Source organism: Zophobas morio, unplaced genomic scaffold (assembly GCF_036711695.1).
Source record: "Zophobas morio isolate AGI-343-1 ecotype UQ-CSIRO unplaced genomic scaffold, CSIRO_AGI_Zmor_V1 ptg000085l, whole genome shotgun sequence".
Classification (NCBI taxonomy): domain Eukaryota; kingdom Metazoa; phylum Arthropoda; class Insecta; order Coleoptera; family Tenebrionidae; genus Zophobas; species Zophobas morio.
This window is the reverse complement of record NW_026972190.1, coordinates 8340-265833: the sequence shown is the minus strand read 5'-3', so window position 1 is coordinate 265833 and position 257494 is coordinate 8340. Positions and strand designations below refer to the sequence as shown.

General features: G+C 26.6%; 18 protein-coding genes and 13 long non-coding RNA genes across 42 annotated transcripts; 15 read left to right on the top strand and 16 right to left on the bottom strand.

Moving 5' to 3' along the window:
* The first annotated feature begins 2955 nt into the window (after nt 1-2955).
* On the top strand, nt 2956-3779 carry LOC135144203 (uncharacterized). Its single transcript, XM_064076177.1, is given in 6 exon segments — nt 2956-2992; nt 3049-3262; nt 3264-3478; nt 3481-3564; nt 3567-3652; nt 3654-3779. Coding segments are annotated over 6 exon segments (762 nt in total).
* A 3914-nt stretch (nt 3780-7693) lies between these two features.
* Nucleotides 7694-10369, top strand: LOC135144217 (microfibrillar-associated protein 1-like). The gene is made up of 16 exons (XM_064076202.1): nt 7694-7808; nt 7899-7993; nt 8068-8159; nt 8221-8313; nt 8364-8459; nt 8540-8643; nt 8707-8849; nt 9078-9146; nt 9210-9273; nt 9331-9400; nt 9469-9592; nt 9645-9698; nt 9768-9810; nt 9880-9932; nt 9987-10051; nt 10103-10369. Exons 1-16 carry the CDS (start codon nt 7772-7774, stop codon nt 10224-10226), a joined length of 1326 nt encoding a protein of 441 aa, XP_063932272.1. The 5' UTR covers nt 7694-7771; the 3' UTR covers nt 10227-10369.
* A 75-nt stretch (nt 10370-10444) lies between these two features.
* On the bottom strand, nt 10445-12462 carry LOC135144213 (uncharacterized). 5 transcript variants are annotated; one of them, XR_010283036.1, is made up of 12 exons: nt 12287-12462; nt 12141-12224; nt 12004-12078; nt 11877-11952; nt 11734-11802; nt 11523-11672; nt 11373-11471; nt 11162-11317; nt 10891-11061; nt 10703-10831; nt 10617-10644; nt 10445-10553 (listed from the first exon to the last, which is right to left on the bottom strand). XR_010283036.1 is itself a non-coding variant. In XM_064076189.1 (12 exons), exons 1-8 carry the CDS (start codon nt 12422-12424, stop codon nt 11219-11221), a joined length of 780 nt encoding a protein of 259 aa, XP_063932259.1. In that variant the 5' UTR covers nt 12425-12462; the 3' UTR covers nt 10445-10553; nt 10617-10644; nt 10703-10831; nt 10891-11061; nt 11162-11218. The 5 variants fall into 5 exon arrangements, 4 of the variants coding, with proteins under 4 accessions (XP_063932259.1, XP_063932260.1, XP_063932258.1 ...); XM_064076189.1 differs by having other exon boundaries at nt 11523-11625; nt 11697-11802; XM_064076190.1 differs by having other exon boundaries at nt 10617-10657; nt 11523-11802.
* Nucleotides 12463-16601: 4139 nt separating this feature from the next.
* LOC135144214 (translocation protein SEC63 homolog) lies at nt 16602-20214 on the bottom strand. 5 transcript variants are annotated; one of them, XM_064076193.1, is made up of 25 exons: nt 19994-20214; nt 19794-19920; nt 19452-19576; nt 19332-19393; nt 19210-19268; nt 19100-19150; nt 18996-19040; nt 18867-18927; nt 18730-18812; nt 18570-18608; nt 18399-18517; nt 18269-18321; nt 18151-18216; nt 18052-18101; nt 17928-18000; nt 17827-17876; nt 17639-17756; nt 17518-17574; nt 17414-17460; nt 17309-17362; nt 17157-17255; nt 17000-17104; nt 16867-16938; nt 16757-16806; nt 16602-16632 (listed from the first exon to the last, which is right to left on the bottom strand). In XM_064076193.1, the coding sequence occupies exons 1-24, from the start codon at nt 20197-20199 to the stop codon at nt 16768-16770; spliced, it is 1860 nt and encodes a 619-aa protein (XP_063932263.1). In that variant the 5' UTR covers nt 20200-20214; the 3' UTR covers nt 16602-16632; nt 16757-16767. The 5 variants fall into 5 exon arrangements, 4 of the variants coding, with proteins under 4 accessions (XP_063932263.1, XP_063932264.1, XP_063932265.1 ...); XM_064076194.1 differs by having other exon boundaries at nt 16608-16632; nt 16753-16806; XM_064076195.1 differs by lacking the exon at nt 16602-16632 and adding an exon at nt 16647-16697 and having other exon boundaries at nt 16764-16806.
* Nucleotides 20215-29025: 8811 nt separating this feature from the next.
* On the top strand, nt 29026-31955 carry LOC135144215 (protein regulator of cytokinesis 1-like). Of its 3 annotated transcripts, XM_064076198.1 has the most exons (17): nt 29046-29072; nt 29151-29241; nt 29305-29385; nt 29538-29671; nt 29727-29786; nt 29900-30067; nt 30197-30226; nt 30306-30414; nt 30480-30571; nt 30622-30717; nt 30767-30911; nt 30971-31030; nt 31092-31162; nt 31216-31311; nt 31371-31560; nt 31610-31702; nt 31752-31955. In XM_064076198.1, exons 2-17 carry the CDS (start codon nt 29163-29165, stop codon nt 31811-31813), a joined length of 1566 nt encoding a protein of 521 aa, XP_063932268.1. In that variant the 5' UTR covers nt 29046-29072; nt 29151-29162; the 3' UTR covers nt 31814-31955. The 3 variants fall into 3 exon arrangements, 2 of the variants coding, with proteins under 2 accessions (XP_063932267.1, XP_063932268.1); XM_064076197.1 differs by having other exon boundaries at nt 29026-29241; XR_010283038.1 differs by lacking the exons at nt 31610-31702; nt 31752-31955 and having other exon boundaries at nt 29026-29241; nt 31227-31311; nt 31371-31445.
* Nucleotides 31956-33395: 1440 nt separating this feature from the next.
* Nucleotides 33396-39442, top strand: LOC135144218 (uncharacterized). Of its 2 annotated transcripts, none has more exons than XM_064076204.1 (10): nt 33396-33481; nt 33698-33821; nt 33886-34007; nt 34089-34210; nt 35085-35176; nt 37961-38168; nt 38653-38714; nt 38778-38887; nt 39134-39271; nt 39326-39442. In XM_064076204.1, exons 2-10 carry the CDS (start codon nt 33719-33721, stop codon nt 39440-39442), a joined length of 1074 nt encoding a protein of 357 aa, XP_063932274.1. In that variant the 5' UTR covers nt 33396-33481; nt 33698-33718. The 2 variants fall into 2 exon arrangements, with proteins under 2 accessions (XP_063932274.1, XP_063932273.1); XM_064076203.1 differs by having other exon boundaries at nt 38775-38887.
* Nucleotides 39443-41725: 2283 nt separating this feature from the next.
* On the bottom strand, nt 41726-42666 carry LOC135144202 (DNA replication complex GINS protein PSF1-like). Its single transcript, XM_064076175.1, has 7 exons — nt 42576-42666; nt 42429-42509; nt 42297-42379; nt 42175-42244; nt 42028-42120; nt 41902-41971; nt 41726-41832 (listed from the first exon to the last, which is right to left on the bottom strand). Exons 1-7 carry the CDS (start codon nt 42642-42644, stop codon nt 41726-41728), a joined length of 573 nt encoding a protein of 190 aa, XP_063932245.1. The 5' UTR covers nt 42645-42666.
* Nucleotides 42667-64805: 22139 nt separating this feature from the next.
* LOC135144224 (transmembrane emp24 domain-containing protein bai-like) lies at nt 64806-71978 on the bottom strand. Its single transcript, XM_064076207.1, has 7 exons — nt 71796-71978; nt 71609-71729; nt 71303-71382; nt 68815-68870; nt 67096-67154; nt 66007-66080; nt 64806-64885 (listed from the first exon to the last, which is right to left on the bottom strand). The coding sequence occupies exons 1-7, from the start codon at nt 71976-71978 to the stop codon at nt 64838-64840; spliced, it is 621 nt and encodes a 206-aa protein (XP_063932277.1). The 3' UTR covers nt 64806-64837.
* Nucleotides 71979-76737: 4759 nt separating this feature from the next.
* On the bottom strand, nt 76738-79729 carry LOC135144186 (uncharacterized). The gene is made up of 3 exons (XR_010283030.1): nt 79663-79729; nt 79530-79589; nt 76738-76813 (listed from the first exon to the last, which is right to left on the bottom strand). It is a non-coding gene; the product is annotated as an uncharacterized LOC135144186 (long non-coding RNA).
* Nucleotides 79730-85018: 5289 nt separating this feature from the next.
* Nucleotides 85019-90046, bottom strand: LOC135144201 (uncharacterized). The gene is made up of 11 exons (XM_064076174.1): nt 89999-90046; nt 89229-89303; nt 88968-89082; nt 88816-88836; nt 87089-87180; nt 86805-86868; nt 86677-86742; nt 86295-86380; nt 86103-86141; nt 85708-85858; nt 85019-85086 (listed from the first exon to the last, which is right to left on the bottom strand). The coding sequence occupies exons 1-11, from the start codon at nt 90038-90040 to the stop codon at nt 85019-85021; spliced, it is 819 nt and encodes a 272-aa protein (XP_063932244.1). The 5' UTR covers nt 90041-90046.
* A 1920-nt stretch (nt 90047-91966) lies between these two features.
* LOC135144189 (uncharacterized) lies at nt 91967-95266 on the bottom strand. Its single transcript, XR_010283032.1, has 3 exons — nt 95191-95266; nt 93854-93950; nt 91967-92050 (listed from the first exon to the last, which is right to left on the bottom strand). It is a non-coding gene; the product is annotated as an uncharacterized LOC135144189 (long non-coding RNA).
* A 2161-nt stretch (nt 95267-97427) lies between these two features.
* On the bottom strand, nt 97428-100204 carry LOC135144200 (uncharacterized). The gene is made up of 4 exons (XM_064076173.1): nt 100145-100204; nt 98994-99159; nt 97683-97797; nt 97428-97595 (listed from the first exon to the last, which is right to left on the bottom strand). Exons 2-4 carry the CDS (start codon nt 99050-99052, stop codon nt 97428-97430), a joined length of 342 nt encoding a protein of 113 aa, XP_063932243.1. The 5' UTR covers nt 99053-99159; nt 100145-100204.
* Nucleotides 100205-101308: 1104 nt separating this feature from the next.
* Nucleotides 101309-104879, bottom strand: LOC135144187 (uncharacterized). The gene is made up of 5 exons (XR_010283031.1): nt 104818-104879; nt 104690-104755; nt 104570-104623; nt 104240-104347; nt 101309-101368 (listed from the first exon to the last, which is right to left on the bottom strand). It is a non-coding gene; the product is annotated as an uncharacterized LOC135144187 (long non-coding RNA).
* Nucleotides 104880-126471: 21592 nt separating this feature from the next.
* Nucleotides 126472-129597, top strand: LOC135144183 (uncharacterized). The gene is made up of 3 exons (XR_010283028.1): nt 126472-126580; nt 127324-127434; nt 129513-129597. It is a non-coding gene; the product is annotated as an uncharacterized LOC135144183 (long non-coding RNA).
* Nucleotides 129598-130020: 423 nt separating this feature from the next.
* On the top strand, nt 130021-132121 carry LOC135144198 (uncharacterized). The gene is made up of 4 exons (XM_064076172.1): nt 130021-130082; nt 130485-130576; nt 130754-130818; nt 131162-132121. Exons 2-4 carry the CDS (start codon nt 130501-130503, stop codon nt 132119-132121), a joined length of 1101 nt encoding a protein of 366 aa, XP_063932242.1. The 5' UTR covers nt 130021-130082; nt 130485-130500.
* Nucleotides 132122-133680: 1559 nt separating this feature from the next.
* Nucleotides 133681-133968, top strand: LOC135144210 (uncharacterized). Its single transcript, XR_010283035.1, has 3 exons — nt 133681-133740; nt 133793-133836; nt 133889-133968. It is a non-coding gene; the product is annotated as an uncharacterized LOC135144210 (long non-coding RNA).
* A 4747-nt stretch (nt 133969-138715) lies between these two features.
* Nucleotides 138716-142360, bottom strand: LOC135144191 (uncharacterized). Its single transcript, XR_010283033.1, has 5 exons — nt 142272-142360; nt 141534-141596; nt 140754-140820; nt 140548-140660; nt 138716-138791 (listed from the first exon to the last, which is right to left on the bottom strand). It is a non-coding gene; the product is annotated as an uncharacterized LOC135144191 (long non-coding RNA).
* A 6970-nt stretch (nt 142361-149330) lies between these two features.
* LOC135144185 (uncharacterized) lies at nt 149331-154872 on the top strand. The gene is made up of 5 exons (XR_010283029.1): nt 149331-149401; nt 151330-151382; nt 151782-151855; nt 152386-152453; nt 154808-154872. It is a non-coding gene; the product is annotated as an uncharacterized LOC135144185 (long non-coding RNA).
* Nucleotides 154873-155234: 362 nt separating this feature from the next.
* Nucleotides 155235-157229, top strand: LOC135144179 (uncharacterized). Its single transcript, XR_010283024.1, has 6 exons — nt 155235-155317; nt 155370-155422; nt 155488-155563; nt 155655-155727; nt 156687-156741; nt 157117-157229. It is a non-coding gene; the product is annotated as an uncharacterized LOC135144179 (long non-coding RNA).
* Nucleotides 157230-168347: 11118 nt separating this feature from the next.
* Nucleotides 168348-170923, top strand: LOC135144197 (uncharacterized). The gene is made up of 12 exons (XM_064076171.1): nt 168348-168449; nt 168817-168858; nt 168928-169009; nt 169062-169279; nt 169335-169418; nt 169484-169586; nt 169816-169876; nt 169933-170005; nt 170058-170170; nt 170226-170335; nt 170397-170497; nt 170771-170923. Exons 1-12 carry the CDS (start codon nt 168348-168350, stop codon nt 170921-170923), a joined length of 1242 nt encoding a protein of 413 aa, XP_063932241.1.
* LOC135144175 (uncharacterized) lies at nt 170921-171917 on the top strand. The gene is made up of 4 exons (XR_010283020.1): nt 170921-171004; nt 171486-171628; nt 171683-171821; nt 171870-171917. It is a non-coding gene; the product is annotated as an uncharacterized LOC135144175 (long non-coding RNA).
* Nucleotides 171918-172089: 172 nt separating this feature from the next.
* Nucleotides 172090-173987, top strand: LOC135144176 (uncharacterized). Its single transcript, XR_010283021.1, has 4 exons — nt 172090-172195; nt 172719-172837; nt 173457-173540; nt 173927-173987. It is a non-coding gene; the product is annotated as an uncharacterized LOC135144176 (long non-coding RNA).
* A 190-nt stretch (nt 173988-174177) lies between these two features.
* LOC135144196 (uncharacterized) lies at nt 174178-179380 on the top strand. The gene is made up of 22 exons (XM_064076170.1): nt 174178-174278; nt 174335-174409; nt 174459-174512; nt 174566-174640; nt 175316-175446; nt 175587-175644; nt 175702-175758; nt 175853-175931; nt 176116-176168; nt 176241-176328; nt 176385-176475; nt 176614-176668; nt 176727-176835; nt 176935-177056; nt 177210-177397; nt 177514-177622; nt 177689-177769; nt 177940-178024; nt 178326-178373; nt 178906-179025; nt 179081-179153; nt 179206-179380. Exons 1-22 carry the CDS (start codon nt 174237-174239, stop codon nt 179378-179380), a joined length of 1968 nt encoding a protein of 655 aa, XP_063932240.1. The 5' UTR covers nt 174178-174236.
* A 2471-nt stretch (nt 179381-181851) lies between these two features.
* On the bottom strand, nt 181852-186261 carry LOC135144195 (G patch domain-containing protein 3-like). The gene is made up of 11 exons (XM_064076169.1): nt 186193-186261; nt 185957-186026; nt 184948-184997; nt 184757-184801; nt 184006-184041; nt 183645-183730; nt 183468-183513; nt 182350-182438; nt 182243-182299; nt 182035-182120; nt 181852-181977 (listed from the first exon to the last, which is right to left on the bottom strand). Exons 1-11 carry the CDS (start codon nt 186222-186224, stop codon nt 181852-181854), a joined length of 723 nt encoding a protein of 240 aa, XP_063932239.1. The 5' UTR covers nt 186225-186261.
* Nucleotides 186262-196342: 10081 nt separating this feature from the next.
* Nucleotides 196343-198202, top strand: LOC135144209 (ADP-ribosylation factor-like protein 2). The gene is made up of 9 exons (XM_064076184.1): nt 196343-196424; nt 196488-196550; nt 196596-196655; nt 196710-196766; nt 196817-196903; nt 196958-197028; nt 197676-197739; nt 197820-197959; nt 198102-198202. The coding sequence occupies exons 1-8, from the start codon at nt 196343-196345 to the stop codon at nt 197888-197890; spliced, it is 555 nt and encodes a 184-aa protein (XP_063932254.1). The 3' UTR covers nt 197891-197959; nt 198102-198202.
* LOC135144208 (uncharacterized) lies at nt 198114-200786 on the bottom strand. Its single transcript, XM_064076182.1, has 6 exons — nt 200555-200786; nt 199692-199759; nt 199463-199615; nt 199010-199098; nt 198309-198482; nt 198114-198240 (listed from the first exon to the last, which is right to left on the bottom strand). Exons 1-6 carry the CDS (start codon nt 200738-200740, stop codon nt 198128-198130), a joined length of 783 nt encoding a protein of 260 aa, XP_063932252.1. The 5' UTR covers nt 200741-200786; the 3' UTR covers nt 198114-198127.
* Nucleotides 200787-208717: 7931 nt separating this feature from the next.
* Nucleotides 208718-209157, bottom strand: LOC135144193 (uncharacterized). Its single transcript, XR_010283034.1, has 3 exons — nt 209088-209157; nt 208866-208995; nt 208718-208815 (listed from the first exon to the last, which is right to left on the bottom strand). It is a non-coding gene; the product is annotated as an uncharacterized LOC135144193 (long non-coding RNA).
* A 5392-nt stretch (nt 209158-214549) lies between these two features.
* Nucleotides 214550-216774, bottom strand: LOC135144219 (uncharacterized). Its single transcript, XM_064076205.1, has 10 exons — nt 216715-216774; nt 216509-216656; nt 216334-216453; nt 216157-216280; nt 215933-216070; nt 215799-215874; nt 215605-215744; nt 215370-215554; nt 215119-215312; nt 214550-215027 (listed from the first exon to the last, which is right to left on the bottom strand). Exons 1-10 carry the CDS (start codon nt 216725-216727, stop codon nt 214633-214635), a joined length of 1533 nt encoding a protein of 510 aa, XP_063932275.1. The 5' UTR covers nt 216728-216774; the 3' UTR covers nt 214550-214632.
* A 3996-nt stretch (nt 216775-220770) lies between these two features.
* On the top strand, nt 220771-222939 carry LOC135144194 (uncharacterized). Its single transcript, XM_064076168.1, has 11 exons — nt 220771-220848; nt 220945-221106; nt 221181-221273; nt 221502-221688; nt 221742-221854; nt 221921-221978; nt 222036-222167; nt 222225-222374; nt 222426-222547; nt 222611-222822; nt 222909-222939. Exons 1-11 carry the CDS (start codon nt 220771-220773, stop codon nt 222937-222939), a joined length of 1338 nt encoding a protein of 445 aa, XP_063932238.1.
* A 2059-nt stretch (nt 222940-224998) lies between these two features.
* Nucleotides 224999-225953, bottom strand: LOC135144226 (uncharacterized). Its single transcript, XR_010283043.1, has 4 exons — nt 225739-225953; nt 225340-225509; nt 225142-225257; nt 224999-225050 (listed from the first exon to the last, which is right to left on the bottom strand). It is a non-coding gene; the product is annotated as an uncharacterized LOC135144226 (long non-coding RNA).
* Nucleotides 225954-249302: 23349 nt separating this feature from the next.
* LOC135144180 (uncharacterized) lies at nt 249303-250000 on the bottom strand. The gene is made up of 3 exons (XR_010283025.1): nt 249931-250000; nt 249424-249495; nt 249303-249371 (listed from the first exon to the last, which is right to left on the bottom strand). It is a non-coding gene; the product is annotated as an uncharacterized LOC135144180 (long non-coding RNA).
* Nucleotides 250001-257494: the final 7494 nt, after the last annotated feature.

Below are 257494 nucleotides of genomic sequence, written 5' to 3'. Positions count from 1 at the left end.
TTGTTGTATAGTATCACACTTTAAAACGTGAGAGCTCAAAGGATTAGGATATTTAAAAAAAACTCCCAGGGTAACATCTTCCCAACGGTATCTGTTATAAGCGGCAGCCAAAATATGATGATAAGTTTTTTAATTAAATAAAAGGTAATATACCTAAAAAGGTGTTGGCTAGTATAAAACTTCATTAGTAGGGTTTGTATCCAAGAATATAAAGTTATAAAAAATATATATATGAACGTTTGTTTTTTATTCTTTCAAATTTTTTGTGTTTTCTTGATTAGATAAGCTACACAAACTTAGAAATATGCATTACTGTCTTAACCAAAAAAATATATTCTATGAGACCAAAAAATTGAGTCTTTCACAATTAATTACAAAACCTACGCAAATTGATTTTTACTCACGCGGTCCCTCAAAACTACAAAAAACTGGTTGACAGCTTGCCATCAGAAATTATAAATAAAGTAAGCAAAAAAAGTTTTTAAGAAGGAATTTAAAAAAAAATAAATTCCCTCTGTTAATAACTTGAACATTCAGAGTTTTTTATCTCGATCGATCATATGAAAAGCTAATTACAAACAAATAAATTCAACTCGACCTGTGAACTACGGTTATTAAGGGTTTGCAATCATTATAATTATAAAAGGTTTTTTTAAGCTTTATAAACAGAAATATACAATTAATTAATTATGTAACCGTATAAATTAACATTTCAGAGAGGGATTAAAGAAATCATCCATTTTTCGCGAATGGTATGACTTCAAGTTCCGCGCTTAACTACGGTTTGATTCTCTTGCACTCGTGAGTTATGGTCTAAGGTGCTCAAAAGGTTGTCCTCCTAAGGGGAATAATATTTGGAAGTAAATATACCTTTGGTCGGGTGATGACTACAAAGGTCTTAAGTCTTGGCTAAAACACGAGTTATTGTGATGATTAAAACACCTTGACGTTGTGATTAGGGCACCTTCCCCCTTGATGCTCTGAATTGTGAGCTGGAAGTAGGAGAGTCCCAAGGCCGTGTAACACACGGTTCGAATGAACTACTTTTAAAAAGGCAAAAACTCCAGGTTAGTTAAGGTCTATAAGCAGGTGAAATCTTCCCTGTAACTAAAGTTGAAACATGGTGAGTAACATGCTTTGCGCCTCGTGCCTTGGTGTTCATTAACTGGACTTGTTAGAACCTAGTGTTGACTTTATTTGGTTTGAGGCCTAAAGGCTAACTAATCTTGCGGAAGTAAAATATTCGCGATGAGTACTATCATCGCCTTCCGAAGCTGTTACCTGTAATACGCTAAGGAAGAACATGTGACACCTCTATTGAAATCTTTGAAACATGCTACGTTGTACAGAACACTACCTTTGACCGAGTTTGGTAAGGTCCTTGAAGACCACGAAGTAAAGAGCTGTATAATGAGCGATGAAAGTTAAACTATGCTTTGTTCCGATAATGCTATGATAGTCACAGAAATGATGGCTGAACTTGTATTTTTAGCACATTATTTAGGAGCGGTTTCTAGCCATTCGAAACTTAGTGGGTTAACAAATATTGTTAGCTACTAGTATTATTTTAAGCAGTGTTGTATTGTATACATGTAATGTACTAATATTATTACTATAACCAGAAAAAAAAAAAGAAATATTTTAAATGCATTTATTTAACGACCATGGTATTCTTAGTATCAAAGTTAATTATTATGTATAAATATTGTTTAAATGTTTGCACTGGCAATTATTTTTAAGTACGTATTCGTTATTTTAAATAGAAGGCTGTATGGCTTTTAAGTATACAATATGTAAAACAAAGTTTACCTAAAGTCTCATAGTAATATAAGATATATAATAGTATAATTTTAATAATGTTAACTAAATTACCATGGTTTAGTATTTGTAACGAGACAATTAAAATATTATATTCATGCTTTCTTGTTACATGATCTCAAATAGTCTTTCACTCTATGGTTTTCTTCTTGTCATTACCTTTTTAAATTATAGCATAAAGTTTTTAAAAAGAAACAGTAATAGTGACCTAAAAAAAGGTTTAGGGGAATCCATTTAAGTTTTATATGCATACAAGACTTTTTTATCTCGAACACTATTAAATTTAAACCCTAAAACGAGCTCGGCAATCTTGTTTTAACAAAATGCAACTGGTGTTATAATAGGAAACGGTGTTTAATTTTTAATACTACTCTATAAATAAAGCAACACTCTTCTTTCTCTTCAATATTAAATATAACTGAGGCAACATAAAGGCAGTAAATTATAGATTTAAAACTTCCACAATTTATAATAATAAGAATAATAGCCTTCAGTTAACTTCTACAATAGTTAAGTTTATAATATAATCATTCTAATTATAAAAATATGAAATCATACGAGTATAACATAAAAGGACGATGTTTCCGTATATTAAAATTCTCTAGGCAGGGTGAGGTTAAGTATAATAGTATATTCTTTACAAAATTAGTTAATATGCTGGTCTTAATAAAACCTTATAAAGGAAGTGGAGTAATTAAGTATTAAGTATTTATAGTAATGTAACAACAATACATTGTCTCCCTTTTTAAAGTTCTGATTATAAGAGAAATAGAAAATTGTGACAAAATTATTTAGTAATTCATAATGTACACCTATAACAAAAAACTCTAACACACTTCAAATTTCACAGCTTATGGTTTTAAATGTGGCAAATTAAAAGGAAAAGCCTCAATCTTTGCCTAGAAGTGACTACTAACCCGTTCTTCTCTTTCAGTGTATAGTTACGCTCTTTCAACAATGACAATAATTAAATATAATATTATTACTCCAAACGCAAGTTAAATTTCTTTTTGGTAATTTCCAGGCCGTAAAAATTAACTTTTTTGAAATAACATTTTTTTTTAATCAAAATACTCAAAAGAAATCCATAGTCCCTTGCAAATTTTCGCAAGAAGAAGCTCTTGTGCCCGAATAAACATGACCGTAGAACAAGCTGTGTGTTGTGCTGTTAAGAGTACAGCTTCCCTCTTAAAGTGGTTCCTTTCGAAAATAAACATTATTTTTATGTAGTATTAATGAAAGGTCCTCTAGTGAGCTTACTAGCTCATAATCAATTTCAAACAGGTAAAAAAAATTGCGGACTCATTGCACCTCTAACACCATCTACTGCGGTCAACGAAGAAGAGTTGAAAGAGTTGGAGGTAAGAAAGAAATTAATAGTCGTTGCAGATCGAAATCAGTATCCTAATGAATTCTCAATAAAAAGGTATCTCAGAGCTTTCAAATCGGGCTACTCGCAAAACCACCAGATGTAGGACGGAATATAACGTCAATGGATTAACCCGAGATCATCCGGACGTCAAAAAACGTTACGAACAGAGCAAAGCTCGAGTGTTGAGACAAAGATATGGTTGGCTGACTAGTTATCTATATACAGGCTAATATTAACGATGAAACATAGATGAATTAACAAGTTTTATCGTTTATTGTTTTGAAGAAGCAACATATTTTGAAGAGTCTTAGATAATCTCTTTATAGTATTCGATTTAAAAGATTTCGGTTTAAGTTGTATGGACTATCAGATAGTAAAAATCTTATCTATTTTTTATCAAGACATTATCCTGAAAGATTGGGAGTTCGCCTCATATTAAATGCCCCTCAACTTTTTTACACTTACTGAACCCGTTATCAAGGGATGATTAGACGAAAACACTTCACACAAAGTTCTTTACTTTAATTCAGAGGAAAAATTGTGTAAATTTCTTATACCTGTTATCTTACCGAGCTGTAAAAGTGACTAAAGGACCAAGACCGGCTGCTTTTCAGATAATGCTTTTCGCTATGGGTTGTTGTTGTTTTTGTCGTGGTGATGACGATGACGATTTTAGCCGGCAACAAATTACTGAAAAACCAAAAAAAACAATTTTTAAGTACATTATCGTTTGAAAATGTTTCTAGGTTTAAAATTTTATTGTAAAATTCTATAAAGCTTTCATTAATAATAGGTTATATTGATCTCATATAGATGTTTAGATTGAAATCTATTTAAAGTAGTTTGTATTAGAGGGATTTGTGCTTTCTTAATTAAGTCTTTATCGCTTTTTAAAGTTTAAGTACAGATTGAAACGACTTTGCACCTGACCCCTTTCACACAAAATTGTTTCAACCTTTACATTAAAATTTCACGTTCACTACATCATAGGGGGTTTTTGTAAAGCGTTTGAGAGTTTATAAAGGATAGCTTACATAGAGACCTTAATATAATAATGCGTAATTGGCAATCGATAAAGAAAATGTAAAATGTCTTTTAGTTCAAGGCAAGCCTTATAGTAAGAACACTCGTGAATGTGGTGTAAGTAAGGCCACAGTCTCTCGGATAAAAGCAAAATATGTTCCAAATCATCTTGGCAGTGAACCTGGGCGTCCAACGATCTAGGAAAACGGGGGTGTAGGTCGACTTGTTCGACAAGTGACACTGGGCGCAATTTAATTATAGAAACAACATGAAATAGATCAGTTTTAGGATCGACCTTATCGAGAGCATTGCATTTTGCTGGTCTCCACTTCAAAAAAAAGTTAATTAAACCCACTTTGACAGACCGTCACAAGCAATTAAGATTTAAGTTTGTGAAGAAGTAAGAAAACTGGTTCATTTTTGGCAGGTTAAAAGTAATTTTTTCGGACAAAATCAAAACCAATCGAATAGTTCAGATGGTATTAGGTGGTATTGGAATAGATTCAGCAATCGAATACTTGATTACCAGGCGGTGCAAACGTATAAACACGGAAGAGGATTGGTTATGGTTTGGACCTATATAACATCTAAGGGGGTTGGATATTTGGAAAAAGTGACAGGGGGCACCGCCGGAAGCACGTATTTAGACATTATTAATAATGGCCTACCCAGGACATGCGAGTGGTATGACCTTGATCTTCGTACGATCATGGCTCCAATTACAGTCGTTCCAAGTGCTAGACTTACCGCGATCTCCTGATTTCAATCCCTATGAGCATGCATGGGGAATCTTGATAAGAAAATTGGGAACATACGAAATTAAGCTCCAGCTAACTTAGTCGAGCTATCAGTATTGAAAAATATAACACCGGGTCAATGCTACAATTTGATTCCCGGTATTTCAAAGAAACAAGCAGTGATTCTGGCAAAAGGGAGCTATACTAATCATTAAAACCTTGTTTGTTAAATTAAGTTTTTTCTACGTGCATAATTGTTTCTATAATTTTTCAACTCTTCAAGCTCATATCTTTTCGAATATTCAACCAATTTAAGATGAAACAAAATGTAGCTAGAACATAGAAGTTTACTGTGTATAAATTTTAAAGTAATCCATTACGTTATTGAAAAGTTATTCTATATTAAATGGAAAATGCAAAGCATTGAAACAATTTTGCACGATAGGCTATATCAAACAAAGCTTTGGGTACAAAAAATTTTCAGGCAATCACGTTAAGGTGACCAACGGCTCTCCGAACCAATGCAGTAGCCAAGTTTGATTTACTTAAGTCAATCTTTTTTGTTGTCTTAAACCGTAGTAGCGGTTAACCACGACCGTTATAGTCAGCAGCGAAAAACGGCCTTCATCGATATGACTCTAACATAATAAACATTGTATCTTCTGCTGACTAATACTAATGTTCTCGTCTGAACTCGTGTAATGGTCCCGCTGGCATCATATTCTTCCGTTGATTCGTTTGGAAAGTATTTATATAAAAGATAAAATTAAGTGAACTACAAAAGTAAGCACTTACACGTTCAGTTATGGTTCTTTCTAAAACCTCGAGTTATTTATTATACAGATACAATAGATATAAATAAGAATTCAGGTTTGCTTCGTTACCACACCAACGACTCCGGAACAACTAACCGCGCGATCGTTTAAGTGGGACTGAAACTGGCTGGGAGGGAGTTTTAGAAGATTTCTCAATTACTAAGTTTTAAATAATTTAATTAATGAGATTTAATTTCCGTGGTTGGCACGATAGCAGGTACTATAGTCAGTTCCGAAAGTATTTGCACCTAATAATAGGACCCTACTACTTAGCTTATGCCCATACAAGAATGAACATTAATACAACGTTACAAACGTTAATTGGAATGTTACGTTTTTCATTTGCATCTAACGTTAAAATAACGTTTGATGCTGTACGATTGAAGAATTAGCAATTATATTTGCAACTGACTGTACAACAATTCGAAATAATAAGTGATGGTGAATATGAGCAAAGATGATGAAGGTAATGAGGAGGAGGATAGCAGTTGAAAAACGAAATCCTCTAAGAGCACTGATGTCCTTAACAGCGCCTCGTGTGCTTAAGAAAACGATTTAGAGAACCTAAAATTTATACTTTATACTAATTTATAAATACGATTATGAGTATTAGTACTGTTTTATCATGTGTGCCCAACGGTTGACACCGGTCCCGTAGAGAGCTTGAAAGGAAAGAGTAGCGCTAAACACGTTAATTAAATTTCAAGGAACAGCATGGGAAAAAGACCAATCACAAGCACCATGTAGAGCTACAACCAGTCAAATTGAACGCTCTAAGAAAACGACCGATAATCGCAAGCTATTCTGAAGATAAAAATAGATTAAGTTGGCCACTCATCTCTCCTCTCGCCAGACTCTCTCCGGTTCCAAGCACGAATTACTTTACGGGTCGTCGCTGAAGTACCGTTATATGCTAGATGATAAGACACGATTTTGTACGTCGACTTTACCTACTGGTCATGTATATGCGAAATATAAAGTTTCATTTTTTCATTACACCATGTCCTGGTTCGAAAGTACAACATTGCATAATTTTCTGTACTGCTATTATAGTTTTAAAAGTGCGAACGGTACAATAATAACTACACATTTCCCTCTGAAAGGCGAGAAATTGCACTTTTTCTTCCTTCTGCTGCCCCGTTCCAAATTCGTAACATGCAAAACTTTAGCGTACCCTTATTATGACAAACCGGGTAGACAAAATAAGTTTAAACTCGACTTGCAGCCTCGCGTCGGCGAAGACTTTACCTCCCCGACTTGAAATTCCTCATTTTCGGCCCTCGTGATGATGTACAGTACCTATACTACTATACTGTTTTCAATATCGTCCGCGTTCAACACAGTATTTTATTCGAGGAAAAAAGGTCGATAAATCGAGGTTGAGTACTGTACGCCTATTTAATTTTTTTTAATTATCAATGAATTACTAAGAACAAAAATTCAGGGATGCCGCTAGTTTAAAAAAAAATTGATGAGCCAAAGCTAAAAATCTTAAGAAGTTTACAGGCCAGGGTCAAAGTCTGACAAAGTAATACATTACAAAAGCATTGAACAGTGTACCAGATCATTTATGTGTTAAAAAGTTTTTAGATATTGTAAATAAATTCGGTCGGTGCAAAACAGGTGGGGCTAGCTGGGCCCCACCTTAGCGTCGCCCTGAAAAATATTGTTGTTGTTTGTGCTTAAGTTGTGTGAGGAGAAGAAAAGAACTGAATATAAAATTTAATAAATGTGTTTTATTATTTAAAAAAAAAAAAAATTAATTTCAGCATAGCAGAAACACTAAAAGACTTGTAGGTAAGTCGATGTATCTCACTAATAAAGAATTCTTAGTAACCATTGGGGAAAATAAATTGCTTATCATTTTCCCTAGTGGCCCCCTCGTGCGTTGCAGCGAATGTGGGTAGTAAGAAAAGTGGTTCTGGAGAGTTGCATGTTATATACTTCTTTCAAAATTTGCAGTCTTTTATGAGTATTCGTTAAAATTGTAACAGTTGTAGAGCAAAATGCCTGATGAAAGGAAGCTTACAGGCGCTATTCCAGGTAAGATTTATTTTAAACATAGTATTTGTCACTTTATAGTTGTGCTTGGCTAAATTTATTTCTGTTTCAACAATTAATTGAACCGTTTAGTTAGGAATAAAAAAGGAGAGCGTGTTATGCAAAAAGTTAAAGTTGAGCGTTATAGAGCTGGTATAAAGCCTGACTTCGCTTCAGCCTCAGATGTGGTTGAATTTTTTTTTAATACTTCTCATAAAGCTTTTAATTAGAACATTACGTTAATCAAACATAACTCTTGTAGTCTGAAGATGAAGACGCCTTTGCTGACGTTAAGCAACCAGAAGAGATTATTTTAAAAGAGGAAGAAATATTAAGTGATCGTCGTTTAAAACGGTATTTTGGTTTTTTATCGAGTAATTTCAACTTTTCAGTGGCCTTTTGGTTTAATAATTAGACTAACAAAGAAGAAAGAGTTAAGCCGTGTTACTGATCTTGCTCGAGTTGTAGTGCAAAGAAGGGAAATTTCTGATGGCTTTAGAAGGAAAAGGTTATTGTTGCTATTTATGTAAGGTTAACATTTATTTAAATTTTTGGAAGGCACGAACCTGAGGTCCTTATTGTAGCTGAAGCTGGCGAAGAATTGGATCGAACTAAAGAAAATGAAAAAGATTTAAAAGAGAGCTCAGATAATAAGTTTTAATTTTCATAAATTATTTTATTTTTTTGTTATATATAAATTGGACCAATTTATATATATACTCTTTAACTTGTAGTATAGAAGTTTTAGCCGAGCAAGAAGACGATGAAAAACTATTATTGAAGAGGAAGTTATTAAAAGAAAAGTTATTGCAACAAGAACTACAAGAACTTCCCATCGGTGCACCTTTAATTTATTACGTTACAAGTTATTTTTGAGTTAATTTTTTGTGTTATTTGGTAGAGGATGACAAAAGCGAAGCTGAAGAATCTTCGGAGTACGAAGATGTAACTGACAGTGAGATAGAAGATGAACCTATGTTGAAGCCCGTGTTTGTTAAAAAAAGTGAGCGCTCTACAATTTTGGATAAGGAAGTAGAAGTTTTGGTATTTTTTTTATAAAAAATTTTTAACTCTGTTGCTCGCTTTTTAGTTACTTTGCTTTTTTTATTTTTATTTTACGCGCTTTCTAGTTTCTTTCAGTTTGGAGCAGGAACCTTATAGATTTAAAACAATTTTTTATAAATTTATTTTATCTTAAAAGAAATGATACGTATATTATAAGTAAGAAGGTTAATATTTCTTTTAAATTATTCCTATACTTTGTATTATTAGAACGAAGAAGCAGCCAGGCAAAAAGAGGCACTTCTTAAGGAAAGACGAAAACAGCAAGCCATTGCTTTGGTTCATTTTCTAAACATTTTATCTCATTTGCGTATTATAATTATAATTATATTTAAATTTCAGGTGGCGAAAGCAGCTAAGCAAGAGCTCGAAGTAAAATCTGAAGATGAAGGAGAAGAAAATGAAGGTGGCTCTGCTTAATAAAAACCCCCTTTTGCGTATTGTGCTGATTTAATTTGTCGAGGTGATCTGAGTGACGGTGACGGAGATGAGCAAGAAGAGTATGAAAAGTGGAAAGTTCGAGAACTTGCTAGGTTAATTTTTTACACCGTAAAACATTGCTTTGCTTGCGCAGTTTAATTTTAATCTTTTTTTATTAAAGGCTTAAGCGTGATAAAGAAGAAAGAGAAGCGCTGCTTGCTGTTCAGCTGGAAACTCAAGAAAGGCGAAAGACTATGACGGACGCCGAGCTTATCAAGGACAGACTTACTCACCAGAATCTTCGGGTTGAATTTTTTTTTAATTTTTTGATTCTTCAATTTTTAATTTTATGCTCAGCCGAAAGGGACTCTCAAGTACCTTCAAAAGTATTACCATCGGGGCGCTTTTTTTGTAAGAAGCTTTATGTATATCTCTTCGTCGTGCTGCTGGTAGTTACGGGCTTTTTTTTTTACTATTTAGGTGCAAGACACGGACGAAACGATTTACAACCGCGACTATACTGGTAGAGTTGTTAAAGTTTTACTTTTAATTTTGTGGACTTATTTTAATCTGGGATTTTTTTGCCCTGCAGCTCCGACGGGTGAAGATCTTTTCGATAAGACAATCCTCCCAAAAGTGATGCAGGTAGGTGTGGTGAATTATTAGAAGTAAAAATTTTTATAAAAAATTCTGCAATAGGTGAAGAACTTCGGGCGCTCTGGCAGAACGAAATGGACCCACTTGACAGCAGAAGATACCACGAAGTTTTTTTTTTAAAAAATTATATATATTTTTTTTTAAAGAAAAAATTGCAGCTTTGATTCTCCTTGGCTTCAGATCTCTGCCAATTCTAATAAACTGAAGAGTAAAATGGGCGGCATGAAGCAGGATTTTTCTAGACCGTCTTCAAAGAAGAAGAAAAGCTCGTTGCTTAAATAAGAATTAATTTTTGACACCTTTAAACAATCCACTGGAGCCGGCCCTCACCATGTTCCATCTCGTGCTATACGTCGAGATTTTCTCCTTTAAATAAGCGTGCTTTTTTAAACTTTGGGGCTTACTGATTTCATTTTCTTATAAATAAAAAAAAATGCTCACGGAAAAAAGAAATTTACAGTTTTAAACACTGCAATTTTATTCATCTTTCCTTTTAATTAAAAAATAACTCTATTAGCTACTACCAGTAGCTTTTAGCTATATTTCTAAGTTTAGCGACTCTTAAACCACGTGGCAAAGTCTGGATCGAAAACCGCTACGGGCTACATTCTAAACCACGCAAAAGAGATCTTCAAGAAAAGACGCTAAAAAAAATTAATATGAAAGCGCAACCGATAAAGTGCGGGAATGCACATCGTCTCTGCATGTTTTGTCTATAATAAATTATTTTAGTTGGAAAAAACGGAGAAACCGCCAACCTGGCGGCTGTCAGCTGCTGTTGTAGGCGCTTGATTTCCGCGTCCTTTTGCCGGATCGACCAGTAAAGTTCGTCAGCGATGCGATCAAATCGTTGTATAAGAATTTCCTCGCTGCGACTCCTTGCAAGCCTGCCCTCCGCCAGGACAATTGGATGTTTCACTGGTGCTATAGTACAGAAGACAGAGACCTTCCACTAGCAGCGCGAGATTTTTGCTCCCATTCGCTTCTGCTTTGGCGGCTCATTTGGGTCGTGTTCTCTTCTGAAGAGCGCGTGAGCTGCACCGCCTGCCATGCCACGTGAATGCATCCAGGTACCGTCTTTTCCACCGTTGCGCTCGGTGGGCAAAGTAGTTGAAATCTGTAAAGTTTGAGGTGAAGACATTTTTGAAAAAAAAAGGGGAAGCCCAGAAGTACATTCTAAGTTTAACTATTATAAAATATAAAAGATATGGGGTTACCTGGAGATTATCTATCAAGTTATTGAGTTTCCCTACTTTTTGTTTGGCCTGAGTATTTCAAAGATACATGCAAAAATAATTAAGAAAAGTTAAAATAAAAGTGTTAGGTATCGTTTCCTTGAGTAAACCCGTTTCAAATTTTTGAGGGCCGCTTCTCTTAATTGTTAATAGAACTTTCAAGTTAAATACAATAAAGGAAGTTATTATAAACCCTCGAGGGTCTTTCCTCCAGCAGCCTTCGGATGTCTGTAATTATGATAGTAACTTCGGCCAGGTTCCCGCAAGTCTCCTCCAAAGCGACGAGGTCTGTCTGGAAGGATGTATTATATGAGGTCCTGAAGATGCTAAAGGGCAGCTGCACTTGAAATCGATGCTCCTCTTCTTTCTCGCAACTAAAATTTGAAGTTAAGGGGACCATGACCGGTGAGGAAAGAAGCTCGCTTTTAGCAGAAGAAGAGGGCGAACTTATGAATTTGATATATTCAATTATTAAGGCCTTTTGGTTGTGATGCTGTAAGCATTATTTTTAATGCACCTGCTGGGTTTTAAGGGAGATTCTATAGTAACAGTACTATTAGTGGTGTGAACGAGCTTATTATTAGGGCTGACGATGATAATTTTCATTTTTATGCAAGGATAAACTACAAAAATTTGTTAAAGAAAAAAGCAAGACTTAGTTATTCCTTAATTATTAAAACTTTTAAAAAAAGAGAACTGCAGTTCTCCTCACTCCGAACGGATGACCCAAGTTGTAAGATATCGTTGCTTTGCAAGGCATGCGGTATTGATTCCTTTTATCAAATTGTAAAAAGGAGTAAAAAAGTTACAGCCTTTGTTTTTACTTGTCCGGGTTGCTTGCTTATTTGAATACCATTTAAAAATGAACCGTTGGAGCTTCCAAGATCCTTAAAAAAAAGCTACGAGTTTTCGCAATAAAATAAATTAAATTTATAGTGATTATAATATATTTAAAACGGGCCCTGCTTCCTTCGACGTAAAAAAGACCATGGTTCCTGGAAAGAACAGGATTATCAAAAATGGCGTTGTCAGGTCGAGGACCATTCTTCGATTATAATTATTTTATATTTTTTTTTGAAAAAAGATGCTATAGAGAAAATTTTAGACCTTTTTTAAGGTGCGACCTACACGTTTTGGTTGTGATCCTACTGAAAACACTCTCTCTTCAAAAAAGGCGGAATCTTGGTTTTTCTCTTCATAAGGTGTTAATTTTACAAGGAGTTTCTCGATTTCTCTTTCATGCATACCGTAAAACTGAGGGTATTGGACTTACGACAGATGGAAATATATGAACAAAAAAGTATATAAAAATACAACCAAGTTAGTAGATTAGAGCGCTTAAATTTGAGTTAGTAACCCTTTTATGGAAATCATGAACGCGTAAGATCAATACCATATTGCCTTATGTAGAGCTTTATTAAATTAGTTAACTAAAAACAAATTTTTTAAAGGTCTCAGCGTATTAGACCTGATACATTAATGATAAAATAATTATCCATTTTAGTGTATAATAGATATAAATTATATTATACATTTACTACATATAAAATTGAACAATAAAAAAAAACAGCCTAATCGACTTAGTTGACAATGCAGGGGCAGATGCAGTCGACTTTAAATTCAGTAAAATTATTGTATTTTGAAAGCTTATGGCGCCTTTTTATACTATAAATATAATTTTCTTGCATTCTACAATCTCATTTTACAAGTTTCAATTAGAATGAGTCATAATGAAAAAGTATCGATACAAGAAGGGAAGGAGCTTATCCCTTCCAAATTTTTATTTGCTACTAAAAATTTTGACATGAATCGAGATTCTGGAGAGTATTTTCCACAGACACCGACTGTAAATTGGAGATCATATAATAGCATTCTAGAGTCAAATTCGAAAATTTTTTCTGGAGTTTATCGCGATTTGTGCGAAGAGAAAGAAAGTGATCAGGTCATATGGAGAAATACCTACTTTTGGTTAAAAAGGAAATTTTTAAAATCTGATGCTTTCAAATTCATTAGTTTGGTGAGTAATTTTTATAGAAAATAATATATATAAACGCAATGAAAAATAAAAAAGGTGCCAGCGCTTGTTATTAAAAAATAAAGTGTTACAATGTACTATAAGAGTCTAAAAAGCACGCAAGATTTCTGGAACCGACTTTTATTAATATAAAAAATTTGTTACTATTGGGAGGGGGCGGGTATAAGTTATGAAACAGTATCTTTCCTGCTTCACTTGTAAATTATTAAAATATTAATGTTAGTTTATTAGAACGAATTGTTTTTCCAAGTAGAATGGAAGTTTAGTTTTTGCGAACTTCTGGATGAGGAACGTAAGGGGAAAAGAATATATCTTTGTGAAATTTAATATTTAATTTTAAATCAGTTACTTTAGGAAATAGCTTACTATGTAAAGCAGCTGAATCTCTTCAAAAATTAAGAGAGGTTTTTTTCCAATTGCGGACTTTTACAATTAATTTGCTACAACTTTATTTTAATTATTTGTGAGGTCGATATTGATATAAAAATTAAGTCATATTTACTAGTTGCTTTGTGAAGTGATTATGGATAGCAATTCTTTTCACTCTAACGCATTCAAAATCTTTTCTACCTTTCAGCTTCTCCTTGATATTAAGTGCCTACCTATTTCTAAAATTGTATTAAATAGGAAATATGCTTTTACAAGCTTTATAAATAAAGGAAAAATAATTTTTAAAGTTAAAAGCTTTTTTAGTAAAGCTTTTTTAACACACCAACTTTAAACCTAGAGATTTTAAAAAATTACTCTATATATGTTTTGCGTTATTTATATTTATCTTATTATTAGGCCGTACGATATCCCGCAATTTGAAAGGTATTCTTTAACATAAAGGCAGTTAAGTGTTACAGGTTTTCGTCCATCTCAAAAAAGTTTCTCTATAGATCCTGTTTGTACCCACAAAAAGTTAAGAGAATCTAATGGAAGGTGGGTTGAGTGTTGTGGCTTGGTTAACACTGTTAGCTTGGAATTTTCCCGCTTGTAAGGGAAACCTCGCTGGGTATAGCTAAACTTTTTTGAATCTTTTTCCTGTCCCCAGGAAGGCCACTATATATAAATGTAAAAATTTAAAGTGTCAGAATTTCGTGTTTTATGAAGAACTGACTCGGAGGTGCTTTAATAACTTGGATAGGAAAGATTATCTCCTACTTGTTATAAAAGTTGTAGGAGGTGCGGTTGGGAAATGGAAGAGGACTACAGAATGCGAATAAGCGAAGGTTCTTCTCTGGATTATGAGATAGAAAATCTTTATTTCTTGCTTTATAGAAGTTCAAATTATTACTTTGTCAAGCCATTCCCTCGCCAAGATCAAAAAACTGTATGCTTGCAGGAGCCAATTGCCATATACTTAACGGGTAAGAATGTTTTTAAAAGCTGCCTAACATCCGGTGCTAACAATAATACAAGATGACCTTATTAGAAGGTGTGAAATAGGCGATTACGTTAAGGTTAGTGGCTTTGTTGCAAACAAGATCATTAGAAGCTGTAAAGGCGAACTGGGTATACTTACTGACCGTTTGATCCAGAAATACTACCTCCAAGTAGTAAAAGATTTTTTTGTACGCTAAGTTTACCCATTGCTCACTTTTTAGGCAACGGAAGTTGTTGCTAAAAAGGTTTTGACTTTATATAAAAGTATTATGCGGACGGGCACATTTTATTGTGATTGACAAGAGAAAATATACTTTCTTTTGCCTGCTCGTCACCTTTAATAGGAGACTGTAGAGTAAAAAGGCCCCTTTTTACTATAGGAGTCACTTTACGGATTAAGTTCAGATGGGGTCACCGGTGCCATTTCGGGTCAGCAGCCCATTCTTTTTTGCAATATAAAAACTCAGTTTTTTTTTTGATGCAAAAAGGCTACCATGCATTAAAGCTGGCCTCCACCGCTCTTGGTTATACAAAAGTCTTACAAGGTTTAAATCCGCATTTACTCATCAGTATTCCACTGTAAATTGAGGGACCAAGCATTATTTTCTGGATCTGCTACTCCATTTGAGCCTAATAATGTCGTATTGCAAGGTCAACAGCGACAATGTAGATATACCCGAAGGGCCTAAAAATGCACGGTAACCTGTTTTTCCAATTTAACTTTAAATCCTTAAGCCACGAAAAGCAGCCGAAAAACGTTGCACGTCCTCGTGTTGGGAGTTGAACATGATACCATGCAACAAATTAGGGCCGCCAGCATGCGCGCTCAGTATTATGCACTGAAAACCAAAAGTCTCAAGTTAGGCCCAGCGGTATATAAAAATTCTAGCGGACACATCATTTTGGCTGGTAAACTTGTTTTTACTTACGTTTGTCCTGCGAGACACAGTGCAAACTTTACCCCTTAACGGGAGGGATCCTAGCGGGTGGAAATAGCAAAGTAGTAGTGGTGCAGGACGCATTTAATCTCGAGAAAGCGGAAAAGGCGGAACTTTTGCGAGGTTTCTAGCAAGATGTGGACAGCAGTGGAAAACTAGCTGCTTGAATTGTTTATTACAGCTTTAACTCAAAGAAAAACAAAGTGCAAAAAATTGAAAATTCCTTTAGAGCTTTCCTTCTTGGGGACAGTTTGGGGGACTGCCACCAAGTCTCAAGGGGTTTTAACTTTAAAATATACTCTCTTGCCTACACTACTCTAAATGGTCGCAATATGTAAAAGCTAGCGACCGATCCTCTTTTTCAGTAAGCCAATTACCTAAACATAAATAGTTTTTTTTTTAACTCTTAAATTAAGGGCTTTTGACCTGATAGTAAATGTTAGCAGCTTAGAAGACGGCATATGCAAAGTGCATTGTCAGGATATAAGCTTTGAGGTTATAATTAGTCAAAGGAACACACTCCCCTCATAGTATAATTTCGCTTTAGAAAATTTTAGAGCGCAGTGATGCACCTGTTAAAATTCCGAAGCACCTGATAAATGTGATGCACTCTTTTTACCTTTCAAGGTATAAAAATGAAGTTACTAAAACGTACATATTAAAAGTAACAATGTGTAGTTGCAGTTGGCTTAAAAAAGAGCTGCCGATGGAATGTTTAAAAACTTTGGTTCTTTAAGAAAAACTTACTAATAAAACATGTATAAGAGTTTTCCGTTCTACTGACCTCTCAGATTTGTATTGCGAGCGCCCTGGGAAAACTCACGAGGTGCTTAGAGGTTTCTGATTCTAAAAAACTCGTGCGATCTCCCTTATTGTATGCAAATAAGTTTCCCAAGAACTGGTGACTCTAGCAATTCTCATTTATGATAAAACAATGACCCTAAAATGGGGTGTTTCGGTGTTGAAATCAATTTCTTCCGTGACAATGGAGAAATAATAACTTGCAAGACTGAGGCACTTATTTTAGTCATAATAACTTTATTTATTCAAACTAAAAAAAAATAGGAAGAGTACTACTCTAGCATCGCTACGTTTGAAAGTCAATTAGCTGCCTTTAATAGAGATTTTAGTTAGTAAATAATACTGCTAGTATATAATAAAATTACTCCTGGCGACCCTATAAAGATACCGAAAAAAAACAAATAAGCGACTATGTAACCAAAAATAGTAACAAACCAAGCACGTTCTTAATCGGAATCGCTCTCAAGCGCACTTTCCTCTGAGGACTAAAAATATTACAAGTAAAATCGACTGCTTCTCTTGAAAGTATAAATAAGAGTAAAAACCGAGGCCTTCTCTTCTTCAGTATCCTCCTCAACTGCTTCCTTCGGCGCTTTTTTTTTAGACACCACCTCATACTATCACATAACCGAAATATTCAAAACATTTGAGAAAAAAGCTATTTATAAAAATGTTTACGCTAAAGCTTTGCCTTTGCGGACTCATTACGTACGAATCCGAAATAATCCACACCTCTACTTGGTGTAACTGGGGTCTTCTGGGAGCTTTAAAGGCAAATAAAACCTCGTATAATAGAAACTCAAGAAAAGCTTAAATGATTACTAATATGAAAAACCTCGGTGCTGGCAACGAGATTTTCAATCCTTTTAGGGGGTAGTAGTAGTTTTTTGTCTTTAGCCTTCAGCAACAAAGCCCACCAACCCTCATTTTTTTGCTTACAAAAGAGGGATGAATTGTATGCACAACAATGCCAATAAAAAGACGCACGAGTGGGAAGCGAGGGCAGTGCACTGGAGGTGACAGATGTCCAAAATGTTTAGTCTAGATATTTTACATCAAGAAAACGTACAATTAAGTTGAAAAAAGTGCAACTCTCTTGTATGGTCTATCTTCCACGTAGCTCTCCGCGCCAGCGCAACCTTATAATAAGATAAGTGTCCCTAAGGGCCGTTAGTGAACTACCAAACGTTATTTGCCTTCTGGAGACAAGCTTGACTTCCGAGACTGAATTTCTGCGTGCTCCTTAGTGGTAACTTAATGTTTTATAATAAGTATTATAAAAGGATAGTGCTCAAAAGCGCGGGTAAGTATATAAACCTCTTTGGAGCTCTACAATGAGAGACACAGTGCTCTCCGCGTAGACTTTGTCATTATCGTATAAACCTAACTTTAAATTAATTAACAGGGCAGGCATGCCCTCGGACAGCGTGCAAGTCTAATTTAATTTAATAGGTTAGCACTACTGATAGCTGCAATGTGTAAGGCACAAGCGTGAATATTGTCACCTCTTCAAATTGTGTTGAAGTAAGCAGAGGATTATTTTTATTGTTAAGCCCTATTAAAAAAAGAGTGAGTCCAGTCAAATATGTTTTTTAGTAATCAGTACAAGATTTTTTCTCGGCAGGAGACATGAACACAAAGGCCGCAATAGTGGGTGGGGCACGATCGTCCAGCATTTCCTTACGTGAATTTAAAGAGAGCAGGCATTAGTATGCAGAAAAGTAGTATACTTTTCGAATGTGCGGAAGCATAAGAAGAGGACTTGCCGTTTCGTGTACACCTTAAGCCAAAGTAAGAGCAAAAAAGTGTATTTGAGCCGATCAAGCTACCTTGCAGAAGCATCTGATGGAGTTTTATGCAATTCAAAGTAGATTCCACATAACATTTGCCGAAACCTAAAAGTAATAAGTTATGGGGCCCTCATTAAAATTTTAAAAAAGATCAAACCCAAAGTGGGAAGCATGCCGTGCAGAATCAAATCAGAAGACTTGGCAACTATTCTGCATCACGGTAACAAAAAAAAATATGGCCATAAATAGTAAAAAAAAAGGCATGGAAACTTTATGCTAAAAATTACTTCATTTGGAGTTCTTTTAGTTTTTCGGGGTTTACCAGCCCCTTAATATTGTCGAGGTCTATACGATAAAAGTACGCATACAGAAGAACCCGAACAGTTCTGCAGTACGCTGCGTTGATCTAGACATTTTCAAGTTATTAAAGTTTGGTTAAAAAATTATAAAGGCTTAACTTTTAGCGAATCCGGTGGTTGAGGAAAAGACTTCTCAATCTATAAAAAAAAGAGAGGAAATTAATTCCACAAAAAGCAAATAAATTTATATGGTTACAAAACATTATTTCAATAGGGCAAAACTGTAAAGAAAATTTATAAAAGAAGCTGTATATACAACCAATTCTATGGATTTTTGTTCTAAGGCCTTTAGACTAATCATGCTTGCAAACTCCAAGGATGCACTTAAAGTCTCGATCAATTCTAATAGTCTTTTAAGCCATATCCTAAAAATAACAAGAAAATTGCAAAAGTTACCACTAATAGGCATATTTTCTCTTGCGTAAGTGTAGAAAGCCACAACAGAATGCCGCAAGACCTGGCCACAAAAAGATGCAAATAAATAATTTTTTTTAAAAGAAAAAAATTGAGATCTACACTTCTTACTTTATGAGAGGAAATATACTTCCCTGCTTCCCACCACTTTGAGGCCTTTAATAACATTTAAGTGATATTGGTTAAGCTGTTGAAGTTAAAAGAAGAGAACTGACCGCTATAAAAGGGAGAAGAACCATAAAGAGTAAAAAGTAAACTCCGAGGACCTGCCCCATTTAGTATTAACCTCAACAAAAGTTTGTTAATTTGAATGTTTGGTACTCACAATGTAACGGTTTTCCTGTTCTACAAGCCATTGTGGAACAGCGTAGAAAGACACCGCAGCTTAAAGAATTTTTGTTTTGCAGATTAAAAAAAAAAACTTGAAAAGAAAGGCTCCAAACTTACCTTGAGGGCCGTCTGGGTGGCCGTACTTCTCCCAGTTCTCGCGTGCTTTTTCATCAGTGAGTCTGAAATATAAAACAAAAGTAGCAGGAATTAAAAAAGTTAAGTCTCAAGCTTCAGTACGCCTTATAGGCTTGAACTATTTTAAAAAAAATCGTTTCTGTGGTGTTGTCACCGCCGTGGACGTCCGGATGGTAGAGTTTACTTAGCTTTCGATAAGCATTTTTTACTTCCCTAGTAGAGGCCCCCTGCAGGGAGGTGTGAGATATGAAATAGTTTATCTAGTAAACTAAAAGCAAAAAAAAAAAAATTATGTAAAAGTTAAAGGTAGAATTATGTAGGTAGTTTACTATGAGCAAACGAACAATAAAGTTATATAATTTAATAAAAAATAATACGGAAAAAAAATTCAAAAGACCGAATTTGTCATTAAATAAAAGAATAGAGAAAACAATAAAAAAATACCATTTCAAGTCCTAAAATATCATAAGGGTTGAACAAGAAATCCTCACCAGCTACGCTAGTATCATACTTATAAATTTTCCAAGTAGTTAAACATAAAAGAAGAAGAGAAGCAAAGTATAGAAGAGTCCTGTATATATATGCGTTAAAAATTATATGACTAAAATTAAAAAATTACAGAACTAATAAGAATTGAAAGACACCTTAAAGATCCTTCTCGTGCTTTAATATAATTAACTTTTCTTAAACAAACTTTAATAAAGGCCTGGCCGGAATTTTTGGGTTTCGCGTAGGAGTAGGCTGGTTTTAATTTATAGTAGGTAGCAGGTACGAGGTAAACAAGAAGAGCGGATAGTAAAAAGTAATATGAGGTTATTCCTTCCGTGTCAAATAAGTTTTGACCTGCCATTAACCTCCACAATAAGAAGAGAGAAGTTTCAAAAAAAAGTAAACAACTTGGGAGGAAATAAGAGGGCTATGTTTAAAGGGCAGTGAGCTTTTTAACAGCACAAGATAGCAGTAGACGCCAAAATTCAAGTAGCCTGTGGTGAGTTTCGAAGCCTCTTATAAACTCTACCCATACATATAATAGAAACTATGTTCCTGGTTTGAAAGGTTCTTCGCAAGAACAACAGAGAGTCCTTAAACCTGATTAATTTTTTAACTATATATATTTTTCGTTAAATCCATACAGGTGGAGAAAGAGAGACAAAAAACATTAACTTATATAAAACGCGTGGCGATAAAAATTATTAAATAAGAATCTTACTAATAAGCATACATTATATACATGAATTTCTTAAGCTGAGACGATGAATTTAGGTTGTTCAAAATGATTTAAAGGTGGATGTAAATCAGTTGTTACTTCATTTTTATAGAAAACAAAGCAACTTTTCCGTCCTCTACACACTTTTTTTAACCCTTTTAAAAGCTTTTTTAATACGTTATTTTAAAAAACTTTAGGCCTTTTTAAGAGCAGAGTTATCATAAACCCTTCTACAGTGCTATTGTCTTCAAACCACCGAGCGCCTGTAAGGATCCAAACACGAACAAACGAAAACCGCAAGGGCCCTCCTTTCTGATGAGGAGCTCAAAGTCGGAGAGGCCTGTCTAGCAGTGGTGCCAGCAGGTGTCTCCAAATGGCTTCGTGTCTTGTGCTTAAGGCTGCTTCATCCGGTGGTAGTTTTTACGTTTTCCGCCACACCTGGCAGAATGGCGGAAGTCCCGGCCCTATATATCCCGCTTATTCAGTCCTTCGGTACAGAAAGAGCGTACACTGGCGTGCACTCATGCTCCAACCCTACAGCAGAGGGAAATTCAGATTGAGCGGCTTAAAGTCTTAAGAAGACCGAACGTAGTATGCCAGTGCTATAAAAAAAAAAATTAAGGCCGCAGTTCGACAAATCTGGACTATAAAGTTGTTGTTCGTGTGTCTCCCAGTTCGTTATTTCTTTATAACTCTGCGCGAACCCCTTGCCATTCTTGGATGTCTTGTACAGATAAATTTTGCCAAACTTTAATATAAATTTTTAATTTGTTTACACATACATCCTTAGGCTAATTTCTTACTTGTTTACATGTAAATAATTCTTACGCAAACTTAGCAGACTTTTTTTTTTAATTCACTCCACTAAAGACGAGCAGCGAGTACGCTACAAATGAAGAACTTAGAAGAGAGTTTGATTTTACAAAGGAAAATGTTGAGGAAAAGACCTCAGTTCATAAATTTTCGCCCAAATTATCCATTTTTAATCAATTTTTATGCTTATTATTTAGATTACTTCATTGCCTAGTTGCTAGTATATGATGAAGATTCACGAAAAATAAACCGGCAGTCGTGTTAATTTTTTAGTGTTTTTTTTGTTTGTCGCATCTGTACATCTTTATATATATATATATATACTTTACAATTAATTTTAAAGGGCTTAAAAGTTTAGATACCTGTCAGTAAAGGTTTAAATACCTTAACAGAAAAACTTAGTTAACTAACTAAAAATACTCAGGATAAAGTCTAGTCTTAAAGTCGAAAGGAACTTTGTGATAATAAACTAACAATAATATACATATTTGGTCTAGCAGATTAGTCCAATCATGAACTTCCTAAGTGAAATTAGAAGAAAGCGTGACTTCAAAAAATACAAATAATAAGGCTATTGATGGTGACATAAATATTAATATTTGTAATAATCATTAAAAAAAACGTAATTGCACTATAAATTAAAATGTAAGTTTGAAACAGTTATAGGAATAGTAATACTGTAAGTAGTGATACATATGAAAATATAGTAATAAGTACAGTTGATAAAAATTTTTCAAGAAAACTAGGAAAGGTAAAACTTATTGGTGGCTTTGAGATGCTCTCGAAAGCATAAAAGGCATCTTAAAATGTCCTTATTACAACCGAATTATCTTTTTTTGCACTCAAAATAATTTTTTTTTGAAACTTGCAAACCAACGACGCAAAAGTTTATATAGTCAAAATGTCTGATGGTTATCATATTTCTGGTAACGTCCGGAAAATAATAGCATCAGCCCAGCGCTTATTCGCAAATACTTATTACTTAAAGCTAAGCCAAGGGCGCGTCGCTTTATGTATATATTGAATTCAATTACAGAATGTTCAAATGGTAAAAAAAACGTTCCTATTATACTCAGGTGTGAGGGGAAAGGCATTGTTGTTTCAATAAAATTTCACTAAACTTACTTTAGTCTACTAAGAAGAGTTAACTCAGGCTGAACTGAACCTGAGAACAGATGATGAAAAGAATGCGTTAGTTCACGTAGAGATGACGTCCTCTTGATTGCTAATTTAGGGAAGTTAAACTATCTTTAGAACTACCACCAATTTTTTTTCTTACTCCTAAAGAGGGAGTTAAAGTATCCTAAAAGTCTATTATCTTCTCACTAATGATTTTTCCTTAGAACACATTATTAGTTTGCCTTGGCGTTGTGCTCTTTTATATCACTGGTCTATATTATATATTACCACCTTAAAACTATTTAATAATAACTTATATATATTATCATTAACTACTGATAATGTTCAGAATCATTCGCGAGACCAACGGGAGCAACCTTATAACCCCTACAAGCTAAATCGAGGATTAAAGGTTGTATTCCACCTATTACCATCTTTTTTTTGGTCAAAGATAACCGCCTGATTGTTTAAGTCTCGTAAAAAATTATGCTTTAAATATTCGTTCAGGGGAAGCGGGAACTTAATACTCGCTGTGGCAGCAATTTACTGCGACAAGCGGAAGAAGAATTTAGTTCGTTGTTTGACTTCTTATTTGTAATAATTACGCCTAAGAGGTCAAAAAACTTAAAGTTTCATTTTTCCAATGGATTGTCTTCAAAAAAACTAGGTGAAGTAGTTGCCCACTAACTTTAAATTAAAAAGAGTCATAGGTATTCTAAAATTTTTTGAAAATGTGTTATCTTTTATCTCTTACGGAATTATATATTTTAATATAAATGTAACAAACACAATACTTAGTCAATGGACCTATAGGAATTATATTAAACAATCTATTGTATCTTAATATTTTTGGTAGTGACTGTATACATTCCAATTAGAGAGATGAAAACCTTTTACTAGTATTAAGTTGCTTCTTTAATTACTCGAAGAATTTTTTATACCGGTCCCTGTATAGCTAAACTGTTGAATTGGTAGCGCTTAATTAGTAGGTGAGTAGGTGGAGGCTTGACTTAAAATCTGTAGTAAATGGTCCATGTTTAAATTATCTAGTTAAATAGTTAACTAAGTATTTACTTAGTTGTCCTCTAGGCTACAAAGATATTTATTAACTTTGACTGAAATGCTCTCTAGACTGAAATTAATACCTTCATAATATTGCTGTTCCTCTAAACCAACGTAAAACTACATACATCAAAAACTTGTTTAAAGGCCGAAAAGATAGATAGAATGGAGAAAAAAATAGAAGACTCACAAAATGTTTTATTATAAGATATATATATTTATATTATACGTATGAATGCAATTAAATTAAAATTACCTTATAAATAATATATAGTTACCCTCATTTTTCAAATATTAGATATTTGCTGTAAGGTGATTAAATTTTAAACAGTCATATTTTGGATAAGTCATATTTAATGGTAATCAGCGGGATCTTTGCGTGTAAGGGGAAACAACTCGGAAAGTTCGCTAAACCGTCATGTATATTTAGATAAAATAGAAAACTCACAGTTCGTATAGGAATGGTTAATGTAAATCCGAGGAAATTAAAAGTTGGAGCCACTCAAGGATCTTTTTATCGTCGCTTCGCTTCGCAATTTATATGGCAGACATGCCCAAATCAAGTACCGTATCAATGGTCCAATATACGGACAACACAGCTATATTATGCAGTTCCAAATCGTCGGAGCTGTATGTTAAATACATAAACTTTATTTGCACACTCTGGAAACCTTGTTTACTAGTTGAAAGGTAACGATCAATGCTTTTGAGAGTGGAGAAAGGATAACTTTAAGAGTTAACATTCAAAACCGCAAAAACTCTACATATGTTTAAAACTACTAATCCGTAGAGCTCTCGGTAAGGTACTTATGAGTTATTATAGATCATAAATTAACTAGGGTTAAGTTAAGTTGTAACGAATTAAATGAACGCTGCCAAGAATATTCTATATCTATTAATATGTAAACGCAGCAAAGTCCACCTAAAAAATAAACTGTTTTTATATAAATTCATAATTTTCATAAATATGATGTATGCTTCCGTTTGTTGGTCGTACTCTGGGCGTTATACAAACAGACTACAGATTTCTAAAAACAAACTCCTCAAGGAGGTCACGAAGGCATCATGGTTTATACCTAATGCTTCATCGTGACTGGGGGATAATAACAAATAAGATTTTGTTCGTACTAATTGCGAGTGAATGCTATAAAGAATACAGTGAACATACTAATATTTTTTAGCCGCTGCTGTTACAAACCGGGCTGGTATAGGTATAAAGCTAGAAACAACCTCGACGACAAACTTATTCGACATCGTCTTTATAGTCCTATTAGAGGAGAGCTGAACGCCCAACTGCAGGATGTGTTCGTAGCGGTCGATTAAGGGCGGTCATCTTTTTGACGCTTGTCAAATGTATAAATTACTGTTGCCACACTCCACCTCCTCAGTTTAGTAAGGGCGTAATAGTGACAGTGTGTGACGATGATAAAGCGGTGCTCTTTAATGGCCAGCTACCTGTTCAGTGCGTGCCTTTAACTTGGGCAACCTTTGAGGACGAAGGTAGGATACCGCAGGACCTCCCCAACTATGGTTGACGGTTTTACTAAACCGAGCTCATGTGTCTCTGATATAGTTCTGCACTTTTACGATTAAAGCTCCCCGGCTCCGGCATTAATTACGTGACGCTAAAAAAAGTTGCAACCGGTGACGATTGACCGTCATCCCTGTTTGGGAACTTCTGTAATATTGCTTAACTCCTTCTCAACGCAATGGAAAAGGCCATTGTCGTGGTGCTACCCATGACTTTGCGGACTTTAGCGGCCTCCAGAAATTACCGGTTCATTAACCTTCTTTCAGCACTTGGCAAACCATGGAGGCTGTTCTACTAAACAGGCTTGAAGAATTGTAAAACATAGAAAACGCTTTCATTTCAATTTGAAATCTTAAGAGGTAATTTGAAGAGACAAAAACTTTTGCGCTCTGTTAACTTGATAACTCAGCACTTTAATTTATGAGAAATGCACGTACGTCGCCCTTCCCGAGGTTGCAAAGTCTTTGACCGCGTATGCACGAGGTCTCCCTACGCAAACACGCACATTAAACTAGCTTTAAGCGTGCGTGCTTAAACTCCAATAGCACAGTTCTTTTAATTTTTTAAAACAATTGTTTCCTAGAAACACTCTTTAAGTCAATACTAGAGAAACATTTACTCAGGAAGAAGGTCCATCAGCTAAGTCCATATCGCCTCCGGTGGTTTTACGAACGAACTATATAGTTACTACAAAGTAACGTTAAATGTTACTATGCAACTGTGACCTACACAACTGAATTTTACTAGGTTTAGGATTAAACATCCATACTAGCTTCTATAAAATCTCTACCGGACTTTACTACAGAAGTTCTAGTAGTGAACTTGGTTATAAACGGGTGAAGTGATTCAATCTAAATACTCATGTTTACAGCTAAACGTGCCGAGAAAAATTACATGAAATAAGTCATTCTAATAACTGGTTGGTCAAAACAGAACCTGAAGTTAGGAGATTGTGGGATTGACAGAAAATTACAATCAAATCAGGACCAGAATTGAGTTGAGATTAATAATATCACTGAACCGCTTTTCCATCATTATTAACTCCCCCTCGATTGTGGAAAGCTAGTTGGTTGCTTAAAACACTTAAAGAGAAAGCGTTAAGGAATTCACTGAAGTTAGTATTGTCATTTTAGTTGCGCTGCGCATGATATGACTATCGTTAATTTGTCAGTTTGTCAATTTATATTTACTGCTGCGCATGGTGGCGTTGGTTTGAGAGTCAGTAGGGGTCTTTCCCTCAAGAGTAGTCCAGGTCTGTATATTCCTTTGGGAGGTAGGAAGATAAGCTTGTATGACCGAAAAAGATAATAATCATTAGGAATGATTAAAAAAACTATGCACGTAAAAGTAGGGGCTTTAAAGGAATTATGAGATGGAATGTTGAAGGGCTCAAAACCTTAAAAATGCTTTTCTCCCGCTCTCAAGGTGGACATACCTATTTGAAATGATGGAAAATCTAACAAAATGAGAACGCAAAATTATTATATGTGACTACTGTTATAACCCAAACAAAGAATATAACATTTCAATGAGGATAAAAAGCTCAATACTAAAGGAAATTAGCGTAAAAAAAAGACAAACTCAAGATTAAAGAAAAAAGATAAGGAAAAAATATGAAAAGAACAATTATTGTAAAAATAAAATGTAAGGAAAATAAAGAATAATTGAGAGTAATAGCAGAACAGTCTAGAGCAAAGGTAAGGCCGAACTTTTTATAAAGATTATAACGAGTTTTGACTATGTAAGTGTTGGAAAATAACTACTATAGAACAATAATTGCTACCATATTAATTTTGTCCTGAGTCAGGACAATATGAGTATATACTTTTTTTGTGAAGCTTAATAAAACTTATCACGTTTTGCGTTTTCCCCTTCTCCCTTGCCTTTTTTTCTTATTTTATATTTTGAGGCTGTTTAGGGATGTATCATAAATTGTTTGTCAATAAGTACTCGTTGCCTGGCAAATTAGTACAAAGTTTATGTCCTTCAGGGCTATAAAAAAGCTACGTGCTATCCAAGGTAAAGACCTCTCGGGTGTAATGCAAAGCAACTCGATTAAAGATTATGATTCCGTTTCTTTTCTACTCGTTATTTAGAAGACTTTATTTGAGGAAGGTCAATCAGAGATAACAATAGTTAATAAAAACAATGAGTTCTGGTTCTACCTTTTCTTTATTATTATTTACCTGGGCATTAGGGACTACGCGAGATAAAAGTTTATTTCTGTATAGTTTTAAAGGGTTTGTACCTTGTACCTAATTTAACAGGCATGAGCAAATTTGTGCTGGGATAAGTTTAGCATCCCACCCGTGGGAGGATTTTTGGTTTTGTTATATTCTTTATAATAAAGCGCTTTGTCACTTTTTTGTGTTCTGCTTAAGTCTCAGTTGTTCCATACTTGTTATTAGTTTTAATTTAATATAATTGCTCTTTTCTTATTTCCCGAATATTACTGTTGGTTTAGTTGCTTTATTATTTTTTCAAGTTTTTGACTTTTTATTACTCTTACTGCTGTTACTTTCGCACTTTTTATATCCGTAGAACGTTATAATCTTTTTGCTTTATAACAATTACTATAGCAGTATAATCATCAGACAACATTAAATACTTATAGAAAAGGGAAAACGAGAAAAGGGGTCAAACACACTTTTCTTCTTGCCCTCAACGCTCAGTTTAATATATATGAACTACGCCAATAATGTTTAGGTAGGAAAAAAGCGGATGCATGTCTATCGAATTGCCTTAAGCCTGCACCTGAATGACAGAAGTGAGTAGAAGGGGCGTTATACAAGAAACGCATACCAACATGCTTAAATAGCCGTAACTGGCTATAATTAGCACAAGACGATAAAGCGTGCGTTTTTCAACACACCTAGTAATAAACCAGTTATAATTAAAATTTATCAAATAGTTTTAAACTTTTTTGATTCAATAACCAATGTGGCTTAATATAAAGGTTTATTAGGCGCGTCATGATTTTGTATAATGTTGCAAGATTTATAACCACCAAGAATTTTTTGAAAACTGTTGTAAGTATTAGCTAAGGAATTAGAATAACGAAAAAGTTTAACCTGCTTCTGTTTAGAGGATAAAATCTAACTAGAAATTGTCATATTTGTATAAAATTATATTTAGTTAAATTGTCTGCCAAAAAGATTAAAAAGATACTTTCCTTTAAGTTTATTAGTTTATAAGGTTTACGGTTGGTTTACCTTTGCATAGTTAGTTTTGTATGGATGATTGTCCTTAATGTGTATATTTATTATTTTTTGTGTATATGTTAGGGTTTTATGTATATCTCTTAAATAAACCCGTTAATAAAATTTTAACTAACTTATTAATTTTTCGATGACAACATATTCCACTTTTAAAGAACTTGGTTTTATATTAGGTAATAACTTTAACTTAACAAAAAACGTGGAAGTATTCGGGACAAGGAGGCGCCACAAGCGTTCTATTACCACTGCAAGTTGGTGTAGAATAAAATTATTACATGTTTAAATATGCCTTCATAAAGATATATAATTCTATTCAACTTTCCAACGGTTTTAGAGGACAATTACTTTATAGAAGGAGATAAGCTAGTTCACGAAGTACAATAGCTTTTAGTAGCTATATCGATGAAACAAAACCTTGCATGCAAGATATACTTGAGCGTAGCCATGATTTCTCGATAAAATTGTAAATCCGATATCTTACTTATTCTTTAAAGTATACGAAAATCAATAGTTTGTTTTAACAAAGAATAAATAGGTTGTTGTTTGCATATTAAAACCGTTTAAAGTCAATATTAAAGCCATTTTAAGTTTGTATAATGTAAAAAATACAAAAGGGAGCAGCAGGAGGGCTTCTTATATATGGTGGCGCATAGCTGGCTTAGAAAGTTATTTCACTTTTAATATCTTTTGTATTCGTTAATCTCTCAGAACGCGCACCTTGCTGCTTCCCTTGCCTTAGAATTTCAGCGTCTCTATTATTGCTTGAGTTTAAAGTTAATACACCCGTCTTAAGCTTTAAGTTATACTTAAGGGTGGATCGCCTACGCAATGAAAATATAATTTTTAAATAGAAAAAAAAGGAAATGAGTTTTGCAGATCTAAGTCGAGAATTTCTTAGAGATTACCATCTTGCCCTTAGAAATTTGGAAGATTCTTGGGAAGGTAAAGGGTGCGAATTTACAGTCCAAGAGAGTATTAGTAACATATTTAATCAATTTTGTTAAGCTTTGGGCATAAAAGAGGATGAAAAAAATACTCAATTTATTTACATTAAAGAGGAGCTACTGGGAATCCTTCACGAAAAAGGTTTAATTTGTTCTTTTTGCGTACATTTAATTATATATAAAGATTATAAATATAAAGTTTTTATTTAAGTTGATGGACTCAATAAATTTCAGTTTTAATTTTAAAAGAGCTTAAGCGTTAATTAGTTTTTGTCTTAATTAATTTTTAATCAGTTTCGTGGTACAATACAAGAAAACACGAAATAGAGCTGGAAATTTTGGATTTAGAGAGAAACATTGAAAAAACTGTTACTTTACTTGCTGAAGATTTCCATTCATCTCGGATCCAATCTCAAGTTTACGGAAAGGTTTTTTTGTGGTGTTGCTGAAGATAATTTTTGTACTGTTATAAATTTTACTTAGAAAACATCTCTTATTGAAAAAAGAGATCAACTGAGTAGAAAGCACGAAGAATTGACCAAAGTGTTTAATTATTTTTTATTTATTAAATTATCATTATTTATGTTTAAATTATATACTTAAATTTTTTTTTGCTTATTATAGTAAAATTTACAATTTAATTTAATTTAAAAAAGAAATACGACGAAAGATTAGTCTTAAAAGATAAACTTTTGGAAGAAATTAGTACTATCAATAGTAGACTGGGATTAGCGCAACAGCGAGAATTGTTTGATGCTATGCACTTGAGTGTAAATTTTATAAACAATGCTAAAAATCTTTTACTCGGCCTACAAAAAGAAGAGGTGAATCTCTTGACTTACAATTAAATTCATATTTTTATAAAGTAAATTTATTGATATTTATAATTTTGTGAAATTTTATGTTTATGGTACTATTCTTATATAGTATACTTAATTTTATTAATAATTTAGAATTTGCGAGAAGCTAAGTTGGAGCAAAAGGTGACAATTTTCGAAATTTTTATAACAATTTTAGTATTACAATTTTCAATTATCTTTGTATATATTTATTTTTTATAAGATCCGTCTTGCCACGGAATTGCTGGACGAGCTTGAGCTTGATCCCATCTCTATACCCTCACAACTTGTGGAACAAATATATTCGGGCGCCAAAAATCTCCCTCTTACTGGTTTTAATAAAAACTTTTAAATTTTTACTTAAATTGTGGGAACTAAATTTTTTTTAATTTTTTAGACGAATTTTTGGCGTCTGTAAACTTTTTAATAGAAGAATTAAAAGAAAAAAAGAGTCAATTTATTTCTCGTATTGAGCAACTTTCTGCGCAGGTTTTTTTTTTATCTTTTTCTTTTTTAAAGTTATATTTTTTTTATAAAAGATCGGCGCGTTGTGGGCACGACTTGAAGATTCGAGCGAGCGCGCCAACGATGTACTAAAGCGGCACACTAAATCTTCTCAGAAGACTGTGCAAGCGGTTGTCTTTGTGGTTAATTCTTTTTTAATTTTTTTAATTTTTTTTTCAGCTTGAGGATGAAATTGTTCGACTGACTGCTCTTCGAGATGAAAAAATGGAAGTTTTTATAATCAATATTAAGAATAAACTTTTTTTATTATACGAGGAGTGTCGCGTGGGCAGCGAGCAGCGCTTGAATTTCGATTCGTTAACTGGTAAACACTTGGGATCTGAAAAGCGCGCACCGCTTCTTTGCTCATGAGATTTTCTGTAGATAATTGCGAAAAACTTGAAGCGTATGAGGCTGAGTACGAGCGCATGTCTGCTTATAAAAGTTTATTATTAATTTTTTTTAGAATTTAATTTTGATTAAAAGGTAAATTTATTATTTCTAGCGGCAACGTCCGATCTTTTTACTCTAATTCACAAGCGAGAGACGATCATTGCAGAACTTGAAGCTCTTGAGGTGCGCGTTGCCTACTAAAATTTTATAGATTGTGAGCGACTTTCTTATTGCAGATCGCCAGCAGGGATCCTTCGCGTTTTAATAATCGCGGGGGCCGTCTTTTGCAGGAACAGAAACAAAAGCAAAAGCTTGAAAATTCACTTCCAAAAGTAATTTTTTTTTAATAATTTATTATATAATTTTTTTTTAAAATTTTGGTTATTATAAGATAACCAACAAGTTAGAAGACGAGATTCAACGCTTTGAAGTTGCTAAGGGCGGCCCTTTTCTAGTGAATGGGCGGCCTTATAGAGATCTTTTATTACAAAACCAATTTATATTTGTTGAAAATAAAGAAAATTTAGTTTCTGCTGCTTGTGAAACGCCTCAACGAGAACAGTTGGTGCTTCGCACGCCTGGTTGGCTTTTTTTTTTTACGGAAAAAATTTGTTCTACAATAATCTTAAGCATCGAGCCAGCAAAAAAAACCCTCATCCCTGCATAATCTGACACCCTTTGGATCTTCAGCTACTCCTTACGCTTCTCTGAAAAGGAAGCTGCGTAAGTCTGAGATTTTCTAGTAATTATAAATATAATATATATTTTTAAGAATATCGAACACCCGGTTCAAAAATGTCAAAGCTCAACCCTCAGGATGACTCGCTTCTATAATAAATTCTGGAGACTGCCGAGGAGTTTACTTGGATATAGTAAGGGGTGAAGGCCTTTAAAATTCAGTTGCGTTCAGGCTTTATCTTGAGTCTCTCTCTTACTTTAAATTCGAAGCAATAAAATTATATAGTTTTTTAAAAAAGTAATTAATAACCCTCTAGGATTAAATGTCTTCGTGACTGTTGTCGAATATGTTAAAGTAAATTAAAGCGATTTGCTCTGGGCTCCTCCTCCATTCATCGAAAGATTAAACCTTTGATTCATATTATGGTTGCCGGCTGGATTGTTTAAAATCTCATAAAGTTTTCAAGCGAGCGAGCATCTGAATTTTTTTTACCCAAGTCTTTTATACTACGAGATTCTCGATAAGCAACCATTATTAAATCGTGTAACTTTAATATTAAGAAAGAGCGCAGACCAGAGCATTAAGGAAAAAAATCTTAAGAGTTTAAGCTAGATTTAAGCGTGTGCGGAATGAGGGGAGTTCAATGTGCCTTAGCGGGGAATATGGAGAACTTATGTATATATATTTGGTTTGTATTAATAATATTAATAAGAACGATTACAATAAATTTCATCTATAATCGGTTCTTTTATACTTGTAACCTGCGGAAGTCAGAGTTGTTAGTACAAAAAAAAACGTTGCTTTATTTCATCTATTTGCATTCGTATAAAAAACTACCTAAAAAGATGTATCTTAAAAAAATAAAAGTTACTCGGTACTGAGAATTTTATAATATTGACTTTGAGCTTGGTCATGTTTTCCGTCCATTAACTTTACTTTTTTTTAAGAAACGAAACAGTCGGCAAAGATTAAGAGCTTCGAAGCTTTACCCGCCGTCAGGGGCTAGTTGACCTAAATAATTTCTTAAGATTTACTAAAGATCGGGGCGTTATGGTTACTTCATAATATAAGAAAATGTTAAAAAATTCCAAAATTAATAAAACTTGAGAAAAGACAGCTGTAATCTTGCTTACGTTCGTTCTTCAATGCGTAGTTTAACTCTACCACCTACGTTTATTAAGTATAAAACAGGAATAGAACACAGAAGATAAGTTGCTTATAAGCTTGAGCGCAATGATTTAAAAGAGGATATTACCTTTACTTCACTACTCAATACTTAGAATTTCCTGTACTTAGTAGGAACAAAAAATTTATAATTTTTACTCAAGTTGTGGTGAAATTAGAAATATTTTTACGAATACCTTACAACATTAAAACTATTATATATACTTGCGAGGGACAGATTTTACGCAGGCAAGAACGTTACTTGAGCGTGTAGTTTTTATATAAGTTCGATTAAAAAAGTTTCGCTAAAACACTTTCTTTTCTTCAGTATCCTTCTTTATAATTAATCCACCCCTTTAAACAAAGCTGCTTTTTATTTAAACAAAAAAGTATCACAAGGATAACACACTATAAAAGTTTTCAACATAGGATAAAAAAGTCTGACAAGTAATTAGAAATTTTTTATAAAAATAAAATGCGAAGTGCTGGAAAGTTACTACGCCTGAAAAAGGGAAGCCCTTTTTTAACCCTACAGTAGTCGCAGGGGTCTCACAGATCTGGCTATTTTGTTTTCTAAATTTTAAATTAGGTGGAAGTTAAAGTTTATTGTGACCTGTATCCTAACATCTCAATAAACAACAAGTGTTCAAAAATTTACGGTATTTTTTATTTAATAAAAAAAAGTAAAAAATTAAAAACTATGGGGTCTGGGAGACCTACTGCGATTACTAATGTCTAAGTAAGAGATGCGACTACTATAGGGTTACAGCTCGCATATACTGGGCAGGATACGTTTTTATAACTGCTTCTCCCTCGTTGTGCTTGAACTCTAATATTAAAACTTTAGTACTTATAAGTGTTTTTACTTTTTATAGAAGACGATTTAGACAATTCACATGTTATTGCGTACGTGCGTATTTCGAGGAAACGCCGAAACTTGCCTTTTTGCTAAGTTCCCCTTTTTTAATTTCAAGCAATTCTACTGGAAAACGACAGAAGGTTATTCTTTTTGTATCTTTTATTGTTTTGTCTAACATTAACGTTTTTTTTTTTGGAAAAAAAGAAAAAACTGAGGAAACCAAAAAGAAAAAAGAAAGGGACATTTATCCCGCAATATCCCACTTATATAATTTCAAGTTTAAAAATTCTAAGAAAACCTTTGCTTATTTGTGTTTGGATAGAGAAGTATTTATTTCTGTTTGCTATTATTTTTTAAATTTAAGAAATAATTATATTAATTTAATGAATTATTAAATTCTCTTTCAGCTTAAGAAGTGCAATAAGATAGAGCTTGCTAATAAGCGTAAGCCGTGGAAATGGTTTCAAGGCCTTTCTGCTCACAAAAGAGATCGTCTTCTTTTTGAACATCTACATGGTTATCGCAAAGGGTTACTTTTTTTTTTTAATTTGTATATTCTTGCTTATAAATTATTTTAATTCATATTTGTACTTTTCCACTTTTAAATTAATTTTAACGTTTTCTTTTCTTTTTAATTTTATATAAAAAGTAAAAAACTTAAATTAAGGTTATTATTTTACTATAATTTTAAATTCAGTGAAATTAAAGTTGAATACGATGAATATTTTTATAATTTCTCTCAGCTTTTTAATTAAAAAACACTCATAGTTATAGAAAATGTATGTGTAGCTTTTATATATTTTACTAACTAGTTGTGTAGTTATATCTTTTCTAGTTAGTAATTAGAAGTAAATACTTCGATTTAACTTATTTATAATTTTTAAAAGGCGATAAATTTTCTTATTAGAGTTATTAATAGAAATTTTTCTTTCTTCAAATTTATAATTTTTGGGATTCTAATTATACATTTTATGTGCAATCGATTTTACGTCCTTTTTAGGTTAACCATAAATTCGGATAATATATAGTTTCTAGTATTTACAATTTTACTACTTAATTTATAATTTAATGTCGTTTTTAATTAATTAAAGCCTTTTATTTATTTATTTTACTTGACAATTTTTTTCTAAATAATTTTTACTTTAGTTGTTCTTAAATTTGGTTTTTCTTTAGGTTATTTAAAATTCTAATATACACAATTTATAGTAATTTTCTAATTTCCTATCGAACTTTTATTTTTTTTTGTAATCAATAATAATTAATTTTTAATTTACCGAACTTTTTTAACTTATTAACATTTATATTTTTTTATACAATCGCTAGCTGTAATCTTAAAATGAATTTTTTATTTATAAACTTATTACTTAATTTCACTATACAAATAAAATTTCGAATCTTTTTAGTTACAATCATCGAAATGCGCCGTTATTACCGTTGCATTCTTATAATCATAATCCCAAGCTGGTCAAGCATACGAAGCGTTTGTTAAAAGGAAGTAAACATTTAAATCAAAATTTTAAATTTTTTTTAAAAATTTTATTTTTAATTTTTAGTTTTTTATGTAAATTTTTCATTGGAATCTTTTTTTTATTATATTTTTATGTAAAAATTTTTATTATTTTAAATATAATATTTCTTGTTTTAATTTAATTTCTTCTCGAGTTATTAAGTTAGTTATATATTTTTTTAGATTGTTAAAACATTCAATAGTCAAATTGTTAAATTTTTTATTAACTTTTTTTTTCAACTTGGAAATTGATTTTATAATTATAATAATCTTTATCAATTATTTTGATTAAAAAGTTTTAAATTCTCGATTTAACATTTAATATTTATTTATTAAATTTTGTTAACTTTGAAAATTTGTGTATCATTTACATTTTTTTTATTTTTATTATTTAATTTAACTTTAATTTTTTAAATTTATTTTATAATTATTTATAAATTGCTATAATTTTTATTTATTTCTTTATTGTTTATTTATAATATTGCTTAATATATTGTTGGTTTTTTCTTGAGTTTAAAAGTTTTTATAATTACTAATAATATACGTTTTGTGAATTATGCATTTACTGTTTTATAATAATTATATTTTTTTAAAAAGGCTTTTTATAATATTTAAATCTGCGTAAAGTTACCATTATATATTTATTTACCAACTATCCAGTTATTATATTTACAGAGTAATATATATATAGCTACTTATTTAAATTAGTTTTAAAAATTTGTTGCTCAGAGTAGATCATCAAAGTGATTTCAAAATATGAAATTTTATAAATTTCCATTGAAAACTTTTTATACTTCTGATAATTTTTTTACAATTCGTAAAACTTTTTAACTAATTTACTTGGTTGGTTGTGGCTCATTTTCGAAACAACCGCATAACTTTTTATCTGTTTATGCATTCCAAATTGCTTACTGATTAAGTATTTTGCATCATATTATATTAAGTTTGCTCGTTTTTCAAACATGCTTTACTATTTTTCCTAGTATACTTAATAGTTATTAAATTTAATTTATTTTGTTATTTTATTATTTTATTATAAATTATTCGGAATCTTTTCTTTTTATAATTAATATATCGAAGTTGAATTATATTTTGCCTTTATTTAATTTTTTTTATACATATTGTCATATTATTAAATAATGCAAATTATTAACAAATATATAGTTATTATTATATATATTGATATTATGAAAATGTTGATATTAAAGAGTCTGTACTGCAAATAATTTTTTTTTTGGTATTTATTGTTGCGTAACGTTTTTAATTATTTTGCTTCAATTTATATTGGCCGACTTTGTATAGACAAGCAGGAATTTTTCTATAAGTATTTTATTAACTGCGAATGCGAATATAATCGCTTAAATTTTGAGTATTTTGCTTCAATATATAATAATTAGCTCCTTATTTTAATAGGCACAGGTAAGTAACATATTTTACTTAAATATTTTTATTGGTTGTACAGGCGAATTCATCGTGTACCTTTAGGTATTTTGTTTCAATTTAAATTAATTTGATCTGTTATTTACACACGCAAGTAAAAATAGTACTGCGTCCGCTTACATTTAAGTGTTTTGCTTCAATTTATTATTAATATGGTTCCTTACTTAGACCTGATAAATAACAACAAAGTTATAACCACAATCCACCATTACTTTTTTGCATCTAATCACCATTATAGGGCCCAATAATTTTTTTAAATTTCGTCATTATGCACTTATTCAAATATTCTGTTAGATTATCAATCAATGCCTTCTGTACAGTTTTCAATCATTCGGCACCCATTTATAACATACTGGCCAATTTATTTTTGCTGTTATCCACCATTTTTAAATCCATTCGCGCCAATTTACTTTGCTAAGCTCATTAACTCATGCAATCTAAATTATTCTTCATCAGTTTACTAAGTTTGGGTCGATATTTGTATTAATTTGCATCATTGGCAACGTTAGTTTCTAATACTATTTTTCAGGCTCACTACTAGGCGATACTTTCTAAGTATATTCAGCACCATTAAAGTTTTTTTTTCAATAATATTTATGGATCAATTGCCCTTTTTTATATTGTTTTAAAACTTTTATTTTTAGTTTATTTTCTTTTAAGTTGTATAAACATATTTTTGACCGTTTTTTATATTTTCTTTTAGCTAAACATTATTTTATTGTAGTGTAAAAAACTTTTGAACCGTTTTTAAATAAACAATGTTTTTTTCGGCCTTTTCCATATTATTTTTATAACTTTTTTTTTGTTTTTTCTTAATTTTTTTTATTTTTTTTAAATGTATTCGGACCGTTTACTATATTTTTTTATTATAGTTTAAAAACTTTTGCATTTTTTTTAATAAACTTTTTTTTTTTTTACTAATTTATAAAAATGGTTAATATTTTATGTATTACATTTATGAATTGACAACTTTTTTTTTCTAGTTTTTATAAACTTTTTATTATTTCTTTTATAATAAATTTTAAAGCTAATTATTTTTAAATATTTTTTTAAACTTGTTAACCTTTTTCAGGTTTTTTTTAATGTTTTTATAGTAAAATAAACTTTTAATATACTACTTTACCGTTTTTATTAAGTTTTATAAAACTTACTTTTTTTTGTAGCTTTCCAACCTATTTTTACAAGTTATATAAACTATATATATATATGTTCATGCGCTTTTTCTATATATTTATAGATAAACTTTTTTTTTAATCATTAATAAACTTTATATGTTTCTACGTTTTTTTTTCTATATTTTATATTAAAACGATAATTATCATTATTTATCAGAGTCGAGTTCGCAAGCACGCCACCTAAAATGGTACTTTTTAAATCGGGCAACATTAGAAAAAGAGCAGCGAATGAAAGAGACAAATTTGCAAGCATTGGAAAAAGAAATACTCGATCGAAAAATATTGACGATTCGATTGTTTGGACTGCACCAGGTTCCTCTCCTCCCCTCTCAAGGAAAGAAAACAAGCGTTTTGCGTATTGAAAGGTTTCTTTACATATAATATTTATTATTTTTATTAGAAAAAAAAGAGAAGTAAAAATGTATTACATAAGTTTGTTATTATTTATGAAATAAGTAAATAATATTTTATTTATAGTCATTGTCAATTATTTTATATTTAGAATTTTTTTAAGCGGCAACGGAGATTTTATATTTTTTATATCAATAAAAACACTATATTATTATATTATATTTTAAAAAAAAAATTTACTTGGGGCTCTCCAAGTAGACAAAGCGTTATAGATTTTCAATTTTTGAAAAAAAGTGCAGATTATTTTTTGAAATTATTTAGTGATTCTTGATTCAGTTTTAACCAGCAGCAAAAGTTCAAGTATCGCTTAATTATAACTTATTTTTTTTGAAATTGCGTTTTGCCATATTATTAAAGTTAAAAAAATCTTAACGTGTTCATTATATATGCATTATTTTATAGTTAATTTTTTTTTGAAACTTTCTTTCTTAATTTAAGTCGATCGTTGAGTACAGCGACTGAAACGCCTTTTATAAAAGTGAAACCTTCTGAGGTTCAACGTAATTATATAAACTTTTATAACTTTTTTACTTTATAATAATGGTACATTTTTTTTTAAGCAGCTTTGTTGTTTCCTGAATTAAAAAAAATCCAAGAAAATATGCTTAAAAAAATAAATAAATCCCTTCTTACTACTTCTCAAATGCGAAAAATGAAGGATCTTTATAGCAAAGTTTTTTTTTTACTGTAATTTGAAGTAAATTATAGAACAGTGAAAAAGGAAGAACTCTTTTTTTTTAATGTTAAAATAATGATAATAAATAAAAACTACAATTATTAATAGATAATAAAAATAATAATAAATGGAAAATATAATAAATAATAATAATTAAATTAAGAAATATAAAATAATATCAATATTTTTATTAAAAATATTTAAATTACTTATTTATATTATAATTTTATCAATTTATTGAAGGATCCAATAAATTTCAGCGTACCAAAATTATCACGACTTTTTTCAGTAGATGGCCGCACCGTTCGAAGGGTAATTCAGTCACATTTTGAACGGGATCCACAGCAAAGCGCTAATTATGATTCAAAAATACTGGAGATGGTTCTTTTTGAAGTTTTCGTTTTGAATTATTTGACCCGCGTGGTTTTTTTATAGCGGAAACAACGGATGCAGGAAAAAAAACGAAGTCGGGAAGTTCTTTTTAAGGGGAAAATTATTCTTAAGCAACCAATATTACAACGCAACTTGCCTACAGTCATCTTGGATTTTTAAATTGGATTAACTTTGAAAAACATAAAAGAAAAATTAATTATAAATAAAAAAAAATTACTTTTTTTTTAACTGCTAGTTTAATTGTCATTTTTTTATTAACGAGAGCAGTGCGGATTTTATAAGCACAATAATAAATTTTATATTATTAAAAAGAGAAAATTAAAGTTTTTTTTTAAAAAAATCGTAAAACAAAAACAATAATCAAGTTTAGTAGAACCTTCAGTTTATTAAAAACTTTACTTTCCTTTATTTTTTTGTAAAGGTAATATATACTTAAATTCATGCTCTATCACACCCCTCTTCTTTTTAGGAAATAACATTATGTCGGTCATGAGATGTTGGAGGGCTCTTCCAGCCTTTTCATTACAAAATTTATGTTTAAATAATTATTTTAAACTTTTTTGCAAAAATTTCAAATTTGAGACTAAAAGTTTCTCAGACGCCTGCCTGATAATCTTTTGAAATCTTAAAAAAATTTCTACTGCCTAAGTAAAAAATTTGAGTTTTAATAAAAATAATTTATTATCTAAAGTTGTTGACATGTAAATAAAAATCTTTAATAATAAAACGAATAAAACAAAAATCAAAAGCAACCTTTATAAAGCTAAAAATTAAAAATGATTAACATTTTATCCACTTAAAAAAAAAAATTTTAAATTAATTTTTTTAACTTATATAGTTTTTCAAAATATTTAATTTCTACTTATAACCTACTGACGCTTCGGAACCGAGTAGAAAAATCTGTAAAGCTGTGGAAAACGCTATACCAATCTTAAGTTACCCTAATAAATAAAGCTTTGTAATAAGTTTTGTAAAACTAGGGAAAATATTTACTATTTTAATTATAAACGAACTTACTGATGAAAATTTTAAATAACAAAAAATATAGATAAGCCAAGCTTTTGTTTTAAAACTTTTAATTGGTTCCAATTTTAAATAAAATCAAGAGCCAGATAAAGCTTATAAATATTGCTAAAGTCTAAATCTTAAAACAAAAGTGGTTAACGTGCAAGAAAATAAAGGCTCTTCCCAATAAAATGAAGGAGAGCTATAGCTAAAGCAAACCACTTTATAACCCGTAATAAAGTTTGTAAATAGCTACTATTTATTAGAATTTTTATTTTAATTCTTTTTTTTTAAATCTGAACTAGCAAGCCATGCTAAACGTTTCGATCATTTGTTTATTGTATAATTATTATTAAATACGCGCTTTATTACCCTTAATAAAAAGTTTATAAACAAACGCCAAGTTTTTAAAATATTTATTATTAGTACTTTTTGGTAGACGGCTTATAAAAAGATTTTTAAAAAAAAATTAATGAAGTGCTTAATTATTCCTAATTAAGTCTTTAAAAACCAAAATTTGTTTTAGGTTTCACTCTTTTATAACATGAACTAGCATGCCCTGAGGAACTACTTGACTTGAGTAAAGAAGAACAATCAATAAGGCGCTTCATTATTCATAACGGAGTTTATAAATAGGCAGCAAAGTGTTTTATAACCTACTGATGGACGGCTCACCCATGTAACTTATAAAGAACTATATATGTAAGGAAACAACAGTTTCCGGCAAGTTCATACTAGCCCGCAGAGTGTACGATACCTAGCGAAGGATCAAAAGGTACGATCCAACATTCAACGATCCCACTAAGATCGTCGACCTATGCAGTTGCCAAAGAGCCGAACTATCGACAACAAAGGACTTACCTGCTGCAGTCGCAGCTAAGTAAAGGTTGCTTCAACCCGTACTCTATACGAAGTTTTGAGCACCTTTAGGAAGTCAAAAATGACCTAAAAAAAACGTCTATTATTTTTAATTTAGTGTTTCTACCTATGATAAAGATAATATTATAAAATCAAGTCTAATTATAAAGTAGATAAAATTACATAAGGAATACCATTTAAAAATAAACCATACCTAGTTTACCCTAGTCCCTTTTAAACAATAATTCTACAATATAAATTTAGCGCTCTACCATCCGTATTAAAGTTAAAAATAGTTATAGATTTAATTTTAATTTTAATTAATTTTTTATAATGTGAACTAGGGAGCCTTGAAGAACGCTCAACTGGAATAAAGATGAACTATAAATGAAGCGCTTTACTTTCCGTAATAAAGTTTGTTAGGAGCCATTAAATGTTTTTAAATTTTATTTTTATTCTTTTATAAAGTGAACTAGCAGGCCTAGGAGAACGGATCATAATAAAAAACGATCGATTAAACACTTTAAATATCTGTAAAATAGTTTACAAATAAGGTTATAACATTTTTTAATTTTAATTTTATTCTTCTGTAACGTGAACTAGCAAGCCTTGATGAATCAACGGCTCCACGTCAGATCTCCGAACAAAGTACTGATGATTTTTTATTAAAGTGATTGGTCCGTGTTCTACAATAAATAAAGTAATAATAAAAATGAAACCCAAGTTTCGAAGAATTTCATAATTAAAATTAGGACCAGTTTGAATTTCGCCGTGGCTTACGAGAGCTCTTACGTGGATATAGAGATCAGTGGGTGGCTGTAGATCCTTCATAAGAAAAACTTAATAATAAGGTAGAAAGTTAGAATTTAAATGCAACGTACCACTGTTAAGTCGAAATCTATGTCAGCCATATAGGCATTTAAAGTTTGGTTATATTGTGAAAAGTAGTATTGCTCGCTACTGCTAAGATTATCCTAATTTTTATTAAAATTTTTAATAAGTATATATATATAAAGATTATAAATGACTTTAATCTTTTTTGCAAGAATGCTGCCATGTTCAAACCTTAGAGATTGTATCCTTCTTATTCTTTCCATGCTATAGACAATACAATAGTAAATCAAAATAGTTATATAAAAGTTTTCATTACAGATAGGCTAATACGCAGCGTTTGCTTCTCTGGATAGTAGCAAAGTGCATGACAATAGCCACACCAATACTTTGTTCAGAGCCCTACAAGATAGAATCAAATTATAAGGTAAGAAGATGAAATTAATTAAACATCTGGGTCCTCTTGTCTTAATTTTCTTGTTTCTTCTACAAGGCTATTAATTTCTTCAATAGTTTTCCGAATGTTATCTTCCTAGCGAGACAATATAAGAGCTAAACCCAATTCGTAATAAAATTAGGCAAATTTAAAGTAGCATACGTCATACGGAGGTAGCCCCGGAGTTCGCTTAAGCTCCTTTACCAGTTCAAAAGCTGAACTGGAAAGCATTTATAAAAGTGTTGAGATTCTTAAAGTAGTTTAAAAAGTTTACAAAACGGTATACGAAATTATATCTATTTCATAAGCAAACGCCCTTGCAGGAGGGGGGTATATTAACTTTAACAAAAAAGAGGTTATGTATGTGTATACCGTAGGTGGGGAATCGATTAGCAATAAACTTACTTAAAATTTATTGCTTTATTTTTTTTTTACAAGATCTCTAAGCTACTCACCTAAATGATTTTCTGTTTTATGATTTCAAAATAAAGTTAATGATTACGAGTCATCCCAATTTTTTTTTATAGTGGGCCATAAAATTTGTTTTTTTTTTTGATCGCAAAATTGATTTACTCTTTTACAAATTCTTATAGAGTTCTTGTTTGAATAAAATTTGCTTATGTTCATAAAGTTCCCCACAAGCTTGTATACGCCAAATTAAAATGCGTAAAACTTATATTAAATGACTTTAAAATAAGGAGAGTACTTTCATTTCTTGGAAGCTTAAGGTCTACTACATCGTTCAATTTTATTATCACCCATCAATATGAAGATCTTAATAAAGTAAGAAGAAAAGAAAAAGGTGACTTAGTGATCTCTATAAGTAAAATTTTTATTTGACTAAATAGTTAGATAAGAGGGAGCGGGAGTAGAACAAATACTGTATTGACAATCATAAAATTTTTTAACTTTTACTGTTAAAAAACTTTTATCCTCTCTACTTTATTAATTACTAAAATTGTTACAAGTGGTAAAAAAAATTATGTAGCTATCCTTAAATTTTACTGTTTCTAGAACGTAATAATACAGTTTTGCTTGCTATAGTAAAACTTCTACAAGAAATTTTCTTTGTGAGTCTACACGGATACACCGGAGAAAGTGAGAATTTATATAATTCCAGCTTATATTATTCTTAAGATACAATTAGTAAGGAATGTGTAGCGTTATCTCTAAACTGCAAAATTTAGTATAAACAAATACCTAAAGTTATAAGCATGAAGCCCAATAATAAGAGGCTATAACTTCTAATACAGCGTTCCCTTAGCGGGTTTTAGTAGAACTTTTTTTCCATAAAAAAACGCTTAATAAAAGTTACGATAAAGCATTTTAATGAAAACTATTGTTACTATATCAATAAAAATAACTAATTATTAATAATCAGGTTTATTACTAATATGATTTTAAAAAATGTTATTTATTTTATTTTATTTTATTTATATAGTAACAAGTACTATTCGATAAGTCACCAACCACTGCTCGCGCGAGATTAGTAACCTAAAGTATAAATCCTACGTAGAATTATGAGCTTACATAATTTTATTTCTTTGATTTGTTAATTGATTTTAGTTAGTGATTTTATTTTTGTCAAGAATTTATAAATTGATTTTATTAATTTATATTTCATTTTATTAATTATATATCATTTTATGAATTTATATTTAATTAAACTCTAAGTTAACGAGGGTTAATGTTTATTGTCACTATGGTTAATTATTCTATTTTTTTTATTAATCGTAAAAAGTTAATGCTTTATTGATTATAGCATAATCCTGCGGGACATAAGCTACCGCACGAGTTAACAAATGTTAGAATGTTTGGATAATTCTATAAGTATTTTTTGTGCTAATTGTGAACATTGTCCTACAGAATTAGATTTCACAGTGACATTGTAGTTGGCCATTTAATTTAATCTTTTGAAAGAAAACTGATTTGCAAGGCTTTTAGGTAGTTTAAATATCTAATCTAATAGTCATTGAACAGGAAATAGAAGTCTAGATTACTATTAATCTTTAGTTGGTTCTAAATTGTTATTCGAATTAAGTAATAGTGTACTTTTTCCTCAAATATTAGGGTAAAACGCTCCTCTGACGGCATAACTTTTTCAGAAGTCTAACTGAAGTTGGCCTTTAACTTAAATTTAAAGTCTATCATAGAAGGCGCACTTTAAAAAATGTTTTTTTCTATCCTGCAGTTCGGGAGAATCTGAACAGTATGAAGTTGAAATTCCTAAGATTATTTAATAAATTATTAAAGGTTTTAATTGTTTCATTTTTAGTTTATATATTTCGTTAAAAGGAATATTTAGCCTGAATATTTTCCTTATTAAACTTATATTTTGTTTCTAAATACAGGGAATCAGCTGTTTCAAATAAAAATTTTTTCGCAGTTTATAATAAATTATATTTTTATATAACTCAGTGATGAATATATTTGCCAAAGGTTATTGGAGACAGTTAGTATGATTAAGTGATGGCTCTTTTAATTGAAGGCTTGTCTTTTTTAAATTCTTAAGTAGTTTTTATGGGCCAAAAGTGTAGTTAAAATTTGTTGGGAGGATTTATATTGAATAATTTTTAAAAGTGAAGTGAGTCATTTTCGTTTAATTCTGCTGAAATAAGTTTTTCATGAATTTTTTTTTTGTATATATATAATTGCGATGTTTAGGATTATGGTGATACTAAACTAACAATAGTGCTAAGTGTTATTATAAGCGCTAGCACAACTCATGTACTCCCATTTTCCCATGGCTTAATGAACTCGCTGGTTCTGTGAGAAACTACAGTACTAAATAGTCAATATTTAGAATAATCTCGAATGTGGGTGCTTTTGTGTCACGAAAGAGTATGTCAATCCATCACAAATAATTATTTAATTAGAACTTTATAGGCCGAAGTAACGTTACTCATGCGAATATTATACTTAAAAAAATTTACACCACTACTGCTCAAAATTAGTATAATAGAATATTAATATAAGTATTTAGTATTAACACTAGGTCATCCTACTTTATTCGAGTGGTTTGGTAGTTTAAAATCTACCTAAAGAATTTCTATTTTTAGGCGCCTGCTGCCCATCTTACAAGAGAATATATATCGTATTAACAAGAATTCGCATGAAAACTAAATAAATAACATAAGCATGCTTATAAAGACAGAATCCTATAAGTTTCTAAGAATCTTCTTTGAATTATCTTTAAATGAAATCATTACTCATGTGGTCATCACTTATGAGCTTGTCCATATTTATTAGTTTCTTTCACTAATCAAAAAATGGATAGAAAAATAAATTTTAATTGACAAAGAAAAAAGGATAATAGCAAAAATTACTTAGTGAAAAATGCACTGCTTATAAAAATAAACCGAAAAAGTTTAGAGAAATTATTGAGTTTGAAAAACAAAATAAAGTTCCAAATATATTGTTATACTCTCACTCCTATCTGGAATATGAACGGTAAAAAATGGCAGGTATCAATTAGAAATTTTTTTTTTTTTCTAAGTTATGTGTACAAAAGCCGAAAACTGTTTAGAAAAAATATAGTGACACGACTTTAGTTAAACTTTTATTATAGTTGATAACTAAATAATACAGGTTTTGTATATCGCTAATGAATGTATACATTATTTGTAACCACGGCTCCTTGCATGGAAGCCTAAAGCTTATAAAAGGCTAAAGTTTGGTTAAAATAGGGTATATTACGAATTGCTCAGGAGGGCGTAGTTAAAAAATCTTTATATTGAACTCCACTTCTAGCTGTAGTTAAATAAACAAGTAATTTCTAAAGTTTTTAGTTATTATAAACTTAAACAAGTTAATATAGTTTATATTGAGTTTAGTTTATGAAAAACGAAAGTCCTAATACACTAACACTCCCACATATATTATCTGGAGCTGGCGCTGGCTTAGTTGCTGCTTTAGTAACGTCGCCTTTAGATGTTGTTAAAATAAGAATGCAGGTTTAAAAAATTATTAATTTATAATCTGCTTTTGCAAATAATTACAAAGGTTGTTATATAGTAGAAACATAAGTATAACGTGAATATTAAGTTATAGCTTTTGTATCTTAATTTTTATACTTCATAAAGATATTTGTTAATTTTTAGTATAAAGTAACGGTCTCTCTTTTTCATTTTTTCTATTTATTATTGTCATTTAATATTTATTTAGCTTATTTCTAATTTTTTTGGAATTGGATAGGCGCAAAGTTCTAAAAGCGCCTACTTTTATTTCGGGTTAAGAGGTGCTTGTTCTTATTATTTATTAACTTTATAAATCTTGTATGATGAATTAATAAAGCACAGATGCAGTTTCTCAAATTTATAAGTCTGAAGGCTTTCGTGGTTATTTTGTGGGACTCCCACCTAATCTTGTAGCGCTTCTGCCCAACTGGGCGACTTATTTTACCGTTTATGAGCAATTAAAATTTCATTTAGATCTTAATTTTGGTAAAAAAAAAAAAATAAATATTTTTCTATTGTTAACTTTACAACGTTTTTAATTAATTAAGCCGAATTTTCGTCAAGAGACTCAACTATTCATTTACTTTCTGCTCTTGGAGGAGGTGTTCTATTTTACATAATATATACATTTATATTATATAAAATATTTTTTTTAGTTATTTATCTATAGCTATTCAGCATTGTTACAAGTTATTAATTTTTAAATGATTACAGGAACAGCTAGTTGTTTGGTCACTGCTCCCTTTTGGATTATCAGAACTCGCTTAATAACACAATTAAAAGGTTTTAGAGTAAATTATTTTTTCTGAAATTTTTAATTTTTTTTTTTTGTCTTGGAAAAAAATTTGGAATTTTTAGTTGTTGAGATTTTTTTATTTATAAAATATTTTATTTAAAAATTCAAGATTAAATTTTTATCTTTAAATTTTCATTAAAATATATGCTTAATTGCTGTAATTATATTTCCAATTTTTTATTAAAAAAAATTTCTGTTTAATATTTTCTATTATAAAGTATTTTTTTCTTATAAGAATATTTAAAGTCACCACTACTTTTTATCAAGGAAATATTCATTTAATTATTATAGTTTATATAATTTTTTAAATATTTTGAAGCGATTTTATATATTTCTTTATGCAAAAGTATTTTTCAATTTTTTTTGAAATTTTACTATCTAACTTTGCGCGAATCTTTTTATTAATATTATGCATAATGGAAGTTACTTCTTTTTATGAGTTTTCTTTTTATTTGAGTCTACGCATATTTATTGTTAATATTTTTATAATATTAAGAAATTATTCACTACATTTTACGCATAAGAAAAATGACTATTTTACGCATAAGAAAAATGACTATTTTCTAAGTTTTTTTTCCATTTAATTTAAAGTATATTAATATTTTTTCAATTTTTTATAGTATACAAAAAAATTTTTTTTTTATTAAAAATTTATGCATACTCAATTTCACTACTTTTTACCCGTATTTTTTCTTCATTAAGTTTATGCTAACTATTAACGTCTAGGATTATTTTTTAAAATTCATTATTTTTATAAAAATTTTTCATAATAAAGTTTACGCATTCTTATAAAGAATTTTAACAAATAGGAAATTTTTTAAAATATACATAAATTTTTTTTAGAAAGTCACTATTTTAAGTAGAGTTTTTTCTTTAATTTATTATCATTTTTCTATGAATAGAACTTTTTAATTAAATTCTAATAATAAAATTTTTTAGAGTTTTTAACCAATCAATTTTAGTTTAATTATAAACATTTTTAACGCATGGAAAAAATTATAAAGTATATACTTATAAAATTTCTCATTAATTTTAATGCTGAGTTTCTGTCATTATTTTTTATGCATACATTTTTTGAACCTAAGAAATCATTTATAAAATTAAATTCACTACATTTTATTCATAAAAAAGCCCCTTTCAAGAAAAAATTTTCTTTTTATATAATTTTTTTATCATTTTATTGTTGTAAACGCGAAATTTTTATTTATAATAATTATTACTACCACTAATTTTTATGAACTCATTAAGGAACGACATCTTTTTACTATTCTGGGACCTTCAATGCTTTTTATTCCATACTTCAAACGGAAGGCGTTAAAGGACTTTACAAAGGTTTTTATTTTTAACTAGAATATTTTTAAAAACTGTATGATCTTTAATTATAATAACCATTAATATCGCGGAATTTTTTGTGTGAAACTAAAAGTATTATATAATATTGAGTATATAATTTCTTATTATTAAAAAGAAATATTAGTTATATAAAAAATAACTAAACTTATTTATATTATATAATATAATATTTTCACAACAACAAATAATAAAATATAATTATAGTATTAGGAATAAATAAATAATCAATTCATAAAAGCAATGTTAATAATAAATATTATTTTTATTTAAAATTTTTAAAGAGACATGAAAATATATAAATATATAATGGATAATAAATTCATATAAACTGAAATAATCTAAAACATTTAATATTAATAATTTATTCGTATTATATATAAAATAAATAATAAGTAAATAAAGTAGATGCTAATCAAATACTAAATTTTTTATAAATAATAATAATATAATATTACAAATAATAATAGTTTATGTAAAATAAAAAAATTATGAAAATTACTAGACAAATAATAATAAAAATTTATTCTTTTAATAAAAAAAAAGTAATAAATAATGAATGGATAAAGGCAAAATGCTAATAATAAATATTTATTAAATGTTTATTGAGACAATAATATTATGTATATAGAAAATAATTTATTTATATGTAAAATATATTAAAAAAAAATTTCACTAATATTTATTATAATTTATTAGTATTTAGAAAATAATAAACAATGAAAGCAAATTCAAAGATTATAAATATATTAACAAAATCATATAATTACAATGTGAATTTTTATTATAATGAATTCGCAATAACATATGATGTATCTAAAATATAAATGAATAATAATTATATATATTGAATAAATGAATTATTATAGTAATAGAAAAATAGTTAATAATTAATAAATTAAAGTTAATGCTTCTAGTTCTAATTATGTTCATAATAAAGTTTAATACTTATAATAAATAATATAATTAATAATATTAATGGATAAATTATAAATAAGTTTTAATATATATAAATAAATAAAATAATATTTTTTTACATTAGAAAATCATAAATAAGAAAAATTAAAGCAAATATTAAGTTTTTAAAGAGTGATAATAATATATAAATATATAGAAAAATAATAATTAGTATTTAGAACAAAAAAAATATAAATACTTAATAATTATGGTTTTATTATATTAGAAAAATAATAAATAATAATTTAATAAAAGCGAATGTTAATATTTATAAACGTTACTAATAATTTTTTTAAAAAGTATAAAATAAAATTTTTAAATAATAACTGCTCAATGAGTTATAATAATATAAAATATATAGAAAAATAACAAATTTATATATAATAAAAAAAAATATAATTTGTAAATAATATTACTACTATAATAAATATAAACGATGGAGTCAAAATATAAATATAGTTACCTTTTTAATAATTATGTTAATAAAAAAATTAGAACTACTTAATGTTAAATGAGTTTTTATAATACTAATATTAATAATAATAATGATAATAATAATAACAAACAACAATAATAATTAATAATAATAAATAATTAATACAGGCTTGACCGCCTCTTTATTGGGAGTCGGGCATGTTGGAATTCAGTTTCCCGTTTATGAAAAGCTTAAAAAGTGGAGACTTCAGCAAAGTTTGTCGTTATTATTTTCTAAAAATTTTTTATTTAATAATAAATTTCATGAAAAATGTTTTTTTTTTAATTACTCTAAAATATATATTTTTTATAGAACTGTGAATTAACTTTTTTAATTTTTTTAATATGTAACTTTTTTATAAACATTTTATATTAATATTTTTATTTTTATTAGAAGTTATTGTTTTATTGGTTATTTTTTTTATTTATTTTAGAATTTTACTTGTCACTGATAATACGATGGTATTTTTTATATAAAAAAATACTAGCAAAAAGTTTATAATAAAGAAAAAAATAGTATTTTTGTATATATAAGTCAATAAAAAATATGATTCAGAAATAAAAAAGTTTAACTTTTTATTTACAAATTTATACGCAAATTTACTATAAATTAAAAAAAGAGCTAATAAATATTATAAATTGTTATCGCACTTTTTCTAGAGAATTTTACATATTAGTAACTTATAAACTTTATATATTCATATTATTTTATATACTTTTTATAAATTTTTTTCTTTAAACATTAATACATATTTGATTTATTTATTTAATAAAATATTAAAATCCTTTTTTTTATTTAATATTATTATCATATTTTTTATTATAAAGTTTTTTTTACTATTTTTATATACCATTATTTTTTATTTATATATCTATATATAATTATTTATTATTTGTTTAAGAATTTTTTTTACTTTTTATTATTGTTGTATACCAATATAAAATTTTAGTCCTTTATCTTTTTAATTATATATATTTAATTTTTCCACTTTTTATATATTATTATAAAGTTTTTACTATAACTGCGTTTATTTTATCAAAGTGAAAACTTTTCTTACTATTATTTTTATTATTATAAAGTTTTTTTTTTAAATAATATTGTGGATTTTATTATATTTTAGTAAACTTTTTATATATGTATTTATATATTTTTTTAAGTTTCATTTTTTTTTTGTTAAACCTTTTTTTAAATATTTATTTTTTTAATAAATATAATAAATTTTTGTCTGTTTTGTTAGTAGATATTATTAACTCTTCTTATAAACATTTATTTTAACATTTTTTTATATTTATTACCTTTGTATAACTATTCATTATATATAATTTTTTTTAATTTATTATTATAAAAAAATAATTTATATAAACTTTATATATATTATTTTTATATTTATATAATTATAATAAAAAAAAGAACTTTTATATATCAAACTTTAATATTTACTTTTATTATAAATTTATATTTATCTAATTTTTATTTTTATCAATTTTTGTTTACTTTTTTATATACTTTTCATATAATTTTTTAAATTTTTATATTTTGTTGTCATGAACATTTTATATTAACTTTTTATTTTTTAAATAATTTATGTATACTATTCCAGAAAAAGTAAAACAAGAACTTTTTATATAAATTTTTATTGTTTTGTTTACTTTTTATGTTTATTTAATTGTTACATCATAAATTTATACTAATATTTTATAACTAGAATTATTTTTCTTTTAACTTTGACGTTTATTTTTTATTTTATTTATTTATAAAAAGAAATTTAACTTTTTATATTTATTTTATTATGTAATGTATTTATAATTAAATTTTTGTTTTGAAAAAGTTTTATACTTATTAACTTTTACTTTTTTTTTTATTTTATTTATTATTTTAAAAAATTAATATAATTTTTTTATTTAATTTCTTAATTTTAAAAATTTTTAATTATTATATTATATATTTATAATTATATTTTATAATTAGAATTTTATTAACTTTTTCGTATATATCTTTATATAAATATTTATTACATATAAAATCTATAAAATATTAATTTTTGTATTATATATACTTTATGTTTATTTTATTATATTTTATATATTTATAATAATATTTATTAATTAAAATTTTATTCTTATTATTAAATTATAAACTTTTTTAATTTTTTTGTTTCATATACTTTTTGATTATTTTATTTTTACTTTATAATAAAATTTATTAATTAAAAATTTTTTTACTTATTAACTTTTTAAGATTATTTTTACTATAATTTTTTTTATATCTAGCTGAAAGTAACTTTCTCTCCACTTCAGAAACACTGCTATTTTCGTCCTTTTCGAAGGTACTTGCAAGTATCACGTGGTATCCGCACGAGGTTTTCATGCTCTTATAAAATATTTTTTTTAGAAAAATTCTATTATACAATAAAAAAATATTTTTAATTGTATATTTATTAAGTTTTATATAGTAATTTTTTTAAATAATATTTTCTTTAATATATTATAATTTGTTATTAATGTTTTTCTTTATATATTATTATTATTATATTTTTATAAAAACTTATAAACTTTTTTTCCTAAACATTATTTAATAAATTTTTTAAAAGTATTTTTAACATTACATATTTACTAAAAGTTCTGTAGTAATATTTTAAAAAAAAATATTTAATACATTATAAAAGTTTTTCTTTTATATTTTCTTATAATATTATTTTATTATTATAATTTTAAAAAATTTTATTTATGTAATATTCTTATAAAAAATAGTTTACTATTAAATATTTAGTATGTGATATTTTTTTAAAATAATATGTTATTATTATATATATATAAGTTATTTTATAATAACTTTTTTTTGAAATATTTAAAGAGTATACAAATCAATAGTTTATGTAATATAATTTTTTATAGCATTTTTTCATATAATTTTTTATATATTTATTATAGAAAAATAATAATTTTTATAAGTTTAAATACTAATTTATTATATTTATATTTAAAGCAGTTTTTTGTCTTGAAAAGTTTATATTAGCTTTTTTTCTCCTAATATTTTTTAGTATTTTATAGTATTATTAGTATAATATTTTTATTATATAATATTATAGTATTATTTCTATTTATATTTTAAAATTTTATAAAAGTATATATAATATGTTTTTTTCTATATAAAATATATAAAAGTTTTATTTTTTATATTTATGTATGTTCGATTATTTATATATTATAATTATTTTATATTAATATTAAAGCATTTTTTTTTAATATTTAATATTTTAAAGCGGTTGTGTAAATTTTTTTTATTAGTTTTTATTATTTTTAGGATTTTATAGCATTTATTATACAATATTTCATTATATTTTGAGTAATTTAAATTTATTAAAGTATTTATAATATACTTTTTTCTACATAAATTTTTATTTTTACTTTTTTGTAATTTGATAGCATGTATTATATAGTATTTTATTATTATTTCATCTATATATATAATTTATACCTATAAAAATATATAATATATTATTTTCTATATAAAATTTTTATTAGTTTTCATTTTTTTTATAATAATATAATATATTCAAAGCATTTCTTAATGAAATATTATATTATTTTAAAGCGGTTGTATAAATTTTTTTATTAGTTTTTACTGTTATTTTATATATATTTTTTATTATATTAATATAAAAATAAATTTTGGTGTTATTTACTATGATTATTGTTTGGGTCTTGTACTATTAAGCTATTTATAAAAATTTATAATTAATTATTATAATAAACTTCATTATGTCTTAGAATATTTTAATAATATTTTATAGTTAGTAAATAATTTTTATATAAATTTTAGATTAATAGTATCTTTTTTTAATAAAAATTATTTTAATCATTACTACTTTTTTTATTTTTTATAATTCTGTTATATATTTATAGTTTTTTTAAATTATTATTATTTTTTTTGGGATATATTAATTTACTATTAAATTTTTTAAATAACTTTTTAAAAATAAAAATATTATTAAAATTTTAATAAATAAAAAATATCTTAAACTTTTTTTTTTTGCTTTAAAGGAATTATAAAGAAAATATTTTCAAATTATATAAATTTTTATCCGTAATTTATAATTTTCTAATAAAATATATTATTTGTTATTTTATTATTTTATTATTTTTTATTTATGTAAAAATAAATGAAATATTTTTGTAACATTTATTAAAAATATAGAAAAGTTTATAATGATGTTTTTGAATACAATGTTAATAAACTTTCTATTTATTTTTAATTATATTTAATATTTTTATTAATAACTATAGATTTTTATTATTTTTTAATAACTTCTAAATTATTTATAATAATGTTCAAATTAATGAAACATTTTTGTAGTATTTATTAAAAATTTTGAAAATTTATAATGAAGTTTTTATTATTTTTTTTAATTATACAATATTTTTTATATAACTTTGACTAATTAATGAAATATTTTTGTAGTATATATAAAAATTCTAGGAAATTTTGTAATAAAGTTTTTGAATTATTACTTTAATTAACTTTACATATATATTTAATAATATTTTAATATTTTTATTAATAAAATATAATTTTATATATTATATTAACTTTAGATTTTAATTTTTTTTTTTATAGTTTTTTATAGATAAATATTCTTGAAACTATATTTGTGCCTTAAAGAAATTATAAAATGAAAGTTTTAAATTTTTGAAATTTTTATACGTATTTACAATCTAAATTTATAATATTTTTATGTAAATCTCTACAGATTATTGAAATATTATAGTAATAATTAAAAATTTTAAAAATTTATAATGTAGTTTTTAATTTATTATTTCTATTAACATTTATTATTTTTACTAATATTTTCATTTTTTTTTTTAAGGAAAAAGGAACTTAAACTTTTATTAATTTTCATATAATTTTTTTTCTAGTTTTTTATAACCTTTTTGAAATATTTATCAAGGAATTCCTAATTTATCTAATAAAGTTTTAAATTATAATTAACTCTATAATTATTCTTAATAATATTTAATATTTTTATGAATAAAGGTAGAACTATTTTTATTAAAATTTAAAATCAATATCTTTTGGCTCTTATAAATTTTTTTTTTGTAATTTTTTTTTAATATAAATTAGACACTTATATTTTAATAAGATTTTTATTAATTATTTACCAAAATATTATAATTAAAATTTTTAAATTATTATAAAAATTTACTTTCTACCATTTTATTTAGTGTATTTTTTACTATATACTAATTTATTAAAATATTCTAATTAATACTTGTTTTATATTATTGATATGTCTCATTTTGGAAATATTATATTAATGGGAAATTATTAAAATTTTTTAGACACCAAATTTTTCTTTAAAATATTTTATTCTTTTTATTATATTTTTAAAATTTTTTTTGTTAACAATAACTTTTTATAGAAAACTCGCATTTAATTTTAAAAATAACTGTTTAGAGAACTTTTTTTTTTATTCTTATTATTTACCTTTTTAATATAAAACTTTTTATATTTTTTTAAAAATAATATTTATATAACTTTTTATATATTTTTTTTAGGAAAAATGTATGTATAAATAATTATTTATAAAGTAGTAAATATTATTTGAACTTTACAATTTTTAATCCAAAAAAAGTTAATAAGTAACTTTAATTAATATTTTAATGTTTTTCGAATAAATAATGTTTTTTTAATTTTTTATACTTTTCTATTTTACGGAAAAATATATTTTTTGGAAAAGAATAATTTATAAAAAAAGGAATAGTCAATTTAAACTTATTATAGTAAGCACTCTTTTATTGCAGATTTTTTTTAACTTTTATATTATTTAGTTTTTTGAAGTTCTTTATTTTTTATTTATTACTTTTTTAATATATTTAGTAAACTTTAGCTTTATTTTTTTTTTATAATTTTTTTTAAGTTACTTTTCTTCTTTATTATTATAATAATTTATAATTTTATAATTTTTTATTTTATTCGTTAATTATTTTTTTTTTATAAACTACTAAAAAGAATAATAAAAAAAGAATTTTTATTTATATTTATATTTAGTAAAAATGCTTATTATTTACTTTCATACATACTTTAGGTCATTCGAACGAGACTACAAACCCAACATGATTATACGCGTTACAAATCCATTCCTCATTGGTTCTTTTTTTAAAAAATATATTAATTGGACTGAAATAAATAATAGGATGCCTTCATTAAGATTTTTATAGATAATATTTTTTATTAGAAGTTTTGTATTAATACAGTTTTAAAAAAAAAGTTGTTTATAACTAAAATATTATTCAAGTATACAAACAGCTCTTGTAAAAATAAAAAATTATATATTTACATAATAATCATGAAAAGTAATAAAACAGACTATACAAAAATATTAATATTATTATAAAATTACAAATAATAAAAAATAAAAGTAAACACAGATGTAAAAATATAAATTTCTATAATAATATATAAATATACAAGGAATAATAAAAGTAAATAAACAGTCTATGTAAAAATTATAAATAATATTAATAAGTTTTTATATTAAATAAAGTTAATAAAGAATAATATAAAATTATAAATAGTAAATAATAAATAATAAAGTAAGCTAATAGATCGTATAAATATTATAATAATATTTTAATAAAAGTTTGTAAATGAACTTTAAACATAATTAAACTTTTCGGTTCACTATTGGCTATGTTTAATAATAATTTTTGTGTATACTTCCATTTTTGACAAATTCATTAATTTGGATGATAATTATATTTATTTTCATAAAGAATCAAAAGTGTACATTACTTTTTTTAGTGATACATACTTCAGTATCGGTTTACTATTATGTAAAATTTTATTTTTATTTTATTTTATATAAAAGTTTTTTTTTACAGTGTAGCCACAATTTTTAGAGAAGAAGGCTTTATTACCTTTTATCGTGGTATATTATATTTATTATTTGTATTAATATTATTTTATCTTATTTTTTTTTCGTTATAAATAAAAACATTTAATGCTTTGTGCTACTTTTACACAGTTATTTTATTAAAACTAAACATTTTACTAAAAAAAAAATAAACGTGGTTAAATCTTTTTTACTTGCATTGTTATTGGCTCTTATTTCTCCAATCAATTGTTTTTTACATTACCTACACTTTATTAGTTGTTTTATTGGGTGCATTTTTTTATTCCAAAAATGTATTTTTTGCTATAATTTTTTCCATACTTTAAAAATATAACCATTTCATATATTTCACTTTTTTATATTTAATCAACTTCGATACTTTGATATAAATTATTTCCTAAAGTTTTATTGTTCTACATATTTAATGGGTATAAATCAAGTTAAAATTTTATATATTTTAGGGTTAGCGACGAATTTACTGAGAGTCACGCCTGTCGGTGCTGTAACTTTTTCATCTTACGAAACACTTTTGTATTATTTAAAGAATATTTGCTGACCGTTTAGAATGTTGCTATAAATTATTGGGTTATCAGTAAGTGTTATTTTACAGTAAAATGAATATGGGTTAATTTTTTAAGACAAATATATAAGTGATCCTATAGAATATTGTATCCTCTAAGAAAAAATTTAAAAATAAAAAGGATTAAAGGACATTGTCTCTTCGTTCGGCTCCAGTAAAGCAAAAGTTTAGGTGGTAGCTTTCAACTGAGAAAACTTTGTAGGGGTAATTCCACGTGTTCTTCGTGTACTCGCAGTTTAAATTTTATTCGTATTCTTATTAGCGCAAAAATTATGAATTACTTTTACTTTCTTTCTAATAAACAAAGTTAAGTTACCGGAAAGCATTTGAGCCATAAAAATAGTAATAGTAATAATAATATGGAATACAGAATTTCTAAGTAAAGTGCCTGGCTAAGTAGCTAGCAGTGAAGCAAAAATTATAGATTTATGCATGGTATTTTTTTTTTAGGATAAAAATTATTTTGTTAACGAAGGCAAATAACTTGTCGTGTACTTTTGCTTAACAGGTATAAACTATATTATATTGAGAGTTTATTGATTTTTTTATAGTTAAATTATAATAATAAGTGTAGCTGATTTCACCCACTTCCAGCTATAAAAAAAAATAGTAAAAAAAACGAAATAATTTTAGTGATTTTTTAAACTTTATTAATAAAGTTTATTATTACTCCTTTTTTTTTATAAAATTTAATTTACCTAATTTTTTTATTAATAAAGTGAATCAAAAATTTATAAAGTTTTTTATTATTAAATTTCTATAAAGCACACCTGAAGCTTTTCATTCATAAAAATAAAACCGTTGCACTTTCTTTATAAGCGGTTCCAATTCTTCAGCAACATTGCTAGTATAGTATAATAATTTTCAAGAGTAAATTCGCAAATAAGGTTGAACGAGTAAAAAATTTAAATAAAATTTTGCAAAATAATAAAAAATTTGCTAACATAGAAGAGTAATAACAATTCGCTTTTAATTATTGTAATAATTCAAATTTTATAACTTCTGCCATTTATTAATAGTTCTTAAACGGTACTCTTGAAAAAAGTTTTAAAAACTAAATTTAAATGCAAGTTTCTATATTTTTTATCAGAACCGTTTCTTCCACCAAAATAAAAAAATTTTATTTTCCTATAAGGAAACATTTCAATGTTATTCTTCCATTACCGTGAAATAATAACGAATGCTCCAAGGTTAAAAAAATATAAAAACATTTCATCTTGGAAATAACTTAGTCTTTGCAGCCCACAATTAGTTCGGTTATTGAAGAGAGAAAAGCTTAGTAGATTAACTTGGTTCTGAGTAAAACATACAAAGTAGTTGAATTATGCACGCGGTGAGTTCATAATTGTTCTTATAAGTCTTTTGTAGACTGATAAGAAAGGTAGCCTCAAGTTTTTCTACAACTCCTTAGACAGTACGAGTTTTAGAGGACTACTAATATAGCCTCTTTTCAAAAGACCGTTGTTATAGATATTTTTAAGTAAAAAAAGTCTCATTTTCATGCAAGTATTACTTGCCAGTAAAATTTTATATTGTACCAAAAGAATGTTAACTATTCAAGTTTAAATAACGGTAAAACAAATTCTTTTATTTTTTTTTGGTTTATAAACAATTCTATATATATGTATATTCCTTTAATAAAATAATTTAAGAAAGGGTTTAGAATTTTATTAAGTACACTTTCTTAGTGAAATGTTTTATATGGGATATTAAAACTACCTCATTTATTTATAGTTCTTGTGCAAACATTAAAATAAGTTACAAGCTTTCGTAGGTTAAGAAACTAAACACAATATACCAATAAATCAATTTCGCCTCCTTGCTTAAATCTTAAAAACTTCGTCGACACTAAAGTTTAAGATAACCTTCAAAGAAAGAACTTTAAAAATCAGGCGACGTGTATACTCGAATTTTTCTTTTAATGTTAGCAGGTTTACACTTATATAAATATTTAGTAGGCTTGCAAGAATCTAAGTAATAATATAAAATATTATAATAATACCTCTTTAGTCTGTAGTATATCAAGGATAAATCTAACTACAATAAACTACATCCATATATATATATATATTGCTTAGAGAAACAAAAATTATAGATTTATGGATCGTACTTTTTTTAAGATAAAGCTTCTTTGTTAAAAGTTTAAAAAAAGGGCTGAAAACTTTTTGAAGGCAAAGACGTTTTAGATCATATCTGTCAAATAATTTTTGCTTGGTATATAATAATATTTTGTAGTCAAAGCAGAGTTTTTCTGTAGAAAAACCGTTAACAATAGAGCCTGGAGGTCATCATTTTTAGCAGCGCGTATTAAAATTTCTAAATTTTCTGCGAAGGTTTTTAATTATATAAATATTCCAAGGTTGTAACAAACATGGAAGTGAATTATAATCTACAACTACTTCATTAATTATAAAGGATTCTCCCCTTCTTGTTTTTAGGTTTTGTTGTAAAATAAAATAGTAAATCTGCTTCCTCTTAATTTAATTCATTGTTATAAAAAAAAAAGCTATAAAGCGCTACAGTAAATTAATAAATCACGCAGTGGAGGTCCCATCTAATACATTGAAGTTAACTCTAGTAAGCCAAAGTTATACTCACTATTATTTATAGATCCATTGTTTACTTTTCATTAATACTTATCCTAATCCACACGTAAAATTACTTAACATGTTCACAATGACTAAATCCTAGATGCACACATTATGGTTAAAATTTGAACGACATAGGATCATCTTTGATTTCTCAACTTTCGTTCTAATTAAAGAAAACAACTTCGCAAAGGTTAATCTTTGACATATCTGTGAATTTCACCTCCGACACTTACATATTAATTCTCCCGACTATTCTTACGGTAAAATTGTTTATATCTTCAAGAGCGAAAGGATTGCGGATGATGCGCAACGAAGGGGAGCGTGTATGTAAGAAGGGCTCGTTCCCAAATTAACCCCACAAAGAGAAAAGAAGAGGAGAAGGAGAGGTTGAGAGTACTTAAAGGCCGAACAAAAAAGTTGAATACTGGCTTTTTTAAATGCAACAATTTTAATACTTTAATAAACTCTTTGGAGGTTAAAATTACCGTAATTGTTGGTACCTTTAATGATTTTCGTTAAAAGGGTAACTATTTAGCTGATTAAAGTCAATATGTCGTTATTTTACTTCCCGACTTCCAGTTGTCCCATGGTAACCTAAAACCTTACTATCGAAAGTTGATAAGACAAAAACTTAAATGTTCCATCGCCAGTTCCCTTAAAGAACTATTAGGGCTTCGAAACCTAAGTAGATGATTGTCGCCTTCTTATTATTATTTTTTTTTTTTTAATGACATACTACAGTCGGTATACATAGCACATCTTTGCTGCTTAATCCTAATTCACCTCTTAAAATTTAAGAGAGGTAAAGAAGGATCCAGTCCCCCTCAGAGAGTCTTCATCAATGTTTGCGCACCCGCCATGGCAAGTTATAAGAAGAAAGAAGTACACAGCAACAACCAAACAAAAAAAAACCGAATTTATTATTAAGAATAATTAGAAACAATAAGTAAATAAGCAGTAAATAATAATAATAAAGAAATAATTTAAGCGATAATATATAAATATACTATAGTACGGTTTTTTTTTTCTTATATGTATTAATTGAATTATAATAATACTTGACTATTAAGTATATTGAAATAATAGTTTATATGTATCCTGACACTTTTATACATGGATTATTTATTATAAAGTAATAATAATAAAGTGTAAATTAAATTATATTATAAATGAGTAAACGAGAAATAATTAGGATCGTAAATCGTGGATCAAGGGAGCTTCTTAAGCTGGGTTAGATATTTCATACATGTTATACTGGTCTGGGTTACAACTAACAGCAATGACTAATAAACTATTGGTATGTTTACTGTATTCTTTATAGCGTTTGAAGACAATTTTTTAGAACAAAGTCTTGATTGTTTTCATTTGGCGATCGCGATGTAACTGAGCATTACATATGAATTACGGAGCATCAGTGATTATTATGAGGAGTTTGTTTTGAAAAATCTGCGGCCTATTTATATGACGCTCAGAGTAGAACCAACAAACGGGAGCATACACCATAATTAAGCGACTAATGGATTTATATAAACGCATCTTGTTTTTAAGGTGGAGAATAATGCGCCTACATATAATGGGTGTAGGAAATTCTTGGAAGCGTTCATTTTTCTCAGACCTACAACATGAGCGTTCCAAGTTAATTTATGATCTAATGCTAACTCCAAAGTACTTAAAACGAGAGCTCCCCGAAATGTAGAGTCTACCGTTTTTGAATATTAACTCTTCTTCTAGAAATTATCATTGCTGCACTCTTAGAGTCATTGATCGCTATCTTTCAATTAGTAAACCAGGTTTCCAGAGTGTACAAATAAATTTGTAAGAGTTTAATAGCTAATGTCGATTAAGAGCGGTATGTCGGCACTTATTGGGCTAGTGCTACGTTAGTTGATCTGGGGATGTCTGCCATATAAATCGCGGAAAAAAGCGGCGATAAAAGTGATCCTTGAGGGACTCCAAGGTTTATTTTCCCCTGATTGGAATTAACCGTTCCTATAAGGACTGTGAATTTTTTGTAACAGAAAATATTTTGTCATCGGGCTAAAGGCTTGGGAAAGTTAAACTTTGCTATCTTATAGGTAGTTCCTCTGCCAAATTTATCGAAGGCTTTAGTAATGCATTCTAAAAGTCTTAGAATCTGCTGAGATCTGGAGTGTTTTTCACGGAAAGCAAATTGAGACTGTGGAATGAAGTTCTTTTCTTTCGCAAAGTTTTTCATCTTGCAAGTATCACAGCCTCCGCTACTTTGCCAATGCAGGATAGTAAACATATGGGCCGATAGTCTGTAATAAAGTTCCTGATTATTTTTATTTGTAATAAAAACAACTCCTGCAAACTTCCAACGATTTGGAAAGTAGGGTATAGTTAACATCGAATTAAAAAGCTCTTTTACATAGGCAGTAGCCTTAGTAGTAAATGTTTAAGCATCAGGTTGGATATACCGTTCTGGTCCCAGAGCCTTTTTGGTCTTGAACGGATTGATTATATTAATAATTTCTTCGCAACAAGTAATATGAAGAATGTCTAAATCATGATTTTAGAGGTCGCCTCATATCAAGGACCCTCTTCTTGTTTCTTAGTGAAATTCACGAAAAAGAAGTACAAGCGATGAGCAAAAACGTTAGATTTACCGCTGGCAGTATGTGCTACGCCATTTTCATGATATATGGGTGGTATGCTTAATAAATTGCGGCAAGGATTGAGGGACCTCTCTAATTTCCATAACAAGTCTACAAGACTTGAACATTTTAGCTTTTGTTATCAAAGTTTGTTTTTAAGTTTTATCACTTCTTTCTTTATAAATTATTAACTTTATTGTAGGCTTTTTTGCCCCTAAAAAAGCCTGTCTATTTATCTTGATTAAAGGAAGCTCTCCTTTCAATTATCTGCATAGCGGAAGGCGTTAATAAGTTGAAGGATCTAGAAGACCTAGAAATGGAGGCGTAAAAGTAATCACTTCGGGCTGTTGAATCTAGAGATGATTAACCCCATCATCGGTACCCGGCTCAGATGGCGGAAAAGTAATTTGTTGAGATTTTCGTCCAGTAATGCTTGAAAAATTGGTCAGTGAATTATTTTGATAGTATTTCGCCCTCTTAAAGAGGGCGTGCACTTTTTAACATGGTAGGATACCTAAAAGGAACCGTATGTGCGATTCTTAAAGTTCTTATGATCTACCTAGATAACGGAGAAAAGAAATCAAGAATTCTGTTTGTTCATATAGTTTCATGCTTAGGATATATAGGATTCCCCCTAGAAAGAGAAAAAAAACTAAAAGGAAAATACTAAATGATTACCTATTATGGCTCCTACTTTACTTTCTTCTCCTCTCCCCGCCACTTGTCCGGCATGTATTAGCTTGTTTATTAGTGTTACGGTTATCCAAGTAAATCGATATAGATAATATAAATTATATCTGAACTAATGGGCCATCCGTGATTCCGCTGTACTAATGTTACATAAATACTCAGCCTTGCATGGTTTGTTTTTTGAGGCAAGCGTATGACTACAAGCGGGATCAATAGGTTTCGGCTGTTGAAGCCTTTAAGAAAATTAGTTAAAGGAGAAGAAAAAGATTGAATTAAAAATTTATCAGCCAAATTCTCCTTTCCACCTTTCTCCCTTTCTTCTTACCTTTTTAGTTTAAAAACGAAGAAATCACCAAAATTGATTGTTGGTTTTTTTTTATTTCCTTATAAATATTCCTCACTTCATTTCGTATTCCATAAAACTAAGTTTTTTGTAATTTTAAGGGGAGAGCTAAAAACCAAGCTCTTATTAAACTTTTTTTTACTATTATTTTTATCTTTTAACTTATTTCTTTTTAATTTTATTGGCCTTTCCTTTTTTTACCCTTGACTATATTTTGGTTCCGCTATTAAACTTTTAGAGTAAATTTTAGTTTCTTTATTACGTATAGGTTAGAAATTAAGCTGTGACTTACGAAAAATTTGTAGGTAACTAATTTGTTATTCATCATCTCAGAACAATTTTTTTTTAAAGTGTTGCGTGGGAAAAACGTGTGTGTGTATAATGTTATAGCAATTATTCAACTTATATTTCAAAATATAACGTAAGGTAAATATTTAGTGTACTTATTACTAATTAAAAATATATTGGCTACAAAATTCGGTTTATTTCATTAAAAAACTATTTAATCCATCGCACAAAATTTATGAAAGGGAAGTGTTCTAAACTTTAGCAGAGCAACGCGGATTCTGTCCTTTTACATTCCCAACTAAAATTACATCTTTGCATGCTTTTATTTGTACTAATTTTAAAAAAGTTTTAGAAAATCTTGCATTAAATAAATTATGCCTATTTGAGAATTTTCTAAAACGTTATAGGCGGTGCTGCTCAGCAAAAATAGAAGTGTTCTATATTTCTGTCTTTTCAAGCCCTCAAATAGAAAACCAACGTTGCAACTTTAAAAAGGTGAATAATAAACTTTTGCAACAAACCTTCTATGGTTATTACGAAAACTTTCTTACAATATTTTAAATACTTCATTGAGTATACTTTCGTACTACACCTTTTAAGTTATATTTTAAACAACTTCCTAAGTTTTTTAAGCATAAAATAATAAAATTTTCAGTTTTTGTTTATAGTAGTAAAAATACACAACTTTTATAAATTAACTTAAAATTCGCATATCGTTCTTTAAGCGAAATGATATAATCAAGAAAGTCTACTTAAACCTTTCGATATATTCTCCTAAAAAAAAATGGATTTGGCAATATGTATTTTCTTTTATAATTTTGATATAACAATGACTTTCTCCGCCCAAAAATATGTTAGCCTGAAATTTATTTTATAAAATTATCTTTTCTTCTAATCCACAAGTTTTTTAGACTTGAAGAACTTTCTCAAGTAGAATACCTATTAAAAAATTAAAAAGTTAGAAACATTAGTTGTGTGAAATGTACAAAACTGTTTAAAAAATAGATGTTTAGTAGCACAAGAGTATTTTAATTCTTAACTTTTATTTAAAAATCAAAGAGAAAGTAAAAATAATAAAGTATAATTATTAACTAAAGTAAGTATTTGGCTTTTAAATTTCATAGAGAAGTAGTTTTTCATATTAAAATTTGGATTTTTTTTACAGTGCAAGTATACAAATAGAGTAAGTAAATTATAATTATAGGATTACGTCAACAAATTAGCTCTTATAAAAAAATTTATTATATTTTGCAAAATTTCTAAGAAAAATATAAATCGGCTTATTCCTGTTAATATAACTGCAGTCACGAATAGGACAGTTCAACAATTCTCACTACCACCCTTTCCAATAATTTTTAATTATAAGACGATTTATTCTTTGTTTTACTAAAGACTAAAATATTATTATCAATTTATTTAATAATTTAATAATTTCTATTTTTATAAATAGTTTTTATTAAGTTTTCATTATTTTAAAAATATTTTTTTATTGTAAAGTTGATTAAAATAACTTTACTACTTTAGTTTTAATTAAAAGTGTTAATTACCTTCATTATTATTATAATTATTGTTTTTACTAAAAATATTTATTTTATTTCTTTTTAAAAAAAGTTTTTCAATTATTATTACAAATAAAATATGATTTCTTTATTATAATAGTTTTTTATATAAGTTTTAATTAAGATTATCTATTATTCTTCTCTACTATTATCTTTTGAGCAAATCCGGTGGTTAAAATATCTCCTTTATAAACTCACTAATTATATATAATTAAGAAGCGATGATTTTGGTAGCTTTTAACACGCGCATAGCAAGGATAGAAAGTAACCTTTTTTTTATTAGTGAAAAGTTTGTGTTTGTTATTGGGCGTAAAAAATTCATATTAAAGATAAAACGAATTTTATTGACTAAATACTTAACAGTGTGATCGCTGTTAATCGAAAGCAAGTAAAAAATTTATTACTATAATAAAAGAGTGTTCTACTGGTATACTGACTGGATTGTTTAATAGCAAAAATAATATTAACATAGATATTTATAAAGTATGTTATCGGTTAAACCTGACCAGCGGCTGAAGCGATTAAACAAACCATCGAGATGAGATTCAAATTCAACAATTTTGAGTTAATCGACTCTTATATATAAGAAATTACATATTTTATTAAAAGAAGCATAAAATATTTTTTTTAAACGTTGTTATCCTAAACCACTAGGTGGCGTAGTTTTTATAATTCAACTATAGTACCTATTTTTAAAAAAAAGAAGGCATAAGTAGAATCCTTATGGGATTACTTTGCGCTACACTCAAAAGATGTTAATCTTTTAAGCAAGTATGTTATCCTATAATTTTAAACGCTGCTTGCGCGCACGCGCATTTTCCGTAATGTATTATTAGAGTCGATTTAGTTAAAACGCACATGGCTGAAAAATAAAAATAACTTAATATAGATATCTACATTATAAAATGTTTTTATTATAGAAAAAAGTTAATAAATATTTATAATACTTATATTTTTTATATTATTTTCTTCATGTTATTATAAATATAATAAATAATACATTTATATTTCGTTCATATAACTTTAAGTTTTCTAGTAAATTTTATATATCGTTTAAAAATTGAATACTTTTTTTCCGATATAATATTTTTTATTTCTCTAATAAATTATTTAATAATCCCTTTAAAATACTATTTGCAATGATATTATTATGATAAGCAGTTCAATATATATATAAACATTTTAGTTTACTTTGAAAATACTAATTAACACAAAATTTTGTATATTAATAAATAAAAAATAAACTTACCAAATATAAAACATATAAATAACTAAAAAAGCTTAAAAGTTTATAAAGAAAAAATTAAAGCAATAAAATTTTTTAGTATAATAAAATTTTAGCCAGTCGTTACGCTGCTTCCTTCTATTTAAATAAACTATAAATTTTTGCACCAATAACAACCTACAAAACTTTTACTGGTTTTTATAAATATTTTTCATTCCTTAATTTTTTTCCTTAAAGTAGTTTAAAAATTTGTAAATATAAATATTACTGATATATAAATAAGTACACTTAAAAACACCTCTTCCTTTCCTTTTTTATTAATAAAAATAAGTATTTTCAAGTTATTAATTATTGAAATAAACTACCAGAAACTTTTTTTATACTTTCTTCTCGTCTTCTCATCTCCGTTATGTCGTACGCAATTCTATTGTTATTAATAAGTATGTTTTAGTATAAATTAAAACTTTTATTTTTTTATAATATTATAAATATTGTTCAAGAGATTACATTATAAATATAAATTAATAAATAATAATACATTAACATTAATATATAATATAATTACTTTCTTTTATTATATACTAATTACTTGTGTAATCGTTTAATAAAATAACAGAAAATTTTTATTTTATTTTATATCATATAAAATTTTTATAAAAATTGTACAGTGAATAATAAGATCAATAACATAACAGTTAGAAAATATTTTTACTCTCTTTCATTATAAATTATTTATAAAAATGTTTAAAAACATTATTTTGAAAGAATATTTTTTTATTTCATATTATAATATTATATTATAAACCGTTTAATGAGTATTAATATAAAAACAATAATAAAAATATTCCAGCGACTATGGTCATTAGTTCTGCACAAACCTCAAACCTTAAAACCCACACGGGATTTAAATGCTTCTTTGAAACTATTAAAAATCGTTGAGTTTTGAAATTGCTCCTAATTATATTCTAATTGATTACTCCTACAAAGCCCGTGCCCGATAAAAATGACAAAAAAGTTATTTTTTTAATAAAGAATCAATAATAAAATATATTTGAAGTGGGCAAGTTGTATTGGCCAGATAAATTTGACCACTCATAAACAATATCCATAAAGCGCGTCCAATAAAATTTATAATATAAAAATTAATATAAATTAGCCAATCAAATGTTATAATAAAACCATGAGAATAACTAGGCCTTCCAAAAAAATTCTGAAGAGTGAGAGTTAAAGTTTCATTTAAAATAATAATATTAAAACTATAACGAAGATAAAAAAAATTATAAATCTTTATTTAAGTTCACGTGGAAATGCATATATATATATACAAATAAAACTAAATAATATTTTTATATAAATACTTAAAATACTATAAATTACAAATAAAAAATGCCAAATTGATAAAAAAATTATTATTTTTCATAATAGTTATATAGAAAATAAATATTCATCACTTCGTTTACTTATTTTTTATATATATATATTATTTAAAACTTTTATAAAACATTTATTATTTAGTTATATAAATATTAAAGAAATCATTTATAATTAAATACAATTAAGATTTATATATTTTTATACATATTAACAATAAAACAGTTAAGTAAAAATATATACTTTTTCTTTAAAAAAATATAATTTTTAATTTTATTATTATATTAAGAACATAATAATTTTTGTTTATTTTGGTTATAAAAGTAAAATATTCATTTTATTTCTATAAAAGTTTTTAAAAAGATAATTTATTAAAAATGTATATAAACTATTTTTGATTTAAAAGAGAAACGTATTATCCTACTATTATTACCCTCAAATATTTATTATTACTTTTTTAATTATTTATATTACTTTTTTTAAAAAAATTTTAGGAAACAATATTCGTATTATTTTTATTATGTTATTGTCTATATAAATACAAAAATATTGATAAAATTTAAATTGTACTTTAATATATTATTTAAGTTATTATTTACTTATATTGTAAAAATGGTTAATATAATTATATTCTTAAAAGTTTCATATAAAAAGGAAATAAAGAATGTCTTTTATCACTAACAGTAATAATAAAATATAAATAAAAAAGCTACTCAGCTCCGAGTTCTTCGTATTCTCCTAAAAGTAATTCAAGTGATTTTTGGTTTTTCTTAAAAGTAAATAGAAAACAAAAGAGAATTTGTTAAAAAATTTAAAAACAGAAAAACTTCCAGAACATATAAAAAGTTTCAATAAAATCTTTTAAATGATAAAGTACCCAAAAAAGTAATAAGTACAGAAATATTAAAATTATTTAGAATATGGCAGTTTACTATAACAGTTAAATAAAAACAGCATAAAAGGATATAAAATTATACTACTATTAACAGATAACTTTTTTATATAAATTTCAATCAATAAAATTTCCAAAAAAATATAAAAAGCTGAAAACATCCAAATTCTTATATATTTAGCAGTTTGCTATAATGAAAGCACCCAAAAAAATTAAAAAAGTCATTTACCCTAAGTAAAAATATATATTGAAAGCAAAGTTACCAACATTACCATAAATAATATTAATCGGGAAAAATAATATAATCTAATACAATATAACTCAGAAAAGCATCCAGGTTGTAAAAAAAACCGCAAATTATTAGAAATTTACTATATATAATTAAAAATTACCAAAAAAAGACTTCAAAAAGAAAATTTAACCAAAATATTATACTTTTAAAGATTACCGTAAAGATTAAATTAAAAATTAATATATTGAAAGCATAAATAATTATAAGTTCTTAATAAATCTGCTAAATTTAATAAAAATTAAATAAGTTTTTATTGAAGACTTTAATTAAAACGAAAATCTGCAAAAATTACATTAATATTCGATTCTTTTAAAACCATTAAAAATCGAAATAAAGCACTGAAACTTCAAAAGTTTTACTCAAACTTTAACAAAATAAAATTTAAGCTAAACTTAAAAAAAAAGTTTACTATATTTACCAACGCTAACAGTGTATAGTAAAATTAGCATCAAGAAAAAAAAAATTATAAAAACACTTAAATTTCTTGGCCCACCGGAAAAAAAAAAAATTTTAAATATTTATAAAAAAAGTAAACAGTGATTTATGGTTTATAATGAAATGTAACTGATCACTTACTATAAATACAATATCTAATAAAAGTAAAGTTCGCGATGCAAAAAATAAATTTCCCAGAAAAAATTAAAATTTTGAAATTAAAAGCAAGTATAATTCAGTTATGCAAGTAAGCAAAAACCATAAAAACCATGAAAACGGTAAGAAGGGTTAAAGATCAAAATTAAATATATAGTAAGATATTTTTATTTATATATTAAAAAATATTGCTTGCTAAGAAATTATAATAGAAGTGCTTCAAGTAAAAAAAAAAAATTAAAATTAAAATCTAATAAGTTTCTATTAATCATATGAAAAGGACCCGATTACAACAATTAGTAACCACGTATTTATATAGGCCCCGTCTATAACTTTTAAAGGTGCTACAATTGCAGTAGAAATAAAATCATTTTAAAATGTAAAATATTATATTGCGTCAATAATACTATTATTACCAAATTAATATTACCAAATTAATAAAATCCAGGTAATATTTTTTTGCAGCGAAAGAGAATTGAATTATACTTTTAATAAAATATTTTTTTTATTAAATTATTAATAAAGTAAAAATAGTGATTACGGATAGCATCTTTAATTACGCGGAAATGATTCTAAAAAAATTTAAAATATATAATAAATGCTGCAAGATATTAATATAACCTTCAAAGAAATTTCAATTAATTACTAAATAAAAATTTACACTATGACGTTTAAAAAAAAGAAACGACTTTAACTTGTTAATTTATTAAAATATTGAAGAGCAAAAAAGTGTTTTCATAAAAATTAATTAAACTTTTTTTTATTAATAAAAAAAATAAGCAGCAGTGTCGCTGCAAGCAAACCAAGTTATTGTAATAAATAGAAAAAAATTACATTCTTAACCACGTGCGCACATTTTAAACATTATTTTTTTAATTAGCGAAATGAGAATTTATAAAGGCACTCATTACGAATTTAATTTTTTTTTAGTATTTAATTAAGAATTAATATGTAATAAAACAAGTTGCAGTTAAAAATTTTATACGATTTGATTTAAAAAATGAATCAAAACGAATACTAAAAGTATACAAATTTAGATTCTGCTTGTAAGCAAGAGCGCGTTTAAGTTGAATTAATAAAAAAGTTAAAATTATTAAGATAATTAATATATTTTATAAACTCATAAACACACTGAATCTAATCTTTCTTACTTAAATAATGAAGAACTGAAAAGATGCAAAAGAATTGGAAATTTTAATTAATTAATTTTTTGGAAAATTTTTTTTTTTTAAAATTAAAATTTTATTCATTTATAAAAAATGCGCTAGTAATAATAAATTAGTTCAGTGTTACTACAATCGAATATAATACTTCAGAATATTATAAAAAATAGTATAAAGAAATAAGTTTAGTTTTTAAAAAAGTAATAAATATAAATTAATGTACGTTACAAACAAGATAAAAAAAAATTTAAGTTGTTATAAACCATTTGCTTATCTAATTGGCTTAAGAGCTTACGTTTGACTTTTACCTCCAGTGAAACTCTCTGATCTTTGAGAGGAGAACCTTTAAAATAAAATAATATTAAAATCAGTAGCATAAAGTTTATATATAAAAAAAATTTTGTTTTCGTAATATTATAATTTTAAAAAAAAGATTGTTTATAACGCTCAAGTGTAAAATTACTATAAAAAATGGAAAAAAGGAATATAATTTCTTTTATGTAGATAATTAATTAATAATTACTTTTATAAAAACTTTTTAAAACTACTAATTATTTTGAAAAAGTTACCCTTTCCTAATATACTTGTAAAGCATAAAGCGTACTGGCCCTTTTCATTAGCCAGGAAATCAAGCTTACCAGATTCAAAGTTTTCATGATTGTGCACAATTTTGTCCCATTTGTTAATAATCTGTCGAAACATAAAAATAATAAATGAATTTACTTCAATAAAGGCGTATTAAAGTATATTAATAACCTGAAAATTTACGTTTTGCCCATAAACCGTTTTAACTGTATAAGTGCCTTGAGCACGATCACCTTCGAGTAAATCCAAACTTAAACAAACTTTTGATCCTGCGTTCAGGTCAAAGCTTAAACTATACACACATGCATTACGAAAGAAACTAAGAAGGACAAGACATAACCAAAACTCCGTCATCAACGTACCTAGCTGAGCTAAAAGAAAAAGAGGGGAAACCTTTCAAAAGAAGTCATTTTAACTGTTGATTTGCCCTCATTAAAAAAATTGATTAAAAATTCTTTTAACTATTAAATATCTCGAGTTAACGCGCAATTTCTTAAGATATTTGTTCCAACTTTTTTTAGCTTTGCCTTGTTCTCTTTATAAAAAAGTAATTAATTAGTTAGAGCTCATTATTTTTTAATGATATTTATATATAAACTTAAATAATAAATTACACTTCAGTTAACTTCCAATGTCAGATGTGAAAGAGTTTAAGAAATATTTTATAAAGTGTAATATTATTTGAAAAACAATATTAGTTTTTACTCTATACTTTTAAAGAACACTCCATGAAAAATAAAAATCAAACTGTAATAATAAAACCGTTTCTTTAGAGTTGTACCTTTTTATCGCTTGTGATCTAAAAACAAAAAAACTAAGAGAGCAAGGAAGCTAAAAAGAAGTTTAAATAGAAAATTATAATTTTTGAGATTTTTCTAATTTATTTAAATATTAATCTTATCGCAAAGTTTCTTCCTTTCATTTCCTTCTTTTATGTTTTACCATTTTTTACGAATAGGCAAATTAGCATAATTTGCAATCTACCCGAGACTACTTCTTAGCCAAAAATCGCGATTTTTTTTAATATATCTATGATATTTTACACTATGTAAGTGGCTTAAAGTTTTTTTTCAAATGTAATGCCATTACCCTATGCTTTTCTGACAAGTAGTTTCTTTATAAAAATTTTATTTTAAATTAAAATAAATTTAAATTTTTTATTCTACAGGGTATACACACCATACAAGCGCTATCCTTAGTATACAGGCAAATATAGATGACTTGCTTTAAATTAACTAACTAGAAAATTTTTATAGAGCTAAGTTTCAAGATGAAGGAAAAATAAATTTAAAATCGATTCCTCATTTCCTAAAATGCATGCTTACAAGCAAATTTGCTTACACAAAAATTAGTATAGAAGATTATAGCCTCAATTATTTGACGTAATAATAGTAGGTTAAAAAGCAAAATATAATTTATTTTCACAATCGCAAGAGATTTGCGAGCTTAACCAAACAAAACTTTGACAACTTCAAGCGGATTCATTCCAGAAAGTAACGAAAGTTGCCGATAAATAAATTCAGGTGCTGTAGTTATTATTATTATAACTTTATAAATCATTATATTATTAATTTCCAATAATAAACAATATATAATACGGAAAGTTATAGCGCGGCGGTGGTGATAATAATTAAGCAAAAGAAGTAATTCTTCTTTTGTATAATTTTTCACTTCAATTCCGAATTTATCAATATAATCAGCAACGACGAGCCCAACAGGAAAGTTTGTTGTGTGCCCCGAAGCGCTAGTAGCAGCCACTTTATAGATCTGGAGTTATTACCATTATTATTAGTACCGCTATTATTAGTAAACTTATACACTATATAAGGGCGAGTGTTCACTAAAGAAAAGTTTTTTTTTTAAAAAAAGTGAAGTGTACAACAGAAAAAAATTATAATATTAGAAATAAATATGAAATAATAATAATAACATTTAATATATGAATAGTTAATATATTACAAACAGCAAAACCAGTTTATATAAAAAAAATTATAATAAGTAAACAAAGTACACTCAGTAGAAAAATATTAATTATATTTATAATTATTGGTATAAATTATAAACATATAGAAAATCAATAATATAAATAATAATAAATTATGAAAAATTAAAAAAAGTTAATTATATATAATAAAAAGTATAAATAAATAAATATATATATATATCATAAATAAAAATACTATAATAAGTGTATCAGTAATATTGTAACAGTTATAAAGGTAATATAACTAGGTAATATAAAGTAATTAAATATATAACCAAAAATATAAATTTATTATAACGTAACAAAGAATAGTATATACACATATATATATAAATTACATATAATGATAAATATAAATATGATAGAAATAATAATAAAAGTAAAAAACAAATAATAATATATTAGCGATACAAATTAATGATGGAAATATCAAAAAATATAAAATAATATTATATATAATAGTAGATATATATTATAGAAAAAGTATAATAGTGATGATAGTCATTATTATGAATTAAAAAAACCTTTTGATTGGTGCTATGCCACATTTTACGTATGTTATGCACTAATGACAGTTGTCGTGCATGGATGGGATTGGAAAAAAAATCTATAATTAAGCACTTAGAAAATTTTCATGCATTGACAGAAAAAAAAAAGGTTTTAAATTTTCTTAACAAAATCATTCAAAAAATGACAGGCTATAGTTATTTAGAAATGTCTAATAATTTTCGAATCTTCATTGGACGTTCATAACCGCAAGAAAAAGTTAAAAATTATAGTGATAGCTTAAACAGTTATACAACATTTTAAGTCAATTTTAAAAAGTACCCTTTTTAAAGGATCACTTACTTAATTTCTTAATTCAATAACAAAGTCATTAATATTACACAAGTATTACAATATTAGTAATTATGTTTAAAGTGGCACGCACAAAAGAAATTTTTTTTTAGTGTATTAAAAAAATTATTTCTAGTTTACTTTTAATAGATTTTTATGATTTTTTATCTTTTACATAAACTGAAAAAACTTTTAAAAAATATATTTGTAGTCAAACTAAACTCTCTACTATAAAATTTGATTGCTTATTTAAAAAATATTCAACCTTTTATGCTCATAAGGTTATTGGGCAAATAAGAGTCAATGAAGTACACTATAATATTGAGGAAATGCTCTTATGAGCAAACTATGATAATTACTAATTTTTAATATAAATATGATTTTATATATAAAAAGACTACAAAATTGTTAATTAGTATAACTTTACAATGAGAATATGATTGGTTACTGTAAAAAAAATAATAATTACTACTGAATTTTTAATTTTTAATAAACAATTTTTATATATATATAAAAAAAGCACTGCAAAATTATTAGTATAACCTTACAGTAATAATATAATTGTTTACTATAAAAAAATTACAAAAATCGTTAAAAGCTAAAACACAAATTCTTCTTTATTTCAGTTAAAAACTTTAAGTTTAAATATAATAATAAAAAATATAAAGCAGTAAAGCAAAATGTGTAGTAGTAAAAAAATATCCTAATAATTAATATATAATAAATAATTATAATATTAATAATATAAAGTAAACCTTTTAGTGTAGTCATATTATATAAAGCATTAAATTCATCCACTAGAAAAATAACTTTTCTTTGGTAGTAGCAATATAGATGTTAAACAGGTAGCTTATATTTAAAGAGAAATTAATATATATAATACTTTTCCTCTTGCAAATGAATTTCTTTCAGGAAAATACCAAAAATATCAGAACTCTAAAGAAAAAAAATTAATAAATATATAATACTTAAATTCTCAACTTTCATTATTATAATTATAAATGTTTTTAAATTCTTTTTATATTTTTATTTAAACTTTCAAATTTTGTTTTATTATATAATTTTTTAATTATACTTCCTTTTATTATATTAATATTATAAAATATTTAAGTGCTAACTATAATAAGATATAAACTTTACTATATGTTTTTTATAAATAATAAAAGTTTTTTTATTATTACAGTAAATATATACTTTAATGTTTAATAAAAATTCATCTTATACAAATATTATAACATTATTATATTTCATTGTAAAAAAAAAATAAGCTTAAAACGATGTATATTAAAGTTCCTTATATGTATTTATAGTATTTGCTATACATTAAATATAAACTTTATCATTTATTATCCACAACTTTAACAAAAGTTATATAATTATTATTTATTACAAACTGTTTCTATTATTTACAATTTATACACAATATATATAGTTATTAGAAATATATGGACTAATTATTTATAACCATTTCTATTATAAGGTATAAAAATTTTATTATTAGCATTATTATTATAATAAATGTAATATTTAATATGTAATTATTATAATTATTTATTACATATAATTATTAAGTAATTAATTAATATACATAAGTATCAGCTTAGATTAATTAAATTTTTTAACATTTTTGGTTTATAATTCTAAATGAACATAAAATTATTATTATTAATATAAAAAAACCAAAATCTCTTGTTCCAAGTTATTGAAATGAATTGGAAAACAGGCCTTTCATAAATAATAATAATAGTGTTAGTAAAAATAATAAGCTTATTATATAGATTTAAGAATAAAAAAAAAACTTTTTCAATAAGTTCTAATAAGGGTGTGCCTGAAGGATAAGTGTCTTCACGTACTTTATAAGAATCTATATAATAATAATAATAAAATAATAATAATTTTGATTATATAATAAAATACTTACAATAATAATTACAATAATATTATTATTACAAAACTTTAATAGTTAAATATATAAAAAAGGAACTTTTATTAAAATAATATAAACCACCAATTTATAATTTTGTCCCCAAAAATTAAAAAAAATACCAAAAAGAATTATTAAACAAAAGTTGATATATAAAATTAATTGACGCTAAATGGTTAATTCGATTAAAACTTTTAACATGAAATAATAAAACAAAGCTAATTGGTTCAAATTATTAGAGTCGCTAATCTTTTATTAATTACAGCCAATAAAAATCTCGTGTTTGGTGCTACAATATAAAAGTTTGTCATTAAAAAAAATTATTAGAAAGCTAACTATTGGATAAAAAAGTACCAATAATCTTTATATCCTTTATCTTTTCGTAATTCATAGCGTGAATAAAAGTTAAAAGTTCACAAGCATTGATGTTCTGATCAAAACGTCCTTATAAATATATATAAATATTTATCAGTTATATAAAAAGTAATATTATTATACTAAAGAAAAAAAAATTATATTAAGGTCAATAAAAATAATAAACAGAACATCCTTAAAAACAACCAAAAAATAAAAAAAAACAACAAAAATATTTCGGAAATTACAAAAACTTATTTTAGAAAATATTGCTTTGAAGATTAGGAATAAATTTTACTACAAAAAATTAAAAGTAATAATAAAGACAGTTAAATATATTAGAAATAATAGAATAAATTAAATTAAAACAGAAAATAATAAAAAAATTCTACATATAAAAAAAGTTTATATAACAACGAAAGAAAATAAAAATAATATTTTAACAAGCTATATAAAAAGAAATTAAAATAAAAATATTATTAAGTAAAAAGATTTATAAAATTGTATAAATATTAAAAATCAAAAAAAATAAAATTAATAACAAAAAAGTAATTTTTTAAACATAATAATATAATTAAAAAATTATATAAAAAGAAATAATAATAAATATATTATTAAAAATGTATAAATAGTTTATTAAATAAAAAAGGTAAAAAATAAAATTAATAAGCATAAAAAGTAACAATAAATTAAATTGTTTAAAGTAACAAAAAGTAAATAAATATAAGAGTCTTATCTCAATAAACTAAAAAGTTATATTAAAAAAATATATATAAAAGAGATAATTATAATAAATTAAAAAAGGAGACTTAAATAAAATATAAATAATAGTAAATTTCTATATACAATATTATGAATAGTATACATAAATAATATATATATGAAATGAATAATATATATTAACGGTATAATAGATAATAGTATATAAAAATAAAATCTGATAATATTAAAATAAGTAAAAAGAAAAAATATAAAAAATATATTATTCTCTAATTCGAGTACAACACCAACATAAAATAAACAACAAAAGTTGGCTAATAACAGTTTATGACATACACTATCCAGCCAAACGGCAAATATAAAAGGCGGGGCTGACAAGGAGCAGCGCCCAACCACAAAAATGAGATAAATCCTCCAGTGACCATAAAGATAATGCGCTCACCCAAATAAGCGCCCAAGAAACCGTAAAGGTTCTTTCTACCAAATTATTTTAAGGTGCACACTAAATCGGCACCATTTTAGCTCTTATTGACCAATTAGTAACCTTATACGGTTGACAATGTACACGTACAACTCACAAGCTGAGAAAAATAGAAAAAAATAGTGAAAAAGAAAACTAAAATTTAAAATGTATTATTACTTTTTTTTAAAACAAGCAAAACTTTTTACAAATAGAACATTTCTAATAAATTATTATATATAATAATATTAAAGTATACAAAAAAAATTAACTTTTTTTAATATATTATAATAGTATGATAATAATTAAGAAATAAAATAGAAGAACCGGGATGACAACTTTTTATAAAAATAAATAATAATATAACATAATAGTGATCATAATTATAGTAATAATAATAATTAATAAAGGTATAAAAGAAATCATCAGAACCAATTTTACTAAATATAAACTACAATAAAATTAAAAAGTAATCATAATAATAGTAATAATAATTAAATAAATGTATAAATGGAACATCGGAGCTAACTTTGACTAATAAAAGGATTGTATTAGTAAAAAAAATAATTGTAACGTAATAATAATAAGAAATTATACTCATATATAAGAATAAGTATTAACAGAATAATAAAAAATAATAATAATCTAAAATACAGCGTATTATTGCTATAGAGTTAAAATATAATAATATTACTTTAATAAAAAAAATGCTAAATTCATACAACGAAGTAAAATAAAAATTTTATAAAGTTATGAAAAGTGTTTATATTAAGATTCATAAAAAAAGCAAAAAGTAAAAATTTGTATTAAATTTAAATATATAATAAAAGAAGTATTTATAAAAATATATGGTTAATAATTAAGATTCACAACTAGATGCAAAAAATAGTAATTTAAATTTAGATTTAAAAATATATAATTAAAAATTTTTATAATTCATTATAAAGATTCAAATTTAGATGCAAAAAGTAAAAATTCAAACCCAAATTTGATTATATATATAAAAAATGTAATATATATAATTTATATTAAACATTTAAATTAAAAGCAAAAACAAAGAAGAAATTTGAATTAAATTTTAATTATATATAATAAAAGAATATTTTATAATAATAATAATTTATGACCAAGATTCGGGAATTAAATGCAAAAAGTAAAAATTGGCATCAAAAATTGTTTATATATGATAATAGATATGTTTATAAAATTGTATAATTTATAATTTAATGGCATAAAAATTTATATAAATATATAAAATAAATAGTTTTAAAAGATATAAATATTCTAAACTATAACTGAGTGGGAACAAAAATTACCACCAAAAACTTATCTGTTTTTAAATTTGTACAATAATTTTAAATTTAACTACAAAAATATTATTAATCGCAACAAAAATAAAGAAAAAAAAATAATTTATATATAAATTATTGATAAATTTAATAAATCAAAAAAATAAATTGAATAAACTTTAATTATTTCCAATTTATAAGTAATATATGCAAAATTAAAAATTTTACAAATCACTAAATATATATACAAAGATAAAAAAAATGACTGCAATATTAAATTAGTAAATTTGGTAAAAACTAAATTTGCTTTAGTTCTGAAGCAAATAAAATAGTTTACCGGTCATCCAAGTGGAAGGAGTAAGGGTTACCGTTTTTTCTTTAAGAGTAAGAAAAAGACCTCGAAGTAATAAGAAATAGGTAAAATTAAATTTTTGATTTCTAAAAAATTTAGAAGATGCAATAAAAATTACAAGATGGAATGTAAATGACTAGAAACTGGTCAGTAAAAGCGTTGGCCAAATGAAATAAAATGGCAGATTTTCCTATAAATAAAATTATATAATTAGTAAAGATTTAAATTTAATAAAATATTTGAATTAAATATTAATAAATAAATTCATTATATAATAGGAGATTTTGCTATAAATAAAATTAAATATGTTCGTAGCAGAATTAAATTTAAAGAATATAAATTATAAAATATATATCATAAAATTCATTATAAAATTGCAGATTTTCCTATAAACAAGATAAAAATAAGAATTTATTATTAATTTAAAATATAAATAGTAACAGTTTTGGATTTATATACAATTCCATTTTAAACATATTTATAGATAAATTCATTATATACAGTAAAATATCTTCTTGAAGGCTTTTCCTAGAATTATTAGAATTTTAAAAAAGGAATAAAATTAAAAAACTATTTATCAGTTAAAGTACTTTAAAGCAAAATATATTGTATTTATATCTATATATAAATCATATAGATTTTAGTTTAATTATTAAAATTTTAGAGAAAAAGTAAATAGATAAATTAAAAATATTACAAAAATTTGAAATAAAAATAACTTTGAATTAAAAGTAGTAAGAAAAAAACTAATAAAAACAGGTCGTAAAAATTAAAATATACTTAAAGAGCCATGAAATGTTCGTTTAAAACTTTAAATTTTTTTTATAATTGTAATAAAATAATATATATAAATATGCAATCTGTACACATATTTATTATAATTAATAATAATTTGAAAAAAAATATTTAAAACGGAAATTTTGATATAAAAATGTAATATAGATAATTTTTAATATTTTATACACTAAGTAATTTGAACAAAACAAATTGTATAACACCAAAAAGTTGCTCTATACATAAAAAAGAAGAATTCTGCAGCGCGTGTATATAAAAACCTATAAAGAAAATTTTTCATACAAATAAAAAATATACTCAAATATTATCAATTAATTAAATTGTTGATTAAAAAAATTAAGAATCTCGATATTAATTAATTTGATAAAAAAATATAAAAATTAAAGATAACAAAAAAATATAGATATATATTAGTAAATAAATTAAAATTCTCAAACCAAAAATAATTAAGTTTGTTAATAATTAATCTTTTTTTTTGTACGCACAACTCATAAAGAAGGCGTTATAGTAATTTCCAAGTAAATTTTTATAAATGATATTACGTTTAATAAAGTAACTATATATAAATTAAACCTTTATAATGAAAGCAGTTAATACAAAAAATAACGCGAAATTTATAATATAACGAAAATTTGTTTTTACTTTTTAAGAAAATAAAAAAATTACAAATCAACTTATTACACGAAAAAAGTTAAAAAAACAACTTTTTACTTATTGAAAAATATATTACTCTATATTTTATTTAAAAATTATCTTTTGCCGCAAGAAATATTTATTGGAGACGTACATACAGAAATTATGCAATTTATTGTATACATAAAAAAGTTTTGTGTTTTTGATTTGTAACTTTAAAAATAAAATAATCTAATTTTATTCTTAAAAAATTTATATGATTAAAAGAAGTATTACTTTTGAATTTTTAAATTTAAAAAAATTACCAACTCCTCTTTTGCCGTGAAGTAGATATTTTTTAGAAGCATTCTTTTCCTCTAAGATATTGTTCATAATTAACTTTGCTGGTTCTCTTATTAAAACTGATACTTCATCAGAAGAGTTAAACTTAAGAAATTAATAATTGTAATATAATTTTAAATATCAAATTTTACTAATAAAAATTTACATGTCTAGGAAGATTTTTGGGGATAAGTCTGTTACCCACAATAATTTTGGTTTTTGAATTAGAGGCAACGTACACTGAATTCGTTAAATTTTCGTAATCTACCTAACTTTAAATAAATGGAGACGAAACTTTATTTTTTTTTAAACTTTACTACCAAAATGCTATTGGGAAGCGAACCATTTAAGGACTCAGAGAGCTTCAGTTCAAATTTAAAAATTATAGTATTACAAAAAAATTAAGGATATAAATTAGAAACTTATACCTTTTTTTTGATCGTAAAATTATAACCTAAACACTTTAAGTTGTGATAAAAATAACTTTTAGTTTTCTTAGTAAAAAAATACATTTTCAAACTCTTTTGAATGCATTCAAGCGAACTAGACTATTTTTGCAAGCACATGAGACGAATACTTAGGAAATTTGTGTAAGTTTTTTAATTCGTATTATTCTTATAGCAACAAGTAAAATTTTATCAAAGTAAATATAAAGGAAAGTTTTTAGTTTTAGTTTATTAATTTTTAGAAAAAGTTTTAATGATAACCTTCTAATGTAGTGAAAGGTTAAACTAAATAATAAACTAACGAGTTTACAAAAACTGAAATTAGTGCTTTGGTAAGTAGTTTTTCGCATTGTTTACTTATGAAGCACAAATATTAATATGAAAGTCCTTAATTTTAACATGAGCACAAAAAAAACTACAATTATATCTATAACATCTTAATAACAAGTTTATTTAACTTTAAGTAGAAAAAAGGTAATAAGTATATTAAATTCAAAACAATGATAAAAAAATGAGTATTGCGTAGTTGTTTATATTCATATTATTTTATATCATTTTAAATATTAAAATTGATTTACATATCTTATATAAATCGATTTTAATTTTTTAAATTTTGGTGTATATTTTTTTCTTAACTACATAAAAATATTAATAAAGGATCGCCAAAAGTATGTCCCAATTCTACAAATATAAAGTTTGATATGATCACGTGGGACTAGTCCCTGCGCTGCTATATCTTTCGGTGCTCAGTAGAGAATTTTCATATGCGCGGCTTATGAAGTTCAGCAAAAAGTCAGTGCGATTACGTGATAAGAAAGTTAATTCTCCTTTTCAAGTTTGTAAAGCTTTTGTTAATGTGAAGGTGCTGCCGTACTACTTGGGAGATGTTCGTATGGGAGTAGTAAGAGAATTAAATAAGAAGTTAATGACCTATGAAGATGATTTAAACGGTATGGTAAGTTTTTTTTAAATTTTTTAAGTTTAACGTAAAAAATGTAATACAATTTTTTCAAAAGCATATAATCTAAATGTATATATAAAAACATATAAGGGGTAATACTTAGCTACTTTGGTCTCAAGTCCTTAACCCGCACTGGACGTTTGATTTCTGATCAACCTTATATATACCTTGAAGTATCCTTATCATTTTTATTATTTTCTCCTTCTGTTACTTCTTTTCTTGGTAATAATTATAAAATATTTATTACTTTGTTTCATCTAATTTGTAAATTAAATATTTTATTAGAGGGAAAAGTTACTATTATGAGCTCAGATCATATTAGTTTACTTGTCTATGGCATTTTTAATGCATATATTCCGAAGGAGTTAATCCCAAGTGACTTTACTTTTGAAGAATTACGAGGATGGTTTAGCGAAAATGATTCTATAAATGTGGGCGCACACCTTACTTTTCAAGTTGTCCGGTTAATTTTTTCTAAGGCAGTAAACTTCGTTAACTCGAATATTGTTCGTATTTGACAGGTTGGAAAGTGGTGGTGATATTTTGACAATAATAGGGAGTCTTATTATTAAAGAAAATACGAAAGATATTTTTAAAACCCAGGAAACGACTGCAGAACTGGGCGAACGTAAACGTGAAGCGTTAAAATCTACAAAAAGAAAAAAAAAAGAAAAAGAAAAAGAGAAACTTTTAGAAAAAAGTAAAAAAAGTAAAAAAAGTAGGAAAAAAAACTGAATTCCTAACAATATAAGTTTAGTTTTTTACAATATTCTGATTATGTTATTTATTAAAACTTTGATAGTTTGTATACCCCAATATAACTTTTTTGAGTGCGTGGCGTATTTAATTTTTTTCTACATTATATTTGTACGAAAACTACATTAAAATTAATACATCACTTTTGATTTCGTTAAAGATTAAAATATTTTTATAAGCTTATCAAAGAGTTAGTTCACTCGAAGAGGAACTTAGTAGCGAACAGTATTATAAATTTCGTAGTGAAAATAGAAGGCAAACTTTTTAAAATTTTAACAAGACGTTTCTTATACGGTAAAATAATACAAATTCTTTTTTATTTATAATCCAAATTAGTCCTTTTTGATCCGCTTTAAAATATTTTTTAAAATTATATCTATTGCGAAGCATTTCCGCCTTAACTACTTTTTCCATTTTATTTTAAGGAAGTCACTGAATTCAAGTTTTATATAGATATAATATTCTATCGTTCCTCGCAAACCTCTTTTTGCTTATAAACCGTTTATATTAAAAAATTTGTTCGTGGTTTTTTAAAAGTATGTATCGGCCTTTTAAGCGTTGTCGCATGATTTTCATAAAAAAGGAATTTTCATTGTTTGAAATTATTTATAATAAAATAGTTAACTATTGATAATAACTAGCGTTAATAACGATTTAAGAGTAAAGAATTTTGTAATAGTTCAAAATTAGATGCTAAGTGCTGTGTTTTGAAATACTAGTAATAATTTATACAGTATCAGCGTGTATTAAGTAAGCATTTTTAATGAGTTTTGAATACGACTTTCTATAAGTTTTTAAAGTTGGTATAAATTCATGTCGTGTTTTATTATACTATAAAAAAATTTATACGGTATCAGCATTTTTTGGTATAATATATTAACTGCATAAGCAGTTATATGTTTATTTGAGTACAACTTTTTAAGAGAGCAATCGCTGTGTTCAGACAAATAACGAAATTATTTTATACAGTTAGCATTTTAAATTGTTTTTTTTTCTTGGATAAGAAACGAAATTTTATTAGTAAAGGCAATTTTTTCTATAGTATTAATATAGTAATACCTTCACAACTTACGTAAGGTACTACAATTATATTAACTTCGTTTATAATTTTCAAGCTATATAAAATATAAAAAAGGTCTCGCTGACTAGCACTAGTTATTTAACAAAAATAGCTACCTCTCACACGTGTTTAGCAAAGCTAGCGCTAAAAATAGTTTTCATATATTTATAATTATTCCAAGTGAAGTATAAGAAAATTTCATTTAGTTTACTTTAATATCTTTTAGTTTGAACCAAATTTTGGAAGCAAAATTTTAAAAGCAAAACGTAAAAGTTATTATATTAAGAATAAAGCAATATATATAATAAAATATTGAAACTAAATAGTAGTAATTAGTATAATTTACAAACTATTCCACATTATTAGATAGAAATAATAACAAGTAAATTTAATTGGCTCCGTTGACTTTAACAATTTTCTTAGAAAAATATTTTTTATATTTAAGAATACTTTTGAAAGAGTCAATTGGCTAATAGTTTTTATTGTTAATTTAAATTTATTATTATTCATATAAACGTCTCGCTCTTCTCATATCAAGTGCTTGTGAAAAGGAAAGATTAGGATTCGGCCCTGATAAAATAAAAGTATTTATAGCTGATAGTATGGTTACTTTAAAAGTTTTTAATAATAACAAAAAGAGCAGATGTCTATTATTATACTTAATAATTAAAATTTTTTTGGATTAACTTTTCAACCACATTAAAACCATTATTATTAATGCAAAAGTTATTGATGATTACAGAGCAGTAAACTTTTATTTTACATATAAGAATATCATTATATTTCAAATTACGTTTCTTTGTATATATACAACTTAAAACCATTAGTTAATAATACTAAGTTCATAAACAATACAACTATTATACATATATAGTAGCTATACAGTGAATTTATTGCTAATATATTATGTAATTAATATATAATATTTTTAAATTTTACATATATTATAAATTATCTATTATTATTATTCTAATCTATAACCTAATATTATTAATAAAAAAAAATGAATCTTAATTATATATTGTACACGTAAACCTCAAATATAAAAATATTAAATTTTAGAAGAATATGAGTAAAATGATGAACGTTCACGTATAGTATTTATATAATAATTATTGAAATAATATTATATATAATGTTTTTATCATAACGATAACAGTATTTATATAATATAAGATACTAATTATAAACCTTTTCCTGGTGTTTTCGGTCTTTTAGGCAACACAATTGGAGTACGAAAAGAAGAACTTTGTGGTTGTGAGGTGCACTGCTGGGCCGACTTCTGATTATTAGCGATTGGTTGAAGGGGCGTTGTGCTTAACGGCTTAAAACCAATAAGATTCTAATATATAATAAAAGATATATAATTATATCTAATAATAATATTTTAATATAACAAAAATAATAATATCAAATAATGAACATAATTATTAATAATATTTAAATAACATGACATTTATAAAAATAATAATTAAGTTTATATAATTAAATGTCTTACAGCAAAAAAAATGTAAATTACTTACTTTATTATATTTTGAATTATAACAAATAATGTAGTTAAATATTTAAAAAGTAATAAATTGTACAGGTTTCCCGGGAGTTGTACTTTTTGTCGAAGCTGGTCTCTAAGCGTTTTAAATGAAACCAAAAATTATTTAAATAAAAAAACATAAAATTTATTTTGCTTTGCATTTCGTTAATACTTTCATTATTTTTAAAAAAAAAAAGTTTTATATATTTTAATAATTATTATTTAAGAAGAAAATTTTAAAGTATACCTGAAAATGATGGCGATGTAAATCGAGGGTTACTGGTAGATTTTCTTTAAAAGGGCTATTAAGAAGCCACTCTTTAGGAGGTTTTACTATAAGTGTAATTATAAAAGACAATTTTCTATTAATAAAAAGTTTTAATTATTATAATGAATTGAATTGTCTACCAACAACAAATATATACTTAGAAAACGTAAATTTATGGCAGCCGAACTATTTATAAAAGATTTAAAGCCGTGCATTTATAAAAAACTTTAAAAGCATTTTATTTAGTATATACAAAGAGTATAGGATAAAAAAATTCATAAAAAATTATAAATATATAAAAAAAGAAGGAAATCCGCTTTATTAAAAAAAGTCAAAATATAAAAAACTAACTAGTAAATACCCGTTCTCCCGCCAAAAGAAAAGGGTTGAGGAGGGATCGTGCCTTCTATAGATGATTGCAAAAGATCTGGAAGATATTGTTTCATAGGGCACTAAATTAAAATAACTTTGCATACGTATTTTTTTTACTTGTATTTCCTTTTAGTTGGCTTGATGGAGTAGAATTATACGACTTCAGGCTGCTGCACATGTTCTGAAATAATAATTATAAATATTAGGAAAAAAATTTAACGTTTTCACTATTATAAACTGTGCAAAAATATATTTTTTAAAAATTTATTAAAAATAAGGAAATAACATCAACGGCAAAGTTTAAAGAATAATACCAAAAAATATAGACAACTATTGTAATAATATAAGTTTTTATAAACTTAAACTATTGTTAGCAATAACAATTTTTTTATTATATTTACTTGAAGTTGTATAATCTTACGACTTTTTTCTTCGTTATTTTCAGAAGTCTCTCTATAACGTAATTCCCATTCTCTGTTTTCCTTTTGAAGGGCTAAAAAAGTATGTATAATAAAGAAAGTTCTTAAATCTATAAAAAAATGTTTAACGTTGTTGTTAAAGTATTTTGTAAATTTTTGTATACATAATTATTGTTTACTAACCATGTTAATGTAGTTTGTTTAACTAATAATAGTAACTATAATTTACTTATTAATAATGCTGCTAGATTTCTGATATTTATATAATTATTAGATATCTACTAATATCTTTATATTTATAAGTTTCTTTATAATAAGATAATTATAATTTATTTCGTTTTATTATTATATAAAATTATACCTAAATAATTTAGGTTAATATTTATATAATCTTTAAAAAAATTTTATTTGTTTTTGTCTTCAAATTATTTTAATGTAGTTTGTTAAAAATAATGAAAGATTTATTAAAAATTATATAGTTAAGTTAGATGCCTTTATAAGCAACTTTTAAATTTTATTAATTATAGAAACGCTGGTGAACAGAAGAAGAAATATTGATAAATTACTTTTGATTATACCTAGAAATAATAATCACGACTATTAACATTTTCGTATTTAAAAATTTTATATAATAGATTGTTTTAATTTAGAGTAATCATTAAAAAGTTGATTTCAATTATTATTCTTTCTTATAAATCTTAATATTATTTTTTATAAGAACTTTTATTAGTGACACTTTAAAATTGATATCAAATTATTTGCTGTTTTTATTATTAAAGTATACAGTTAAGTATCTCTAATAATATTAATATTTGAGTAACCTTTTTACTTAAATTGTCATAATTAAAATTATTTTTACAAAATTATACCAATCATTTTTAAAATTATAACAGTGTTTGTTTGTATATTATATCAAAGAGTTAATAGTGGTTTTCTTAATACAATTTTTGTTTAAGTAGACTTTTCATATAATTTGTTTGTAATTGAAATAATCGTTTTAAAATTATTTTTATTTATTAGTTAGTATAAAATACCGTTTCTTTGTACTATATAACGTCGGTTGAAATTTAACTTCCAGCAATAAAAAAAATGTTTAAAAAAATTCTAAATAATTTCTTTATAAAGTGTATCTATAATTTATTTTAATTTTTTTTATCCTTTGATAATCGATAAAGCTATTTTATTACTTATTTTTAACTTTGTTAGTTTTATGATAACCCTTTGAAAGTTTATCTTTCAACGTTTTACCGTGATAAATAAAGTTTAAATAAAGTTTAAAATAAATAAATAACTTTTTTTAATAGTGCTTATTAAAAATATTAAAAGTATAAAATTTTTTCCATTTCATATGATTCTAAATTTTCATAACTATTGTATTACTTATATAAAAAATCAATTTTTTTCGGTTTAAACAAAATTTATGATTTAATATTCTATTAAATCATAAATTTTATATAAAAAAATTATAAGCAAAAGTAGCATTAAGAAATTAAAAGTCATTAACAAAAAAAAGTTCTTTAAATAAATTATTTAATTAAATTAAAAAAAAATTTTTAGTTACATCTTTAAATCTAAATTATACATATCAATCGTAGTTTAACAGGTATTCAAATTTTTTGCAATGAATTATAATGCAACAATTAGAGTTTTATAATAAGAAAATTAAACGAAATTTGAATTAAAAAAAAGGATGTATTCAAGAGGTGTACTTTCAGTTTTAAGCTGAAGGCCTAAAAATATTTTTATTAATTAGAAAAAATTTAAAAATTATACAAATATATATTATATATTTTACTTTATAAGTAAAAAACTAAATTGTACGATCAGATTTTCTTTTATAAAATTTATAATTTAAATTTACGATTAATTTCGTTAACGGCGTTGGTATATGCCGTTTCGTATTCTTGCCGCATTTCATTAATCTTCTGCTTATATGAGGTTACCATAGCTTCCTGATATGCCCGATCTTGCAGAGTCTAAAATATTTATTACTGAAGATTAGCAGTAGTTACCAATTAACCGCACTAATAATTTTAAATTCTCTAAAGATATAAAATATGAAATAAAATATATAACTAATATTTAAAAAAATATCGGTTTTAATGTTATAAAATAAATTTACTTGGTAGTTCCAGAAAGACAGTGCTCTCCCGCATATGTCAATAACCACATCCGGCATTAATCCGGCTAATACCATCTTTGGAGTTATAAATTATTTTAAGGAAAAAAATTAAAAAGCTTAATTTTAATTGATTGTAAACGACTGCATATTAAACTTATAAATAAAAAGCTGATATAATAGTTTAAAGAAATATAAATATAATCTATTTAGAATTAGAATTTTTAATTTGTAAGCTTTTAGACTTTGTAGTCGTAAAAAATAAAAAAAAATTTAAATTGAGCACTAATTTTTAAAGTTATGAGATAATTGTTAGATAAATTAATTGTTTCTTAAATTTTTTTTAACAAGTTTAAACTACTTTTGATAATCAAATAGAGAAAATTTACAAGTGAACAACAAACTTTAGGTGATCTTAAGCTAATAGATTTTTCAATTTTTATTAAAAAAAGTATTTAAATTACTTTATAAAGCATAAAGAAATTAAATAAAACTCCATTTTTAAAAATATGGTAAGCTTTTCGGAATATCTTTATTACTTTTTATTTTTTTAAGTGCGGTCTTAGTCTTAACTCTTAAAGATTTTTTTTATAAATTACAAAAAGATACATATAAACTACATGTAAATTTTAAGTTACTATTACTGATTTATACTGTTCAGAAGGAGCTAAGTCAACGCGAACAATATCACAATTCCCACTTAAATTACAGTTACCTTATTTATAATAATTAATTTAACAATTTATTTTATTAGCGTTTTATATTTAACTTACAGGCAGGACAACTATAAGATTTGCCAAATTCGCGACTTCCATCTTCTTCACAGAATATATCTTTATTAAAACACTTTTATTTTATCGAAAATAACGGAATAACGTATTGAGTTATGTTGGCCTACGTTAGTTATATGTTATAAACTACTACAATATTTCTACTTTTATATAGTGATAATAAAAAAGGAGGAAATTATTTCTTAATAGTGTGGTTACTTAAAAACAAAAGAAACTTAAAACTTTTTTGTAATTAGCTTAATTAAAGTTTTCAATTAAGTAACTTTGTAATTATATGTCATAATAAGAGCAACTTACGGGAACACGACGTAACCTGAAGTATGGATTTTAGAATATAATTTTATATCAACTACTATTTAGTAAAAATTGGTTATATTTTTGTTACCCATGCAAATTCGATTAGTCGCTTCCTACATTTACTTAAATTACAATATAAAAAATTCTCCATCTTCACTTCAAAACTTCTTAAGAATAATGTCAATATAAAATTTATATAAACTGATAAATGGTATATACGACTACGTAACCTATTGATTATAAATAAAAGACAATCTAAAAGGCGCAAAAGTTTTAAATAAGCATTTCATTTTTCATGATATTTAGTGAAAGTAAATGCTCCCAAAAGGATGACCTAGAGTGCGCTGGAACAATATTTTGTATTTTATGGCTTTAAGTATACAATAAAGATTAACTCTGAGCCACTTTTGGTTTAGTAAAAGGTTTGTAGTATGTGTTATAGATCGGCGCTCTAATTACTATCTGTATTCTTTGTATTACAAGGTAATCAATATACTTTAATAATTTTTAGTGTACACTAGAACACAGCAAGCTTATTTTTAGTGCCTTCTTTATTTCCAGCAATATATTTTATTCTAAAACGATAAACGTCGCCAAATTTAGTTCCGCTACCTTGGAAAAAGTAATTGAATGGTGCTAGAAAAGTCTAAAGATAGTGGGACCTATTAACCTTCCTTTCTGCCGTTTTAGGGCTCCCGAGTAGCAAAAAGACAACCACTAAGATATTACACAAACACAACTACTGACAAATTTTTTGAAAGGGTTATTTTACTGTACGAACCTAATATTTTAGAATTAGTTACATTTCAAAGTTATAGAGCAATTCTATTTATCTGCCTTTTGTTTTTTATTTATTATCCAATTTTTACAATTTAAAAATACTTTTGTATATTTATTTTTGTCACTCCGCCATGCTGGAACTCAATTGACAAAAAAGAAAAAATAACTCGACCCAAAAACACAAACAGGATTTGTTTTATATATTAGTTAGAACTAAATTTTTAAACTATGCCAAGAGGATATTTATTGAGAACAAAAAAAATAATATTTAACAGAAATGAGTTTATTTTTGTTTTATGTGAAGTATTACTTTTTTTTAATGTATAGAAGTAATTACAATATAGGCTTGTCTAAAAAAATGATAAATATTATTAAAATAAAGAAAAATAAAAATTATAGTCATAAATTATATTTCCCTTGAAGATATAAGCACGTATTAAGTGAAGACTTGTAACACTTGATTAGATTTTATTTTTATAGTAATAATATTTTGAAACTTCTTAAATCTGTTATGCTTTTTTACAGGTATAAATAAACCAACCATAAAACTAATTTTAATAATTTTTATTAAAGTAAACATTTTATATTACTCTGTTTTACTTTTTTTAAAAAAAAACCTTAGTTTTTAAATACTTCGATTGTATTTTTCCTTTTAAAAAAAAATAAATTTAAAACAATTCCCTTCTCTCTATAAAAAAAATAAGAAAATACATCGAAACCTAATTTGAAGGTAAAAGATTTTCCAATTTATTTTAAAAAAAATTTTTTTTATTTCTTTTCACTAAATCCTCGCCCGTATGCGTAATCGTATGGAGGAGGATTATTATTGGTAGTCTGGTATCTCGGCAGATTTGGGATTGAGGGAGGAGGGGCGGGGAGACGGTGGTAAGTGGCCGGTCCAAAAGGCCGATGCTCGCCAAATGCCGGATGCGGAATATTACTGGCGGGATACTGAAACTTAAATAAATAAATAAAACTTAAAAATAAATAAAAATAAAATTATAATAAATTAATAAATCAAATTAAAAAAGAAAAAAGTATATTATAATTTTTTTTTTCTTATTTATAAAGAATTTATATCTTCACTATAATAAATGAAATTTAACAAATTAACAGAGAAATTTGGAGGATAACTGATCTTTACAATAAAAAAAATAAATTTATGAAATCAAATAATTTCGTAATATACATTTAATATAATAAAAATATTGTTTTTTTACAAACTTTCAATATTTATTGTAATTGTAACAAAAAATTATTTTTATTACAATTTTTAAATAAATATATCATATCAGATTTACAAAAGATTAAAAAAAATTATTTTACTCATTAAATTAGTAACAGAAAATTTATAATACTTTTTTTTACTTATTGTAATAAAAGTAAATTAATAAATAAAGAAAGAAAGTGATAATAAAAAATTCTTATTAACAATTACTATAAATATCTTATTTTTATAAGCAAATATAAATATGAAAGTTTTTTCTATAATATTGAAAAGTTCTTTAAGCTTATATTATAAATATTACATATCCAAAAATTATACAAATTATAAAAAAAAAAATTTTGATAAATTTGTAATAAAATTAGAATAAAAATTTAGTCATTCAAACATAACCAAAAAAGAAATTAAATCTTAAAAATTATAAAAAAATCAAACAAACTTTTAAATTTTGCATTATTCGAAAAGTTTCAAGAAATTATATTTTTTTAAAAAAAATTTAATAACTGAAAATGAAAATAAAGGGAAAAAAAATTATTTAATGCAACTTACTTGTAAAGAAAAATAAAAAAATTAATTTAAAAAAAAGAAATTAAAAATTAAATGTTAAAAATAACAAATTCAGCAATTACTTGTAAAGAAATATAGAAAAAAATAACAAAAGGTATAAATTTTCTATAAAAAATTAAAAAAAAAAAAAATTAATCAAATATAAATTTCCCTATAAAAAAAATTAAAATAAAAATTAATGCACTTTACTAATAAAAAAAATAATTAACGGTATAAAAAAAAGAAAAAATATTATTTAGGCAATGTACCTAAAAAGAATAGAATAATTAATAAATAAAATAAATTTTTAAAAAGTATATATAAACTTTATAAATTTTTATATTATTTTCTACTTTTTTTTTTTAAAACTTTGATAACTTATGAAGCAACAATTTTGGAATTATTAATAATTTATATATATAATATATATAAATTACATTTAATATTTTTCTTTGCTTTATTTTTTAAAACTCATTACTTTTTATACTTATTATTACATTAATAAGCGTTAAAAACTTAGTAATAAGTATTTTAATACTATGAAAAAAATAATAAATATTATTGAATACTACCATTTTTATTATTTTTTAAAGGAAACATTTTAAACTTATAAATACAATTATATACTTTTTATATTTTATTTTTATAAAAATATAATGTATTATTAATTACTTTTTTATAATTATTCCAACATTTATAACACAGTTTATAAAACAGTTATATACTTTTTTATTCCTTTTTAATTAATAGATGAAAAGTTATAAATTTGATGACATTTTTTTTTAATTTTCTTTACAGTTCAGACATTTACATACTATTTAAATATAGAAAACACTTTACTACTATATATATAATATTCAATTTATTATTCACAATGAAAAAAAAAGTTAAAGTTCTTATTACTTATAATACTTATTATCAATAAAATCAGTTTTTTTTTAAACTTTCAGTATAAAGAAGTCTAAAATGTAATGAATAATAATTCTTACCGCTGTTGGGTAATTCTGTCCAACATTTGGGGTAAACTTAGGGCGATGCTCATGCATATAAGATGGTTGCGCGTTATGGGTTTGGTTTTCTATAAAGCTAAAAAATATAAAGTAGATGATAATAAAAGTTTTATAAGAATACAAAATTATATAAATAAAATTTTATTTATAATATAAATTTTAAAACAAAAAATAAAAAAAAAAAGTATATTAATATATACGAAATTAACATAATAACTTCAAAACAATACAAATTAATAATTTTTTTTATTATGAAGGATTTGATAATTATAAAATTATAAACAGTTTATCAAAACAGAAAAAATAATAAAATATATAATAATAAAGTCATTATTAATCTAAAATATAAAATTTCTATTTAAAAAAAAGTAGAAATATATTATGATATTATCTTTTTATAAAATTATATTATAAAAGTGTATTATTATAATTATAAAATTTATAAGTTGATAAAAAGTTTATTATTAATATGAAAAAAGTACATAAAATTTTTATAAAAGGGAAAAAAAATTACTTTTGTTATATAATTTTTATTTGTTTATTATAATGATCTAAAAGTTAATAGTAAATTTTATTATTAATACCAATAAAATATATTAAAAAAAGAAAAACAATTTATAATATTAATTTTTTATATAAATGTATTTAAGAACTTTTTTATAATATGAAAATATCTAAAAGTTAACAAAAAAAGTTTATTAATAAAGCAATAATAAATTTAAAAAAAAAAATTTAAAAATATTTCAATATTTATATATTACGTATTATTTTGAAAACAGTTCTTATAATAATTATCAAAAAATTTTTTTTTTGAAACTAATAACAAAATATTTATAACAAGTAAAAAATCATTATTATTTATTTAGTATTTAATAAATATTAAACATTTTTTATAATACTTGTTAAAATGTTTCCAAAGGTTAACAGTAAACTTTATTTTTGATACTATTAATAAATATTTATATAAGTAAAAATCTTTCAATATTAATTATTTTATATAAATATATTTTGAAAAATTTTTTATAAACATTTTTTATAATATTATTAAAATGTCTAAAAGTTAACAAAAAGTTTAATATGGATATTTATAAAAAAATAATAATTTTGAAACGTCTATTTGTAGTGTTCGAGATCTTGAAAATATATTAAAAAAGCTTATTATATAAAGAAATAAATAGTTAATAATAATGATGAGTAGTAATACTGCAATAATATAATATATATTTAATCAATATAAATATTTTTATACAATAAAAAAATATTTAAGCTTTTTAATAATTTTATTTAATAAAAATTATAAAAAAAAGTTGTATAACCGAGAAAAGTCAGCCTGTTTGCCCAAAGCAAACTCCGAACATTTCGCACGAAAGCTTGTAAGCCGCTGAAAAAGTTCTTCATAAAACTAATAATAACAGAGCGTTTTATATATAAAAAATATTAAAAGAAATATATTAAAAAAAATATAATATAACTTTATTGCCACTCGCGATGTTAATATTCACTTTTTCGAATACGTTTTTGGCATTTTCTGTGTCAAATAATAATACCAATAGTAATGATGATAACAATAATAATAAAAATAAAGAAAAGTACAATGAAAAAAAGTATATCTGAAAAAAATTTATATTAGAGAGCTACATTAAAAAATTGGAAATAAAAATATTTTTTAAATAAATAACCCTAATAATAACTTTGCAGCATTTATAGTATTAATATATATAATAATAGCGAAAAAGTTCAACAAAGTATAGTAAATAAATGCATAATAGTAATATTTAATGATTATGCACATATGTTTAAGAAATAACCGAGATTGCGCATAATAATATCTTTCTTCGAGGGTTGTAAATTCGATTGGCTTGACATTTTCCATTTTTCCATTAAAAACTATAAGTTATCAAAATAATAAATAAAGAATTAATTATATTTCTCATTTTAAACATGTAACAAAAGCTTCAATTACTAAATATTATTAAGGAAATCAAGCAAGTAGGGGAAGAAAAGCTCCTCAAACACTAACAAAACATAAGAAACCAAAAATTTACTATTTTATCTAAAAAATACTTAAAAAAAGTACTTTAGTTTTATAATATATTTATAATATAAAATAAACAAATTATTATTTTTAATAAAAATTAATAATAATTTATTTCATATATATTAAATAAATGAAACTTTAAAATTTATTAAAAAATTTATAAAATATATAACGAAATACAATTTTTATATAAAGAGTCTACTTTTTTTTTAATTTTAGGATATTAATAATGATTTTATTATAAATTTAATCTAATTTTTTTCTATTAAGTTAAAAAAAAGTTTATAATATTAAAAAATAAATGATCGTAATAATTGAATAACCAAAGTAGTTCAGCTTTATTAAAATTTCTATAAATAAATTTATAACCAATTAAAATATAATTATAAAACTATTGATTTTTAATATAATAAAATAAAAAATATTTGTTAAGGAGCATTAAAAAATATAGTAAAATTATTATTAATAAATTTATATATCAAGTCATAATTGAACAACGAAAAAAGTTTTATTTTAAAAATTTTTGTATACAAATTCATAAATTATGTAAATTACGATTATAAAAATGATTATTTTTTATAAGATGGTAATATAAAGTTATTATTTTTTATTAATAACTATTTGATATGAAAACTTTAATTTTTTATAAATAAATTCAATATTTTTTAATAAATTTGAAGGTATTAAAATTAATTTATAAAAAATATTTCCTATGGAATAATAAATAACAAAAATACACCAAATTATAAATTATTAAAATATAAAAGGCCAAAAAAAATAATAAAATAAATGTTTAAACTATAATTATTATTTATATGTATAATTGTTATAAACAATAATGAAGAACATCACTATTTTATTAAAGGAATTAAATTTCTTTATATTATTATTAAAAATATATAAATTTCTATAAGTACAATAAAAAATCAATAAATATTAATTTTTACAACTATTATTGTTTCAAAGTAATAGAAAGTTGATTAAAAAATTTGGTAAGCAATAAAATTCTTTAAAATTCTAAAAAAAGGTTCGTTAATTTTTTTTTTGTTAAAAAAAAAAAAATAAAGCCAAAAAAATTATAAAAATTACTTTTATTTCACGAAGCAAATCTGATTGGCTTTTAACAATCTGCAAAACTTCTTCTTTAAAAGTTTCATAATAACTCATGTCCGCTGACATTTTTATTTTTTCACTTTCATCCAATGAAACGGAAGAAAGTTTATTTACTATTAAATAATAATTTTAATGAATATGATAAAATAATAATAATAATAGAAGTGCCTATATCGTCCTTTGCTCGATGCTCATTAAACTTTTTTTTAAGTTTTTCATTATTCTTTAGTTACAAATAAAGATATATTATAAAAATACTTAAAGATGCTAAAAATATTATAAATGTATAGAATATAAAAAAATTATATACATAAACAATTCAATAAAATAAAAGTGAAAAAGAAAAAGTACTTATATAAAACTTTTACAATTCTATTATACAAACAAACAATAGATGACAAATTAACCAGCAAGGGTTGAAATAATTAAAAACGTGTAAAATAAAAAAAACGTAAAAAGTACAGCGAGAGAATCGAGAAGTTTATTGTACAATTCTTTGATTCTTTCCGTATATACACCAGAACTAAAGCGAGGTGCCTCTCTTTCAGCGCTTAAAAGTTGTAAGATTTTCTAAAATAAAATAATAATAATGAATAACAATAGAAAGATAGTAGTTATAAGAATAATAATAGTAATAATGATAATAAACGGCATTACCTCTGGGTTGCTTAAAGTATTCAAATATTCATAAAACTTTTCACATTCTTGTTTCAACGAATCATCGGCTTTAGCTGCAAAGCTCAATTTTTCTGCATAGTTTTCTGCTTCTGCGCTATTAAAAAAAAAGTTGTCATATTTTTGCATATTTTTCATATTTCTATATACTTTATATTCAGAGTTTTATATTACTAAACCATTATTTTTATAGTGTTATTTTTTTTCATTGGATATAAACCTTTTATTTATATATTTCCTAATTAAATATTTATATACATATATTTTTTTAATACACCACATTTATAACATCTTTCTAATTACGTTTACTTTTATAATTATTAATTTATATAAAAAAAATTGTCATAAACATTTCAGTTTGAAAGAATTTATATCAATAAATATATAAAAAGTATATAAAATATTTTTTATATGAAAAATGTTTTGTTATAATTATTTTAATATATTTTATAAAAATTATAATAATTATTTATTGATTTACAGCTTAAAGTTTTTTTATATTTTATTATCCTAATTTACTATAAGTTTTAAATAATTACAAACTTTTATTTATTTGCTTTAAAGTTTTACAGTTTTTTTTTACTTTTATTACTAATATATACCTTTTATGCGCTTATATTGGTAACTAGCACTATTCGTAACAGAGCAAACTACTCTATACCATATAGCATTCACGAGAGACCCAGGAGCTCGATCATTTAATCGAGCGAAGTATCCAGTCACACGGGATACTTTTATTGTATCATTAACAAGATTTACGTTTTTTCACTTCCATTAGAAATATATAATTTTTTTTAAAAAAAATTCTGATAATGAGTACTTTTTTTTTTTAATTTTTCTTTAAAGTTCTACTTTTTTAACTTATTAATTTCATATTAATTTATTTATTAATTCATAAAAATTATAAAATTCTTTTTACTTTTATTATTATTATTGCTTTATTTTGTAAAGTTTGCAAAATAGTCACACCTTTCTTTCCAAATATTTTTTTTAAATAGTTTTTTTTATAAATTATATATTATTTCTATAACTTCAAAAAATTTTTTAAATATATATAATATAGACTTTGTTTTTTAATTCTATTAGTTTTATATTGTTTTTGTTTTATTTCACAAGTTATACACTAGTTATACACTTTTTAATGTTAATATTTATACCTATCTATAAAGCTCTATACATTACGTATATTTTATATATTTTTATAACAGAAATAACCCTTTTAATAGATGAAATAGTGGATTATATTAATTAAAAAAACATTTTTAGTTCAGCGTTGAATAAAAACAATAATACAGCAAATTTTGGCCCTCATGCACGGATAATGGCCATTGGCTGCCGTACTTCTGTCGCATTTCTTCATTTTTTCTGCGCGTCTCCGATAACAAGCTTTTGGCTTCTTCAAGAATACTGGAGCAGTTTTGATTCTTGCTTTTCAACGACTCCAGTACACTTATAAGCCCTGAAACAAAACGATTGGTCAGATTGATCTTGAATACCATACAATGAACTCAGAATGGCCAACAAAACGGTGATAAAGTTTGATAATTGCAATAAGAATAATGGAATGGCCAACAAGTTATATGTAGAAATATAAAAATAATATAGAAATTTAAATATTTAGAAATAAAATATAAATAATAATAATAATAAAAACATTAACTAATAATCTATAAAAAAAATAATAAAAAAATAAGTCTGAGTATTAATAATAAAATAATAAGATGAAGAAGTAAATATTTATAAATATTAATAGATAGTCTAAATAAAAGTAAATATAAAACTAAAAAACATTGATATTATATATATTATAAGTATAATAATGTATACTTAAAGTAATAATAATAAATAAAAATAAAATAAAAAAATTAATACATATTTATATAAAACAATATGTTTTTTTTAAAATAATAATGAATAAATAAAAAATAAAGAAAAAGTAAATATAAATAACAATACGAATAATTAAAGTAAGAAAGTAATAATAAATATTGAAAATAATTACGAATATTAATATATTAAGTGAAAAAATTATATAGCAAAAATAATGCTTTAAATTAGTAATAAAATAATAAATCATATAAAAGATAAATAAACAAATAATAAATACTAATAAGTTAAACAATACTTAACAAAAGAAATTACAATAGAAATAAAACTAATAGAAAAATACATAAAATAATAAATACTACTAAGTTAAAAAAAACTTAATAATTAAATAATAATATAATAATAATACAAATAATAATAAGTAATAATAACATGTTTTTAGAATGAAAATATAATATAATGATAAATACTTACAAAAAAAAAACAATCTATAAGAAAATATAATAATAATAAAACTTTAAGTAGGAATGATTATAAATAATAATAAATAATATATAATATAAACATAAATAATAATAGTAATAGTAGTACATAAATAATAATAGTAATAGTAGTACCAGAAGGGCCTCCAGCATCTTGAATTTGTTGGGAGAGCGTCAAAAATTCATTAGGAATCGTGACGGGATCTTTAGTAAAATCTAAAACTTCAGGCAAGGAAAGTTCACTAAAAGTTTCTATAAAGACAAGCTCATTAATTACAGTAAAATTTGTTAAAATTTTATAAAAAATTATTTTTTATAACCAAATATATGAATATAAAGTTTATTATTAACATTATATTGAAAGTAGATAATAATAAAAAGGAAACTTTTAATAATACACAAAATAGTCTAAAAAATACTTAAATATTTAGAAAATTAGATGGTTACAAAAAATAGTCCGAAATGATATAAATAAAGTAAAATATAATATAAATAAGTTATGGAAAGTTAATACTAATATATATTATAGTAAGATAAGAATATATAAAGTAAAATCTTTGTTCACGAAAAAAATTTTATAATAGAGGTTATTAATAATATCCCGAAAAAGTAAAATACATATATTAAGTTTTTATATAGTGATAATAAATGTTATAAATTTAATTTATTTGCAGAAAATATATATAGTAAATATTATATATATAATTTTTTTGCAAATATAATAAAAATTAATATAGTAAACATTAGTATTTAGTATAGTTGATTTAAGAATAATGCAAAATTAAATAAAAAATAAAAAAATATACATTTATATAGTAATAAATTCGTAGAAGAAATAATGAAAATGTACATAAAAAGTAAATAAAATAGTTTTGTTGTATTAAAAAATATATTTGTTAATTAAAATGTAATATATATATATATATATAAGCAGATTAAAATAGTAATAATATACATAATTAAATAAAGAAAAAAAGTAGACGTTCCGTAATAGTATTAAGTAAAAATATGTAAAGTTTAACAAAAAAATATTATATAAATAAAAAATAAAGTAAACAGAACATGTTAGAAAATTATATTATAAAACAAAAATATTAGATTAAGTACAAAAAAATATAAAAAGGAAGTTTATAATAATAGTAATTATTAAATACAAAAAGAAATTTATATTATTGGAGTAACGAAAAAATATATATAAGTTTATAAATAATAATAATAATAATAAACTATTGCAAAGGGAATCAGAATTATCGAGCAATTCGAACACATCTTCCGAGTACCGATTAATATTAGATTGATAGCGAGCAAAAAGATTTCGAGCGGAAAGCGGAACCAACGCGGCAAAGTAGTCAGGAGAGTCTGATATATAAAAAAATATTATAAATAAATAAAAAAAAAATTATATTATATATGAAGACAAGAAATAAAAAAATTTAAAGATAACATAAATAAGTTTTTAGATAGATATATTTTAGATAAATTGGTAAAAAAGGAAAAGAGAAATTAGAATAAATAAAAAAATATAAGTAAAAAAAATTAAAGAATTAATATAGAAAAGTTTGAATTTCAATTTGGATATAAATTAAAATATATATGAAAAAGAAATAAATATAAAAATATAAAAATAGAAAAAATTTTCAATTTTTAAAAAAGAATAATATATTTTTAATTTATTAAAAAAGCTAAAGAAAAAGGTGTAATAAAAATAAATATAAATAAAGATATAAATTTTTAATGTAATTAATAGATATTTATTATATTTTATACAAATTCAAAAAAAAAATTAAAAAGAAATAATAGTAATAAATAAGTAAAGTAAAAAAATTAATTTTAAATACGAAAACAAGAAAAAAAATAATATGTAAAAAGTTTTATTATCAATAAAAACATATATAAACAGATTTATAAAAAAGACTTAAATAATAATTTTTAAAAAAAAATCTATAAAAATATAATTAATGTAAAATAAATAAAAAGAAAACAAGGAAATGATAAATAAAAAATATATAAAAGTTTTAATATATACTAAAAATATATATTAAGTTACAGAAGAAATATACAATAAAAAAAAATATTAAATATTTATAAACTAATAATATAAAATAAATTAAGAATTAATAATAATCAGTAAAAATGCCTTAAATAATAATAAATATATAATAAAATTGTTTTATAAAATATTATAAAGGATCTTAAAAATATATTTTCAATAAGAAAAAATAAATAATCAGAAGGATATAACCTTTTATTTGTAAGAGATACCTCTTTTACTGAAATAAAAAAATTTTTTAGTAATAAAAAATAAGGAAAATGTACCAATAAATAAATAAAAATTAATATTAAAGTTAATAATAATAAATTATATAAATAATTAAATATTTATACCAAAAAAAATTATATTAAAATTAAGAAAAAATTAAATATTCACAAAAGTATAAATAAAATAAAATAAAATAAATTCTTAAATGTTTCAATAATTTTTATAATAAATATTATTAAATAAATATTTAATAATAAGTAATAAAATTAAAAAAATTATTATATTTATTTATATGACTTTATAAATAAATTAAGTATTAATAATAACTTGATAACCACAAAAAGAAAAGAATGGAAACATTCTAACCTTAAGGATAATAAACTATTCATTAATAGAAAAGTTGTTTATTTAAAAACTAATAATACATCATTAATAAAATAATAATATTGAAAGTAGAGCAAGAATAAAGGTATATAATATATATTAAAAAAAATAAAAAATGTTAAAAAATACATAAAGTTTAAAAATATGTAAAATAAAAAAAATTAATATATTAAAAAAAAAGATTATATAACAAAAAAAATGAAATAAATTTTAAAAAATTATATAAATTACTAAAGAAAAAAGTAACTGCAAAATTATTGATGGATTATATATAATATAGCAATGAATGATGTATAGGATTACAATATTGTTTGAAAAAATAAAAAAATATTTAAAAGATTAATAAACAATGGACATATAGAATTACAATACTTATTGGAAGTATTAAAAAAATATATTAAAAAGATTAATAAAGTTTAATATATAAAAAAATAACTTTTTTAAAATTATATAATAATGAAATATAAGGAAAAATTAATAAAAATATTAAATTCAAAAAATAAATAAATTTAAAAAATTTTATAATTTTTTATATAAAAAATGATTATTATAAAAACCAATATAAAATCATCGCAAAATAAAGTATGATATATAATAATTATGGCAATAAAAAGATATAGAATTACAATATTTATTCAAAAAAAAATATTAAGTATTAAAACAATTATAAAAGTTTAAAGATATATAAAAGGAAAGGATATATATCATAAAAAATATTAAATAATATAATGAAAGTACGAAATACATAATGAATAAAGAAAAAATATATATAATTTATTATATCATAAAGTTATTTATAAGAAAACAAGTAAAAGAGATAATATAAAATTATACAAAAACTAATATATATATATAAAGTAATAAAAAATATAATAAGTAAAAATTGTATAAAAATCTATAATTAAATGATTTTTAATTAGTAAAAGTATACTTACAGTTACTAATGAAATAAAAAATTATAATAAATAGTAAAGTTATACAATATTCAATAATATAATAATAATAAAGTTGAACAACTTCTAGAATAATGAAAAAGTATAACAATACTTACTAACTATATTCTTTACAACATTTGACAAGTAAGAAATAAAAACATAAAAAAATTTATTAAAAGTAAACGATAATTAACAAGTTAAATAAAATATTATATTAACCAAAATATAAAAACTAAAATAAAAATAAAATAAAAGTTTTATAATCTTAAAAAAATATATCAAAGTATATAAAACTTATTTACAATAATCCTAAATAAATTATAAAGTAGAAAATTAATCCTAAAAAAAAAATGTACAATTTTTATTACTAATTTATATAAGAAACTTAAAATGTTTAGTAAAAAAAAATTATAAAAATATATAAAAACAATAAACAAAACATGTACCCAATAAAAAATAAATTTAAAAAAAATAAAAAGGAAAGTTTTTAAAAAGAAAAAGTTTATAGTATAAATAGTATAAAAAAATTTATCAAAAGTAAGCTGCTTATAACAAAAATATGACACTAATAAGGAACAAAAAAACGAGAACTATAAACCAAATGAAAAATTTTAAAACGCACCAATATAATTGTTAAAACGATAAATATACCGGATTCGATAGTTACGGGAAGTGGATTTACCATACTTCTTGCAGGCGGGACATCCGCCAATTCCAGTTTTGGTACGTGATCGTTATATATCCTGTTATTCTCAGAAACTAATAATATTAATAATAATAATAATAATAATAATAATAATAATAATAATAATAATAATAATAATAATAATAATAATAATAATAATAATGCTATTTTTAAAGACAAACGGTTACCACCAATTAACTAAAAGTTTAACCCAAAAAGCCAATGAAAAGGTTAATAAAACAAATAGTTTATATTCTTTTACGTTTGATACGTCAGTGTTCAAGTTATATATAAACCTGAGTGTTCCAAATGTTGGACAAGTTGTTGTGAAAATTTCTGAATATTTAAGCCTGAACCAAAAATATTAATAAAAAATCCGGCCTATAATTTTTTGTATTTAAATAAAAATCAAAAACCGCAAAGCTTTGCAGGTTTCACTGATTCCTTTATTGCAACCTCAGCGACTTTTAAATAAGCAATTGCTAATATTATGGTTATTATTAAATATTATTATAAATATTATTGTTATAACTACAATTTTTACCTTTACCGTATTGTATCTCATCCTGCAACTTCAGAGCCGTAAAATAATAAGCTACTGATTTGTAGAAGAGCGACTTTGTTTTAAAATAATCAGGCCATTTCTATTGTGTAGTTGTAACAATTGTATACTATATTATTACTATTACTCTTATTAATATTAATATTAATATTATAAGTAATCACTATATATAAAAACTTTGGGCAAAAAACTCTTCAGTGAAACTGTTTCTGTCTCAGATAAAATTTTTGTATAATATAGGGATGCTTGCATCGATAGTTTAGTTAATATATTAATATTCATATTTCCTTACAATATAATAAAAATAAGAATTATTAATAAATAAAAATAATGAGCAACCTTCAATAGCCTTAAGGAAAAATGACTCCTGCGCTTGCGCAAGGCATAAGGAACTAAGTAAGGTTAGGGTTTCAGTTTTGACATCCACGCAATGCAAGGGCGCCTTTGAGGCTTTTGGTAAAAGTGAATCCCTCGCAAAACTAAAAGCCCCAGCAGCTTTCTACAAATAAAAAATGATTAAAATAATAATAATAATAATAATAATAATAACTTGATAATAAGAAAATGAGCCTTTCAAGCCATCTCCGTGAAGAGGAAAGGAAGAGCCAATCAGAGAGTGATACGCGCCATAATTATACATCAGCCCCAATAGTTCGAAATACACATCATTTTTAGCGGCTGATAAAAAGTTAGTACCACTTTTATCATTTTTATTTTTATAAAAAATTTATTAAATGGAAACATTTTTAAATATATTTTAGTGCGATGCATACAATAATAAAAATAACAATAATAATAATACTTTGTAATTTTGAGGTAAAAGCATCTTTCCACGAAAAAGATATTGAAATTTGAACTTCATCGTCAAAAGGAAATTTTGATGCTATTTTTTCAAGTTGAGAATAATAACTGCATAAAAAAATGAACAAAAGTTCATATATTTTGGTATAAAAAATCTAATAATAAACATAAAATGTAATATAGTTAAAAATAATACAACACTTTATAAGTAATTATTAAGTTCTAATAATAAAAATAGTTTTAAATATAATAACTTTTTTTAGCGAAAAAAAGATTATAAAATTTAACGTTTGTAAGCGCACAAGAAATATGATACCAAACATTGCTTCTTTTTAAAATTTTTAAATAGATTTTATAATAACTTAAAAGCAAAACTAACAAAGAAATTTTTTTAATAAAAAACTTTTTTTAAAGCAAGATTCTTTTAATCTTAATATTGAATAAAGAAAGCTAGTTTCTTTTCGCAGTGTAAAAGTAACAATTTACAGTTACGAAAAGGGGCTTAAGCTACCTTAAAAATAATATAATAAACTTTAAAAGAATTAATAATCAATCAAAAAGATCGCTAGAGTTGTCTATAAATATATACTTCACAAAAAAATAAGGTGAAAAAAAAAAAAGAAAAATGCCTATTTAGATTATTAAGTTGTAAATGGTGTTTAGCAAAATCATAAAATAAACTCTACCACAATTTTCTCAAAATAAATTAAGTAAAATTATATTAATATAAAAATATCTAATAAAATTGTTTAGAATATATTTTTTATATAAATGGGGTTAGCGAGAAGACCATTTTACCGCCTGGAGCATAGACTCAGGAGTTCCCTCTTCAAGAGTTCGAGTTTTCATCTGATTTAAACGTATAATACTTTCTTCAAAAGCCTACAAAATAAATTTTAACCTTATATTAAAAAAATGTTTTATAGAATGCTAATAGGCCTACGCATTCCGGAAGATCATAATTTAAGCTTAAAAACTTATAGAGGGAGACGGAGTAATTCACTTGTAAACTAGATTTAAGGGGCAGTGATAAATATTCTCCGAGTTGAAAATTTTCTCTTAAGAATTTTCGATCGCTCATATCTAATTTAACGAAACTTCACTTATTTTAGGTAATCAGGTTTGAGTAAACGTGTTACTTGCTAGGCTTCTCTCGATACTTTATAAATGGTATCCTGCCCTCCATAAGGCGGACGTCCATTTCTGCCGTGAAGGTTTACTAAACATTAACCTACACTGTCGTTCAAAATTATTTCCGTTTCAATTTTTTCGTAAAAATTCTATAACGCTTTAATTAATAATTTGTTATATTAGTCCCTTATATATATATATAAGCTTGGACTGAGATCTATTAATTGTAGTTTGTATTAGAGGAATTGCTTTCTTACTTGTCTTTACCGCTATTCAAAGTTTAAGTATCGACATCTGAAACAACTTTGCACGTGATCCCCCTTCATGCAAAATTGTTTCAATCTTTATACGAAATTTTCATGATAACTCCGTAGAAGGGGGTTTTTTAAACCGTTTAAGTGACTCTAAAGGATAGCTTATTTAGAAACTTTAATTTTATAATAAGTAAACTATCAATCGAAATAAAATGCTGTAAAATGTCTTTTAGATCAAGGCAAGCCTTATAGTGAGATCGGTCGTGAATGGGGCCTTAGAAAAACCGCAATATCCCGGTCGAAGTTCAATAGGCTCCAAATCGTCCTTGCAATGAACCTGGGCGTTTAAAGATCTTGAAAAAACTGGGATGTAGCTCGACTTGTACGACAAGTGACATGGGTGCAATTGAATTATAGAAACAACTTTAGATAAACTAGTTTCACCATCGACCGTATCGAGAGCATTGCGCTCTGCTGGTCTCCATGGGAAAAAAATGTTAATTAAAACTACTTTGAAAAACTGTCACAAGCGATTAAGATTGAGTTTGCGAAGAAGTACGAAAACTGGTCCATTTCTGACTGGAAAAAAAGTAATATTTTCAGACGAGACCAAAATCAATCTATATGGTTTAGAATGGTATTAGGTGGTTTCGGAAGAGATCCAGCAATCGAAAACTTGGTCACCAGGGGGCGCAAACGTATAAACATTGGGGGAGGATTGATTATGGTTTGGACCTGTATAACGTCTAAGGGGTTCGGATACTTGGAAAAAGTGACAGGGGGCATCACCTCAAGTACGTATTTTGACATTATTAAGATTAACATACCCAGAAAATGCGATTGGTAGGGCCTTGGTCTTCGGCGATCATGACTCCAATTACAGTCGTCCCCAAGTGCTAAACTTGCCTCCGCGATCTCCTGATGTCAATCCCTTTGAGCATGCATGGGGAATCTCGAAGTGAAAATTGGGAATAATACGAAATTAAGCTCCGGCTAATTTGGACGAGCTATCAGTATAAAAAATATAATAGAGCATCAATGCTACAATCTGATTGCCAGTATTTCAAAGAGGATACAGGCAGTGACTCTGGCAAAAGGGAGCTATACTAATTATTAAACCTAGTTTGCTAAATTAAGTTTTTTCTACGTGCAAAATTGTTTCTATAATCTTTCAACTTTACAAGCTCATATCTTTTCGAATATCAAACCAATTAAAGATTAAGTATTAACAAAATGTAGCTGGAACATAAAAGTTTACTGTGTATAAATTTTAAAATAAGCCAGTACGTTATTGAAAAGTTTTTCTATAGTAAATGAAAAAAAATGCAAAAGATTGAAACAATTTTGTGCACGATAGTGTATATATGATATATACATAAATTGATGAGATAACTTGCGGAAACTGAATACTGACTTCGCCAAGTAATCTTAATTATTAGCCAAACTAAGAAGTTTGTGCTCTATTTACCGAGCTTCTGCAGAACGATACCATTGCCTGCTCTGAAAGCGCACTGACCTTTACTCACACTGTCTGACTAACTAAATGCATTAAGATGTTAACTAAACTAGCGCTAAACTGGTGGCGTATTTTAAAGCTGAGAGTTGGCAGGCGCCAGCGACCGCCCCTTATTTTAGAAGTTTGTCGTATACCGCTCCTTCGCGGAGGTAATATAGTGTCGCTTTTCACTAGTCTTCTCGCTGCATTGCGTTACCTGCTCTCTCAATTGTCAATGATACACTTCTCAATAACTGCAACCAACGAGCCACTTGAGCTTGTTATCGCAGATGAGGCTCAAGGGATTTTGGAAACGCTATTTAAGGAAAGGCGCTTAACCCTAACGGCCTTACTAAAATGATACTTTATATGTTCTTAGCAACGATGCATTATCTTTACTTCTTAGTTAATTTAGCGAGGTCCTTGACGCCTTTCCAACATGATTAAAAAAAGTCACGTTGTGATGCTACCGAGAAGACAGAACCAGAGTTTGCAAATAGGCAATAACTACTCGTTAGCCTCTTGTCGGTAAAGTGAGCTAATGCTGCTCTTCTGCCCGTTTTAAGGTGGTCATCTAAGCCTATGAAGCTTTAATAGAGTTCCACTTTGAGTTTCGGCAAACACACTCAATCGCACTTAATGATCCAGCAGCACCTCCACCTAACTGAATGGTCTATGAAGGCAGTCAGGCGCTGTCTCCCTTAAATTGAGAAGGCCTTCGATCAAGTTGGCATGAAGGTCTGCTATACAAAATGCGCATCTTATCCATCTTCATGGCCATTACAACGTCTTATATTAATATTTAAACTCTGACCTGCGAGAGTGCGAGTGGGTGCTGCATCGTCACCGCTGGCATCGTTTATAGCATATGAATTTCTTCGCTCTCCTTTACTGTTTACAATCTATGTGTCCGACGTGCCCTTGCCTTCCAATTCACACACTCGAGGCGCTTTCTCATCTGTTGTGGCAGGATCTGGATGAGTGTTTTGCTGCTTGCCGACTGGCGTCGTAAATGGCAAGTTGTTAAAAAGGCGTCAAAGAGCAAACTCTTAAAAACGGAAAATGCGTAACATCGTTAAAGCCCTTAACATTCTATGGCACGAAGATTATGTATCGCTCTCAAGCGAAATACTTGTATTTCATCATCGACAACAAAATTCCGTGGCAGGTGCACGAGGGCTATGTAGTGGTAAAGGTCAAGACAGCAACTGTGGTTTACCCTTTAATGAGCAGCAAGAGCAAACTTAAATTTTAATAAACGTCGATTAAGTTAATAATGACACACGCGTCCGCTCCACGGCAATGGCGTCTACATTGCCGCGTTGCGCTAAGGTTTGTGCAAAAAGAAGCTTTCCGTCAGGGCCTCCTGGACCCATTCCTTCGCAGTGTCGTTGCCCTTAACCACAGGTTAGCTAGGACCACTGATCTCTTGATGGTGAGCGAGCTCATTTACGAGCCATGGAACTGGGCCCCGTTATCGTTGTCTACGTATGCTCATAGGTGAACAAAATATGAATGTTGTTTGTCAGTGATTACTCCTAATTTGAGAACACTCGAGAATTCGTTGTTGACTCGATCGAGCACTAGAGGAAGTCATATACAAGTTAACAAATTTTTTTTTGTAGTTAAGGAATTTATATGTGCTTTTAATAGTATTGTTGCAGATAAACTTTAAATATGCTTACTCGCTTGGCTAAAAGAAAAACAGCGAGTGTGTACCCATCACTATCCCTATTTTAAAAAATCACTGGCGTTCTGCCATTAAAGGAAACATTTGCGCCGTCAAGCCCGAAATATAAATAAATAAAGACGTAGCAAGATAATTCTACTGTTAGTTTACTATTATAGTCACAAAAGCTCCTTGCGAAGAGTCATGTTAAGAGACCATACGACCTTTTATATAACTGTATTTGAACCGTCTGGCTCTGTATTGTTTACTTATAATTCTGCTTAGCTAAAGATGACTTTTTACTTAATTAAACTTTTCTCTAATTAAATTTACTGCTTCCCTTGTTTACGGTCTGCTATATTTTCATGTGCAAATGTGAGTATATGCGGTCAATCAAGCAAAAGGAGTAATTAAAAAATACCTAACTTCTAAAGTTTCTTTAAATTTAGTCATAGAATTATGTTCTCAAAAAAAAAAGGCCTAAAGATATTTTTAAATAGGTCCTAGCACGATTTTAAAAGAATAAGAAAAGTTATCGTATACTTAAAAGCTATGCGGAACTCCAAATCCCCACTATAATAAATTTTTCCAAGATTAAAATTCAAAGATATTTAGAAAAATAATGTAATCAAAAAAAAATATATTTTACAAGTTAAAAAGATAAGGGTTTGAGGAACAATATTAATTCAACGTTAGAAACTTTACTCAGAGGGTGCCGTTCTTTTATATTGTGCTTTTGTATAGCTATTACTACTACAAACGTGTTGACCTCTCAAGTCATTCAGGTTTACACCTGAAAACATAAGACTACCAGCCCTGGTGACTTCTTGCCTCTTTATGTAAGTTATTACTCACATATGATGAAAATAAAATCGAAAACAACGTCTTCTCCAGTTTTTAGTGGTAAATTATAAAAAAATTTTAAGGTTTTGTTGTTTAGTTTATTAAAATTTTATTTTAAACAAATTTCAAAGATTTTCAAGCTATTTTCAGCAGGAGAGGTTTGGACGTTCTTATTTCGAGTAATTTTACTCCGCTTTATATTCTTGGATGTTTTAGTTTTAATAATTAATCTTATATTTATTTTTCCATTTATTTCAGTAACTCATTATACTTATTTATTTTAAAGCCTTGAAGTTTGTCAACCATGAATTTCAAACTAATGGAAGTTTTCCCGAAAAACTTCTTCACTATATAAACTCCGACTCCTCTTTAGAATCCATATTTCAGTGTTGGAAAAGTTATAAGACCAATTTTGAACTTACTTTCCAGATGGTTTGTTTCTTTACAGACCTGTTAATTTTTTCGTCTTCTAAAAGAAGTCTGCCTTCCTTTGAAAATGAAGTTCTTAGTGAGCCCTGTAGTTTTAGATTTAAAGGTGGTTGTAGGTAGCGTAATTTATTTACTTTATATAAATATTATTACTTAAAGATATAAATAGTTCTTTTGGAGTTTGGATTGTTAAGAGAATTCTTTCTTCATTTACGGGCTGTTTATATAATTTAATTGCGTCATCTGAACTAAATTCGAAGATTTTATTTTTCAAGTTTTTAAATTCAGTAGCCACACATTCGAGTTCGGCCTTAAAAGGATTGTTAAGGTATTTTTTTAAACTTTGATTCGATTTATTAACAAATTTGTTTGATTTAGTTCGTTCAATTTTTTATCTGAAGGATTTAAAAAAATAATTAATCAATTGAAGCGTGAAAACAATATACAGTTACGCCAAGTTTTTCTAGACTTTTGCATTCTTTTATTCGGTTTGTACTAAATTTGCTTTATTACATTTTTTAATTTAAGTAAATATATACAATTTTTAATATTTTAAAGATTTTAATCTGGAAATGTTTTTTTCATAAGTTTTCTTAATTTTTTTAATATAATTATTATTTGAATATAAGATCGTGGTGACACTCAAGTTATACTGGAAGCCATGAAATCTATATTTCCGTTCATGTTAGGATTGCTAAAGTTTGAGAGTTATCGAACAATATATACAATAATTCAAAGCTGTAGAACATTAATTCTTCGTAATAGAAATATAACAAAATCCGGTTTTGCTTAATTTATTTTAATAAATTTTATATTTTAAGAAATATTAATTTTATTTTTTTTATTATATAAAGCAAAAGTATGTTTGTTTAACGCAAAAACTTTGTGTGAGTTAAGTAAACTATATAATAACGATTCGGCCAATCTTGAAAACCCAACGAACACTACTCGGAATTTAATTCATGCGTTTCTTATAGAAATTTGTAAAAGACTTATAAATATACATTTATATATTATTAAATATTTTACTTTTCTTGGATATTTTATTACATAATTACAAAAAGGTACGTCGATCAATAACGGCATCTGTTTTCAAGATCCAAAGAATTTTGGTGTTAAAATTTATAATCCTGTTCTCTTGAAGTAAATTATAATTTTAATTATTTATTATTTAAAAATATATGTTTAATATATTTTTGCTTGTAATTAGTAATATTTAATATTTATATAAACGTTTTTAAAAATATTATAATTTAGATTTTTTGATTTCATTTTTATTTGCTTTTGTTTTTCTTTACAAATTTCGCGATATTAATTTGTGAAGATTCACGTTTTTTTTATTTTTGTTTTTATAGAACAGCAAAAAGATAAATATTTACTAAAATTTTTTTTTAAAACTTAATAAATATATTTGTCATTCTTATGGTTTTGTAAGTAATATATATATATATTGCTGGCATTCCTACTATTTTTATCGTTTACTAAATATATATATTATAGTTTTGTAATTTATTTTTTAATTTCGACTGTATAAGTACTTTTATTTATAATTTATAATTAAAATTTCAATTTTTTATGTAAAGCTTTATATCTTCTCAAATGCGCGTGTTAGTCGCTCAACCCAATGAACTACAGCGTGACTTGGTTTTAAAAATTTTACTAAACTGTCCTGATATTGTTGAGGCATTTGGAATCAATGGGATGCATTGTAGTTTTGAACCGCAAGTTACATTTAGGTAATGCAAAATTTTATATTTTGTGTTTTGTAATTTAAAGAAAATATAGAAAGTATAATAAGTTTATTACCTGATAAGTTATTTTTTACTCTTATTTTTTATAAAAAATTATTTTATTATCGTTTTTTTATTAATTAGGAAAAATAAAATATTTTTATATCTGGTTGGTAGTTTGGTTACTTAAAAAAATAAAAAGTAGAATTATATTTATTATTTTCCTGATTGGTAGGAAATTAAAAAGTCTTGATTTATATTAATTTTGATAGGTAAAGACTAATGGATTTTTATTGCATAAATTAATTATTTTGTTTTATAAAATTTATGATAGGTGGATTTTTAGCGTTTCATTTTTACTGCGTTTTTTAAATCTTCCAATTAAAATACCGGTGGATCCCGTAAAACTTTCTGGATGCCATTTGCCACTTTTGCGAGCCTTTGTTGTTCCGGAATGCTTTACAAATCTTCATTTAAAGCATATACTTTCACACGATACTTTTTTTGTGAAAAAGTATATTTTTTTGCTAAAAGTTGCATTTAACAATATTTTTTAATAAATTAATATAATCTTTTTAATAAAATTAAGTTATATTGATAAAAATCACTAGTAAAATTTATAAGTACATGAAACTAATTAAAATGATGTATTTAATTTAAAAAAATAAATATTAAAATTATTTATTGTAGAATTTACAAGTATTATATAAATTTGTTAATATGCATAAAATTATATTTTATTCACTTTAATAATTTATTTATTACTAAAATGAAAAGTTAATGTTATGATTTAATAAAATTAAGTAAATATTATAAATAGTTAATGTGAAATTAGCAAGTGTTATACAAATTAATTCATATAATATATTTATATCCACATGAATAATATTTGTAAAATTGAAAAGTATTATATAAATTAATGAAAATAAATAAAATTAAATCAAGCAAAAAAAATTGAATTATTTTAATGAAATATTAATATAATATTAAAAAGTTTTGTCTAGTCATTAAAAATAATTTTTGTATATTATAATATTAACAGTTTATAAATTTTAAAAGTGTTATACAAGATTTAAAATAATTTTATATTATTAAAAAAATTTAAGTTATTTTAAATTAAAAAATTTATATTTAATTAAGAAGTTTTATATAAATTAGATAACATAGTTTTAATTAAGCCAAGAAAAGAAATACAAATAATAACAATTAAAAGAGCACAAATTAATACAAATTAATACAACCAACAACCTTTAAATACATAAATGTATAAAAATCCATATATTTGTTAATATAAACTTCTATCCATAGAAAGTCGTTTTTATAATTAAATTAAGTTATATAAATGATTTATGCAAAATTATAAAGTTTGATATAATTACTTAAGGTAAACTTGAAAAGTTTTTCTATGCACATTAATTAAACCAAATCTAATTTATATAAGAAAAAGTTATTAATTAGTTAAGTTATAATAATATTAAATATTACTATAAAATCAAAAAGTTTTTTATAATTATTAAAATAGTATGAATTAATAAAAGAAATAATAAATCATAACCAAAAGTTTTACATGATTTCAAAGACAAATAAAAAACTTAATTAAATTATGTTAATTTAAATAATCTATTTAAAATTAACAAGTTTTACATAATTCATTTAAATAATTTTACTGAAAGCAAAATAAAAAATTTAAACGAATTATATTAATTTAAATTATATATTAAAAAATTAACAAGTTTTATATAATTAATAAAATAATTTTAATGAAAACTAACTTTTAGTCAAATTATTTAATTTTAAAAAATTAATAAATAATTCAAGAACTTCATGAAATTATTAAAATACTTTTAATGAAGACGATTAAAAATTTAGTTAATTATATAAATTATATTACTTTATAAAAATTAAAATGTTTTATATGTTTTTTAAAATAATTTTATAAAGACGAAAATGAAATTTAATAGTTTTATTTAATAATTTAAAAAATAATTAAGACAAAAGAAATTAAGTTTAAATCGTATTTTAATATAAATAATCTAAATTTAGAAAAAAAATTAATAAATACGCGAATAAAATTTTTTAAAACTAAAATACTTTTTTATTACGTTAAAAATAAAACTAAGTATTTACTGCTAATTTTTTTACTCAGTCAAGGTCTTTCGTTAGTATCGGCGATGCTATTAAAAACTATTCAAATAATAAACTTAACTGGACTTGACGAGGAGCTTATAGTAAAGCTAAAAGGTTTTTTTTTACTTATAATCATCTATATTTATGTATATTATAATGGTTTCTTATAGAAAATATATTGATGACTTTGCCTGATATAAAGCTTGTGCCTCACATATTTGTCCAACTTCAACAAAAGCTGCTGAAAGGTGAGAAGCCAACAGCGGGGAGTACCAATATAATAATATATATAGTATTTTTATTTTTTTTATGTAGGCAATGACTCGCTTGAAGAAATAAGTTTTACCTTTTGCACTTCTTTAAAAACTCTTCTTCTTCTCCAGAAATATTTTCCGCAAGTTTTTAATGAGCATAAACAGGAGCATTCGAAACTTTTATATTCGACGCTTTTCAATAAAAATCTGCAGAAAAGTTCTTATTTCAACTTGATTGTTTTTTTGACTCTTACTTTTTTGTGTAGCGGTAATTTTTATTTTTATTATTATCACTATTATTTTTCTTATTTTAATTCTTCTATTCCTAGCATCAGAAGACTTGGGCTGGGCTATAAAGAGTGCAACTCTTAAAGAACTTTTTAAGTTTTACATTTATTATAAAAGCACACTTCGTAACCACAGTTTTAATAATTACAACGGTAATCAGTATAACCACAGCGCTGATAATAAGAATGCCGTGAGCCTTATATTGCAGAAGCTACACGAATTTTTACATATAATCTTTCGAAGAAGCGGAGTGTTTGGAGATAAGCAGTTATTGGATGGAGAGATCGAGGTTTGGCTTAGCCACCTGGAGGAGGATCGAGCGAGTGGCGTAGAATTCCTTTCGGAAGCACTGCAAAAAGTATTTGAGTCGCCCTATCAGTGTGTTGATTGGGTCTTAGAGGCGCAACGGGGTTGCCGCAACCAACCACTCATCTTTAGCGGCTTATTAGTTTACTCCCTTGTCACATGGTGTAAGGCCGACAAGTGGCCTTCAGCGATAGGCAGCTTCCTGTACGCCGTCTCTAGCGAACTTTTACTTTTAAATATTCCCTACGTGGACAGCCTGTTTAGGCTAGTGCAAGTTGCTTGCAGCGAGCAATGCCAAGTTTTTAATGAGTCGAATGTTTCGTTGGAGCGTTGCATGCTATTGTTATACAGGGTGTGCCATCCTCAGCGAAGCGTTTTTGTTAGAGGTTTGTATACAAGAGTTTGTTATTATTTATATATTATATTAAACTATTTTTCTGAGAGGAGTATTAAATTGTTAATATTATTAATAAAAAGCGCACTTTAGTCACATATAAAACTATACAAAATAATTAGTAGTTGCCTATTTCTTACACTTATTTTTATATATAAATTATTATCTCTATTTTTTATGTCATAATTTTTAATGTTAATTGAATATTCTAAAATTACAAATTATAGTTTTCTAAATAAAATTTCTATAATATTTTCTGCTTTTATTAAGATGGTGAAGTAAATTTATTCCTGAATACTCGTAAGTTATCTTCCTCGGAGGATGTAGTGGATTTTGCTTCTCTTATTTTTCAGGTATTATTATCATTGCTATAATTATATTATTATTTTTATTGTTATTGATATATTTAAGAAAAATACTGAATGTGTTTATTATTACTTTGTTCTTGAACTATATCTTAAAGGGTATCCGTAATAATAAACTTAATTGCTAGGAAAACCCTTTTTTAATAATAAAGTTATTATTTTCATTATTTAAAACTTTTTGTTTACTTTTTTTTTTTACACTAAAAATTTTTATAACTATTTCTTATTATTATATTAATTACGATATCCTACTATTATATTTTTTTTATTTATTTTTCAACTTGCGATAACCTTATAGTGAACAATAAAAGTTTTTATTATAGTTATTATAAGCACAATCAACTTTATATCTTTTAAAATGTTTATTTATGAACATAATTAAATTTTTTTTTATGTTTATATTACAAAACTTTTATCTACTTTTAACTTCTAATATATATTAAGAACTTTATAATAATAAAATTTTTATACTAATAATAACTCACTATTTTTTTGGTAAACTAATAAATTGATATATTTACCTTTTTTTTATTTCTAGTTAAGCGAGAGCCAGTTTGATAACTTTTTTCCTCGTTTATGCGTATTTATTGCGACCCAAGAGAGTAACTATTTATATATATGTAAATATTTTTACTATAATAAGTGAAATATTGTGAATTTTTTTTAAAAGGTGAAAGTTGTGAAAGGTACAGAGTCTTGCGTGACTATGTCCAGCACTTCCACGTGGGCTCTAATCTTCTGCTTTCTTCAAAGACTTTCCTGCTTCAAGGCAAATATAAACCTTTGATTGGATGTTTTTGTCATTAAATGTTTTATTACTTATTTATGGTTCTAATTGGTGTTAATATCTCCCTATAATTTATAAATTTATTAATAACGAAGGTAAGTCTATTTTATTAATAACTTGTGAAAATTATTATTTTATAATTTTTTTTTATTTTTAGTAAAGTATATAATATATTATTTATATGTAAATATTATTTTATATGAACAGGCTCTACTGATAATACTCGCTGTTGTATAGAAAAAGCTCTTTTCCATTTAAAATTTGTTGACTTTCTGCGGAACATTTTTTACCTTTTGATATCCACTAAAAAAAATGAAGACTTGATTACTGTTTTGCGCGCCATTTTATTTAGACGTCTTTATCATGAAAGCACGTGTTATTATTACATGCGCGGTCCTCGCTCTCATGTGATTCGTTTTGTGCTGTCCATGTTCACGTGGACAGATCAATTTTTTACCGATGAACAACCGTCTTTTTCTTGCGACACGTGGTTATGGAAACTCTATTACCTACTCGTTGAACTTCTTGCTTTTCTGGTGCGCCCAGATCCATTCACTTTCAACAAAAAAAGCGAATTAGATCGTGTTTTTTTATTGGAGCATTCTTCCTTTTTTCAGGCGTTCAGAAAAGTGTTGAGTTCAATTTTTTTTAGTGAAGGCAATTATGATAATAACTTTTCTGTGGCACTTTTCACACAATTCTGCTTACTTATAACAAATATTTTTACCGGCTTTGAGGTGCTTTTTTTCTTATTTTTCTTGTTATTTATTAATGTTATTACTTTTTCTAGAATGACCAAAAAATGGTGAATGTGATGAGCTCATATGCTGATGTCATTTTAGATGGTTTACTAGAAAACATTAATAAAATAGTACTGCCGTTTCATATGACTATCATTATTATTATAATTTTTATTTTTATAGCATTATTTTTCTGAACAACAAAATAAAAAAACTTTTCAAGTTTATGCAGAAATTCTTTCCTATTTTAGCCGATTTACGAGCTCTTACAGGGCCGGACAAGTCTCTGAATATTTGTTTAGTTTGGAGGATTCTGTTATATTAACAAACAAGTGAGTTCGTTGATACTTTTTTATTTTTCCTAATTCATTATGTGATCAATTTTATTTATTCTGTTTACTTTTCTCTTCTTTATTATTTTTTTAAACAATACTCTTCTACTTTTAATACTTTTATTTATAATAATTATAAAAAAGTAAATATCTACCAAATAATGATGATTATAATTATATCAACAAAAATGTTAATAATTATTAATTAATAGAAAAACAGTTCAAAAAAACTAATAATAATTATAAATACTTATAAAGAATACTAACAAATATAAAATCGTTCAAGAAAATTTTATCTAATATATCAATGAATAATAGTTATTTATATCAATAAAAGATTTTTAAATAATTATAAACATAAATAATAATTATTATTTGAAAAAATAATAAAAAGCATTAAAAAGAACGGCAATTATTTTTATATATATGAATATTATAATTATGTGTTAAGAAAATAAAGATATGTAAGAAATAATAAAGAAATTTTTAAAAAGAGGAATGCTATATATAAATATATGTATGAAAGAAGCATAATAATTATTGATTAACATAGAATATTTAAGTAAGATTATTATGAAGAATATTTATAATAATATACAGTATGAATGAATAGGAAAATAATATAATGTAATAACATATTATCATAACAGGTGTTTTGCTTAATATGACAAATAAAAAAATAATCATAATCATAAATTATACAAAGAAAACTTATTTACTTGTTATTTTTATTTAAATATTTCATTTGTTTCTTTTTTCTTACCTGTTGTTCCCTTTTTGTTGTAATATTACTAAAAGTTTTTACCGATTTTATTATTCATTATTTAAACTTGAGATTATTCTATTTTTTAAGCATTTGCATATCAAATTGGTTTTTTTTAAATAAGAACTAATAAAAAGAATAATTATATATAAATATACTGATTATGACTAACTAATGGCTAAAACAACGTCGGCCTCTTATTCAATGAAAATGGTTTGAGTTTCCATAAAAAATTATCATTACCAATCAAATAATTAAATAAAAGTTTTTTAATTATTAAGGAAATGAGCCGAGAAACTTTATGGGATTCACGTCATTAGAAATATAAAACTTATTAATTTATAAAGCAATGATACGATCAACTAGTAAAAGTTTAATATACACCACTACCAAAATTTCTCATCCAAACCGTTAATTTTAAAATTTTAATGAAGTTCGCCAGGGAGAAATTGGAAAGAAGTTTGTCTAAATAAAAGAAATATATTAATAAGAAATATTTGTGTTGTATATAGTGTTTAAAAATAAATTTAATGCATAAAAATTCTTTTATAGAACTACCAATAAAATAGGACAGCCTAAAAAGGTTCGGTGGATTATATGAGATGTCCTTAAAAATGTCCAACCCAATAAAGATATAGAGAACTCTGCTCTGCTGTATGAAATTAGTTAAAAATTTTTAACTATCAATATTCATTTTAAAAAAAGTTCGACCAATTAAAGGAATTATCAATTTTTTTATATATTAACTTTTTCTGTTATATTAATAATATACAACCAAAAAACTATAATAAAGGTTCTCTAACCAGTAAAAGAGGACTACATCATATTTGCTTTATACGCTTTTTTAATTCATTATAATTATAAAATAATAAAATTCCTTGTTTTTTTAATGCAATTTAAAATTATTTAGCAACTTAATAAAACAAAAAAAAAATTCGACCAATTTTTTTCAAAGTTAATAGTTTTAGTAAATGCCTTAATGCTGCTTAAGGGAAATTTGATACGTATTATGAAAGTAAAACTATAATATAAAAAATATTTTCTATGATGAGTCATTTGTTTCGCACTATTTTTTAAGCAATGTTTTTTATATTTTGTAGGAAATTTTTTTAACGCCATTATTTTGAGAGGTTATTGGTCTCTTCTAATTATATTATTAGCTTAGCTATCTTTTAAGCATTATTTTATTGTTTTTATTATAATTGGTTAAAAGTTAGTTTGGTTCCTCATTTTGCTATGAAAGGGAAATACTAAATATCATATATCAATATTTTTCTGGTTATTTTCTATTATTTTATTAAATACTTCATTCGTTATAGTTGTTACTTCTTTAGTTTTTATATGAACTTCATGTATATTTTTATTAGCTTTGCTTCTGCGCTGGTATTACTGTGCCCTCTCATTCGCCCCCTCACTCTTGCGCACGTAAAAAAACTTGTCCAGATATACAAAGGCTCTATTGCCCGGCAGCCGAAAGTTACTAATGAGTTGGACTTGTTGATGTTCAATATATTTAATGCAGATAATTCGCCCGCTGCTCTCGTCTGCGAACCACAATTTACTGATTTATTAGTGGATGAAGCTTTTTTCCGCTTGATTTTATTAGCTCCCACCGACCTACGTTCTTCTCTTGCCAAGTCTTTGGTTCAAAAGAGCTTTTACTGCTTTTCATTGGTCCATTCGTTGTTAAGTGATAGCACGGTCGTTTCTGATTTATTTAAAAATTGCACCGAAAAGTATAAGTTGATTCCGGTTTTATCTGCGTACACCAAAAAATTAAGTAACTTGAGTTTATTGGAGGAAAGTCTCTTCCCTTCCAACCTTCCTGAATTTTTTGTTGACTTCCTCAAGAGTGATGACTCATTATGCCCAATGAACAGCGCTGAGACCGCCAGAAGTGCCGATATTGAACAATATCTTTCCAACAATGCAGAGTTACCAAGTTATATATATAAAAAAATTAACAAAAAACTTTCTGGGACTGTTATTCAGAATAATAAAGTTGTTGAAAAATGCAACATATTTAGTGAAGTTTTATTATTGATGAAATTTACTAAAACAAAAGCATTAGAACTCCAAATGCTTAAGACTTGTTGCTCTTATCTTTTGTTGACCAACAATTGGACTGGTATTATTTATTTGCTTATTACTTTAAATATTATTTTTATGTTATTCGCTTAGAAAAAGAAATTATTTTAATGAATTTACTTTTAGACTCCAGCGGTTTTATTAATAAACGTTTGGTTGCCTTTATTATATTATAACTATTACTATTATTATTATTTATAAAAAATATAACTATTATAGGTTGCCGCTTGCATTCAGCAGTTGTGCTTACTTTACAAGAAAAATGCTTCACTTGCTTCTTCTGTGGAAGAGAAGTTAATAATTTATTTAAAAAAAGTTTTTCATCATCCTCAAAGTCAAGTGCAAACTGTAGTGAAGGATTTCCTATCGTCCTTTGTTAGTATTATTATTATTATTATTATTATTATTATTATTATTATTATTATTATTATTATTATTTTAAAAGCCTTTGAAAACCCCCAAACTTTGGAATGTATTTATTAAGTGGACGTTAAAATGGCGGCTTCATTCTTCTTCTGCCGTTGACCTATTATTTTACGTTTTTATGGCTTTTACTAAATTCGGTTACAGTTTAATTTTAAAGTTACTTAATAATTTCATAATATGGCATATATTTGACTAGAGCTGATTCCCATTTCCACAGCAAACGTTTTAGAACTTCTTCTCACTCATTCGCGCATTACCAAAGTTTTACTAATAGCTCCTCCAATCATTGAAACTCCCCATACGGAAATTTACGAATCAGAAGAACTAAAATTTTCAGTTATTTGTTTGATTTACGCGCTTTTATTATGTGACTCTCGCGCTGGTCACAAAAGTTTTATACCACTTTTACTAGCCGGTTAACAGTTTATTTCTTTTTTACAATATTTTTTGACCTTTTTTATTTTTTTTTATGAGTAATATAATTATGTTTTACCGAAGAATAGCGCATTCGTTTATTATTACTTACCATGCATTATTTTATAATGAAATAATGATAACTAAACACAAGTTAAAGTCCACAAAATCTCAGTGCTGCTTGCTTTCTCGTTTCTTATTGGTCTACTTTTACCAACAGTTTAAAGAAGCACATAACGTGTGCGTTACTAAATTTCTTGTGTTTATATAGTGCTAAATGTCCTTCAATAATAGTACCATAACGCTTCCGAAGACCAATTTGTTTTTCGCATGATAGAATTCTTTTTGTGCGGTAGAGCGCAAAAATTTTATAAATTTTATAATTTTTTTTTAACTTTTAAAAAATTATTTTCTATTGGAAGCCTCTTAAGTTTGGGTGTACTTGATATACTTATAAACTATTAAAAGAGTGGAAACACTTGCTTATTTGTGTTCATCAAGTTGTCTTTATTTATGAAGATTAGATTTTAACGCTTTAACAATAATAATAATGAACAACCACTAAATATTAATATATAACAGTAAATAATTTATTCGTAACAATAATAGTAAGGAACCGCTAATATAAATCGTTGGTATTACTCGTAATAACAATTACAACGTACTAAAAAAATTATATAAGAAATTATATTACATTAAAAATAATGAAGAACTATTAGTCAAATTTATTTATACAATAACAATGATAATAAGAATAATAGTAGTTATTTATATACGGATGCAATAATAATAATAATAACTACTTAAAAATAATTTATATCAATAAATAATAATAATAGCCATAATAATTATTGAAAATGACCGTCTTAATAATAATAAAAATAGTAAACTACTAGAGAAATTTATACATAACAATCAACTATAATTTTAACAAAAAAAATAATAAATAATGTAATTGGGTTAAAAAATAAAGCCATTAATGATTGGCGGTGTATTTTCATTATATATGATTGGGTTGCATGTAATAAGCAATTCATTTTAATATCTACATTACAGAATTAATAATTATTGTATATACATGTTATTTAATGAAGTACATTAGATATACTTTTTTTATATATAAAATTTAATATATTAATTATTTTGTTATTTATATATTTTTATAATTATAAAAATATTTTTTCAAACTTTTTATTATTATTATTTAATATAATAATCCATTGTGTATAGCATATGAAGCCACGCTTTCTCAAACTGATCAACTTTTGCTTCAAGTACTAAATTTTTTTATTAATGTTAACTTCTTTTAAAAAAATGATTTTTTGGCCATAAAAAAAGTATTAAACTATTTTATTGAACAGCATTTTATTTCTATATTTTTATTAGAATTAAAAAAAGGTAAGAATATCATTTATTAAAACTTTCTTTTTGTATTATAATTAATATTTCCAAGCAATCAACTTGTTATTTATAGTAAAAAAATAAAATTATATATAAATTTTTTATTAGTTTGTATTTAATTTTTTATTTATTTATACTTTAGATTTTTTACTTGTTAGAAAAACGAGGCCTTTTCATTAAAAAAGACGCTTTCGTTTGGGGAAGTAAATCACTTTTGTTAAGCAAAAACTTTATTAGTAAAGGTGAGTTGCTTAATAATAAAGAATATTAAAAATAATAATAAACGTGATAAATATAAATTAATAATAATTTTTATCAGTAAATGTGTGTTGTATTAATAATACATACAGTTATAATAATAAAAAACAACAAAAAATCCTTTAATAAAAGGAAAACATAATTACTATAAATTTAATAATAATAATATTAATACAAATTATCTGCAGCATAATAATAAGAATATTATTTATTTTATATTAATGAAGGGGAGTTGTACCAATAATAATAAAAAATTATGATAATAATTATCAGTAATAAAATTTTAACAATAATAATCGATGAATTATATGCAACCTCATAAAATATAAATTTATTAATACTGAAGGCGAGTTGTTATAATAATAAATATAGTTATGATAACAATTAACTTGATAATTATAAATTTATAATAATACTTATCAATTAAAGTGAGTTTTATTTATAACAAATTAAATTATATTAATAAACATAATAAATATACATTAAATAATAATTACTCTAATACAAATTATATGCAACATTATAAAAATATATTATTGTTTATTAATGAAAGTTGGGTTGTGATAATAATATATAACATCATAATAATAAAGATGATAAACATAAACTAAGAATCATAATAGTAACATTATATTATAGTAAATATAATAACGATTAAACAATGAAATATTATTTATTATAGTTATAATATTATATTTGTAATTATTACGTCATAATTTTTTCTGAAATATTAATATATAAAATATAATTATTTGCTATTTTCGCATATATCGTACTTAAACTTTTTATTAGCTTTTATTTATTTGCTATTATTGATAACAATTACTGAAGTATAATATTATAACTTCTTTTTGGTTGGTACTTATTTTTTTTATTTTTTTCTATAAAGTTTAATTTTCTTTCCTTGATTGAAGTTTTCATGCTCGCTATAATTTATTATGAAATAATTTAATGAATTTTTTCAAATCAGAAAAAATTTATACTAATTTATGTGAAATTCAATAATAAAAACTATGAACAACTTTTCTACTAAACTTTTTTAAACTTCCACGTTACTCCTTGAAACTTTCTCCCTTAATATTATTAAAGAACTTCGATTATCATATTTTTTATGGTCATGTTTTTGGTGGATTAGGAGACTTATCCAATAGTCTATAATAGAGCCGCACCAGTTAATTATCTTCTGCCCCTTTAAGATGGGCGTCTACTTTCTGGGCGCGGTGAAAAGTTTTATTACGCTCATTAATATTTTTGTTTTTTTTTAACTTTCTAAGAAGTTTATGAAATTAATAAATTAAATTTTTTATAGGTACAAATAAAATACTATTTCGCACCTTATACTTAATATTACAAGAATTTTTTTTGACATCTTTTATTAATTTGAGCCCCTTTACAACTATTTTCCTCTTTATATTTAAAACTGCTCCCTTTTTTTCTAAAAAAGGAACTAATGCAACTTACTTATTGCATGAAAATCCTTCCAATTATTTATAAATACTACAAAAAATAATGACTAGCTTTTTTAATAAAAATATGTACACTAAATATTAAGTTTTTTATGAATCTTTTTTATATTTATATTTATATATAATTTTTTTATTTATGAATTCATCAATAAACTTACTAATTTTTAATTTAATACTTTATTACACTTTATTTTTTTTTATTTTATCTTTATAATGTTTTTTATAATATTTTATCTATTAATTTTTTATTAAAATATTTATAATATTAATATGCAGAATAATACTCTTTTCTTCTCTTTTTTGGAATATGTTTTTATTGCTTTAACTTAGATATACATTATTTTTTAAACTTTATTTAGTGTAATTATTTATATAGTTATTTGTATATATAAAATTTATAATAAATTTAGCATTCATAATAATTTCTATTTGTATGTCATTATTTATTAAATATATATACAACTTTTAAGAAAGTTGATCATATTATATTACTTTTTGTTACTCAGAAGTCAGAAGTGATATTACTCTGGAGTGCATCAACCCCAAACTTCTTCAGCATTCACTACAGTTTTGCTCTACTCAACTTCTGCATCAGCCACTCGAACGGGAGCCTCTACAGAATTATATATTTATTAACTCGACGTATAAATATTTATTATACTTATTATTCATATATCTATTTTTAATCATATATAATTATAGTGTGTCTTTTTCTATCTATTATTATTTATTTAATAATTATTATTATATTATTTTTTTAATATTATTTATTACTATTTTTAATTATTTCTTCTCAATATTCATATATTCATTACTTTTTATAATAAACATCACTTTAGTTTTTATTTATTTATTATTTTTGATTATAGCTCCCCACAAGTATATGATGTGGCCTTCTTACTTCCCCTTTTTGCTTCATTATTTGCTGAATCCTCAACTATCGACTGCTGCGCTTTTATTAAAATCGGATTGATCTCCTTTTTGGTCCTTTTTAATTATACTTATTTCACTTGGATAAAATTCCGCTTGATTGGAATATAATGTTTTATTGAATTTTAGAGTTTTATTATTATTATTATTATTTGGAACTTTTTATATATTTTTTATTTACTGCTTGTCCTTTTTCATTATTTTTAAAATATTATTATTATATATATAACAAATACCTATTCTTAGCTTACATTTAAGCGTAATATTTATCTTGTAAAAAATAATAGTATAAGGTAAAAGTAATTTTTTACACAGAAATTATGAACGCAACTACTAGACTTTGTTGAGTCGGTAAAAACATTTTAATGCCTTTTACTTGTTTATTGGTTAACATTGTATGCAATTAATATTCTTTATAACCATATTCATTTTTTTATTGGATTACTTCTAATTTATTGTCATTGACATTTGCTACATTGTAAGTCTTTTTTTTTTCACTATTAATAATATTATGAAATTCATAATAAATAGTTCATATTTTGCATTTTATAATTTTATTGGCTGATTGTTGCATTTTTATATTAATATTATAAGTCTTTTCATAGCCCCTTTTATATTTTATATAAATATTTATTCTTTTCGACTTTTATAAAATAATTTATTATAATTATTATAAATAGTTGGCTTAATATTAATTTTCTTGGCCTTTTCTTTATTGTTATATGATTATTATAAATTTAGAGTTTCACTGTTCGATTATGCTAAATATTATAAGATTTCTTTATTTTCAACTTTAGATAAAACTATTGTCTTCTCTACACGTTGCCGTGCGTTCTGCGGCCAGTTACGCTCTAAATCTTTTTTACGGGTCACATGTACTTTGCACGAAATTCAAGGAGAAACCGCAGGTTTGGGCCAGTCATATTTGGATATATCACGTCCATTATTCATTAATGTTTTTATTTTTTCATTTGCTTTAATATTTCTAGGAAATAATTTTATTTAATATATTTTAAATTTATTTATTTATTTATTCCTGAAAAATTATTGAAGTTTTCATTCGTTATCATCATTTTTTTGTAGAATTTTATATTTTTTTTATTTTTAGTTAATTTCTCTTTTTTTAATGTAAGAAATTAATATGAAATGATTAATTTTTCTTATTCATTCGTTATCAATTTTTTTTATTTATAATTAATTTTATTCCTTTTTTATTAGAAAAAATAATATGAAATGATTAAATTATATTATTAATATTTAAAAATTTATTCTTCGTTATCTACTTTTTTTTGTAAAAATTTGAGTTTAATCAATTTTTATTGGTTTTGATTTATATTTAAACTATTTTATATGTTTTCATTCATTCATTCATAATAATATTTAATATTTAATAAATACATTTTATTTATAATAAATCTCTATTTGGTTATAAAAACTCTACAAGTTTATAATTAATAATAGTATTATTTCTAAGAATTTATTAAACTAAATATGATAATTTGATTCTTTCCATTCTTATATATTTTTGTTATTTATTTAATTCCCTAAAATACTTTTATGTTTTAAATAATTAAGATATTAAACAGTCTATTATTATAATATAATAAAAACAAAATATCCACTTATTATTACATTTGTTAGTAATATAATTTTTAGTTATTTATTGTTGGTTTATATTACTATTTTGTATGTATTAAAAAGTATAGTGATAATTTAATAAATAAAAAAAAGTCGTATTATATTTATCATTAATAATTTATTTACAATCATAGATATCTTTTAAATAATTATATAACTAATATATTATATTAAAAAAAAAATAAAAAAACTTATTAAGAAAATAAAAAAGTTTACAAATAAAATATTAAAAATTTATTTTCCATAAAACATTAAATATTTTTAAAAAAGCAAAACAAATAAATTCATTTGGCAAAGTATAACTTAATTACTTTATAAACAATGAAAAAAATAACATTTTTAATAATATAAAAGAGAAAAGATAATAAGTCATTACTTATAACTTTTAAATTTCGTTTGAGGTATTGTTTTTGATATAAAATTTTGATTAGAGATTATTAAACATTTTTTTTAAAAAAAATTGATTTTTCTTTAAACGAAAAGCAGTTATTGTTTATATGAATTTTTTTTTTATAAAAGTCTATAATATTATAGATATAAATATATTTTTGTTATTTATTATTTTTTCATTATTCTTATTTATTTATTTATTAACTAAGATAATAGTGATAATGTTATATAACAATATATTTATATTATTATATTTGTTAGAAGTATTATTGTTTTTTTTATAATGTATTATAATAAATGTGTTTTTTATTTCTTATATTTTTGTATACTTATTTTTTGTTAATACAATACTTTACGTTTTGGGTTAACAGAAAAAGTTAACAGAATAAATAGTAGTAATATATTATTAAAATAATAAACGAAATCGTATTATGATTACCATTATAAATTTATTGTTATATCCGCTAAAAGTATTATTTTTTTTAAGGTATATTAATATTTCTTTTTCTTATTATTTATTATATAATATTAATACTTTTACGTTTTGAATTAATAAAAAAAATTTAATGTATATAATTTAATATAATACTTATTAACTTTATCATTTATTTATTTATAATATTTTTTTGAAAATTTATTGTTAGCAATATTCTTTAATATGTTTATTTTATATTTGAAATGTTTTTTTTTTCAAAACAACCTTAATATAAACTTCAAATAAATAATAATAAAAAATTTAATAAAATAATTATGCGTAGGCTTATATCTTTCATTTTTTATAAAATTTGTAACATTAAGATTGATTTTCTAAATCTTTTATATTCTGAATTATACATTTTTTAATTTTTTTTATTTTTGTAAAACAAATATAAGGATAATATAAAAATAAAAAATACTCGAAAATAAGAAAATAAAATAAGAAATACATACGTAGTCTGATATTTTTATTTAAAAAAAGCTGCTTCTACTTTTACAAGTCTTGCGAGGATCGCTGGAGCCCACGTGCTCTCAAGTTTCTTCCATTGTAACTTCCTTTCTTTCCGAGTGCGTCAGCGTTATCCTCGAACCTTCCCATCCATTGTAATGGAAATCATTATTTTTTTTAAATAAATATTTATATATTATATATTTATTATACATATATTAAATATTTGTTATAAGTAGAGGATTTTAATATATATAATAAAATCTTTTCTTTCTAGATTTATGAAGTTTTTAAAGTATCTTCTTATTGGTACAAAAATTAACTTAAATGAAATTCCGCTCTTTCCGTCCTTTTTTTTCAGGTTCTTAAAAAAAAAATTTTTTTTGTGTAAAATTCTATGGATTAATATTTGTTTTATATAAATAATATTAAACGCAGCGGCTCGAAAGAGTACTTAATGGAAAAAGAAGTCATTCTTCATCTGCTTGGTTACTACTATTATTATTGTTATCACTATTATTAATTGTCTTCAGGGCATGGTATCAATACTTTTAGTGATTGGAGCCTTTGGAAAAAAAAGCACGTGGTAGAGCTTTTGCAAAGGTTTATATTTTTTTAAACGAAATATTTTAGATGGATAAGGAGTTTATTATTTCTTGTTTTTTAAGAAATTATCTTAAAAGAGCGCAAAAATACTGACTAATAGCTTATATTTAACTTTTGGGTTACATTAATGAGCAGTCTGTTTTTTTAAGCAAGTAATTTCAACTTTTTTATTTGTGGAGATCCCTCGATACTGTGTTATTTAACAGTGCTACCACTTCTATTATATTTATTAATGAAACCGCTTTTATTTTTTTAGTTCTACTTTATGTATATAGTTAATTTCTTTTTAATATTTAACTCTATATATATGTATAAACTTTTATTTATTTGAAGATAATATTCACAAAATTTATAACACAATAGTTTTAATGTACACTCTCATTATTTTTATTTTATAAGCTTCTACTTAACCGGAATGGCTGATGCCTATACTAGAAGTTTGGTGCTTTCCGCCTTTTTAGAAGCCTCCTCCATGGAATCTGTTGCTATTGGTTATTTTAAAACCATTTTAATTTCATTCGCTCTTTGAGATATTCGAGATTTTTTTTAACGTTGCTATTCAAGTAATGTGTTATATTAATTTAATTTATAATTCTTTTTATCTGCTTTTAAAGAATTATCAATTTATATTAAATATTTATTAATTTTATATTTATTATGAATTGTAGAAATGGTTAAACTGTATGGCTTCCTTCCTTGGTGCCTCTACATATTATCAACAATCTACATAAAAGTATGCATTATTATTATAACGATCATTAATACTATAAAGATCGGTAATAGCAGTATAAATATAGCCCGAATTTCCTAGTTTCTTATGTATCATCTAAACTGTTTTTTTATATAGCCACGCTTGTCATAAAAATTACAGCAAATATTGAAAATTAGCCAGTCAATAGTGGCAGTATTATCAGTTTATATAATATTTCGATACAGTCATTGCTGCATTTCATTAAATAATACTCTCCACTTTTTAGTTTTATATATTTTATTGCTGTCTTTTAATATATTATGAATTTTAAATAAATACTTACTTACTTTATTAATGCAAATTTCTATTGAATATAATAACTTAGAACCTTCAAAATTCCACGTTAAAACAATCAACCAATAAAATTGCACTGAAATTTGTTAGTTCTTCGCGTTTGGAGAGGGAGAGCACATGTTACGAGGAACACTGCATTCAGCTTCTTTTTAAACTTTTATCAAATATAACTGCGCCGTTTCAAAAAACTAAGGACCAATCAAAGGAAGTTTTTTTACACCTTCCGCTTCTCTGCCGGGACTTGGTCCTTCCACTAAAAAGCGAGGAGACTCACGTGGGCGATCTTATACTGAGCTGTCTGGCCAATGGCCTCTCTCGATGGTTGTCACGTGTTGACTGTGTAGTCATTCTTCAATATTATTACTCTGGGCTTCAAACTTACGAGAGCGAAGAGGAACAAAAGTGGGTCCTGTGCTTTAAAAAAGTTTTCCCCCTCGCCATTCGCCAACTTCAAGACAGTTTTATAGCAAACTCAAGGGAAAAGATTCGAAACCTTTTGTTAATGGCGATTCGTACTTGGTTAGAGCGACCGGATGAGGATCACTATCTGGAAGCTTATTGGGTGCTGTGGTGGCTTCTCCTCTTTAGAGGCTCATCAGAAGAAGTCGCCTTGGTGCTGTTTGTTATGCAGCAAACAATATTTTGTAAGAGTAATTGCCTCTCGGAACCGGAAAAACAGTTAGGTCGATTCTTATTGGCTCTCTACACGGACAACGCGTCTTCTTCCGTTGAAGACGTGAGCAATACGCTAATTCTTTCTCTCTTACAAGCAATATTTCATCTACAAATGAACGATAATCACTTAGTTAAGCGACCCCAAATTATTACCAGACTTGCTGACTATTTCATTAATAATGATGACTTTGTTCTGACTGGCCATGAACGACTAACCAGTAGTCTTTCGATTGTGTATATTAAAGAGTTCATACTGGGCGATACGAACTGTCCTCGTTTTGAGCAAACAAGAAGACTGTATCATGAAATTGTATAGATTGAATACTTTTCCTACTTTTTCATGTAATATAGCGTTGTTAAAAAGATCATCAAATAAACTACTTAGCTTTCCTTACTATGTTCCTTGTAATATTACTTTACAAAAACATTTTTTAAGTATTGTTCACCAAATCTTTACTTGGATCTCACGATTATTATTAAGCGTTGTTCAAAAGTGATAGTAACTGGAGAAAACATCTCTTACGTGCGAAAAACTACAAAAGCTTTTACACTTTTGTAGATAATCTCCATTTAACAACTATGCTTGGTATCAGAATGCCCTCGTAAGTGACTTAAAATAATTATAGGTAACTTAAGTTAACGAAACTCGAACTCTTTGTCTAGGAAATGTCTATCCATCCTTTATAATTAACTTGCTGAGAATATTAGTCCTCAGTGTACAATTAATTTTTTTTACAACTTTCGAGCATTTAAATATTCGGGATTGTTCTTATATTAATTAGAGTCAGCATAGTCTATGACGTGTGAAATAACCGCAGGCGAGTCATGCGGGTGTGACCCTAACCCTAACATCTTACTTCTACCACTAAGTTTCTCAGTATTCGAATGAAATTATAGGAAGAAAAATTTCTATAAGGGGGTTTGAGAAACAACTGCATACGCCTACACGCTGAAATCCAAGTATTTCTTGGTAAGTGTTCATATGTTGGTAAGTTTATTTTTTCAAATTGCCTATTATCTAAAGTCTAACATAAACAATAATTTATTACAAAAATTACTAAAGTATAACTAATTGTAGAAAAAAAATTAATACGTTTTCGTGGAATAATTCTTGAACACTAAAAAGTGATATTAAAAAATTCCTTAACTTTTAAAAACTTCAGCACCCCTATTATTTTCACCCAGCAGGAATAAATTAGTTTTTAAAATAATAATTTATAAGGAAAAAGTAGCATACAGTAAAGTTAGTAGTGAAAAAAGGTATTACTTTATCTTTTCTCACGGATAACTGCCCTAAACTCTGCTTATCATGGGACTTTCGTCGCCTAAGAATTAAAAACATTCGCAGAGTTTTATCACTTTAAAGTTCGGTTATTTTCAATCAGTGATAATTTTAATACTACAGTTTTTAAAGCGTTGGCTAGTATATAGGCAAAATATTCGACAACTCGTCACCTTTTCTAGACCTGTACCATTACTAAAGTGATATTCTAAAAACAAATAATACTATTAATCAAATTTATTGTACATTACAAATTGCTGAAGGACAAGCAATGTTTGCACTGCTTATAGCTTTTATGGAGCGCCAAGCAAACAATTTCCTGCATTCATAGTTTTTTGCGAATTGCGGTCAAAATGTAAATTTTCTAAGTTTCTTATTTCCCTTTTTAAGTGTTTATACAATAATTAAATTATTTTTTTTCTAGTGGAAAATAATATTAACAACTTTAACAGTTTAAAGGAATTTATTATAATAAATTTGGTAAAAATAATTCTTATTAATTTAATTTGACTATTTGTTAGGTTCAATTTTAAAAAAAATACTCTCGTTTAAGTTTTAACTTTCCATGAGTGACAAATCATTAAATAATAAAGCGCCAACTCAAAATCTTTTTGCATGGGATCGATTAAAAAAAACTGGTCAAGATTTACGAGGTGATATAACATAACTACTTATAGCGAAGATTTTTTAAAATTTTTTATGGAGGTACTTCTGAAATAAAGCGTATATCAAAGAAGGAACTTTTAAGGGTATTTTTTAAAAAACAAGTTATAGACATTTTTATTATTTTTTAATCAATAGCACAATAAACCTGAAGATTGCTGGATTGCAGTGAAAGGAATAATATATAATGTTACGAGCTTTATAGATTTTCATCCAGGAGGTAACGCCAATTTAGAACCTTCTTATACAGACTAAGCCTATAAATCGCACGAATAATACCGAATTGGGCTTTATTGACCTTAATTTTAAATAGAATTTCATATAATTTAATCTTTATAAATCACACTCAAAACACCAACTCGAGCTTAAATTATATATGTTTTGAAATAATCAAAATAATTTGTTTTAATTTATGTAAAGTTTACTAATTCTTCTACATGTAAGCCATAATTATCACACACTTAACCCCAACTTAAGTTTCTTTAAATTTTATTTTTTTTTAAATATTTAGGGACGTGAGATTGCTTATATATATAAATATCATATATTTATGTTTATTCTATAGGAGTTTCCTATTTATTAGAAAATGCTGGGCGGGATGCCACCGCTGAATTTGATCGATTTCATAGTTGGATTGATTCAACTGTTTTACTAGATGCTTGCATTGTTGGATTCCTTTAGCTATGCTTTCTTTTATTATTTTATCCATATTTTTAATAATAAAATATTTTTTACTTTCTATATTATGAAATTTTTTAAAAACTGCTGTTATAATGAGAATTTAAATTATTTTTTGATTTTTTTGGGTTAATTTAAGGTTAAGCGACAGTTTGTTGCTCCACATTTACAAGGAATCTTCTTCTCCTTATTTTTATAAAAAAATTAAAAATTATTTTTCATAATCGATAAAAGATGAATTATTTACTTCTAAAGGAAATTTATAGTCGTATGTTATTTCATCTCCAATTTGAATTTTTTTTTTGGAGTAAAAAATAATATGAGAAGAGTGCCGAGTGTTTATGATTTTCGCTGTACAATTAGGCTATTGTATATTATAAATAAATAAAAAGGGTGAAAATTTTAAACAAAAAAAGTAAAAAAAATTTGAAGAAAAATAAAAAATATTTACTAAATAATTTTTTGGTATATAATATAAAGATGATATAAACTTAATAAAAAGAATTGTCAACATTTCACGTCCTATAATATAGATTTAATTTATTATGGAAATTTTTAAATTCGTGGTAATTTATTTTAAAGGAGAAATAAATTTACTATGACTTTTAAAGTTTAATAAATAACTGAGATTTAGAAATTAAAAAAAAAATAGAAGCTTTTTAGTAAATATAAACAAAAAGTGTAAGTGTAATTTTTTTGGTCTTAACTTTTGCAGAGCTTTACCTTTAACCTTGAAATTTTCATAATTATAGATTAAAAGCAGTATGGTTTATAAAACTATAAATATTATAACTAGAATATAGTAAATATTATTAACAAACAAGATGCCAAGCATATACGCTAATGCACCACAAATTACAGTATTCTGTGAGATTTAAAGGAGTATCAAATATCCGTAAATATAAAATTAGCTCAAGTTTGCTTATATTCCCGCTCTTAAAAATAAATTTCTGACAATTTTTAATTATTAAAGCTTACAAGAAATCGCAGTTTAGCTGCTTATAAAAATTAAGAGTGTTTAAGAATAGAAAATATATCAAAAATCACGGTTTAGCTGCACGTAAAAAATTGTGTTTACAAGAATAGTTTTGATCTTAATAAAGTGATTTTTTAATTATAAAAAGTAAAACTATAATTGTAAATCATCAATGAAATAATTGTTACACGCAGAAATTGTTAGTAATATTCGTGATTCAGATTATTTGATTCTGTAAACTCTTTTAACTGGTACGAACACAAGTACTTATTTGGAAACTGTGCCTGATTTTATGTAGGGGAATATGAGGAAGACCTTTGTATATGTCCTTTAATGATCTGTTTCATTATAAAAAAATTGAAATATATAAGTGACTTTATTAAGAAAAATATGTGCAAGCCCCACGAAAAAAGAAAAATTTGGAGTAATATAATTATTCTATTAATAAAATTCTGTCCAAGACCACCGAGATCTACTATGTTAAAAAAAAATTGAATTGTATAAAAAAAAACTATTGAAAGAATGTTATTCCACAGAAATCTTCCAGAGTAAAAAAAAGAAAATTTGGATTACATAGAAAACATGAAAAAAATTTGTCCAACCCGCATTTTGCAAAACTTATATACATACATTCGTACCAGTTAAAGGTTTAAACAACTTTTTTTAAAAATATTAAAAAATATTTTATTAAATTTTATAATTTAAATACTTAATTTAACTAAAAAAAACGGCTTAGAGTTTTTTTAATAAACTTTTAACAAAGTGTGAGTAATCTCGCGAATTATTTTTTGAAAAACTGATTATTTGTTTAAAGAAAAAACGCTAAATCTTTTGTGATTTCTAATAAAGCATATTAAACTCTTTTAATGACTGCACACTGTAACATTATTTAGATCAAATATATTACAAGCAAAATTTTATAAATAACTTTTATTATAACTTTCTCTTTTTCTTACTAAACTAAACTTAACAGTTTTGACACAAATAATGAGAGAGAGTCTTTTTTAAGACTGGAGAATAAAAGAATTAATTTTAGCTCTAATACTTATAAAACTTAGTAATTTATTATGAAGATAACTTAAAAATTAATTACAAAAAGTTTACCGTGTGCTGCTTACTTGAACGGCCCCCCATTCTTAATATTTATATTGGGATTTAAATTTTTTTTATACTAATTGGAGAGTAAGCTCAGAATGTGTCACATGAAAGCAGTTTAAGAGCTAATTAGCCAAAAAAAAAAAAGATCAGATGTCGCAATTTTAATAAAACTTTGCAACACTCTAAAAAAAATTTATATTTTTTTAAGAGCGACCTTTATGGGCGGTCCTGCAAACCTGTGCGTATCTTTTTGTAGTTCTTATATATTTTTTTCTATTAAAGAAACAGCTGTCAATTTTGTAAAGTGAGTGATTTTATAAAGGAATTAAGTATTTTTGTTTAAGATTAGATTCGCTATGTCGCTTGAGAGCCGATTTTATAAAAGATTATTTACTTTTTCAAGATTTTACTTATTTGATTGATTTGTGACTTTTAATACTAAGTCTTCTTGTAAGTAGTCTTAAATAAAAAGTAAAATATAAACTTTATTAGTAATCACTTGTCAAAATTCTAATCTTTTGTAAAAGTTATATATTAATAAAAAATATAATATATAAATATTTGTTAAAATATATATAAAAATTTAAAGGCGTTCAATAAATATAAATTTAAATAAAATTTGTTTGATTAAGGTTTTAAAAATAAATTTGCAGTATAAAAATTTTTACTTTAAAATTATTACACTTTATTTGTTACAAATCAAACTTTACTTTTGTTCGCTATTAGAAAAGGAAATCATTTTTTTATGAAAGCAAAAAAAGTAGCTTTTAGTACTTTTATAATAAAAAAAATTTTTTTATATGATATGATAAAAATAATATTAACATTTTCTATATAAAAATTATAAAAATGTTCAAACGAATATTTTTTTAAAAAGTATTAAAAAGGTTATACATACAATCTAAAATACATGAAATGATACTTAAATTAAAATAACTTTAACCGAATTATTATTTACTTATAAAAGTTTTATGTATAAAGAAATGAGCATAATATTTTTTCCAATTTATAGTAATAAAAAATAAAATTTCTTTAATTTTTAATATAGATTAGATTTTATTATCCTCTTTTAAGTATTTTTTCTTAATTATAAATTATAATAAAAGAATTTTTTTTATTCACTAAAAAAAAAAAGAAATAAAAATTTATATAATTATAAAATTGTGAGCAAAAACAAATTTTTTCAAAAAAGTTATAAAACTTGAAATTTCGAACAAAAAATTTTTATTAAACATAAAATTATATATAAATTCACCAAAGAAGTTAATTTCTATTTTTATAATAAAATAAAAAAAATTATGGAACATTCTAATATAATAAATTAGTAGTTGAATAAAGTAAAAACAAAAAGAAAAAATAATAAAATGCAAAACGAAGACTATTTTTTAGTATAAACAATATTTCATATAAATATATATTAAATTTTATAAGAATTTTACTTTTTATATAATAAAAATATATATAAAAATAATTATTAGGAAATAAAATATTATCTCGTATATTTTCATAAAAAGTTTTATATTATAAAAAAAATAGAAAATAAAAATTTTAACATAAAATATTTATTCAGTAAAATAGTTCAATAAAAAAATATATAAAAAGTTAATAATTAATAAAAAGTACATAATTTATTTTATTTATTATCAATTTTAATCCTGAAGAGTTTTTGCTTTAAAAATTATTATAACAAATCTTTCAAATTAATATATTTAATAAAAATTAAAAAATTTTGTAAAGTATATTTTTAATAAATACTATAAATATTTCAGAAGTTTATTAATTTATGAATATTAAAATAATAAAAATATAATATTTATTTCAAAAAACTTTTTTTTCTAAACAATTATAATAAAATATAAGAAAAAGTTTTTAAAAAAATATATAAAATAATTTCTTAATTAAGATTTTAAAATAAATATAAAGCATAATATTTAACTAAAAACGGAACTATTATAAAATATTTAACTTTTTGATTTTATTTTCTCAGTAAACTTTTATGTAAGAAATTTTCCTAAAAAAAACGTTAATAAAAAACAACCAACAACGAACATACACAAAACTTTTCATATATAAAAAAGTTGTTTTCATTATTTTCTTTGCATACCTCGCAAGAGTGGTTTATAAAACGCGCTTCGTTGCCCTTTTTAGTGCCGTCCAATACAAAGTTATCGTTCAGTTTGAACAAGTAACTGCTTCCTATTCCTTCTTTTTCGTACAAAGCCTCCCGCTTAGTGGCTACAATTTTCCTTATAATTTCTCCAGTATATTCCAGAACAAACTCATTAGGTTCTTAAAAATAATAGTATAAATAAAATATTATTTGAAGTAAGAGAAAAAAATATAAAAAAGGTTAATAATAACAATATTAATAAAAAATTTAAATAATGAATTATAAATGAAGATAAAATTTATAACAAAAATAAATATAAAATAATAATATGAAATATTGTGCGTAAAGTTGTATTTATTTCTTTTCAATTCTGGAAATATTATTAAAATATTTATAATAATAAAAAGTTATATAATTATAATATAAGCATTAATAATTTATTTAGTCTACTTAAAGTAATAGTGAATGAGATAATATTAAAAAATATTAAAAGTTAAAATAATTAATATATTAAATAACATATATAGCAAATAATAATAATGAGAAGCATTTTTAGTTTTATTTAATAATAATGGATTTAATGAGGATTATAAAAAAAATCAAAAGCTATAATAATAAACATATAATAAAAATAATAAACAACTCTTTTTAGTTTTTATTTTTAATAATAAATATAAAAATGAATATAAAAAAATAATAAAAGTTAAACATTATTTGTTAATACTATATAAAAATATATTAATATATAAAAAATATAAAGATAAATAATGATATAAAATAAATAAACTTTTAACTTTATTAACAAAAATAAAGTTTATTAACAATTATTATAAAAAATAAATAATTTTAGTTCTTAAGAAAGTTAATAAATATTGAGTATTATAAAATAAAACGTTTAGTTACTAAGCAGAAATAATGAATATCCTAAAAGCACGAAATATTTATATAAAAAACTTGTAATAAATAATTTTTAATAATAAAAAATAAACAATATAAATAAAATTTATTATAATTATTTTAATAATTATAAAAATATTAAAAAAATTAATAAAGGTGGTAATATAATGTAGAACTTTTCTTTAAAAGTATATATAAGTAATAATATTATAAATAAACTATAAAAAATGAGATAAACTTTGAAAAGAGTTATCAATTTTATTAAATAATAAAAATTTAAGAATAATTGAAAAACAATAGTATAAAAGTAGAAAAAATAAGTAAAAAGCACAATAAAGTAAAAATATTATAAGGAAAATACGTATAAAGTTTTTAAAAAAAATATAAAAACTTTCGTATAGTTTTTGTTTATACTACATAATATATAAATAATAAAGAATTTATATAAAAATGGAAAAAAATTTATTTTATAGTTTTTCTTGTATGAAAAATAATTACATTCGAGAAAAAAATTAGAATTTATATAAAAAGATTATAAAAATATTAATTACAGTCCTTCTTATATTAAAAATATTAACATCCGAAAGATACCTAATAGTACTAATGACATAACATAACTTAACGATTATTAATAGTTAAGAATAAGTTTAAAAAAAATTATTACTTTTACTTATAATAAATTTAGATATAGTAAATATAATAATATAGACTAAATATATAATTCGATGTTAAAATTATTAATAATTATAAAAATTTTATTTATTAATATGGTTATATTAACAGTTATATATATGTATATATGAAGTTTTTTTTATAAAAAGTTTTGTTATAAAAATTGAATATTTATAATTAATAAAATTTTAAAAACAATATTTAACACATACTCAAATGTAATCCAAATATAAATATTATTACAACTATATTATAAAACTTTAAAGTTTATTATATACTTAATGTTAAAAAAGTATTACTGTCTCTTTTCTTTATTAACAATAAATATAAAAAAAATAATGGAACAAAAAATATTTTTTTACAAACCAATAACTTCTAAAGCAAACAAGCCAGTCCCATGAATAGTTGACCGTCCAAATCGCAATTTTTTCTTCCTTTTGCTCGACCACTCAACATGCTCTGAAGAAGCGCCAATAGTTCTAAATAATAATAATAATAATAATAATAATAGTAATAATAATAATAATAATAATAATAGTAATAATAATAATAATAATAAAGGTATCAAAAACCTTGTTAAAGCTCGAACGTCTCGATTCGATTGATAAACGGGCCCGCCGCTTAATAAAGTTTGTTGGGCTGTTATTTCAGTACAAAAATTGGTAAATTATAAACAGTTTACTTTTTTTTTCGTTCTATTCTTAATTATATGGTTTTTATATGGTTTTTTATTTTTATATAAAACAAGTAAATAATATAAGAAATAAAAAATGTATGTTACAAGTTTTTCATTAAAAAAGTTTAACAATAATATATTTTCTCTACATTATAAAAATGATGAACATGAACGTGAAAGTACTTTAAAAATAAACTAATTAGTTATGAGCATTTAAATAAAACACTGCTGCAAAGCCAATGAGAAACGACATAGTTTAATTCAAATTGTTGATAACCAATCAGATTTCTAAAATTTTAAAATATTATCCAGTAGTTCTTAAACGACTTTTTTTTTATCAATAGTCCCTTAGAAAATGAGCACTTCTAAAAAAATTTTACTTTAACATGCGTTTATGTTTAGTTTATTACGTTGAATTTTCTCCTTTTTATTTTTCAGTAAAAAATTGTTGGGGTTCACAATTAATGTATACTATCTTCAATTGATGGATTTATTATAACTAAATATAATGAATTTAAAAGGGAGTATTACAAAAATTTATATGAATGTTACGCTTTATTAGAAATTCTTATAAATTATTTAAACAAAAGTTGATAATAATAATTTATCATAAATAAATAATTATAATAAAAGTTCTACAAAGATATAAATTGTCAAGCAATTTTCATTAACGTACAAACAAAAAAGGAGTTTTTAGGGGCAAAGAAGGATTTTTCGGTTGCAGTAAGCTTGTAAAATCCTATCAAAATAGAAAGATAGATCCTGTTAAAGTACACAACGCCAATAAAAAAGCTTCATGGGAACAAATAAAAAATACAAATGATATATAAATTTAGGCATTCCATAAATATAATGAATACATGTTAAGTCACTAAAATCCTTAAAAAACCAAAAGATAAAGGGTTTACATACATCATAAGTAAGAGCGAACTTTCTCAAACCTTCTTAGAAAAGAATCTTATAATTATAATGTAATGTATTATAAATTCTTAAAAACAATACTTATATTAGAATTTGATACGTTGCTGACTACTGCGTAATTTTAATTGGTACAAAGTTGCCCGATATAAGCCAATCCGATGTTAATAATATGCTAGAGTTTTGAACTTATTAGATATTTTGTTTCGATAATACTACGTTTGTAAAAAAGTCCCTCGATATTGTCACGTGGTATTTGCACTTTTTTACGAAATGAAGCACGTGTGGCTATTGATGTAAACATATTTACAAAATTAAAAAAAAAGTTTTTTATAAATCACGTACCAGTTTATTACACACTTTTAACGTTCAGTAAAGTTGTAATAAACCAATAAGATAAGAAAAAAATTTATATTATAGCCAACAGTTAGATACTACGCGTATTAAAAATGTATATATTTATATTATATATATATTATAACAAATTTCGGGAAACCTTCGGTTCTTGCGGATCCGGTTTCGTGGACTCTTATAGAAGTGGGTAGCATTTTTTTTTTGTTTATACTAAAAGGGTTGGAGTTTGTAATATGTTGGGGCAAACTATACCCTTCACGAAGTTAATGAAAAAGTATATTATTTGAAAATGAATAATGCATTTTGTAATAAGTATATAAATATATTATTAGAAATATTAATATATAACAAATAGAGAAATAAGTGAAAAGAGTAAAAGTATAATTTAAAATAATAATATTTTTATGATATATATAATGTATATAATAATAATATTGTAATATATAACAATGTTACATTTAAAATATGATAAAAAAAGTAACGATAGAATAAATAAATAGTAAATACAGAGTAATAATAAAAAAAAAAGAAAAATGAAGACTTTATAGATTTTATAATAATAGTTAATCATAAATAGTATATGAATAATTGTGGAAAATAGTAAGTATCTACTTTAAATAAAAAATAAGTTATTAAATAATATAGACTTTGAAAAACTAAAATAAAATATACAAAATAAATAACTCTAACCTTTTCTTCATATTATATATACAAAAGTAATATATAAAAATAATAATTGACATATAATATTATTAATAAAATGGAATCATTAAAAAAAATATTTATACTTATAATATCACAACTTTTATATATATAATGCATAAGAAGTATTTAAAAAACATATTAGCAGGAAAAAATAGTATAAAAATTAGGTTATTACATATGATAAAAGTCTATAATAATAAATATAATAATTAAATAAAAAATAAATTAATGTTCACAATAAAATCTAAATAATGATAGCAGATAAAAATATACAACTTAATTATAATAATAAATATAAATAATAGAAGAATTTAAATAGTAAAAAACCTAAATTTTAATTAATAAATATAAAAAATTCGAACATTAATAATAATAGATAAAATAGTTAATAAATAATTATAATAAAAACAAATAATAACTATTATATATAATAAAATCCATATAACAATAATTAATAAATATATATATCATACTCCAGATAATAATATTAAATAAATATAAGGAAAACCATATAATAGTAATAAGTAAATATATTTATTTAAACAATAACAATTATAAATTAATTAATTTGACTAAATAATATCATATGAATAAGCGTAATAAAACCAATAAATAATAATAGATAAATATAAAAGGATCAAATAATAATAATAAATAAATAAAAAATAGCTAAATTAAGTGATAATATGTAAATATAATAAAACTAAATTATATTTTTTTTACTTTTTTATTTATAAAAAGTACTTTTCCTAATATAAAACCTTTTTTACATACATTGCTATTTCCAAAATTATATTAAAAAAACCTTAATATTAAAAAACAAGTTTTTATAATTTACTTTTAATTATTATTTAAAAAATTTATTTTTTTAAAAAAGATTATAAATTTAAAAAACTTTTGCTGTCAACTTTTCATAGTTGTTATTATAAATATTATTAAAGTTAATAAAAAAATAATAATAATAATAATGAAGCTATACAAACAAATAATTAGCATTAATATTTTTAAAAGATTAAATTCATTTTTTTAGTTTAATGGAATTTTTCAAAAGTAAAAGTAAATTTTTAATTATATGTATTTAAAATAACTTACTTAATAGTTCGACTTCTTTTTCAGTAAAAAATTCATTTGGAAAAGATATATTTTCTAAAGTTAAATTTAAAAAGTACAAATCTTCATCGTCTAAATTTAAAGTTCCGTGCTGATCACGTTGCAAAGGGTTGTTGTTTTGAAGTTTGCTTAACTATCAATTAAGAAATAAAAGTTAAAGATTGTCTTAAATTTATATAAAAATTTTAATTTAATTTTTATTAGTAAATTTCAAGATTAAAAATTTGATAAGAAAAAAAAAATTGAATGTCGTGTTATGAAAATACACCACTTGCTTTTCAATTTAAAAATATTTAAATTTAAAGTTTATATGAAAATTAAAATGAAAGTCCTTAAGTAATAATTATTATTATTTAAAAGAAAATAATAATATTAAGTAAAAAAAAATTATAATTAAATACAAATTTTTTTTTAAAAAAAAAAGGGAAATTAGGAAATATTTTGGCTTTAAAACTTTTGTAAATTCAATTCCAAACTAGTAAATTTCGAATTTATACAGTTCAAATTTAATATTTTTATAATTTTTATAAATATTTTTAAACAACTTTTCACGCATGGCCAAATTACCATTTAAGATATTAAAGGTTTGTTAATAAAAAAAATTATATACATCAGCAAAATCGATCATCAATAATATTTAATTAATAAAAAAAGAAAAATAGAAAAAGGAAAGCACCAACTTTAATTTTTTCGCATAAAAAAGTTAATTCTAAAATTTAGTAAATTAGTAGAAAACTATTTTAAAAAGTTATAAAGTTGAATAATCGCGAGAGAAAATATTAAAAATAAATAATAATAAAAAAATATTCTTTAGGAATTAATTTTTTTTTTTTTGAAAAATTTGGTTTCTGATTTAGTTTAGTAATAAAAAATAACAAGTTTAAGTTTAAATAAAATATAATTAAATTAAGAATATATTTTCAAAGTAAAGAGGTTTGATAAAAACCTGTCAACTGTTTTAAATAAGTGTTAAAAAAAAAATTAAAATATCTAAGAACTAGTTAATTGACAAATCAAAACTTTAAAGATGTTATCAAATCATAAATTAATAAAAATTTTTATTAAAATCTTAAACAAAAATAAATAGGCAAAATTATATTTTCGTAAAGCCAAAAAATTATAAAAACAATTTAAATTCAAAATTTAATAGTTTTTAAATAATTCCTCAAATAATTATATGTATATAATATTGTAGCAAGTCCTTCACAAGTACAATAAAGAATACAACTTTGAAAGAATTTTTTTCCGATGAATTTTACTAAAATTCTACACGGTGAATTCCATTTTAAAATATTATAAAGAATACTTTTTTCTATCTTTAAGTAAACAATCTAAATTTATTTAAATTCTAGTATAACTTTGATAATACCTCGAGAATTTCAGGCATAAGAACTTTAATTCTCTCTCTTAAAGAAGGTAAATATTTTGTTTGATCCTTATATTCGGCTCCAACTGAAGATGAAATTTTACTTGAGCTAAGGCACATAAAATAAAATAAAAATTGAAGCAGATTGTACAAAAATATACACTTCGGCGTTTTACTATACTTGAAAAAATATATACAATGCGGCAATATTTGTTAAAGATGATAAAAAAGAAAAGTACGGAGAAAACAAATTTAAAACAAAAAAGATTTTAGACGGATAACTGTTGTTTACCTTTTATTATTTCGGGGGGAGTCTGAAGCCAAAACATCAACGTCAAAAGTAGTAATTTTTCCAAGCGGCAGCGGCAAGTCACCCTTATCAAGTTTCTTGGAAGAGTTTTCGCTTATAGTCTTAGGACTATGCGTTCTCTTACTTGGTTTGTTTGCAGATTCAGTGGCTTTATTATTTTCATGTTCCGTTAATAATTTAGAAAGGGTAGGAAGTACTATTTCTCGCTTATTATTAAAAGATAATCAATTATTATAGCTTAATATAAGAAAAAAGTATTTAAAGAAAAAGTTAAAAATCAAAAAAAAAATACTTTTACATAGCCTTCAAAGTTCTTCAGTATCTCTTTTTCCAAAACATCTATAACATCTGAAAGAGAGTCTTGTAATTTCTTAAAATTTGAGTTCTTACTTTCTCTAGTTTGCCGAACAGTTTCCTTTGATAACGGTTTTATGTATTTTTTAAGATTATTATTATTACTGCTAGTATTATTATAAACAGTTTTTTGATTGTTATATTGAAAAGTTCCGTTATTAAAGACATTAGCCTTTAAGTGATTTGAATGGTTACTCTCGATGATCTTATCCTGAAAAATATTTATATCATTCATAGTAATTTTACTAACATATTCAACAGTTGACGGCAGCTTTGGAGCTATTGGAATATCTTTTTTGATTATTTCAACAGGCGGTATTCCACTAAAATTATGAATGCAAACGCTTCCAGGTGCAACAACTAAATTAGTGGGGCTTTTATTGCTTGAACTTGTATTGTTAATATTTTTTTGGAGGTTGTCACTTAACTTACAATCTGATTTAAAGTTTATAGATGGTTTACAAAAAGCAACACCACTGAAATCAACCTCCTCAACCTCCTCAATTATAGGAAGCGAGCTCCTCTGATTGTCGTCTAAGAGAAAAGAATGAAAGTTCATTATTCCCATTACTCGTTTATAAAAAACAAAGCACAAGCTTTTACTACTAGAAGATTTAACAAATAGTGATTTATTGATATTGAAAAGGGCTTCAGTTTTAAAACAGGTTTACCATTAAGGGCCGTCCCCCTTAATAAAAAAGAAGAACAAAGGTAAGGATTATATTCTAGTGTAAACTTTTTTAATAAACCAAGTTTATTTATCTACTGCATTAACTCTATTCATTCGGACTAAATAAGGATAGCATGAAATATAAATAGTTAACGAGTTATGCTAACACACATGCATTGGCCCTCGAACGGGCAATAAAGTACTAACAGTGGTAACAAGATAAACTTCAGACCACTGAACAACTAAATAATATTTTTTCTTTATTAAAAAAATTTTTATTCTAATAAAAACTTAATGGGGTGCACCATGAGCAGATAACTCCGATATACAAAACATATAACAACCTCTCCACCGGCGGCCTTTTATTAACAAAATCCAATTACAAAGTTTACAAAAACTGAACACGGGTTTTTAGGTAGCAGAACAACTAATACTTTGTCGTTTTCCCCAGCATAACTTAAAAGTGCGTTTAGGTTTCAATATACAATTTTTATAGGAAGAACGATGTAATGGTACTGAACAAAGGCACCTAACTTAAGGTAGTTTTATCTGCCTTTCTTGATCCTTAAGGTAAGCGGAGTGAACACTTCCTTGAATATGTTATAAACTTTTTCTTTAAAATCTCGTTAGTAGATATCGCTTAATTATAGAAAAAATATCTTAAAGGAAAGTACATAATACAGTAGAAAGCTTTTGCTAATAATCTAGCATGCGCCTCTATCATCAATTTCAGTGGATATTATTATATTAAATGCAACCAATTATAACTTTGTGATATGCGTAGAGATTGCGCAGCAATGCTCTAACCACTGAAGTACGGTGACGACTCACATCCTCGGTTCGATAAATTACGTATACAACCTTTGAGGTTAGTGTCGCTTTGTTAGCAGCATCAATTTCCGTCACAAAAAGTGCCGTCTCACATAGTAGGTGATGGTAAACGCGCTTGATTTTTGTATTTTTTAAAAAAACCTCTTGAAAGAGAAACGACTGTTACATTACTTAACTATGTCTTCCCCACAAACGGATTATGGTACGCCGACAGCTCTTTCCTAATGCACCGATGTAGTGTATATAGCGCTAATATTCCTTCTGAACTTGGTTAACCATCACAGCTAGGACGAAGTTCCATGTGGTAAATGTCGCGTGTTTAAATGAGTCGTTAACCCTTTACAGTTTTAAAAGAGAAAACTTATACAAAGCCCTCTTAATAATTGTGATGGAGCCGGGCAAAGCCGCTTTCTCGGAGGGCATAACTAACTCTAACTACTCTCCTTCCCTTTGCAGTTATTTATGGGATTTTTTTAGTCTTGATACGGTAAAATCGGTCATAGTAAAGTATGGCTACAATAAGGTTTTTTTCTATATTTTGGAAATAAAAATTTAATTTCTAGCTTTTCTTAATGAAGGTTGCACTTCAATTTCCAGACGAGTTACTGAAATACTCTGTTCAAATTGCGTTACTTTTGGAAAATAAAAATTATGAAATTTATATTATGGGTTTTTTAACTACATTATAACAGCATGATTTAGACAGTTTTTTTATTTATTATATTTTAAAGGCGATACGCCCTATGGGAGCTGTTGCGTGGATGAAATAACTGCTGAGCATGTTTGTGCTGATTTAATAATTCATTTTGGACGAGCTTGCCTATCCAAGTTTCTATACAACTTTAATATTATATATATTTATAAGTAAAAAACAAAAAAGACATAAACTGCTTTTTTCAGAGTTGAAAGAGTGCCAGTTTTATATATTTTTGGGAAACACGCTATTGACGTTGAAGATGCCGTTGAAAAAATTTTAGAGCTAATTGAAGATAACCATCAACCTGCTTTGCTTTTATATGATGTTATATACTATCATTCTGCAGGTTTTTTTAAAATTTATTATTTTAATAAATTTTTTACTATGTTGGTGTTTTGTTTAATTCAGTAAAATTTTATTTTCCACTAAACTAAAATATTTTTTCCCCTTCATTTTGATTGCTTATAAACGTTTTATTATATCGTTTATAAATCCCTATTAATTTTATATTTTATACGCTTTTTATATTAGGAAATATTTGTTCTTTCCTTTTTGGAGATTTTTAAATTCATCTTCCTTTTCTTATATATATTCAGTTTTATGAACTTTTTATACTTATAAACTTTTCCTTATCTATTTAACTAACGAATAGTACAATTATAATGTATAAATTATTTTTATTATTTTTATGATGTTTACCTGTTACTATAATTGTATAAAAAGAACTTCTTTTTTCAAATCTGCTAAGTAAATTGAAAAATTTAATCTATAGCCGACTCAGCGTCCCCGATACTTTTGATCCCCAGACGAGGCATCCATTTATAATTTTTATTTATAAATTTTCTAATTTTAAATAAAAATTTAATAAGTATAAATTTATTTTAGTTTCATATTAAAAAATATAAAACGTACACACTTACTTATTAGAGTTTTATACGCCCAGATTGGTTTGAAATTAAATAATAATTTTAATTTCATACTTGAGAATTTTTTTTTTAATTTTTGCTTGTTATAATATTTTTATTAAAGTTACTTTAATATTTTTAACATTAATTATTTTAAATTTTTATTTTATTTTAATAATTGACACTTTATTTATTTTATATATAAAAGATTTGAAATTAAAAATAATCAAGAAAATAAATTTAATACTGAAGTAAACGACTTTGGAAGAATCTTTGAATTACTTTCTGATACTAAAATTGAAGATTATTTGATAATTTTTATTGGTTACTTTTATATAGCATAAAAGTTTTCTATTATATATTGTTTGTAATTTTTATAAGATTGTTACTCTTTTTTATTTTAATTTTAATTGTAAACTTTTGGTGCATCTTATACTCAAAAGTTTAAACTTTATAAAAAGTACATGAAATTTTTATAAAGTTTGTTAGCGTTTATTATAGTTACGAAAGTTATATTTAAATTTATGTTAAATTTTATTTTAGTTAGAACATAAATTCAAAAATTTTTAGTAAATTTTAAATTATAAAAGTTATTTTTAATTTACCTTTTCCAAAAATTGGACTCTAAATTTTTGTTGTAATCTACTAAAAGTTTTAACAATATAAAAAAAAATTTAATTTTTAAAGATTTTTAGAGTTTTATTAAGATATTTTAAAGTTTCTTTTCTAAAAAGTTTTGTTTTTTAATTTATAAAAAATACAGCAAAACTTTGAAGATTGTAAGAGTTCTATTAATATTAAACAATAATTTAAATTGTGGTTGGGGTTTTCTCTAAATTTAACTGTAAACTTTTAAAATTACGACAAAGTTTTAAAGATGGTGTTTTTTTTTACATATAAAAGTTATCTTTCAGTTTACATTATTTTTGTAAATTTTGGTTATGATGTTAACTATAAAGTTATTTCATTAATTTTATTAGGAAAGTTAGAAATTTATAACTTTTTTATAAAATTTTAAAAAGTTTTAAATTTTTATAAAGAAGAAATGTTTCCAAATTAATTCAATCTATTTTATTTGCGGCTGTATAAATAATAATGATATTGTTAAAGTTAATAGTTTGGACAAAAGTAATATAAAAAATTAATAATTATTGTTATAATAATAAATTGAATTGTATATTAATAAAAATAAAGTTGAATTATAGGAAATAAAGGATAATATATAACAATAATAACTTTGAGAAACTTGAAACCACAATAATGATATTGTAATAAAGTATTGCTGGTTTATTCTAATTATTATGGAAAATAGTTTGTGTATATAAACATTAGTTGATAATAATAATAATAAATAATAAAGCTAAGAAATATAATAATGTAAGCGAGATTTAAGTATTGTTTATTATAATAAATATATAAAAACATTAATAATATTAATTTTTACAAATATATAGCATTATGCACTCTTGAGTTATGCAATTATTAAATTGTATTTCTTTTAATAAGCGTATATTTTTAGTGAATTTTTAATAGGAAATAATAATAATAGTAATTATTTTTCTATAATTTTTTATATTTACAAATAAAAATATTTTTTAGATGAAATATTACAAATAATAGTATTTATATATTAATATATTTTACGAAGAAAAGAATTGATAATATATTTTTTATTAGGAATATTAATAGTAATAGTACTTGTTTATATTATATAAATAAAAGAAATGGTAATATGTTTTTTATAAGGATTAATCATAATTATAGTAACTATTTATATTTTATATACTAAAGCAATAATAAAATACTTTTAATATAAGAAATATTTAACAATAATAATTTTTTTTATTGTATAATTAGAAGAAATAGTAAATTTTTTCTCAAGTAACCAAGCATAATGGGTAATCATTTACATTTTACTTAAAAAAGAAATGATAATAAAATATTTTTTCATTTAAACAATTTTAATATTAATGATTATAATAATAAATAAACTCTAATAATTATTTATATTTTATAAATAAAAGAAGAATAAATAATTATGCAAATGAAAGAAATAATAAATTTTTTTTATTTAATAATAGTAATACTCTCAGGATCATATAAAATAACAATATTAATAATCTTAATATAATTTGCCAATAAACAATAATTAATTTATTATACAAAGAAAGAAGTAATAAATAATAATACTTATGCAAATGAAAGAAATAATGATACTTTTATTATAAGAATGATAATAATACTATTTTCAGGATCGGAAGGGCCTACATTAACTTCTATGATGCTTTATTACAACCAATCCAAAGTAAACCTTTTTTTTGAAATGTTTTTTTTGATTATGATTTGCAGTGAAAACGTTAATAAATATTGTGCATTTCATTATATTTTTTTGATGGATCAAGAAAAAATTATATTGAATTTCCTTTCATTATTTTTGTTATTTTTTTATCATTACATTTCATTTATTTGTAATCTTTTATTTTTTTAATAGTTATAATATTATATGTTGGTTATTGCTAGAAAATATTTTTATAATAGTAACATTTTACACTTCACATTTGTATTATTATTTGATTTATTATTATTTAATTTTTTATTATCGTATTAATTATTCATTAATGTTATTTATAATATTCACTTTTATTATTCCCCTTTTTTTATTCTTTCTTTTTTATAATTATTTTAAGATATACTTTTTTAAAAGTTCCTTAGTTATGATCCTTTACTAAAGCGCGCGAGAATAGAATCCGTTGCTATCAATAAAACTTTAATGAAAAGGTTTATTACTATTGTTGTACTTTAATTGGTTTTTTATATTTATATCGATTGTTTATCTACTGAAAATTTTAAATTGTAAATATAATTTTTATAGGAAAGTTATAAAACTTGAAACCTTAAATAAAATTTATTTATATTTAATTCATTATATTATTTGTTTAAGTTTTTGCTAATAATTAATTGATATAAAAAGCTCAACTTTTTAAGTAGTGAGGTTTAAGTTTATTGGTCAACTTTCTGATTTCTGGTTGGTCACATTATTTTGTCAAAGTTTAGTGAATTTTAGTTTTAAGAGAGGTTGTATAATATTATTTGATATTTACTTTGTATTTCATTGATTCTTATGGTTTTAGTTTTTATTATTTTTTTAAGATTTTTTTGCAAAATAACTTTATTTCCATTTTACTCTTAAAAAATAAGTTACTATATTAATATACTTTCAACATAATTTTTTTGTATAATAGTATTTATGATTTATAAGAAACTTAATCCGAATATTATTTTTTTATTTTTTTTTATTATCGTTAAAGATATTATCTTATTGAAAAAGCCAAAGATGCGAGACTAGTAGGAATATTATTAGGAACTCTTGGCTCTGGTTATAAATTTTTTTTTGATAAATAAATAAAATTAAGTATATGCTCTAATAAAGTTTTACTTTCATATAACTTTTACTTCATAAAAATATAGTTCTAATAATAATGTTGATAATAATTAAATACAATTATTTAATAAAATTTATATAATTATTATTAGAAATTTAAGTAAAAATTTACTGATTTCATGTTATATATTTTTTAAGAAAAATATTTTATGAAACTTTCTCCTTTATAAATTCATATCTATTTAATAATAATATAAAATATAAAATATAAATATTTAATTAAGACTAGTATATATTACTAAAATCATAATTAAAGTTTTACTGTTTCTTAATTTATGATATAATTATATTCTCTGAAACTGTTACTTTATAAATAATAATAATAATTTAAATTAAATATAATTGTCTAATAAAGTTTTATTATTTGTTACGAAAATTATAAGTAAAGTTTTACAGTTTATTTATTATGAATAAGTTATATTTTTATAATAATGGTAAGTAAAGTTTAATACATTAATATAAGGAAGTTTTATTATATACTACTAAAATATAAGTAAAGTTATATTTTTTTTGTTATATGTATTAAAACGTATCATTCATAAATGTTTTACTATTTTGTATTTTTTATTAATAACAGTACAATTATTATAATAAAAAATGGTAATAACATTATATTTATAAGTATTTAAAAGTTTATTATAAGAAGGTTATTATTTTTTATTTTATTTTTACTTTATTTTTTTAAGATGTTCTATTTTTAATAATTTTTATATGAATATATTAAAAGTTTTTCATTAATAGATTTTTATTAACTATTTATTAATTATTATTATTTTATAATTTTTTAAAAATATATATTATGAGAAAAAACTTTTATTTATTAATATTTATTTAGTCTAATAAAAATATTTATAAAGAATATATATTAAGTAGTTCTGTAAATATAACCATCACGCAAAGGAATATAACCTAAGTTTTATTGTTTTTTGCTTAAAAAAGTGTTGAATACATTATTTTTAGCGTAACACTGTATATTTAAATATAAATAAAAAAAGTTATATTTACTTTAATATTTAATAAACTTTTTTACTACTAACAACAATAGTAAACTATTTTTATGAATATTTTTTTAATAATAGTGAAATAATACTTGATTTGTTTATAACGTTTATTACTATTAATAACAATAATAAAATCAGTAATCTATTTATTTATTGAATATTTTATACAAATAATAATAATATTTAATGAAAAAGTTAACGAATGTTGGTGAAAAATTCTATTATATACTTTTTATTAAAACAGTAATAAAAATAAATTAAGTAAAAACTTTTTATTTTTGCTTGTGTAATTAATAAAATTTAATAATAATTATTACAAAAGTAAAATATTTTTTAAATACGATAAACAAGTAATAAATTTATATTTATATATTATTTTTTTATAATAATATTATAAAACAAGTATTTTATTGTGTTTTCATCAAACTTTACTACTACCACGAATGAAGTATAGTAACTTTTTTCAATGAATATTATGATGAGAAGTTCATAAAGTTTATAATTAATAATAAGAAAGTAAAACTTATAATTCTTTAAATATTATAAATAAGTAACGCTAAGAATATTCTTGAATATACTTTATCTTTTTTTCTTAAAAAAAAACCTTTATAAAGTGTCACTTTTCGCGAGTAGTATTTAATAAAAGTAATAAGTACGAAGAAATAAAAATAAATAATTTTTTTATATAATAAAAAGTAAATTATATTTAAATTATTATAGTAAAAAGTAGTTTTGCTTTTAACTAATAAATTTTAAAATAAACTGTTTAACTATTAGTGTGACTTAGAAGCACGTGGCGTTAGATTTATATTAGAGCAATTACGTAGCCAAGCAAGCGTGTTATCTTTTTTTCATCGATGTGTTAATTTTAATATGTTGAAAATACATTATAGTTTGCTTCTAGTCCGATTATTTTTATTTTATGTTTAGTAGTGTATACTTATATTTATATTATTAATATTAAAACAAGTTTAATAAAAATTTTATTTTTTCATAATAACCTAAACATTTATTAATTATTTTATTACCTTTTAGCGAATAAAAAGTTTGTTTCTTTATAATAGTTTTATAGGAATATATTTTTTGTTATACTTATGTTTCTATATATGTTTTTAGCGTTTTTGCATAAAACTAACTTTTTTGGGTAACACATTTGCTTTACAATTTTAATACATTATAAAAATATCCTACAGAAAACTTGAAAGCGTTTTATTAATTATTTTTGTTTTATTTAAAAAAGTTTTATTTAAAAAGTTTATGGCTTTATGTTTTTATATTGACCAACAGGAAAATACAAAGAAATTACTGAATACATGAAGCGTATAATCAAAAATGCAGGGAAAAAGCCATACATAGTAATTTTTATGAGTGGATGCTTTTTTTTTGAGGCAATTTTAATTGGTTGAATATTTTATTTTGAATGTTATAATTGGATAGTTTACAAATTGTTTTTTTCTGTCATATTTTTATTCCCTTTTTGTGCATGAAGTTGTTTTTAATATTATTTTAAGCCTTTTTTAGTAATAGTTTCTTTTAAACTTTTATCATGAATTATAACGTTAAAACTTTTAAAAAACTTATTATTTTTATAACTATTTACTTTTTTTAATGAAACTTTATAACCTTTTTTCACGTGTTATTTTCAATTCACTATAATTATTGTATTTTTTTTGAAACAACACTTATTATGAACAGTTTATGTTGGGGAGAGTCTCCGACTTGAAAATCGCTAATTTTATTGAAATTGATATTTTTGTTTTATTGGCATGTCCAGAAAGTTCTTTTCTTGATTCAAAAGTATTACTATTATTATCATTATCATTATTATTTGTGATACTCATATTTTAAGAACTTTTATCGTCCCGTTATTACTCCTTTCGAAATGCAACTCGCGTGTGTGCGGTATAAATATTTTGCATTATTAACATTTCATTACTTTTTTTGAAACTTTTACTAATATCCATTAGAAGTCTTGACTGGACGGGCGAGTTTACTACTGATTTTCACAAAGTTTTGTTTAACCTCAATGAAAATAGTGAAAATGTTTTTATTCTATTATCCTTAATTTTTTTTTAATATTATATATAGTATCTTTATTATAAATTTTTTAAGCTTTATATACATTTTTACCTAGTACGATAGCGAGGAAGAAGGAGACTTCAGCCTTATTAATGGCCGCTATCGTGTTAATAAAAATGTTGCTGAAGGTTTTTATTTTTTAATACAGTTCGTTTTTTTATTTTTCAATTACGTTTTAAATATATTTTATTATTGATTTATTAAATTTATTTCTAAATTTTTATATAATTTTTTTATGAAATTATTTATTATAATTATTATGAAGTATTGCTTCGAGTTTTTGTTAGTATATATTTTGTATATTATTCAATACATTATAAATTTTTTATTCTTTTAATACAATGTTCTATTATAATTAAATTTATTGTGAGAGTTGTCATCATGGTTATATTAGTATTGCTTTGGAATATCATAATACATTTTATTTATTTTTTTAATAAATCCTAATATAAAAATTTTAATCATTATTTTCTTGAATATTGCCTGAAAGAAATGGTATTTCGCTCCAATAGCATTTCTTATAAAACCATGTGTATTATTACAGAAAATCGTATATTTAAACTTTTTTGAAACTTTATAATATTTTCTTTTAGGTTTTAATAGTTTTTTAATAAATATTAATTGTATCATCTATTAAGTTTATATATATTTATTAGTCCTTCTTTTTATTATTTATTCTCTTATTAATATATCATTTATTCATTATTAATATTTATAAGATCGTTACTTTTTAATATATATCAAATTGTATTATTTTTTATATTATGTTGCTTGCTATATAATTATAATTCTATTTACTTGTATTAGATCTTATATTTATTATTTTATATATTATCTTTTGTATATAATACTTATTTCTATGTATATATATTTTTTAATATATATATCTTTTTATATCCGGTGTCATAATTTTAATTATATATGCACATTTTAGTATATTATAAATTATTATATTAAATTTTTCTTTTTTTCTTTATGATGTTATTATTTTTATTCTGTTTTATATATTAAAAAGTTCTATTATATTTATTATTGATTATTTTTTTTGTTAATAATATGAATTCATTATATTATTTATAAAATAAAGTTTCTAGCAGAGAAATTTGCGCGTTGAATAAAGAAACGTTGGTCGTCACTGCAAAGTATTATAAATTTTGATAACTTGAAATTTTTATATTAAATATTGTAATTGTTTTTCGTCACTTGAATATTTTTTATTTTTTTAAATTTTTGAGTGTTTTTATTTTTATATAAACTTAAATTTACTTACTATTTTTCTTTATTTTTTTATTTAAATTGCTGTATTTTATTATATTTATTTTATTGATTTTAACTTAATGTATTTTTATATTTTCTTTATACTTTTTGTTTATTTTATTATACATTAATATATAATTTATTTAATAGTATAATTTATACATTTATAAAAATTTTTTATTTACTATTTTTTGTATTACCTTTACTCTTACTTTTAGTATTTAGAATTAAATCTAAAAAGTTTTATACATAATTATTAGAGACTTTTTAAATCACCGACGAGGTTACCGCGGATTGGACAAAGCTTTACACGTGACAGAGGTGAGAAAAGCCGTCGCTGGTTCTACTGGCCTCCCGAGAGGTTATATTAGAATGGAAGAAAATAGTGAAGTTAATAAATTTATACGTCATGTGTAATTATTAATACTATTATAATTTAAAAAGAATTATATAGTAAACTATAAAGAAAAGGCATTAGTAATAATAAAAGTCAATAATTTTGAGTATAAATCTTACGCTAATTTTTTATTGTGGCGTAATACTAAAAAGACTGAAGTTCTACCACAGCGTCCACTTGCCTCTTAATAAGTTTACTTCTGTTTAAAGTTATATAACTTAATCGGCACCTTAATTTTATTGGTTTTCTCGCTCATGCAAAGATTTAGTTAAATATATTTTAAATAAGTATAGCTCTACTTCTTTTTATCCCGCGACGCTTAAAAATGGCCGCTGTTAACTGGGAATAGTTTTTTTTATAGCTGAGATGATTTACTACGCATGTGTAATTTAATACTTTTGCGAATCTATTGCGGATATAATGAGAACAACTTTTTTTAGAATAGTCATACATTTATTTATATATAATTGAAATGATTTTTTTACAATTACGTAACAATAAAGGTTTTCTGATAGTAATTAACTAGAGAGCAGGCGATTAGAAATGAGTCTAACTTGTAAAAAGTGTTGTATAATTACTTGGTTTTAGATTTTATAAATATACATTAGTTTACTATAAGTGAAATTTTAACAAATACAATTCTATATGAGTGGGTACACAATACTATAAGCATCGCTTGTTGCGCAAGGAGAGTTTGCTTATTCCACAAAATAAACTGTTCAGGGTTTGGGTCAAGTTCACGTGCGTCCGCCACGCCAGTTTATTCTCCTAAATCTAAAGATAAGCGACAATGGAGGCGTAGAGCACTTTGTAATTTAAAAAGCTTCGCACGACTCCAGGCGGCGTGCGTTAATAGGGAGAACTGCAAATGCTGAAGTAATATTGCAGGCCGTATCACTTGCATAGAAGGCGATTTACCGGTGGATCTCGCGCTCATAAAGTGTATTAGAACTTTTGAGATCGAAGTTGAATTTGCAACCATCAAAGGAATGAAAGAGAGTCGCGCTGGTGGATCGAACCTACGACCTTAAGTAACTGCATGTCAATGCTCTTAACCGCTGAGCTACAACGTAAACTCTCGAAAATGGTTGTTGGCTTATGTGTGTAACTTGTTAAAGCGCTTGTGCATTCATGCGGTTGTCCCTCAACTACAAAGAACATTAAATAAAAAGCATTGCTAATAATAATCTGTTCTCCTAATTTGTTTTTTCAGTATAAATACAAACGGCGCATTGGCAATGAACGTAAGCCCTCACGCTTTGTTCTATTTTTATTTATCATTATATAAAATTTAGGTCGATTCTAGTAAAGTTAAGATTAGATAGAGCATGTTGGAAAGAGCGTAAGGGAAGATTTTAACACCCAATTTTATGAAGCAAGCCTCCCCGTTAAAACGATTTCGACCTTGGAAAAGGGGGTGTTTACCGCCTCCTACATAACCGTTCTCTTAAACTTATTACTGTGGCTGGGAACTATGGCAGAGCGTGGCTGCTTTAGAGACGGTGTATTGGCTTCAGTTACTTTGCCAACAAAACGCTAATAGGCCAATAGCGTTTGTATATATACATATATAATGAAAAAGAAACCAAAATGAACTGGATCTAAAGACGGAGTTGAATTATATTTGTTCCCTGAAGTTGGCGCCCTGTAGTCAAATATTTAAGCTCTTTTAAACCGATAATCCTTATTTGTTAATAATAGAGTTGAAGTGTAGATAAACAGTTAACCCTTTATAAGTTATCTAATGGTCAAAGCATAAACGAATTGCGGTTAATTTATAAATTAGTGTAACTTAAATTAATATATAAAAGTTCCATATTTCTGTAATAATTAAAAATGCCAGTAACTTTTCTCTAGCTATTTAATCTCTGTATACCAGTAACGCTACAGAGCGGTCAAATACGATAAAGCTTAGCAAATCTTTACAATGAACCCCATATTTTTTTAATATAAATATGATTATATTAATACTCACAAAACGAAGATTATAACGAATAAATTTTCAGTGTTTATAAGCTCGGCAATGAAAAATTAAAAGAATAATATAGGTCATAACGTAGCTGCTCTTAACCGGCATCAAGATACTAGGATTGCAAGAAGGACCATTCAGACTATAAAGACTGAAAACAAAAGATATTTGACAGCACGTGGAATGTGGTGAAGTGCTGAACAAATACATTTATTGTTATATAAACTGCCCAACTTGGCAAGCGTGTCGCCTAAAATGCTTTTTTAAATGCAGGCAAAATATAACGAATTATTAGAAGAGAATCATTCAGTTGTTAAAAAAATAAAGAGCTCTAGGAAGAAACCAATTATCAAAGCATGACATTGATTACAATAAACTGGGTGATGATATAAAAATTTAGAAATAAAAACAGGAATTACACAAGGAAAAGAAGAAAAAAGTCTATAATATCAAGAGAGCTGAAAGACTAGTTGCGAACGAAATAGTTTATTTTAAAAATAATAAAAAATTTTTCCCATAAAACTGGGTGGAAACAGCTACTATATAAAAAGTTTTCCTAAGTACTGGATTAGATGAGCTAAATTTTGAAAAATAGCTACTTGAACGTTACCGAAATCAAATTAAAAAAGTGTGTGGAATGGAAGATAGTACTAATTGTGAAAAATTAGGGAGACTTAGAATCAAGACTGACGTTGGTGAACTTTTTATTAAATCAGGTATCACGTCTACCGAAAAAAAATAGTAAACACAGTCAAGTATTAAGTTTTAGGGTATTTAAATCTTTATTGACTGGTATCTAAACCTTTAATGCAGATATTTAAACCTTAAAGCCTTTTAAAATTTAATTTAAACAAATTTATATATATAGTGGAGACTTAAAGACTTGACTAAAACAAAAAAAGCACTGAAAAAAAAATTAACACGACTGCTGCTTATTTTTCGTGAACCTTCATTATATACTAACAACTAAGCTATGAAACAATCTAAATGATAATCATAAAAATTACCTAAAATGGTAATTAGCGTTAAAACATGAACTGGGATCTTTTCCTTAACAGTAAGTGCGGTCTTTTATGAATAAGTAGAGTATTCGCTGCCACGGATGGGTGGGTGAGATGGCACAAAGCGCTAGGGCAAAACGCCTTTGAGATAGCTACTAACGATAAACTGGTAGACTACCAGATTTTTCTTAAAGATTTCAGGTAAAATTCTTAAATAAAAGAAGTCTGATAAACTTGCTTCTTGTAAACTTCTAAACAATCGTCAATTTCGTAAAAGAATTCTCTTTAATCTATATCAATGATTTTAACTATATATAAGGTAAACTAGAAAAGGGTGCGAGGGGGGGACTGTACAAATGAGGGCTTCACTCTAGAGAGCAAATATATATATATATATAATTGTTTCCGCATAACATTGTTTTTTTCTTTTCATTAATTTGTGGTATCGGCTGTTCTGTGGTGCTTCCATGAGTCAAGAAATTTATCAGATAAATTAAAACCGTGTTGAAAATTTAATAAACCTATATTTCAATGTCCTATAGTTTATAATTTACAATCAACTATATTATATAACTAATAGTTTGTAAAGATACCAGTTTAAAGACTTAATCCAGGTAAATTAACATAAATACAACCAGTAGTAACGACAAAATAACGTTTAATTATATCGACGTGAAAGCTCTAGATCACAACCTTAAACTTAAAAATTAACAGTTTAAAATGAATTCATATGCATTACAAAAAACAGCTAAAAACCATAATTCAAAACAGACAAGATACATATTACGACTTCGACGACAAAGTAAACAGTCTAATCCATACAAACGAATAGGAATTCGAAAAATTAACTAACGTGCTATAAGTGAAAACTTAAAACATAATAAAACGTGTAAGGAACAGACAAAAACAGTCAGCCCCATAATACTACGGAGACCAACGAAAATTAAAGAAATTACCATACAATGGCAGCTCTGAAGAAATTGATGTTCTATTAAATGAGTACGTTTTTCATTGAGAGGAGTATTCAATATATTAATTTAACGAGCAGTTTCAAACGAAAAAACATTTTTTTGGAACACCAACTCAAAGCGAATATTTACCTGCAGCTATATTTTTTACCACACTAAGTGAAATATACTAAATGACAGAACACAGCACAGGATGACAGTAAAAAAAGAACTAATCTCTATATTAAAACATAAAGGATTCATTAAATTTTTAGAATTTTCCAAACACGACAGTCTGTTTAGACCACCTTGGAATTTAATTTAAGAAAATTTATATAAAGCTATACTCTCTGAGAGATGTTTCCCGTAAATTAAGGGCATAGATCTATCAGCTGACTTGTATCCAGTGTTATATAAAGAAAATATCTGGCTACAGCTGTTAATACTAGAACGATGAATGAGAGTATACATCTGTATGGTAATAAAGTTGATCGCCTTCCCTACCTACAAAAATTACGGATATTAAAAAATGATAGCTTTAATAAACTGAAATGGTGGGAATACTTAACGGCGCAATCTCGCTGGGACAACACTACACCGGCGGCAATGAAGAGATAGACTATAGCTTTGCTCTGAATTATTACAAAACGTTAGAAACAGGCACAGTGTATACAAGGTTCATGAAGCGTCAGACCCAAAGAACACCTACATAACGGAACCCTCCGGTCATTATATTATTAAAGAAAATAGCGAGCCACCATAAATGTTAAGGATGCTCTTCTGGTTCAATTCGCGATTTTGCCATTACAAACTTCACAGTGTGTGTAATAAGGAGATTATTATAAAGTTAATTTTGAAACTAATTTAACGAAAAAAGGATCCACATCGGTGGCGACCATTAAGTAGTTTTTGAATGTTTTTTACATAGATTGACAGAATACTACTATTAAAGGTAAATTTTTAAAACTAAATTAGTTAAAGAAAAAGGAATTTGATTAGTGGTGACAATGTTTTTGATTGGCTCTTCGATCCTATTTTTTAGTAAACATACCACGTATCTTTTACCATAAATCTAGCCTTCAAGCTTTATGCTCTTACTTCTTTTGCTATTTTCTATCTAATCTATTATAATATCTCTTTATTTTAAATTTGTTTTTTATTAAATATTTGATAATTTTTATTAGTGTAATAAATTTAACCAAGAAAGGAGTTAGTATTTATTAACATGGAAGCAAACCAAAAGGAACAACTTATCTTTAGAAAGCAGTTCCGTGCTGTATATAAAGTATGAAACAGATAATTTTGAGCATCTAAACATCATTTAAATTTTTCAATCTACGGGGTTGCCCGAATTTTTATTAGTAAAAAACTAATAATTTTTAGTTTTTAAATTGTGTTAGTTAAGATCCCCACTCGCGTAGTCTGAGTCTAATGTAGCACTTATAACAATTAATTAATAAAAAGAAAAATGGCAAGTTAATAAACTACTCTGCAGCTGCACCCAAAAGTCAAAGACAAGGGAGACTAATAGGTATCTTCGTCGTATGGTACATAATTAATTTACTAAATATGGTAAAGTGCGTATCTAGATTTTCCACGTGTGTGTTGCCGGGCCATTGAGTAAATAGCTAAGCGTGAAATAGCTTTAAAAACTTTTTTTCTGTTGAAACAATTTTTTTTTTGGTTTCCTGTTTTGTAAAAACAAAAGAGTTGTACTTTGCTTATGCTTTTTTATTAAAATAAACTGTTATTTTCATGCACTGAATCTATCCATTCTAGTGACCGCTATATAAATAAAGATATTATTCAGTACAAAAACTACATAACTTCACTAGCCCAGCGACACTACTCAAGTAAAATAGGTTACTCCGCAACCAAGTGATAGAAGAAGAAAGATCTCTCAAGCCGCGCCATGACTAGCTCATATGCATATCATATGCACTTACTAACTACAATCTGCTAAATATTTGCCGAAATGTTTGTTGCGACTTATCACAAAGTTGGTTACACTGAAAAAGCATGTAGGTTCTAGAGGTACGAGATATCCACCACTATCAGTTTTGCAAATATGAAAAGTTCTATTGCAAATACTGTTATAATATTGGACACATCGAAGCAGCATGCAAAAAAAAGGCAGACATTCCATTTAGTTAACAAAACGGCCTGTCCAGAGTTGGTTGGAAACAAATGAGAACAGCGGATCACACCACGCACGTTCCTGGCGTTAGTCAGTTATTTATTAAAATTTGATGCTTCTCAATTTTAAAAAGAGAAAAACAAGCAATATTTTCTTAATTAACCATTCTGTAATATTTAATATAACTTACAAAAGATATATTAAACAAATTAATATTTTCAAAAAAACTCTAATTCCTATTTTAGATTTTAAAAATTACTGTAATCGATTAACTCGTAAAATTTCAAGAACGTGCCTTCGTCCTTTTTCTATTTTCAATATTAGTTTTTTTTGCTTTTATTTGGTTTTTTAATGGCTCTTTTTTTTATTAAATAGTTGTAACTTTTTTTTTTATCTCGGAACATTTTCGCATTTACATATAGGGAACTTCGTGATGTTGATTTTGTTTTATGTAAGGTGTATTTTCAATTACTCTCTGCTCCCCCCCTAAGGGGTAATTTGACTCGAAGGTTCTAGTAAACTAACAAGGACTGGAAGCGTACACGACCCAATAAGTCAACAGTGCGGCAAACTGCATAGATTCTTTTTATTTTAAAAATTCTTAGGGCTTGTACCCTCTCCCCAAACACATATGAAAGCCATCTTCTTAAGCTACCCTTTTAACCGAATGATGAAAGCCTTTGGGAGTTTACATTTTTCAAGTCTTATGCAGACGTAAAACTATCAAAAATTAGAAATAATTTACTTTCCGCTTAGTTTCGCTGCGTACTAAGCTTTGTTCCTAAAACTGTTTACTGTCTACATCCTTCTGGCATAGTGAAGCAAAAATGCTTTACACTTCCTTTACCTAGCTCTCGTTGTTAAAATCCTTTGAATTTATTTAAAATGCTAAAATAATCAGTTTGTCGCTATGTTAATCAGTTTTCATTAAAAATAGTTTATTGTTTGACGTCACACTGCCTGACTTAAATTTTTAAATAATCGCACATTTGCATAATAGCTTAGGGGTTCACTTGTATCTCTTGTTTAAAAGGTTTATCTTTTTTATGTTTAGGTAACTAACACAAAAACACGGTACACACAACACCTAAGTCACAACTTGAAACGTGATACAAAACATACGAAAAACAACAGAAAAACAAAACGCTAACTCTAAATTTACTCAGGAAAAATAATCCGTGTTTAATCCAATCAGAAATCTGAGAAACAACCAATAAAAACACAAGAAAAGAGGAATGAACTAATATTTCAATACAAAAAAAAATTAATTTGGCAGATCTTATTAATTGGATACAAAAAAACCAAAGTAAATTTTATCTGGTTCAATTAAATTTACTGTACACATTTGAAAGCAGTTCGACCTTTTTTTTCGTAAAAGTAAAAATACAGACCGAAATCGGTTCAGTAAATTAAAAACTTGCTTTAATATACTTTTTTGTACAAATTTATACAAATTTTAATAGGAACTAATACTACTTATCCTTGATATCCCATAAATAATACTTCGACAGTCCTAGTAACCCCACTTTTGATTTATGCATTCTCGATGATTCATTCATTTTAGAACATAATATTTCATTCTATAACAAATTCCACAAGGGATTAAAATTAAATTTAAAATGAACTTTGCAAGGCTAACACCAAAAAAAGAAAAAAAATTTGACTCGCATACCAATCTTTTTTGTTACATTAATTAGTGATGACCCTCACCTTACCATATACGATACCTGTAATACCGGAATCGAAGATAAAATAAACACTAAACAATAAATATAGAATATTCGTGATGAGACTTAAGAGCAGGAGTATGCACAATAAGATCTATTCTAAAAAAGTAAACATAAAAGGAAGAGGGTTGTACATTATTTTCTTGCATAAATTACATCAGGTATCCTAATAAAAGATCAAGCTCTGAATTCTCCAGTTCTTAAATATTTAATAACTTACAAAAAAACATATATTTTAGTAAATAGTAGAAATATATATATACAAAAAATAAGTAAAAAATATTATTAGTAATAGTGTTAAGTAAATATAATAGAAGTTCAAAAATGAAAGAATTATAGTACAGCTAACAAGTAATCTAACTTTTAGGCCCTGTTAAAGCTTTAAAACCTTGCTCGGAAGGCCACGTGATATAAGCGCGCTTTTCTGGTTTCATTTTTAAACAGAGCAATTAGTAAACAGTAGGTCTCAGTCTTTCTTTTTACTTTATACCTTAGCATGGAAAATGAACTTAACGAAGGTATACTAATAGATCTTTGAATCAATTTTTTTTATATCTGTTTTATATAAAATATTATAGAACCTACTTATAGAGAGATTTACGAAAAACTGGAGCTCTGCTTCGCTTACTTCTCAAACTCTTCGCAAAGTATTGATGAGTTAAAATTGCTCATCGGCCGGAAAAATTTAGCTAAAAATTTTTATTCTTTTCCACAGCCTTCTAATGAAGACAGGTGTAATAAATCATACTGAGGAGTATTTACCTTATATTTAAATCTTCATTCACGTAGAATAAAAATTCAAAATATTGAAACACCTCAACGCTTTGAAGTGATTGTCCAGCTGAGTGATCAATATTATTTAAATGAAGTTGAATGCTTGAAATATTTAAAGTCACTTCTAAACTGTCATATTATAACTTTTTTTTACTGTTTCTGTTGGTATTATTTTGGAAATAATGTTAATATTAACGTTTTTATTACAGAGGGGCTCATAAGTTTAAATTAACCTTTACTGAGTTTATTGAGATGGAACGCATCTATGCTTGTTGTGTTTTAAAAAAAATATTCGCTGTTGGACTTGATTCCACGAAGTCCTTGCTGAGTGCGATGATGAGCGAATTTTCCTCAGAAATTTTGTTAAAAAGTAAAAATTATTACAATATTATTCTGTTAATCCCAAATGGCATTTTAAGCGCTTTTGATGTGTACACGTTATTATTAAGCAAAATTAATAAAAATATATGTTTTATAAAGATGTACTTTTTAAGTACAATTTAAATAATTTGAACTTTAAACAAGTATAAAAGAAAAAAATTACTGAAAGTAAATTTTACAAACGGTAACAGACGTATGAAAAAAATAGTACGAAAATTTACAGAACCCAAAGCTAAAATACAAATTTATTAGTTAACATTTATTATAAAAAAAATATTTAATTACAAACTTTTTAAGACGTAAATAATATATCACATAACATTGTATTATATATAATAAAATATAATTTAGCTTATATTGTATTATGAATATTGTTTTATATACTTCAAGTAGGTTCTGTTTTTTTTTTTTATTAAAGTTAATAAAAATAGAATGTTAACTACAATATTTGCGGATCTTAAAAGTTTAATTAAAGTTTTTATATAAATTTTAACTTTTTAATCTAACGAATTTATGTTTTTTGGGATCTGTTAATTTTTAATTCATAAAAATACTAAGATTTTTTAATTTTTTATTTTAATTTTTATTTTGATTATTTTCATGAATCTCATTTTTTTAATACTAACATTTTACTATTTATTGTGATATTTCTATACTTCTGCATTGAGTTGGGTATAAATTATTTTTTTAAAAGTTATTATAAATAGGTTAACTTTTTTTTTCTTGGTAGGGCCTAATCTTTGCTTTGAACTTATCGAATTTATGGTGGAGCTTTACAAAAAAGTTAAAGAACAACAGGAAAATTTTATGATTGAAAGTTATTCTCGTTGCTTAGAAGACGAGCTCGATTTATTGGCGCAGTGCGTTTTTTTTGTCAGGTCTTTTTAATTAATATAATAATTTGCAAAATTTAATTTTAATTTGCAAGTTATTTTTATTTATTATGGAAGAGTGAAGTTAATTATATTAAAATTGAAATTATTATATAAAATTTTATAGCAACTATTATTACTAAACTGCTAAAAGGATTAGATATATTTTTTAACTAACAATGATGAAATTGTATTAATAAAAAGTTTTGGAACCTTCTTTTGACTATATTATTAAAATAAGGAATTTATTGTAACAAACTTTTGATTAGCTTTTTAAATTTACTTTTTAGAAATTTTTTTCGTTTTAATATTTTTAGTTGTTTAGCTTAAATTTAGAAAATACCAAAATAAGTTTTATTAAATTTTGTATAACTAATTTTTTTGGTTTTTATTTTTATTCAAATTTAATGATTTTTTAATCTTTGCAGTAAATATTTTTTATATATACAAGCTTTTTTATTATAACAATAATTACTTTATACGTTATTTTTATTAATAATGCATCTTTTATTAATAATTAAAAAATATTAAAAAAATAAGTTTTTTTTGCATCACAAAAGTATTTTATAATTTATAAATAAATTATTAATTTTTTTTTTTATAACTTTATCAAGTATTATTAATGTTATAATTTAAAGGTAATAACAAAAGACGTTCTTTATTATTTTCTAATAAACCTTTTTAGTGGCTATACAAGTTTTTTTGTATATTCTTCAACGCTTGTATCAATTTTAATATTAATAGTAAGAAATATATTTTTTTATACTTTTTTTTTAATGTTTTGAGGGCGTATAATATTTTTATAATGATATTATTTAATACATACTTCAATTTTTTTTCTTTATTATTGCTTAATTTTTTTTTAAATTCAAAGTTTGTATGTATTTATTCTTTTTTTTAACAACTACTATTTTAGTATAACTAAACCCGTCGCCATAGCATCGATAAAGAAGTTTGTATATAAATATTTTGTAACTTTTCAGAGGAATAATGAATCTGAAAACATTCGGTTGATCATATATAATAATTACTATTATAAAATAAATAATAATTATTTAAATAGTAAAATAATAATAACTTTTAATATAGAAAACCTTTGCCTGTTTATCTTATATGTTTACTATTGACTCTTTGCTATCACTATGATGACTTCTGGGAGGTTTTTTTTATTTTTATTTAATTATATAAAATATATATATATTTATGGTAATAATAAGTATCATAATTTTTTTTGAAAGGAACTTTTTATCAAACAACTCAAACCTGGAGGTAATAAAGCAGATCATATGAAGTTTATTGAGGAGCGCATTATGGACAACGTTTTCTTTGAGACGGAAGAAAATGTGGACTTTTACTTGGAAACTGTTCACCGTTATATTTTGAAAATGGTGGAGTTGTCATCTATAATTTATAAATAATAATATTAAATTATATATTGAATACAAACTAATAGTAGGACACAAATTTTTTTTTATAATAAATAAACATAATAAAGAAATAATAAATAGTATTAAATAAAAACTTTTAAAAAAATAATAATAATAAAGAAGTAATATAAAGTAAACTATATACAGTGGTTTACTCAAATATAATATATAATAAAAAATTTAATAAAAAATAATAATAAAGGAAAAACATATAAGTAAATTATATTCAATTATTAACAAGAATAACAGAAATAGTATTTTATAATAATTAAATAAAACATAAATAGTATAAAACAAATATTTTCTTATAATAAATATCAACTTTAAGTGGGCGCAGCTCTATTCGGTTTCGTCGTCACAACTTTTGGTGGTACTTTATTTATTTTTTTATTGGTAATTTTTTCTTTTTTTGATTGGTTCATATTTATATTATATTTAGCCACTGTTTTCTCTCATGACTTCTGTTTATAAACTTTCTCCTAAACTGTGCGAGTACGCGTGGAATTGCACTCAAGGAGAAAGTAATATAATATATATATTTATTTATTATTTATATATAAGTACTATATTTAGTTGATCTGCGAGTTCTTTTGAAGCAAAGTCCCTCCTCTTTTCCACTTTTTACTTCGGAAGTTAAGCTTCTTTGTGCGCTTGCCTCTTCTCCAATGGTTGCCGAGGAAATCTTTGATTGGCTCTTACATTACTCTTTTAATGAACATCTCCATTGGGAAGTATTTTATGATTTACTGACCTTTTGCGCTAGTAATCCCACTGGCGAGGATGGGAGCCAGGTTTTTCGTAGTAGCTCACTAAAATGGTTGCTTGCATAATAACGCTCCACAATAGCAAGTTGTTGTTGTACTGAAGTTACTTCGCGCGCTTTGCAGGTCTTCCAAGTCACTTTTACTACGGAACTTTTCTTTGTTTAAAGTATATATATTTTTATAATAATCATTCATTATTATTTTTGTTATTTATTTTTACGCCTTTTTCAGCCACTTGTTGGAACTTTGATCCGCCTGTTCCACAATTCAGAGTATCTCTACGTGCGCGCATCTATTATGAAAATTTTTTCTTCCTTTTGTTTGGCGGATTCTGGTCGAATTATATAAATATACAACTCGTTTGTTTATAATGAAAAGTTTGTTATAATAAAACATTATAATAATAATTAATGATAAATTATTGTTGAAGATATCATTTTTTTTTGTTTTTGCTGGTTATTATTGACTCCTCTTTCGTCTCATGATGGGTTTTTTTAATTTTTTAAAATTTTTTAAATTCACAATACTTATTTGTAAAAAATTTTTTTTGTATACTATGGAAGCCGGATACCAAATTTCTATTGGTCTTTACGAGAAATACGGCGTTAAAAACTGCCAGAGAAGGTGTTTTCTTTGTAAAACTTTTAAGGGAATTAGTTAAATAAGTATAAACTTTATAGTATTGTTGATATTATTGAACTTCATTTTCGTGAAGAAACTTCTCTTAACCAAACCAGTGCTTTTTTTGGATTGGTTAGAATATTTATCTGAAACAGAAGCACCCAATGATATTTTTCACCAATAGATGAGCGCGGTTTTGAAGGCCTTTAAAACTTTTCGCTTGAACAATTCAGACATTTTTTATTCGTCATCTTTAAGCCAATGTGTACAGTTGAGCGTCAAAATACTGACAGATCGGTGCTTATTATGTTTATTATTATTATTATTATTATTGTTATTATTATTATGATAGGCAGTTCTTTTCTAAGAAAAAGTTAATACGTTCATGCTTACATTTCTGCTGTTCACTATTAAAAAACAGCTCTCGTCTTGCCCTCCAAAAGGGCATCAGGCAGCCTTGTGGTATTTTTTATAGCTAAACCTTTTATATATATGAACCGTAACTAATCTTTTTAACGGATAGTTAAAAAGTTAGTGTGCTCTTTGCTTCAGCCTGAATCTTTTCGAAACGGAATATTATGTAATATTTTTAGCATTCTGTTGGGTTCGGATTTTCTTCGAGAGGTAAAGCTGATAATAATAGTAATAATAATAATAAAGTTTTGTAAATGCACGAAAGCATTTATCATATATTTACTATAAATTACTTTTAGTGGAAACGTTTTATACTTCCCAATAATTTAACTTAGAGCTATAAAAACTAATATGGCGCTCTTTTAATTTTTTCTGGTTGTAATTTTTCCAAATGGCGCAGTTATCAATTTTTCTTGTGTTTTTTATCAGTTCCATTCTTAAAAAAATACACAAATAAAAATTCTAATTTGGATCCGTTTTTAGGAATTTGACTCCATTTTCGATGTTGCTTCCCGGAAGAAATTTTGGGATTCCTTACTTACCGCTTATTATGCTCTTGATTTGTTAACACTTTTACTATGTGAGTTTTATATATTTATATACTATTATTATCGTTATTATTTATTATTATTGTAGTGATAGAGCTTGAATATGAACTAAATGAGTTCAAAAAGGACTTGTTATCTTTGGGAGCTTTTATACTTGAGCAAAATAAAGGTTTCTTTATATTTTTATGAATAGTAAATATTATTAAAAAAAGTTTATAATGAATAACTACAATATTTATAGTGTACTTAAAAATTCATTATATAAAGTTTTTAAATAAAGAAATAGTTTGAAAATTTTTTTTAAACACAAGTAATTTAATTTTTTTCTATTATTTTTTTAAAAAAAGTAATACTTATTTATTAATTATCTCTAAGTACTTTTTTTTATAATGCAAAAACCATAAAATTTTTGAAAAAGTTTCTTTATGGAGCTAAATATTTATTATTTTATAAATTATAATAATATTATTTTATTCAATATTTTTTTTTTACTTTTTTAAATTAATGTAAAACTTTATATTTCTCTATTAAAAAAATGTAAATGATTAAAGTTTGTAAGAAGTTTTTATACAAATCCACTAGTTAAATAATAGTTATGACTTTTGATATTATTGTAAGTTATAATACTCATTGATTTTTTTCTTTTTAAGTCGGAACGTTAACCACTTACGTGGTTTATGCTTTAAGTAATGACTCTGATACCCATGCGGTGAATATTTCGAAACAGGCCGCCTCGTTATTGGTCCATCTGGTCAAATTTTGCAATAAAAATAACGAGTATTATCCCGACTTGGTTCTTTTTTAATATCTATTTAGTATATTTTTTTCAATTAAAAATTTTCGTTAGATAAAAAATTTCCGGATTGGCTCTTTTTCCACTCTTACTTTCAAAGTTGCTATTTCCCATTGGTTAAATAAATCTGCTCTTCTATTTTCCTCTATGCCTGATACCTCCTGCTCCCCTTCTTCTCCAAATAGAAATCGAGGTTTTTTTTTCACTTTCTCGTAAAGTTTTTCTGTCACTATTTTTTCAGAAAAAATACTGAACAAAATTGGCGCCATCTCTAGTGCTCTCCTTGAACTTTTGATATGTAGTGTTGAGGAGGGCCCTAAATATTCTTTGGGGCATTGCTTACTTGGTTTATATTTTATTATTATTTATTGAACATTAACGAAGTTTATTTTATTTTAAAACATTTTTACAGTAATTATTATAATTAACCTCATTTTTTGCGAGGTTTCGATTCGCCTTTTGAGCCTGATGCTGTGTCCATATTGGCGGATGTGGATGAAACTTCAGAGACTTTTGCTATATTAAATATTATTATTGGCTTTGTACTCGAGTACATTTCTCTTCAGCGTAAATATAGATTTTTCTTTATAGTATTTGGCTACTTATTTTCTACTTTTTCTAATTTTTCCATTCATTATTTTATGCTAACTATTCATTTTTATTTTTCCTTTTTGTATTATGTATTGTATATAGTATTTTTTCCAAATATATAGTCTTTCATTATATTTTTTGTTTTTTTTTCTGACTTTTTATTTGTAATGCTTATCATAAATATTTTATTGGTTGTTCTATTAATATTAATATTTTCTATTGTTTTCAAATATTTGTAATTATTATATTTTTATATTTTTTTGTTTTTTTGTAGAATATATTTTTTAAGAATTTTTTTATTAATATATTATTAATTATATCTTTTTTTCTTAAATATTGTTCTGCTTATTTTTATTTTCTATAATTTTGTTTATAAAATTTATTATCTTGTTGACTATTTACTTATAGCCTATTTTTTTATATAATAACAGATTATTTATTTTGTTTTCCTTTCTTATATGAATATTCTATTCATTATTACTTCTTTAATATATAACAGAATCTTCTACGGTCAGCACGAGTCCTCCTCGCTTACTACAGAAATCTTTGTCGCTTCTCCATGTGCTCTGCTCGAACGATTCGACGGCGCCCGTTACTTTTTCTTACCTGGAACAAAAAGTTTTTTCTATATATTTTTTTACTTTTTATTTGTTAGATATTTACGAAAGTCGTATATATTTGTTGAAATATTGTTGCATTATTTTTTGTGTTATCATTTTTATATCATTTTATATTTTGCTAGTAGTAATGGTTATTCAGCTTTTTTTTGTACATATACGAAAACTTTTAAAAATATTTTCTATGAATTTTATAAAAATGTATGTAAGTTTTTTTTTTGCGTTGATATGCGCTTAGCTCAGCCTTATTTCTAGCAAACGGAGTAGATTAGCCAATGGGAAAAGTTTTTTGTTTTGTTTAGTCCAGTTACTATGAAATTTTTGTCACAATTATTCTTGTGAAGCGCATAGAGGCGTTGAAACTGTTGATTATGCAAGGCAATATTTTAATGCAATTTTTATTATGACTTTAGTTCTACTGTCTTCTCATTGGTTGGTATTTTAGCCGTCCTTAAGTACACTTGCGAATTTTAGTATAATTATCATAGAGTATTGACTTTTTCGACTTTTTTTAACAGTGGTTACAATTTTTATGATTTATACCTTTTTTTCAACTATTTGCCAACGACTTTATATCTTTTATAAAAGTTTATTGATTTTTTATTTCTTTATATGATTAGAATTTCCAAACCATTTTTAGTAAATATAAATATGAAAGCTTGCAAGAGAACTTTGACTATTCTATTCAGTTCCTTCTACTTCGGGTATACTTATGTATATTTATGAAAAAAATAAAAACATGGTAGTGAATAGTTTTTCATATTACATATTTATATAATAAATATCTAATATTTTATATTTTTACCTACATATTTTTTGTTTACTTTTTTTTTATAATTCTTATTATAAAAATTCTATTATTTGATATTATATATATATAATAATTTAAAAATTTTAATCAAAAGTATATATTTTTTTATATTTGTATGCTTAGTTATCGAACTTTCATTATAAATTATATATATATATATATATATAATGTATGCTAATATTGTTGCTATACTTATATTATAAGATATAAAGTTATTATTATTTAGTGTTTTTCATAAATTATATTTTAATAATTTATATATTTTATGTACTGAATAAGATATTAACGAGTTGGCTTTTCTTTGGAGGAATCGAGTCGGAAAAAAGTGTTAATTATGCTCACCAGTTTATTTTTTCTACAGGCACGACTTTGTATATTATTATTATTATTATTATTATTATTATTATTATTATTATTATTATTATTATTATTATTATTATTATTATTATTATTATTATTATTATTATTATTATTATTATTATTGTATTATCATTATTGTATTATTTTTATAGACAATAACAGTTTATCTGTACTTGAAATTTTTGAAGGCATTCGCGTGGATGAAGATCATTCTAAATCCTTTTTAAACATGCCCGCCACTTTTATAGAGTTTATACAGGCTCACTGCTTGGTTTTATTTATATTACTATCATTATTTTTCCTACTATTTGACTTATTGTTCTTAAGAGGTTTGAAGAATATCCCGTTGTAGACGTCGAAATGTTTTTGGAGTATGCAGAAGATAAAGTTGAAAGACGAGAAGTACAAAACTGTAATAACCAGCTATTATTGGTTAATCATAATTCTCTAGCTGCTAAAAGAATACCGCGCTTTGATTCAAGAGGAAAATACTCGCTTTCGATTGGTTTTAAACACTTAATTAGGGCCAAAGTCGGCTTCACAAACTTTTTCCATTAGATTTTTTGTAAGACTAAACTCTTAAATGCATGGCGGCAATTATTAGAAGTTTCATTGGATATTATATTTGAAACGGTCTTTGATAACGAATTTATTGATTATCGGTTTATGATATCATCTGTAATTGGAGCCATATATATGGGCTTAACCACGTGTTATTATTATATTATTTATGCTTCTTTATTGGGTTAATTAATTTCTTATTAATTAACAATGAATATATATTAATGAATTTATTTCTTCATATTTATAACGTAATGAGATAGAATTATTTATGTTATTGTTATTGGCTATTTGTTTATAATTCATAATAAACGATGATATGATTGGTTTTTATAGCACTATTAATTTTCTTATATATATCGACGTTTTTATTGACCCTTTTTTGTATATAAACTTATTTGTTTATTTGTCGGCTTATTCTTTTTCTTATTTTTTCCTTCTATTTATATTGTTTGGCTGAACATAAATATATTTCGTATTAAATTTTTTTTTTATTTATTATTCCGCTTGAAAACTGTAAAAGCAAAAAAAAATTGTTTTATTAACTAAATACTACTTTGCATGTACTTTTCACTTTTAATTTTTTGCTTGCTCATTGGTTCACTAATTTACTTTCTTTATGGCTTATAAATCTTTAATCATTATAATTGTTTACGAGTTATAAAATTTACTGATTTTTTAACGGCTCCATCAGTTTTTTATGAAATTAAAATTAGTATAAAAAATCATTGATATGCTTTTTATAAGAGCAAAGAGCGTTTGTCGAACGTTATTATATGCTTTCTTCCTCAATTGTTGAGTAAATTGAATAACTCTCCCGGTATATTTTATTTTAATGAACTTTCAAGGGGCGTTCTTTGCTTGATATGGAAACTCAGGTAGTATCGCTTCACCAATAACAGCCCTCTATATATTAATAATTCCGAAAAAATTCTGCCTATAATTGTAATATTGATCAATGAAATTTAAAATAGTTTATATTCCATTTTTGGTTATATTTTATTCTCTTAATTCATAGACTGCTGAACTTAACTGAATCGAATTTGTCCATTTATAACGACTTTTCTCCTCGTGACGTCATTATTTTACTAACAAATTTCGTTATAAACTTTTTATATTTATTATTTTTGTAGTATCATAAAGTTTTTGACGGATTGTTGAACTTATTTCGTAATTCTGCTCTCGACGCGGTACTTTCTAACATCATTTTCATAATTTTTCTTATTTTATATAATAAATAATAGCAATTTTTCTATGAAAGTTTTGACATATTATTATGTACAGCATACAAAATGCAACTTATATGCTTCCATTCTTAATTATCTTCAACTTACGAGCAATAAAGTTTCCATAGACACCCCAAGTAAGTTTAGTAATATTTATGTACATTAAAATTAATGTTAACTTTCATTATTATCGTGTGTGTAGTTTTATTTTCTACGTAAACCTTTTGAATTATAATTATTATTAATATTTTTATCCTTATTTTTATTGACGTGAATTTTATTTATAAACTTTTCATTGTTTTTATTGTATATATTTTCAAGCAATGAATGTCACTACATTGTCGCTATTGAATAACGGTGACCCGTTACTGGAGGTGTATTACTGTTATTATTATTATTATTATTATTATTATTATTATTATTATTACTATTATTATTATTATTAGAGTCTTGTTAGTGGCAATCAAAAGTTAATTGAGAGTTCTATTGCCAGTTTAATAGAACACTTGTTTCAAGATTTGTTCTGCGATTACGGTTATTATATATAAAATATTTTAGTGAATATCATTTTTAGTTTGAAATGTTATCAGTTTTATGCAGGATTCTTGCTTTTTCTACAATAACAGTAATGCTTCTGCGTGACAGAAGACAGCTTTTTTGTCAGGCTCTTTGCAGCCAATCGTATTATTATTATTATTATGATTATTATTATGATTATTATTATTATTATTATTATTATTATTATTATTATTATTATTATTATTATTATTATTATTATTATTATTATTATTATTATTATTATTATTATATTTTTATTAGAGGGCGTCCCTATTTAAAGCAACTTTTATTTGGTATTGTAAAGGAAAGTAAATTGGTTTGTTTTCATTTATTTTTCTTCTTTATTTATTTTAATATTTTTATTATTATAAAAGATTGTTGAAAGTTTTATTAACGAACAAAATAACGAGGATGAAGTTCCGCATGTGTTGTTAATGGAAGCCAAGTTGGCTTTGCTTCTTTCCCTTTCTCGCCATTCTATTGGTTATTTTTCGCATTATACTTATTTTTATCGATCTTTTTTTAAAAAAATATTTTTATAAATCAATTATATTTCTGAATTTATATTTTTAATATTCTTAGGAGCGCGAACTTTACTTGAACTTGATATCGTTGATATATTGATGCAAAGCGAGCTTCTTATTGGTCAACTCCAAGACGATAGAGGCATTCACGTTGACTCCGAATTTACGTTTAATATTATTGTATATTTGTCTATATATGTATATTACGCTCTTCACTTATATATATAGTTTAAAGTTAGATAACAAAAATATAATGAATAAAATTATTAAGTAAATAAATGTTATAAACCAACAAGTATTAAAAAAATGTAAATTCTAATATATTAATATTAGGAACAGTCGCGAAGCCTTTCATCTGCTTCCTTACGTTTGTTGAGTAGTATATTCACTACGCTTTCTGATTCAGTGTCCTATCAGCAAATCAGTTTATTTGTTTCTTATTATTTTCCAATCGCTATGGAGCTCACTAAATCTCTGAAGTCGCTTTCGAGTATATCTAAACAAGACATCGTCTATATAAAGTTATTACTATTATTATTATTATTATTATTATTATTATTATTATTATTATTATTATTATTATTATTATTATTATTATTATTATTATTATTATTATTATTATTATGAATGCACGTAGAGAATTGTCGATGTTGTTGAGTGTTTTATCGAAGTTTTTCTGTAATTCTACTGATACTGAACTGTGCATTAATAGAATTGGCAGCTTATTATTATCTTTTCTAGATCTGGTTATAAAAATAATTATAATATTTATAATAATACCAAACTTTTGCTACTTTTTTATTTATATTTAGTTTTATTCCCGAAGTGTGTGGATTCCAAAACTTCAGAGTGTTAATATAATTGCATCAAGTGATAGTTCTCACGAGCCTCAAGTTATTATTTTATTTATAATAAAACTTTAAATAAACATGGTGCATTATTATTATAAATAAGGATAGTCATTATTAATCCTCGTTTGTATATAATCTTTATTACCCGTTTATAATAATATCTTACTGGTCAAAAAAAAATAACTATAAATTATAATTAACTAATACAAAAGTACGAAACGGACAAGACTATTATAGAAATGGTGGACGATATCATTAATGCTGTTCTTCATTACTGCCGCAACGCTTTTGGAGACGGTTTTTTATTATTATTTTATTATTATTATTATTAATACTATTGTTATTATTATTATTTTTAATATTATTATTGTTACTATAATATTTTAATGATATGCATGGCCATAGGTATAATTTTTTTGAATTTATTTTTTATTATTTCCTTTATATGTAAAAACTTTTTTTAATACTTTTTATTTATTACTGGTTTATAAATGTACATATAACATTTTTTTATCGGTAAGTAACGACTTTATAATAATACTTCTTTTTTTTTTAACTCATAATAAGTATCTAAATATTTTTTACACGAAACGTTTAGTGAACGGCGGGAGTCTACCACTCTTTCCTCCTCAATATGAGCTTTTCGGTTTTACTATTTATTATTATTATTATTACTATATTATCTAAAAAGCAATAACTAGTAGCAATAATTATTGTGATTAAAATTCTTATAACTTATAAACTTATTATACTCTTATTTATATATAATTATTAATAACAAATAAAAGTTATTTTTTTTATTTTTATAATTATAATAATTTATTATATATTTACTATTCTTATTATAATCTTTATATAAAGTAATTTTTATCTTAATAAAATAGGATGTAAATGTTTCCTTGTTCATTTACTTCTTATTAAATTTTTTTCTCGTTTATAATCAAAAATTAATAGAAGAAATTATAGAAAAAAAGTAAAAGTTTTATATCATTATTTATTCTTATTATATATTTTCTTACTATTACTATTTTTCTCGTTAATATTGATATGTAAAGCAATAAATAAATATTAATTTAAAAATAATAAAATAGTAAGAAATTGTTAATAAGATAAGTATAATATTATTTACTATTTACTTTTTATTATTCTCGTTATCGATATATCATATACGCCTTCAGATGACGAGCAAAGCAGGCTTTCTTGCTTAGTGCAGTGCCTCAGAGAAACTAGTGATCAACTCAACCAATCTGATTGGCTGGGCTGCGAAGAAAAAATTTTGCTGCCGGAAAAGTGTCTTTGTACTCTTTTTTAATATATTTTTTAATTTTTTCTTTTACTTTATTATACTTCTAGTCAAACTTGAGAACCTTTTGTATATTATTTGGGTTCATTTATATTATTATATCAAAAAAGCCGCGCTTGTGAGGTTTTTTATTCTTATATTATCAGTCTTCTTTATTTTTTTTTGCATTCCATAGCGAAGCAGAGAAGGACTATCAGTATTGGCTTATTACAATTAACGAAAGAAAAAAGTTTGTTAAGGAATCTCGTTGGCGCCTAAACGAGTTGTTGGGCTCGTTGCGTAAAAATTTTAGCTCTTATATCTTGCTGGACGGTCTTGTTTGCGATATACTCTCTCTCATTGGCTCTTGAGATTACACCTTTTTTTATTAAATTATCTTTTCTTTAAAGAAAGTTTATAACTTTTTTTTTAAATTTAATAGAAAATTATTACTATTATTTAATTTTACTTTTCACAGAAGTTATTAATACAAAAATTATTATTACTGAAAAATATTTATTCATGCGGAAAAAATATAAATTATTGTGCTCATGTTTTTTTTTGCGCAAGTAATTGTAAATAGTGAGGTTTCTTTAAATAATTTGTCATAAAATAATTTTGGATGTAAAATCAAGTATAAACGAAAATGTAGACTTTAATATGTATATAAAATTTATTAAAAATATTGAAGATTTTTATAGAGCAGCAATTAATAAGATTTAATTAAGCCAAGTAAATTTATTAAGTACTACACGGAAAACTTTTGCGTTCATATATTTATAATAACTTTTACGCCTCTTAAAAAGCGTTGCGCTGGCCATTTTTATAGTGAGTTAAGAAGGGCGCAAATATTCAGCTTGTAAAGTACAGGATTCGCGTTTGTAGCGTGTTCATACTTTATTTATAGGTCTTTTACTAGTGAGTTAATGTTGGACAATTATAATAAAAAATAGTTACGCGCACGTGCCCACATGGACAATAATGTCATGTGCCACTACTTTTAGGCAGGATGAGATAAGAAGGAAAAAAGGTCAGCGAATATGCAACTCTTAAAGTATATCAATCATTTTTGTAGCATTTTCATATTTTTGTTAAATCTTTTACCTGAAAGTTAGTAAAGTTAACTAGAATAACTAGCCGCGTGGCATACCACGTGGTAAATATAATGATAATTGACAAACGACTGCCATCTGGGGAAAGGAATAACATTCTAAAGTAGACATATTCGATCGGGTCATGTCACACCCTCTACTATGGACTAGTTTTACTAATGACCTTGGGCTAATGAAGCTCTCTAATGCTCAAAGTAATGAACAACTGGAAAAACCGTGCTTAGGGTACCTTCCTGATTAAAACTCAGAAGTGGAGGGTAAGATATTACTTTGGAGAGGGCCATGGGGGGTCTGCAATACGACTTAATAATCCTCATGTCGAAAGTTCTGCACGTGAAATCGGTAAAAAGGCGTCAGCGGCTCGGATCTAGGCAGATGTTATCTTCTCTGTATTTAAAAGGAGAAATCACAGTATAACGCTGAAGTTAGACTACAGAGTGACGAAGTCCTTGTTGGATGGTACTTGTTGCTTTGAAACCGATAGGCTCAGTAATCTTGCTGAAGTAAAAGCTTACGCGTTGTATACTAGCGTTGCCTAGGAAGTCGATTCTTCCTAGATGCGAGTAAGCAGATCCAATGACGCCTTTAGTGAAATCATTGGTGAAACTGGCTAAATTATGTTAGGAACTGCTCCTTTTAGCTACTAAGTGCGTCTAAAATCTCTTGGTTGTAAGAATAACATAACGGGTAACGATAATAACACTGTTGCCCTTTCCTGGATCATTGATAATATGGTCATGTAACAAGTTCAGCTAATTAACTGAATTGATATACGACCCGTGCGAGTGAGTAATGGTGTGTACTGGAGTATGTCTACATTGGCGTATGGTAGTGCGCACTGTTGCCCTTAGTGTTATTTACTAGTATATATAAGTATATGCACCTCGGGTCGCCATCGCCATGGACCACTATACCAGATGGTACGAGATCAGAAGGAAAAAAGGTTAGCGAATACTCAGCTTTTAAAATTAAATGATTTATATTTGTAGCGTTTGGATACTTTTTTCAAATCCTTTACTTTGAAGTTAGTGGATTTTATTCTAATAGATTACGTGTTCACAACCCGTGACTCTGACTCTACGCATGTTTTTTTCTTTCTCATAATATTGTTATCTCCCTCACTCTCCCGACAAAATAAATAATAATGACCCTCCTCTTTCCACTCAGTTTGGGTTTTCCTTATTTTTTCTAATAAAAAACTATAAAACGATTTATTTAAAATGAACGGCTGATTGGCTGAAAACCATGTGGCCCTTACGAATTTTCCCATTTTAATTGGTTAACTTTGCTTATAAGCCTTGTCGAACTGTAATTTCAACACAATTTTCTAAGTTTTGCCTATGAAAAGTGCGAGTGCTATGGTTTTTAAGTATTTTTTTATATTATTAGTACTACGCAGTTATCTGCACTCGTTATTATTATATTTTTTCATCATTACAATTCAAATTAATACTTTTACAATATCGAGCATAAGTTTTTTAAAACTTAGGCCAAAAGCAAAGACGTTGTGGAAGTAAAAAAATATATATATTACAATTTTAATAAAGAAAGTAACAACCGGTTTTTCTTTGGCCTCAAAAAAAATTCCGTACAATAGAGAAGATATTTTTTCAATGGAACGTAAAAGTAGTTTCAGTAAAAATGTTGTTAATCGATTTTGTTGTTTAAATCATAACTTTTTTTAGTGAGTTCTCTTTTTATTAAAAGTGTTTACTATTATGAATAACCCTTCAATTGGGTCCTCGTGATTCAAAATGCACTTTACGAAACTTCATAAAAGAAAAACTATTACTATTATTATCATTATTTTCTGAGTTATTCTGCTTCTTGATGACTACATGCGAGTACGATAAGTCCTTAAAAAATATGAAATTCTTATAATAAAATAAAACTCCTTAAAAAATTCACAGTACTTTGTAAACGGGCGAATCAGAGGTAAATCCAAGCCCGCGCTTACCACGTGTGTAACGGTCACTTGGCTGAATGGGTTCAACGATTCCTATGAATTATTAATGTCAATAATAACACATAAAAAACTACATAAAAATTTTCATAAATGTTTATTTATATTTTTTATAAAATTTTTATTTTCTTTAGTTAAGAATTTATTTAGTGAAAGGCCTGAAGTTTTTAATGCTGAACCCGGGACCCAGCCTTCCTTAACGAGAATTTTTGTGCCTTTTTAGAGTAAATAGTGCGCTTTTATTGACTCAATTATTATATATTACCAAAAGCTTTGTTATAACATTCAAAGATTGGTTGCTTCCTTTCATTATCTTTTATGCATTTTCTAAATTCCTTAAAATTTTTTTCTTCACTGCATAAGAAATTATATTATATTATAAAACTTTTATGAGTTCATAAGAAAATGTATAATATAATAAGAATTAAAATAGTGAAAATGCTTATTAAAAGTAAAAATTTTCACTAGTTATTACAATAATCATTATTAAATTAAAAAAAAATTTAAAACCATAATGAATATTATATAATACTAAAAAGCTTTTTTAAATAAATATTTAGGTATTAAAAATATATTATATATAAGAAAGTTATTAATTTAATAAGTAAAAAGTTGTATAAAAGTTTACGTTAAAAATAAAATATAAATTTTATATTTTTTTATTAACTCTAAATAAAAATTATATAGTTTTATTATTATGAATTAATAAAATATTTTCGAATAATAAATAAAATAAAAAATTATAAATAATAAAAATATAATTAAAAAGGTTTTATTAAGTTTTATACTAAATTTTCAAAATTCAATAAATAAATTTTATTAAAGAAACTATTAATAAATATTATTTGAATTTTAATATTATAATAATAAATATGAAATAAAGTTTATTAAATTTCACAGGAAATTTATATAAAAATGAATATATTAAAATTATAACAAATAAATTATAATAAACGAAACTAACAACATATTATATACATATATAATAATGAAAAAATAATAGTAAGTATAAAATTGTTGAAGCGTAGAAGAAAATAAATATTTTTATTAAAAGCGCATCACTGCAATGCAAACTTTTTTTCTTGACCAATGGCAAGACCGTATTCAAGCTTTTTAAAAGCACGCTGAAAGTTTCACGTGCTCAAATATAATTATATTTTTTTTAATGGATAGGGATAAAAATATACGATTCTTATATAATGAACAGCAATAATCTTTACTATAAACATTAACCTTTAATAAATTCGCTCTAAAGAAAGCTATCCATAGTAAAGAATAAAAAAAGTTTAAAAGGAAACTGATCGTTTGTTGGTATATACTTTATCTGATTGGCTTACTAAACCTTTTATTTGATTGGTGGTAAATAAATTAAGAGATATGTACCTTGCAAGTGGATGCTTGTAGTTTTCCAGGGAATCAGCGTCCCAATCTTTATGTCCAAAAAGTATAATTATAATTAATAATAATAATAATAATAATAATAATAATAATAATAATAATAATAATAATAATAATAATAATAATAATAATAATAATAATAATAATAATAATAATAATAACCTTGAACGTCGGAAGGCTCTTCCTTGGTTTGGTTCCAGTAAAACTGATCAGTATAAAAAACTAAACCAGAAGCATCGCCTTTGTCCCTTTATAATATTGTACAAATAATAAAAATAGTAAAGCTTTTTTTAAAATTATTATAGTTTTTAAAATAAAGAAAATAATAATGAGGCCATACTTTTAAATAATCTTTTTATATACACCATTTACCCATTAATAAAAGTTAGTACACTTAATATATTTTAAATTTATAAATCTGAAGTTTTGATTATTATAAACTTTTATTATATTTTTCACTATAAAATATTATTACTTATTTTTCTTAATACAAACTTTTATATATTATTAATAATAATAGTACCAAGTTTTTTCAACAAATTCCTCGTAGGAAAGTTCCCTAAAGTATTAATAATAAATGCCTTGCAACGAAACAAACAAATATTATTATTATTACTATCACAGTTTATTCATAAAACTTTATAACCGCTTTATTATAATATGCAAAAAGTAATATAAATTTTATTAAATAAAGTTACAAAAATAACAAATAGAAAAAAATTTTAAAATTGTTGTTATTTTATTATGCAACTTTTAGTTTTTACTTTTTATTTTGTAAATATTATAATAAATTAAAAAACTTATTTAATACAAATCTTTAATATAATATAAAGTAAAAATAATAATATTCAGATTATTGCTCTGTAAATACTAATAGAATTAATAGTATTATATAATAATAAAATAAGAAACGCAATAATAATAATTACGATATACAATTATATGAAACTTTATTATAAATTTATTTGAAGAAAAGTTTATAGATATAATATATTATTTTACTTATCAATAAACTATAGCAAAGTTAATAATATAATACTACTATTAATACTGCATATTAATATAATAGTAAAGATAATAATTAATACAAACAAAGTTATTTAATTCTAATAATTATTTAATATAAAAATATAAGTAAAAAAAACTACAAACAATATTTATCAAAAGAATGAGAATAATATTAATAATAACAACTTTTAAACTGCTCTAAAAAATATAGTAAATAATGGTAAAGTTTATAATAATAAATAGATTTATTACTATAAATAACGAACCTGTTCTGCTTTTCTTCATATTCATCTCCGTGTAAACTTTCGTAGCTTTAATATATCGTTATTATTATTATTATTATTATTATTATTATTATTATTATTATTATTATTATTATTATTATTATTATTATTATTATTATTATTATTATTATTATTATTATTATTATTATTATTATGTTTTATAATAACTATACCGCTCCCACTCTTCTTCATCGCTTTGTATAATAGGTTCCCGACGATAATCCTTTTAAAACATTATTGAAATATAGGTAAAGTTTTCTTTTCAAGTATAATATATAATAACAAACAATCCGAATAATATAATTAACAGATAAACTATGCAAGTTCCTTAAAATTAGTTAATAATAATAATAATAAAAGTCCCATTAGTAATAAAAACATACTTCTTAATGATTACAGCTAAGAACAACTATAAAATAAAATGAGTAAAAATTTTCATTCAAAAATTGAAGACTTTAATACTTCGCCAGTACTTGGTGAAAAATGTAAACAAAATTTTTTGGGGCATGTTATTGGTCAATAGTTTATTTTCAAAACTCTGAATGGAGGATTTTTTTCATGACAATAATTAAATAATTAATCTAAAAAAATTATAAAAATTTTGATTTGATATGAAATGTTTTTAAAAATGATATATGATTGGTTATTACTTTATTACTGTTCGTTACGTGTAAAAAAAATCCAAAAAATTTAAATTATATAAATCGTTACTTATATTTTTGAACGTTTTATTATATTTTATTAATTGCATTATAAAAAAGTTTTATATAATATTTACTTGCTTTTATACTTTTACGAAGTGTACTTCTGAAGAAAGAAAGTAAAAATAAAATAAAATAGAATTATCTATTCGGTAAAGTTCAAAATTAAAAAGTTTGTTTCTTGTCATCAAATTATTCTTAAAAATTTTAATAATAGGAACAATAAAAATGTTAATTATCTAAAATATATAAAAGTAATCAAACAATTAATTTCTTAAAAATAAACAATTGTAGGATTTTTGTAAAAAAGATTTTTAATACGAATAATATATACTATTAAAAAGTAAAAAAAAACCATCGAAAAAAAATTATATTTAAATATTCTATACAAAAAAAAATTAAAGTTTCGTTAAGGCTTTTATAATTTATAACTTTTCATAAAATTTTTAATTATTAATTCTAAAAAAATTAAATAAAAAACTTCTTTTTCAGTAGCTGGAAAGGAAGCAAATTGGACGCCCAGTTTTTTAATTACGTTGTAAGGGAGAATACTAAAGTACAAAAAATATTAATTATAAAAGGGAAAAGGAGTTTTGCTCTGCAAAAAAAGTGCTTATTTAAAAACTGTAGTTTTATTTAAATAAAAATAAGTATAAAAATTGAAAATTGTAAGTTTATCAAAAAATTCATAAAGTTTATAAATATAAATTATTTTACCATCTATTAATCATAAGTTTAATTACTTTCATGCAGGTCCCCACATTGCCTTGCGGTAGTCCTTAAAACATTCCGTAGCATAAAAAAATTTAATAAAGTTCGTAACTTTTCACCAATTACCGATGGGTGGCCGAAATTCTTTGAAATTTTTTACATCTTGATAAGCTTGACTATTGACTCCAGGATTTTCTGCTTCTCTGCCATCGTCAGTTTTGTTAAATTCATCTTTTAAAACTAAAATTTCGCAATTGAAGTAAACGCAGTTGCCATAACGATTTTCCCATGCTTTATTGGAATAGGAAAAAAGAAAAGAAAGGAATTCTCTTTTAACCAAGCAGTAACAAATACAAAATTCTGTTGAAGTCTTATATATTTATTAAAAGTTAGGCATGATATAATATTGAGCATAAGATTTTAAGAAGGCACCAGTGAAGGCCGATGCCTGTAGTGAAAACATACAAATCCTTCTTTTTCGACAAGATTAGAGAAGTGATGTCTTAAATCTGCTGCTCTATCATAATTATGGTTGCACAGTATATAGGACTTTAATATAAACATTTTAACAAATATATAATTAAACGCACTTTTCGGAATGTATATTAATAAAAGTGGAAATAACAAAGTTTTTTATGGAACTATTAACTTTACTTAAAATAAAGTTTAGAAAAATAACCCGGCCTTAAACTTAATAAAATATGCCAAGACAAACTAACAATATAATGCAACTGTTTTAATAACCTAAAGGAATTTGGGATATTTGTGATTATGCAACAATAACTACAAGTACTGTCGCAGGATTCACTCCGGCACCGTTCACAAAACATAGAACTAGTTATTTCTAGCAACATAAGATTAAAGTATAAAAAAGTTAGTTTTCATTGAAAATAAATAGTACGAATTTGAATTAACAGAAACAACTAGACCTGAGCATTTTTTATTTCACGATAAAAGCCTGTAAATCTTTAACTTCAACAATATGTAAATGAACAAATTTATATTCTAAAAATTAATGTTTCATTCCTACTTTGGCTTTTGGTAGAAGAACAGTTTGGGCAATTGCTGCTTTTTGCCTTCAACTAAATACGACAAAACGCCAGTAAAGCAAAATAAAACCTCTTACACTATATAAATAGTATTATTTATTGCTTGCATTCATAAAAACTTTTTAACTATACATATCCGCATATGCCGTTGACATGCTCCTAGGTTTTACCGCGTTATTATAAAAGTAATTTTTTCGTTTTTTATAGACATCTTTATGCAGTGGGAAAAAGAGACTTAGATTTTAGAAACTTTTACTTACCACTTATCCCAAAAATTCACTATCAACTGCCTTTGGAAGCATTTTTAAATAAAAGCTTGCTTTTAGAACTTCACCAGGTACAAACAATGCGATTAAAGCTAATAGAAAAAAAAAGTATTGTTACGCGTTAACGCAGAATAATGCTTCGTGATAGTGACTAATGAGGTATTTTACAGATATTTTACAGAAACAAATGATTATTCTATAAAAATACTAGTATATATTGAGATTCAATTACTAGAAAACGGTTACATATTCAATGCATTACCGCCCGCGCGCCAACTTTCTAAAAGTTAACAAGGCGCTCACTCAACAGTTTTAACAGAAATATAAAAGTTTGTTATATTCTTTTACCTAGGAAATTAGATTCTATCGCAAAATCTGATGGTCTAATATGCCTTTCGTTTAAAAACAATTATAGCTTTAAGGTTTAAATTAAATTTTGTATTAAAGCTGTGTTGAAATACTACTGCGCTTTCACTGCTAAAGAGCACTTTTGAAGTCCACTGTTATTCCTAGAATGTCAGTATCGTGGGAAGTGGATATGAGATCGTAGATACATTCATACCCAAGATAGGAATAAATGTAGAAATAAATTTACTAGACAAAAATAATATATATATAACACGGTAATCAGGCAGCCCCCCTTATTACACCACAACCCCACGCAGGAACGAAGAACAGAAAAAATTAAAACCCCCCTACTGGGGTGTGCTATCTACATTTCCATAACATGCTAATTAATGAACGCACGTGGCTAACACTACGTCCAAACGCGTGCGGTTTCGTTTATGCGTAGCGACAATGTGTTTTACAAGTACATGCAAAGTTCATGGAATTACTAGAACACATAGCCATAAATGAAAGGACAGTTGAAGACTGCGCTGGTCTTATGCCCAAGCCGAGCGCAATACAATGGGCTGTTTAACTTAACATCTCAATCATGAATTCTCGCTATTATATTCTATTCCAGCTAATTTTTGAAAACTAAATTTCATAATAAAAGTACATAGATTAGATAAATTATGTAATGCAACTGTAATAACTTGTTTAATTGGTTAAAAAATCTCAGGAATACAAAGAAACCCCTTCAATTTTACACTACAAATTGAAAAAAAAAATTAAATGCTGCTGTGCAGGCCAACACTAGTTAGGTGTAGCTGAGCCTCAAGGTCCCTCTTTACAAGTACATACACTTTACACTACTTAAAAATAAATAATTCAAAACAGTAACTAAAAATTAAATACAGAAAAACACACTAAAATACGCAAAATGAAAATAAAATGTTTTCAGTTATATTCATGAAAAACATGAAAAATCTTTATACGTATATACGCGTTGTAGCAGGCTCAATATATAATACTTGCCGTTGTAGTTCAGCAACTAAAAGTATACACTCGTAAATTCATGAACAAAGAGTACCATTCATGACTCCAATTAAAACCAACATTAAAAACGTGACTATTAAGTTGTAATACATTTATATATACATATATACAACAATGTACTTAAAAAAAACTAACTCTCTATAGTTTCCTAGCTTATAAGAGAAATTCTTTATTGGACTAAAGTATGTAGATTACCTAACAGAAAAAAAAAGTGTTTTAGAATCTCTGTATGTCAGAGTTCAATGTTAAAAACAAAAAGGCAGTAGCTTGGGATATGTACAGTAGTATAGTTGAAATATTTTTTAGGGGGTTTAACTGAAGTCTGTTTACAAGGTTTTTCTTCAAACCAGTATTTTACGAGGTTCTTTAAAACCCGAACTTGTGCGATCCTTCTTTGAAGTGCTAGGCTTGTAGCTAGTAAACCAGCAAGAGTAAAACACCCAGCGAACAACTAAAAGCAAGAAAATAGAGCTAAAAGAGAAAAACCCGATTCATTAATTTTTTTTTTATTAATGATATTTCCTAGGTGCTCAATCAGGTCGAAAAAGAAAACACCGAATTTACGGGCTCTCGACATTAGCTTTAAGCTTGTGTTAGAGTAGTCAATATATATGTATCTATTAAAAATAATTCTAATCCTGACCCTATCATATATTTAGGGCCCATTACGCGGTTGGCGATACCGTGCGCAGGGCCCAGATGTCGTAATCGACCTAATCTATCAGTAATCGACTAATGTGCTGGATCGAGCCAATCGTAGATTGCGATAGAATTGCGCCGAAAAACATTACCCAGAGGTCCAATCTGGAAATTTTATGTAAGGCATCGTTGCGAACAAACCACCCCGCGCCTGTCATAAGGCGTAGCAGCTTGTTTTGTCTAACTTGAAGCGAAGAGAGAGACTATTGCTGTTAATCCGTAGACCAGACAGTAGAAGCCTATGTCATAATTGAACGGATGCACAACAAATACAAGAGTCGTTTGTTGTGCAGCGAGAGTTTGCTTCGAACAAAAAGTAAAGGGGAAAGAGTTAGAACCGCCCCTTTGACCTTCGCCGCGATTTAGTTTACGTGTGGTCGCCACGAGAGCTTAATGTTAATAATGACCCACAGGTACGGCGCCTGAGGATACCAAGGAATTACCTTATTTTCAAAGGACAGCGGCAGTCGTGGTGTAGTGCGCTTCTTTGTGATAAAAAAGTTCTTTGCACTTTCCCGCATTAATAGTAATTTTCCAACGACGACACCAGTTGGCAACCGCCACTAGGTAGTACTGCAGCTACTGACCCAATAGGGCAGGCGACTTTGACGAGGAGTAATTCACCGTGTCATCCGCATATAAGGCAGTTCGCGTGGGGGGGGTGTCAGGCTGTGGCGCATAGCATAGATAAAGTGCCCAGAGTAGTTATGGTAGAAGAGATCCTCGGGTGGCCCCGGCTATTGGTGGTCTTAGGGGTCAGCGCGCCTCGCCCACATTTAGCCAAGATGCTGCCCTCAAGGTAAGATTTGATCACGTTAAAAAGAATAGTAGGAAGGGCTATAGCGCGTAATTTGTAAAGCAAGCCCTTTTGTCAAACTCGCTCAAACGCTTTTTCGACATCAAGAAAGACGGCGCCCGTTGCATTCTTTAAATTGAAGGCACGGGTCGTCCACTTTGTGAAGCGGAAAAGTGGTTGAGTAGTGAAGTGTCCTTGTCGAAATCCAAATTTGAACTCTGGCGGTGGGTGGCTTGCGTCAACAAATGCTTTTAAGCGGCGTGGTACGACTGGCTCAGCGGCTTTGCCAACGGCTGACAAGAGGCTGATAGGCTTGTATTTGCTTGGCGTAGATGCTGGTCGTGGTGCCTTCTGGTGCATCACAACAGTTGCCGTCTTCCAGGGGAATTGGAAGGTGCCCAGAACCATTAGAGTTCATGAGGTAGCATAGGCGTTCTACAGGCATCATTGGTAATTGCTTTAACATCGCGTGGGTGATACCGTCGGGGTCAGGTGTCTTTCGTCTCGGCAAAGCGTTAATAATCTCTACAATTTCGGCTGTAGTAATTGGCTCAAGCTGTACCTCGGCATCAGAAAGGAAGTTTGATTCACAAAGCACTTCATCAGCAACTAAATAAGCAGGTGGCACACACTACGTAGAGAGGTGATCGTAAAAGGTGTCGCTATGTCAGCATTATTTTCCACCACTAAATCTCCATCTCGCATAGTAGGTAATGGTAAACTCGCTCGGTTATTGTATTTTCTTTGAACTTCCACAAAAGGCACGACCCTTGCAGTTATTATTCGATGTATTACTTAACTTTATCTCCCACAATCGGTTATGGTGCGCCAACAGCTCTTTCCTAATGCGCCGGTGTAATCTATTAAGCGCTACTTTATCTTCGGGGCGTTGTGTTACCGTGTCCACTCGAATAAGGCGTCGCCATTCGCGGATAAGGACCTTCAATTCGTCAGGCAAGGGGTCAGGGTGAAACTCAACTTGACCTGTCGTCGCTGCGATGTGAGAGACCATAATCAAAGCACCCTCGAATTCAGCAACAACAGTAACGTCAAGTACAGTGAGCGTATTAAGCAAGGCGAAAAATGCTGAAGAGGTTATATCAAGAGCCTCAGAGAATTGAGCCCAGTCCGTAAAGTTTAAATATTTGTCCTCAGTAACTCTCTTTCGTCGCCTAAATCAAGCAGAATTGGCAGATGATCCGACGAGAGTTAGTAAAGAGCTTCAATTGCCTGAACTATAAACATTTATCAAAACGGCGAAATCTAGTACTTCTGACATCCTTGTCTTCTCCATTTGCGTTGGATACTGTAGTCCTAGGATGAGCAGTCTGCGCTCGTCGGTGTAAGATTAGAGGAACCGGCCTTTTGGGTTATCGACACGGTTGCTCCAGGGAGTGATGCTTGCAGTTAAGGGTCCCACATACAATAACTGAGGAACAAGTTATAAAAAGGGTATCAAGATCTGAGATAACAAGTGGCATACTGGGGAACTTGTAAGTTGCAATTACCGACAGAGGCCCCTGGGCTGGTTAAGTGGAGGGAACTCCCAGCCTCAATGCTTTGCAGGGCTGGTAAAGATATTACACTGTGTTGACTGTCTCGTCTGTAAAAAATAGTGCGCCTCCACCGCCCCTATATAGGCGATCATGGCGGTACGTCGAAAGTTGCAGAGGTTGAAGGTTGAATGGAACGTTGAGAAGAAGATGAGTTTCACTAATAACACAGATCAATCCCTTCATGTTGCATCAATTCCTGCAATTCTTGTTACCAGTGTAGCACGCCAGCTGCGCTCCAGAACAGGGCCTAAAAACCATTGCAAAAGGATTCCAGACCCTCTACCAACTCTAACAGTGTTGACAGGTTTGTCGTCAATATCAGTTCCGAATTCTTGCTTGAGGTTGTTGGGGCTTGTCTGAGGAGTTGGCTTTGGCTAAGCAAGTGGCATAGGAAACTGTCGGGGTTACATTAATAGAGGTCTGTCTTTAAGGTGTTGGTGGGACAGTTTTTAATTGGATAATGTAGGTCTTCGCAGATAATGTTTGCAGCCACAATAACTAGTGTGCGCTTCACCGCAATCAGCACAACTGGCAGTGCTTTCTCGTGCTTTTGTGCGCTGTGCAGTCAAGTGGCCCTCGCCACATTTAACAAATTGGGGGAATGCAACGCAGAAACCTGCCTGTTTCCAAATACCTGACAGCGGTCCGACTCAATTACTCTTTCGGAGTTCTTCCACCCTAAACTGAAGATAGAAAAATGTCCTTAATTCCGACAGCTTTTGTCAATCACATCTTGGTATATACTCTGACACCGTCGGTAGAGATTGCTTCGTACGTTCCCCATCGACAGTGTCCTCAGTGGGCATCCTTGCCCCGCGGAGGGGTGAGATCTCTTGCTTGCGTAAGTCTCCCTTGACGGTTTGGACGTCGAGATCGCAAAAGATTCCGCGAAGAACAAACTTTAAGGCTCGGGTAGTTGGTGGGTGAAATGAGGAAGCGCTTCACCACCCATAAGCTTAGTGATGGCTCGATACTCGCCTGCTGTTGCGGGAAATATTTTAATTACTTGACGTAAATCCCTAGACTTCTGGCTGTCGTTAACCAGCAGAAGTTTCACGAAGTGATCCCATTTTTGTTTTTCGCAAAGGACCACAGGCGGGATCTTATTATCTCGCCTAAGAGGGGGTGCAACCGCGGAAGGTGGCTCGGAGTCGCTGGAGGTATCTCGGGCATTGGGAGAAGTATTACCCATACCTAACTTAAGGCTATCTTCGTGCTCTCTATGAGATATATCTGTGTCTTTCTTACTATTATTTAAAGTAGAGTTTCTAGTGATATTACTAAAAATTTTAAAGGTTAATACACCCATTAAAGTTTTTCCCAAAAGTATTATTACTAAATTTATTATTACTACTATCTGTTTTCGGTATTATTATCATTATTATTATTTTCGTTATTTTAATGCCTTTAATCATAAAAGAATTTCCTTCGCTCTCCTCTGAGACTCTTCTTTACAAGGCTCGTTAAGTATTTGGAGAGCAAAATAATTTAGCATTATTATTTACAATAGAAGAATTTTCTACAGGATGCTTGCGATTAAGATTCCCGTACAAAACGGTAGAAGGGGCACTCCCAAGGATGGCGTCCAAATCGGAGGCCGGAAATAGCTTCCAAGGGGATTTGTAGACAGCTACTACAGACACGGACCCCTGGTAGGTCGTACACAGGGAAATTTCCGCTACCTCGATACCTTGTAGAGCTGGCATAGATATCGAGTGATATCGAATACTCCGTTTCAACAAAGCAACCGCGCCTCTTCCGCGTGCATCAATTCTGTCTTGGCGATTCATAACAAAGTTGCACAAATATGACGTTAGGAAAAAGGTGTGTCTCGTTGATGACGATAACCTCATTTCTTTCTCGTAGTAACAAGCCCTGAAGCTCGTGCTTCTTACTCTGAACATTATTTGCATTCCAGAATAGGAGTCGAATATGGCGGCGCGTCTTTGGCTTAGAAACTATTGAAAACAGATTCCCGTCCTGTCAGTTTCAAGCGTGCTGGATAAAGTCGTCGTTAAAATTGCTAACGTCTGCCGTATTATCAGCTTTCGCAGTAGAAGTGTGGCCAGGGCGTTAGAACCTACCGGGATATTGGGCAAATCTTGATGATGTTTTGTTCTTTAAGGAGACTCGTAAGAGAAACCCGGGCAACATTATTACTTGTAGTTGGCGCCGAAGAAGTAAACTTTGCTGGTTAGCTGTTTTCTTACGAAGATAATTTGCAGCCTTGACAATTACCGGTCTGTGCCTCACCACCATTCATCCATCTACCAGGCGAGTCTCATGATTTGGTACACTCTGCGGTCAAATGACCCTCACCGCGTTTGACGCATCGAGGTACCACTGCGCAAAAGATTGCGACGTGGCCAACGCGAACTGCTTTTTCAAAGTTCTTCTATTTTGATCTGAAGATGAAAATATTCAGCTTACCGCTCCGTTCTTAATATAGGCACTAATGATAAAGGATCTTTTTTCCGCTCGCCAGTGGTAGTGTCTTCCGTGTTCATTTGTACCACTCGAAGGGGTGTAATGCCTTGCGCGCGCAGGTCCGCCTAGACGGTGGAGATATCGAGTTCGCAATAAATTTCACGAATAACAAATTTGTGTGGCTTGTCTTCAGATAAATGAGAGGTAAAATGTTGTAAATCTTGCTTTCTCATTAGTGCTGTGATCGCTCAGCCCTTGAGATGTTATCGGAAATATTTTAATTACAAGATGCGTATCTCTTGACCTCGGGGTCGGGACACCGTTGGACTGCAAAAATTCCGCAAGAAGGGGCCACTTTAGTTTTTCGCAAAGGTAATAGGAGGGGTTTTTCTCTCTAAGGATTCGCAGGTGGAGTTCTGCAGTTGATGGTCGTTCATTAAATATAGGGATATTGTTAGAAGCGCTGCCCATCTTATATGTTTACGGTGTCTTGTAAAGCTTTTGTGTCTTCTCTGAGTCTAATGAATTTCGGGTGGCCTTTACACCTTAATCTGGGGGGTACTTACTGCGATCATTACTATTAATAATAAATCTATTTTTTATTACTGGATATATTTTTTTATTGCTATTAGTGTTGCCGCCAGTATGGAAACTATTACATAAGGTTTTTGCTACTACTACTATTATCCTTAATATTAGCTATTTCCTCGTGACTAGACTCGCCTTTTGTAACCTTTAGAGTCTCTTTATCTTCGTAAAATTATATATATATATATATACTCCAAAAACAATAAATTTAACAAAAGTGATTTATTAAATGTATCACTTAAATTCGGTGTCAACTAAATTGTAAGCTGTAAGGACATATAGTTAACAAGGTATGATGCACCAGCTGTTAGGACTGTTTATCTAAAAATAAACGTAGGTATAAAGTATGAGGTTATATGATTTAAAAAGGAAACTATTTTATTTATCTGTTTTTCGATATACCGTTACAAAAAACCTGTTCCCTAACTACAAAAAAATATTTTTTGCTATCAATTTGTTTCCAGTTAATATAGGTGTGAAATAAGTTTCTTTAGTTTTTTTTTGTAATTTTTTTATATAAACCATTAAAGCTGTTTTTCATTGGCTGAAATTCTTAACTATAATCAATTAACCTTCCGATAATTTAGTAGAATTTATTTTCTGTTGAGTTTTTAGTATTGGTGTTTCGTGAAAAATGTTAGTGATATTTTAATTATGTTTTGTGCAAATATGTTAGTGTTTAGTGTTTTTTATCTTAGTTATTAAAAAGAAAGAAGATATCAAAGTTTAAGTCAGAATAAACTTAAATGAAATAAAATTATTATGTTAGGATTTTAATGAAAGGACTGCGAAGAAAACCACTGAAAGTTAAACAATTTTTATGTACCAGAACGGGGACAAATGATCCATAATATATTAAATTACTTGTTTTTTCACACATTGTCACTTTTAGGTGTAGATAAACTTCTTTTAAAATCTATTTCTGATAACTTCTTAATTTCACTGGAATTGAGAGGGCTACCCTACTTACGGCACGTCCTTTACTCATAATATGTACAAAGTAACATAAGTTTACTCAGTAAATTTAGTTAAAAAATCAAAAGCTATTTATTGCAGTCTTTATTTAACCTTTAAAAGTGCTGCAGGTCAAGTTAAAATAACAGAGAATCAATAAAGCTTTTCTCTGTTATGAATATCAGCTACTCCCTGCTACAGCCTCACGAGGCGCTCAAAGTCTAAGTTGGAATCCAGTGGCCAATAAGGAGTGAAAGTGCAAGAATACGCTATGCGTAGAGTTCAATTTTCTTTAAAGTGTAGTTCGTCAGCTTACAATTTTATTTTCACAAAGAAATTGGTAAATTCTAAAAACTTTGAATTTGGCTGAGTTGCATAAATAGAATAAAAAGGCATTAAAAGTGTAGTTGGACTCAAACAATTTTGTTAATTTGAAAAATGGTTTTACTTACAATTATAAAGAAGATCCAAGAGAAAGAAAAACATATGAGATTTTTAATATTAGGGTTGGACAATGCTGGTATTTGTTATTAAAAAAGCTTAAATGAGTAAATAGGACTTTGACATTCACTGTGTTTAAAAGGTAAAACAACCATATTGAAAAAGTTAAATAACGAAGATACTTCAGAAATTTCACCCACTTTAGGTGAAATTATAATATTTTAATAATCAACATCTCACATTAGCATAGGTTTCAGCATAAAAACTCTTTGTTATGAAGGTTACCAACTAAATTTTTGGGATGTTGGTGGTATTATAAATCTATAATTATCACTAAAATTGTATCTACATATCCCTTTAAAAGGACAAAAGTCTCTAAGAAGTTACTGGCGAAATTACTTTGAACAAACCGATGCTTTAAGTTTGTTATTTTTTAGTAAATTATACTTTAGTAATTTTTTTTTTTTTAAGTTTGGGTTGTAGATTCCACTGACTTTGATAGACTTGAAGATTGTAAAAAGGAGTTGCACAATTTACTTAAAGAAGAAAGACTTAGTGGCACGTACTTTTATGAGTTTTAAACTATTAATTTGTTTATTTATTTTAATTCAGGCGCTTCTTTACTTATTCTAGCTAACAAGCAGGATGTAAAGGGCTCTTTCAGTAAAGAGCAACTGACAATTGTTTATACATAAACTTAAAAATATAAAATTATTTTTAAGTCATAATTTGTTCTTAAATTCTCTTGTAAATGTACATTTATTACTTTTTTGTTAAATGCTGTAATTATGAATTTTTATAAATATATTTAAATAATTTTAATTAGAAAGGTATACTTTTGATTTATTTTGACAAATAGCTGTAACTTTATTTAAACTTTTAGGAGCAATAAAGTAAAGTGTGTAATATTATTAAATTAAATTTTTAACTTGCCTCCTCATATAAAAATAATACAACGCTGCATTTTTTATAATCTCTTTAACTTTTCAACCAACACCTTTGTGCTTCCCTTAAATTTTAAAGGATGCTTTTCATTTTTTAGATTTTCTTTTTCTAAAATTTTATTTCAACTTTATTTTAAATTATTTAATTTAAATTATAAATCTTTTGTTAGCTCTTTATAACTGTCAAAGAGTAATATTTAACTTTTATTAATTTATTTAAATTTACTTAATAAAATTAAGATAAATTTTTTAAAAAGTTTTTTTTACTTTTTCAATTTTATTATAAACTAAATTGGATTTTATACTAAATAGTAAATAATATACTAAATTAACTTTCAGTCCATTTTATAACATTTTTGAAAGTTTGTTTTATACTTAAATAATAGATTTTAGATCTGCAGAAAATTAAAACGCATCACTGGTATATACAAGAATGCAGTGCCGTCACTGGTAATTTCAAAAAGTTTATCATAAAAATTATCGCTTTTCAGAAAGATCAATTATACTAAATTAGTAATTTATTTTTACAGGAGAGAATCTTGTAACTGGGATTCGGTGGGTCGTAAAAGATGTCTGTTCCCGAATCTTTTTGCTTTCATGAATAAGAAAAACTTGAAAATCAAAAAAAAAAAAACAAAATAAATTTATTTTTGCAACTTATTATAAAAAAGTAATTTGTATTTATTTGCAGTAAAAAAAAATTGTTACAAGCAATGACCCAATTAATAATAAAACTTTATAAAATGTAATTTTATTATAACAAAATAACCGAAAATTTTATTCTTTTTCTATTAAACTAATAAAAAATAAAGGTGAAAGGACGTCAAAAGGAGAATTATCATTTTTTCTTCCAACCAAATTGGGAGTCTCTAGTAGTCCATTTTTCATTGACCGCCGAATTAGACGTAACGAAACCTGATTGGGCATATCGTCCGGTGCTAGCACGGACTCCTTTGGAGTAAATAATATTAATAACGATAATAATAATAGTTATAACAATAATAAAAATAAAAATAAACCAAATGCCGTTGTAGCTTCTCCTTCTCCAATAGGAGTTCTTGAAGTGTTTTCTTTCGTGGTCCAATCACCGCTCGGAGTAATAATTAAACTTCTTATTTTCGGCCTATCTTGAGCTGAGGGCTCCATTGGCGGTGTATAATTGTTTATACTAATTTTTAATTCTCCAGAAGAAGCTAAAAAGGGCGAATAAAAATGCATATTAATATTTATTATGCAAAGTATAAAAATATGATAATTATAAAAAATCAACATAATTATAATTATAAAAAAAATTAATAAAATTATTATGAAGCCTTTGCATATTACCAAGTTAAAATATATTTTATAGTATATCCGAAGTTTATATGTAAAAGTATTAAATGAAGTTTTTTAAACAATTAATAAAATTAAAAATATTTATATAAAATTTTAAAAAGTAGAGAGATGTAAAATTCCTATAAAAAATAAACAAACTACGCAATATTTTTTATATTTACAGAAACTTTTTTTCACCAATATTTATAAGTTTTCAATATTTAGAAAAAAAGAAACTAATTTCTAATAATAAAGTTAATTTTCGGGAAAAAATTACTATAAAAAAGTAAAAATAAAGATAAACTATAATATACTGCAAGAAAGTTTATGTTCTTAACAAATTCTACATAAATAATAATAAACAGTAAATCTATTAATATTTATAATAATTAATTTTTTTTTTCACCAAACGAAGAAAATTTTCGTGGGAAATCACTGTCACGTGCAGATGTTGAATCAAGAGTTTCATTTTTAATTTCGGTTGAGGTTTGCGAGCTACAATATGAAAAATAAACAAAATAATACTTTCACATATAAATAATTAAAAGGAAAATTTACTGAACTTGCGTAAATTAAGATAAAGATTTTATGACGTAAATATGTCAATAGTAAAATAGGTAAATAAAGAATCTAAATAGCTAATAGTACTTATGCTACACTTTAAAAATAAAGTAGAACTAAATTGTTGATATAAATAACCAGTCTACAGCTTTAATTCAAATAATAATCTAAAAAAAAAGTAAACGGGTTCCAGGAATAAAAAATTAAATTAATCATAATTTTATTTAAAAAAAATTTATAGGCGTTTATATATTAATAAAGTTCACCACAAAAAATTATCTTAATAAAAATAAATAACATATTAGCGGCGTCCTCTAAAGTAGGAAAATGCTGCGCATTTACAGAAGAAACCGATCCCTTCTGAACTTTTGGAGTTTGCCACGTGCTAATCTGTACTTCCGAGTCAACTTTTAAATCTAAATTCACTGTTTTGGCTGATGTTTCTATTTCTCTTCATAAAATTTAAACTTAAATTTTATAATATATATTTGTATTATTAAAGTATGAAGTATTGATATATAGAAAACTTCAAATTTGCAATTTTCAAGCTACTAAGATCTTTAGGAGTAGAATCAGTGTCCTCCCATTCTTCAGACTGCAAAGATTTATTTATAAACCAAATCAGAATTATAATAAATTGCGGGAGTATATAATACCAGATTTATTATTAATTAATCCTACAACCTTTTAAAATAAGTAAAATATTAAATTTATAAATATTCATAAAACTAATTTTTACTAATAGTAGAAATTAAAAAAATTAAAGTAAAATTATCATACAAAGGCGGTAAAAACTTCTAGTTTTAACGTAAAATAACAGAAGTTTTAAAATTAAGGATTAAATAGCTTCGAGTACTTATATTTTTATTATATAACCTTGTATGAGTAAATTTATAAAGAAACAGTCAATTAAGAGCATCTTTAAAAAAAAATATAAATTGAAAAAGTAAAAAATATACAATCAGAATAACATTCGCTTTTTCCTAGTTATATAATATTATCAATAATAATAAATAACTCTATAGTAAAACCCACTGGTAAATTAGTACCACTATACTACAATAATAATTTTCAACTTTTCTTAATAAAACTGAATATTTTTTTTATTGGATTAAAGATATATATATATATATATATATATAATATTCACTAAATAATTTTTTATTTTTGATATTTTGATATATAACTTCATTCAAAGACACCCTTTAAATTTATATTATTTTAAATATTGTCAATATATATTATTTTTAATGTTTCACTTACATATATTATGTTAAATGAAATAAATTTAAGTAAACTAGCAACTCTGACCTTAAAAAGATATTTATAGATTAATTTTTAAACTCCTATAATTAAAAAAATTAAACATTATTGAAGTAACTGACATTACAGATATTATATTAGTTCCTTTATTTTCTGGCAGCCAAGCAAGAGGTTCGGTTGTAACAGAATCATTTGCTGGTGAAGGACTTGATTTTTCTTCCACTTCATCCTCCACGGCCAACGTAAGTATTGTACGGTTCTTTTTGGTTTTCTTATTTTTTTTAGAAAAAAAGTCATCCAATTTGCTAGACATTATAATATTAAATGAACTGGTAAAACTGAACAGACCGGAGTAACCCACAACGGCTGGGGGCTTCCCCAAGCGATAAACAGTCAATTTTCCTAGGAGAGATCAGTCATGAGGTTTTAAAGAATTTAAATTAAAAGTGAAAGACTGCTTGTAATTGGCCCATCGTGCGATCGTGCAGACCTTAGAAAGAATTTTATTAATATTTCCAACGTTGTGTTCCATATTTTTAACAAACTTCGAATTACGTTAATTTACAACTATAAAGAATGTATTTTATTTTATTATGAACATTGAAATTGGTATGCCGTCGACTATTTCGTCTTTATAAAGTGTTATTAAAAAAAGTGAAATAACTTTATCAATATTTTATTGGGTTTTTATTTTAGGAATACCTGCTTAAGAGTATTACTAAAGTAAGTTGCGCCATTTTTTTTAATGAAAATATACTAGTAAGAATATTTCGGAATTATTATCGGACTTTGTTTTATTACTTTTTTTGTAGGAAAAAATAAAGTTTTTGTATAAAAGTTGTTTTTAAGGCCAGATATTCTAGTCTTACCCGCTGTCATAATATAATTAAACACTGTGAGGCTTGCGACTTAATCACTAGTCTCCCAAATATATGCTTGAAGTTATTTATAAATTTTAAATATTAAATTCTTACTAAGAGGGATAAACAAGAATCTGGCAGCGTTTCGTTCATGTTCAACTGTACTCAGATACAACACATTTTAAATCCTTAAATTAAAAAACTATGTTATTTTAGATCTACTAAGTTTTTTCTAAACTTAATGTTTTAGTTAAATTCTATAACTATCGTAATATTTAAGTTTTAAAATTTATAAACCTACAAAAAAAAATAAAATACTTTAAGTATATATGTAATAATTATATTCAGTATTAATAACTTAGAAGTATGTACGTTTCTAAGCCTTTTTTTTTATATTTTTTATATGCCGTTTTGTATGTACTAATGCTCCATTATTAGCGCGCTGTAGTTTACGTTTCACCAGTCAGCTTAGCATAAGGTTTATGGAACTAATTTCGGCAAACTTTTTTAGGTTAAGAAGTCTAAATTTTTGGGGAGGACCAAGACAGCTCAGTGTTCCTTGCAAATCCAAAAGTTTTAAAAGAAAGGGGGAATCCTAGAGCTCCCCTAAAAGATAGATTTAAGATATTCTAAGAGAGAATCTTAATAAAAGGGCGAGCTTTTTAGTTTTTGTAATATGAAGGGTTCTAGATTACCTCGACATAAGCGCGAGTTTCTTCTTGGAGTTGTTCACCTCTACCTTCCTTTGCATCTAAAAACTTATTAGTAACGGTGTAGTTCTTTAATAAAACTATACTACCGAAGTCATCGATGACTAAATTTTTTTTTAATATTTTAAACTATACGAGAGCTTGAGGGGCTTAAAAGGCTCGAAGGTTTTAAGATAAATTATAAAACTGCGAATTAAGGTAAAGTAACGGGAGGTATAGGGTGTTATAAAACTCGATATTTTATATAATCTCAACTTGAGGAAGCAGGAATCATTTATGGAATGTATGATAAGCCCGTATATAGTCGCCTAAAAATATTGCAAAATAGCGTTTTTCCTAAAAACGTATCACTCTTTATCCTTGTGAAGGACGACTTGCTCATTACCCTCTTTGATTACTTAATTAGGGTAACCCGGAGGACTAGGGGCCCCTTTCTCTTACCCTAAGGCCTTCTTTGAACCCCGAACCCTCTTGGACTTAACTCTCAGGCAACTTTAGAGACTGGGAATAATACTAAAAACAGAAAAAAATAAAAATTTAGAGCTAGCGTAATTTAATTAATTTGACTTTTTTTAGTGCTCAATCGCATTAAAAACTTCGGATACTCGAGCTCTTAATCAAAAGTGATCGCAACAAGAGAACCTTCTAATATCAATTTTTTTTTCCACCTTGTTAGCTACGTGTAATTTAAGTATATTGACTCTAATGGTACATTACAAATAAAAGTTAAATTTAAAGATTGCGTTTACATATAGATATCATTTATAAACATTTTTAAATGCGCGTGCACGCAAGCTACTTAGAAAACCATAGGATAACGTACTTGACTAAAAGATTGAAATCTTTCGAGTGTAGTGCGAAGTAATTATATAAAGAGTTCTACTTTTACACTCCTTTTGTAATATATAATCAAGGCTATGGTTAAATCGTAAGAATTACATGAAGTTGGGGGTTTAGAAGAACAACCTGCTAAACAAAAAAAACTAGCGCTCAGAGCGCGTCACGTTGGCTCTGATAGCAAGCCCCGTTCCATGATCCGTAAATGAGCTCGCTAACCAACAGGCGACTAGTGTACTTGGCTAGCCTGTCATTAAAAGCAATGATATTGCGACAGAGGGTTTAGCTGGAGGACCCAGAGAAAAGCTTTTCCGTAGTGACCACACGTAAACTACGTAGTGTTGAAGGTGAAGGCAGCGATTAGGACACTTTACCTTTCACTAAGCAGTGCAAGCAAGCTTTCACTACGCAACAAAAGACATTTGCATGTGTCTTACATGTAGCCAATAATGACATAATCTTTTGCAGGATAGACCTACGATTCACGTTAATAGTTTTGTCATTAATAATTCCCAGGTATTTCGCTTTAGAGCGTCCCAGGATCTTTATACCACCAAAAGTTAAGGGCGCCAACGAGGGGACGCGTTTCTTCGTTATTAAAAGGGTTTCCTTCTTTAGGGCATTTAAGGCAACTTTTCATTTACGCAATAGTTGGCGTGAACTTCGAGGCCGCGCTGCAGAAGCTGGGAGAAACTTCGACGATGGATAATGGTTAATTCTCAGTGTATAGGGAAACATGCGTGTGAGAATCGAACTACAGGTGCGAAGAAATGAGGCGGAAGAAGAGAGTCTTAAGGGGTCCCCACTCTCATTAATCGCAACGACGACAGAATAACTCCCACGACTACGCTGACAATGCGACCGTTTAAATATGACCAGCGCTTCGGAAAGACTATGAAGGTTGGTTAACGAGCGCAGCTTGCGTAGCAGAGCTTCACGCCAACCTTGTCCAAAGGTCATATCCACGTTAAGGAAAATGATTCCTTTCTGAATTAAAGCGCAAGTAGTTTACTAAATTAAGCGCTTTTGTCGACCGCTGACAGAAGGCGTTGGGCCTGTATTTGCTGGTCGCGGATTTAGGTTTTGTGTCTTCTGCAGCATTACGACTGTTGCTGTCTTCATCATGAAAAGGTGCCAAGGGACATAGTTAGATTTTTATTAGGGAGCACAGATCCTACATCGCTTTTTTTCACCATCTCATTAGTAATGCAATTGGGCCAGGAGCGTCTTATTTGGTTAGCACTTCAAACATCTCTTGAATCCCATCTGCATCAATTAGTTCAAGTGAAAAGGTGGTCTGAGGAAGTGCAATATGAAGGGCAGAAGCATGTTCCAAGTAGACGGTTAGCGAAAAGCTTGGCTTTGTTCCTAGCGCTCGTAGCTACAATATTTCCTTCGCGAAGTGAAGTATGTCGGCAATTTCAGACCCGTTTCATGAACTAGAAAAGGAGAAATTATGTGTATTGCTTATTACATCTTTATTTATACGAGAGGATGAATTAATTATTAATGCTGTAACAAGCCTGAATAAATAAAATCACATGGTTTTAACTTAATTGTTTTTTATCAATTATATTACTATGTCGTTTAATATAACATCAAGCAAAGAATTATTCTTTAGAATGGTTAAAGTTTTAGTAAAAATATCTGCAAATTTTTTAAGCCATTTTCATTTTTAAAAGAAATAGTCTCTTTGTAAGTTTTGAAATGACGCAGTGGTAAGCAATATCCAACTGCCGTAGTCTTATTCAAGCGTTACCAGTTATTATATTTTTAACAGCTGTAAAAGCGAAATTATTTTACTCTTTATCAAAAGCTCCGAGATTAAATTTTTATGGTAATGGTATTTGTTATCACCTAGCTAAAAATTATGTATTCGGGGGGCTTTACTTGTCGTATTAATTTTATTTTAATAATTAAGCCACTGCATGGTATTGCCGATTTTAGGTGCCATACATCTTATTGAAACCATGTCGCCCAGAAAGAATCCAAGTAGCATTCTATCAATATGTTCTGCTCTTCTGCAATCATGTTTAAGAAAGAAAGCTAAAAGTTTTTAGTTAGGTATAAGTAGCCTAATACTTCTTAGCGGTTTCCATATTAAGAGTGTTCTTGTTAAGTAGAAATCTGCTTAAAAGAGTAGTAGTATATGAGACGTCGGGCCTAGTGCTATTAGCTTTGTTGCGTTAAGAACCCGTTATGCCCATTCCCGCATCCACTATCTTAACTTACGAAGTGCCGGTAGAGTTGCGACATGCGATTTTTTAATAGTATTTTAAATTTTAAGATTAACTGTTTAATAAACTGCTCCTGTGTCATAGTCACCAAATCATTTGTAGCAAATATGTCACTTCCTCTCATAATTCACTTACGGCTTCGTCAGACCTAATGTCATAATTCTACGCATAATTTCGAAAAAAAAAAATTGCGCGTTTTCCCACCTGTGTACAAAGTGGTTAGTGAAAAAATTAATTACTAAAAAATATAATTTTGTCGCGAATTCCATTAATAATAACAGCAGATAAAAATTCGGGTATTTGTAAGCAAAGAAATAATGGATTTTTTAAGTAGATTTGGAATAAAAAAACATGTAATAACAGTTGATCATCACCAAATGGGTTAGCTGAGTGAGCAACTGAAACCCTTAAAAAGACTATTGCTAGAGTATGTAATGAATAATATTTGACATTTATAGATGTCTTGAGTCAATGAAATTACATCTATAACAAAGTACTAAGCGTTTCAAAGGTTAGTCCAGTGTACATGTTTTTAAGTTAAAGCTAATTACCGACACTTAATATATCAATAAAATTCAAAAGGTTATAGAAATACTTTTAATTTTAAGAAATTTAATATTTTATCAGCTTGCAAGATGCTGTACTGTCCAGATTATAGAAGTTAAGATAATTTTTTTTACAATGGCGCCCGAGATACGGACAAGCATAGTAAAAGGGAGAGGGGGGGCGGAGGTTGCGCAATTAAAGAGGATACTGGTATCAAGTTATAAACTGTTGATACCAGATAAAAGCATGTGAACATACGAAAATTAAATAAGATTATATTGTAAACGTATATAAGCCCCTCTCAAGGGTCGGCAACAGGCTTTTTGGTTTTGTCCTCGGGTGGGCGTGTAAGCCTCGCTTCCATCTTTAATAAAGCATTTTCTCTTATTCTTCCATTAATCACTAAGGTTTAATTGATACCGCGTGTGAGGGTAAACACAACAGTTATCAAAAATTACATTTCATTTATTTATAACTAGAAGAGAAGCCATTTAAATTGTTATCCGTGGTAGTTATTGTGAACTCGACTTCCACCGTTAGAAACGAACCTGTGCGCGCAAGCCTCACATCCCTCCGGGTGGCGCGGATGCACACGGAGAACACATGTCAATGGTGAACGAAAGGATCGTCCATTACCATTAGTGCTGGTGCATAAACCCAGAACCGAACTACAAAAGTTATATGAACTAAAAACTATTTCCCATCTTCAAAGAAAAGTAGAAGAACTTTGAAAAAGCAATCACGTTGACCAGTGCCACCTCTGCCAGGTCCTAGGCCACACTGCATGTTGGAAGTTAACTCTAATAAATCACCTTCTCATACCATGTGCATCTATTACACACATGTCTGTCCGGTCAGATGCCACGTGACTATCCGCGTGGTATAGCACGTGTTTCTGGTTTTTCCTAGATTTTTGTACATTTTGTATTTCTTCTCCTGAAGGTATAAATACCCTTCTTCGCTCCCTCAGTATATAAAGTATAGAGACACTTTGTTGCTGTTTTTTCGACGTGTATTACTGCTGAAAGCTTTAAGGTAAAAAGTTTTTAAAAACTTTTTCAAAAAATGTGTGATTTTTCAGGTTAATTGAAATTATGAAATTTTCCTACTAATTAACTATGTACCTTAACTTTTTAACCTTGCGAGCTTTTACTTAAAGCCCAATGACTTTGGATATTCAATGCTTTGCGGGTGATATGCTTGCTCCAAATTTATATTTTACTAGCTTAAAAACTCTTGCGAATTATGATTGGAGCAGTGAGAATTATTAATATCAAAAGAGGAGACGTAAAACGAGGGCATCTATTTTTACGCTTTGCGGCCAGGCGTTCCCCTGCACACGGATGTCTAGTACTTAGATGTTTGGGCCCCTCTGTTAGCTCTTTTTTAGTGATAACACTATAATAAGTGAATTATATAAGTATAATCAAGATTATTTAACAATAAGAAATTATATATATCGTTTATTAAACTATCCAGTATATTACTACACCAAGAAAGACCCAGTCTGTACACAACGGGTAACCTAAAACAACAAGAGAGAGAGAAAAGGGAAAGGAAAGAAAAAACAGTCTTTTATGTGACTTTTATACATTAACCCTAACCCTTAATCCTTCCCCCTGTAGTTACTTACCATTTTTCGTGAAATTATTGCGTCAACCAATTTACCAACAAAGCGAAGTTGGCAATTAAAAACTTTAACCTCTCTTGTGTAAAAGAGTTTTTTGTTAAAGGGAACTTAAGCTTTATTTAAGAATTCTTTGGCCTACTTTGATTATGCAGCCGTGGCGTGGTCTTATGGTCAAGGAAATATTTTATAAAGCAACTTCAAGCTATTTATAATCGACTATTGCGACCTTATGGTTTGTCCAGGGTGCTCCTTCGCATGGTGACCTGAAGTGAAAAAGCTTCCTGAATCTCACCGTCGCATTACTGGAGGAGAGCTAAGAATAAATTACTTAGCTCCTCCCCACGATGTATTTGTTCAGGACTTAATCTATGACACACACAGGAGACCACGACATCGTTTTACCACCCTAACGGTCTCCCAGCCTTAGAAGACTTCTCTCTTAAGTTATAAATCAGATAAAGTAGTATTATGGTCCACTTCTAATTTTAGCCGGGCTGTAATATGACAACTTTTTAATAAATAAAGAAATGTTGAAAGTTTTTAAATTTTCCCACAGTTTTATTAGTTAACTATCATTCTACATAATCCACTTGACCTTAAGTTCTCCTAACGCTAGAGGTTTAATTAGGTTGCAGGGTTAAGCCATTAAATATTGTAAAATTTCCCGGTCGGCCGAAAAGTTAACGCATTTTTACAAATAAAGGTGTTGAATCCCGGCAGAAAGTTATTCAGAAAAGGGCAAAATGACAGCTATAGTTTCTTTTTGCAAGTATTGCTGACTCACAATTTAGTCTTTCTAACTTACATTTGTGGTTATTTTGTTCTTATTTATCAGTTATACACAGTCGAAAGGTGTCCACTTAAAGACTAAACTTTTTCTTCCCATATAAATTGATGCTATTTTACCTTAAACCTTTATATTACTAACCTTTATATATATAAAAAAAATAAGAGAGTAGGTCACAATTTCAACATTTCAGCAAACACAGCAGTAAAGTAAAGTTGCTTTTTGACTCTGCACACCAGCCAAACACAAAGTTTAAGTAGAAATTGTGTGTTCGACTAGCGCGGTCATTTTATTTACTAAAATGTACTTTTATACTAACTTTTAACTTATACATTTAGAGCGAAAAGTAGAAAATGTAAATAGGTGTTAATCTATAATAAATAACAAGCTTACTATTTAAGTACAAATAAACATAGTCAATTGGGGCCTCAAAAATAGATATATGAGGTAGTTAAGCAAGGTAACTAGTTAACGGATTACTTTAAACCCACTCTGATATATAGGAAAGTATAGCAGTATATAAGGTCAGATAGTTAAAATTCGCAAATGGTTTTTTAAAAAAAGGTATAGTAGTTTATTATATGTTAGTATATACATCAGTATATCCTATCTTTTTTTATAACTTGAAGTAAACGATGTTTATACTCATGTGAAATTTTCCTTTTCTATGAAAGTCAATCTGGTAAAAAGCAATATTATGTGATAGTAACGCTGCTTCGGGGTGTCGGTCGGTTCCTAAAAATTATTTTTTTTCTTATAATAGCAACGGAAGTATAGTAATCTAAGAAATTAAAGTTATAAACTATAAAACTAATAATTATTTTATATAACTGCCAACAGCTTCAAACCCTTGTGAATTTTCCAATATATTTCTATTCTTTTGAAGTAGAAAAAAAGGTGAAGCCAACGACTCTTCTGTGCCCTCCAGTATATGACAGTCTAGTTCAAGAGTTGCTTTTCCCTATAAAATATATACTTTTTATTCTCTATATATATAATTTAATTAAAAATAATTTAACAGATTTTGTTATAAAAATATTAGGGGATAATAACATTGCTCTCTAATTTAATCCTTCCAATTTTTAATCCATCAATGACTTCAGCACTTGTTTTTAGAATACCTACGCTTGAAAAAAGACTTCTAAAACCATATAAAGAACGATTATTAACAAAAGCTATTTTTGCCTTGCAATTCAATAATCATTAACTCCTTGCAATATTTCTCGGAGATATAAACGGGAATTATCATCAGTTAACATCCTAAAATTGTCGCTCGTGCTAGCGTTTTGCATGCTTCCTAAGCCCTCCAAAATCCCCACGTCGGTTTAAAAAAAAAGTTTTAATAAAAATATTAACTCTTAAAGATTATGTACTAAATATTTTTAAGTTATTTTTAATTATTAACCTATCTTTTGTAAAATCGCTTTGACATTACGTAAGAAAAGCACATATCGTTTAACGCTTGTTTTTTTAAAAAAAAAAAATCACATAGAACCATTTTAAAGGTTTTGAAATATATGACTTTTTTAAGTAATATTAAGTTTTTAAAAGCATATATTATCATTAGTGATTTTTAGCTTCTCTACGTATAAATGTGTGAGGTCCTGACTAATTATCTTCTAATAAGGATCCTCTTAATAAAAATTTGAAATTTATGGGATTGGAAATAAGAAATATACCACTCATAAAACTGCATGGTGCCCCTCAGGGGCTCTCTACTATCACCATTATTCTCCATATAAACAATGCGACATTCCCTTTCGTACCAACAAAATTTCCCTAGCTCTATACGCTGGCCACACTGTCCTATATTGTAGTCCGAAATCAACTGCTTTAGCAATTAAATATGTGCAGGCTTTTCTTTGTACACTTGTAAAATGGTTTGCAAAGTGAAAAATTACGATAAAACCGACCAAAAACCACCCGATGATCATCTTAAGAAAAAGAAAAGGGGAAAAATTAAATCTCTAACTCTACCGCAAACATCCCCTCTTTGGTTAATTAAGTAAAAAATACCTTGGCGTTTTTACTGACTCTAAAAAATTTAGAAAATAAACGCCTTATATATAAAGCTATTATCTGACCTATTATTAGTTACACGTATGTCTCATAGTCTTACTGCACGTCGTTGCATATAAACAAACTTCAGGTTCTTCAAAGCAACCTCCTTAGAATGTTTACAGGCGTGCCTTAATTTGCGCGAAATTCCCAATTACATCATAAATGAGAAATTAAACCTCTTTTTCTTTATCTTAAACGGACGGCCATATAATGTTTTACACAGTATGAAGAACACCCCAACAATTTAATAACTAACGCCTCGAATCTATACTCCCGAACGTTTTTTTAAATTATTAACGACCTAAACATTTTATGGATCTAAAAAACCGAATTTTGTAACGTCTTTAGAACATTATTACACGATTATAATATTCTAGATTTTTTTGGGGAAAAATGCTTTAAACGCTTAAATCGCAAAGGCGTCGGCGTCTTTATGTTATGAGAGGTGACCGGAGAGACCTTAATTTGTAAAAGAGGCTACCCTCCTCAACCCTTTCCGCAATGAGGGAATTTAGGTTAAGCAGTTGAAGTTATAGCAGATATAACGGCTGTAGTATTTCAAAATGATATATAAATAAAACTGCAAAAGTTAAAGGATTATATTATTTCAAAATCTATCTATAGAGATAGTTCAACTCTGCAGAGAGACCAGACACAAGACGTCCAACGCTTTTTCGCTTTCCGCGTTCATACCGTTTTGTATGGGGTCTGAGCATCTCGACTTCTTACATGGAATTTGCGACAAATTTATAACTTAATTACAGAGCGCTTTTTTTTTATTTATTTAAATTTACTTATATATCAGAAAATTTAAATCACCTAAATTACTGACTTATATTACAGACCTTACATATATAATATATTCTTATATTTTTTTTCTTTCTATTTCTTTTTTCTTTTGGAAAATATATTTATCTTCATATTAATTATGAGTCCCTACTCTAAAGAAGAGCTTTAAGCATTCAATTCTAACTTATTGGCTATAAATAAAGAACTTAGAAAAGAGTTAGATTCTACAAGGCAAAACCTTTAGAAGTTCCTGAAACCACTCATCATAAAAATAAGACTAAAAAGTGAAAGGAGGTTCGTGATAGTATAACTAACAGTAATAATGTATTGATTCCCACTTTACAAATTGTAGCTCAACTATATTCTTCGGAAGTGATACTAGAAAGAAGCGAGACTCGAGTCTTTTTACGGTAAAATAGCTGATATTAATAATAATAGCAGTAGTAACAATATCTAAAAACTAATAGTTCCCATATTAGCGTCATTAATAATAAATATTAGAACAGTATAGTCAATAATATATACATTAATATAATAAAAATGTTTAGAAGTAACAATAATAGTTTTAAGTATACGGATAACACGGAGAATATCCTTAATGGTGAACGAAGAAACGTCTATTACCATTAGTGCTGGTGCACTCTATTTAAAGGTAAAACTATAGTCGCGAAAATAAAATTTACATGCTCTTCAACACAAATCTTACCAGCTATTACGAGGGACAAACGCTCTCATTCTTGTCCTTAATTACCAATATTGATTTTTTAGCTAACCCGTCTAAATATGTTATCGTTGCCAAGTTAATATACCCAGAATCGAACGTCGAAAACTATTAGAACTGAAGACTATATCCCATCTTCAAATCAGTGTAAAACATTTTCGAAAAAGCCATAGCGTGGGCCAGTGCCACCGCTGCCAGAACTTTGGTCACGATGCAAACCTTTGCGCTGCGGAAATTCGGTGCGTCAAATGCGGAGAGGGTCATTTGACCTCGAAGTGTTCCATAACACGAGACTTACCTGCCAATTGCGCGAATTACGTGAAGACCCATACCGTCAACTACCGGGGGTGCAAATATTCCTCACGGAGGATTTTAACAGCCGACCACTTTACGCAACCCCGTTACCCACTTCCCAGTTCGGATGCTACCATTAGCCCAACTATATTCTTTTGTTTCCCGGCTGAGAGCGAGATCGCACCTAGCGCTCGGTGAATAATCTTACGTTGACAATGCAGATTCAGCTACCAACAACAAGAACAGCGCAATTTTGACGACTAAGCTCTCGAAGATGCTGGAGACCGTGAAAGCCTTAAAATTTGTTTGCGTTGAGTCTTCATATTAAATCGCTTAACCACAGCCAATTACTTTTTGCGAATGCGGAGGAGGACTCGAAAAAAGAACACGACCGCAACGCGAAGGGATAGGTATCTGTGTTGTCTGCGAAACATAGTTCTCCTCAAATGTACCATTTAATCTACAACTTTGTGACATATCGTCAGGATAGGTTGTACATTAGTGGTGGGAGAGTAGCTATCCTAAACAAAGCTTGTAACACAATTTAATAGCGTACAAATCCTGCAAAGAATCGAGGCAGCAGTTGGTATTACCCTCAACTGGAGAGACTGGGGTCCAGGACTGTAACTGCAATCTAAAAACCGCCCAGCCAACCACTCACGTTGTTCGATCTTGACGCTCTTTTGGCGCATGCCTTCCCGTCATTCTATGGGGGGTTTTAACTTCAAATATCTTGCGTGGAGCAGCCAAGTTGCAAGTCGGAATGGCCTCATCCTTGAGGCTTGCGTTGAGGAACGCGGGATGAGAGTCCTAGTACCACAGTTGCCAACATACATGGCGGGGAAGATGGGCCCAAATGGACGTGCTGGATATTGCTGTGTTAAAAAATATATTCCTTTTAAATGCTATCGAATTAAGCGACGAAAAGTAAACAATAAAGTCATCCCCTCGATCTTACACGAATTGGAAAGAATTTACCGAATTGTTGGGGAAGGCGCTCCCACCGATTACGACACCACTTCGCTAAACTAACGGTGCATTTGTCGAGTTTAACCGCGCGATCATAGAAGCTCACCACAAGGAAACGACGACACATGGGTATCTGTACATCCTAAACACCTTTCGAGGAACTGAAGGCATTCATAAACGAGCATCGGCGACTCATCCGAGTAACCACAGCCTTTAACGCCTAGAAGACAAACTAGTACACTCCGCCTCCACCGGTACATCAGAAAAAAGCTGATGGCGCATATAAATTGCCAATGGAATTATAAATTAAACGAAGTATAGGAAGCTGGTGACGTCGGTTGCGCCTCCTTTTAAAAAGTTGTCAAGCGAGTTAGAAATAACAGGCATTCGACTCGGGCACCAGTTTTCCATGATACCGTAGCCAAAAGCAATGAAGACAAAGACAAACTTTTGTTAATCATTAGCTGCCCAGTATACGCCGTCTACCATCTCAACCGTCGATAATGCCACCCTTGTGGTTACTCTTGATACAACTGATCTTTTGGTATCTTCTATAGATGAGATCAAATCAGTTGTTCCATGACTTCCAAAGCGAAAGCCGCTCCGCCCTGACGGCATTACTAACCTGTTGTTAAAACAACTACCAGAGGCTGCTATGAATCTTCAGTGCCGCCTCTCAACTCGGTGTTGGCCTTCAGTTATTTCCCCGGGCGATGGGATATGGAGGTAGTCGTCATGCAACTGTCGACCCAGCCCTTTGCCGGCAGTTGGTAAAACGCGTTCCCTTGTTGGCGTGAAGAAAACGCGGTTTTCTCAAGCGAAATACTCGGGAGTCGTTATCGGCAACAAACTTTCCTGGCAACCGCACGGGGGCTATCTTATGGCAAAGATCAAGTCAGCAGCTAAGGCGCTTTACCTTTTACTATGCGGTAAAAACAAGCTTTCCCTGCGAAACAAACGGCAATTGAATGTCTTATATCCAGCCAATAATGACATGCGCTTCTGCTGCTTAGACCTACGACTCCATTGCAATAGCGTTGACACTTCCAATGCGACAGAACAAACTGCTGGTCTGTGCAAAATAAAACTCTTCACCGGGGCCTGCGGCTGGGCTCTTTTGTCGTCTTCCAGAATCTATATTCTCTATTGTGCAGAAAAAGTAAACTTTTGTTGCGCAATAAGGGAAGGCTTTATGTGCTGTTTAAAGCTAATTTTATTCTTTCACTTTGGTGGTAAGAATCTTAACAACTTTAGGAAAATTAAATTTGCTTTGTGCGTAGATTCGTTACCTAGTTTTACCAAGAACATAGATTGCAACAAAACTAATAATACATTTCAACAAAGAAAGTTTATCTGGGTTAGTATCTACATTTTAAGCTTTGGCTCGTGTTTAGGTTAAAATTATTAAGGGTCTGTTCATTGTGAAGTTGTGCGAAACAAAGTTTTAAAGGTAAAATATATTCTTTCTATTACCACAAAAAACGTCTCATCTTAATTTTACTCACACTTTATATAACTAGTAATTAATATATGTAGCCATTTTATTTATAATTTTTCAACTCTATAAACAGTTTAAACTAAAATTTATCTTTATAAATTATTTGTCAAGCGGATTTAACGTAAAAATATTTTTTATTACGAGGTGGCACTGCCACACTCTCAGAAGGATCACATAGTTTGTTTGATTTAGCTTGTAGCGTTAGTACTATAAGTGTTATAACGGGTTTCTTTTCTAAAAGTTTCAGTGAGTAAATACTTTGCTCTTCAAGATCGTCTGTAAGCAAAACGGGTTAACAAAGCGCTAAACTCTCTCGAGGCCGCTGTGTCCTGTGAAGTCACTGGATCTTTTTTCATTCTGGCCAGACCAATTGTGAGACGCTTCCTTTTTTGGCCCGCCGCAGGAGTGCAAGTGTTGAAAGAGTAATCTACCACGTGCCTCAGCAAAGAGTCATTCAGGCGGGGGCTCTCGTCAAGCTTGGATTGTAGGTTCTTTAAAGGCGTTACACTGTTTTTCTTTTCTTCTGCTTCATGTGCTTTTATCTTGTGAGTCAGTGTTTTTTTATAGGGTCTGGAATCTGAATTAAGGACACAGTCTTTTTTAAAAGGGGAATTTTTTGTAAGTGGCAACTGCTCCTGATCATTAGTTTCATCAATAGAGTCTTTTATGAATATTCATAAGTATTTTATAAACAGAGGAAAAATATATTTATAAAAGTAAGTCAGAGAGACAGAAATAATAATAAAACATGCCGAAAAATCTGTGCAAAGTGTCTCCTTGAGGCTTCAGTTTTGCTAAGATTTTATATTCCTTCTTATTTTTTGGTGTTATATCAATAGTCAGGCGTTCATTCCTACAATTAGTTGTGTGTAATTGATAAGTTTTATAAGTGATCGGATCCAAATCTCCGATGGCGATTTGGTAGGCCACGCCGGCGTCCAGTTCTCTATAGGGAAAAACTACTTATATGCGGATTTTATAAGAGCGAATAGGAAGTCTTTACGGGCCGATAAAATTACTGATAACTTCCTCACAAGTGCCGCCTTCAAAATCTGTAAGCGGAACGACTTTCTGGAGGGAAACGTCGTAAATACGTTGGTGCCTGAAAGCTGCTTCTGCTTTGTGAAAGTTTTGAAGATAATCTTCAGGGACGTTCCACTTGCTAGATAGTCTTAAGAACCGCACCACCTTACAGAGATTACGAAATTAAATTATAATAAAAATTAGGCAAGGCGGACCTCTTCTACAGTTTCATAGCGAGAAAACAATTCATAAGCACGCTTGATGCCCATTCCCTGCAAAGAACGGAGATAGTCGCAGCCGGCTAAAATGCACATCTGCCGAAATTTCTCCATCGACCAGTTTGTGAATCGAACTCCTTAAAGAAAATTTTTTAGATTTTCGAAAAATAAAAAGTAGTAATTCGCCGCACCGTTACTTGTTACTTGAACCAGTCGTTCTCTTTTGTACTCTACAACGTCCCCAGTGTTATTAAGTTTGAAAAGTATCTAAATTTAATTTTTTTAATTAACGTTGTACTGAGAAAAAGAAGCGTCGGACTATTACAGTCTCGCAACCAAAAGGGATCAAGTCAGAATCTTCAGTTAAGGCTGCAGAGGCAAGCCCGTTGCTAACTAAAAAAACCAACTGCGCATCTGCTTCGTAGGGAGCAACCACATAACGGATTCCTAAGCGCTTGCACAACTTTTATGATAAACAATAGTGATCTTTAGTGTACTTTAAATAAAAAGTTAAGAAAAAGTAATTAGGTAATAGGGAAAATTAATCACCTTTATTACTTCAAAGGCCATTTTGGGAGTCACATCAATACACTTTTGAAAGCGCTGAAAAGCTGCACTTTTCTGCCCTCTTTTCAGTAGACGAAATCCTTCTTCTTTACTTTTAGATCTTTTTCTAAAGTTATTTAAAAACTTTATTGTTGTTTTGAACAGTATTGCAATACTCACAATTCACGCTCTTTTTCTGTATTCATCTTTGCAGGTAAAAGCTGACCGTCGAACACCAAGTAAGGCTGGACACCGCAACGAAGAAGAAGGTCAATTTTTTTTTTACAAAACTGAACATAACTATTATAATGGTGTATTTTGATTCAAAGAAAAAACTTTTAAGATTATAAACTACTTATTCGTGGCTTTCCCCTCCGCAAGTTCCAAAGCACAACTGTAGGATCCTTTATGGAGCCAAACATACGCGTCCACCGCTATAGTTTGTCCTGAATATTCCTCAAGGTGTCCTTCCCGCAAAGCATCTTTTAAAAAGGGTAAAAGCCCTTTTAATAATACAATACAATAAAGGTATAACTTTTGATAAACAAAGTATATCAAAACCGTTAATTCCCATTATAAAAGGAAGCAAGTAATTAAGTTTGCAGGTGATAGTTGACTTCGATATGAGTCATTACAGATAATTTCTAATAAGAAAATGTAGTACAACTTAAACTCTGACCAAAGCCATTCTCTTTATAAACTCAAGAAAATTTTAGCAACCACTATATTTTAGAGTGAAGGTGGGCAAGCCACATTCACCGCACAGCAGCATTAGTTTTGGCGCCGAAGCTCGAGCGGTTGAGGTAGTCAGGGTTGGAATGGGAGCTTTCAGAACTTGGCAACTATTTGGCACATAGAATATATAATTTTTGTTTTTCTATAAAAAAAAATTACCAGCCGAAGAAAACGTTAAAATCGTGTTAGACTGGTAATACATAAAAAACTTGAGTACTTTTAAGTTATAAACACTCCATAACATTTATCCCGCCCCTAAACGCCCACGCTTTAAATAACATAAGAAGGAATAAATTTAAGATTATTCCTTCAAATACGATTTTTAAATATTTCTTTAAATAAAATTAATCTTAATTTCTAGGGAAATTAAAAATGATTTGGGCCAAAGTTTGTAAATTCGCTTTTAAAGTCAAGGCTTTCATCAGCTTTTTATCATTTCCAGAATTAATTGGTAGACATATATCTCTAGCTTTCATTAAAGGTTTTTCACCACTGAAAATCGCCACTGTACGCCTTTTAAGTACACTTTAATGCTTAGGAAAGAGTACAGAGGCTGCTCACCTTTTGATTTTTCAAGAATATAAGAAGAACAAACTATTATAAAGAAAACTTCCTACAACCACCAATTTTGAGTTATATACTTAAACTCACAGATGGGACTTTAAACTACAAAAAAATTTACATTCTTGGTTTTTTTTAAATGTAAGGAAACTTTTGGCAATATATGACAGAGGTATTATGTACCCAATGCTCAAGTGAGCATTCCCCTTAACAGAACTCTAATTTTAAAAACTTAAATGATGGCTTCCATATAGGGTTTCTTATGTTTAACATACCTATTTCTACTGCACTAACTTTCATGGTGGTATATATTGATGACACTCTATTTACAATACCACTGAGTTGGCACCTCAATAGCAAAAAAACAAAATTGAATAAATTTTAATACATTAAGTTTTACCTTGACTTAATTGATGATTAACAAAGCAGAACGTAGTTTTCAAGCAAAAGATAGAAGCGAGTAATAAAATTTTATTTCTACCTCCCGCACCTGGTATCTGGTTAAATATCTCGAGGTCTATCTAGATAAAAAACTACACTGAAAGGCCCACATTATATACTTAAAAAAAAAAAGTACAACGCACACTTTATATCGCTATTATGCAATGTAGTGCATTAGACATTTGATAAAAAATGAACTTTTACTAACTTAATTTAGATCATTAATGAGTTGCTTACCACTGGTAGGCCTTTACTCGACATTAAACTTAGGTAGAATACAACTTTTACAATATAATTTAAAAATTAATTCCGGGGGCTCCTTGACTTGTAAGTTTTTTTTCAGTTATAGCACAAGTGGGAACTTGTGTGCATTTTATTTATATTAAGCGCGTAGCCGAAAACTGCTTAAAATCATATACGTTAGCTGCTTTCCTAAATTATTCCTCGTTTTTATAAAAAGAGATGAAGGGAAAATCGAAACTTTGCAACTTTAAAAAGGTACCCTTCTTACAATGGATGCATTTTATTCTACAAAGACTAAGAGATGTTCATATCCAGCAGTTAAGAGCATTGAGTACAAATAGTAGGTCGTTAGTTCAAGCCCCATTGTCGCCACTCTCTTGTTGGGCTTTTATCGGTTGCTTAATTTAACCTTGATTTCATAAATTCTAATAGATCAAACTTTATCTATCAGTTTTGTCACCTCGGTACAAAGTAAACGCCCACCAAAAATGAGCGGTGTTAAGAATTTATACGTACACAAAATAAAATGTAACAACACAGATACAGAAGCAAGAGACAAACAAAAGGACGAAAGGAGAAGGCGCTAAACCTTAATAAAATAGTTGAAACTAACTGAATAACTTGATGTATGATAGTTACAAGCCAACAGGCAAAAAGTTATATATAAAGGCATCGAGTTCTTACGGTTTGATGCCCCTTCTGATAAGCATGCACTATTGGGCGGCTTTGGGTTTAAAGTTAGATTTCAATAATTTTATTATAACCTTTTTGTTAATTGTAAAGAACATTTTTTATTAATTTTTGATGTTAAAAAGTAGACAATATACATATTTGCATTTAAAAAGTATCTAGGTTTTCACTCTCTTGAGCACTTGTAGATGAGGTGACCACATATACCCTCTTCCTTAATTTATCATTTATATGTAACGAGAGTTACTCGCCCGCAGGGCTTCTCAACGCAAATTACAAGCAGTAGGCATGTGGCTTAGTTAGACCCATTTTTATGTATTTATACGCTCTTAATATGTGAGTGGAGTTAGAGATTGTTAAATAAATTACCACAGGTTCTATTATTCTCTTAACTTACCTATATTATATTATTTTATTTATATGATTTCGTGTTCTACGATATAAAATTTTGTTTCTTTTCGACAATTTCTTATGTATTCTAAATTAATGGTGCTAATTAGGTGACAAGGTTAAAAAGGGAGAATAAAAGCGAAGAAAGCAATTAAATAATGGCGAATGCTAACATTATGTTTATAATATTATAATAACTTAATTAAAGATATTTTTTAGTTATGTTTACCTCCCTTGTGGTAATATATTAAATATTTACTTTCTAAAAATTAATATATATTTTTTTTAATTTGTTGTCATTGTTAAATGATATTTCCTAAATCTAAATAAAACAAATTATAATAACCTTTATTACTTCAACGTATTTTTACCTTTTTTGCTTATATATATATTTTTTCTATTACAACGAGCATTAAAATGCCCGGAAAATCATATAGAAATCGTTATTAAGACATGTTAATATTATAATTTATAAACACCACATAGTAATGAGGGACAACGCGGGCAAGGGCAAACAAAGGGCAAAAAAGAAATATATATATATCACTGAGGATTCGAATTAGAAAAAGGTTTAACTAAAAAATACAACAGTAAGGCACATCTGGGATTTAAAAAAGAGGAAAAAAAAGATTCTATAAAAGAACTTAGCACTGCACTATAAAACATTATTTTATTATACAGAAAGATTTAAAAAATAAGCTTGGCAGCTAACTATAATTAAGATTAAAACGGTGCAACTAATTAGCATAGATAGCATTAATAGTATTTTACATACCTGGCTTCATAACTTTGTGTCCATAAGGGTAATAGGACTTTTTATGCGCTATTTCTAAAACTTTAATAGCTTTTGTGATGAACAGTTTAATTATCATCTTTTACCACTGGGCCCCGTTGGCATTTGAGAAGGACTTCTTAATTTAGATAATCCCAGTATCTTAAAAAATTGTAAAAGGTTAATAATTTAAAAAAAGAGATGGATATTAGTTAAATACAGAGTTTAATAAAATTAAATTATCGTAGGTTTTTCATTAATTTCTTTTGACCTTTGAATTTTACTCTTCTATTTTAGTTTCCCATCTCAGTATGGTATCTTCAATTAACTATTTTTGTAATAATACTAGTAAACCCCCCTTTTGGCAAGTTTAACTCATACCGTTTTTGGAGTACAAATTTAATATGATAATATTTACATTTTTATAAGCTCTATAAAATCTTGTTCTTTACTTTTATGACACTAAAGGATGCCACCATCTAGCAGAATTAGCTATCCCGAAAAGGTAAATTCTATCAAGTAAAAATTATTCTGTACGGCTTTATACAATTTTAAAATATAAAAAGTTTTTTCTAACTCAGAGAACAGCATTTTATAAATAAAATAAAGGTAATAATCACTATTTTAATATTAATAAAAGGGTTATATCAACGGTAAATGGAGTGAGGCAAACAGTGGAGCAACTTTTAAAGTTTTAAACCCTGCCTCTTTAGAGGGTAATCAAATTTTATAAGCTTATAATTAATAACTCTTATGTATGTTAAGAAATTTGTAGCGTGCCAGATATGGACGTTAAAGACCTTAAAGAAGCAATATCGGCTGCTTCAAATGCCTTTTATAAATGGAAAAACACTACACCTAAAGTATGTTGTAAAAAAGCAATGCTGGGCTATTCTTACTGAAAATTTATTTGAAAATTTATACTTAACCTACGCTTATAAACTAATTTAAAAAAATAGACTCGCGCAAATATACTAAAAAAATGGCACGACTTAATTGTGGAAAACAAAGAGGAATTAGCTCGAATTATAACTTCCGAGCAAGGGAAAACTTTAATCGAAGCTAAAGGAGAAGTAGATTATAGTGCGTCCTATATTGAATGGTTCTCAGAAGAATCAAAGGTGGAGACTTTTTGTGTTTAAAACATTATTTCACTTTGCTGTGCCCGCTCTTTTTTATTAAATTATGTGTACAGAGAATGTACGGCGATATTATACCTCCTGGGACCAGCAATCAAAGACTTGCTGTTATTAAACAACCCGTTGGTGTTTGCGCTCTTCTAACACCGGTAATTAATATCGAAATAATATTTGCGGTAATATATCAAAGTTTGGGAAGCAAAATATCTTACAACCAAAGAGAAATTCAGATATTTCTATACTTTTTCAGTAATAATATTCTATTAAACGCCTTAGAACATATAAGGGTTAAGAAATTTATAATTGGGCTACAATAGAAGTTATTCTTGTGATGTAACCATGTACGGTTAAAAGTAGTTACAAGTATTTACTACCAGTGGAACTTCCCAATGGCAATGGGTGCCAGAAAAATCGCCCCTGCACTAGCCTCTGGTTGCACTGTTGTCTTAAAACCATCTCAGAAGACGCCTTTGTCCTCACTGTCATTGGTCAAGCTCGCTGAAGTCGCTGGGACACCGCCAGGAGTCATCAACGTTGTTACCACCTCTCACACTGGTACCTATCGTACTACGCGTCCCTGGCCATTTTAATATCCTTCTAACTTGTCGCCTTATTAGCTGATATTGGCAATGAGCTTGCCTCTAATCCAGATGTTAGAAAAGTTTCTTTCACAGGCTCCACGCAAGTGGGAAAGCAACTCCTTAAATTGGCTGCTAGCACCGTTAAAAAGGTTTCATTCTTCTGTGCTTTGGTTTGTCGTGTTAGTTTACTAACCAAAGTCACACGAATGATATAGGTTTCTATGGAACTTGGAGGGAATGCACCTTTTATTATATTCGATGATGCCGATCTTGGTAGTCTGTTATCAATTTGACTGAGTATAAGTTTTCGTTGACCCTCAGTACGGGCAGATATGGCTGTCAAAGGCGCTATTGCAAGCAAATTTAGAAACTCTGGCCAAACGTGTGTTTCAGCGAACTGTATTTTTGTGCAAAGCGAAGTTTATGAGACTTTTTCTGATCGGTTTATAAAAGCTGCTCGTGGTGAGATGTTTTTATCTTGAATATAATTTTTTAGTTTATGTTAGAACTTTATTTTAGATTTAAAAGCTGGCAACGGTCTTGAGGAAAACGTGGATTTCGGACCATTAATTAATGAACAGGCGCTTAAGAAGGTCAAGGCATATGTAGATGATGCCGTAGCCAAGGGGGCGACCTTAGCCCTTGGTGGTAAGGTTCATTCACTTGGAGGTATAGCTCTTTGACTTCAACTATAATCAGTTGTAAATTACTTGTATGCAGGAAACTTCTTTGAAGCTACAGTTCTTAAATACGTTAAAGCGAATAAGGATCTACTAGAAAAAGAAATATTTGGTCCAGTAGCGCCTTTAATTTGCTTTCAGTCGGAGGAGGAAGTCCTTCAGGTATAAACTTATATATTAATTAAAGTAATTATTGTAACCAAATAACATTTTCTTGTTGCTTAGCTGGTTAATAGCACAAGATTCGGCCTTGCGGCTTACTTCTACACGAAGGACCTGCAAAGATCGTGGAGGGTCTCAGAGGCTTTAGAATTTGGTATGATCGGCCTGAACAGCCCATCCGTCTCCACTGAAGTCGCTCCGTTCGGTGGAGTAAAAGAAAGCGGAGTTGGACGAGAAGGCTCAAAGTACGGACTGGACGACTACACAGAGATTAAGTATATTTCTTTATAGTATTTTTAATACCTGATCACTGCTGTTGTTAAACAGTATTTCTATTTTCTAACTTAAAATATGACTTAAGATCGATCTGCATCGGCAATATAAGTGCTTAGCCTTGCATGGGACCTAAAAAGAAACTATAAAAATTTTCATTAGTTTTAAATAAAAAACTATGATAATAAAAATTCTTTCTTGCTCTATTTAGATTTCACATAAATATTTCATTGCCTTTGGTATTTTGTAATTTTTCCGCGCTCGAGCATACCCCAGGACGTTAGTTGGTTTTTAAGAAATCATATTCGCACTTTGGGGGAGTGTATTTTCGGTAATATCATTTAGTAGTTCTAACGATATATAGCGACATTGTACCACCTTTGCTTGGTGGAACGCACTACAATTGTAAACATTTATGTTGTACAATTTATTAATTTAAAGAAATAATTCTATAGACAAATTTTAAAAAAAAAATAGTTTTATTTTTTTCACTCTGCTTGTATACTCTGTACAATAGTTTTATAACTTGTATAAAATGAGATCGCTAAGGTGGGAAAGTTGCCTGCTTTAATCGGAAAAATTTTGTAGTGCTGTGACTTAGCCTAAACAATTAAGAACAACCGTAAGTTCTCAAACGTTAACAAAAACACGAATACTAATATTAACGAGTTACATAATTTTACTTTAAAAAAAAAAATAGAATAATTTAAAAAACAGCAGTGTACTTTTATAAAAGTTCACGTATTTAAATACGTTAAGCTTTGACCAGCCTTTTTTTTTCAAAGCTTTTTTGCACTCTGTTGAAAACTTATATATATTTGTTTTATTTATAAATATATAAATTTTCAATTTTTTTAATATAGTTTTTTTATATTAAAATTCATTTTTTAAGTTATGTAATAAAGAGCTTTTGATTCACAAAAGTGCTCTGAGTAATTTTATAATAATATTTTATATTTTTATGAATTCGGCTTCTCTTCATTACAGTACAACTTCCTACCTTTTATAATTCTATCCCTTTTCCCTATTCCTACGCTTTTTTTATTTATGCAACCTACAAGAAATTAATATTTAACAAATTAACTCCGCTTTATAATATAAAAAACAGCTGCTCCATAAGCCTCCTTAAACAGAGCCATGATCTTTTCAACGTATCCTAACTTTACGCTGCAAAAGTAGATAGAATTTAATTTTACCAGGGAAATTATTGGATATAAAGTAGCTGCTCAAAAAAGCTGACATAATGTACTTAAGTTCGAATCAATGACTGTCCTACAGGTAGCTATAAGAAACTTAATAATCTGGAATTGCAGTAAATGCGGCAAAGACGTATTTAGCAAAAGTAGCTGGTCACTTTAACGGATTGTCATAATGAAAATAAGAACTCAGTCCTTTTACCTGTCGGAAAGGAGTGCGAAGTACACTGAGGGAGTTTGTTATAGCAATACAAATAATAATGAGCTCTGCTGAACAAATGAACTTAATCGTATATGCGGAGATAAGAAAACCTGAAAAAATTAAACTACGGCAAAATAGGGCAACTGAAATACAATAAATTCTTTTATTCTCTATTACTAGCATAAACAAGAAAATACACGAACATACGCACATTAAACTCTAAAAAGTCCTTATATACATCTACTAAGTAATCAAAACTTTTAAAACTAAAATTTGACAATAATTTGTAATTAAGCAAATTATATGCACAATTACCGCTTCCACCAGCAATTTTTAATGATCTTCTATACAGGAAACACAACTTTTAATAACATTCTTTGACTAATATTAATAATTTGGGGGCTAAAAAAATATATAATTCTACCAGAAGAAAATAGTTTCCTTTTTTTTTAGCAGGAAAAATATTTTAATGGCTATAAATTAATATAGAAAATTAAGTACACAAAATATTAAGTTTTCTTAAAGAATGAACACATTCTACAGAATATGTATAACTATTTTTTATTTTTTCTGAGGTCACAATAGAGGACGTCAGCTTCTTCTAAAGAGACGCCTTTATTATATCCTAAAAATGTCTTCGTGTAGTCAGCATTTTTAAGATAAACCGCGATCTAAAGAGATTTAGTAAAAAGTGTTAAGTGCAGTATTATAAAGATACTTTATACAATAGATATATTATTGTTAACTACACAAATAATTTAAAAAAGATAAGAAAAAAACCTCACTGCCCACCTCCAAGTTTGGCAGGTTTTGAATTGGTAAGTAAGCAAACCTACGTTATAAGTTATTAATAAATTAATTTGCTAAAAATAAAAAGAGTAAAGATCAACTAATTTCAATAACACAATATATATTTCAAAAACCATTTTAATCCTACATCGATCTTATAAACGTTTTCTTTTTTATCAACTATTTTTCCAATTAACACAGGGCCATTAACACCAGCTATTTTCGCAAATGCGCTATTTCTAAATTTATGCTTATACAGGCAAATAAAAGGAAATAATCAATAAAAAGTCACAAGCAGAAATGAACTCTATAAATTATATAGATAAACTTACAACGAAAGAATCTTCATCATGCTCAACAAAAACAGGCAAACTATCCTCACGATGAGGTAAAAGACAGGAAACTTTATACATGGGATATATGAATTGTGCAAATCCAAGTTTACGTAAAGGATTGGAAAAATGGTAATATAACTTGAGTAGGTTCATTGTCACCGCCGAAACTGGTAATTGAAAAATAAAAAAATTATAGACTATATTTAAAAATACATTAAGTTATACTTTAGGATTTTCCCGAAAATCAGTATTTAGTATGTAAAACTTATTACGGTAACAAAGATAATAAGATTTAATATAAATACACTCACGTTAAACTTGCATAACAAAAAAATATTAATTCTTTATATAAAATTACAATATAATAAAATTTTAAGAGATATTTAAATAAAATACTTGCGTGTTGTAGGTAGTTATAGGCTGCACGTACGAGTGAGAACTCAAATTAAAACTAAAACTAAATGTAAGCCGCTCTTTCTTTTCCTCCTTTGCTTTAAGTTGTGAAGGTGTTTCCACTGAAATGCTCTGGATCTATCCAAATTTTTCTTTTAATCTCTTTATGTATATTTTTTGCCTTACAGTTTTCAAGTTTTTGTTCTTAAAGTCTCAAACTTGTAAATATACATAACCGAATATAAATTAGCAGCAGTATAATTTTAATGGCAAGCTAATAACTTCACGTGCGGTAAAACTCAGTTGTACAATGTTCGCAACTGCATGTTACTGCATCGCTTCAGTAATTTTGGGTACTCACTTCAATTTACTTATATTGCTAATTAAGTTAAGTGCTCTTAATTTTAGTTCCATTCTATATCGTCACAAAAATTATAATAATTAAAGTAACAGCTTGAATTTAGTAAAAGGTATATGCGCTAAGTTAAACTAAAAGTCCTTTTAACAGAGCTAACTACTCACACTAATGAAGTTTACTGGCACAATCTTCTGTAAATCTTGTACAATTAAAAATTTGGTGTTTAAATCTAATTAATTTCATATCTAGCTGCTCCCTTTAAAAACATTTAATTAAAATTTTACGACCTAAAGCGCTTAACCACGTTAACACGCTATGCTTTTAAAAAAAAGTAGATATTAATTTGACCCCTACGCGTTATAACTAACGTGATGAAAACTGATGCTGGAATGTTGTAAATATATAAATTATTACATTAAGTAGTAAAGGTTCCAATTTTAAATTTTGTCACAATAAAGTTAACGATCAGTAGAACTCGCACCTTATATTAATAGTTCTGACGCTAAGGTGGCAACAATGCCACTGGTTGGCAAAAATATCCTTGTTTCCAAGTGCAATTTTGGCAATTAGTTAAACATTGCTTAAACTGATGTGCTAATCTATTTCATAGTTGACGTATTTTGTTCACTATTGATCTTTACCCTTAAATATTAGTCCACGTGACGTTTACTAAATTTTTTATAAAACCATCTACCGCCAGATGGCAGCTTTTTTTCTTTGCTTGTTACTATTGTAGCCACTGTTCTTAGCACGGCACTGGGTTAATAAGTCAAATTTAACTTGTGCTGAATTTAAATTATTACCATTGGTAGTTTTAATATAACTCAAAATAAGTTTTTTACACGTTTATTGTGGTCTTTTTGTTTCTTAACAAGATACAAATTTGTCGAGCTATGTTAATGGAACAAGGACTCATGAACCTGTATGGACAAAAGGCCCTTGACCTCGTAATATTGAATAGTAAATTTTGGTTAGATTTTAAATTTTTTTTTTCCTGTTTAGAAAGCACCGGATCACAAAAATGTGGTAACTGATTGGAGTATGTTTTCACCTCTTATGCAAGGAACTCTATGTAAGCGGCAGTGTAGAATGGATGGGAAAGAAGGTTACAATTGTGTTGATGATGTTCATGGTATTCGTAACCAAAGTAAAAGGAGGAAGAGTCTATGAGAATTTCGGAGCATAGTTTTCTCTATTCGCCCACGACTTCATTTCGGCTTATAATATTGAAAGGCTACTGATTGCTAAATCTTTTCTTTGTCTGGTAACTTTTAGTGCGTAGGGTCACCTGCGCACGCAAATCGAGGACTTTCATAATGATTGCAGGCGCAATATGTTTGGGCCTATTTGTAGCTGCTCATTCGAATCGTCTTCGATTGCTTCGTATAAAAACAGCGAACACTAAATCGGCGCAGAGAACTCTTCCCAATCGACTACCGAGGCATAGTCTAGCCTTATAAGCGCCCAGCTTCACCGCGAGCAGGTTTGGCAACCACATAAGTGAAGAATTTGGGGTCTTCATCACTGGCACCAAAAGTTGCCGCAACCTCATACTGGCACTGCAAGTAGTCTCTGCGCGCATTGCTATGAGGCGTTCGCGCTCGAATTCAAACCGTAACATCGCATACTTGGTTGCTGCGCCAAATGCACGAGAGTATGGCCCCACCGTAGTCCGGGCTATGAAATCTGCGTGGGCCGGTTAAATTTTTGTTCGTTATTCCCACTGAGTCCTGTCCTGTGTAAAAGCCGAAGTGTGCGGAAAATAGTGAGTACACATGCGAGCTTCCATAGCGTTGTACCGCTCCTCCGGTTCTTCTAAATTGTAGGGCGCATTGTTAAGCTCTACCCGATTGCAACATTAGAGCGACCGCCGTCCTTGCACAACAAGCACCACTGAACCCGACGTATACGACCGTTGTATGCCAGCACATCTATTGATGAAGTAGAGCCGCTGGGCATTTGCACTCTCCGACTCGCATGAGTCAAGAGAGTCGCATTTTTAAATTCCCCTTGTCCTCTCAAATTTAAGCATTATTATAATTGGGCGATAGTAGACTTACTTTTCTAAGGTGCAACTTATTTTAATATAGACTAGTGCAGATAAGAAATAGTCAATAAAGTTTGAAATAAGGCTAAAAGATAAAAAGAAGACTATGTTTAACTAATTAAGAGGTTAGATATAACAACTTTACACACAGAACAACTAATAGAAGAAGAACTTTTAATAAAAAAAAATTTAAGAAAAACTTAGAATTCGTCAAAACCAAAAAAGAGTTTTTATTTAGAGATAGCATAAACTACAAGAAGAGAACCGCAAAGATTTAAAAAGATGTCAAACTTCATATATATACACATATAGCTGAAATAAATAACGATTAAAGTTGAAAAGATAAAAGCAGGTAGCCAAGTTTAACAGGACACCTGAAAGTGGATGGAAAGTTTAAATATGTTAAAGCAAAAATAATATTACCATATAGAAAATATATTATAGGATGTGATGCTGAGAAGAAAAATAAGCAAAAATATTTAGAAAAAAATAAATTTATATAGAATTGAATATCACACTTTAACCGAGTATTTTTTAAAAAAAGGGTTCTTCCATGTAATGGTTCCAAAGAGGAAATGGCTAGAAAGGAAAAAAGACGAGTGAGATAAGAGAGATAGCGGAGGTTTTGCTTCAACTTGTGGTACACAACGATAAAACGAAACTACTTTAATGCGAAACAAGTTTTAAATACACGAATGTTATTTATAGTAAGGTGTGCTTGTGTACTTTTACTCGCCATTTTTCGTTGCCAGTTGGCTAAATTCCTTAAATAAAATTCAAGTTATTTCTATAAAAAATGTTATTTTGGATAAAGCTATCCTTTTGATAGTAAATGAGATTCTGGCACATATTCCAATATATATAGGGCAAGATTCCCTTCTCTTCGCTCGGGCAACTATTAAGATGTGCAGATTGTCCTAAAAGAAGTTTCTTTTTTGATTACAGTCCCAGAAGTTTTTTTTATTAATCAAATGGATTTTCTAGTACGTTTTCCCATAAGTCATTGATTTAAAGTATCCTTGTAAGTTTCAAGCTATCAAAAAAGGTTTTACTTAACAAAATTGAAGATTTTTTTTTTTTTGGTGCTTAGGACTTACGACTTGACTTTGAGGGCTGTAAAGGCATTAAAATTTTATTGGTAAAAAACTATATAAAATTATTTATTCCAAATGAAACCACTTTATAAGAAAAAAAATATGTTTATTTTAATAAATGTAGAAAGACACCTTTAAAAAAATTATAAAAGTTATAGTGTCATGGTACAGAAAAGATAATATGAGGCTATTATTCAAACCGTATATCCTATAATCTAATATTTCAAAATAAAAATGTTAAAACAGATATACTTCCAGAACTTCTTTTTAGACAAAAAGAAGATGAAGTCCTTTAAGTTTTTTTAAAATATTACTAACTAATAATTCTTTTTAATTATAATTAAAAATATAAATTATAGAGAGGATAAGGTTTATTATTGGGTCACACTCAACTATTAAATTACTATAAAAGTCAGCTGACCCATTGCTGAACTGGTAGCTTCCCTGCTTATCTGAACAGCCTTTTCGCACTTCGTTTTATTAAACGAATAAAAGTCTTCAATTTTATTGTCATATGTGCAGTTCTTCGAGGTGAAGAAGGGCTTATTTTGATAATGAATCCTTGCGCAGCAAGAAAACGCTTTTCCCAATGCTATCTCTCTAAGTAGAGAAAACAATTTATATTTAAAATTATAAATAAGAGAAGCTCTACTTACACTCTTGTGGAATTACTAAAAGTATTAGGACCTATACATTTGATTGGGTTTTCTTTTAAATATCTGTAATATGATGTAAGCAACAAAGACAAAAACTTTTATAACTTTAACAAAAAAAATAATGCACATAAATCGTTTTATAAAAGTTTTAATCAGTCCTTACATATGCTTTTATAACTTACCACAATATTAGTATAAGTAAATTTTTTATATGAAAATACTTGTTGATAATTTTTTTAATTGTAAAGAGCCTTACAGAAATCTTAAGCTTGGAAGTTTCGACTTTGATGCTGAACAAGCTTGAATTCGCGTGATGGAATTATTAGAAATATTCCTACAGGATTAGAGCAGTTAGCCAAATTTACCTTCTGCTAAACTTGCTTTCGTGAAAGATAAAAGTAACTATATAAGTTTAATTTAATATCCAAAGAAAAATACATAGTAAGTGTGGTCTTCCACTAAAAAAAACTTACAAATCCACTAAATTTTTTAGTCCGGTAAAGGCGTCTTTCGGAATAAAAGTAAGTTTGTTATTGTGTAACAACCTTAATTAAATACCGGTAAAAATATTTAATTACTACAAAGTTTGAAACTTTTAAAAGGCGAATGCAAGGAGGACTAAGAATTCAAGAATATGGTATTAAAAATGCTTACAGTGTTGTAAGGGATTGCAAATCCGAAAATGCCTTTTTTTTAATTAACGTTAAGGCGTTATTTCTTAAATTTCTATATTAAATAGTTCATAATGTATTCTTGTTAAAAGTAGGTTACTTAGCAAAACCACAAATTTATATAAGAATCTACTTTTAAGTTCAATCTTTGTAATGCTTATTAACTGTCTTTGGTAGTAAAAAAAAAAAAAACACGTAAACTATAAAAGTTTAAAATAAAAGAACATAAGCTGGTTGGTAAGTAACTTTTACGGCTGCAAATACTAGAAAATCTTGAAGAATTAAAATTTAGTGGCATTATTTCTTTCTTATTAATAAAATAATAAAATCTTATAATTTTAAATGTAAAAAATTTTCAACTTATTAGATATATTATAGTGTGCGTCAAAGCAGACACGTATTAACTTTAAGGGTAAAACTATAAGAATAATATTTTGCCTAAAATAAAATTGTTAGAAAAGTGTACTCTTATAAATGATTCTTGAGTCTAAGGAGAGTATTCGAAATATTAACTTTTCCTAAATTATCAACAAGTTTTATAATACACTAGAAAAATAGTTAAGTTTGCCATCGGCGGCCGAACAAAAGTAAGTAAAGGAACATAATATAATACTATAAAGCAAAAAAAGTTGATTTATTGATTGGTGAATCACTCTTAAAAGATAACCTAAAATAATTCCGAACTTACCGTTATTTTATATAATGATTCTCTTTTAAACTTATTTTAAGGTATATAACGTTAAAAATATTATAAGTATGGGCATAATTTTTTTATAAAACTTAAAATTAATATAATTGACGGTCGTCTTAAGAGCCTACAACATAAACGATTTATATTTGGATTTGAAAGTAACAAGAACACGTACAAAAATTAACTTTAGAACGCCTAGACAGTGTATTGTTCCTTCTTATACGTTTATAAAATAGTTATAAATCATAAAATTTCGGTATAATTTTTTATTTATTCAACGAAAAAGAAAGAAGCATGACCCTCATAAAAAGTAAGAAATTTTTAATAAGGCTTAATTCTGAACTTTTTAATTGCACTGGTTGCATTTCTCACTACTATTTAAATTTTAAAAGCAGTTTAACAAAATAAACGCTGTAAACCATGTGCGAAGTATATTTTAGAACATTTTAAATATGAGGTATGCATCTGCAAATCTATCTATAACAAGTTTTTAAGTAGAAAAATATAAAAAATTTTCAATATACTAAACATGCGGTTACTGCGATTTTTGTGTGTAACAATTATTAAATTTATATAAAACTTTATTCTTTGAGCGATAAACGACCTCATAGAGCTTTACTATTTCAAGAACTCTAACCAGTTTAGTAGTAATTTAGGCGGCCCTGAAAAAGTGGAACACTTTTACTATAAAAACTTTTAGGATTAATATTAATTAAACTTTAAATAAATTTTTTGAATAGCCTAACTTTAATTTTTGTGGGTTTTAATAGAGATTTATATATATATAACGAAGTATAGCAAATGAAACTTGTACACTACAAGAATTTACTTTTTAGAATTTAAAAGTAAAAATTCCCGCTAAAAAGTATAAATAATAACAAATTGTTATAAGAAATATAAATTTACAGTGCTAACAAGCTAGAGAGACCCAAAAACGTTCGGGCGCCAATATACTTAATTTCATTTTCTTGCAAAAGTCTTCATACATATGATTAAATTAAAAGGTTTAAAATAAAATTTAAAAGTGAATAGACTTTTCACTTACAAAAATAGTAAATTTTTCGTACAGACAAAAGCATAGTCATCGATCGACGTAATACGATTTTTCTTAAGATTTCTAATATAAAAAGGTAAAACAATAACAATAATTTTTTCTTTATTGTGCGTTGCTGTATATTTTAACTGATCTCAGATATTTTTAGTGTTAATATAAAAGCCGTAGAAGTTGATAGGAGAGGTCAGCTTAAAAAAAAAGCCCCCAAAAGCTTATTTAAAGTATATCACTAAGTATAAATATTATTTAATAACTTGGCATCACTTTCAGGCACATTAATTTTAAGTTTAGAAAAACACTTGAAAGGGCAAAGCGGATAAGAAATTATTTTCTGATAATAGTACTATGTGAAACTATTATTAAAAAATACTTATTTTTACGTCTTAATTATAACTCAAAAAAAATTATATCTATTTCTAAATTTAGCTATAATATTGCTGCATAAAAACAGTTTTTACAAAAACAACCTTGCATATTAATATTTAGGAACAAAATACACTTTTTATAAAAACTTACATAAAAGTCAAGAAATGAAGTCCCTCAAATGTAGAATGCGTAATTCTATCCAATTCGTTATACGAGAGATCGCTTTTTATTCAAAGTATCTATAAAATAACACATTCATTCTTGACAATGGTAATAGAATAACTCTTACATATCCTTTAAAACATTAGAGCTGCCGACATGTTTAGAGTCAAAGAGCTTTATATTACAGTATGATAAATTCCTTATAAAATACATGTTTTAAAATTATATTATTAATCAAATTTTAATGCATATATATCCGAGTTACTGAGGTTTCGGCTTAATACAAAACTATTATTCTTCAAAATAGTAACCCTGGTCTTTTATTTAATACTTATTTAGTTAACTTCATTAGAAATTTTGGTTATACTAATTGATCGCTTATAGACATGCAAAGTTTAACTTTCTGCCCAACCACTTAAGATAACTACATATTTGGTGCATGACACGCACACAAATAAATACGTACAACATTATAATTTTTTTGTATGGGGTAGAACATCTTTGAGAACTTTGGATACTTCCAGAAAGTACTGCAAAAAGAAAAACAGGTAAGAGGAAAACCATAACTCTCACTTGCAATACAAAAGTCCGTAACGATGTGCCACTCGCACTACTCTTATATAAGCCATAAAATAGTACTCCTTTTGTGCCTAATCTAAAGCGGAAATCTTATGCTGTAAAACCGTTTTGTATAACCAGTAAGAAGTCTACAGTGAATTAGAAAGTAAAGTTTTTGCTATACTAAAAATTTAAAAGATATTTTTAAATAAAATAATTTAAAGGGAAACTGGTTTACATAATACGATACGGATAAGTAGCACTACCGACATCGCTATTTTATTTTGGAAGCACATATACTTTTAATTTTAGGTCTAAAAAAAAAATTATTGTCTTTTTAACTACGCAAATGCGCTGTAGATTAGATATATTTTTGCTTGAACCGTATTCTAACATAGCAATAACCATAAAAAACAAAGTGGGATTTAGGGTTAAGTTTAAGGTTAGGGTTTAGGAAATGTAAATAAAAAAATGGAAATATAAATAAACTTCTGAGTGTAACGAAAACAAAGGGGCGGTCAATATTCCCTTTCGAATGGGTACTCTTCTTTATTCATCCCCTGTTACACTCGCGAAAGTTTGCACAGTGTTTTTTAGTGATTAAATCTTTTAATCTAGCCAATTAAAAGTCACCACTAGTGATCTTGTCCGTAAGGAATTAGATGTACACGAGATCTACTAAGTATGAAAAAATAAATAATCTTTTGAGATTGTAAACCTTTTATAAGATATAATTAGTCTTGAATTTGAGATTCTTTTAATTTTTGCCCAAAAGATATAGCGTAGAAATCACTTTTTGACTACGTTTGGGTCATAAACGAATTTAAAATTAATAGCACTATTTTTTCAGCACTTTTACAATTCTGAGAATCACTGTGATTTTCTGAGAAGGTACTCCATAGTTTCTCTAAGCAGCTTTAACGGTGCGGACCATTAAAGATTTTAGATATTTACCACAATAACCTCTTTTCAGAATTCTATTATAAAGATTCTTCGCGATAGCGTAACATTCCTCATTAAAAGTACACAGGTGCTTATACCCGGGAGTCATGCCCTCAATAAGTCCCTTTAATGTGCTAGGAGGAACGAAGTTTTGTCTCTGTAATGTTCTTGTTTATAGAGAATTTAAATAATTAAAGCCCCAAGAATTATATATTTTTCTTTGTCATAACTGGAGTGCCTTGATTTTTTTTTTGTAATTAAGAATATAAGATTACTGACCTTTTTGATATCATTATATATAGTGATATATTAACTCACTTTATCTTTAAAATATATTTATCTTAAAATTATTCTATGCTATTAAAAAGGAATTTAGCGTCATAACTTAGTTAAAGAGGCAGATAATTCCTATTACGAACACAAACCCTTGACTCTACTTTAGTTAGATAATTTTCTTTTTGTTTCCAAATTTAAATTCAAATCTAAATTGTCTAAAGAAGTCTAGTAAATTAGGTAAAACTCTATTTTATTATAAGAGAATTTCTGATTTAGACATTTAGGGCTGAGAGCGGTAAGCTTTTTAATAGTTAAGGGGAGATAGGTCCTGCAGGTGTTAAATCATGGGAAGTTAGATTTTCTACTCTTATTCAAACAATCATAATTAAGCTTTTAAAAGTAAAGATTTATTTTTTTAGCTTAACACCATTTTTAAGCTCTTTAGAGAGAAATTTAGACTAAGAAGCAGATAGGGGTTAAAGTTAATTTTAAAAGAAAAGCCATAGCTAGGTTTACTAACATCATTGCTCTCTATTTTTTTATTGGCACAGTAACCTTTGTACTAAACCCTAAACGGTCTTTTCTGTGCTTAAAGATGTTTTTGTAGTGGTTATAAGTGGTAGGTAATGAAGTTACCTCATCAAAATGTTTGAATAAAAGAAGTGGAGCTGATCCTGGCGCCATGGGGATGACTTTCCTATTCTTCAGTCTACTAGCGTCTCTTCTAGGTTTTTTTAATGAAACTTCTGAAATAAAAGTTGATAAAAGAGTCATGTTGGTCTTGAAGACGAGTCCTTCTAATGACGTTTGGTGTTTAATTGTTTTACCGAAATTGTTTCGGGAGATTTTCTTTTGTGTTTTGCTTCTAAAAGGTTTTAGCTGGGATGGAAGACATAGTTTAGCTGATTTCGGGCTACAGTCCTTTCTAAAAGGTAGACATTTGTAATTAATAGTCGTCTGATGCTTTCTATGACTTATTCTGACTATTACTGACCCACTTCGGTAATAACTTACTGTTATTGGTAGTGGTTACCGTCCCATTTTGTTGGAGTTGCAGTTAATTTCGACTTGTTCTTCTATTATTATTAATCACTGGTTTAGGAATTGTTCTTGCAGAATGGGTCGCGTCACTAGGTAGTATTGCATATGCTGGCACAACAAAGCAGGTGAGTTTGACGAGAGGTAAACTGGTGTATTATCCGCCGCATTTTTGAGCGCCTTAATTATACTAGATAATAGCACTATTTTAAAAAGCACAAAAAGTCGACATAAAAAACCAAAACAGTGCTTCTACCCATATAAAAGCGTAAAATGGAAAAAAAGCGCTAGGTAGGAGCACTACTAAATATTACAAAGTTTAACAAAATATGTAGAAATGTTATTTTTTTTTTTTTATTGAAGTATTAGATTAGATTTAAATTTATATATAATAATTTTTAATTTTATAATTTATATTTGATTTATCTATAAAGCAATCTGCGTCTGGGTGTAGTTAGGGTGCTTCTTTGTCTCAAGCTAAGGTAAAGTACGGTTTTTTACCTTTTAAATAGATAAGATTAACAATAGCAAAATAACTGGTGTAGTTACAATTTTCACTAAAAGAGTTGTCATAAGAATTTAGGTGGAGGTTTCATGAAAAAAGTTTTCTATGGGAGTTGGTAGAATTTTGGTCTGGCATACGGCACGATATGTATATAAATGAGACACTAAAGATCTATGATAATATTTTTCTTATAAGTATATAGAAAATGATCCTTTATTCCTATATTAATTAGGGATACTGTAAAAGTTTAGCTTCAAAATATATGATAGGGAAGACTTTTTTAACTCCATTAAAAATTGCAGTAAAGTATTTTTATTTTATTATTGAAAGAACGGGTTGTTAATTTTATATGAACTTATATTTTTAATTTACTTCAGACTTACGTTTCATTTACTTTTTTAAAAACTGCTAATATTTAACTTTTTAGGCGAATAAAAAGTAATTGACTAGAGTTTTTATATATTTGCGTTAATACGTCACGTGGTTTTAGCGTCCTTTAAAATTACCAAAAAAGGGAACAAGAATTTTGAAAGTAACCTTGAAATGGTTTACAACTGGAAAAAAAATGTTCTAAAAGTATCATTCAGAAATATTTATGGTACTAGAAAATTGTTCAAGCTTGTATTGCCATCTCTACTTAAAGTTGTTAGAACGAGATTATATTAACACGCCAGAAATAATAGTCTTTTTACTCAAAATCTTTTTAAGTTAAAAAACTTTAAGGAGCAAGAATACAAGCACAGCATAAAATGTAGTATAGATACCGGTAAAGGGACAACCTTTTGAATACTTAAAAATTTTACTGAGCGTGCACGCTTCCGTAACCAGTAATTATTTCCTTGCTACACTATAAAAAGGCTTTGTATTTATTCCTAAGCGGGTACAAAATTTAAAAAGGTTAAATATGAGCAGGGATTTTACGTTTAGAAGTTTACAATTTTTTCAAAAGTTTATATCGTTAACTATATTTGTACAATTGCTTTATTTCTTCAACTTGAATAATAATTTTGTGACGGGGCCAATAGTAAGATTTTACTCCCATAGAAGTGCAATATAAGCAAAGGTCATTGTGCCCTGAACGCCATAAGAGAAGGAAAAAAACTGCTTTTATAGTAAAGAACATAGCATGTTGTGCGTGCACCTTAACGTAAGCAAGCATGAGGAATTTGATTTTTTTTGTTAGTTATTAATTTGTGTTTGAATATTAAAATTATTAATTTATTAGTTTAAATGCCATTTTAAGTTTGTATTAATTTGTGAATAGCTCGCTGTAAATTTTTAAATTTTATAAAAATTTTTTATTAAAATCTTTTTTAGTTTTTTTAAAATTATAAGAATTTTATTTTTTATTGATTTTATATTTTTTGGTAATATTAATTTTTAGAGCTTAATTTTGTTATAGAAGTTTTAAAAATTTAATATATTAATTTTATATAAAAAGTGGTAAACTTTTCAAGTTTTATTTAAATTTGGGGTTATTTTTTTTATAATTTTTTAATGATTTTTAAGACTAAAGTCTTTTTTATATTCTTATTAAAAATTTTAAATTAATATAGAATTTTTTGGAAAATTTGTGAAATTATTTTTAATATTAAACTTTTATATAGATTTTAAAATTTTTTTTCTAAGTAATTATAACTAATTAAAGTTATAATCTTTTTGAGTTTTATCTTAAAATAGGGTAATTTTTTTACTTTTTATGTTAATAGAATTCTAAAAATTTTAAGTATTTGATTCTTTTATTGATTTATTTTTTTTACAAGGATTAACTTTTCAAGTTTAAATAAAAATCTAGGCATCCAATATTTTTTTATTTAAAACTTATATACATTTATAGACATAATTACTAGAAATATTTTTTAAAAGGATTTTTTTAAAAATTAAAGAATACTTTTAATAATAAAAGTAAAAAATTATTCAAGTTTTACATAATTTATAGACATTAATTTACTTTTTATGTATAAAAATTTTAAGGATTTTTTAAAGGATTTTCCCTGAAAACTTAGAAAACTAAATATATATTTAATAATAGAAATGAAAACTTTTTTTAGTTAGAAAAAATTTTTAACACTAATTTACTTTATATTTATAAAAATATTATTTTTTTTTGACTTGAAATATTTTTAAAGGAATTTCTGAATTATAAATAAATTCGGCTGTATTTTCCGTTTCTTCAATAATAGTTATTTTTTTAAAAAAAATTATAATTAAAAGTTATGTAAAATATTAGTAATTTATTTTTAGCTAATATGAAAAAGTTATAATTTTTATTGCTATTTTTTTATATGGAAATTACGCAAAAAGTTGGCAAATTTGCTTTTTTTAAATATTAGAAAAGCAATTTTTTCTAGCAAAATGTTTACGAATTTGCTTCTTTATTAGTACTATAATTATTATTAAATCTTATAGAATAATCAGAATATTTAAATTGAATAATAGTAATAATTCTTGATGCGCAGCTTTTTTTTCTTTAAAATATTTTAACGTAATTATTTATATACTCAAAGGAATTAGAATTAAATTAGGTTAATTTAAGTAATAATTATTATTTAATTATTTTTTTAAAATTTAATAATATATTTTTGATGCGCGGATTTTTTTTAAGGATTTCAGACTCCTTTGAGGATACCAAATATAGCTTCAATGCGCACTCCCACTGATAATACTAATAATCTTAATAAACATTATATAAAATATATAAATAATAAAAGTAAATAATAATAAATATATTAAACTATTCTTCTGAAATTTTCTGAAAATAAGTATTGAAAAAGATTGACTTTATAGAATTTGAAGTATTTTTGCTAAATAACTTTGATACTTCCAAGCTTCCTGTTGAGTACTACAATTAAAATAAATATCTACTTCACAACAAAATATTTATATAAAAATATATTAAATACTAATAAATTTAGTAATAATAATTCAATAAGTAATTATACTTAATAATAAAAAAATATCATATATAAGCATATTTATGAGGTAATAAAAGTAAAATTAAACATTTTCTGTATGAACATAATACATAATACGATTGCTACTACTAATAATAAATAAACTAACTTTTATATATATATATATATATATATTTATAAAGTAACAAAAATTTATAAGCAACATAAAAAACTAATAAAATAAATGTCTAAAATTGCTTAAAAAAAAATATAATCAATGTACGTTTTTATAAAAGTCGAAGTAATAATAATTAAAAAATGAACTATATAAATATTGATAATATAAATAATAATAAATTAATATATGAATAAAAAAAAGGAATTAGTTAAAACTGGATGGGAGCATAAAAGTTTATATATTAATAATACTACTATGATAAATTACGTGCTCGACCACGTGCTATTCTGCCTTATGTGTTTGTCACGTCTCATATTACATATTAACCATTATTTCTGTTACCTCGGGAAAAAACAATTTGATTTCCTTTTTTTTCATCAAAAAGTTAATCTTTCCTCTATCTTTGATCGCGAACTGAATTAGAAACTCAATCCAGTAGTCCCCTTTGCCGATTTATTTACTAGAAAAGAAGTAGAAAAAAATATTAATTCCGTTAAATTTATAATTTATATAAATTTTTTTATTATAACTAAATATAAAAGTTACAGGGCTAGACTTCTTCTGAGGACTCGCTGTAAATTAAAAAGAATTACATAAAGCAGTAAAGCGCAAAACCGCTTTTAATAATTAAGATTTTCATATTTTTAAAAAAAAATTTTCATTTAAAAAAAATTTAGCTTTCCATTTTTAATTTTTAATTATAGAGTAGATTATTAAATATAGTTCAGCAGTTTTTTTACGAATTAAACCTTCACAAGCATCGGCTTTTACACATCTTTACTAATTTTTAAGAAGAAATATCGGGTTTAATCTTTACTCCTTTGTAAGTTAGTAGGATATTCCGAATGTTCTTTAGGAACCTTAGCATGTGCTTAAATTTCAGGGTATAAATAGATTTTTCAATAGGCGGGCCCTCGAGAGGTTTTTTTGGGGTGTGAGATGGAACTTGCCCGAGGGTTGGCTATGGTGTGATGTCGGAATTAGTGCGTGTTCTTCGGTGTATCTGGCAAGCAACGCTATAGATCTGTTAGTAGATAACTCGTTTTTATTTCGCTACCTTTTTTAGGCGCTATGGTTAGACAATACGCAAGAAGTGTGTGAGTTTTTAGAACCCTACAAAAATTATATAAAGGAATTTTTTACTTTTATAAAAAAAAATATATATACTAAACAAACTTTAACAAAGTTTTTAATAAATGCATGTAATTAGGAGCTAAACATTTCTTGCTATTTACTGGGTTTGTTTTGTTTATATACTAAAACTTAGATCCATTTGTAGATGAAATAGTTAAATTAATACTTTAACTTAAATATAATATTTTAATTATTTTTAAATTTAAAATCGTTGCTTGTTTTTATTTAGCAGACATTTAATATCTTTAGCGGGTGAAATTGTTAAATTTGTATTTAAGAAACTTAAGTAGGAAATTGTTTTCTATTATAGATATATTTTAGTAATGTGGAGTTAACTTTTTTTTGCACAAAACTAGATTTTACTCGAGTCAAACAGTTTAAGTTAATACTTATAAACTCAAAGTGTAATTTTTTTATTTTATATTTAAAGTTTCGTAAGATTGAGTTTTTGGACCGTGAGAGTAACACTTAGAATAATTTTCTGTTGTATAATTAATTTTTTCTTACTAATTTTATAATTTTTATTTATATTAACGTTAACTTGGATTTTTCTCAAGGAAACAATTTATTTTTTAGTTGAACCAGCAAATTAATACTTTATAATTTAAAATAGTAAAAATTAATTTCTTTTATAATTATTTTATAATAACGTTAAATTCGATTTTTATATATAACAAAAATTAAATGTAGGTTAATAAAACAGTTAAAGTGCTACACAATAAACTCTAGAATAACGCTATGTTAACTTTATTAAACGGGCATTTAACCTCGTTAATAGTTTAAGATTTTCAAGCTTATATTTGAAAAACTCAAAGAGTATAATAGATTACTTGTGAATTTATATAATAATAATAAGGCGAATTCAATAAAACATACAATTAAATATATTAGCAGATGAAACGGTTAAATTAATACTTGATAAACTAACAGTATCTTAATTACGTCTGATGGAGTTTATTACGACAAACAGTTAGACGTGTTAGTTAATAAAACAGTTAAAGTAATATAGTATATCCATTATTTTATATTTGTAATATAAAAAGATTGTTTATTTTTTAAAACTAACTTAAGATCAGTAAATAAAAATTAAAAACCTATATTTAATAAACATCTAGTAATTTACTTTTTCGTATGACTGAAATATAAATACGATAATTAGTATTTTTTTTAAAAGATTTTCTTCACCCCTATTTAAGACTAGAATCATTCAGAAGCAAGCAAGCTAAGCGGAGTTGTTGAATAGAAAAAAAGTAAAGAAAAATTGCTCCGTGTTTTTATTTTAAATATTAGCAAGTGTGACTTTACAAGGTGAGAATATATCACTTTAATTTTAAAAATTAAGCAAAAACTTACCGTAATTATTATGTTTAATAGTTTATTGTAAAGCAACATTAAAAAAAAATTTTTTTCGTAACATAATAAAGTACATAGTAAACTATTAACTTAGAAATATTTTTACTATAATAGTATAAAAAATATGACATTAGTTAATATATTTTATGATAGCAATACAAAATTACCGCTTTAAGGAGTTGCAAAGCTTAAACTTTTTTATTTGCAACATTTGCGGGGCCCTTAAAAGGGCTAGAGTCGCATTTACAAATTAAACTTTTAGACATACTCAATCCTTCATTGATTGTTAAAAGATCTTTTGCATACAGAGTTGAGAGCTTCTCAGTTAAAATTCTTGTCATTTTTTAATAACATTTGAAAAAAAAAGTTTAGGGAGAAGTAATTTTTTATCTGTCTGTGCTTAATAGGAAAATAGGTAAAAAAGATTTTTAAAGAAATATTTAATTTGCAAAAGCGTTAAGATGTAAAAGTCAGTTTTTTCTCCTAAGACCTTTATGATAGGTTGTTAATCTTAAAAATAAAGTTTTACCCATAACAAGTTTATCAATAAATGCTGGCTACAGAATTTTCAAAGAAACTCCTCACTTTTAGAAGAAAGAGGGTTTTATAATGCTTAAAAAAGCTATTTTTGGCCTAGACTTTTACAAAAAGTCAAGTGTTATTGATTTTATATGAAAAGACTGACCCGTTTAGAATAACTGATTTAAATAAAAACAACTCTACTCAAATGGTTGTTACGGTGCTGCTTTCTACCTAAAAAAAATTAACTAACCAACACGAAAATTTTAATATTACCAAACCGTAGGCATGAATTGATAAAACAAGTATATCAAAGTATACATAAACATTTATTAAACAAAGGTTTTCGCTTAGGTAGAAGCATAAAAGCATTCCGGACTACAATTGATAGATTATGGAAAGCTCCATCAAGAACGTATAAATTTGTAAATTTTCCTTTAAATGTTTCATTTCCTGCATTTCTTTTATCATTTTGCCACAAACTTGTAAGAAATCCTTAGTCAAAACTGTTTTGTGGTATTAAGCTGCTTCCGGATAAATAGTAAAAAGTCTCATTTTTACTCATAAAAGTTATTATTTTCTTTATTAACCTATTAAGAGAAGTTATCTTTATGATTTGAGTAACTACAATATTTAAGCAATATATTGCAATCTGATTATAAGCAAGTTGAGTTTTATAACAATAATAAGTATTTCCATATCTTAAAAAATAGGTTTGTTAAGAATACTGGGTGCCTAAGTTTTATAAATAAACTGAATTAATTTGAAGTTTACTAAAAAAATTGAAACTTAAACTTTTCGCATACTTACAAAATTCTTTTTATTGCTGTTAAACTATTTTTTAGTCTACTAAAGATTTTAATAAACGGTAAATGGAAGAAGAAAACGTGTATCAGTTTTTAAAAACTTAATGAATTAGATCTTTTAAAGTGCGGCCTAATAAATAGCTATAACAATCATCTATAAACATTTTTTCTGTACAGGCATAAAAAAAATTTAAAAAGGAAACAAAAAAAAAAGTAGTATTTCTTAACGACACACAGAGCCTAAATCATCAAAAAGTTATAGGTCCTTTTCTAAAAAAGTTTTAAAACAGTAAAATATCAACTAAAATGATAACAAAGTCAGCTTAATAATATAAACAAGGCTTAAATGCTGACGTATTTGACTAAATATTTGATTTAACATAAAAATTCAAGTTTCTATTATATTCAACAATAAATCCTTAAAAAAAAATTAACCTTTTTTATAAAACTGCTCAATTTTATTTTAAACAGTAGAAAAAAATTTATAGTCGAGCGCGCACACCAAGTATTACGCCACAATAAGGGCAGCTATGAACTGTATCTTTCAAACTATCAACGCAAAAGGGAATAAGGCAACAAGGCCAAAGTCCTAATAAGAAACACAACCCACAGGAAAGCCAGGAAACTAGGCCAGACTGGTATCCTACTGACGTAGTGATTAATCTACTGCATTGAGGACAAGTTATAGTAGTTGGCCCTTCCGTAAGTAATGCACCGGCAGGAGAAACTAGATTAGCGGGAGAAGTTGACGCTATCGTGAATTTAGTTGGAGTCTTCACTTCACCGTAAGGAGGCGGGGCGCTATCCATAAGCGTTGCTTTAATAAAAACGGTTTTATAAAAAAGGAATATATGAAAATATTATAATTATCTTAAATAATATATTGCTCTATACTAACTAAATATAACTGTAAAACTAAATAGTATATTTTAAATCTAATTATGTATGGTTAAGTAAAAAGTTTTGGAAACTAAATACAACGTTAGAAAACAAAAACCTCAGGCTATTAACAAAAACTGATGACAAGGTCTGAATTATCAAAAAAGTAGATGATCAAGCAAAAAGTATAGAGCTTATCTATATATTATAAATAAAACAAAAACAAAAGAAAACTCACGAACAAAGAGTAGCCAGTGAAAAGTATGTGTTGAAAGGTTTTAGTGAAAATCGCACACCACCATGTTTAGTAAGTAACGAGGAGGTGATAGCCAATCGCTAGATAAGACGCAGACACGTTTATAAAAATTGTTAAAAAATGTAAATTAACCGCTGTTAAATTGTATGATGGAAGCATTAATTTATTTTTTAAAAGTTGATAAAGCATTTTTTTATTTTGGATAAATTAGTATTTTTGGCGTTAATTCAATACTATATTTCTTTACAATTTTTAAATAAAGTATAACTTTACCTTATTGTTAATAATATTAGTTTTTGCATTTTTACATTTTAAGGTCAACCCTAGTGAAAAATTTATAATAGGCTTTAATTAATTAAAAAATTTTTATAGAATATTTCTAATTTTTTTTCTCACAAGGATAAGATTATAGTTAATTAAGTTCCACTCTTTGACTACTTCAAAGTTAAAGCTTTTCTCTATCCATTTACTTCCATTTTAGGGGATGGGCCTACCAGGAATTTCAAGCTGAAACTATTTTTTAATAGTTTACGAATTTCGTATATCGCCAGTAACAGTAAAAGTATTTTAGTAGCTTTAAAAAAATTATATATATATATAAAAAAGGCTATAATTGTATTCTTCGAAATAGTCTTCCCGCTATGAAAATAAACTTAAAGGTAATTCAAGAGTTGTAAAAAAATTTAGCTAGTGTACAGCGCATTAAAAAGTATAAAAAATATGGTACTAAATTATTATAATATTATTATTTAGCTGTGGTGGGTATATAATTATAGAAAACTAGTGTCAAAAGCAGGATCAACGATAAATTGTGCCTTATACTTAAAATAAATAATGCAAAAGTCAAATTAGTTCTCACCAAGATAGTTAATATTAAATAGCCTCGTACTCTCGTAAAAGTTAAGTTATTGTATTTTTTTCTATTGTGCATAGCTTTCCTAGACATCCTTTACACTTATTTATATACTTCAAAAAACAAGGCATTAGTGCTGATCTTAATTAAATTCTTTTTGATAAATAATTTTCAATATACATGTCATAGAATTGCAAGACTAAAAGTATTAAAATTATTTAAACTCTTAGATCTGCCGACGAGAGAAGACAAAGCTAACTGCTTCAACGAACCAATTTTTGTTTCAAATTTTTAAAATCTCGGTTTTTTACCTATTAAATTATTTTGAAAGTACTATGTTTTTCCATAACACAACAGTTTATATATAATGAAATTAAAGTAAGTGAAAGAACTAGAGGTAATAACCATAGACTTTTTAAATAAAAAGTTTCCAGGATACTCCTGATGTGAAAATAAAGTTGCTGCCTCCTTTTATGGAGCTTCACAGGTTGCCATCCGTTGAGGGAATGCAACGTGAATGCAGAAACATCTGTATCGGGTCATGTCACCCTCTACGGCTTGCAAGGGCTTACTTAACTCTTTAGCTACTATTGCTAAAACAGGGGCTATTGTAAGGCTTAAAACACCTTAAAGTTGTTAACTCCAACTTAACTTTTGTGAATTACCTACGTAAACATAGTTCTATTACAAGTAATCAAAAATTATTTCTCAGGTGATATAATTACTAGAAGTAATATGGGTAATTGTAACAAAATGTTAGTATATGTAAGTAAAAAAAAAAAATTACGATAACACCAATGCCAACAACGGTTAGTAAGAAGAAAAGGAAGTTTTTCCCCTCGATTGCTTGACAAGTTTTTATTTTGTTTCATTAAGTGATGGGAGGAAACTGCTACATTTATGGGCACACCAAAGCTCTAGCTTCTCAGTTTGCCCTCTCTTTGGCGTAAATGCAGGCAAATATTAAAGTACTAATAAAAAACATAGGAAATGGCATCAACGTTGAAGACATCGACCGATAGTAGTAAAAATTGCCGGTAAGTAATGGCATAGGATTCCAGTGGGGGCACAATTCAATTGTTTATATTTTATCAGGGCGCCCGTGTTCCCCAGCCTGTCAAAGGCAGTCCTTAGAAGGACTGAATTTGTGTAATGAAAGTTTACTAAATTTCAAAACAAAGAGTATAATGGCGGTTTAGCGAAATGCTTCTTTTAGTTTCGTAGATGGTCTACGATAACAATTGAATATGGGGTAGAACTCTATACATGCAATTCTCCTTTTCATTGGTCTTAGTTTACTCCTCCAATAGGTTACCTACCTACCGATTAACTAAATAACGCATATTAAGTATACAAATAGTTAAACAAAACTTTTTATTATTATAACACTGGAAATCAACATTTCACAGCCTAACCTACGCAGTGCGTACTTATTAGAAGCCACAATATTTCTGACTAGAGAGAGGTAACTATATGGCTATTGAGCAATCAGGTGGTTCTTTAACCAAAACCATTGTTTACAGCTACAGGATATAGCTGTACGCCCGCATATAGAATTAATGAAGTAACTTGGGTGAGGCTGCCGTATAGAATGAAAAAGGAGGGATCTAAAAGTGGTAATCACGTTAAATTTTCTTGAGTTAACAATCCTTATGTGATCTGGAATTTTCTGTGTATTATAAAAGTTTCTATATTACAAACTGAAAACGAGAGATTGAACCCGAGCGTTTTAAAAGTTTAGCTTAAACAACTTTTATGGAAGGTCTCAGATATACTGTGGCCGAAATTTCAGATCCTGAAAGGCCTTGGCTACAATTTTCATAAGTTTTGGAATTTCTACGTTAGGTAGTGCTCCTAACAGGAAATAAATTAAGAGTAGAATAATACCCTTTCCTTTACAAAATTCTTTAAATTTGTAATTTATGTAGATTTCGCTTCTTTAGAAAAAGCCCATTGGCTCATAATTTTGCCTACTAGAATAGTTCATGACTCAAATATATATTTGACGATTTATGTCATGGAAAAAGTCATAACTATCCTGCTTTACTGTTTTTTTCGCTTGTTTATTACCTAAAAATGTAGTGTGCGGACCTAAGAAGCTAAAATGGTAGAAAAACTGCTGGGTAATAATTTATAAATTTTAATTGATAACTTGTTTGCTGGGGGCCTTCATAGTAATCACGAGTCTGACCGTTGTCTATCGTAGTTAACACATTTCGTTTGTAAATACCAGTGTATTGCCTCATATCAATACCAAACAAAAAGCTAAATTAAATAATATTTTAGTCCTTTAGAAAATTTTTATATTGTACAAAAAGGTCACATTTATATCAATTAGTAACGATTACGGCGCTAATTAAAGTTATACTATAGCCTTTCAAACTACCTGAACAAAGTAAGCTCAAAAAAAGAATTAGTAGTTTTCTTTATAATTTGGAGCAAATTTACAACTTGGGTTTATCATTTTCATAAAATAAGTAACAGAGCGTACACAAATTAAAACATTATGACAGATATATTTATACTTGGCTGAAGTTTTATTGCTTACTAAATTTATAGGGAAGCGGAAATTTAAGCTTTTTTAGGTATGTTAACATTAATTAGGCCTGTCTCACCTAACCATTAGATATACTTTAAGTCCAAAAAAGAGGTGAAAAACGCCAAAAAACTTTAAGAGTTCCGACGCATTTACTTAATAACTGCACGCTAACGTTTTTTTACTTTAGCCAATAAAAAGTAAACACTTTATTAACCGGTTAAGAGGGCAATAATATAGGCACTTAAAAAGATAAAGAAATTTGATATAGCTTTATCTTCTCCGCTTATCTTTTTTCTCAGTGAGGTGTACATGGAGAATTGCGGTTCCTGGGGCTCTTTATAAACGAATGTTCCTCAGCTACTTCCGTTCTGGCAGAGGGTTTGAGTGTGATGAGGTGTTTACCCGGTCACGTGAAGTAGGGCCGGAAGAATACTCCTTAGCCGGTGCTTCGATAGTTGAGTCTTCATTCAAGTAGGGTCTTTGACCAGTACTTCTGTCTTTGACTGAGCATTAGAATGCCCAGAGGTCCTCATATGCCCATGTGAAGTAAGGGTTGAAGAAAAACCCTTAGATGAGGCTAGAGGAATTGAGTTTACACATGGATGAAGCCCCTGTGGCGTTTCTGGATCTCCATTTTCACTCGGAGGGCCCACATCTGAATGGGAACAGCTCTCTTTGTTAAAAAATAAATAGAAACTAGATTCATTAGTGTATCTCTGGGAAAGGTGGGAATCATTCTTGTAAGAAATTCTTGGGCAACAGAGAAATTTTTTCTGAGATATATGCCTGCGGGCCCGTAGGATATTGGCTTAAGTTACTAAGCATTCTCAAGGACAGAAAATAAATTTACTTACACAACCTCAGAATCATAAAATGCAATATGTTCAATAAAGCGAATAGGGTTATCTCTTAAATTTCTGGCGTATTAATAATAAAAATTTGTAGGTACCGTCTATTATAGTCAGTAAAAGGTTTAAAAACAATAGAGCAGTCATTAAATTTGCTTTAAGAATACTTACTAATGATTGGAAACTAAAGAATACTGAACATATTTAACTTCGCGTTTTTAACGTGTTTATAAAATGTTTGTGTATCTATTTGTAAAATAAACTCACAAATATGTTAATGAGCTTAGTTTTGAAAATGCGTAAGATGGAATGGATTCGATTAAATTTTTTGACAAATCTCAAAGTAATTAGATTAAAAATATATTGATAAAAATAGAGTACAAAAATACTTCTATGAAGACCTTTAACATAATACTAATTTGATTATGATAAAATGCAGACAGTAAGTACAACTATATTATACGAATTTTCTAGTTTTAACAGGCCTAATAGAGTTTTATTATTAATATATATTTGATTTGTTGTCCTGCAAAAACCTAGTAGTATCAATAGAGAATTAAAGAATAAGAAATTTAAAGAAATATGTAACGCTTACAGCATATCTAGGTTGGGCATTTCAGAAAACGTTTCATCACCCACTAATTTAAGAGAATTTTCATAAAGCACTCTGTACCGGCGAAAAGCAAGAAATAATCATGTTAGTAAATAATAGTAGCAGGCATCTGGCTTACTATATCGTTTCTCAATATGCCAAAGCAATATTTGTAAATATAACTATTATTTGGGATACGACATTACTCTTATCTATCAGGTAACAATCATAACTTGGTATGCATTTTTTAAGGATGCACCAACTTTACACAATACGTATGTAGACAACTTACAATTGCTATAACCCACTCAGTCTTTTAAACAGCTTTTTAATGACACTCTCAAGATTGTTTTTTTTTGAAGAAATCCTAGCAAATTTTTTTAATCATAGCATTGTCAAGAATTTATATAGAAACTTACAAAAATTTTAAATTGCCAAGATTTTCTAAAGCGCCATCTTCGACCTTAGTGATATCGTTCTTTCTAAGGTCTCTATTGTTTTTTAGTTGATAAACTTCAAATAAAATAAACTAAATTGCCTAAAATTGTTTTTTTTAAATAAAGTACAAGCTCGTTGCATGTAGTTAAATTTAATGTTAAGGAAATATCGAGCTATATGTTAACAGCAGACAAAGAGTTTTAGTAGAAGGCTTTTTAAGATATTTTTTAAACATATAACTAACTATAATCTCTTTAGTGTTGATTAAAAGTTTTTTAGCCAGAAATAATATGTTATCGTTGACTTCATAGATTAATTTCTAAATGGCAATGTTCTTTGAAAACATTACTACACACTCACTCTAATCTCCATCTCTACTTGCCATGGTACATAGCTTAAATTTTGTATATAACTTTTAAATACAAGGTTTCTTAAGTTTGTCTAGGTTAAGAACATAGATAAGATGTAATTTATTATAACTTACAAACCGAGTTAGTGAGACAAAGTTCATAAACGTTTCTTTAGAAACTTTTTTGATACTGTTTCCTGAAAGGTCACTTATACGTATATAGCTAGTTTTCTCTTGAGAAGTTAAATAGAAAAAAAGCTCACACTGTCTTTACGGATGCGGGAGAACTGACTTTTTCGGGATCAAATTCAGTTAAGTTACAATCATTTAATGAACTACAATAATAGTCATGAAATTTATAATGAAATTTTTTTTTTTTATTAGGAATTTATTTCAAAATATACTGAAAATCATTTTTCTTATATTTATTCAATAATAATTATTAAACTTTTCATAAAAACTAGGTTAAAAAGTTAAAAATTATTTAAAAGGGATTCCACGAGTGCTTCTAGTATGTTTCGTTAAATTTTACTGACTGCAATACGAGTAGGGAAGTTATAATTTTCTTATTACCGCAGTTACCCTATAGGGCAAAGCCGGGTCAAGTCAAACATAACCTAACCTACAATTCCTCCCGGATCACTTTGTAAAGACAAGACTGAGCTTCCTGAGACCTCCCCAGCAAAATAGCACTAAAAAGCAAAAGCGGAGACCAAAGCACAGCCGAGAAATTGAGGCAAAAAAGAAAATTACGTAGTTCTTTACTTATATATGCTATTTAACATACCAATGAATAACCTTATTTGTTTTTTGCGTCCATACGTTTCTTAAAGCATTAAGTACTAATAAGATAAATCAGCGTGTGTTTAAAAAAAAAATACTTACCAAGTTACTTATTTTAAGTTTTAAAAAAATTTTTGAACTGTTAATTTACATTAATTTTAATAGATATATTATTTAACTGTAAAAAGCTAATAAGAAACTTAAGAAATTAATTTTTCTTTAAATTAACATATCTGGCTCAACCTCAATGCGGTTATGCTTTGAAGTTATGCAGATCTAAATAAAAAATAAAATTTATAAAAATATTTATAAAGAATTCATATTTAATATCTGTAAAGTTAGGAGAAAGTCAAGAGTTATATACAAAATATTAACTTATACACAGCAACATACATATACGCATTAACGAACAACTAAAGTACGCAAAGATTAACCAACCATAAAATTATTCATATTTCTATAAACTGATATTTAGTTGAAATTACTCTACCAATAAGGTTATAAGATGCATTTCTTCAAGATTAACAGTTTATAATTTTTATGAATGGCTCATCTTTACACAATATCTTTTGTATGGTTAACTGTTCGTTCATGCATTGTATATATTTCTGTGTACGTATACTCAATAAAAAGGGCCAGGGGCACTTGAAATATTAGATGTCTTAGTATGATCCAAAAACTATTCTTAATATTTTACTGAAAGTTTAAAAATAAAAACATAGAAAAAAGTTATCTTGACTACATTTTAACGTGTTTTTAATGACAAAAAATTACTGTTATTTTAGTTATAAAGCAAAGCCCCAAAGCCCTTAACTACTTCAGTAATTCATAATTAAAATACAATGTTTAGTGTATTATGTTCATTAATTTAAAAAAGGCCTTATACCGCATGGACGGAAATTTGTAAAAATTTTGTTTTTAACTTGAATCCCCCAAATATATTATATTTAAGATAAAATGTTAATTCACAAGAGTGATAGAGTAACCACTTCAACTTAAAATATTTAAATCTTCTTATATCGTCTAAAAGGATAATATGGAGTATTTTACATTGCTCGTTTTGTTTATTCAATCTCATTAGATTATTTCACATTTCACAATAATAGTTTACAAAATTAGAATTGCCCATCATTTTGTTGCAGTAATAATCATCCAAGTTCACCAATCATAACAATGTTTATTAATTTTTTATTTTGAATAATTTTTAAGATACTCTAAATTTTCACTAGTTGCTCCCCTTAGTTTTTAATACATCTTTTTCACGTGTTGTAAATATTTTAATTGTTTCTAATAAAAACATGATTTACGCATGAAAAAAGCTCTCCTTATTATTCTAATGTTCTTATAGGTTTTACTTGCCTTTTACGTAAATCTTTTTGGAGTAACAAACCTTTTAATTATTTTCTAATGCTCTTGACTTATACAAGAGGGGCAGTCTTTTAAATTCCAACATAGCTTTTATTTTTACTAGTTTTTACCTTTGACTTTCTCAATATTTTAAGAAGATTTTTGGTGATAGCCCAAAATTTTCTATTGATGCGTACTATTTTTTGTAAATTTTGACGGCTTTCCATGTAAAGTACTTTAGAAAAAAAAAGGTTATGCCCTTATTTTAGCGTTTTTATAATCAGTTTTGCTTCGTCAATAACTTCTACTTGCTTTATATAGTACTCTAACTTACCTATTTAAATGTTATATAAGCCTTGAGCTCAAGGAAACTTTAAACAGTACTGCTTTATTATTATTTTTAAAATTACTTAATCTTTTTTACCCTTTGAACTTTGACTATAAACATAAAAAAAATAAGTTTGTTTGTGTCAAATCTGACTCTGTTATATCATACATTTAATGACTTTTTACTATAGAAAGAAAAGAATCTTTTGTTTATGTATAATCGTAATATATTTCTTGTTTAGCATTTAACTTTACCAGTTCGATTATTTTGTACACTTTGTACATGGTCAATAATTTTAATGCTCCTTTAGAACTTAGTTAAAAGGTTCAAGGCCAAGCAGTTTAGTAAATTTGTTATTAGAACAGTTTTTAGTTTTCATTATTCTTTTATTATACTTCTCCGTAACTACTTTAACAAATATAATTACGTTTTTTTTTATTTTAAAGGTTATAGGAGGCAATATATATTTATATTAAGACAGCTATCGGACGATTTTTTGTGTGTATAGTCTCGGTGTGAAGGATCTAAAGGGCCGTATGTTCGATAAAAAGAGCTTTAAAAATAGATCTACTCTAACTATGATCGCCATAACTTAGACAAGTGGAACTGTTTTGCTCAAGAAACCTTGCGTCAAACTTTGACAATTTCGGTTCAAAATAAAAAATAGAATTTTTCGCTTTCTTCAATTTTTCTTTGCAAAAAATGTCCTCTCTTGCAATGTTTTAAAAAAAATGTTGTTAGTGGTAACTAAGATTTTATAGTTGACAGCCCATAATTTTTATGAGTAAACTATTAAAAGAAAGCAACTCAACTTTTTATTAAGCTGTGGCCCACCGTAATAAACGTAGAGATAACGAAACCATACCTGCTCCAATATTTAGTTAGCTCTAAAATGTTAACTAACGCCAACTTAACACCGTTGAAAAAAAAGTATATATATAAAAAAACTTGTAAAAATTAAGTTAATAACAGTATACCTTGTCGTAGGGCCAAAAATTAATAGCTGAAGACTTAAAAAGAAAGAAACGGATGAAGGGATCAATAATAAAAAGAATATAAATAAGAAGTCAAAAAAAAAATTATATAATGTCTAAAACCAAAAAAAAAAGTGTGACTGAAGTTTCTTAAAGGTGGAATTATTTAAAGAAGGGAATGACTAAACAAAACAAGAAAATTTCGATAAAATAGATGAAGGGGTTAAAAAGTAATATGATTGATAAAATAAGTTAAAAAAAGAAACATGAGGAGTACTTTACAGATACGTTCAATATAAAGTTGATATTAATAAAATATATTTACAAAACGAACTTAAAATTCTCGATATTGTCAAAATAAACAAAAAAAGTTTATTTATATAGCGGTTTTGAGAGAGGATAGTAAAACTGCCAATTAGTTTAAATAAATCATAAAACGTTGAAAATGGTAGCATTTATTATACTTTATGATCCGAAATTAAATTCAAAATAGTATGATGTAAGTTGAGATAACAAAAGCGAGGAGGATGGCTGCAATTGTAGTCTGGCCAAAAAATTAGGATCACATGTAATAGTGCTCATGTCTTGAAAACGATATACTTAATTTAATTTTCTTTTGTAGCATTACAATCTTAAAAAAACAAGCAACTCACGTTTACGACTGATCAAAAAAGATCAAGGATATTAATTTTTTAGGCATTTAGTAAATTTAATGATTATCTAAACTTTATTTCTAATGCGGTATAAGAGAGTTATAAGCTACTTTAAACTTAACCATCTCAATTTTCCTTAAGGTCTGACTAAGTTAGAAAAACAATGGTAGTTTCTTTTTTTTAATAAGCATTTCATAATGAGTATTTGGATATCAAGCTGAAGATATAAAAAGTGGGATGAAAAGAATGGCAAAGTCTATGTGCAAAACATTTATTTATCCAGAAAGTTCACACCAAAGAAATATCCCTGAGACTTTCTCCAAAGAAATTCGAGAAATATGAAAACAAGCTCTCCAAATTTATTTAAAGCTGCCAAAATTCATATTTTAAGTTTAATGAAGGGAGATTTTTTCCCAAGTTTTCCTAGGAATATTTCAGAACTTGTTAAAAAACAGCAGAAGTCATGAACTTAAAAATATTCGGTTGATACAGTGGGCATCACATTTTATGAGTAGTTGAGAATAAACCAAAAATAATCCCTTTGTTTTCAGGAAACCGATTTTGCTCAGTCGTAATAAGCTTTGTAATGGTAGTTAACAAATGTGTTTCTTATTAGATGACTTGAAGCAACTAATACTTGACAATGGTGACTTATTTATAAAGCATTGTAAATATGGTGTTGTCAAGGAATATATAAATTTCGCGGGTGAGGGCTCTAACTAAAACCTAACAGAAAATTGACGAATTGTGGGACAGAGGTAGAAGAGGTTTGGTATTTTGTTTTCTTTTTTTTTCTTATTGCAGCATTAATGAAGCGTTGCCTTCCTGGTTCCAAAATGAAACATGAAAAAAGCAACTGTAGTTTGAAATGATTATCTTCTTACTTACATCTATTATTTGCATTGATAGCCTGAAATATTATAATAATATATAAAGCTTGAAATAATTACAATTCCTTTACTCTACCACAAACTGATGTAATGGTCTTAATTTATTCTAATTTCTTTCAATATCTTGATAATAAGCATTTAATTGTGTCTACGATTTTTTAAGTTTTCGTAAACCTAACCTAACCCTTATTAAAAAATATGTATAGTACTTTAAGTAATATACATTTCATATTACCAGTTATTATATAAAACGTACCAAGCTCTAGGATTTAAGGTCTATACTATAACAAACGTTACAACCTGAAACGGTTTTTTGTAATTAAAAATTATTGCGTATGCAGCGAGCAAAATCATTAGGTAAAATTAATGTTAACTAGTTTGAAAAAATTAAGAAACCAAACTTATTAGCCCTAAAGCCGTTAGCAAGCGAACAACTGGAGTATGCAAGTAAAATTCGGTAATAGAGTTAAATTGTGCTCCACGATTATAAATAATGTTACACCTCGAGACTAGAAGGATTGACCTTCACTACTCATTTTTAAAACCTAATATAGCACACCAAAAATAATACCTAAAAATTATGTTTCATTTATTTTCATTTCTACCTTTGCATTCTCTAGTAAAAGGAAAAATCTTTTGCACATGTTTCTTTCCTTCTATTATTATTCTGTACCAACTAAAACCAATCATCATATTAAGCGAATAGATTTAAGGTTACCCAAAATTACACATTTTCACCCTGATGTGAGTTAAGTAGATTTCTCGTTTATCTAAGCATATTCAAAGTTACGAGAGCTACAAAAGTAAAAAGAAATAACAGGGGTTTTTTCAGGTCTCCCCACGGTAAGGGTTGGCTGTGATAGGAGTTTTGAGGGTATGAAGGTTTACAAAACATTACGAACAGAACCTCATGGCTTGTTAGCCAACCTCAGCAGGTAAAATTATTGAGGCAGGCCTCATTATCAATAAAATATTTTTATAGTTAGCGAATCTCTATATATCCGTTTTTATGCTTTAAGGTTTCAACATATTTTTACAATTCTATTCTAAAAGTTATATAAAATCATTACTACCCAATAAAGCTAATATTAAAATTAACCATAGAACAGAGCTTCTGTAATTTATCTTTAATTATGTACAAAAATTAAAGTTTTATATATTTTTTTTATTTTTTAATAGTTTAAGTTAGAATTAGGTTAATTATTTAATCTTGGTTATAGGATTTCAAAAATCTGGTTACTGTAAACTAAGTGAACTTTTCTTTTTAGGTTTAAAAGGAACTTTAGTTTCTTGGTGCTTTAGGTGTTTTACACTTTACGAAACAATTGTATATTGTAAGCTACAATAACGTCTATAGTTTTATTTGAACTCCTCGAAGGTTCAGCTTCAGTCTTTATTTATTTAACATAATACTTCGTTTAACTAAGTAATTTGACCTTATAAATTAGATATAAAAATTCCTTTTTTTAGAGTTAAAAATAAGCAAACAATACTAATTTTTAACAATTATTAAAAATTTGAAAAGGGTAACGTCAGTTTATTTTGCTTTTGGTGCACCTGCAAATATAGATTTTGTACGACAAACTAGTTATAAAAGATCTTGTAAAACAGACAAGTTAAATAGTAGAGAGTACTAAATAGCAAGGACACGAAGTGCTAAAGATAAAAAGTAGTTCAAATGAATGTAATGTAGCCAATTAGAAAATAACTTTATACTACTACTAATAGAAATACCAAGAAAAGTATGTTAAACGGTTCGCTTGGTCATAATCTACCTTGCAAGATTTTATAGTTTGAAGTATATATAAAATACATATCTGAAATCTTAGATTGAAGTAAAGATAACATTTATTTTAAATAAAAAAGATACACTAATGGACCCTAAAACAAAGAATATCCAAAATTTCAATTCACTAACACAGTTCAACTTAAACCCAAACCAAAAATAAACAAAGCCTTCAACCATTAGGAAAAATAAAAAGTAAAAAAATTAATGATCTACAAAAAAATCCTTTTTAGTTTTATCAACAACCTTCTTTAAATAGCCAAAATCAACTAAAAAATCTAAAAATATCTAGTAAGAATCTACAAATGGCCTGCGATGGGCAACCAACGATAAATTTTAAAGATTTTCCTTAAGTAAAAGACCTACAACTTTTTTATTCAACTTTATTTTTTTTTTGTCTGACTAGTTTCCCAACAGGACCCACTTCAGGATCTATCCCTAAAAACTTAAAATAACTAAATTCATTACTTCTGTCTTCGGAATCTTGTGTGCCATGTTTTAACGTTTTATCTTGTTTATCCACGGTGAAGTTATTAATCCTTTATATTAAGACATTAACAAAATCTAAAAAGGTTGTTCACTTCCTGCAAAAGGCTCTAGTACTTTCGGGATGCTAAATTGTCGGATATCGGACTTTCAACGCTAGTAGGTTTATCAGCACACTGATAATCCCTAAGAATATCTAAAGGTCCCTCACTTGATGCAATCTTGCAGTGCAATTCTCACTGAGCTGTAAATCAATCTTAACAAGCTCAAAATATGCGTGAGTGGCAATACCATCAATTGCCCAACCAAAAATTTGTCCATATACGTTTTTCTAGCTTTAATGAAAAATTCTTGGGATAAAAAATGTTTATGCCATTAAATAATTTAGATTTTAAACATTTATTAGCTTCGATTCTCCTGTTAGCGTCTTTAAATTAAGATTGAACCTGCAAAGAA

Excerpts from the sequence above, each read along its gene's own strand:
- LOC135144217 (XM_064076202.1), top strand. The coding sequence starts at position 7,772 with ATGCCTGATGAAAGGAAGCTTACAGGCGCTATTCCAG. Across the intron at positions 7,994-8,067 it reads TCGCTTCAGCCTCAGATGTG|TCTGAAGATGAAGACGCCTT; the intron begins GTTGAATTTTTT and ends TAACTCTTGTAG. Across the intron at positions 8,644-8,706 it reads ACTACAAGAACTTCCCATCG|AGGATGACAAAAGCGAAGCT; the intron begins GTGCACCTTTAA and ends GTTATTTGGTAG.
- LOC135144213 (XM_064076188.1), bottom strand. The coding sequence starts at position 12,424 with ATGCATGAAAGAGAAATCGAGAAACTCCTTGTAAAATTAACACCTTAT. Across the intron at positions 12,225-12,286 it reads TAGGTCGCACCTTAAAAAAG|AATGGTCCTCGACCTGACAA; the intron begins GTCTAAAATTTT and ends TTATAATCGAAG. Across the intron at positions 11,953-12,003 it reads TAAGCAAGCAACCCGGACAA|GAATCAATACCGCATGCCTT; the intron begins GTAAAAACAAAG and ends ATTTGATAAAAG.
- LOC135144214 (XM_064076193.1), bottom strand. The coding sequence starts at position 20,199 with ATGGCAGGTCAAAACTTATTTGACACGGAAGGAATAACCTCATATTAC. Across the intron at positions 18,813-18,866 it reads AGAAAATATGCCTATTAGTG|AATTGATCGAGACTTTAAGT; the intron begins GTAACTTTTGCA and ends AAAGACTATTAG. Across the intron at positions 17,877-17,927 it reads TCCTGCCGAGAAAAAATCTT|GGCTTAACAATAAAAATAAT; the intron begins GTACTGATTACT and ends TTTTTTTAATAG.
- LOC135144215 (XM_064076197.1), top strand. The coding sequence starts at position 29,163 with ATGAGTTTTGCAGATCTAAGTCGAGAATTTCTTAGAGATTACCATCTT. Across the intron at positions 30,912-30,970 it reads GAATTTCGATTCGTTAACTG|ATAATTGCGAAAAACTTGAA; the intron begins GTAAACACTTGG and ends GATTTTCTGTAG. Across the intron at positions 31,031-31,091 it reads GCGCATGTCTGCTTATAAAA|CGGCAACGTCCGATCTTTTT; the intron begins GTTTATTATTAA and ends TATTATTTCTAG.
- LOC135144218 (XM_064076203.1), top strand. The coding sequence starts at position 33,719 with ATGTTATTGCGTACGTGCGTATTTCGAGGAAACGCCGAAACTTGCCTT. Across the intron at positions 33,822-33,885 it reads CTACTGGAAAACGACAGAAG|AAAAAACTGAGGAAACCAAA; the intron begins GTTATTCTTTTT and ends TTGGAAAAAAAG. Across the intron at positions 39,272-39,325 it reads ATTCAAAAATACTGGAGATG|CGGAAACAACGGATGCAGGA; the intron begins GTTCTTTTTGAA and ends GTTTTTTTATAG.
- LOC135144202 (XM_064076175.1), bottom strand. The coding sequence starts at position 42,644 with ATGCTTTCCAGTTCAGCTTTTGAACTGGTAAAGGAGCTTAAGCGAACT. Across the intron at positions 42,121-42,174 it reads TTCTTGCAAAAAAGATTAAA|GATAATCTTAGCAGTAGCGA; the intron begins GTCATTTATAAT and ends AATAAAAATTAG. Across the intron at positions 41,833-41,901 it reads CCACGGCGAAATTCAAACTG|AACACGGACCAATCACTTTA; the intron begins GTCCTAATTTTA and ends TATTTATTGTAG.
- LOC135144224 (XM_064076207.1), bottom strand. The coding sequence starts at position 71,978 with ATGACGGAGTTTTGGTTATGTCTTGTCCTTCTTAGTTTCTTTCGTAAT. Across the intron at positions 67,155-68,814 it reads TACGAAGAACTCGGAGCTGA|AATTGCGTACGACATAACGG; the intron begins GTAGCTTTTTTA and ends TAATAACAATAG. Across the intron at positions 64,886-66,006 it reads TCGCTTCAGCCGCTGGTCAG|GTATTCTACTTGAGAAAGTT; the intron begins GTTTAACCGATA and ends ATTTTTTAATAG.
- LOC135144201 (XM_064076174.1), bottom strand. The coding sequence starts at position 90,040 with ATGGAAGTCGCGAATTTGGCAAATCTTATAGTTGTCCTGCCT. Across the intron at positions 89,083-89,228 it reads TGTCTTTCTGGAACTACCAA|ACTCTGCAAGATCGGGCATA; the intron begins GTAAATTTATTT and ends TAAATATTTTAG. Across the intron at positions 86,743-86,804 it reads CCAACTAAAAGGAAATACAA|ATCTTTTGCAATCATCTATA; the intron begins GTAAAAAAAATA and ends AATATCTTCCAG.
- LOC135144200 (XM_064076173.1), bottom strand. The coding sequence starts at position 99,052 with ATGCGACAGAAGTACGGCAGCCAATGGCCATTATCCGTGCATGAGGGC. Across the intron at positions 97,798-98,993 it reads CATGAGGGCCAAAATTTGCT|CGCAGAAGCAGAAAACTATG; the intron begins GTATTATTGTTT and ends TTTTTTTAATAG. Across the intron at positions 97,596-97,682 it reads ATACTTTAAGCAACCCAGAG|AAAATCTTACAACTTTTAAG; the intron begins GTAATGCCGTTT and ends ATTTTATTTTAG.
- LOC135144198 (XM_064076172.1), top strand. The coding sequence starts at position 130,501 with ATGGCTGATGCCTATACTAGAAGTTTGGTGCTTTCCGCCTTTTTAGAA. Across the intron at positions 130,577-130,753 it reads CATGGAATCTGTTGCTATTG|AAATGGTTAAACTGTATGGC; the intron begins GTTATTTTAAAA and ends TATGAATTGTAG. Across the intron at positions 130,819-131,161 it reads TATCAACAATCTACATAAAA|AACCTTCAAAATTCCACGTT; the intron begins GTATGCATTATT and ends ATAATAACTTAG.
- LOC135144197 (XM_064076171.1), top strand. The coding sequence starts at position 168,348 with ATGAAGTTTATTGAGGAGCGCATTATGGACAACGTTTTCTTTGAGACG. Across the intron at positions 170,171-170,225 it reads GTCAAAATACTGACAGATCG|GCAGTTCTTTTCTAAGAAAA; the intron begins GTGCTTATTATG and ends TTATTATGATAG. Across the intron at positions 170,336-170,396 it reads GGGCATCAGGCAGCCTTGTG|TTAAAAAGTTAGTGTGCTCT; the intron begins GTATTTTTTATA and ends TTTAACGGATAG.
- LOC135144196 (XM_064076170.1), top strand. The coding sequence starts at position 174,237 with ATGCCCGCCACTTTTATAGAGTTTATACAGGCTCACTGCTTG. Across the intron at positions 176,476-176,613 it reads CAGGCTCTTTGCAGCCAATC|AGGGCGTCCCTATTTAAAGC; the intron begins GTATTATTATTA and ends TATTTTTATTAG. Across the intron at positions 177,770-177,939 it reads ATAGTTCTCACGAGCCTCAA|TACGAAACGGACAAGACTAT; the intron begins GTTATTATTTTA and ends CTAATACAAAAG.
- LOC135144195 (XM_064076169.1), bottom strand. The coding sequence starts at position 186,224 with ATGAAAGTAATTAAACTTATGATTAATAGATG. Across the intron at positions 184,802-184,947 it reads GATGAAGAAGAGTGGGAGCG|CTACGAAAGTTTACACGGAG; the intron begins GTATAGTTATTA and ends GATATATTAAAG. Across the intron at positions 182,121-182,242 it reads TTCAGCATTAAAAACTTCAG|GAATCGTTGAACCCATTCAG; the intron begins GCCTTTCACTAA and ends AATAATTCATAG.
- LOC135144209 (XM_064076184.1), top strand. The coding sequence starts at position 196,343 with ATGGTTTTACTTACAATTATAAAGAAGATCCAAGAGAAAGAAAAACAT. Across the intron at positions 196,425-196,487 it reads ATTAGGGTTGGACAATGCTG|GTAAAACAACCATATTGAAA; the intron begins GTATTTGTTATT and ends TGTGTTTAAAAG. Across the intron at positions 196,551-196,595 it reads AGAAATTTCACCCACTTTAG|GTTTCAGCATAAAAACTCTT; the intron begins GTGAAATTATAA and ends ACATTAGCATAG.
- LOC135144208 (XM_064076182.1), bottom strand. The coding sequence starts at position 200,740 with ATGTCTAGCAAATTGGATGACTTTTTTTCTAAAAAAAATAAGAAAACC. Across the intron at positions 199,760-200,554 it reads AAGGAACTAATATAATATCT|TCTGAAGAATGGGAGGACAC; the intron begins GTAATGTCAGTT and ends AAATCTTTGCAG. Across the intron at positions 198,483-199,009 it reads ACGAAAATTTTCTTCGTTTG|CTTCTTCTGGAGAATTAAAA; the intron begins GTGAAAAAAAAA and ends CGCCCTTTTTAG.
- LOC135144219 (XM_064076205.1), bottom strand. Across the intron at positions 216,071-216,156 it reads TGGCCTTTGAAGTAATAAAG|TTGTGCAAGCGCTTAGGAAT; the intron begins GTGATTAATTTT and ends TTATCATAAAAG. Across the intron at positions 215,313-215,369 it reads ATCAGTAATTTTATCGGCCC|AGAACTGGACGCCGGCGTGG; the intron begins GTAAAGACTTCC and ends TTTTCCCTATAG.
- LOC135144194 (XM_064076168.1), top strand. The coding sequence starts at position 220,771 with ATGGACGTTAAAGACCTTAAAGAAGCAATATCGGCTGCTTCAAATGCC. Across the intron at positions 221,107-221,180 it reads GGTTCTCAGAAGAATCAAAG|AGAATGTACGGCGATATTAT; the intron begins GTGGAGACTTTT and ends TTATGTGTACAG. Across the intron at positions 222,548-222,610 it reads CGGAGGAGGAAGTCCTTCAG|CTGGTTAATAGCACAAGATT; the intron begins GTATAAACTTAT and ends CTTGTTGCTTAG.